This window comes from Amphiprion ocellaris, chromosome 1 (assembly GCF_022539595.1).
Source record: "Amphiprion ocellaris isolate individual 3 ecotype Okinawa chromosome 1, ASM2253959v1, whole genome shotgun sequence".
Lineage (NCBI taxonomy): Eukaryota > Metazoa > Chordata > Actinopteri > Pomacentridae > Amphiprion > Amphiprion ocellaris.
This window is the reverse complement of record NC_072766.1, coordinates 22,052,897-22,293,701: the sequence shown is the minus strand read 5'-3', so window position 1 is coordinate 22,293,701 and position 240,805 is coordinate 22,052,897. Positions and strand designations below refer to the sequence as shown.

Here is a 240,805-nt window from a genome sequence, read left to right as displayed (position 1 = left end):
CGCTGTTGGTGGCACAGTTAGCACAGTTAGCTAACCTATATCATCTTCTTCAAAATGTCTTCTTCTCGACAACAGGTTGCTAGTAGTTATCAGACGGCTTACCATGGAGCATCTCCCAGCTGTTAGTCTTTAAAACTCTCGATGAAGGCCATGTTACTCCTTTAAGATACTTCAGCAAAGGGCGACCCCAGCGAACATTTCTCTCAGGCCGGTCTTGTTCCTACTTCCTGTGTTGACCTTTCACCTCTGACCCCATCATGCTTGTTGACACATCCCTGTGAATAAAATTAACAATTCCGCTGTATCTGCTGTCATTGTACAGAGGAAAACTCGTTTGCATTTCTTTGTTTTCAACAGTTTGAGCAGATCCCGTTGTATATTACATATGTTAGTATAGTGTGTCTTTATATATATATATATATATATATATATATATATATATATATATATATATATATATATATATATAAAAATAAAATTTTTATTTATTGTATTTTATTTTTTTATTTATTTATTTATTTATTTTTACTAAAGTCCTGTCAATGTATTGTTTAATTACTCCACCGAGGAATGCCACAGAGTAATGTGACAATGGGCATACGTGAATCCTTCCGTCTGTGCACAACATTCCCCAAAAACAGACAAACGGATTTCGATGAAATTTTCAGGTAAGGTCAGAAATGGCACAAGGACCACCTCATTAGATTTTGGCAGTGATGATGCAGCTTATATCCACAAATCTGTGGATCCAGATTGATTTCTGTGTCATTGTGAGATAGCGGCATGGCTCACTGTAACTATGACAGCAAGTGAACACTACCAGCTGCCTGCTGAAGGTCACATGATTGCGATCCTACTACAAATGGACTGCTGCGGATGTATCAGGACTTACCAGTATGATACAAGGATTAAATTGTAGGGGTGTTTCCGAGTCCCGTCAATTCCCACCGCCCACTAAATATTTAGGTCCCACTACATATTCGGCATGCGTACATAACGTACACGTGCTTAACACACACCTGTGCTCAGGGGCAAGGTCATTTTGTTTGTGGGTGCATGGATATTAAATGTTCACAATCTATAGTGCCGTGATTTCCGATCATCAATAACTAATAAACAAATGCTTTTCTAAAAAAACTAAATGCTGCATTTCTGACAATGCTATATGGGGGAATGAACAGCCTTGGTGGAGTACTGCGCCCTCTGAGTGCTTTTTTGTTTATATAGTGCCAACTCTCAACATAAATACTCTCAGGGCACTTTACATAGTAAGTTAAAACCTTACAGTAATATATCATTACAGAGATACCCACCAAACCCAATGATTCCCTTTATGCAGCACTTGGCAACAGTAGGAAGAAGAACCTTCCTTTGAAAAGAAAGAAATCTTCTGCAGAACCAGGCTCAGGGGGAGCAGCCATCTGTCTCGACCAGGTGGGGTGAGGATATAGGAAAGCAGTTACGCACACAAAAACAACACTGGGGAGGTGTTGGTGCGGCCATTAGCCACAGATCAGAAACATGCAGCTCCAGAGCCAGTGATACCAGCAGAGAGAGGACACAACTAGTATTCTAATATTCCAAATGTCCTATAATCATTCACATGATCAGCTTAGAAAGCATTACTTCAAATTCATCTAAAATATTCAACTGGACTCACTGCTAAAAAAAAAAATGTGGTATTTACATGGTAAAGTCACTATAACCTCTTTTTTTTGGCCATAACTCAAAACAAAATGTCACAAAAATGCCAAATAGCATGAAGACATGAAATTTTATATTCAAACAGTCAGAGGTCAGTTTCCCTTTGGCATGATAATGTTCTGGAAAAACATCGTACTCGCCATTATTCAACAGCATAACTCAGAGACTGAAGGGGAGATTGTGACCTTGTTTCACTTTTGGTCACATACTGTATTGGTGACCTTATGTCAAACTGTGGTGACTATTAATCTCCTGTGCTGCAGGAGTAACGTGTGTGTGTGTTTTCCATATTTTAAAGCATCCATCTTCCATCCATATTTGAAGCACTGTCAAATGTCATTGCTTCAACTTTCTATCAGAGTCAGCTTTATTGGCCCAGTACATGAACACATACAAGGAATTTGACTTAGTTTTTTATTTCTTTCTGTGAACCTGCACCCATTTTTTGCAATAAAACTCTGGACAGATATGGATGAAAACTATAAGACACCCGGTTGACAGAGGCATACAACCAAACTAATTCTGGTTCCTATTGCTACAGTATTGCCAAGCTGCATCATTGGTGTTATTTGATGAGCCAGTGCTACTAAAGATGAGATACCAGAAAACGTGAAACAGGGTTATGTCTGTAACTCAGTGTGGGTATATGTAAAAAACACAGTATTGTCCTGTGGTGTTTTTACTGGCACTAGTTGGCTGCACTGCATTCTTGTCAATCATCTCAAAATGACGTCTTTCAGCTGTTACACAGATGGTGCATTTCTTACAGTCGCAGCACAGCTAACTGTAATAAAGGTGAACTGGGTCGGTACAGGTAAGGTGATTAATGACTGGAGCCAGGCAAAATTTTTCAAACCACTCCCACAGTGGGCACTTCCATGCACTTTGCGTTATGGTTTACAAAAGCTGCTCGAGGGGCCGAGCAGGTCCAGTACCGGGAGCATCATCTGTTCCCAAGCAGATTATTTACAATGTGCCTCTATCAGCCATCTCAAGTCAGGCTATTAGTCATCACAGAGAAGACGACAAGCCCCAGAAACTGAGCATTTACTGTAAAATGGTGATGAATGGAGCAGCTTTTCAGTGGTCATACATCAACACCGACTCACTGATTTCTCATTTCTCCTGGGATGATGGAGTTAATATTTAGTATACACACCATTTGGGCATCATATTTAAAGTTATGTTAATACTAAGCCAGCAGCACTCGCATCCAGCATCCAATGAGTTGACACATAATCAGTCTTAATAAGATAATAAAAAGCTGTATCTTGAGGCAAACTCCCTGCAATCTGAACAGGAATCTGTATCTGAGTATTATTTCACAATGTCTTGATACTACTAAATATGATACTACTGCATATAAATGTATCTCTTGAAGCTAAAATGGTTCGTGCCATCCTCACAAATATGCAGATGGATATAAAGAGTATTCAGATTCATGCCCTCCACTGCAATCATTTGCTGGGTATTCTGAAAAGAGGAGACGTGTCAGTGCAGAATAATAGCAGTGAACTGTTGAGTTATGCTTTTCCTCTACTTAGTACCTGCCATGAAGGACCTGGCTCAGCGTGTAGGTGTGAAGTCAACATGTAAGTCACTCTGCTTGTTGACTAATTTTTCTCGACCCATACACTAACAAATCTGCAGTGTGTATGGGTCATGCAGTTGGGACGAATCCCTGGCAAAAAGCCGACAACACGCTCAGTAGACACAGCATGGAGTTTTTCGGCTGTAAATACAAAAATACTCCACATTATGCAGCCACAATGCACACAGACATACAACCTTCTGACCTGCACATACACTCATATAACTGCTACCTTTATTGTTGTACATATCACCAGTCTCTCCTTTTGTGCTGTCAGTCTTACACACTTGCACACAATGTTGCAGCTGCTGACACCTATATACAGTGCACAGAAACAAAAGGAAGAAAGCAATTACAGTGGCAGGTCTGGCAGATCTGCACATGTAGAGGTACTGTATATATGTGCGTGCATATTGGTGTGTGTGTGTGTGTGTGTGTGTGTGTGTGTGTGTGTGTGTGTGTGTGTGTGTGTGTGTGTGTGTGTGTGTGTGGATGTAAGGGAGTTTGACAGGGACGTCCCTGTACTTTAGTGTGTGGCTCCAACGACAGCCTGGGGTGTCGCATTCATCTATGTCTTTTTGCCAAATTTGATTTTAAATATTTATCACGCCATACATCTTGGCTGAAACAAATTGCTGGCAAAGTGCTATTGTCTGTGAAACATGTAGTAAGAAGGATGGAGGCTTTAGAGGGAACATCAATGTTTCATTTGGTAAAATATATGACTGGGAAGTGTATGTGCAACTACAGCACTTTTAAAACAGGGAGGATGATACAGAAGTAGAACTTTCCGGCGTGGAGTAAAGGTGGAGGGAAGTATTTTGAGATAAAACTCCCTAAGTCATGCACATCTTTTTCTGCAGCTGCAAGCACACTTTTACATTCAAAGGGCATCTTTGTTAGTCACAAAGCTCTCACTGTAAATTTGTCATTAAAATGGCACTTCAAAGCTTTTAAAAAAATGAATGCTGGAGATTTCTGGTTTAGCTGCCTCCTGTATGATATCTTGTTTGTTTTATGTGGTGATTTATATGTGCAGCTGTGTGATCATAAATCAGGATTTTTCTGCAGTGCACATTACAAAAGATGCATTTTTGCATAAAATACAGGAAAAAGAACACATCAACTGGCTGCTGTGTCAGTAGTGTGGATCCAGTTTTGGGTTGGAACTGATAAACTGATGGTTCTACAGGACTTTAGCTGCCATTCTTAAATCAAAGTGTTGATTCAGGATGTCACTAGGGCTCCAGGTGTCCTGCTTTATGTGTGTGTGTGTGCGTGTGTGTGTGTGTGTGTGTGTGTGTGTGTGTGTGTGTGTGTGTGTGTGTGTGTGTGTGTGTGTGTGTGCGTGTGCGTGCATGCATGCATGTGTGATTCTTAAAGCTTTTTCAATCCAGGGAAAGTTTTCCCTGTCCTTCCTCTTTGTAAACAACACATTTTACATTTATTTAGTGTCTTTTAACCTTAGAATTAAAATAGCTATGTGCAACACAGAGCAGTCCTTCTAAGTGCCTTGCTCAAGGGCATATGGCCTGTGGTTTTTGAAGGGGAAGAGAGCTATATTTATTCACTTTCACAAAGAAACCAATATGCTGGACTGAGCTTCTGCTGCTAACTGTTGCAGTAACACTGGACCAAATTCAGAGTAATGGTAGCTTTCCCAGCAAACAAAAGATGATGTACAACTTACCTGGGGCACAGGAAAGCCACATTCCACTGGTGGATGATGTCAAAACAGCAGCAGAGCCAAGCGACTCAGATATTTCTCCACTTTTGTTACATTGCTGCGCTTAAGGGAAGGTACTGCCTCAGATTTGATTTACTACATTGGTTTCACTCTGAACAGCACACATTTCTGTCTAGGGTTCTTACAATACAAAACTGTAATAGTATTGCAAAACTGTAACACCAGGAAAAGTTCTACGAGCACAGCAATAATATTCTCCAGAGGGAGAGCCCTGCAACAGGAAAATAAATGCTAGAATAACAAATGGTGGGTGGATGTGTTTTAGAAGAACTAATCCACACACTCTGTGTCCTCCTACCATTAAAAGTAAATTATCCACCTGAATGCTTCCACTAAAGGCTTCCAACCTGCACTTGTTTCACAGCACCACAGAATTATATATATATATATATATATATATATATATATATTTAAAAAAAAAAAAAACAATATACAGCATGATGCAGTATAATTCTTCAGCAACATCTGGCTTTGTTTATCTTCCCAATTGACTGATGACTCTATTTGTGTAAAATATACCCAGTATAAATTTCACATTGTCCCATTATTGTTCTTCATGGATGAAAATGAATCTGCGTGTGTCTGCACAATAAATATTCAGTAAGCAATCTCCATTTGTACGATAAATCATAGCTTTGCCTTGGCTTTGTGCTATACTCTGATCTGACCACATGGTGGTGTTCTTGCCTTGTGTACAACAAAAGCCTGAAAAAGGGGAAGGAACTCAGATAGTGCAGGCGGTTTGCAAAATCTTACATCTGAAATTGCATATGATCATAATATGCATTGTTTTTGATCTACCTTGTTTTCTGATTTGTGTCTTTAGTAGTCTAAGGTATAATCTTGCGTATTATAAACATTTACACTTCACTGTTAGACCTGCAAAGTTTTTCCTACTGTTAGTTATAACTGACTGAGGTGTCTGTGTTGTTCGTGCTCTTTTTGCATCAGGATTTCCACAGCAGGCTTTGAGAGCTTGACAAATTTCATGGTACCTTTATACTAACCACGAAGCATAATACCAGTTTGTTTTCCCTGGCAACAGCAACATCTTGTTCCCGTTCCACTAGATGGCACTAGTGCAGCACCACAGCTGGGGGAACAGGCCACTGTGCTACTGCCATTGTTTAAGTCAGCACCATTCCCTTTACCAAAGGACCGGCTAAATGCAGCAATGATTAATTACTAGTTCAGTGTTAGTACACATTATTATCCAGTATTCAAAAAGAGGCACACAAACGCCGCAGTGCACAAAAACAAAATGATTCAGGAGTTTTAAGGCCATTTGGAAATGCATCTCACAAAGCTTCTCAGCACATAAATATGTATTACATCTGCAACTCAATTAGGCACGGTGAAATCTGCCCTTTGGGGTAGAAACCTGCGAACCTGTCTAGGTTTGCCTTAACTGCTCCTTCATAGGCTTTTAGCAGCACAACTTTTGCTCTCACTGATAATCATCCCTGCTGACCTGTATATGGAGATTGTAATCTAATATAACACTTTTGATCTGTGTGCACTACAGGATTAAAGTTCCTTGCATACACCTGGTCCATGCCATAAAAATGGATCAAGGTCTGCTGAATAGCTGCATTACAGTCAGCTGCATCGAGCTGGCATATGCAAATATCCCAGAAATCCAAATGGAGAACTGCAGCTTCATTAAATTTAGCAATAAAATATTTGCAATACCTCATTGACTTCTAATGGCCATAATGAGGAGTATGACTGAATCCAATCGGCTTGCGTTAGATTTAATTTGTTTGGCATTTCACAGATGGGAATGCATTTAGAACTGTGAGTAGACATGAGAAGTCATTACAAAACCAGGACATAGGCAAAAGCTGCCTTGTGGTTAGTCTGTGTCACCACAGAGCCACAAAGGCCTCCACTATTTCAAATAGGGATGATTCCCAGAATGCTTTTATGGAATATGCAGAGGCCTGAGCCTCAACCACATACTGGAAATGCCAGTGGTTGATTTTACCAGATTGCATTTCACCATATTAGGTTACCGGAACTTAATTAATGCAATTCCATTCCTTATAACTATCTGTAACTGGCTTTGGTCCAAGCTCAGATAAGATTTGCCTGCAGACTAAGCATGCCAACTAAAAAGATACCAGAGACATAAACAATGAAGCTTCTTGTCAGCTGAGAAAAGAGACTAATGCACATAGAGAGGGCCAGTGAAACACTGTTTTGCAGACAACAGAATTTGCATTATATAATTGAAACAGCTCACTGCGAATTGCAGCAAATCAAATAAAGATGCAATGTGAGCTTTGGTCAAACACACAGCTGATAAACCACAGCATGGTGGGACTGGGGAGTGAAACTGAACATTTCACCATGACAAGTGTATATACAAGTGTAGAGAGGGCAAACATCCTGGGTATGTATGTTTTGTAGTTCAACAAACAGCAAAGTGGTGCATGTATGTGAAAAGGATCGACTCATATGAGAGCAGTTTGATTTGCTTTTTATAGGACAAGTCAAATATGCTCCTTCAAATATCAATCTATCTGTCTGTCTATCTATCTGTCTGTCTGTCTGTCTGTCTATCTATCTATCTATCTATCCATCCATCCATCCATCAATCCATACATCCATCAATCCATCCATCCATCTATCTATCTATCTATCTATCTATCAGTTTTGATTTGTGGTATGTTCAAACTCGACTTGCAGCAGCCAGAATAATCAAAAATCAGTGCTAACATGAACAGGAAAGTGAATAATCAAGACTGCAGTGTTGGAACAATGCACAGAGCAAATGATTATATCCTGTCAGGAGAATAAGACTCAATTTGATCACATCCTTTCCTTTTCAGACTTCTACTGCAATCTATTCTATATACACAAACTAGCTAATCAATTACAACCCCCAGCCAATGTAAAGATGCTTTTCATACTCAGCCCCCCTCACTGTGCATTGCTAAGATAAATTGGCTGTGACCCAAGCATGACCCCGGCTGATGTTCATGAGACCATTAAATTTCCTGCAAAGAGGGTGCAGTGGGGTTTTGTGTTTGTGTATGTGCATTTGTATGTTTGTGCACGTGAGACTGTGTGTGTGTGTGTGTGTGTGTGTGCGTGTGTGTGCGTGTGTGTGTGTGTGCGTGCGTGCGTGCGTGCGTGCGTGCGTGCGTGTGTGCGTGCGTGCGTGTGTGTGTGTAAGAAGATAGAGAGAAATACAGCAGGGGGAGGAGAAGCAGAAAAGAAAATGAAACAAAGGAAAAGAGTGAGAGACGGTGGTGCTCACATAATACAAATCACAAGTGACTGGTCTATTCTCTAATTTGCTTATAACAAACTAATTTGAACACCAGCCATAATTTTTAATGGCTTTTTTGGATAATTGTGACAATACATCCTTATTTGAATGAAACTTTTCATTTGCCGTTAAAAAAAAGCTTGTTACTTTTTTGTATTATTTGTGTACATCTAGTATACACCAATTAGACACAACATTAAAAAAACTGACAGGTGAAGTAATTGACATTGATGATCTTATTACATTGTTCTGCTGGGGAGCCTTGGTTCCTGGCATTCATAAAAATGCCCCCTGATGACAACAGCCCTTTCTCGCCCAACACGATAATGCGCTCTTCCGCACCACAAACACTGCCCAGGAACAGCTTGAGGAACATGACGAAGAGCTCAAGGCATTTTCCTGTTCTCCAAACTCCCCAAATCTGATGTTCCGTACATGCAGGAAGAAGCCTGATTCACTGCAATCCACAGGGTGCAAAGAAACCGCTACCAACATCCCAGCCCAGCGTCAAACACCAACAGAGGTCCCACACTTTCTCATTCATATGAATGAAAAAGTGTGTCCAAACTTTTGACTGGTAGTGTATACGCACACACACTACTACGATACTACAAAAGTTCTTAACCCTGGATTATGACAATGTGCACTGTGTGAGATTTAGTATGGAGCTACACTACCAGTCAAAAGTTTGGACACACCTTCTCATTCAGTGGTTTTATTTCATAATTTTCTACATTGTAGATTACAGTTTTTCTCAGTCGCTTTGGTACATTTCTCAGGTCAGAATGGAAATTCTCAAAACTACTTGCTCAATTATCACATCATTGTGTCACTTGTGCAAATCAAAAAAGCAGTTTCTCATTTCTTTGAACAAGTTGCAAATGCTTTGGTAAATCCATGCAAATTATTCTGTACAATTCTCTGCTGTTTCCTACTTTATCAATTGCTTATGTCATGTTAATCAATGTATTATAATGGGTCTCTGTTTAATAGTGTCACCCCCCACAACATTCAGGCATTAGTTCATCACATAAGTCTTTCCATGCAAAATAGTTGAACAAGTTGTCATAACATGTCAAATATATTTCTATTCATTTCCATTAGACTTTTTTTTAGAAATCTGTCCTGAATTGGTAAATTGCTCCCAGGTGAATCTTGAATTTCTCTAACAAAGGAAAATGTGTGAAGGGTTAGAGTTTTCTGAAATCACTCAAAGACACAAGAGAAGATGTTTGTGATGTGGATGAGAACCTGTGGCCCAACAGACAGGAACGTCAGGAGGTGTAGGAAGACTGCATTGTAATTCCTACAGCACTGCATGTACAGTTTTCCCTAAGGAGATTGTTCTATGTTCACATTTCTACTTTTGTTTTTTTTCTTTGTGCTATGCAGCGCTATGACGTGGTCCGTCAACAAATTACAACACAAACAGTAAAAGCGTAAATGTGAATCTTGTCCAGTCTCTTGCAATCAATCTCCCACATACACTAAGGTGTGACTTACAATTTATAATAACTGTCATCAAAACTTTATCCATAGTTTCCATCAGAACATCCCTCCAGAGTACACTGTTATAATGACAACATGACTCAGCAATCTGACTGTCTGATCCACACAATGACACCAGGACTTGTCATTCTGATGCCACTGACATGTTCATTGACACAAATATTTACTTTTGAGAGATGAACTAATGACTTTGAACAAGAGACTTACTTCTGCAGGTAATCCATGGTGTTTTGCTTGTTTTGTCTGAATTGTTTTGAGAAATGCATTTAGTGTTTTGCAAATATCGAGGATGAAAGAAAGCAACTGAGAAAAACTATAATACTGAAACCATCAAAACTATAAAAGAATACCTATGGAATTATGTTGTAAACAAAAAAGTGTTCATCTTCAGTATTAATCTACAATGTAGAAAATAATACAAATGAATAAAAAGCATTGAATGAGAAGATGTGTCCAAACTTTTGAGTTGCAGTGTTAACCCTGATTACTCCACTGGAACCTACAGTGCATCAGAAATGACCTGACCTATATGCTGTCTTATATCACGACGTTACTGAATCAATATTTCATCTAGATTTGTGTAAAAGAAAAGAGTTAGAAACATTTGCATCTATGCATTTTGGACAAGCTGTCTATTTCTTGCTGCAATCATTTCAGTCTGATATGCACATTTTACACTATTTCTTACTTGAGGGTCATTTTTACTTGGCCTTGTTTTCTTCTTGCCTGTAGCTGCGTTGTGACCTTTTCCACCTGACACCTTAATATTGCTTCAAAGAACTGAGTTTATTATTAGGGCCAGCTATCTGCACAACTCGTCATGATAGGCTCCTTAGTGAGCTCCTTGTGCAAGCAATACTATAATTTAATACTATAATTTAACATCTAAGATGTTAAAATGCAAGTCTGACCCATTACTAATTAACTGTACAGCATCTGTTAGAATTGTCAGAATATAAAGAAATATAAAATAATATTATAATAATATCGTAAAGGTTTACTCCTGGCATCAAACAAATATGTGCAACTTAATTATTAATCTCCGTAAATAAGCTCAATATGCTACATTAGTTATAAGAATCTATTCACAACAGCTACTATTGTTAGCTATAGAAAAGCAAATACACCTATAATAGAAGATACTTTTTAGCATAGTTTTAATTAATGTCAACGACAGCTATAAATTTAATTATAGTTTTACATTTTTATATATATATATATAAATATATAGATAAATACATGCTCCTGCCTCTTTTCTATAGGAAATAAAGTCATTCTACCTACAAGTTGTGACATTGGTACAAAAGACAAGAAAATTAAATAATCAGAAAGCTACCCACACACTTGACTAAAGCTACCTCATTTCTTTACTGAGCAGCAATTTCACTTCAGCTGATGTAGGGTTTTTTTTTTTCTTGGTACACTGGTTACAGGATCAAGGAAAAATGAATTCTCATAACATTCAGTAACTGTTGCTGAGTGAGCGACAAATACACCCTGTGAGAGTTACATTACTGAGTGCAGCAGCTTTAATTGTGTGTTGTATTTTGTAGACACGAAAACACAAACCACTTATGCAAGGAATTTGCTTCAAGATGTGCAAAATTTGTAATTAGAATCAGAGTGGTTTGAGTGTTACATTATATTAAATAAAGTACTGATATATTAATCTAAAAGGAAAAATGTAAAGCTAAGTTTTCAAAAAGTAAAAGAAATGTATAGTGAATGAAAGCTAAAACATGCATTCAGTGACGCACACAAACTATTCAATTAGCACACGTTGTCTTTATAATCATTATAAGCTGAAAAAAGACTGTTTCTATTTCTCAGGTTTACACATCTAGAGAGACACAAGGAGTTTATAGCTGACATTCAGGGAGTGGGAAAAAATGAGCGCGCTAATGGGCTGTTTTTCAGCAAATGCTATGTCCACATGTTGAAGCAAAAGGACAGACATTTGCCATCAAGTGCAGATTCACTTGAGTTCATTTCAGTCCAACAAATTCTTGTTTTACTTTACGATATATTCCAGTCCTAATAATGAATTCCTGTTCTGAAACAAGCACACATGTGGTTCACCAGCTGTCTGTGGGATCTGCATTGACGCAACTAGCAAAATATGAGATTGACAGTAATGTGAGGCCACCTCGCAAGGTCACCGGATACATGAACATCATCTATATCAATATGGTTGATTGTCGAGATTGTATTTTCTGAAAACCAGTCCCAATTTGCCAGTTTGAATCAGTAAATCAATCACTCTCCGACAGACAATCCATTTATTCCATATCATATCTGCCAAAAGGACAAATGGGAGTGCCTGTAGTATATTGGAAATAAAAGTTGCTAACAATTTAAGTTAGCACACAGTACCCATTAACAGCAAATCACACCTTACCACCACAGAACATCCCACCAATTACTGTAATGCCATTGGCAGTGCAGAGATCAACTGTACAATCGTTAGCTTATATTAGCCAGCAGACAGTGAGAGGAGGATTCCACAGGGAAAATATGAATCTTTACCCGTGTTGCAAGCAAAATGAAGACAGTTGTTTTCATTGCACTGCACCCAGCTATGTGCATTCTGCTGTGTAGTGTGTCCCTGATCCATCTAATGGATTACCACAGTGTCCATGGATTCAAGGGTCGGCTCTTGTAGCTCTGGGGATACGACCTCAGTGTACTGTACTTCATCCTTCAGCATTAGTACACTTCTACTCTGCCGTGCTCGTTCTCACAGATGCATCTGGATGCTGTTGGAGGCCCCACCAGAGCAGTTTGTCATGTTAACATAATCCAGAGTGATGTCTGGTTAATTTGTTTCCCCATTCTAATAACCTTGCATATAAATAGTTACAACCAGCATGCATGTTTCATGCATTTTCACCTCTTGAGCCTCAGAGGAAATTAGCATTTGAATTTGTAATCATGTCCCTTTTAAGTTGCATCACATGCAGAGGCTGAAATGAGGAGACAATTAACCTGCACAGCTAAGTGGACAAGAGGATCTGACAAAAATAGCTCAGAGGAAAATGAAGTCAAGTTGCATATTTCACATGCTGTCCTAACCAGGCTGGCTGTGGGTAAAGACTTCATCATCCAATCTCAACAGCGTGTCTTGAAACATGATATAATTTCAATACACTGCAGTAATGCACCTCTTTCTATACAATGCAACACATACCTTACACTTGAGAATTGATAGACTAACGGCACATCGATATTGTGTGTGTAAATATATATATATATATATCTGTGAAATGAGTGTTTGTGTGGCATAGAGAACAAATGCCTCCTACATGAGAGTGAATAGCACTGTTTGTGTCACAGGGACTGAACTTGCAATAAAACACAGATCATATACAGCTGTTGACAGGAAAAAATGTTTTTTCTACAATGTGTGAACTTATCAAGAACTAAGAAAAGCAGCCTTATTTTAGCAAGGTGACAACATATTTTTGCCATTTTCCAAAGTGTTTTGAGATAACTGTATGAGGTTTTGAAAAATTGTCTCAGCTCCTGGGGGAGCATGTAATCCTTCAACTTATTTGAAAGCATGAAAATCAACAAAAAGAGGATGTACGTTTGAATGCCCCCTCCTGTGCTGAACACATAAGATAATGAAAGAAAAGAGACACTCCAGAGCAAAATAGCTGAGGCTGAGTCTGTGGCTTGAAATTTGATCATAAATAGCAGTTAGTTTTGTGTATAGAGTCTGTAGGTATGCACAGGCTCACAAACCATATTTCCAGTGGAGTTTTATTGTGAACAAATAATTTACATTCAGTATTTTTCATCAGCAGATTTATATCTACAGGCCTTGTATTTTTTTATACAATTTCTGATTTTAAAAACATATATGTGAAACTGTCATACAATCACAGTTTCATTCCAAATACAATGCCAAAAAATTAAGAAAAAAATCGATTTCATTGACTGTGAAATTGCCAGTAAACCTATAGCAAGCAAATGAGGCGTTAAAGCCAACCTAAGGTACAATGTTCTCTTGTGTATCTTGTTTCACCTGTTTGTAATCTTTATGTTGTCTTATGTTGTGCATGTAGACATTGTTGATTTAGTTGCAAAGTATTCTCAATAACTGCAAACAGAGGAAATAAACAGTCAGTCTTTTGCCTCGGCAAACAAGAAATGTGCAGCCTCACTCCCAAAAGTCAACTACTGAATTACAGTATCAGTACATGCATAGACTAAGTGAAGTAGTAAAGCTAGACATGCCCAGAAGTTATGGGAGTCGAATTAAGAACATGGCTTGTGCTTCTTCGATGTACAAGAACAGAGAAAAGAACAGCCTTATGACCTCTTCAGTTGTTACAAAGATTTAACCGCCATCATTTAGATCTGCAGAAGCATTTGTGATCTGCAAAAATCAAAGCCGCAACACACTGAAGTATTTTAATGCATTTATTTTCCATCTAGCTCAAAACAGGCCGGGTTTGTATGAGAAGTCTGTCATGTTCTACAAAGTAAAACATCAGTAGTGGCTCAGAGGGACAAAAAGTCAGGGTTATTATTAATAAGTGGAGGAGAAAGAACATTATGCTGGCAAGCTGGCTCATGAGCCAGCAAATTGAGCTTGCAAGTACTAAAGCACCACAGAGATAGGTCATTAAGATACCCAGGATGAAGCTAAGAAACCGACTTCTCACAAAAAAGGATTCTGTGTGATTCTGAAAATAGGTTTTCATGGTTTGTAAAACAGCAAAAACCATCCCTCTACAGTGGCTCCATGCAAAACCACTATGGTGTTGAGCAATCTTTATTAAATGTATTAAGCTTCAACCAAGGTCTTCAGCTGTAAGCTCCTTCTAAAAGCAAATGTTTGAACCACTTCATCTCCAGTCTGTGAGATATATTTTTGTCTGTTGAAGTACAGAACTATTACACTGCCGGGTGTTGTGTTGAAGCACTAATGGTTTTGCAAACATCAGCAAAGGACTATTAAAAGGTTGAAGTAGTGCTCAGATGAAGACGTTTCTACAGCTAAATTGACTGCAAATAAACACCAGAATGTGGCAACTATTGCTTAAGACGGTGCACAAATCATCAACGGTAGCCCTCAAGTATTGTGTCATCCAAATTATATGTGATGGTGAGTGAAATATGAACGGCATAAGGACAGCATCAGTACTGTCAACCCTTTGAGACACTTAGATTCATTACAGATAAGGTTTCATTCTTCAGTCAATCGTTACACACTGAACTGAAGTGATTACTGGAAAGCATCGTCTTGTCAAGGATAGCTTATATTACCAATCTGTCTGCTTCTCAAGGACATGATTCTTTAAGTGTTTGGAAATGGAATGTTTGATAGGATGTGTGTGGCTATGTCTGTCTTCACATACACAGCTGATATTAGCTTTGAATTGGTCAAAGAAACAAATAAAAAAAGAACCTTCATTTATCCTGTAAATTACCTCTGGAGAACCAATGTCAGGTTATTCCTTCTCTTTCAGTCACAATGCCTGGAGAAGCCAAATGTTCTGGTGTAGTGACCCAGTGACTAGGAGGTCACTAACCCAAGTGGTCACCTCAGAGTTTCTGGCTAAGTAACTGTGTCTATTTAGTATTTGTTTTTGCCACTCCTGTCTATATATCTGAAGCTTTTTTGACTTGTCAGTACCCTGAATATAAAGAAAACATGGAAGCTGAACAGTTAAACATAAATAGGAATAACACTAAATGAGACTGGGGGATAAATAATAAGCAACTGATGAGCTTAAACATGGTGAAGGACATGGTACAATGTAAGCATACACTACCAGTCAAAAGTTGTAGAACATCCCAATTTTTCCATATTTAAAATTGGAAATTACGCATGTTGATGTCTCATTGTACTCTGAAATGAAAGCATAGAATAAATAAACGAAGTAAAAAAAAAATCCATTCAGAAACTAAAGTGTATTAGAAACTTTTGACTCATCAAAGTAGCCACCTTTGGCAGAGATAACAGCTGAACACACTCGTGGCATTCTTTCCACAATGGAAATCAAATATTCTTCAGAAAGTTCTTCCCAACTCTGTTTCAGAAGTTCCCATAAATGTGTGGCACTTGTAGGCTGCTTTGCTTTCACTCTTCTGTCCAGTTCATCACAAACCAGCTCCATGGGGTTTAAGTCTGGAGACTGTGCTGGACACGCCATGTTTTCAAGCTCACCATCTTGTTCATTTTTTCTAAGTTAGTTCTGGGAAAGCTTGGACTTATGTTTAGGGTCATTATCTTGCTGTAGGATGAACCCTTGACCAACTAGGAACATACCAGAGGGTTCTGCATGGTGCTGCAGAATGCTGTGGTCGTTCAGGTTCAGGGTTCCTCTCACTCTGTACAAGTCACTGACACTGGATCCAGCAAAACAGCCCCAGACCATCACACTTCCTCCTCCATGTTTGTCCTCTGTCCTCCAATAGTCCATTGGCAGTTCCCAGGCAAGCCTCTTTTTCTTATTCTGCCATCTTAGCAATGGCTATTTCTTGCTGCAACTCCACCTGTCAAACCTGCAACTCCAAGTCTTCTCTTCACAGTTGAAACTGAGACTTGCTTCCTATGACTATTAAGCTGTGATTGAAGCTGTTGTCCTATGAGCCGCCTATCACGCAACCTGTTGACTTTCCAAAACTTGTCTTCTGATTCTGTTTCTGCTTTCGGTCTTCCAGACGTCTTCCTATCAGAGTTTCCCCCAGTTTCCAAGTGTCTTTTGATGGTGAAGAGAACTGTACTTACTGACACCTTGACTTTCGTCGCAATTTCTCTGTAGGAAGGACCTCCATTTTTAAGTGTTATGTTGGTCTGTCTCTCTTCTATTGTTAATTGTTTTTTCCTCACCATTTTTATAGCAACACACTACTTTCTGCAGTACAATACTGTTCAAATAATGCTCCTGAGGCTATGGTGCCATGGTGTGATCCAACACTACTTTTATGCAGACAGAGGGGGTTGTAAGTAATCAAGAAAAGCTGGGACACCTGCAGGATTTGGTAGCACCAATTTTCAAGTACTACTGCATCAGTGGTTCAACCTCCATAACTGCAGAACAGCTTTAAGTTTTTAACCCATTTCTTGTTCCCTGAAAGAGGCCTTTTTGTATAATTCTGAAATGTACATTATTTTTCAGTTTTGGGTAACCTTACCTATTTTTTAACCTCTGGAATTTCAAGTTCTTCATTGGACTTGAACTATTTGAATTTCAATAAAAAAATGGAAAAATTGGGGTGTTCTCAAACTTTTGGCTGGTCGTGTATATAAACGGTGCTTGCCCTTCAGCACAAAACGGCAAGATCCAGATTTGCTGAAAATAAGCTTGATGAATATTTGAAGCATATTCTTTGGTCAAATGATGATCAAGATATATTTATTTTATCTCAGATGAGGTCCATCATGTTTAGCATGAACCTGATCAGGACTACCACAGTAAATGCATAGTCCTGACAGTGAAGCGTGGCAGTGGGAGAGCAAAAGATGCTTGAAGATGTACTGAAATACTGGCTCACAACATGACAATTAGTCTGCAGAAGTTTGTTAGAAGAGGAAAATTCCTACATGATAACAATCCAAAGCACTCTGCCAAAATCACAAAAGAGTTTTTACTGAAGAAAAAAGTGAAAACTGTGCCTTGTGCCAGTACTGTGAGTCTAACTTGAATCCAATAGAACACCTTTGGGGGTATTTTTAAGACAACAATGGAGCGACACAACTTGCCCAGCAAAAAGCAGCTAAAAAGAATAGAGACTCCATAAATTTGCATTTCTCCATGCTGAGGAATAATAAAGCTGGGCATACATAACATTGAGAAAACTCTTATCAAGACTTAAATCTCAATAATACAAGATGGGCTGACTTTTGCTGCATTGAGTTCCTACTGTGGGTCCTGTGTTTTTAATATAGTAAATCTAAGTTGTTAGTTTTAATTTTGCATAAGGGCACATACAGCATCATTCAACTTAAAAGCAATGCAATTACTGTAAGGTAATACAGTTTTGAATAGTCTGTAAAATAGTCCATTTTAAATGCCTGCACACATGTAGACCTTTGTATTGTGTGTGTGTGTTTGTGTCTGTTTGTGTAAGCCTGAAAACACTTTACCTTTGATAAACTTGGAGCATTATCTTTTCTGTTTATGACCCCATAGACATAACCCCAAAAAAGCCTACAAAGCATGCCTGAATACAAAACAAGTTGTTGAGATTCACCAGTGTTACTTTATTAACACATGAAAGCTACTAAAGTATTGCACTATTAGGGTTGCAAAAGAGATAAGAATGTGAAAAAAGCAATTTCGGAAAGCAAGATCTAACTAATCAACAACTCTCTTTTCCAGCCCATCTGATATACAAATTGTGCCTAATGAACCTTGCAAAATCAATTACCTGGGTAATACTTTGCATGCAAGGGAAACCAAACACTGGATGCAAGATGCATACGTAAACAGACATTACTCACTGCAGATTATTTTGCTCCATTTACATTGCATTAGCAGCAGAAACAGCAAACTGACTGGTGCATATTCCTCAATCATGTTCATTTCATTAAAATGCATCTAGGCCAGATGCAGAAACCATACCCACCTAACAGCTAGTTGGAACATCCATTACACCAAACTCTGTAACTTGATTAATGTTACAGCGCCGAGTGGACAAACAAATAATTTGTGCACTCCGATATCTGTTTATCTTGGAGTGCACAAAATCATACAGGATAAAATGTTTGGGTGACTCTTGAATGATGGATGATGGTATTCCTTTCTGCTGATAAAGTTCTTTTTATACTCATGTTTAACACTGACACTTTGGCATGAAATACTGTATCATGCATGTCCAAGATAACATTCTTAACGTATTGTATGACCGTAAGTAGTTCAGGGGATGTAAAGCGAGAGCCTGTCCTCTGTGGTGCCTTCAGAGTTTGATTAAACATATATCTAGATTTTATCAGGCCTCTGATAGAAAGTCATTTCCAGAATAAATAGGCTTTTGTAAAATGTTCTGAGGCTAATAATGGAAAGAGGCATAGCACATACTCTGGATATAATTCATCCTTCAGCACTTGCTCTGTTGCATTTACAATAAAGTGGTAGGTGTTTAACAATATATCTTTCTCACTAAAAAGTTGTTCAACTGTACATCAAACTTAAAAAAGCTGATCCACAGCTCTTCTGCAAAGTAACATAGTGGAGAAATTTCAGTTTCTGAGCAGTGAGGCACAAATCTAAATCTGGCGTCATGAATTATTAAAGCTCCCTTTATGGAGCTTTCTTCAGAGGAGAATTTCCAGCAGAGTATAGTACAAGCTTGAGATCAAATGGAGCAGAGTAAAAGAGCCAAATGTAATGCCAAAAGTATTTCCACCAAAAGTGGTCCGCGTTGTTCTGCACTTGAACATAACAGAGAGAGAACTCAACAGCTGCAAACAGGGAGAGACAGTGATAGGGAGTGGTTTCACTTCACATGGTCAGCGATGGTCTCTTCCATGGTAACCATCATTTGAATGATGAGGGGAAATGAGAAAACTTGGAAGATGACAAGATGATGACAAGAAAGCAGATTTACCTCTTCTGAATATCACTAGACAATAAATAGCTTTGGTTTGGAGGTGTCAATTGTGGATGAATCACTTGTCTCGGTGTCATCCAACTCTGCATGCCTTTGTGAAATTGCTTTTTGAGTTTGAGTCGCATGCAGAAAACATTTTATCTTATCCCTAAAAGTATTTCTAAATGGCATTTCATTTGAGTCCCTGCAGGGAAGCTATATACAAAAGTCTTTTATGGGCTTTTCATCCATTTGATTTGGACTGTGGAGTGTCTGGGTCACACACTTGTTTCAAAGCACACACTACATCAAAAGGCGTCTTTAGTTTCCTACAGCATTGTGCTGGTGCAGATTCAGGACAAGACACAGTCTAAAATGAAAAAGAAAATTACTGGACGGATGCAAGGGGAGGCATGTTTATCAGTCTCTTGGACTACATTCGCGAGTTCTATCTCCTAGTTTTTTCAAAAATGTGCTTTGATTAGTTGGGCCTTTGTAGCCTTCAATATGCAACTTAATATGATACAACAGAAACAAGATGGCGGTGATCACGATGAAGGCAAATAAGGGCAGTTTGTGATTTCTAGCTCTTACTGTGATGTTGCCAGAACTTAAAGGTCATTCAAATTTAAAAACAATCTTAGTGAGAGACAAAGACAAATGTGAGCTAAGATGTGTCAGAGTGTACAACTGGAATTCTGCTTTAATTTGACCCCTTGTACTGGGCGCATATTCATATTTACTGAAGAGGCTGCCTGGTACTGTTATGACTAAAAGGGTTGTTTGTGGTGCTTTATGTTCAGATTTGACTTTTTACGTTTAGTAACATCAGTGACACTGATGTTACTGAACCTGTCAAAGCTGTTATTTATTTTCAAATTTACAGTTTTGATCAAGTTGAGGGTTTTCTTGGAATGTTTCAAATTTCACTCTGGTCTGGTGATTAGGGCAAGGAAGCTTACTGAATTTCTGAATTTTCCCAAGTTTTACTTACTCATAGAGTCTAGAGTTATTAAATTTGTATTGGTTCTGTATCTGCAGGTTTGTCTCAATATGTGGCACATTTTACACCTAGTCTTTAAATCCTATGTTTGTTTAAGAAATATGCATCATAGTAGTTTTAACATAACGATTAGAACAGTGGTGTAAAGACTTTTCATTTAAACACCAAACTTGTTTGACTTTGTAAACAAATACTACATATGAATCCTAAATATGTCACATTTCATTGGCTCTTTAATGTAAGCTGTCAAAAGCTGCTACTTGTAATGCAGTTTATTCTACAGTAACAGAATTCACCTTTGCACCAGGGTTTACAGTAGTAGCTGGATAACCATTCAGTTTATGAGTTAATGTTATTTTTTCCACTTCCCTCTTTCTCTTGCTGAATGAACACATTGATAATACTTTGTAAATAAAAGTACTGTAAAATAGCTTCAAACTGAGAACAAGCGCCAATCACTTTGTAATCAATTTACACTGCTCACAAGTTGCAAAATCAGTGTCATATTAAGGTGTTAATTAGACACTTATTCTTTTCTGTCTACAATCTGGGGACTTTTTAAAATCGACCCTCTTTCTTTCCTAACATTTTTTTTCTGTTACCTTTAACATAGTGTACATACAGCAAATGCTTAACAAATGTTTACAACATGCAACGTATGTGTGTGCGAATACATCAACATGTCAACAATTACGACCCCACATGTAGAGCTCACATATAGCCCACAATAATAATCCATGATGTGTAACATATACTGCAATGTAGATTTATATATTAACATAGCGTTACTCATATGAACAAATCTTGCTGTAAAGTATTTGTTAGTTTGTACATATATAGAAGTCATTCACTTTTGGGGACACTTAATCACACATGATTACAACATTGTTAACTGTTTATATGTCATGTTGTTCGTTGATGGAACTATAAAGACAGAGTGAGTTATGCAGAAGTACATTTATCAACATTAAAAACGGTCCTTTTAGCCGTTTGAATGTAGATTATAGTGTTTAATCATGTGTTCTGAACCATTTAGTAACTGTTTTTAGAACTGTAGCTGCTATAGAAACAACCCAGATATTATTTAAAATAATGTAATGCAAGAATTTACCAGTATATTATCACTCATGCTCAACATACTGGGTCAAACTTGCTGAAATGCACTCAGTTGCATAATAAATGGCCGTGCATATTCCCACTTTAGACTGTCTGTGAGCCAAAAAACAAAGCCAAATGTGGAAAAAGAAACATTTCCACTTGCTTAAACATTTTCACGCTTAACTGAGGTGGCGCAGATGACACAAAAAGTGATAGAGACAGATTTTTAAAATTTAGTTTTTGTCTGATTTCTGGTAGTCCCCAGAACCCTGGATAATCCACCTATGTCAACAGTTTCTTCCATACACTATATAGCTCATAGTGAGGTCTGTGGATTGTTGTTTTTAAAAAGAGATGATAATATTAATTGTTTTAAACGTAATGTATTAAAGAAATTAAATTACTTCCATTGTATTGAGGTGGAGACAAAAATCTCAGAGACGGAAACCTGAAATGTCGTGGATTTGCAATAATGATGCACACAGTATAGTGAACTATTGCTATAGTAATGTGACATTTTACATACTGCAACAGAGCCCTCAACACGATGGAATATATGAAATTTAGTGATACTAAATTCCTTTTATGCTTCACTGCAGTTGAAACTTGGCAGAATATAAATCAGTGGCAATCTCTGCTGCTCTTTAACTTGTAATAAGAATCAGAGAAAGGCGAAGCACTCGTCTCTTCAGACAGATAAACTCAACTGCTGAAGTTAACAGCTTTCTATGGGGAGAAAATGATTTTCCAATGTTTATACCGTTTAAAACCACTATAAATTAGAAAAAGAAAAGCTGATATAATTTTGTTTGAGCAGAATCTCTCCACTCGACTGAATGTGTCTATAAAATTCTCAGAGAAAAGTAGGTTGCTAAAATGCACTTAATTTGGCATGATAGATTGAGTCCATGCTTCAGTGACTGTAATTGAATCTGTGACCTATTTCTTCAGAAGAAAATTGTCTCTTGGGTTATTTGTCACCATACATTTTAATGGAATTCAATAGACTGGCACTGCATTTATACATTTTCATCCAATTATCAGCATTCTCTTTCCAATCAGTAGGTTGTTTTAAATATAGTCTTTTATGCAGTAATATCTCAGGCTCAAACCAAACAGGCTCACGCTTGTCGTGATGCAGATTTGTCTTTAGAATTCAGTGTATTTTTCACTGCTCTTATTTGGAGATCAATAGAAACACAGATCTGAATGACAGGAGACTGCAGTTGGTCGGACTGATTTATCATCTGCTATTCCTCACTGGAAATCCCACCAGAGATCAGCTGCTTAGACGGAAAACACAACATAAGCCAACCATGTCCAGTTGTTCCTTCACTGAATGTCTCTATTAACAGGGATCATTGTTGGCTCTTTTGGTGCTATAAATAATGTATCACTCGAGTTGCATCACTAAAATAGTCTGACATACTCTAAAGCAGAAGATGAGAGACGGTGCAATCTTGGAACCGTTTAGTCCGCCTGCCAGTCAGAAAACAATTGAAAGATAAAATGTCACTGACATATAGCATTTTAGCTGCATTTTAACTCACTTACTCACTATATAGCATTCGCTACATAGAAGACTCACTTGCGGATCAGGGCAACAGCTGCTAAAACATTTTGGACACTTCTTCGATGTAACACAACTACATAATTATGTGCTGGATATTCATGATTATCTCTGTGGCATCAACAAACGGCAGAACATCTGCACCACATTTCAGGTCGTTGACACCACAACATTCCTAGTTTTGATAAGTTGTAACTGGCATGTCTCTCCACCGCCTCAAAGTAAAACATTATATCACAAATTTGTGCACACATAACTTTATTTAGTTTGGCTGTCATGTTTCCACCCACACAAGTATGGTTTTACTCTTGCAAAACAGTCAAATACATTAAAATAACAGCAGTAGCCTCACTGTTGTGAGAGCTCACATGCAAATATTTTCTGACAGCATTTCATAACTCTGAGCGAATTGATGTAAAGTATAGCATTTTGGTGTGCCTCATGATGATTCTGTAATGCACCATTTAATGGATTCAATTTTCAGACAAGAATTTGAACAGCACTACAAAACCGCTGACTCACTACACAGTGGAGTATGAAGTGGGTGACCTGATGTTCCAAACAGAGCTTTTGCTTCTATAATATAAAATATCTGACAATCAAAATTTAAAAATGGATATTGTATTTGATTACTATTCACTATTATCTCAAGTGGTCTTATCTTCTTCATCTTAGCAAGAATAAAAAGTGAAATAGGACCTGATGGTGCAGCCGGATGCTTCATGTACTGTAGGAAACTACTGTCCGCCCAGGCATCGTGGTTTGACCTAATACTGTACAGAAAGGGCTACAGTGGGGGCTAACAGGAGGAGACAGGTGTTGTGAAACATTCAACAAAAGGAAAACGGAAAAGTCAGTCTTCAGAAACGTGTCTACGGCTGCTTCAGGACCAAAGCTGAACAAGTGAAGACTGAGTCACCAAAGTCTCAGTCTGCAAAGCATGCTCACAAGTCAAACCAAGGCAATCCCACCCAGAGTCATGTGAAAAGGTGCAGAAATTGTTAGATTTTTTTTGACATTTTGGGAAACACTTGATCCTCTTTGGAACAGCTCATGCAGATAATGGTGACATGATGGCGCAACAAAACAAGGAAAATTTTCCATTTCAGTCTTTTTATTTCACAAAAATATTCCTCTGTGTAAGAACCTAAGATGTCCCAAGCTAGTATTTTCCTCTTTAACAAAAATAACTTTTTGAGACAGTTTGTATAAGTGTCCACCAGTCCCTGACATTGGCTTACTGAAATTTGTGACCACGTGGCTTAATAGTCAGCTTGGTGCAGCATCAGCAGTAATGCAAGAATTGTTTTTGACTGGAAGCTAAGGCTCTAGATTTACTAGTCAATATATGCACCAAGCATCACCTTTGGTCATTAGCATGGATAGTGAAAAATTTAGGTCATGGATATAAGCAGCCGAAACGAGTTTTGGTTGGGGTCTGGCTTAGAGATACGGCGAGGACCCTGGACATACAGAGGGAGCTCAGAGTAGAGTAGCTGCTCCTTTGAGTCAAAAAGAGCCAACAAGGGTAGTTTGAGAACCTGACAAAGATCCCCCCTATGCAAATTCCATTGGAGATTTTCCGCGCACGGTTTTCTGAGACCTAGAAGTATACATATATATATATATATATATATATATATATATATATATATATATATATATATATATATATATATATATATATATAGAGAGAGAGAGAGAGAGAGAGAGAGATAGATAGATAGATAGATAGATAGATAGATGTATATACTAGCTATATGCTAGTAAGCTTACCGCAAACATCTATACAGTTGGGCATACTGGCAATAAATAAAAACGTGAAAAATCCCTCACTGTCTGTCTGAGCACACCTTAAGAGTCTCCATCCAAGCAACAGCCCTGAGCCCGTGCTTAGGCACAGTGGTGTTAGATGCTTTAGGAGCATTTAGTCCTCAAGAGAAAATGCAGTGAAAACTGATAAGAATATAACTAATTTTGTACCTAGTTGGTCAAAAAGACTGAAAGGGTTAGATTGGAAACATTGCATTTTTCTGGATAATGGTACTAATTGCAAAGTTATAGTCAATATACTTATAACAATCAAATTTATAACTGAACCCTGAGGTGGACAGGCCAAAAGCTTACCAAAGACAGTCTTGGTGAAATGAACTTGTACTACTCTTCCACCAAATGTTTTCTTTAGATTAGCTGAATGGACCACAGCATACTGACTACTCCGAGCCGTATTAATAATGCTAATGAAATTTAAATCTTTCTGCATGGAGTATCCATGGTCTCCCTGTGTATGTGTGGGTTTTCTCCAGGTTCTCTGGCCTCTTTCCACAATCCAAAAATATGCTGAGGTTAATTGGTATTTCTAAATTGTCCGTAGGTGTGAATGTAAGTGACTGTTTGTCTCTCTGTGTAACACTGTGATAGACTGGTGACTTGTCCAGGGTGTCCCCTGCCTTTGCCCTAAGTCAGCTGGGATAGACTCCAGCCCCCCCGACCCTAATGAGGATTAATAGGTAGATAATCCTAATAGATAATGGATGACTGGATTAAAGCTAGTGTTTGTAGCTTATTGATTCATTTTGACTTCATTATATTAAAGTAAAATAATAGCAACAGACTAAACACAAACCAGTGTACACCTGTCCAAATTCATATACTATCTGAAAGGAGAACGACACCAACTGGTGATCCTAACAAGTTAGCCAACTGCTTTTAGATAATCTATCATGTGGGGTTTTGAGCAGTGATACACTCACTGATGTCTGCAAGGTTTTCATTTGACTTTTTGGCTATATTTGTTTTTTTGTTTTTTTTTTAACAAAATGCAGTCATGCTTCTCTGACATGATGCCAGTTAGTTTGGCGACAACTACGAGTAAACGTTATATAAATAAATGATATCTCCATTAGGTTGGGTGAGTTCAAAGTTGATCACAGGTATTCTGTTCCTCCCACTATCAAAAATAATAGAGTAATTCTAGAAAGCTATTAATGGAGTACTTTTCTTCTTATCAAGGTAACACACAGCTGATTGTCCCATCAGTGTTAATTTAGTAGAATTAGAGCATATTGGCCAATCAAACTGCCAGTGGAGACTGCAGCCCTACTAAAGGTTACATGGTTAATATTCTCCATGCATATTACTCATTACAGACACTGCAACATCTCAACAAAGAGGCAATTGATGTCACAAACAGTTTAACATGAGTGAAATCAGCATTAAGCTAGCACCCAAACATGGGAGAAAAGGACAAGGAAAAACTCTTAACGCAGTCCTGCTCCAAAAACCAGCTCCACCCTACATTACCTTGTTCCACAGAGCAGCAGTGTATAGTTTGAAAACATTCTTAACATCCTCACGCAAGCTTATGTATAATTACTGACTACATCCTTATGGGCTGCAAACATCAGCAGTCATTTCCCTGCAGACATACACTGCATTCAGTGGTGCTTCTTTTCTTTTGCTCCTAATTCCCTGCTGAGAGTCAGGAGTGGAATATTAGATGCAAATACAGATAATAATGATAAAAATAATCATCTTCCAAACCATCCTTTACAGAAGGCAATAAAGCCTGCAGTAATGAACTTGTAGTCATGAAATTTAAATTTATAATTACATGACTTAATGTAAGTGTGGCTCCTAATGATAAAGTACTTCTGGTGGTAAAATGCAATTAGTGGGGACACCAAGCAATCTAGCACAGCTGTCATACTTACATTTATGTGAGCTATAAAGTTCAAAACCAAGAAGACCCAACTGATAAAGGCACTTTACTAATTATGGATTGTTTCAGTGTCCTCTGCTTGTTCAATTAAGTCAAATTGAGAATGTTTTCTTCATTCTCTAGTAAACCGCTGTTTATCATTACAAGTTCAATTGGTTGACTCTCAGTGGAAATGTTATCCATATCACACTAATGAGTTCCTAGACGGTTTTGTTCTAATTAATGCTACTAATTCCTGTTAATTAATTGTTGCTGAGGCTCGCTCCATCTGCTGAGTTGAGGAAAGTAAAATTGGGTCATTATAAAAAACAACTTGGTGCTATCGAAATATGGGTCTAGTTTTCCTCCCTAATTTGTTAAGCAAAATGCCTCAGCAATCTACTAAGTAGCAGATGAAAGCTAATGTTTGCACTGGCATCTATTTTGCATGAAAGAATCATTCTGTTAAATGGTTTATCATATTTATGGATGAGCAAAATGTAAAGCAGTGAAGAATGCCAGTGGCTGTCAAATGGATTGCAAGCATTATACTACTAAAAGGTAATGAGCTAAAGAACCAGTAAGGTAGGAGCCTAACACAGTGAAATAAAATGAAAATGTTTAGCCTCACAGAAACCAGAAGAAATCTCATTAATAGTTTATGTTACAAAATCTTGATCTGAGGAGTGACTGCCTGCTAAAGACAAATTCAGTTCTGTGAGACCTTGTGAAGCAAATTTGAAATCATGTGTCTTTTACTTATTACCATGTGTGTTTTTTTTTTCAGTTTATGCAATTTGAATCAAAGGGTGAGATGCAAACTACATCAAGTAGCACTGATCTTCATCCAATTTGAGCTATTCATTCTGGATTCAGCTATGGCCTTTGAGATGTGTACACTGTGGCTATGTGTAAATATTTGAAGCTGAGATGTGTTCCAAACTGCAAGTCAAAGCAGTAACCTTCAGTGGCTTCGATTTTCTAAAAAAAAAAAAAAAAAAATGCATCGTTCTGCTTTACCTTGTGTTGTGGCTTGTGGTTAAAGAACAAAACAGAGAGACCAATGCAGTAGTCTGGCAATAAATACTGGCCATGTTATATAGAACTATGTAGTTATTGTTGTGTCAGGAGGTGCTGACTGAATCCCGAAGTTGTTTCTATGGCATTTGTTTTGTTGTTTTTTTTTTTTTGATGATGTCAAACTTCTTTATGCACATGGGGAAACAGAATATTATTGTTTGGTGTGTTCTAGCATCAGGCAGTGTGTCACAGGTTCCCCACAACACAATAGATGGCAGCAGGACAGACTGAAGGAGAGACTGCCTACATTTAGTGGAACATCACAAATAAATTCTACAATTCTGGGTACACATTTACATAATTTTTCATTGCCTTGTCTTTGCACCCTGGTGGTACACATCCCCTTGAATTTCTCTAAAACAAATGTGACACATAAATAGCAAAGTGCACCTTGATTGTTTAGTTTTGAAACATTTTGCCAACCTTGAGGCTGGTAGGATACACTAACCCACATGGAATCAATCATTATGCATGTACATGGGGCGCAGTGAAGACTGACACAGAGATATTTGTTGCTGTTCTTGTAATTCCAAAAATAAAATGCATAGATGTAAATAAATAAATAAATCGCATCGTATGGTCCTTGGAGCTTTGTGTATACTCTTAAAAACAAATCATAAAAGTGTGACATTCTCACAAACACATGACAACTTCACATCTGGGGTTTTGAGAATTTTAAGACCAAAAAACAGGGTCACTGACAAGAAATTACAAAGAAACTCTGTTGCAGATAGTCATTAAATTGTCTTAAATACCGTTCAAATTGCTCTGAGACCAATTAATAGTGTTTCATTGCTCAAAGATACAATATGATCAAAACTGCATTTCCCTGTCCGATAGTATTGTTTTACAATTGTCGGAGCTATTAAAGCTGGCACTGCTGTGGAATATTAACAACACTCCTCTGAGATGTCATTGAGCCAGTAGCTGTCAGACAGACAACAGCAGCTATCAGCCAAGATCAACATTATTTTATAATGATATTGTATTAACATCTCTCCTTTTCTCTGCCTCTCTTAATTCTCTTTGTGTGTTCTGAACTATTAGTAAGAAACAGCACAAATTCTATAAGTAAACAAACACCACTGATGTATGCCAACAAATAAAGTTACCTTGTAAAGAGACTGTGAAAGAGTATAATTAGCATCATCTATGGAGTTTATTTGCTGCTAAACATAGCAAGCATATTTGCAAACTCAAGCATTTCTATCAGTGTAGCAGTTAAGGCTGCCCACTAACTTGAAAACAAACCTAGCAACAAGAAAAGAGGAGCACATACTCGTCGTACTCCTTCTCATCTGCACAACAAGAGAAAGCGATCCCCAAAGATTTTCTGTGCTTTATTTTGCAGCCGGTGCCAGATGTCACTTTGTAGTAACAGTATAAACCGTGAATGTGATGGACAATAATTATTCACCCCCATGATCAGAGAATATGAATCAAACCCACTCAGACATTTGACCTTGCCTCAGGGCGTGTGCTACAGCAGTTAGGTTGAAAACCTTTTGATATAGATGAATCACCATTAGAAAAGCTTATTTCATCCAAGTTTTGTGACTCAGCATTGCAGGTCCTATTTGATGTACTTTCCATTTATTAAAAAAAGTAAATTTCTTGTTTAATACAGTACCATGAAAAGTGGGACTTCTTAGGTAGACACATTGTTATATACTGTGGGGCTCTGGCTCAGTAAGAAACCTGTATGTTAGGAGTCGTAATATTGTGAATTATGATGGACACTTCTCACATTACACATTTATCACCAGGGTGCCGTGCATTCCTACACATCACACCAGGTTTGAAGAGCATAGCGATTTAAATGCCAACAGTATTACTGATCTATGTTTCCTTCAAGGCCTTTACCTGCCACTTCCTGCACTACATTTGATTGAGTCTTTTTGATAAGAAGTCCTATTTCAACATGAATCTGTAACATTGCTGAGTTAATCTATCAGTTCAAGCAGAAATAAGTAATGCCTCTTTTGTCTCTGGTACAGAAAAACCTACAGACTGACTTCTTGCTCAAATACGATCAGCTGGAGAACAGCGATGACTTAGGTAAAAATGACACAAAGGAAAAAGAAAGTTGTCAGTTCTCTCACAAGCTGCCTCAGGCTGAACTTTAAAGAGTAACTTCACACCAAGCTGCAAAGCATTTTTAGTGATCCCAGCCCTGGTTAAAAGTGTGTTAGCCCCCAATTACTCTCCAGGATGGACACAGACAGTAAACTTGCATGTGTTTCAAAACATCAGGAGTGTCTATACGCAGAATATTCCACTCAAATGAACATATAGAAAACATGACACTGACTTACTGACAATAAAAGGAAGAGTCATCTCATTTTTTTAGATTTGGCTTTTATTTGGCTAAACAACATGAAAAATGGCAAAAAAACAAGTGTGCAACCACTTCGCAAGAGGAGGGCCAAGGATGTGGAACATACTGTGCATCATGGGATATATAGAGTGCATAAAACCAGCACCCAGCTTTCTATGTTTCTGGTGTATGAGCAGTGAGCATATTTGCTGTATGTACAATGTGCATAGTCTCAGTTTTTAGGCTGCATGCATTGCAGTGTTGGGCAGATAGTGAAATTTCAACAAGTCCTCCAACTTTAATGACTATTCTGGCTGCTTGTCCCGAATACAAACCACGAATGACTTGGTTAAGTTGGGCACAAAATGACTCTGCAAGGTTTAGGGAAAGATCAGGGTTTGAGTTAAAATAAAAGACCTTTGTTAATATGGCTATAAAGAAGATATGAGGTTATGGTAACGGAAGAGTCAGGGTCAGAAGAAAAGTAGCCTACCATGTTAAAGTCCCATGAGGTGTTGACCCGTCCATCCAGCCCAACCTCCTCCCTACATGGAATGTGGGGCTGTACAACTTCGTCATCTCACTTCCTCCTGTGTTCCTGTCATGGTCACTAAAAGGCATTGTCACAATAAAATAAAACATGCGTCCACAAACAAACCAGTTGTTAGCTTTTTTGGAACCACATACTTTAAAATGTTCATCACTTGGACCAGCACTGAGCCCTTGCAGATGCAGAAACTATAAATTAGCCTTTACATGTCTGACCACACTGAAGTCACTAATGAGTTTGGTCTTAAGTGTGCTGTGGTGCAGCATGCAAACAGTGCTTCATGCTGCATGGTGTGCAGACCACACCCAAAGTACATGTACACTACGTCACTGCAGCAACATGGAACATCAGCATCACAACATTAGAAATAAGAAAAGCACTCAGACAGCACAGTACTCCACTAAGGTTGCTCAGCTGTTGTATCATTTCCAACGGCTGAAATCTTGAAAAAATTGTGGAAGAAATCACAGCACCATAGAATGTGGCCATTTAATATAGATGTACTCACAAACAAAATGACCTTGCGCTGAGCACAGGCCTGTGTTATGCATGTGTACGTTATGTATGGATACCGAACTGCGTTACCTAAATTTGTAATGGGACTGATGGGACTCGGAAACACCCTCACAATTTAATCAATTGTTCCTTTTATCATTTCGAACCGATAAGTCTGCAACGGTCGATTTGTGGTAGAATGTAGGATGATTCACTTGTAGTCATAATGCCGCCATCTCGCAGTGATACAGAATCTGTGGATCCAGACTATAAGCCAAAATCTAATCAGTTGGTCCTTGTGTCATTTCTGAACTTCCCTGAAAATTTCATCCAAATCTACGCCGATCGTCACATAACTCTGCCGAGGCTCCACCTCCTTGGCGGAGTAAAAAGAAAGATTTTAATGTTATATATAATTATTTAGTAGCAGAGTAAGTTTACAGTTTATCCCCATAATTCAATTATTCCTCATCGTAGTTTATCCTTGAAGCCAGAATTATCAAACAACTTCCTGTCAATTTCAGTATCTATTGGCAAGAACTAAAATTTCTACAATTTTCCTCATTGCTTATATATAAAAGAGAGACAACATTTTGTCTCCTATTTTGTTCATATTCTGCTCACATGCTGTTGATGTTTTAAATGAGTTGTTTTGGAGGATTTTCAACCTACACTATAAACAGTTAAAGATTTAAACAAATCTTCCACAGTTAGTGCTTTTTGGCTCATTATCTCATGAATCATTGCTTTGATGACATTTTTACAAATGACATCCAACACCGCATTATATGTTCAACAAAAATAGCATTTCTAAGTTAAAGTATGAGTTTGTCTGACAGACACTATAAAGAGCTAAGCTGAGCAAAGACAAAATGAAGCTGAGAGAAAACTTTCCTACAGAGCAGTTACATAAAATAAACAGTCTCCTGCCTATGTTCACAGAACAAAATTCAATATGGATATAATCTCCCACTTGACAAAGAAATGATTGCCCTCCTCTTAGTACAAGGCTCAGAGCTACACTGTAAAATGCATCTATTAATTTCCTTCAACAGAATGTCACTGCCATTAGCATCACGGATGAACAATAATGCAACGGTGCCTCAGTCTGAAGTAGCAGCAGCAAAGAAAGACAGTCTACATAATTATTCAGCTGTTTCTGACATGCTAGTCCAATCCACAAGGGCTCTAGATTGTGTCTCAGTAAGGTGACCTCTCCTTTTGCTGTGGCAGATCTTTAAAAAAAAAAAACATCCACATCCAGACCTGCCACAGCATACAAAGACTGCCTTTGTTCAACAAAACATCACCTCAACCTGAGTAGTGTTTTAGAAAGCGTAAAAGTGAATAAAAGGCTCACATTGCACATAGAACGCAAACCTATTATTGAGGTCTGCGCAGGAGGTCGCACAACAAGAGAGATGTGCACCACAAAACCTACAGTTTCCTGCGGTTGTTCACGTGCAGATATTCATTTGTGTGAAAGCATCAGAGGGAACGATGGGACTGATAGGAAGTCAGGTAATGCTGTTTTTCTCAGGTGAGCATGTTGTGTGTGATTGCATGTTTCATAATCAAAAGCATCGAGGATGGCTTTCTGACTATAATCTCCACTTTTTTTTTTCTAGCACCAGCAGGCAATTTAAGCTCAGAGAAATCACTGTTGCTCCATAATAACCTCTAAATATGTCAAGGTGACTGGAGGATAAGACCTCTTACTTCATAGAAGTCAGAAATTCTCATTGTGGATGAGATCTTACAGAATGCATGAGATAATCAGGAAGGCACTGTCACTAGACACTAGACTAGTTATACTGGAAATAAACAGGTAAGCGGATAACGTGCTGTACATTTTTTATCACCTTCTCCAGTGACAATGTGAGGTGCAGACTGCTGAATGAGATTAAAAGCAGCATTTGGAGGGAATCTGACAGTGAAATTTAAATTACTCTGAATTTAAATGGCCAGTTAAGATATACAAAGTCAAGCTTGAAACGTCTGTGTTAAAATACCCACACAACTGTTACTGCAAGTGAGTTCATCTTCAGGCAGCTCCTCCTTTAAATAATACAAACAGTGAACATGAAACATTATTTCATTTGCATAGGTTAATTAAAAACTGTGTCTGACTTCTCTTTCCTGTGTTGATCAGAATGCTAATTAAAAACCACAAGTAATGTACATGCAACTGATAATGTTGACAGCTTTTGCACATGCCTTAGAGGATAATTATTTTTTATTTTCAACATAGATGTTGTTTTACAAGGTTGTTAATTGCATTTTAAAAATAATAGGTTGTGTTTATATGCAGTGAGTGTAGTTTATGGAGAAAGCTGTTCTTCTCCAAGAGTGCTACAGCTTTACAATTGTATTTTACAGCAAAGCCAGTAATCCACGGGTGCCATTGTGTTTTTAATTGATCGTCATAATGGCATAATCTAGTAACCGAACTAGTGAAGACACCCAGAATTCTCCTTTTAATTAATGGTTGTAGAGATGTATTCCTTCCATTGAAAGCGTCACTATGCAGACCCTGATTTACTGAAGCATCTGCGGTGAAAAACATCAAGCACAGAGTTGTGGTGTCTCAGTGCGAACAGGGACATGCAGCATGTGCTCAGCATCATTTGTCAGAGTGAAGCTCTCGTCTTCTGCTGGGTCCAAAATCGCCATGAAACGATATTTTTGAAAAATGAACCTACAAATTACAATTCACCATGTGACACTTAGTCCATCACACTGGACTTCGTACCAGTGAACCCATTTGAGGGTTCCTAAATGGCCACTTATCTTGTGGCCATTTAGATGCCAGTGCAGTAAAGGTTACAAGCACAGCCTTTCAAAGTAACACAACGTTCTGATAAATTTAGTCCCTGAACTTTGGGTCCAACTGAATTTGGACAGAAAACAGCTGAGGAATTTTACACAGAGACTGCTCCAATGGGAATCCATTCTGAGAGCTGTTTTGAACTAGAAAGAACACATCCTCTGATAAATAAAACTGAGCATTCCACAGGTTTTTTTTTGTCAGATTTTTTTGTTTGTAGTGGCAAATTAATGATTTTGTCTGAAGGTAAAGATCAAAGCACAACACAGCAGACCTGATCCATTACAATGGATCACAGGCCCACATGTGCAGACAATAAAAACACTCCCTTCCATCTCAGGCTTCTGAAAGTGCATGCATAATTTTTAAGTCTTGTCTTCACTGCTAATTAATTGGAGTAGCAATTACACACGTGCAGCTGTTCGGCCAGATGCCAGTGAACTCTGCTCTGAAGTCATGTTGGCAAATTAAACCTGACAAACATGAAGCATCTAATCAAGAGTTTGTCCAGTAACAAGAACCACATCTGGCCTCAGACGCACCTGCGATGCGAAGATTTCAAAGTTTCAGTGAAATACTAATATTATGAGACACAACCTGAAATATTTGATGGAGCAAATGAGTGGCTGAGGTGCATTACCTCCTGAAAGCAATGTTCTTGGATCAATTCAGGAGAGGGATCTCTTTTCCACGCTGTTCTGTTTTGCTTAGTGTCTGGTTCTACCTCTGCTTTTGCATGAAAAACAAAAATTTAGTGAGGAAATAAAATATATAAGGAAGCTGATATTTAGGATATTGTCAGATGCAATGGTGGAAAACACATTTGTATAATTTAATCACACGCCACCTTACTGTGAAAATATTTCTGTAGAAGTAACCTGCGCTCTAAGTATTACATTGTGTGATAATTACTAGTGGGTTAGCTGACATAAACAACTGGTGGTGCTAATTCTCCAATCAGGTGCCATTAATGTAGATGAAGAGGGAGTGAGAAAGTGCAATTTTTAATATAGATCAGGGTTGTGGTTGTGGCTGATGGAAAATGGCAAGGAAAGATGTGAAGACAAATTGATGAGGTAGGAAAAAAACAACTGCAAGGCTCTGACCTCAGATCACCTTCAAAACTCGATGATATCTTGAGAGTACAATCTACAGTTCTAAAGGTTTATTCCACCCAAAACTGTACAGTTAGTACAGAAGTTGTTTTTTGCCAGTGTACGTAAGCTATAAAAGCTAGCTCCCCTTTGGAGTAAATAAAAGTATTTGTTTTCTGGCCCAAAAAAGAGGTCATGAATAACAAGGGATCCTAGAAATGGGTTCCTGAAAATGTATCCTCTTCTACTGCAGACACAGTTCTTGTCTAATTGTCTCTGTCATCCTTTCTGTCGCCATTGCAGTCGAGGATCTGACAGCATCAACATCCACTTGAAATGCACCAAATGACGACAAATAGCAGTAACTAGACTTAACTCCAGGTTTCTAAGCATTTGAGTTTTATGTTACTGATAATGGTATTAGAGAGGAGAAGACTGGTAATCAGCAAAGATATCGAGAAGGCAGAAAAAATGGTGCTTGTTGTTCTCTCTGAATTTCACCAACAACAGTTGTCTTCTTGGGTTTATCCAATTAGCATCGAGCCCTGTGCAGCTGTTTTTCCATTTCAACTCAGAAGTACCTACCCTATAATAGATGTGTTTTTTTTCTCCCAAAAACGCCTCTGAAAGAGGCCCTACAGGGGAGGTTCCTGCATCTGCAACATTCACAAAAGTTCTAGATGGAAGTTTGGCCTATTGTTTCTACCGCAAGGAATTGTGGGACAGCATTATCTCCTTTCTTTTTTGTCAAGGATATGCCAGTGTATTCTATGCTAGGAGAGTTGAAAGGCAAACAAGGAAGAACCTTTTCTTAGCATTTAGAGAATTCAACCATCATGGTTTCCCTTTAGATACTGTGTTCCAAGCTGTATACTTATTCGTTTTACTTTTAGTATGTTCAGCTGCCCTCACAAAGTACTCACTGTGCAGGTGGTACTATGCAAATGGGAACTACTACATTGTCATAAATTGCCTTACAGTCTGCAATGTGAAACAAGCTTTTGTCATTTGAATGATATTAGCAGTCAAGCTAAACTGACCGGATGTAGTAGAACATACCGGTATTTTTGGTACACTGCATTTGACATACTATTTATTTGGACATAATAAATCCTTCTCTGCCGTACTAAATAGTATGGAAGTATGGGTATTGGAATACACCCTTAAACCCTTAGATTTAGTTGGGAACCTGCCAATGCAAAAACAACCATTTGACTGCAGCCCTGACGGTTGCTATGTCTCTCCAGCCTGTTTAGGTCTGTTTTCCTTGCATGCAATCTAATTGTATTATTTGTAATTATTTCTAATGTAGTTTATTGGCACATCTCAGAATATGCAGTAAAATTTTTGGTTTAAAGCAGTAAACAAAAACCTCATTAGGAAGGTAAGACAGACGTTTAAGTGGAAAGGATTTTACTCATGCAGAGGCACTCAGAACATTAGTTTATCACTTCAGATATCTATATGCAGTAGTAAAAGTCCTTATGCTTTTAAAACACCTTCATCAGTCTCAGGCTGCTGGTGATAGTTTCTGTGCTCATCTTCACCTGTGAAAACTGCACAGCTCCAGAGCGAGTCAAACTGTGATGTGCTGCAATGCAGATGGATTTTTCATTGCCCTGCTTGGAGGAGGGCAAAGCGGTAACATTGCCTCCCTTCTCGCCAGGGTCTCTCTTGTCTCCGCAGCCTCCAGTCAAAACGCATGATCATCATTCCTTCTCTCTTTATCACCACAATGTACCGCGTCCTCACCGCCTGACAATTTCATATACGCTGAAATTCATGACCTCATCACAATGCCGAAATTGATTTAGCATGCTGTGATTTCCTTTTCGCTTCTGAAGCCTATTCTGATTTTTATTTTTGACGGCAGTGAGAATATGATGTGCTGAATTTTTGCACTGTTCAATTACATTTGATGTCGTGAAGTCAGATTTGATGGTGCTCAAAGAACGCAAACAGATGGTCCGGTATCTGACAATAAACAAGGGAATGCAGAAATATTATACAACCTACAAAGATACAACAGATCTCTATTTCCACTTTAAAGTGTCACAATAAATGTATGCCATGTCTTTTCAAAGCTATAAAGGAACTTCAAGGCCCTTGTCTTCTCTGTAAAGTCTCCAGTCTATAATATTTACATCCATATGGGAGGAGCCAAAAGATTAGACTCTGCAATGATTTGAAAAAGGAATTGAATTATTAACCGGCTGGCTTAATAAAGTGTCTGCTGTTGTCAAAGATGACAGGTTGAGGCGATGCATTTGATAGGTAGCGTTTGTAAATCCCATTGAAAGGCATCATTAATCTTCTCATCTGGATGCCGTGGGACATAAAATGAAAGAGTGGGAAATTACTTGTCATCCTCACAGCAGTGCACTGGAACATTTTAAATGGGGGTGTAATTGTTTTCCTGATTAGTTCGGCGTGGGTATGTGTCTATTTATTTACATGTTCCGTTAACAAGGACAGTGTTTGTTGTGACCTACTTCCCCCACCCATACCCAATTGAGGATGAAAAATCCCTTTGAGCTCTGGGAGCAGCCGCAGAACTGCCTCTGCTGGAGAAAAGGAACATTATGGTAGTTTAAGTAGACAGTTCAAAGATGCATTTTCACCAATGAAATGAAGGGATTCTTTTCTTTATGAACAAACAGATGAGCACATGTGAAGCTACTAAAACCCCCTTTCAGGATCCTGCTGTGACACTAATGGCAACGTACAGCGACTGGGATGAACAGACACAGGATTAGTGTTTTCTTAGCAAGCCATATATTATGAGTTGATATTATGTGATTATTTATTTGTATGTGAAACACAACTAGCTGCTGAATAAAATGGGCTATTATTATGCTATGTGCCTCCTTGTGGGATCTGTGGAAAAAAACAATGATTAAACACACATGGACACCAGATTTATGGCAGTTAAATGTATACAAGAGAAGACATGAATAGTGCAGTTGAGCAAAAAAAGGGTTTGTAGTTTGAATCCTCTTTATCCCAGACTGTGTTGAATCTAACAAAAGAAGCACTGTTACAGATCTCACATAAAACTGAAAAAAGAGCATTGAAATGTTTGATTAAAACATGCTTAACCACATCAAATACAAGTGTAATGGAGTCAGTCTACAGAGACAGTAGCAGCATTTACAGGCTCCTGAATAGAAACCTCTGGGTGACAGCAAAAATGGTGAATATGTGACACATGTCCCGCCCCTCCCCCAAAACAAGCCAATTATCTGCTTCATAGCTGATAAACCAGGGAAAATCTGGTCAATTGTAGTGTTGCACAGACTAGGCTATAACATATGGGGTAAAACACCTTTCAAATCATATTTTAGGTTTTTATTAGATGTGACTGGTGATTCTGTAAAGTAGTTTTCATGTCATGGTGACTCTTGAAATTGAACATATAGCTCTTCTCTCCTCATTTATTAAGAAAGAAGTCTGGTCTTGTTAGCTTGACGTAACTGCCGTGGGGTGAAAGGTGAAACCAGCCTACAGGGATTTTACTTGCCCTCGGCCTGCTGGGCTAGTTAGCACTTATTTGGTGTTTCTTTTCTTCTCAGTTTTAATTTTATGCTTATCTATTTTTTCAGTTTGTTAAATGAAATGCTGGCATCAAAATTGAGGGCTGCACAGTGGCTTGGTGGTCAGCACTTTTGCCTTGCAGACAGAAGATCCCCGGTTTGCGTCCCGGCCTTCCTGGGATCTCTCTGCATGGAGTTTGCATGTTCTCTCTGTGCATCCGGGTACTCCGGCTTCCTCCCATAGTCCAAAAACATGCTCAGGTTCATTGGTAACGCTAAATTGTCCGTAGGTGTGAATGTGAGTGTGATTGTTTGTCTCTATATGTAGCCCTGTGACAGACTAGTGACCTGTCCAGGGTGTCCCCTGCCTTCGCCCTAAGTCAGCTGGGATAGACTCCAGTCCCCTCCACAACCCTAATGAGGAATAAGCTGTGTGTAGATAATGTATGGATGAGATAGTATCGAAATTTAGCTTTCAAATTACAGGGAGCAGAAAACATTGACTAAATTAACTTCAAGTAGCCAAAGATCAACAAAGAAGCTTCAGTTGACTCACTTCTTCTAATATTTCAAATCATTTTTGCCCAAGAATTTAAAGTTGTACAGCAAGAAAAGATGTTAAAAGTATATATTTAAGTCCTAACCAAACGTGTAGTTTTGTTTGCAGGCCAGTGGTGCAAAAACAAAGGGCTGAAAGAGGAGGAGAACTGCAGATCTGAATAATAATTCACATTGACTTTGTGGTTTTATTCATGTTACTAATCAAATTTTGATTAGTGCAGCTTTAAGGGATTGTTGTGGACATTTGTATTTCATTACGCAGAGCAGGCTATTTGGTTACCGTCATCATATGAATCATTCATGACTAACAAAAACTTAAATTAGAAAGTGGAAATTATTAGGAGTGTAAGGATTCAGCATTGCAATATCCCTCTGAGCAACCCTCACCACTACCCCCACCCACATTTCTCTCAGACACAACAGTGAATAATAATGCAATGCCACTGTCTTTATAATGAGGATACAATGGCACATTTAGAAACAGCAAGCTCTATCCTCTGCACAGATTTTTCTGACGTAAAAAACAACATATATAGCGGGAGGTGTACTGTCTGGCTTTGGTGCCATATATTTAGTTCAAATTACCTTTCGAAACCTATAATTAAACTACCTGCCCTAGTTTTAAAGGTTCAAAAATAACTCCTGAATGAGCAGATGTTTGCATTTTAACAGCAGCTGTCATGGGTGGGTGCTGGCAGCTCATAACATGCATACTTGTTGTAATTGAGAGGTAGTTCTGCTTGTCAAGTGAAAAAATACATCTGTCATAACAAACTGCTGCTGCAACTAGCAGGATTTATTGATAAGGGTTGTAGAACTTCCCGGGAACCTGGAAATAATTTGAACTTTGTCACGGAGCCCTGAGCTGTACAGTGCTATCAGGCAGGCTAGCCATCCTTCATCACACCATATCTGAGCTCTTCTGTCATGGCTGTGCTCAGGCTCTAATCGCAGCTGGACAAAAAGGAGAGAGAAAGGTGGTTGGAAAAACGGAATATGGATGATTCAATAGATGTTTTATTTATTTGTATTTTTATTTATTTATACAGACATTGCATTTTATTTAAATGTTGAACTTTGTGGGCCAGATGCAATATGTAACACCATTAATGACTGTTGGTATGAAATACCTGAATCTCATTTTCAGAAATTTCTGCTAAAATATTAACACTGTAACTTTGACATTTTGTGACACATTTATTGATTCATTCACAAATTTATCATGTTGCGAAAAACACTTTTGCACTGGACACTTTGTAACAACGTGAATGAAATCTAGTGTTGTTTTTCTCGTGCACCCTGAAGGGATGTGCTCCCACGAGGTGCTGCTCCCAGATACACACCCCCTGCTTCATGATGCAACTAGATCTAAACACGGAAAGCTGAACCTGATCACTCAAGTCTCCTGGGAATCTGCTGATGTGCCAAAAAGGCTCAAGTTCACAAGCAACAAAAACCCAAGGACGCAAGCCACCTGCTGCTGCTCAAACAAAACAACAGGCAGCCACTACAGGTCACACAGCTACTGCTCAGAAGCACTGCTGACCAGCGAGCACAGCATTAACATTGATCCAGACAAAGCCAGCGTCACATGCCATCAATAATTGATGGTGACTCATAATCACAAGGTTTTCATTAAACGACTATTGGCCAGTGTTGTTTTCAGGGGTAACCAGCTGTGTTGTAGGAGAAAGTCAAGTCAAACCAGGCCTTTGCTTGATCCAGAAATCCTCTGCGTCACTAAACCGGTTTGGATTATTTTAAATCTCATGTAGGAGAGATTATCAAATTTGATTCATCAGTTTGTTTAGCCAAAACATTTTACAAGAGGACACAGGGCAGGAAAGAAGTTACAACAACAAAATTATTAAAACTGTGTTGAAAATGTTCTGTTTTTGTCAGTCGAGTCAGTTCACTGCAGGACTCAGGGTTGGGTATTATTGACCGTGGAACAGATTAGATATTCTCTCTGGTGCTGTCATAACAGATCTTTACATAATATGGGGTATTTCAGTCTGCAGCAACGGTAAACATGACCCTAAATATCAGTGCTTTATTCGCTACACAGTCCTCAGTTGCTCAGAGCCTAGCTTAATGAAGGTGCACAGACTTAAAATCAGCTCAGCAGAAGTCAGAAATCATCTGTCACCAGGCAGAAGAAAGCTATAAAAAATCTGACAAGACAGCTGGCATGTGTGAACATATAGGTGTGGATCCTGGATCATAAGGTAGTATGTCTCTTCCCAGCAATAGTAGGCCATTGTTCTTTGGAAACAGTCAACTCTTGACACAAAGCACATCATGGACATTTTCTGACTAATACATATTGAGGGTGAAACTAAATACACAGAGAAAAACAGCTAAATGGAAAAGGATTAGGGTGAGGCAAATGGAACTCAATTTATATGCAGCTTTAGTCCAACAGCAGCAACAAGAAAAAATAGCCATCATCCATATCACTTAGTAGTTTGTTTGGATGTTTTGTGCTTTGCTTTGCCAAAAAACAGCTAATAGCAAATGTGATAATTGTGCTGCTAATTTTCAGTTGTTGCAGAATTTATGCCAACTTTTACACATGACTGCTACTTTTTTAGCACTGTTTTCTATGGTCGGCAAGACAGCAGTTCAAGAAAAGAGCCTCACCGTTCTAAACAGTAAACTAGTCATCAGCGAACACAACACCAGACCTCTTTGAATCACTGCTTGTTTTTAAATCAAGATGCAAAAATGAGCAAAATTCCATCTTTTACTCTCTTGTTTCGTCGTATAATCATGAAGCTCATCTGACTGGACAAGTTGGTTAACATAAGTGTTGAAAAGGAGTTTAATTATGTCAGCTTGAGGGATTTGATTCGGCATGTCATTACAAATACTTTCTGCTGCCATTTGGTGTGATAATGTGCAAAGTTGTTAGCTTCAATTCTGCACTGTTAGCTGGCTGCATTCAGGACAGCTTTGTTTGCAAAATCAGGTTCTATCTTATTGCTCAGACTGATGAAACACAAGCTGGCGCCCTGTTGCGTGCATTAGAGCTCGTATATTTGTGGCTGGCACAGTGTCAGTTTTACATAGAAGTGAATGAGAGAAGGAAGTTGCACCTGCCCCTTTGTTCTCTTCCCTGAGGGGGATCTTTGTGTTTGTCCCAAAGCACTGTGGAGTACAGTGACAAATTTCAGTCGAACCCACACAGCCTCTGACAATGACTGAGGACTTTATTCCACCTCCCATTCACTGTTACAGTTATATGTATGTTAAATGAGTGGAATTAAGCTGCACACTGAGCTGTTGAGAAGTATTTTACCAGAACAATCTCCGCTCTTGTTTTTCTTTATCCTTTTTTCAGCCCTTTTAAAAACAAACACACTCTTATGCTCTCACACGCACATACTGTACATGCACACACACACACACACACACAGATACAAAAGAGGTAAATTAGGCATTCTGCCAAGTCCATTACCATTTTTAAAGAGACGTCTTCTGATTTAGGGGGGCAAAATCCAGAAAAAGGAATCAATTAAAGTGAATTGGATACAGTATAGTGGAGAAAGTGGACATGTTGTTAAAATGCAAACAGCATCTCCATCACCTCCCCTGAACGAAAGAGAAAAAAAGAACTCCTTCCCATCTCTTCAGCTGCTTCGGCCCCGTCCTGAGAGATTGGAGCTGTAGAATAAAGAAGGCATCTGTACTCTTCCAGGTCAGTCATGCCCTGTTTGGGAAGGTTGGAATTTGAGATCCAAGGATAAACATCAGCTCCCCGGAGAGGACGGTTACTCATGTTTGAATACTGCACAGGGAAAATGAATCTCTCCACAAGCAAAACAACCATGAAGAACACTTTCTTAGGCCCTTTTGGGAAAGTTAATTCTTAACCTGCGGCTCAGAAAAGATGTTTGGCTCATCGTTGGCCGCTTGTTTAACACACATGAAAAAATACACCATTGTGGGGGAAATGAAGAGAAATGACAAAGCAAATGAAAATAAAAAGTGTCCCATTTTGCTTTTGCTAAGAGAAATCACTGGAGCTGAACTCCAATAAGCCATGTCTGTGCAAATGTGTAAAATGCAACTTTGATGTGTTTCATGCAGCATTTTGTAACCCTGCACATTTTCTCTTCATTCTGATCACCCTTCTCTTCATCCTGGGGACAGAATAATGTCTCCATGGGCAGAAGCAAGAGTAAACAGCTGTGCCTTTGTATTATGAGTGGTTACAGGTAATCAACAATGCATCCACTTACCCAAGACTCTTCACAGAGGGGATTGTTTTCAGCTGCACTCAATGATTGAAAGCATTAGTGATGAATGGCAAACTGCTCAGATGGTTCGCAGACTTTCACTGTGACCATGACCACCGTGCGATCGCGGAACAAAAATATACCATTTCAGTGTTCACCTCTCGCATTCAAGTAATGCAGTTTTGAAATTGCATGCGCAAAGAGGATGTTGTTTGTATACTAATTTGCAGGAGCACTATCTTCTGGGCCAGCGTAGTCATAGGCAGTGCAAGCAGCATAAGAAATGTGTGTTTTAGTGAACTCCAGGTGCGTGTTTGTTGTATCTGGAGATTAGAGACAGTTTTAGGCTCATGATAAGAGACATGGACGGGAGGACTTGTGGCTGCCCAGATGCAAGGAAATCCAGCATGTAGATCAGGAGCTAAAACATGGTGGAGTTACAAAGGGTACACCTTTATTTTCCAGATCCTTCTACTTATGAGATATCTCAGTCTTCATCTCACCCTCCCTTTGACACATAGTCACACCTGTTTTCAAAGCAAATGTTATCAGAGCAGAGGCCATCCAACCAAATCAAACACACAAAGCTCAGCTGTTGTGACTTGGTAACACTTTTTGTTCAAAATACTGTGGATCTATTCAAGTAAATCACACACTGAAGGGACATTAAATTGCCTCGCTGTAGCTTGAGGCCATTGCTTCTAAACTCCATAAAATACGTGGTTGTGTGGGTGATGGAAGAAAATTAACGCATGGGGAGAATCGCCATGCATTTTATACATCACCAAATGTTGTTTTTCTTTGAAAAATATATTTATGTTTTTACTGCCAATGAGCAATTTAGCATGGAGGCAGTACTTCATAGTTGCTGTTAGCCCGCTGAGATACAGCACAGAGATATGATTCTAGCTCTGTGGTGAACCAGGTCAAACAGAGGTTCAGCACAAAAAGGAACGAGTGTTAATGGGTGCTTTGTGTACCTCAGAGTCTTGGAAGCTTCTTACAAAACAGTTTAATAGCTTCAAAAAGTCAGATTGTTACTGAGAAAAGAAACAGCAGATGAAGGTATAGCGCTATCACTGATCATCAGTTCTCACATTTTTTATTACGGAGCAGATGGTGTGGTGAGATAAGAAAAAAAACCAAATAAATGGATCGCTTGTGTCCAAATGCACCAAGACATAAGCAAATTTAAAACTTGTGAAGCCTTTTCTCAGCGCTCATGTGGGATTAATGGTCTAGAAAATCAAGTTTCTGTTTTGTAATCTGTGTCTTCGGGAAAGAATATGGGGATTTAGAAGATTTCTTCAGACTCTCTTGTTTAGTTAATATCTCTGTACCATTTACAGTAGTTCCGTTTTATTTTTAAATAAATGTTCATGAACAGTTGCATCTTCATTTTTGGTAGTAACATGTCAGGACCTGCACTCTGTTATTTCTTCCCTAAATTCTTGTCTATCTACTGTAGTTGTTGTGCACAGACACACTAAACTAAAAGAGGGCTCTGAATCACCACTGAATCTTTGTCTCCAGGGTATGGAGCTCAGTCATGTAAGAAACCTCATCTTGTTTGGCTTCACTAACAACTGCCATCAAGTCAGTAAAGTAGACAGATTGTGGCAGATAAATGTCTGTTGAATTCTGATTCCTTATCATTTTGTGCATGTTCCATGCACGACATCTGCTACATTAGTGGGTCATGTGAAAAGATGTTTTGTTGTTCCGTGTGTAAGTTCGGGACTAATTACTGTCTAATAGAAGCTGCAAGGAACAGGCATGTGCCAAAAGAAGTAATTTGACTGTAAGCAAGCCAATTATAACCCAATTACCCAGCTTACCTTGCCTGAATTAGAGCACAGTGGGTTTTGCAGTGGGTGAACTCATCATGCTTAGCTGGGTTTTAGTCAAGGCAAGTGTTTATTGACACAAATCAGCTGAGAGCTGTTATAATAAAAGTTACATATAAGGGCTTTGCTCTGCATGTAGAGCTACAGGAGCTCATGTAAGCTTGTTCCACTCCTCTACACAGTACCTAATGAATTCTGCTCTGTGGATATTACAGCCCTCTGAATCTTTGGGTAAAAGCTCTCCAACATGTAAACCTGCATTAACTGACACTGAGAGGTTTTCCACTCCAGAAGCTTGCAGGCCGTTCTTGAGCGACTAAGGCCTTAGTGCATATCCTGATCACACGTACCATCACTGAGGAATTTAGAGCTATTGTCAGGCCACAGAGTACCTACTTCAGGGTATGTTCCTATCATGGGACGGAGTGCTGATTGGTTAAACACTGAGAAGACAACCCTGATTGGTTAAATTCATAATGGACAGTGAATGTCATATTGTCTGCCCGTTCAGCGTCCAGCAGTCTTCTCCTCCCTAACATCGCAATGAACAATATAAAATTCAGACATGGACAAACAGTAATGTGCATTTGGAGTGTTGTGTCCTCCACTTGGTGATGAGTTCAACATTCTCTTTCATTTGCGCTCTGCTTTTCTCTCCTTCACCTCCTGAGGCAATGTTTGCCTTTTTAGCTTCTAAATGTGCCACTGCATTCTTTAGCTAGTTGCTAACTGAAAAACATCAACCTTTGTTTAGACGCCACACTGTTGAGAACCGTGAGAGTGAAGCAAAACATTAAAGCTGCGGGTTGGTAAACCAAAACAGGAGCTTAAACACACTGTATAACCTATGAAAAGCTAAGTAGGTAATAATTTTTCGCATTTTCAACGCTTTGAGTAACACCTTACATATTACATGCAGTAAATGGATCAGTTTTTAATGTGGAAATATTCATTATAGCAGCTTTAACCGTACCAATTTTAGGCCTCCATAATATTTTGAAAACATCCTAGATTGTACAGGGCATGCACAAAATAACAGCAATACCTCACAGTCACAATATTCCTTTATATTGTAGCATTCCAGTTAAATGGTTAATAACAAGAAAGAGTTGGCTTAGCTAGGTCAAAACAATAAAAAAAAAAAAAAAACAGGATACAAAAAGAAAACAGCAGCAAAAATAACAATCCCAACACACAAGCACAACTAGCATCGTCATTCAGCTTCTTTAATTCAGCAGGTGTCCCTGTGCGTTTTTCAACCATCTCTCTTAAATAGTTTGTATGTCTGACCAGTCAGCAGTGGAGAGCCTGCAGCAGTGTGTCCCAGAGCTGGCTCCAGTTGCGTTGTGTTGCGCTGGATTAGAATCAGAGATGACAGCTCGGACAAGTATGAGGCAGATGGTTCCTAACGTGGCATCAGTTACAGGTCTTACAGGGAAAACCTTTCATCCTTTTGTTTGCCTTCCACTCGACGCTTGCAGAGATCCCATCATTAGAATCCCATTCTTCACAGTCGTCATTAGTCATCTGCATTGTCCAACTGATTGTCATTCTCCTTTCTTTTGATGGTTTGCATTGTGGTGTGCTGGTTAACGGACCTTATCTTTCCATAGAGGCCAAGTGGTTAAAACTACTCCCTTTATTCTAACATACTTTCTTCGTAAAACAAGCCATATGTTCTCTCTGTATATCTGTAAAATCACACAGTTTTAGTATTTTTTTAAACAAGGACTCAAGTGAAAAAAGAAAAAAAAAATCAGTCTGTTTGCTTTGATTTTTAAGCTGTCATTCATGTTCTCCGAACTGTGGATTACTGTTTCACAGGGAGACTCACAATGACAAATACTGAGTCTGTCATGTTTGGTCTATGAATAGGTAGAAATCACAGAGTTTGTTTTTTAAAAGCAGAGAGACAAAACAGAGAGAAAACCTGTTTATTACTGGTTCATAAGCAGCTGCCTAAACGCTGTTGAAAACACCCCAAGAGTGTAACTGCAGCCTCGAGCTCTGACTGTTCCTCTTCAGGGTAAGAATGAAGCTGCTACTTCTGTTCACTGTCGACATGCTGAGAAATACGTCATCTCAATATTGTCCTTTAAAGAGTAAATAGCATTTTTACTGCTAGAAGCCCTCATATTAGAAAGCAAAGATGTGTTAGTGATGGCAAATTAAGCTATATTTTATCAGAAATGCTGTTTAAAGCAGTACTTTTTTGTCTAGTTATGCAAGCTATACATTAGGTGACTTGGACCAAGTATAACAACGTGTTAAGTAGTAAAGTCAGTGAGAAAAGAACTTATCTTTTATGTGAACAGAATTAAAAGAACAAACTCCACCAAGTGAACAATTCTTCCCGTTGCTGCTGTGCTCAATGGCATTGTTGCTTTACCGCGGTCAGATAGGGTCTTAGAAAGGGATTTTCCAATCTTGCTTTCTGTGCCTTCATAACGATTTGTATATAATTTAAAGTTATGTTTACTCTCAGTTGAATGGACATGAGCCATAGCATTTTGAAGAATTTCTCAACAACAACAACAACAACAAACAACGACATGTCTGAGGATCTAAACAGCTCACTGGCAGCCTCCAGAGGCTGTGATGTTATTTACAGCCTACTCAAAGCTGTTTCAAACGACTGACCCACCTGAGCTGCTGACATTGCCATTATTTTTAAATTCTTACAGCTTCTCAAATCGAGCAGAAAAAAAAATCTCTGCAGGACAGGACAGCGTGTACAACCTGGGGGCATCTGTGAATTTATTCAAGTGAATGGAAATCTGCAAGATAGATTCAGTTCAAATAAAACTGACATTTTTAGGTTCTTCCTCTCAAACCCTGTGTCCAATGTTGATAGAGCTCTCTCTGTCCTGTCGTCACTTTCCAAATCTCCGAACAAGAGATTTGGAAAATGTATGGCCATATAGTGTATGTTCACTGAGATGTGAACATACACTAGATAATCACATAATTCTTAAGCAAATGTTAACTTGGCATCATCATAAATATTAAACGTTCTTAAACATTTTTTATAACTTTACTGAGTCCAGCCGCTTTTTTACCACACTGCTCAGTTTAAGACACAAACAGGACCAAGTAAAAGAATAGTAATCTCTCAGTTACTGTCGAGGCAGAGATAAGAACATGGTCCTCGGTAATTATGCTCATGCTGAGTCAGTTTAGAGCAAGAAAATTCTGCAGCTGCTGCCTTATGAATAATCTGGAACAGCAGCACTGGCTGACATTATGCACTAAACACTCATTGCTACAGTTATTTACTTTGGGTCACCCGATGTTTAAATCTCATTCTCAGTAAATACATATCATTTTTATTAACTAGTTGGGAATTTCAGATGTCAGCAAGGGTCCTTTGGTCTTTTTGCACAAGCCATATTTTTATTTTAACTGACTAATTTCAATTTATGAGCTCTGATGTCATGTTCAAAACATATGTACATATATTCAAAAGTTAAATATTTAACTGACTGTGCAATAATTGTCTGAAGCCATCCCTTTCAGGCCACTGGTGTTAAACAGTGGTAGACCATGCAACCACTCTCCAAATACTGCAAAACTGTCCCTGAGCTGGAAACGATGTTGTCTGGAAGCACTTTAAACAAGCCACATTGCAATATTATGAATGGAGCTGAGCACACATTTCTCTAATTGGCATGCTGTTGTAGAAGAAATAATTGGCTCATTTTAGTCAATTGAGTGATGACTGGAAAATGTGCCCTTAAAGAGTATCCATTCTGTTCTTTGGGGACTAATCTGGGAAGCATTCATATTTATTGTCTGTGCTCAGATAGACATGGATTTCCTTGTCTCACGTGTCAAGGGTATGAAAGGAAGGGATGATTAATGATGCAAGTTTTTCTTTTAAGTGCCATTATGGGGCGTCATTCACCGCTGCTACACACCACTGTATAACCTCAAGCGCCGCAAATCTTTATTCAGTCCAAGCTGCCTCGGTAAAGAAGACAAAATTCAATCATTTTCCCCTCAGTGGTGAAAGAGACAAGCTGGAAACAGCATGACTGTGTTTTGAAAGCAGGTAAAGTGGAGCAGCTGAGCTGAATTCTGGTGCTCAGAAATGGTGCAGCTTGCTGTACATGGAAACAATGAGAGAATTTGGAGAGTTACACTGAAGCTTTCAGTAGATTTATCAGTTCTCAATTTTGGTATCTGTAATGAGAATCTGTAATGAGAATTTGTGTTAGTCTGTTTTATATGTATTTGAGAGATGTCAAATGTGAAGCAGTGCTTGCTTTGCTGGATCCTATCGCACTTTTGTGGGGAAAAAAAATGATACAAACCATCCTCTCTCACTCACACATTTTCCTTTGCATCAACTTGCCCTGCAGCACTTTCTATATAATAGGCAGATGATACAGGTATTCTTCTACTGTAAATAAGTGTAATCATTAATTGCTACCATTGTGTCTTCCCACATGCACATTTCCTACAAATTACAGCGCATTCAATTGCTTTTTTTTTTTTTTTTTTTTTTTTTTTTGCATTAGTAATTATGTTTTGGGAATGCCTTTGGGTAATACATCGCCAATGCAAATTTCTTGGAGTTTGAGCTGCTGTGTGGATGAAATGAGTTTGTTTCTGCTGCTTGTTACAAAACAGTCCAAACCCAACACTGCCTGATGAAGTCTACTTTTGTCTTGGACACAGGTTCATTTGTCCCACTCCCAAAATTCCATGCGGGATTGAATTTCATAGGTCTGGACTATAACAGGTGCAAAAATGGGCTGGTCAGCTGCAATGCACACATACAGTACAATCACAGACAATCTCCTCACATGTCCTCCAGCACTGTGGAATTTCCAGAGACCACGGGGGTCGGTGGCCTCCTGTTTATCTGCTTTAATACTGGTGTGTTGGAGCTTAGATTACTGCTGAGATGTACTTTGTACTTTGTGTACTTGGCTCTAAACGTGAAGACAAGATTTTGTGGTTGTAGCCTTTTAAAAATTGAAATGAAAGTTAAATCCGGTGCAACACAATTATTGTTTTGTTTGAAGCAAAGATAATACGTAGATTAAGATGCCTCTGCGGTAGAGCTGTTATAGAGGCTTCTGAATCTGCTTTTCACCTTATGCAGTTATTGAACTTATTAAAAATATTCACAGGTTTTTGACATCATCACTGGGATGATAATTAATATGCGTTGATTTATTTATTGTGAGGGTGGTTATTGATAGAGAACAATATCTGGCAAAAAGGTATGTTAAGCTACAGCCTGAAGCACAATTTAGAAGCACAATAACGATGAGAGGCGAAGTTGGAATTTTACAACTAAAGCCTTTCCTTTCCTTTTTTCCTTTCTTTTTTTTCTTTTACAATTATCTAATGTATCATGCATCGTTTGGTTTGATGCTCAGAGTGAGATATCTTGGAACTGCTGGACACAATATCCATCACATCACAGTGGATATTATTTTTCTCCACAGGTTAATTATGATCCCTTCTGTGACCACCCTCCTGACCTGAAACACACTCAGATTAACATTTCCTTTTGGCTAAACCTGTGAAATGGTTGTATTCTTTTTTTTTTAAAAATGTGGATATTAAATTTTTGGATTTTAGCAGCAATTGTCAGTCCAGAGGTTGCATTTGTTCACAGTAAATCTCCAAATATAATGAGTAGATGTTTAAAAATATTACTGAACCCTTTTATTCCCCAGACAATGTAGACTTTTCTTTTACTGCTTCCTGATTTTTTATTCTTGCAGAAGCTCTATTTTTGCTTGATTCTGCAGAATCTGTTAATGATGTGAACTATTCTGTAATTACTTTGTAGTTATTGTATTGTTACAGTGTTATTTAATGGATGGGTCGCTGCCGCTTTAAGCTTTTAAGCTTTTCTAGCTGTTAAAGAGCATCAACTCTGGCCCAAACAGTCCGAACAAACATGGTCTGTGTTGCCAGGCAACAGACAAATGTATCAATGGATTTAAGCATACACAAACAGACTGTTATAAATGGAGGGACTTGCTTGGCATGACATCAGCTCAGTCTCTACGGTTCCCGGTGCTATATCCTTAAGTTCTTTCCTTAAGTAGAGCAGGCAGAGCAAAATGTATTGCAAAGAGGGTGCGATGTAGTGTGCTCATCTCTCTGTTTACACCTCAGGCAACACAACTTTTGCTTTTAGAGTGTGACTGTAGTAAAAATGTTCAGCTGCTAGTTTGCAATCCAGTACACTTTAAGAAATCTATAAGGCAACACAAACGCAAATGCAATGTGTATTGAAATTATTTAAATGTGTCACTAGCAGGTCTTTCTGCTGCTCACTGACCTGTGTGGACGACGAGGTCGGAGCAGTTTTGTTCTCTGAAGTTATGTGCTATGCTTTCATTAAGTGCTTTTGTTCCTTTCTTCACTTGTCCCAGTAAATCTAATTTGACCAACTGTGACTGTTACAGAGACTCGTGAAAAAGCCACAGACGGGGTTAGGACCTAATGAAAATGATTTGTTGTGGCATTTTCCGATCCAGACACAATTTAACATCTGAATAACACACTGATTCACTCTGCAAAAAAAAAAACAAAAAAACACAAGCTCCAGTTCAATCTGCTTTTTGCGTTGGAGCCTTCAGTGAGATTTCCAAAGGAAAAGTCTGGCCAAGAGGCTTGAAAAATAGCATTGTGACTGTGAGCACCATACACAGTTTAACATCTCTGCACAAAGCCAGTAAGAGCAGAGAGACTGGATGAATGAATGAACTATTTCACATGCATAAGAAGGCAGCAATTCAGTTACTGTGCCACATATGATAGGAATCTAAAATTACACTGCTTAATATTCCTCTCAAACTTTATCTGGTGTGATGAATATATGCACATAGAGTAATAGTGCTATATTTTGACCTTCTGTTGTCAGATGGGATCAAACTATAATTTAACTACATTTTACATAATTGTATAGGAACCACTGCTAGTGAAAATTGCCTCAGTCAGGAGAAACATCCTGTTTGACTGTGTAATTTATTCACATACTTCCACAAAAGAGAAAATGTGTTTAAAACTCCGGTGTTACAATGTGTATATTGTTAGCACAATATGTGACTGTCAAAAATCAAGAACAGGAAGCTAAACAATTCCTATATGGATAAATACATGGATGGATTTAAATCCTCACTTAAGTTAGGGGTATATATGACTTTAGCATGAGTGATATGCTTTTCCACAGATGTGCTTTGCGTATACAATCAACCTACATTCTTATCTACCTTAAGCTGACATAAAGAAAGTAATTCTCAATAGACAGGACTGGTAAAATCATCTTAATTCTTGAGATAATTGATCGTTCTTTCACTTTTTGACAGCAGTCTATTTGATTTTGATTCAGTGAAAATGCAATGAGAGTGAAAGTTCTTCTGCATTCACTAAGTTTGGCTGAATAGAACAGTGTAATAGAATTTCAGTTCAGTTATGCACTACTAAGCACTAAAAACTAAAATTCCCTTCAAGATTAATAAGGCTCATTATTTCCTTCTGAAAAGAGGTTTCATGCTTCAGGGAAGAGCACCTGTTTATTTATAGTGCAGTGTAGAAAAAGCAGGGACCAGTAAAGCAATGAAAATGAGCTTTTCCATACACATTGGTTGCACTTTACTATGTAGAAGTATCTGAGGGGGAGATATGAACACTGTGAACACTGTGAAATACAGAGACCTATCCAGAAACACAGGAGATATTCTGCTATATGGAGCCTGTTAATAATGACCTTATTAACTGGTGAAGAAATAATCAATAGTTGCTGTAAATATTTATTTGACAGTTACTACAACCTCAGCTGTTAGCCCTTAACCACACTACTTTTGTGTTGAAAGTTGCTGTTTAATTTTTCTGTGATAAAGGAATATGTGCATGGTGCATGCTGCAGCTTTCTGATAGCTACAATAACCTGTCCTTTCTCCTAGATTCTGCCATTTCCCCACAGCAGATGGACAGTGAGCCCACAGAGAGCCAGCGAAGCATGCAGGAGGCGGGTCTCATGATACAGTAGAACATGCAGCAGAGAGAAAGAGGAGCAGAAAGGGCTCAGGTTCAGCACGTGTTCTGCTATTCTCTGCTCCAGATGTGCAGTCTTGCTCTTTCAGCATTTTACCTAAACCCTTCTGTGTTAGAACAACAAGGCCATCACTTGTTCTCAACACACACACAAAAAAAAGTCTGTTTATCACCGCAGTTCAGCTCATAATAGAATCTCAGTTCCAGAGAGTCAGATACTTTACGTTCTTTTTGTCTTTTTTTCGTTTCCTTTGGATAAGCTTGCATTTCATGTAGTTTGTCAGTGTAGCCATGTACTGTGCAACACTACCTTTGTGACCTTTAGCTTCCTTTGGTAGTCTGCCAACACCTGCTTGTTTCAACACGTTGACAGGACAGTTCCACCATTACACAAAATCTTGAGCCTGTACATGCAAATTTTCATAGTGCAGTGCTGTGGAGAAAGAAGAGATGAAACTGCGTGGGATGCAATGAGATTAGTCTGAAGGGCATAAAATGAGATGAAACAGATAAATTGAGAGGAAGCTTGACTGAATAACAAAAGAAAAACAAGTGAGCACTGAAAGTACACCTGTGAAAGGTCCCTGGACGACAGTTACACTTGGTTAGAGAGGGAAAGGCCTCCTTTTAGTTATCTGAACTAGAAAGATTGGGTAAAGATGTCAAACACAAATTAGATACTGCAAAATAATTCTGAAATAAAATGGTCCAGCTGTCTAAATTGTCCATAGGTGTGAATGTGAGTGTGGGTGTTTGTCTCCATGTGTAGCCCTGCGATAGACTGGTGACCTGTTCAGAGAGTCCCCTGCCTTCACCCTAAGTCTGCTGGGATAGACTCCAGCCCCGTGACCCTTATGAGGATTAAGTGGTGTATAGATAATGGATGGATGGATGGATAGTTGGTCCAGCAGTACTTAGCATATTACTTAGCAGTACTTAGCATATTTAAATGCTGTGCTAAAAGCTAGTTTTCAAATAGTAGCTGGTAAATTTCTTTCAAACCATTTACTTCTGTGTAAAAAGGCACAAGCTAACCAACTGTGTATGTCAACTTTCATCGAGCAGCTGACCTGACGGTGCTCTCTAACTCAGATCATCAGCTATTTTAACAGTTATATTAGTCACTACTAGTATAACACACTCAAATCTCAGACAAAACTGTCAGTGGTCAAATTGCATTTTGGATAAGTCCAACAATGATGCGAAACCCCTGTGTACTCTCTTAAATAGTACACCAAACATCCAGAAACAGCAGAGAAACAGTGTGTGTATGGTTGCAATGTAGCCGAACAAACTCTCATTGTAATAATAAAGAAGCCAATCAATAATTGATGGCTCTCCATCCCGCCATAAAATAATCAATTGCTGCACAGGGCAGCAGAGCACAGTAAAAACATGGTTACTTTCCTGAGAAGTTGGAGGTGTATATAGTGTCACCTACAGCTCTCCATGAGCTCAACAACTCACTTCTTCTTGTTTAATTGCTTCTTGCAATATTTCAAACTGACACCCGTCAAAAGAGGCCCAAAATGACAGCTTTCTAGTTTTGTCACCACATTTGTGATGAGCAATCAGTCAGCATTAGCCTCTGTGAAAAATACATCTAGTTTCCTCTAACTGCTTCATAACAAAAGCCACCTGATGTTACACCAGCTGAGTGCTTTTAAAGAGACTATTTTATGCGCATTTGAAGGTTCACAGTTTTATTTTTTAGGCATATTAAAATAGATTTCGGAGCTTTAGAGTTAACAAAACACTTTAACCCCTCACTGTACGCCTCCACAGCACCTCTTTTCACCATCTGTCTGAAACACTGTTTCACCTCCTGTCATTTTAAAGACCCCGTTCCAGAAACCACATTGTGTTCTGATTGCTCAGCTGGCCATTGGTAGTCATGGACCATAATCACTGATTCTTTTAGTATAGGTGTAACTGTCAAGCTGGAAACAAAACATTAAAGTTAAATATTACACGTTTAGAGACCCCTGCAGAAGGTGCTTCTGTGGACAGTGTTTTCCTGCGATGGTGTTGCCATTTCCAAAATTACTTCTAACACGACCATTTTTTTTTTTTTTACATTAATACAGGAAGGAAATTTGAACAAAAAGGTGAGCCCAATTTAGGTTGCACTTAACCACAATTTTTTTATGTTGATAAATGGTGAAGTTTTTTTTTCATTTCTGAACTACAGTTTCAGCACAGCTCTAACCTGGGAACATGTGACCTAAGCTAAAGGTAATGTTATCTTCATTAGCTGATTTTCCTACTGTTGTGGTAACATTGCTATCAAAATTAAAACCAATCCACCAAGCTTTCAGTTCTTTAGATTCGGGGCGTGCAACTCTTGTGTTCACAGTTGCAGCTAATAACTGAATATTTGACATGAGACATTTTAGAGTTAGCAGAAGTTGCTGTAGAAAACAAACACCAGTGGTGGACTGCAAGTCAGTTCCTCACTCCTTGTATGAAGGTGTGCCAAACTGGCTGGTAGGCAAGTGCAATGCAAATACACTGCATGATGACGTAGATATGTAATGTAAGAAAAGCCTAGACCGCCAATAAGGCATTTCACTTAGGTCAAAATGTCTGTTTTAGGGAACAGCTCAAAGCTTTGGAACTTTTCAGACATGTTGCTTGGATAGAATAGCTGTAGAAACTCATAAGGGGAAATACATTCAAATAGCAGGATGTGGCCTTTTCATTGGGCAGTAGGAGCAGAAACGAATTGAAAGTGAGGCTGAGATACATGAAATAAACACTGGATCACAAAACTTATCATTTCTTGTGAATCCATTGTGTGTAAGTAAACATTTTAAATCCAACATCCAACCTTGCCATGAACGATAAAAACTGTTTTATAGAGAGGTACTTACAGAATGCAAAAATCAAGCACAAATATTATCAAGAGTCGGTTTTATTTCATGAAAACCTTAAGGATTATAAATTTAAAGCTTAAGCAAATATCAAATGCTTGAAGCAATTATTTAATGTCACAAAATGTGTTTTATCAACAGGGCAGATTATATGACAGCACAGTCTACATGAAAATTGGGATTTTGTTTATCTTTGTTAATTAAATGCCTCTCTAAAGGCCTGCAGAGCTGAGCTCAGCCTTCATCAAACTAACCAGATCACAACAGAAAATTCTCACAAATGATCAAATGGGTGATGTAACATGACAATAAAGACTTTGCCCACCCTTTGTTTTTCTTGCTGCCCTATTTTTGTCAAATGGTACTGAGGGAGATTTGAGGTACTGTTGCAGTAATTCAAGCTTTTATCCACATATAAGGAGAGGAAAAGGAAACACTTTGAACTCCACAGGAACAGCAAACAGATGCTAATGAACATGATGTTCTAGTACAGGCCTCTGGCAACAGGATTAAAACAATTTAAAGGGGAGTAAGGAGGAGAAGATATCCATATGAGCAAGGATGAACCTGAAAATACTGTGCTGATGATGATTCATACTTGGCCTGGTTAGTATTACCAGGAAAATGATTTTCCTTATTAACTGTTCTCATGAGCAGCAGAGCTATTTAAATATCACAATGATCCAATTCAAATGTTATGACAGAATTCTTTCCATAGTTTAAATTGTTAAATTGCTGTAACTACGGCATCGTATTCCTGCAAGCAATTATGTTTTTAAGGCCAATCAGTGAATAGAGACTAAACTGAAATTAAGGGTTAAGGTTAAGGTCTCTCCAACTTCAAGCATTTTGTAAATGACCTTTTTTCAATGAAACTCCATGAAGGACAATGTATGATGCTTTCAAATTATCACACATAGTACTTTGTATTTAACCTTGACAATTAAATAGGAAATAGTAATTTGTTGGGTCATCATTTCAGATGTGGATAAGAAAAATGTTTTTAATAAGCACATGACACAAGGGGGGCTTTTATATTGATCCATTTTCTTGATATAATGTAAAGTGTCAGAGTTTTGTCCGTTATTGTAGTGAATTGAGCATCTCCTGTGTTGCACACCTGTAATAGGAGAGCCAGGTGTAATTGGTTATTTGACCAGCGTAGTTTATCTGAGATGGACTGTGATGGATGCAACAGTGAAGGCTGAGGCATAAAATTACATATACTGGGACAGCCAGCCAGCCAGTTCTGGTACAAAAGGTTGGAAAATGTCATAAGCAGTGTCTGGGTGTAGCAATAACAAGCAGTAGAATAGTACAAACAGAAGCATGAATAATGTATTTACACGTGTGCACACGTGCCCCCTACACACACACACATACACTACTATACACTACAGTACACACGTGCTTACGCACGCACACAAAACAAATCACGTCAAATAAATGCTTGATTATAATGTATGAAATGTTTCTGATCAGTCAGCTGAAAAACTAATTTCATTTTCTCATTAGAAGTCTCTGCCTGAGGCTCATTCTCATGTCAATGTTTATTACTCTGAAAACAGAAAATTAAAATCATCAGCTTGGTCAGAATCAGAGCTGTGAATCACTATTTACGACTTAGAGGGAGAAAGAGAGGGAGAGAGAGAGGGAGGGAAAAAATATTAAAGACTGGACAACAATTGAAAGAACTCATCTCATTTTACTGAGGCAGTAGATTTATAGTCAACATGACCTTTTCTTCTCCAGAGATTTGTTGCTATGCAGTCATCCATCATGCTTCTAATTTAGCATAAGGTACAGTAGGTTAGTGAACAGTTTCCATTAGGTTAGTGAGTATATTTGTGCAAGTGAATGAATTGGTTTTAGAGCTGAGATGTTTTCAGTGCATCTTTGCTTATAAATGGAATAAACAGCTCATCATTTTCATTGTATTCATGACCAGAATAGATTTGTACTTGTGGTAATAAAGACTATAGAAAAAACTGTGCATAATAATTCAGTAAATGATCATAGCATGTTTTGACTCTAGGGATTGTAAACAGAACCAAACCATCCCCAAATGATCAACATACTGTGGTGGAACATGCACAATATAGAGAAAAGACCACTTTCTAAAATTTCTTTTAAAGACCAACAAATATCAAAATGCAGTCACAGCTGAAAAAGACAAGAATTTCTAAAGATATTTACTGCATTCAATGTAAGACCTTTGCAGAAAAATACCGCTAGAATTAAAGAGTATTCAATTTGTTTGTCAGAGATGTACTTACAGCTGCCCTGATCAATATTTTTTAGTAGATTAAATGACCTATGTATAATGGGGAAAGGGTCACTCACAGTGATTAACCTATAGAAAATTAGCACTTGACCCTGATATTCCCTTCAGCTCTATAGAGCATTTTTGCATCTTTTAGCTCAGTGGTTTCAGGACTCACGACTTTACTGTTGTAGCTCACTCCCACATTTTTCATCATATCCAGATATAGCAGGCAGCTAATAGAGAAAAAAACTTCTAAAACCCACAGCCACAAACTCCAGACAGATAGTGACTTGCAAATGGAGCATTCAGCAGCTGAAAAGTCCCATATTTCCCTTAATTATGCAGCTAAAAGGCATGATTTGATCAACAGTAAGCACTGTATGAAAATAGTTACCATGTTAAAAATGTTATATGTGTAATTTTGGAACTCATTCATACCTTCTAACCTTGGCTGCTATTTTGATCCCCTCTCCTTGGATCTCTGTACATAAGACAGGCTCCAATTTCCATTTGTGCCTAACAGTCTGCCATGGTGGTGTAAACTACTGCAACAGTTACAACATGGACCCACATTCGGCAGGCATATGGTTTCTTCTTTTCTGGATTTCAGGGTTGTTTTTTTCTGGGTACAGTTAATGTCAGTGTAAGGTCTCACTGCAGACACATCAAGCCTCCCAAATCCCTTCAAGTGTGAAATAATTTTGATATGATTAAATAAAGATCAAACCTGGTGTTCCCCCCATAGCGGTTGATTATACACAGTATTTTTTATTTTTAACTAGGTTTACCTGACCTTACACACCAAAGAGCCCAGACTGTATGTGTATTTTTCAACACTTTGATTACTATTTCATAGTCTACAATGAAAATATCAGAATAAATCATTGTTTTTACAGGGATAAACTGAAAATTATATGGCTAATACTTTAATAACACTGCTATTCCTCCTAGTCTGTGGTGATTTATCTCTAAGTACCGGTTGTCTGGAAAAATGTCATTTATACAGAGAAGAATCAAATGAGACGGTCCTAAATCAATTTAGTTCTGTCTGAGTTAGAGTAGTTAAAAGAATAAGGCTTCTCTGCACTGAGATGTCTGTAATGCCCTGCTCAGAATCAAGCTCTCAGGCCATGTACACTCTTCACTGATGGGTCAATTTCCTTATGTAAACTCAGGTAAGTCAGGCACATTGCTGTCTGTTACTGCCTCTATTATTACGACACCCTAGGCAATAATTTTGATACATTTCTGCAAATTACTGCTGCTGTAAGTTGAGCATCGCTTGAGGTAATACTGCAAAAATACAACCTTTAACTATAAATTGTTTTTTATGCTACTAATGTCACAAGTCATGTTGAAATATATATAAGTTACTAAACAATATCATTGTAAACTTATGTCCTGGTGAAATTTACCTCTGAAAAGTTTGTCTTTTATGCTGAATATTGTGCTGCATTGTGCAGATTCTATACCTAATATGTAATGCATTTTCATATCACTGGATGGTATGTATTTTGAAGCTGTCTGCAACCATATATTAACCCGTCTCCAGTGCCTTGTTATGTTTTCTCCAAATAGTATTCCAGCCTTACTGGCGTAAATCTCACATCTGCTGTCAGCTGGTGTGCTTTATTTGTTGTCTATCGTTACACCTGTAAGTCTTATTTTTTTTTTACTAGCATCTGTACAACCAGGAAATCAATGCTAGGTAAAATCTAAGCTGCACAGGTATAAACAAGTGCCGTATCGTAGATTTTCTGACAGCTTTCATTATTATGAATCCACTTTAGTTGGTCATTCCTACTGAAATGTAAAATAAACTCACAAGTCAGTGCCTAAAGTATTCTGGTTACATAAGCCGGTCCTTTCAGCCTCAGCATGCCAACCACATGATGTTTCACAAATTCCAAAGACATGATCATACTGTTCTGTATATGCACAGAGGATTGCCCTGAGACTCATTAGGACTTGATTTGTTGAGGATTCTTTGCATTGAGATGCAGCCAGCCATACCTTGCTATAAACAGACTTCATTCCACATCACAAAAACATGTGTCCTGACCTTTCCACCAAGACCTTTCATTTATTTTCTAATACAGCTTCCCTTGTGAGTTACTGTGTTCTATAGTCATAGAAAAGGTCAAAGCAAGCACTCATGTCTGATGTCTGCCTGCTGAATTAGCTGTGTCACCTCTAATTTCTCCAGAATTTCTTTTATTTGACATTGTATGTTCAGTATGCTGCATTAAGCACGTGAATGTACTGAATTCTGCATATGACTGCAGAAATACAATGGTAATAACACGCGTAAATGTCCCAATTTAGTCACTAGAGACTTCTCTTAAGAATTTAACAGGTATTTTGATTTGTAAACAATTAAAAATCTTTCACTGTGATAAATAATGAAAGACATTTATATCATGCCTTGCCTTGATTGGGCACCATTCTGTATCCCTCGCCATCTTTTTCACTGAGTAAAACAGACATAAAAGAACTGCAGAGTGGTGCATCTCATACACCAGCCCCATTCATCCAAAATGCAGACGTTCCTTTAATAACCAAAAAAAAAAAAAGAAAAAAGAATGAGGGGCTGTGATTTTCCATTAATCAACAATGGCAGAGCAAGCTCATTTGTATTGTTCCGGAGTGCAATTCTGAATTTAGGACATTGTGAAGAAATGACCCCCTTACGCATGTGAACAGCCTCTGAGAGGGGAGGCGGGGGTTGGTGCCTGTCAAACCGATGTTGATCGATGATGCCGCCTCAGATTATGAACACGGAATTAGCACATTAGGACTTGTATGATAAATAGACCAAGCACCAACCAGTCCCCAAATCACCTTAAAGAGCAGCTAGACAAACTGGCTGCATCCACAGCTTAAGCTGCGGTGGCCAGTGCGTGATTGTGTAGAAAGTCTTAGTCAGCTTGCTTGGTTTACTCAACTGTTCGTGTCACACTGAGCAACAATGGAGGGTAAAGGTGACGGCAGAAGTGCACGCATTACTGTGAGGATCTGGTCACGGCAGCAGTTTAAATGGAAAAATGTTCATCCATTTGAATGAAGTCAGCGCAAACAGTGTGTTTGCTGGCAGGGCTGTACACAAGTAAATTCATGCAAATTTTTCACATTTAGTTCAACTTTGCTGAACTGCAATACAGAGACTGGTGCTGTTGACCACAAGCAACTGCATTGATAGTGCCGACTTTTTAGGATACAGAGAGCTGGAGAATTTAAAATGCAATAAGCGATCATAGCTCATTAGCTGTGTTGCACTGCTCACTTTCCTTTAACTCTCCACTGTCAGAGTAAAAGCTTCTTCACAAAACCATAATGGCTTCCAGACAGAGTTAGGTTAGGCAGTTTCATAAATCTGGTTTTTGAATGAACTTTGTTTGCTCATAGACACTGTACAGATTTAGCTGTTGGTGTCTGTTTATTGCAGCAATGCATTAACACCATACATTATGGGGAAGCATTACCTCCAAGGCAGGAGATCTTCTCACATAAAAGATAATAAATATTTAACTGATTGTCCAGGTTGATCACAAAGGTCACATATGTATGAATGATGTTTTGCAGGATACCTAAAGGTTTTCTGTTTGTTTGTTTTTAATGCCAAAACCTTCTTTTGTAGACAATAACAGAAATATTTCTACTTGTAGCATTTAAGGTGCATTTACTTTAGTAGTTTTATGTGTATTCTTGGTATTTAAAAATGAGTTCATACTTTTGTTTATAATTTTTGGAATAAAGACTTCATTAGAGACATAATTTCAGCATACATGTTCAGCGAATTTTTACATTTTGATAGACTGATCATTTGTTTTTAATCGAATCTTTGTGAATTATCTTTCTCATTTACACTTAATGTTGTTTTATTCACAAAAAAACAAACAAACAAACAAAAACTATTAACAGCAAGGTTGTATGGAGCTTCAGTGTAACAGGTACACATTGTAATAAACCAGTGCTACAGTCAAAAGATGAGGTAGTATTTATGAAACAGCTCATTGTGCCATGGAAAATAGAACTACTTAAATAATATGAAGCATTTTTCTTCACTTGATAGCTAGCTTAGCTTAACATAGTGTAGTCACTCACAGTCTTAATGTTAGCTTAACAGAAGGATTACATGTTTGGAATGGTATATTACTGTAAAATTTCTTACCTGTGAAATGATATTCTGGGTTGCTTGGTTTTGGCATTTCTTTCGTTAAATCTCCAAAAACAGGCCAAAGGAAAATATAAAATCCATTTGCAATATAACACCAGTTTAAACTCACCTTGTGTGTACAGTTTCACATCTAGTTAGAGTTTGCTAGTTAGCATTCATTTAGCAACATTCTCTCAGTTTTCATGTAATTCTCTCACTTCAGAAAAAGGTATTTTTCCCCATTTCTATTTTCTAAATGTTTCTATTTTCTCTTGAGAGGATGTGCTTTCTGTATTATTATTCTTATTCAGAATTGATTATCTAAATATGTAATTTTAATTGAATAAATGACCTTAAAACTGCTTCTGGATACTTAGTACAAAAGTATTAACTGGATGATGTCAAGATTTACAAATAAACTTTAACCCACGAATGTGTTTTTCATATTTTTCAATCAACAATTCTTTTATTTTGGTACTGCAAAGATGCTATTGTTATTAATCTCCCTGGGTTAATTAGCCAAAGTAACAGTGCAAAAAGTTAAACTCAAAAAACTCGTAATATCTTCCTTTAGGGTGAGTAAATCTTATTTTTTCTCATAAAAGACAAATCAAGCACCAAATGCACTCACGTATGTTTTGAGCAAATTTGACTTGTTAACAGAATGTTTTGTGATGAGGGAACAGAAGTTTGTCTGACATAACCCGATGAACACGATGAACTGTCACCTGTCAGATGTGTTGACATCAATATGGCAGCAGAAAACTTATCCCGAGACACATTGTGTTGAAAGCAAATGCTGAAAAGTCTTTATGAGAAGAGGAATAGCTACTTCAGAGTGCATAATTGGCTGTACACCCACACCTGACACTGACACTGCTGAGATAAGGCTGGAAATAGGAAACTTTTCAAAGAGCAGACAAGCATGAGCCATTTGTGACCTGTCTCTTTTAATTAGTGATAAAAGAAATCTAAACATCTTGAACTGCATCTATTAACAATAACAACATACTTCTTCTTGTGGCATGTGAATGGAAACTTTGTAAAATGAGGCCTGCTTTGCAACACTAATGTCTATGCTGTAATCATTAACACAAAGAGTACCTTATATTTGAAAGAATTTGAAAATGTGACACCGTCATGTACTTACAAATTAATAAAAGGAGCTCAAATGTGCTATGAAAGCCCAATAGACTTACCAGTACATTAACTTGCATACATTAATTATTTCAGGTTCACAATGAGCTGGATTCTAAGACAGCATACGAAACTGCAGTGGAGAGATGAACTATTTACTGTGAGGATAATCCAGACACACTTGTATGTGGAAGCCACATAAACACCGCTGAGCAGACATACAGCCATACAGTGCTTCAGCACATACACTACTGGTCAAAAGTTTTAGAACACCCCAATTTTCTTTTTTTTTTAAATTGGAAATTATGTATGTTAATGTCTCATTGTACTCTGAAATGAAAACATAGAACAAATTAACAAATGAAGTTAAAAAAAAAATCAATTTAGAAACCAAAATGTATTGTAAGCTTTTGACTCATCAAAGTAGCCACCTTTAGCAGATATAACGGCTGAAAACACTTGTGGCATTCTTTCCACAATGGAAATCAAATGTTCTTCAGCAAGTTCTTTCCAGCTCTGTTGCAGAAGTTCCAATAAATGTGTTGCACTTGTAGGTTGCTACCAGCTCCATGGGGTTTAAGTCTGGAGACTGTGCTGACACTACATGTTTTCAAGCTTATCATCTTGTTCTTTTTATGTTCAGGGTCATTATCTCGCTGTAGGATAAACTCCTGACCAACTAGGAACATACCAGAGGTTACTGCATGGTGCTGCAGAATGCTGTGGTCGTTCAGGTTCAGGGTTCCTCTCACTCTGTACAAGTCACTGACACTGGATCCAGTAAAACAGCCCCAGACCATCATGCTTCCTCCTCCATGTTTGACAGTTGAAGTCACACACTGAGGAATCATCCTTTCAGCTACTTCATGGCGTACAAAAATCCTGCATAATGAACCAGAGATTTCAGATTTGGATTCATCAATCTGTAATACCTTCTTCTAGTCTTCAGTAGTCCATTGGTGGTGTTTCATGGGCCAGGCAAGCCTCTTTTTCTTAATCTGATGTCTTAAAAGTGACTTTCTTGCTGCAACTCGACCTGTCAAACATTTAACTCCAAGTCTTCTCTTCACAGTTGAAACTGAGACTTGCTTCCTATGACTAATATTAAGCTGTCATTGAAGCTGTTGTCCTATGAGCCACCTATCACCAAGCTGTTGACTCTCAGAAACTTGTCTTCTGATTCTGTTGTGGGTTTGAGTCTTCCAGACCTCTTCCTGTCAGTTTCCTCCAGTTTCATTCATTTTCCTTGAACAAAATTTTTATTTTGCATCTGTGTGGATTAATCTATTTATCTGTGCAGTTTCACGGTTCCAATAGTAGCATTATTAGTCTATTAGATATTCCACCACATTGATCAACAGTGAAATACACTGCCTCGCCACCTGGATTTAACTAAGCAAATAGGTAAGAGCCTTCCATTGGATAATCACTGCAGTGATGAATACGTTTCAGCTGCAACAACTTATTTAACCCTAGCTGATGCAGTGAGGAGCTTCTCATTTCTTAAACAACCATGTTGGAAGACATATCCTGTGGTCATGGAAACGATGTTAATCTGTCTCAGAAGGGTCAAATTACTGGCCTGCATCAAGCAAAGAAAACAACTAAGGAGATTTCTGAAACTACTAAAATCAGGTTAAGAATTGTCTAACGCTTTATTAAAACCTGAAGGATAGTGGTGAAGCATCATCTTCGAGGAACAAATGTGGTCGGCCATGTTATCTGATGAGTCCAGATTTACCCTGTTGTGATGGGTACATCACAGTAAGAAGAGAGGCAGATAAAGTGATGAAGTCATCATGGTTAGTAACTACCAGCCTGTGGGGGTTTAGGGTTATGATCTAGGGTTGGTCAGGTTCAGCAACATTATGTTCCCAAAGAATGAGGTCAGCTGACTACCTGAATATACTGAATGACCAGGTCTTTCCATCAATGGAGTTTTTCTTCCCTGATGACATGGGCATGTTCCAAGATGATGATGCCAGGATTATGGAGCTCACATTGAGAATGAGTGGATCAGGGAGCATGAGACTTCACTTTCACACATGGATTGTCCTCCACAGAGTCCAGACCTCAGCCCCATTGGGAATCTTTGGAATGTCCTGGAGAAGTTTTGCGTAGCGGTCCGACTCTCCCATCATCAGTATCTTGTTGAAAACTTAATGCATCTCTGGACAGAAACAAATGCTGTGACATTGCAGAGGCTCATCAAAACGATGCCACAGAGAATGAGTGCCATACTCAAAGCTAAAGGCAGTCCAACAAAACATTAGAGTGTGTGACTTGATCTATTGGGCAGTTCACTTTGAATTTTTGTACAAATATCCTTGGTCCCCAGAGACTTAGCCATAACAAATGTTTTCATGGTGCCCTAAGTTTTTACTTACGGCTGACATGTCTGTCTTATGTGAAATACTTAAGCAAATATTGCCATCAGATTTGGTACAGCTATGCATGCTGCCCGGAGGATACATCCTACAGACTATTGTGATCTCAGACTTAATAGCTAGATCCATGAGCAAGCCAAACTGTTTATGCTGGGAAATAGTTTAACATCTTCTTGATGGTTAAGCTCAAAATTTTATTCTGACATGCAGAGGTTTTTTTCCTAATGGCTTTGGTGATCCTCTGACCTTTTCTTTATCTTCCTCATGACACTAACATTTGTGGATTTGTAGTGGGAAAGCTGAGTAACTACTGGATGTAATGAAATTAAAATTTCTACTGCTACTTGTTTATAGCTAGAGAGATAGATGACTTAATTAATCTCTGGAGGTAAGATAAATAGTCATAAGTTATAAATATGCACCTACAAAATTCTAAACATTCCCATGAGCCTCAGCTGTACTAAGCGTTTCGTCTGAAGTAGCAAATCTTAGCATGCTAACACACTAAACTATGATTAATGGCATACGTTTTGAGGCTTCAGTCTTGTTTTACCGAGAGTTTTTTTCTTCTTGCGACTAATTCATATTCAACTCTGTAATGGCAGATGTGGCAGTAAAATGGTAAACCAACGACTTATGTAATTCTGGATCTGCTTTTGGATTCTTTAAGCAGTTATGCCTTCATTTTCAGCCCATTTTGAAGTGTCACTTTAGAAAATTCAAAAAAAAAAAAAAAACCTCAACACGTTCACAAAAAAGTTTTGACTGAGGTGTTTTTTTGTGCTTTGTTAGAGATTGAAACCCCTTTTCTGAATGAAAATTTAACTCACATGATTGATAAGCTGTTTGCGCTTCTTTGCTTGCTTTGCTTCAGGGCAGCATTAACATGACAAAATGATTACAGCTTCCCAACTGAAAGCAATTCCTGAAGGTTTCTCTCAGTTTTTCTTGTGAGATTGCCAAAGTTTTAATTGTTTCTTCTTATTATTTATGTTTTTTTTAGCGGTTGGTGAACAACTGCAACACAGCCTATACCACCACCTTCTGATCACACTATGTAGCTTAGTTTGTTGGCTCCAAAGCAGTTACTGGAAACAAACCTAATTCGCATTTTCCTCCTTTTCTTTTTAATTTCTTTGCAAGTATTTCAAAGTTTGCTTCAGATTCACTTGATAATCGTATGGAAACATGGCTAATGAACTAAACAGTGCATAGCTGACCTTCTCCTATCTGTCCTGCCTGCTTTGTGCTCAGGAAGAGTGAGTCTTTATATTTATATTCCAGCTACATGTAGAAAATGATCACCTGTAGTGTAAGCCTGAAGTGCAGTGTGTGCGTGCCAAAACACTGGTACACATAATAAACATTAGGCAGCGCGGCCTTTCAGGACTGAAAGGACTGTAGGTGATAATGTGTTGAGGGTAAGTGCAGACCCCTGGCACCCAGCGAGACCTCGGCTCTGCTCCTTCCCTCCCCTCTAGCTGGCCCCTTCTCTCTCTGCAGGCACTGAACAAAGAGAGGACCCAAACAATGGATCACTCTGAGAGCTGAATGGCTTTGCAGGTCAAGCACTAACCCCCCCTCCCTCTTTGACAGAAACACAACCCACACTTGTTCTGCTGAAGAGAGGCTGACCCTCCCGGCAAAGAAATAATGAACGCTGCCTGGGCATTAAACTGATAAAACTGCTGGGACTGGAATCAGTTTGGCAGACAAATCACCTCTAATGGCGTGAGGCTGGAGCCTGTCTTCTGTCCTGTCTCCCCCCTCTTCATTACAAGTCTACTGTACACTGTCCAGGCATCCACGCAGCCATGTTAAGCTGCTCGCCAGAGTTCATAGCTCAGGACGTGACCTTAAAGAACAGCTGCTCGCTGTTTCTCCAGGCATCGCTCATTTTTATGTTTACTACATTTTGTGTTTTCATTCAGGGTTGCTTGAAATTGTGTTGCAAACAAAGAAGCCACCGTGCGCAGTGGACTGGAAATGTGTTGGAGAGTTATTTGTTAGGCAAATCGACTGATCAACTGCCACAGGAGCTTCTGTTTATAAATAAAAGCTCCACCTATGACAGCTCTCACGGCATCAGGGTCCAACCCAGACATTTGCATGTTTCATAGTCAAATTGGTTAAAAATGCGTTTGCAAATCATCTCCAGAATTTATTGTACTCTTTCATCCGGGAGGTTCATATTGGAACATCTGGCAGGTTGTAAATCACTTCACAGAATCATGAAGAATTTATTTTCAACTGCCTTCCTGTGCATGTCGGAACTTTCCAGTACATATTCAGTTGTTTTATGGGTTCAAAAACACACCCGAACATCTGGTACTGTGAGGTCAAGGAATTATTTTAATGTTATGAATTATGTGCAAATGCAATTAGATCCAGGTCTGTTCATAGTCAACATAAGGTACGATAAGATAAAACTTAATTATCCCCATGGGGACCACGGGTAAGATCATCATCATTTACTGATGCTTCCCTCCTTTTCTTCTTCCTCTGCTTTAACTTTGCTCCCTCTCAGTCCACTGTTTAATGGCTGTATTGTGTATCAGGTGCATTTGAGCTCCTGTCAGATTTGTATATGGCCGCCGTGACACTTCTATGTGGCTCAAACAGTGGTTTTACAGCTCCCCGTCTGCATGGGCAGCTGAGGTCTGGAGGCATGCAAGCTGTTCGGTCTTTCACCTTCGCCCGCGGCCCCTCCCCCAGGTCAGCAGCCATACATTAGATCAAACTAGGCCTCACAGGGTCAAGGAACCGGTGCCAATCACATCACAATGCAGCAGGTTAGCAGTGAGTGGACGGAAACTATAAGCCTCGCTGAAGCATGTATTTTTATCCCTTTATCCCTTGTTAATTAATATATTTTCCCCAGTGCAGAACTAATCCTAATTATTGTCATCTAAATTTTCCTGTTTGTGAATTATTATTTGAGATTTTCTGTGTAATCTGCCGAACTGAATTATTTATATGCACTGAAAATCTACAATTAGCAAGGTAAAGCTTACGTTGCTTATACCATTCATTTGTGATGCAATCTTTTCATTACATTTATCACAATAAAACATGGTTAATATGGTAATGAATTGCTAATAATTAAACCATTGCATAATTAAATAATAGAAAAGTAGCCACTTTTCTGTGTGACTACTTTTACTTATATAATAAATATAGTTTGCTGGTAGTTCCTCGGTTTATTATAGTACGGTATTACTACTTACTGCATATTTATTGAAAAGTAACAGTTACTTTAAATGAATACAATTGGTTTGTGGGGAAACGTGGCATTTTATCTGATTTACTCATTATTAGTTAGTGTTGCTTACAACCATGAAATAGTACCATTTTAATGCCATACACAGTATAAAGAACAATAGCAATATGCAGTTCCCTGATGTCCTGTGTGTATCTCAGCCTGCATCTGCCTCAGATAGCTTCATACACTGTGAGGAGACTCTATGGCTCATTTGCCTCTGCTTCTGCACCCTGAGAATTGACTGTGTAAAAGAATCATCCTCAGCTTGAATCTATTATCACCTGATCCTGTACTGTTGCAAGTCTTCCAGGCTCACAGACTGAACGCCTCACGTTTAACCCTTTCCCCGTCTCTCTGCTGGATGGCATCCCATTTCCCTGACTATTACCAAGAGTAAATGTTTTCCTTCGCCCTCTCCAATGAGTAATTTTTGGTGTCGAACTTGTCTCTAACCTTTTCCTACCCCCTTTTGTTTGGCAACAGCTGTTATCATGGATTTCTTTTTCTTTTTTTTCTTTCTTTTTCTTTTTTTTTGGTCAGCTGTGATTGCTCCGGGCAAAACAGGAGCAGATGGTGTTTTGCTATGCATGAATGGAGCGTTAGAGGAGTTGGACTGAATAGGCCAAGTTTTGAATGGTGTCTACACAGCACCTGCCTCTTGTAGCAGCAGGGACATCCTAGTGGCATGATCTGTCTTGGCTTCACTGCCGTCGTAAGGGATGAAAGAAAGAAACAGAGGGGGAACCTTGTTGGGTACCGTCCATATTTATTGATTTTCCTGCAAAGTCGTGGCATAATGTGGTGTACAGTCAGTTTGAGTTAATTGGATGTGACACAGCGTGCACGTGTAATCTATCACTCTAGTCTCCTGGTACACTTTATCAGTTTTGTTGCCATAGAAACATGTTGGCTCTGTAATAGCCTACATTAACAGGCTAAGTAAGTTGCAATAAAAGGCAATTTCAGAGTTGGGATCCTCTGCTGAACACAAAGCCTATAAAATACTGATGAAATAAATCGGAAAGTGGCGGCGGGGGGAGAGCGAGCTGGATTTTACATTCTTAAACCAAACAAAGTCCAAATAAAAAGAAACTGCTATCGTTTCCATGCAATGCAGGGACATCTGTCAACCTCTGGGGCATGATGATCTGTCACAATAAAGAAAGCTTTCTCAAATCACTGACAGCTTGCTGAGCATTTTCTTTTTCTTTTTTTCTTTTTTTTTTTGGACTGACTGTATAACTCAACTGAGAATAAATGATCCAGATGCATTTGGTCTGCAAAATACTGACAATGCACAATAACACATCGGGCTAACCATAATAATGTAAAACAAACCAGCTTCTCTCATATGTTCACTGGTGTTATTGTTACAGTGACAACTGCTTCCAATAAACAGTTTTTCTTTGGGCTTTAGATGTTTATTCCTTGACCTTTATGACGCTGACAGCAGGATAATAGCGCTTTGCTTATCTACTCTCAGTCGAGCTTGTGCTCACTGGCACAATATAGACTCAAATCTTTTTAACAGTCAGTGGTATTAGCATGAAAAATCCTATCATTTGGAATTCTGATTGAAAGTATATAAAGATTCATGCAAAATGTATGCTTTAACATTACATAACAGCAAATTTTGATTCCTTTCAATCCCCGATTGATTATGATTACATACTGTTAATCATTTACTACTTTGAGGGGAGAGGATTAGTCATTAACAGCAGCACCAATTACAGAGCACAGACGAGAGCAGTGTATGTTCCCTGATTGCTGTTAGTCAGGATGTATCAGAACTGCGATGGCGTAGCAGTGCGCAGGCTGACAGGGGTCACAAGGCTGCTGGATCAGACTTACCTTAACACAATTCAACAAAAGCGGGGGATAAGCCTAATGGCTGAATCACTCTGTCTCCACGGCAACATCATTGTGCCGAAATCCAAGGATGGAAAATATGTGTACATGTGCATGATGCGTGTGCAAACATGTGGTTGTGAAAGATGAAAAAGGTGGAAGGGGAACAAGGGATCGGATGTGTGATCATTTATGCTCATATTTTCTGCTGCAAAACAAATTTGTATTTATTGTGTTTTTGTTCGATAATTCATAACAATAAGCAGTGTCTTGTTTTTATTTAATTGAAATTAAAGGGCTAAATTAATTGAGGAGGAGAATTAATATCCCCGAGATTATCAAAAAGGTTGTACAAGGGTATCATAATATTTATACCAGCCCCGCTGAATGTGCTATTAACTTTGCTCCGAGGCATCGTCTGTAGAGCTCCTTTAGTCTGGCAGGTCAAAAGTTCTCTAAACAAGCGGTACCATTGGTCAGAGATGTCAACAGTCCAGCCAGCTAACACAGCACCCCCCCCAAACAAAGTTCACTATTCATCTCAGAGGTCAATAGTTCTCTCCGTGAAGCTCATCAACACAAGGTCAAGAATTCCTTAAATGTAGTCATCCATTTGGCTGGAGGTAGCTCCCTGCTGTAAACAAGGCTTGGCGTTGGACTTGTAGGGTCAGCTGTCTCTGCACTCTCATGGATTAGGTCTTATCACCAAAAAAAAAAGGCCTGGTTATATTGCTTTGCTTTCCTTAACGAGGCAAAGTTGAGGTTGTCGGGGCAGAATGGCAGGTTCTGCATCTGCGACCAGACTGTGAGAGTGGCTGAGCGTGGGTTTGATGGTCAGATGGCCAGTGTCAGCAGGGCTTTTGTTACGCTCACATTGTATCTGTGCACTGAACGGGAAAACAACAAAAGAGCCAAATAAATCATTAAAATACAGAATCCCTTAGCTTCCACATCTGACTCCTTAGTCATCCTCGGCACTGTGCCGAGCAACTGACCTCAGCGGGGAAGAGTGGGACAATTAGGTCACCTCATGATTGCATTACTCAAATGACATATTAATGTCATAGTGCCCTTCATGCGTTTCATCAGCGTTAGTTAATGATGAGGACAGGAAGAAAGAAGCGCATAAGATATTGATTGCTTCATGCTTCTGTGATCATATCATATCTCACTGCCAGAAGAAAAAATCTTAGAGATACAACAGTCTAGTGCACAAAGCGGGTGAAATTTATTTATTCACCTATTCAAATTAAACCAGGCTCCATTATAGGAGGAGCAGTGTATTATTCTTGTAAATTATGTGTGTGTGTATAACAGTGTTTTGAAAATATCCGTAACCTTTTTATTGCACAGTCCCATAACTCCAACCCTGGCTGTGAGATATTTGTACACACAGTGACCGCAGTACTGAGGGGTTATGGAATAACAAGGAGCTCCATGCATTATTAATGGGCTCTGCTGTGAATCTGTTCAGAATAATAACAGCGATTTCCCAGAGCCTCATTACTGTGTGTTTTTAAAGCATGTGTTTGGTATCCATGGACACCCGCTCTCACATTCTCCTCTCCCCCTGTATTGAGATTCAGGTCATGCACGGCACTTGCTGTTTTTAATTTTCATTTCATCATAAGCACTTTAAGACTGTTGCCAGCGCTTATTTGCAGTTTTCCTGCAGACCTCTTCACTCGGGCTTCTGACAGGACAGATGCTGCAATTAATCACGGCAGAGAAATGGGCATCGTTTCCACGGCGAGCTGAAGAGCCAATCACCGCAGCGGCAGAAACAGCGGAGGCAGGCCTCGGCTCCAAATTACAAATGCTTTCCTAAAACTAACTAATTGAAAACAAACCAAAATTTGAAAATTCTATCAAGCTGCTATCACAGAAGCTCAGGAACAAATTCTCTCTCCTAATTTGTAACTAACATTAACCCGTGTTTAAAATGTCTCAGCTGCCGTTGGTGAGAAAAAAAAAGGGCCCTTCTCTGGGCCAGTGGATTCACAGCCTATTGTGAAGATATGATAATTATTGTTTGCCTGCCTTCCCTCCCCCGCTCGCCATATTATTCAAGGGAGCTCAGCAAACCCCTGGGGATGTCTTGGAAATGAAGGGATTTTAAAGGGAGTAAGAAAGAGGCAGAATCCAATGCACTGGTGTGTGAGAAGGGGACTGTTATTGAGACAAGTACCAGTTACATGCTGACCTTGTCCAGTATCAACACTGTTTTTACACACAGTTACAATGGACTTCCATTCAAATCACTGAGAAACAGCACACACTATAATAATGCCAACATGAATGCTCATATATCCCTGCAAAGTATTTTTTGTCTCATAGAATTACTCCATAGAAAACATACAAATTTACGTATTTTTTATATCTCGTAAAGAACCGAGTGCTATGAATATTTACCAGTGTATTTCTTTTCAATAGCTAACAAGGAGACGTGAAGCGATAGCCCATAGAAGTTATGGCTAATATACCTTTTGAAAGAAACCGATTCCTTCAAATAAATATTTGTGATTGATAGTTTAATTTTGAACAGAGACACAAAGAAATATATAATACTTCATACAAAATTATGGCTACTATCATATTAGTGATGGAATGTCTCTGGATTCATCTTCATGGCTGAGCAAAAACTCCAACATTAAATTACTTTTTCTATCGTGAGCTGAAAACAACTTTTCAAGAACTCCATACCAATATGCATTTATTCTATGGACAGTTTTTCAAATGCAATTGGTCTGTAAGCAAAATACAAACAAAATTAATCGCTGCTATTGTAACTCATAAAAAAGTATAAAAGAGCAGAAATGCACTATGTGATATAGCAATCCACAGGTCGTTTAACAATGTTTTAATTAAAGCCTCACATATTAAAACTTTACAACAGGTGATATGAAAAATGTACAACATTTTCGTTTTTTTTTTCAGGGACTTCTGTACAGCTGGCAAAAATACCTCCGATGCCTTTTTAGTTGGCTTTGGCAGTGCAACAAACTGGCTCTGCTAGTTTTCTTTTTTCCTTTTTTTTTAAAACAATGACAGTATCAAGGAGCAGAGTAAAAATACATCAATCCCCAAACCATCTGCCTTGATCCAGAAATTTGTATTTACCATAAAATATCCCCTTTGTTACACAAAATAAAAACATAATTTAATTGTTAAACATCTGAAGTAAAAACAAATAGATTAAAGAAGAATTTTTGGGGGGAGTGCTGCCAGTTACACGCTTTTGGGCAAATTATCTTACTGGGTAAAGGAGGTCTCGTCTCTCCCCGCTCTACAAAACATGTACAGCAGATTACAGCTACAGTTTGATGATATGGTGACGTAAATGATTTATGGCAGTTTCTGTCTCTGTCTGTTCAGTCGTTCATCCACTCATCTGCATCCCAAAACCTTTTATTATCAGTTCCCCTCATCAAAGACATTGTCTGTATTTGTAACACGGTTTATAAATGTAGGTTCAAATATCACTGAGCCTCCAATGTGTGATGATTTGAACAGTTACATCTGCGAGAAGGATGGGTGAAAGAGAAAGGTTGGAGTAAAGAAAGTCTGCTATATACTGGCCAGTGTGGGAACAAAGACTGATGTGTGGGTTACTGGTTTCCAGCAAGGATCCTGTGAGTCATTCAGTCCAGGCCAGAGCTGATAAAAATCCTTTTGCTGAAACGCATTCAGAATGTCCTTACACTGTCCAATTCTGGCCTCATAAATAAAGCTTTATTGTTAAATAAAACAGTGAAAGATACACATCTTTCAACATACTGTGTGTCCAGTCAGTTTAAATTGACAACTGAAAGACCTCACAAACAAACAAACAATCACTGGGTGCTCACCATAACAGGCTTCTGTCATAGCTCAGCCTATTTTATAGACAAAAACCCAGCTAACATGTTTACCTCCTGTACACGCATGTGCATATCTGTCTATAACAATGGACAAGTTCTTTGTATAACATTCTAAATCTTAAACACTTCTTAAGTGCAACTTAGAAAAGCAACGTGGAATGATGCTTTTATTCTATTCCTGTTCTTTGAGATAGGATTTCCATTTGGCTCAGTAAATGCTGACCTGGGACAGGACCTGGGCATGGGCCTGGATTTGGGAGGGGTGTGGTTGCTGCTGCGGGGCTGGCTGGGGGCTGCCAAGTGAAGCAGAGCCTCCCACTGAATGGGGTGTACCAGGAGAATGCTGGGGTGGGGAACACTGGGACTGATGCTGCTGCTGCTGCTGCTGCTGTTGTTGCTGCTGCTGCTGGAGATGTTGAATCTGCTGTTGATGCAGCTGATGCTGCATCTGCATATGCTGCAGTTGCATCTGCTGCTGTTGTTGCTGTTGTTGTTGCTGCTGCTGCTGCTGCTGCTGTTGCTGCTGCTGCATGTGGTGCTGCTGCAGCTGTTGCTGGAGGTGGTGCTGGAAATGCTGATGCTGCATCTGCTGCTGGATCTGCTGGTGATGCATCTGCTGCTGCTGCATCTGATGATGCTGGAGGTGCTGCTGCATCTGCTGCTGCTGCTGCTGCTGCTGGAGCTGCTGCATCGCATGCTGTTGCACCGGTTGCATGGGTGGGCTCATCTGAGACACCGCTGTGGACTGGGCACCCGCCACCATGGCCCCTCCGGCACCCATCTGGCCGAGCAGCTGTGGTGGCATCCCGGAGGACATGTTCTGGTGGGAAACTGTAACCGAGGTCACGATCTGGCTGCCCCCTAGTCTCATCTGCAAGGGTTTTGGGGCAATGGCCCGTGGCAGGGCTTGTTGGAGGGCCTGGGCAGCTGATGACATGGAGGGGTGCTGGTTGAGGGGTGATGGCAGCACCAGGCCAGGAGACAGGCTGGTGGAGGCCAGAGTCTGCTGCACTGAGCGGATAGTCTGGGCCTCAGCCGATTCCGCTGCAGCCTTGATAAAGAGAAACATATGAAAATGTATTTACAGTCAGGGTTTGTCGTGGTGCACTGTATGGTTTCTAGACTTGCTTCTGTTGTTTTTTGTAATTACAAGTCCTTGGAAATTTCACACATATAAAGAATTCTGAGGAAATTCATTCACACATTTTTAGATGAAAAGAAGAAACACTTTCTCACCTTGGAAACCAGACTAGCACGGTATGCTGCAAGGGCTTTTAAATATTCTTTCTTGGCAGCTTCTGTTTTGCTTTTGTAAACCTGTGATGACAAAAAAAAGTATGTGTGAGTAAAACTCTTAGTAATAAATATAATGACTTAATGGCAATATAGAATATATTCAACAGATTGCATGTGTGATGTACATTTGTAACTCTCTAAAATTAGCTCTCTGATGATCTCATTTTCAGTTAGAGAAGTCCAAAAAACTACATTTTGGAGTACCTGCTTCTGTTCCTCTCCCAGACCGTCCCACATGGAAGCCACAATCTTGGACACTTCTCCAAAGGTGGCGTTGGGATTCTGACCCTTGATAGCGGCCTGGGTGTCTCTGAAGAACAGAGCGTAAGCTGACACTGGCTTCTGGGGCTCATTGGGATCCTTCTTCTTCTTCTTTTTGGGAGTCTTGGGTTTCTTTGTGGGATCTATGGGGGCTGGTCGCTTCTCTCCAATGACCTGAAATAATGTCAATAGTTGAGATAAAGGAATTAACAAAATGCCCTTCAACAGCACCAAGTGGGTTTCATAATTACCCTTTAATAGAGTCATGCAAATAGTTTCTAACTCTTCTCACCCTGTTGCCGTCGTCCTGGTCATCTTCGTTGATAGAGCTGGAGGGAGACGGGGTTGCCGACTTGCTGGCAGGTGGTGACGGGGAAGTGTGGGTGATGTTGGGTCCCGCCATGTTTAAGCTCAGCTGTGCGTTGAGTTGAGATTGGTTGATGGTGGTCAGCTGATTCCTTGATATCATGCCATTAGGGCTGTTCATGCTGATGATGGACTTCATCACCATGGCTGGGTTGGGTGGGTACTGACGTAGATGGCCCGGTCCAACATTCTATAAATAAAAGTGATACAAAAGCAAAGAGGGTTTGTCAAAAAAATGACCATTTAAGCAATTTTAGCTATCTTTTATTCATTATTTTCATGCTGTCTGTGAGGTTGTGACTCAAAGATCTCTGTCTCTGTGCTCACTCCTGTCAAGCTCACGAACCTGTATCCCTTTACCAGTGCAGAAATCGGGTCATTGGATTCTGTGGATTGTTATGTGGCAGATCACATGTCATGATGTCCTGGGTCTTAAATGTCTCTATTACAAACCATGATAAATTATCTTGACACCCGAGGAGCCAACTTTATAAGCCAGTAATAGATGGCTACACAGCTCAGTTGATTTATTTCAAAACTCTATTGTATGGAAATCTGTGACACAGCTGTAGAGTGCCCAGTCCCTGTAGGGGAATAGTGGACTGTGGTACATGACTTCAAACACCACAGTAAAAAGAGCCTCAGTTTGTCTGCATGCAGCTACATGTCAGTTCAGTTTGAGGTAGCCACAAGCCTGCATGCCTTATTTAAGGTTATAACTCTGTGAAAAAGGCAGCTTTCATAGATCATGTTTGACTGTCAAAGAGTGGAAAAAAAATACTTCTATGCAATCAACTCCATAAATCAACCAGCTAAAGGCATGACGCTTAAGAGTTCCGGACAGGCCCCCTCCGTTCCATCATGCAGGCTGTAATGTAATGACATTTTCAAAGTCTCTTTCCCAAGGTAAAACATTCAGTTCTTGAAAGATTCTTAAAGAAGGTACAGGCAACATGTTTGCATTGATTGTGGTGAGGATGAGATTACGAGGCCTGCCAGCTCTCCAGAGGGAAGACTGATCAGAGAGCCAGCAGAGCTGACATGGAACAGAGAAGGGGAAGTGAACACAACAGAAAAGGTGATTTGTTCTCCCTGGGTACATCCATCTGGTATTCAGCAGCACAAACTCAATCTCTCCCAACATCAACACATCATAAACCCACGCACCTGGCTTTATTGAAAGAACCTTATGAATGCCCGTCTTCAAAAACAATATTGTAACACCATTTCAGACAGAAACATATTGGATCTACAATCCATTTCTTTCTCTTATGCCATGTCGACTGCTTATCATAAATACAATCTATGAAGTGAGAACGGATTTATATTTACATGTGCGAGCAGAGCAGGATTCTGGAAAAGGTGAAGCAAAGTTGGGGAAAGAAATTGAAGACATATTGTTGTGATTCTTCAAATATGGAAATCTTGCAAATAAAAGCTGCAATAAACAAGCCTGCGACCAAATGACTGTGATTTACATATCTGCAACCCGCCATGTTCCAAGTGCTATTGTCATCTTCATTACTGAGAACATGATGGCTCGCCGTTTGCTCTTTGCTCGCTGTGAACATCAAAGATGCACACACTGAGCTCATTAGTCGTGGCCATCTGTATAATAACACTTTTGCCCAATCCTTATGGTGCAGTTTTGACTTAGAGCATTGGCCCATTCTGCCATTTGTTTGGAATATGCTGAATTTTTCTAAATGGCTTCAAATTGAATGCTGTGCATTTTATTTAAAAAAAAAAACTGCACTAATGACCACAGTTAGACACTTAATTGTATCACACTCAACAGCCTGCTAAATATCTTATTTCACCACATATTATAGCACTAACTGGAGTAGAAGCAATTTAGATCCTCATGCTGAAAAAGAGAAGTGACAGTTACGTCAGTGAAACTACAGCATTAGCACGTCTGATTTCAATGAAAACATAACAGCTAATAACAAGCCAGTCAAAAAAAATCCTCTTAAGTAACAGTTGTCTTGATTGTGAACATGAATCTGATACTCGGATGTTTATTTATGTCCCTCTGCCTTCTCATTTGCATTTTGATTGCAGTATTGTTAGCAGTCACAGCAGACATCTAGCTAGATATTTTGATAGTCGTCATAAATCTGCAAAGAAGTCTTTATCTTGAGTACACAGTGGCCAGATGTGCCCTCCTTAGTTAGATTTGTGTGTGTGTGTGTGTGTGTGTCTAGGTGTGTTTTCTGTTTGCGCATTTGCATATAAAACACTAACAGCAGAGATGCACTCTCTAATCAATAAAGTGTTTTTTGAATGTAAATTCAGTTTGTAATATTCCCCATTGTGTTGCTTTTAATGTGGAAGCTGCACTAGATAACAACAGAATAATGCTGTCAACAATATGCTGCAAAAAGGGGAAGAAACAGCTTGTTTTGTGTTTTGTACATTATTGTTGGCCTCAACCACTCTTAACACAGCAAACACTCCATGCAGAGCCACATAAAGCACTCTGAAAACTAGCAGAAGAAGAAAAAAAAATACACTATTGACAATGTGTGAAACCCTTTCCACAATAAATGCAGGCCAATAAACATAGCGGCAGGATTCAAAATGCAACATTATGCATTCACCAGGTGATAAAAATCTCAACACTGATGTCAATAAAAACAGGCTCCAGTCTGTTCTTAAAGATATTGGAAATCAGAATTTGGGGAGAATTCATGAACAGTGGCACCAAGCTGTAACAGGCTGAAAAGAATGTTAACAAGTTCAATTTCCATTCAATCAATGCCAGAGCTCTTGGAAATGTTCCATGGCAGGAGAGGGGTAAAATCATCTATATGGTAATTATAAGGATGAATCCCCCAGTAACTTTCGCCAGCATGAAAGGTCAGTCCTATTAAAGATAGTTTATCAGCACTCTGCACATATTCCTTTACTCGGCTTCTAAACGGGTACATCATTTTATTTTTTTCCTCCATTTTCAGCAACCTGCTGAAGTCTGTGCTTAAGCCAAATGAGAAAAATGGAATTTTGAATGCCGGTAAAGGCTATAATAGCACGAAGATAAATTGTTTTTCTTTCCCCTGCCCTGTCTCAGTCAAACACACTTCACTCTCTTTCTCTCTCTGTGGTGTGCAAACTCAGTCTATCTCGCAAACCTCTAACCCCGACTTAAAAACAAATCTCTCTCCCTTGTTGTCCTCCCCCCTCGGACTGTGAGGCCAATAGGTTCCTCCCCTCCCCCCTTGGTCTGGTACAGCCACTGACCCATACCCCTTTCCACCATTTCTCCTGATGCATTATGGGTATTTAAAACTTGTCCAACATGACATCATTTCAGTTTGAGAGCTGCCTGAGAAAAGTAAATTACAGAATCAATCATGCAGAAGGTCAAGCTGAGACTTCATTACAAGTATTGCATGCCTGCATGAATATCTTTCATTTCTGACTGACCCAATATGTCACAATAGCTGTCTGTCGAGAGAGAAAAGAAAAAAAGAAACGGAACGAAAAAAAAATCCACTCTCTTAAATTGATGTACAACTCATGTCAGTGCTTCTTGGCTTGGAAGGGAGATAAGAGGGAAGTGTAGAAAAACATGCTTTCTGCAACAGTGCTCACATTTTCCATTTGATTCAGGATATAGTGGTTTTTGACCAGTCAGAACTGAGGGTATTATACTCACTGGCAATCTACACAGTATCAACGCATATCAAATCATGTAAAGAACAAACCACAAATGGCTTTTTCAGCCTCACTTTCATCTTGCTTGATGCGTGTGGCCAAAACACACTACTATTAGATATTAGCATATCTTTGCTGCTGTAAAGTTAATGACATGTGAAACAGCTAGTTTGTAGTGAAAAATATATAATGCGTTGCTACAGAGTGGTAAATGTAATAAGATAGTGGGCCTCATATGTCCTAAATATTGATTTTAACATCCAATGCAACCAGTTGTCTACTGTAGGTTTCAAATCCAATCACGGAGGACACAGAGCCCATTTCAGTACATGCTTACACGTGTCAAGAGAAACCTAAAATGTGGTGAAGGCACCAGGTGTTTTTTGAAATAGAACCCAGAGACCCTTGCTGTGCAGCAGGGAGAAAATCGAGAAGAAATTGTGAATAAAGCAATACTGGCAGCTCCAACTCCAGTACTATTTGGCACTATTGAGACTCAATCACAAATCAGGAGGACACATGCTGGGAGACAAAAATGAGAGTCAGAAGCTTGTTAGGAGAGCAGATTAAATAAATAATGACTTCAGATTCAGGGCTTTCCAGGCACATTGCAGCCGAGAAAATGTATTTCTCTTTGTAGAAGCCCGGCATCTGTGGCCAATTTGCAAGACATACGCTGAACATTAAGCGGAGAGGAATTAGCAGAACACTTGGCAATGCAATGACATGGAAGAAGCTTTTGAAAATAGCCCAGGTATATTCACTGGTTCAGTTTCTCATTAAGTTCTGATAAGAGACAGGCTTTCACACACACTAAGTATTCTCCACCAGTAAGCCAGCACAGAGGAAGAAAACCAAGACAAGTGTTTAGGAAATATGAGCATGGTAGCTTGATGAAAAATGTAATTGCAATAGTGCACGGTTTATTTGTTTGCCCCTGCAGCCATAACAAATAACACAGAATGTAATCATGTATATAAGGTTGTCATTCCTTTATCAGTGTGCTGACAAAATGACAAAACACCCCTCTTAGGGCCTTCGTAAATCATTGTCTCGGTATGTGGAATGCGCTGCAAACAGCGCTGTTACTTATCTCATTTAAAAGTTGCGTTCTCTTTTCAAAGCCAAGATAAAACCATAGATGAATAGAATTTCTACAGACATTGTCACAAGACTTTTGGGGATCAATCCCATTTACAGGAAAAATGAAGGGCCACCACGAGCCTTCCTGCGGTACAATGTGTGATGACTGATAACGAGTGAGTAGTGTGCCGACGACAATGCCACGAGGCAAGGAGCAGAAACCCACATTCTCCCTTCAGTTTTTAATAGAGTCTCTGCACAATCAGAGACATGAGCCATGCAAATGGTGTTAAAGAGGAATAATGTTTGAGAATCAAATCTAATCCTCCAGCAAGTCGTGAGAACAGTCAGGAATGTAATTGTGTCAAGGTTCCGTTTCTTCCAGATGCAGAAAGCTTAACTGACCATGAAATGAAAATTCTTTAGGCAAAAAGCCTTCTGGGGATCACTTACTGTATGCGGCAGAGATATTTTAAAAGCTGCAATTATTTTACATGTCAGAAGCATGGAAGCAGGAAAAAGAGCTGTAAAATTTTATAGCCCCTTCCCATATGGAATGTAAATAAATATCTGTAATAATCAGTGTGATTCAACAAATGTGTTAGAAAGAAGGGGGTAGCAGTAGGTCTAAAAGCACATTTCATTTATTCACACAGTTACAATGATAATAGCACCTCTTCTCAATGAATGTGATGTGATTTGTGACTTACAAAGCAAATGCAGCATCAATATCATCATCTCTTCACTCATGCCTTTGTCCTTTCATTTCTTCTCTCCTAAATGAATCTTCCATTTTTGTAATAGGTCTGTAAGACAACTAGTCAGCCAGTGACATTTCAATTTTTCCTCCTCGGTGCTTCTATGATTGTGGCATTTGAAAATGCCTTTCCACCCCGAGACAACAGTCTCACAATCTGTAGCACATAACAGTATCAACATAAAGAAAGTGATTAATTCACTCTACAGTTCCATGTTTGACCATCTGTATCCTTTCAAAGGAGTTCAAATATATTCATCGCAACCTTATAGGAGGGTAATTCTCTGCACCACTACGATATAAACTCTGGACATACCACGTGTCGTTTTCGAAGACCTTATGTGACATTGGGCTAAAGCTTGTATCAGCATTTACAACAGAAAAAAGGCTTCTGGAGGTAACATGAATTAAATATGAGCATGCGAAACTGTGGCACTTTTGGGTCCCATTTTCACTGTCCTTCTGGGGATGAATGCGCTTTGTACTCTAACACCTGTGATCTATTCACATCTGTTCACCTTACGGAGAGGGATCATCCACGCTCTGGGTGCTTTCTTTTGTTAAAAAAAAAAAAAAAAAAAAAAAAAAAATCCTCACACTAAGTAACATAATATCATGACATTTACTCAATGTGATCATATACCGCCTGTGTTGTAAACAAGGCCAGATGCTGTGCCAGATGCGCTGACAACAGGAGGTGTACAAAAACTGTGAAGGTGACATTATGGTTCAGTAAAAGGGCTCAGTATGAGTGGCTGAAATCAGAGGATCCCTAATAGTTTATATTTTTAAATCTTATCTTTCAGTTTGGATACACCATGAACAACCACATCTGGAGCTGCAGCTACAAGCAGGACATACACTGGGGCTGTGCTAGTGCAGGACCTCTGCGGGTAGACAAATGAGGATAAGAGACAGAAAATACATGGACTTCATGATTTGCTAGTGGTATATATGCATCGCCTTGCTCACCACAGGCTGGCCATTGTTGACAGACACCCCCTCTTGGTCCATCATGTTGCGTGAGATGGTAATCGAGGGCAGATCCAGGCTCTGTGGGGGGAACTGGGGGATTAAGGGACCCCTGTGCGGAGCTGGGGGCTCTGGCATCGGTGGGAACTGTGAGTCGACCTCTGATAGACCCAGACCGGACTCCGTCTCAGGTGGAGGTGTAATGGGAGGAATCTCAAACTCCTCGTCTCCCAAGCTGGGCGTATGAAAAGTCTGCAAGAAAGAGGGAAGAAGAGGGAAGTCGTGAAATCCAGCAACACAAAACAGTCAGGAAGCATTTGCTGAGGTGGGCCTTATCTAACACGCCGGAAGGAAACCTTCAGGGATTAAATCAGACGACTTCGTTAAAGAGAGGGAGTGTTTTAGTGGAGTGGTAATACACTTGTCTGTAAGTGCACTAAGATGTAACATTTCCTAAACCTATTAAAGTCCACTTTGAGGCAAAAGAAGGAAAAAGGCGAGTGTGGAGGAAGATGTCAAAAGCAAAAATATCAAGCAGCAATCATGGGAGAGAGAGGATACATGATAAAAGCCCTTAATCTTGGGGATGGAAGATGTTGGGTTGAAGTGCAGTGAAAATACACGTCACAGGGAGATGGGTTTAAAGAACATTTTTAAAGATTATTACGCTTGGCCAGAAGTGTTTCTTTTTGTTCCCCTTGCCTGCACCCTTAAATCTGCTCATCAAACAGCCTAATCCTTCTGCCTTTCGAATTAAAGCTTTTGGTCACACTTAATTTGCTTATGTGCCTTCTTGGAGATGGGACTGTTCACCTACTTGGGTCTTGTTTTCATCTGCACATTGCATTAAGCCACTCTCTGTAAAGCCAAAATATTCATACCCTCACAATGACCACACTGCAGGTCCACATAAATGCAAGGCCAAACAGCATGCTATCTGTGGCGGTAGCTTTGGCTGCTGCTGTTAAGTTACCGAAAACCTCTTCAAAGCGTTGCTCTCTTACTGAAAGTGACATGGTTTTAACCGCTAACACTTCACTTGAACACATCCTGTCATATTTTTAAACTCAAGCTAAACTCCCAGCATTATTGGAGATGTTGAACGGGATGTGAAATGTAACAATAAAAAGCAAGTGCTGCATTGAGAAGCTCCTTCGGGTTGATCTCAAACACTACTTTCTAGTCCCTGGGTCACTATTACAGCAGTGTTTGTGTGTTAAGCTGCCGCCAGCATCCTCATCAGCTATTTCAAATTTCTCAGACAATCCTGGCATGAAAATAATTGGCCAAAAATAGGAGTAAACAGGCGCTTACACCAATTTAAACAAGCCCAGATGAGTCTTGCACATGTCGATTCACCTTTTCACACACCTGTATTATTTCTCAGAGGGATTGAGGGTCCTGGAGATGATCATGCATTGCTTTTTGAGATAAGCTTCTTTGAAAAGGGGTGCTGGTTTCTCTTTTCACTCACTCGTACCAAAACATTACAGCATTTACTCACATGTGAAGCCTCATACTGTGCCTTAAAGTTTTAGCATGCTGTGTAAATAGTGAGCAAGCTCCAAACCCCAGCAGAGGTGAAGTTGTGCTACCTAACACGAACCTGATATTAACAGTCCTGACATCTACCAGCAGAGTTAACCGCAGTCAAAAAAACGAACTAACCCTGCCTTCCTCCACTGTCTCTGTCTGTCTGTCTGTCTGTCTGTCTGTCTGTCTGTCTGTCTGTCTGTCTGTCTGTCTGTCTGTCTGTCTGTCTGTCTGTCTGTCTGTCTGTCTGTCTGTCTGTCTGTCTGTCTGTCTGTCTGTCTGTCTGTCTGTCTCCAGTAGGGGATGGAATAACAGAAGGGAGACAACGTAGGGAATATGCCAACACAGACCTTGATTAGGGAGTATTAATGTTCCCCTTGCTTGCTTTAGCACACAGACACTTGAAACTAATTCATTGCCTACTCAGGACAGCTGTCTTGACAAGCACTGATGAATTCCAGTGGCAGGGGAAGCTAATAGAGTTTTTATTCTTCCCTTTTCTTTGTATCTTCCTGCTCTCTACCACAGTTTCACTTTTCGGTGCTTGTTTCACAGCTAGAGAATAAGTTCTCCTTTCAGGAGGAGCTAAGGTCATATTCATCACAGCCCAGGCCTCTGGCTCGCAGAGTGCAAAATAAATCATGAGCACCTTCACTAGGAACCACTTACTATCAGTCCTCTGCTGTCATATTAGGCTTCGGCCCACTCAAAAAAACCTCGGGAAGTTAGTTCACAATAATGCCTGTTCAGCAGCATGTGGATCAAAACCCAGTGTGTGTTTATAAGGTTAAAAAAACAAAACTGTCGTGAGTCATGGACAAAAGTTCCAGTAGCACATGGAAACCATTGGAGATTGTCCATCATCGCAGTCTTCATTCATCTTTTTCAACTTCCCCTGTGGAGCAGGGTCAATCTCCACGCCAGCTTTCAGATCTATGGTCCAAGTCTCATCTGGATCATATCATATAGCAACCTGAAGACACTGGCACACTTTTATATCTCTGACAGAAAACTATCACTCTGTCTTAGTCTTGCTTTGTCCACTACAGTCAGATGCACTGCTCAGGCTGCGATAGCTATTGCATGGAATCATCACTTACATTTTTTGCTCGTGCTCGACTATGGATACTACTTGCTGATGCAAGTAGGTTTGCTGTGATGTTACAATACATAAAATAAATCAGGGCAGAACAACAGTATATAGGCCACTGGAGCCTATATTCTAGTGCATTGTGGCCTGAATTACAGAGGTAACCTAGAGATTTGATACAAATGTCGAAGAGGCAGGTCGGCTGAGGTCAGCTCCACTTTTGTGGGAGAACTGCACAAGCATGACCGTGACCTTTCATGAAACACAGACATGTACTTGGAGTAGAGGAATGTTGGTGTTTAGTATCTGCTAAACAGTGTGGAAGTGGAGAGAAGGGAAAAAAAATCACAGTGGCATAAAGAGGATTGGAGCAAGATCAGTATCAAAGACTGTGTGCATCGCCTCTCTTTGTTAATGACGATACAAATTAACATCTACACCAGGGGCACTGATAATGGAGACATGGAGTTTGTGTCTCACATGGCGGTATGGGAGATGTCAGTTGTCTGTGTAGAAAAGACCCTCTCCCCGGGGAAGAGGTGCCAGATTTTAGTGGAACCCACAGAGTGTTACAGTGTTGCACACTGTCTGGTGTCATTTCACATAAAGCCAGTCTAATTCTGCACCAGGAGCAGCTTAGGGGGCTCTGATCGGAGATTAAGAGATGCACAATCCACTTTCTTCGCATCACCAGCCTGATTATCCATTTAAATTGTTCTGAAAGGCTCAGCAGAGCCAAGTGCCAAGCCAGATGCTGGCTTGGGATGTGCAGGCATGTACATGTTAAGGGGTAGGCAAGAGAGAACAGAACAGACAGAGAGAGAAGGAGTAATGTGTGTGTGTGATTCTTTCCTTTGGCAGCTATAGGGTTGAGTGGTGGAAGGGCAGAGCAGGGCTTGTAACAGAGGCCTGATGTCCTTGGTATGAGCATCCTGAGCAGGTGTGTTTGAAATCCTCTGTCCTTAGTGCCTATTGGAGGTGGTAAATCTGGACCAGCCAATAGTGTAATGGAAAATAAATCAAAATTTATCTTGTCTGGAAAAAATAACTGTGGCATTAATTTAGATTAGATCATGTTAAAAATAGTCAACTAAGTTGTCTTTCACAGTTGCAGATGTACTATAATGAGTCCCTTACACGCTGCATACTGTTCAAATCAAATGCTAACATCAGCATGCTAAGTTCCTCACTATGACAATGACAACATGCTAATGTCTAACATGTATACATCTCAGTATAGTAACATGCCCATAACTGATAATTAGTGCTTAACACAAAATACAGCAGAAGCTGATGGGATTTGTATGTATTTAATCCTTCAGTAACGTATTTGCAAATTCAAAATCTGACTTGATATTGTGCTAATGTGAACTCAGGGAGTCAAAGATGGTCAGCCACCCCGGAAAAAAATGAATCTTAATCTGTGGTTTATCATCAACCAAGAAAGTTCTGTAAATTTGTGCTATTTAGTTGTGAAAAACAGAAAATAATCTATTTCCACACAGTATGTATCATTTGTTGTGTGAAAACTCATTCTCATTGAATTTTGGAAATTTCATAAATAGATTTGGCAGTTTCAAGTTTTATGTGACCCAAAATCATGAGTTAAGTGGACCAAGTGTCTACTCAGTTGACTACTTAAGACATCAAACAAAGACATTTCGTAACATTGTTTATTCACTTACTCACACATATAGAATAACCTATTAACTATTGCACTGAGGTTAAATACCTCAGGAATTCATAGTGGATACAGCTCACAGATCATCTGTAAATTAAGAAAACTAAAAATTCTGAGTTGTCATAATGGAAAATAATAACTTACTCCAGTCTGGAGTAGGTTAATAAGAGAAAAAAAAATCTAAGTTAATTTAAAATTTTTAATTGAAGTTAAAGGCAAAAATGTGTTGCCTTGAAACTCAGAGTTTTCTCAGCTTTTTATTTTTCTAGTGTTGCTATTTATGACTTAAAACCACAAATGTAAACCTCACTATGGTAGTAGACATCTGGGAATCATGACTGTCTTTACAAAATTCTGCACCAATCCATTCAGCAGATGTTGAGATATTTCACAGGATTAGTGAAAACTTATTTGGATTATCTCCTGTGAAATATCCTGGTGGTGCTGGATAGAAAGCCAGGGCATCACTAAAGCTAGGAGTCTTCAATGGTAATCCATGGTTTAATTGTTAAGACATGTTGCTGAAAACATAAAAAAGTCAACGTCATAGTGGTGTTGAAGGACAAGTTAGGGGACCACTGAAGTTATTAGGATTCATCCTCCAGAAACTATGAATATGTCTACAATATTTCAGGGAAAATAGTAATCCAGTGCAATAATAACTGAGCAGTGTGTCAGAGCTGACCATCCTGCTACTGCTATGGACTAAAGCGTAATACAATGGGACTTTGGTGCAAGCAGCTTTCACAAAATCTTATGGTAAACAGTATAATGCTGGTTTATAAAGAATATATGAAACCTATTTTGACTCTCTATATAATAAATGAAACCTTGACAACAATAGAAACATAGACTGAGGTGACTTGGATGTGACTCAGTGAATTTTCCCCTCCAGTGTTTTATCTGTGATGCCATGATGCTCTTTCAATATCAGGACAGGGAGCAAGAAAAAGCTTTTCAGGCAATAGTCCCAGTCCTTCAATAAACGTAGTAATGCAATTCACAGATGCAATAACCAAGACTTGTTAAAGGCAGCAGCATGCAATTACTGCATATAATAGGCCTCAGAATCAATAGAGGCTGGATTGAGGATCCAGTTTCAAATATCTAGACAGGCAGAGTGCAGCTACTCAAATGACAACATCAACCATGGCACCCCTAATCAGCATTATTTCAAATTTGGATCATTTGTTGTCCATTTCTACATATTTATAGTTCATTACATGACTCTAATTTGATTGGGAAAGTAAAGTGATACATCTGAGTGCAACACAATCTCAGTACACAGTATCCTTTTCCCTGAGGGAAGCAGTGAAGCTTTCCCTGCTAGGATGTATGCTTTACCAGGCACACCAAGGTCATCTTATCTCATCCTCTAAGTGCATAAGGTAAATGATACACTGGCCATCCAAACAGCAAATAAACTACTGCTCTGAAGTAGAAGTGTTCTGCCTTTTGAACAACACATACTGCATGTGATTTTAAGTATACAGCATGCATTGTGTAAACATATAGTAGAGGGATGTAAACGGGTTTCTATTTGCAGTAAAGCAAACCATCTGTCTTTATGGCAACTTCTGAAGAAAGAAATAACCCATGTTTACTCTAGTACATGAAACTCTCTCAAGTTACCACATTACACCACTAATGGTGGTGTATTTTAACAGAATATATCTACAGTTTAGTTTGAAAACAATAGCCAACCAAATGCAGCAGCATAAATTTAACTGTGCTGTCAAAGTTAGCCGTTTATCACAGCGCCCTCATAAAGGAGACTTCCTTTCCTACTGTACCCACAACACAAGCCCGACACATTAAGAAGATTAATATAGCATTACAGTGGAGATAGTGTGAAACCTCACAACTCAAAGTGGAAGTCACTTTAATCTCACTTCAGCTCAGGTTGCAACAAACAATACCTTGGACACTCCAATGCTTGAAAGGAAAAGAAAATCTATGCTTAAGACTTCTTCTCTCTCCTTCTTTCCTTCTAAGCACAATACCATCTGTGCCCTAACACTGGAAACAGTTGTTCCTTTTGATAAAATGCAAATGAGCTGGGCTGTTTTTATCAAGAATCCCTCCCTCCTCCTCCAGCCCTTCCCCCCATTTCCCTTCACTGCCACAGTAGGTCCTCACAGCTGGGGGCTGAACGCTCTCCAAGCAGCCTGTGTCGGCGTGGTCCCTGCTGCAGTGGGCCTCAGCAGCCCGTGGATACAGAGGATGCGCCCACTCAGCGTAAATGTGGGGGAAAATTAGACTTCTTCCATAATACTCTGTGGCTTTGTGAAGCGGCCACTTTATGAACACGAGGTCACATGCTCCAGACACTTCTGTGTAGCTGCCTTGAATGTCACAGTTGCATCCCTGCTGCCCGGCTGACATGAATGAAAACAATAAGGTTAACAATGACATCTATCTCAGTATTTTGGAGCTGTGCAATGATGCTTTGCTGTGCGTTCTGAAGCCAGATCAATCTCCCCCTGCTAAACTGGATGAGATTGGACCGTTTGAACCACAGAGGATGACGGGTATTTTTGGTGCACTTGTCTCTAATGACAGGGCAGCGGAGTGGGTGGAAGGGGAATATAACGGGTAAATTTAGCTCACTGTTAGGACTACTATGGCTCACAGAAGCGGTTATACACCTCCAGAGAAACAACTACTCTCTTCTTTCTTTTAATGCATCTGTACAGTACATAATTAGTACAGCAGCTCTGCACTCAGTGACTGCTTTCACTATGTGTAAGTGGCAGCTGACTGTAGAATCTCTTTATGCTTCTTTATGTCTTTAAAAAGAGGAAGAAAACAGGAGTTTACATCCTCAGCTTTCTGAGATACCACTTCATCATACAGAGTGTGGTCGAGTCAGTCAGATCACATTAGCATCAGCTCTCAGAAGTGACTACAAGCCAATACAGGGTGAGCGAGCTCATTTTTCTTCATCTTTAACTGTAAACTCTTCTATCAGTCTTAAAAAAAAAGGAACACTTCAGGCAATAAATAAGTTGCCTGTGTTTGAGATGAAAAAATAATAATTCATCATCATATCAAATATAGAGTTTATTTTTTTCTGACATTTTATCCATCTACATTTCCTTAAATAATAGCTCACACATAACACCTATGATAACTACTGAAAACTCAAGCGGTGTTAGCAAGTAAGAAACAGAAGAAAAACTTTACTCCACTGTATTTGGTTGCATTTGTATTCTTGCATTAACTGGATGTTCCATGTTTGCAAGGAAATTTGAATATGGAAAACGTAAAGTGTACTTACATCCCCAGCGGCGAGCAGGGCACCATTCGCCTCGGCCATGTTCATGTAGTTGTTGTTATTCTGGAACTGCAAATGAAGACAAAAGACACAATCAGATCACGAGTGTCCAGATAACATCAAGTGCAAGTGGAGCTGCTCCGCTTTCATAACAGACACCTGTCACTCAAACAGATTGTCACACTTGGCTCTGAATGTTTGCACACTGTTGTTAACTCCTTTCTCTGTGAACACAAGCGCATTCTGCCACTCTGCCATTATTGTGACATGGCGAGAGGCACGTGAGAGGCCCTGGCCAATTCAAACCAGGGTAATGAGAATCTGGTCTGGCCATTCAGCTCTTATGGGATGGCAATTAAGGATATGTTTGCATCACAAAGCCAAGTATCAAGATGCAGTGGCAGGTTATTAACTTCAAATAACCTATGGGAGAGGAGGGATACTGAGGGGAAATAAGGAGGCGGAGGTGTTTTTAATATGGGTGGAGTATTTTTTGGGTCAATAGGAGCTGGGTTCAACAACTCATTTGACTGACTCTATACCGACAAAGAATCTCATTTCACCCTGTTTCACTGCAACAAAATGAAGTGAATTCTATATCTTTATGTACATGTTAATATGAGATTATTAACTGTGTAGAACAAAGTCAGCAGTGGTGGATTTATGAGTGCCACGTTGTAAAGACACATTAGTGTTTAAGGCAGTTGATGAGCTATTAAAACCCTGTACTTTGGTAAGAAATAACATGTTTTCACAACACCCCTTACCCCTCCCAACCCACACATAGCCCTGCTGGCAAAATGGCAGCCACTTCCTTTCTTTGGAGACACAACCACGCTGACAGGTAGGAACAATGGGACATAGAATGAAGAATTATGGGCTAGCAGCTGGGCCCAGGAGCACAATGCACCTCTGTGTGAGTGAGGAGAGCATAGCCCAGCCTACACAGCTCAGAGGAGAAAGAATCACTGCATGTTTGCGTCTTCATGAGGTTCCACTGAGAACACCTATTTTCAACAAAGCTCTGCAGTAATCTTTTTTGTGTGTTTATTACAAAGTCACTCTCTTAAAACATCATGAGTGACAAAAAAAAACTCCAATAGACCGGGGGAGAGAGAAAGAGTGAGAGGAAGAAAAAAAAGCTTCTTATCAGAGCAGAAGCCAAACAATAGTGGAAACAAATTAAGATCAGAGCGAACTGAGAAGTGCATTAATATATTTTCTAGCCCTTTGTGTTTTTTTTCTATTCTCCTTTTCTTCTGAGTGGTTAGTATGCGAATGTAATTACCGAAAGAACTGCTGCTAATCAACTGTGAATGGTATCCATTAATTAGTTTATGCCCTGGAGAGAGAGTGGGGAGTCAGCAGCAATGTTAACAGTGTTACGCACCAATAAGAAGGGGAGCCACAAGCTCTGCTAGCAGTTGCTGAAGCAGGTGGTTTGAGCTGTCTAGGCCTCCGGTGCCATCTTAACCAGAGCTGCCCCACTAAACTATATCTGACTCGAGCGCTGGGGTTTACGTGTTTGCACAAATGTTCATGCAAACGTATAAATTCTCTCACACAGAGACTCACAGGCCCCCAGTGCGGAACAACTGTCAATTGCTAGCACTCCTTCATGTCCCAGCTGTGTGTAACTTTGAGACATGACATGGCTGGGTTACGTCAGCCATTCGGCTGGTAATTAACCTTATGCTGGGCTTATCTTGGAAGTGTTACTCTGTCCCCCTTCTTCTTTCAGATAATAAATTGAAGTCTCAGAGATATCCCTCTCTATTCAAGCACTAGGAACATTGTTCTGATTGTGGGGGGAGATAGGGCTTCGTGCAGGGCTGTCTCTGTTTCTTCTGTCCCTGTGTCTCTCTGGATGTGAAAAAGATTTTCAAGAGTGAGCTGACAATTGCTCTTCACTGTAAATAGTTCCCTGAGAATTTGGGGAAACCTCATACGAATGAGATACACTTGAAATCTTTCTGCTTCTTCTAATATAGATGCTTGTATACTCTCTTGTTGCCTTGAAAGAAAAGAAGCTGTAAAAGAGAGAAGAAGCTTACAGTCAAACATTTTCAACTCAATTACTCGCTATGTTACACATCACTGGGTAAAGCAGACGACAACTTCACAAGCTTGTACATGTTTGTAAATCAGGAAGCGATGTTTCATTAAAACAAACATCACACTGAGAAGTATGGCTGAGTTACATACTGTAAACTCACACATTGATCCGAATCACATTAGCTTCATTAGAGGAAACACAATCAAGTTAAGTCCAATTAGTAGTGTGAACTTCCTTGGGCTCTGTCTCCATGAGTCATTTTTATTGTGTTTCCTGAGCCCTTTAAGAGCAGTTCCGAATCTCCTCAGAGAACTGTGACTGCCATCCCAAGAAATGTCCCCAGACACCGGTATCAATCTTCACCATTAAAAGCTGTACCATGTTGGGCCGGAGGCCTCGGTGGACGACCAGAGCAGGCAGTGGAGATTGTTATTGTTATTCCCAATTCATTTTTAAGGGGGGGCACTCTGCGCTCATGTTTGCGGCGGTGCCGATTGAGTCAAATGCCAGATGAAATTAAGTGTGATTGGAAGGGCCGCGCAGCTGACGGTAAGGGACGGTGCTAAAATGGGTCAGCGCAGACAATGAAGGCTCTGTAATTAAAATGATGTGACGAGCTAGAAGCGAGATGCCATGTGAGGGGTCACACAACGGTGTGTATGCCCACATGCAGAAATATTTTAGAAACAGAGATGGAATATAAAGGAAAAGTTGAGGAAATATGAAGAGTTTAATCGCTTCCTTTTTGCAAGATGAATACTCCTGAAACTCATCAAAGTGACCTTAAATGTCTAGTAAAGCACTAAAGCCACAGATCAGGCACTGCTGTTTCTTACAGTCAAAAAACCAGCATCTCACCTCTTCCCATTTCCCAAAAATCGGTCATGTACTTTGTGTGCTTTGCCTCTTCTGGCAGAAGGGAACCGTAGGGAAGCTGTAGAAAAGGGTGCTTTAAAATAGCTTTGGGGTTGAAGGCTTTTATTAACAGAGTGAATTCACAGTTAAAGGTGCTCTGTAATATGAGCTGCACTAAGAGCAGACATGGCTACATGGCAGAGCAAACGCTGGGCACTCAGTGTTTTTATTTCTCCTTCTGCACCACCAGCACATTTCTTCTGTAACTGTTTAACAGGAGAGAATTAAGAGCTTACATGGACCTCGATCCTGACGTGAAAAGACTCCACTGTCTGCATGATCGCAGACTGACAGAAAAAAAAAACGCAGCCTCACAGTGAAGGGGATGAATATGAATTTATAGGGGTTTATGTAACTGTTCAGTACGGCTTTTCTTTTAGGATTTTATTTATTATTATTGTGAATGCTTTAGTTATGCATTATCACATTGTACAGTTACAATAACTATTTAATCAACATTGTTTTTTTCTGGCTAAAGCTAGTGTAATTTTGATGCTTGATTTTTTTCTTACTTTTTAACTCCCAGTGCAGGAATATTTGTATGAAAGAATGTCCAGAGGGAAATAAGGTGTTTTACAGCTATTACAGCAAACAAAATTATTTCAACCTCAGGGTGAACACAATATTGCACCAGCATGACCCCATCTCACCTCCAATATGATGGTGTAACCACACAGATCCTATCAGTAAACATGAACTGGACAAACCAAGATTCACAGAATATACACCTAAAGAGCCTCTGATAGCACTGCTGCCTTCTCTGCATGCATACAAATGGAAAAATATGTCAAAATAGTCCATACGTTTTTATCTGAACACCAAATACTGCTTTGTCAGAGCTGATTAAATGATAACGAATTACTGAGAAAATGAGAAAAAAGAAAGAGTGCTTTTATTTCAATCTGCATTTTTAAATCAGGTTTAGCAGACTGCGCCTTGGTTTTACAGTGTGATCAAGAAGTCACAATATCGGTGCTGTCTGTCAGCAGGTAACCAAATTGGACACATTCTTGCTCACCACTGAAAACCACCAAGTTAATTCAATCAGGAGCCCAGGCTTTTCCAGAAACAAATCAACTGCTGACAAGCGATTTTACAGTTCAGCTTGAGCTCAGTAATCACAGCCTAGCATGTGTTCTCTGGAACATGACACTTGTGCTAATATGTTCTCCAGTGGTCTCCGTAAAAGAGAGCGAAAACACCGCAGTTAAAACTCAACCTCCAGTCCCAAGAAACTTGCCGTAATTTGCTCTGTATTATTTTATGCAATTTCCTCTAAACCTCAGCCTACCGCCAGATTGTAGCCTCTCATTGAGAGAAGGGGACAGGAGACTAGAAAGAGAAGCACCATCTCCTTTCTTGCCATCCAGGTGGGGCTCTGTTGCAGCCTCTGGCAAAGTTGTCTTCTGATTCCCGAGGTCCTCCTCACCAAATACATGCTCATTTACAACCCGATTCAGCATAAACACACTGCAGCTGCCTCTCTGGTGATCACAAGGCCTATTCACACCCAGCAGGTTGCTGTGCATGCAGTGCCGGGCTGACATATATAGATATATTTCCTCCTATGTGTGCAGCAGTCAATTTGTAAAGCGACTCTACAACACAGCATGTCCACACAGTCGGCTCGCAAGCTGTGTTCTGATCTGCAGGCCGAATCGATTGGTAATTCAGTTTAAAGCTAAAATCATTACTCCCCCTGCCCAGCACTGTCTTCCACCATTAAGACTGCTAGTCCTCAACTACACAAGGTAACGCTGAGGGGAAGTTCATTGTAAGCATCTCACTCTTCCTTTACCTCACAGTGGTAGTGCAACGGCAGCAGCGAGGAGGATCCGACGTGAGAAAAAGTCTTCTGTGGGATCTGAATCAAGCTGATGACAGTGTTGTTCAGGCTGTGTGGTGATTATCTCCCCTCTCACACCACACAGACCACTGTGGTCTCAACTAGAGTCATCACAGCTTGCTTTGCTTTAGTAAACATGGACCTGGAGGAACATTTTAAACCCTTGTAGAGATATAAAAACTCCCACAGAATGACGATGTTTCCTGGTCACAGAATCACAGCAAGTCCGCTCTAACAGTAAGCAATCTTTATGTAATGTTTGGTCAGAGAATGTTAAACATGTATAAGATTCAGGTTGAAATTTGGACATTTAATTTTGGGAAGATGTCATCACTTCAGCCACTGAAATATGAGAGCAAGACGTTACAGATGACTTTGTCGTGAGCAAACCCACAGCAAAACCTCTGTTCTTCAAATTACTCTACATGGTAAAGGAACATTATAATTCAGTCACGGAGCATGAAGGTAAGTTTGCATATCCAACCAAAATGACGAGCTTAACTATCAAAATAAAGGAAAAACTTGCAAGCGATTTCACAGCTCAGCAAATATGTATTATGTTTTTTCAAGCTTCTCAGTCATTATGGTAGTGTTGAAAGACAGTAAAAGGCAAACTACAGTTTGTGCGTTCAGCATATTCCTTGGGGCTAAATTTATATTCAGTACAGACATGGTGTTCAAGAGTGATAACATGGAGACACAAGCAGACCAGGGTGAAACAGCGTTTGTAAGATCTTTGCACTTCTTTTAAAGTATTTGCAAATAAGATTATTTGTGTTTACTGCCTCAATTTACACATTAGTTCAAGCAGAAAAGCTGTCAATCATGGAAAAATAAACTTGTGGCACACTGCAATCTGTTTTTTTAGTTTGCTTTAAATCACATTTGATCACAGTGGTGTTATACATCTCTGGTTATTGTAATGGCAAAATACCAATGTAATTTGAGAGTTTTTATGCTGAAAATTAAACAATAGGTTTCCCAATTTAAAAGCACAATTTAACAGGACTAATTGTCTACAGCTATGCTAATGGTTCTGTGTAGGCATAGAGGTGAAACATATGCTGATGATTAACAGGTAACTTGCTGCACTGTACCATTTTAATAGCAAAAGTACTTGTGGCCATTTTAGTTTATGGCATTTGCATGCTAACATTTGTTAATAAGCACTACACACAAAGTAGTTGCTGCAGCTCAAGCTAATTGAATGGCAATAGTTTTGCAGGTCATAAAGTACCAGAAAAATGAAAGACTTTTAATCAAAGCTATTAAAATTTATTCTGGGAGAAACATAAAAGCACAAAATGTACAATCAACAGTTGTAGAGACATTTCACTCATTGGGATTTATCCACTGGGAACCATGAATGTATGTATACAATTCCATACAATCCATTCCACAGTTGTTGAGCTATTTAAGTCTGGACCAAAGAGGTGTACTGACTCCTCCGACAGACTAACATTGTCAACATTGGAGCCACGCAGCATGCATGGCCAAAAATAAGACGACTCTTAGGTTGAATTGTATATCAAGACATTTTGGTAAAATAATACTAATATCTACAGCTTCTTTTTCATCAAGTTCTATGTGTAATCTGTGATTTCAAGCTTAAACACAGCAAATATAGTCACATCTTAACACACGAATTTTGTTGCATAGCCACAACCAATGCCACTATGATACACAATGGAACTAAAATACACTGAGGTTCACCATAGCTACTGTTTTTCTCTGAGGCCTAAGACTTGCAAATGCTGCCAAAACAAAGATGGTCTCAGCATTTGTCATAATGGACCAATAGCCTGAGCCCAGCAGTCTCACCACTATGCAGGTCAACATCCAACACCCCGTTTTTTTTCCCTAGCTGTTGAGTCTGTTCTGTACTCTCAAGAGCAAATCCTAAAAGAAAGCGCAAGCTAAATGGGGTTCCATCTTTGATCTGGCGGGGTGCAAAGCCATTGGCCCACAGCCACAAAGGAGCTTAGGCGATGGAGAGGGCCTCAAAAACATGGTGTAGCTTTCTCACAATGGCTGCTGTTGCATGGACACACAGCTCTTGAGGAAGCAACATGAGAAAGGCTTAGCTTGCTGGTGTTGTCTTGCTTTTACTGCTAAGCCATGTCTCAAGGCTGTTTACTCTCAGCAGCTTTGATGCAACTCCAACTCAAGATGGTATCAGAGGTGTGGATTTTAACCAAAGCTCACTCTGCCATTCTTGCCATTCTTCTACGACAGAGCAGGAGGTTACTGTGGGGTTAAAGGAGCTAATAATTAAAAGCCACATATTTAAATAACACAAGGATAGTTTTCTGATGCTGGAAACAGGTTTGTTTTTTGGTAGCACTAATGGTGATGGCTGTGCTACTTCTCCTGGTTTGTCAGCCCTGAGACTTAGATTCACATAAGGCTCTATTGAAGGCTGCTGAGAGTGGAGTCCACTCTTATTGCTTGAGCAGCACAGATGCATTTTTCTTTTCCCCATGTGCCATTACTGGTTAATACATTCATTATAAATGGCTTTGGGAATGCACAGTCAAGAGATTTTAGTGATGGACTCAAAAGTATTCTCTACGTCTTACATAGTAATTCCAGAAAAAGAATAGATTTGATATTGCGAACAAAAGCAAGAAGCTATGTTACACATTTATAGTGCAGGCACAAATGCTACAAAGGAGCTGTTCTTCCTTTGAATTGTACATAACCATTTTAAAAACTGAAGTAGTGAGAGCATAACATCAAGACACCCAGTAAAAGCCTCACTGTTTACTAAACCATCTTTGTGAGCAATGTTGCCAAGTGATTAGCTTGGGACCAACTGCATCGGATGCTAATAAACATAAAATTAATCTCTTTCTTTTAAGAAATATTTACAAAAAGATCTTAAAAGTGCACAGTCTTTTGAATCTTATTACATGTGCAGCCAGCTGGATTCTTAATCTAAGTTTCTTCATCTGTTCCTGTTACTTTCCAATCAAAATTTTCGGGTCCAGTAACAGTAATGTTCCTGTGTGCCCTGTGACAATACTTTCCAAGTTGGTGTGCAACCTGTGTCTTTTCTGTTATTCTTAACAGAAGACCACAGTAAACACAAACCGGCCAGTTGTTCAATCTCTATAAATCTGAAAAGCACAAACTGCTGAGCGGTGACTCATATATCAGTCTATTATATACTACAGGCCTGACTGTATTAAACAAATGGCTAGGCCTGCAGCTGGAAAAGAGAGGCAATATAGAGAGAGCAGAGGTTATTGTCTAATTTAAATCTTGGCTGCTTTCCCAGAACTGTACCACATTCCAATTTGCGGCTGTGTTGCTTGGCGCTACTGACAGAGGTCCGGCTGCAAATACTCTCGGGCTCCTCTCCAGAAATGTGTCTCCAAACTGACAATCAACAAGTTGGCAGAGATTAACGGAATGACGGGGGCAAATTAGGTGAAATAATGAAAATGCACAGATATAGATTCTGCGCTTTGTGCCATTTCTGCACACGTGTTCCTTTTCTTCCTCCTGTGGTTGCAATAATGTATCTATAATCATTAAAACTTGATGTGCAACAACATGGGCACATAAAGAAAGCCAGTACATTGCCTCTGTAATGTCTTTGAGTTCCATAATGAAATAGCAGCTGGAAAAGACATCTGTGAACACATAGTAGTTACAGAATGGTTGAGTGAGCTCTTAGAAGCAATTAGCTGTTTCAAGCATTTTCTCCTTGGCATACTATTGTCCGTTCATCTGCTAGATTGACAGCACACCAGGACATCATTAGCAAACCTGACAGCTGTTGAGTCGTAGACATTGTTTTTCCTGTGACAGCCACCATCAGGCTAAGTGCTTCACTAGTGTTTTTAACAGTATTTAAACTCAAAATGTCACTTTAACATTTCCTACTTCAAAAGCAGCGTGAGATTAAGATACAGGCTTTGAATAATTACAAACACTAAGCCTCAACTTTGATTCCATATCATTGCACTGACATTTAAAGAGATTCAGAACAAAGACATGTTACACATCTTTTAGTCATAATGCAAAAATGATTTCTTTCCTCTGTGTAAAACGACAGGTTGGAGATCAAAGACGCACAAAAATCTGGAGTTCTGCCATGTGTGGAAGCCGCACTTTTGAAAGAGAACAGTGTAAGTTAGCAAAGTGTTTGCACATGGGGGGAAAAAAAGCAAAAACCTCTATGCAAAATTCATTTCTGTTTGATGAGACTTGTCAGTGTGTGGCCAATCAAATGTGACTATTTCTAGACTGAATTTCCCTATTGATAGTATCAGGCAAACAAGTGAGCATGCATTTGTCAGACAAATTGTATCCTTGCATGCATGTTATATATACTCAGTTACTGTAGGTAAAAAAAGCAGATGCAACAGTGTGAAATTACCAGAGCAAATAGCCCTGAATCTCTTCTTTTTCCACAATTGAAAATAACCATATACACTGTATCTGTACTTCCCCCCTTTACAGCTCTATTGATTAGCCCATTTGACAACTACCTCCAAGCACTTTTAAACCATTTCTCTTGTGCAGGCAGCTAAAGAAGGGGGTCACTGACATTTTCTGTGTTTGAGCCTTGACCTCTATTTTAGGAGCACGCTGTGAGTTTCTCTACGAAAAATAAATGAGAGCAGGGTGCAGTATGCTCTGCACTTACACCTTCCTGTGCACATCTTCTGCCATCACTCATCATTTGTCTTCATTAGGCTTGTTTGACCCGCTTTTCCAATTCTCTGTCAGTACATGTATATAAATATAGACCTATATGTAATCTGTAGACAGCATCTGTAAGTGCAATACTTTAAGGCATGTTTTGGTATGTAGAGGTGATGAAAAAATAAATGTAAACACTGTAACAACCAAACCATTTAGAGCCAAAACACATGTGAAAAGCTCTCCCCAGTCAGTCACCAGCATTCAGTCAACAAACGCTGGATGACAAATGTCACTAATCCAATTAATCAATATGTAAACAAAGCCTGTAAGGGGAAAATCAGTGAGGGGGCGCCATGCTGTAAAATACTGACTGCAGCTTTAAGTAGGAATGAGAAACAGAATTCCCACTGTCAACTTGTCATCGGCTAATTTACCTGGAGCCAGAGGGGGAGATTCACTGGACACATAGGGAGAGTTAATCTTTTCATTCATCTTCACTAAAGAGATCGACCCAATTAGCTCGCCACATTGACTGACAGCCCTTGTGTTTGCTTTTCTCCTTTGACTCCCCCCACCTTCTTAAATGAGGAGTTATGCAGTTTGTGCGAGCTCTAGCTGAAGGACTCTAAAATTATTCGAGAGTACTGTACAACAGTGAAATAATCATGATGTCTTTATTCAAATCTGTCGAGTCTGAAATATTCACCACTGCAATTTGCTGTGACTGATTAGCCAATGGAAGGGTTGCTTGGGGATAGCTCTCCAGAGCTCTGTAATTGAGCGGATTTGACTTGGGAGAGGGGTTTTTTTTTCTGCTGATAACTACACACATTCCCCTTTTTAATGTACTTTTCCTTTTTTAGCCTTTCCTAAGAGCCAGTGCACATCAGAATTATGACGCTTGCAGAAACAGCAGTATGTAGGACAGTTTGTACTCTGATTGCTGTCCTGAGAACATGTGATTCTTCATCATGTTTCATCTGATCATTTTACACTGTATAATTGGCAGTAGCCCCGAGACCAGTCAGTGTAGAAATGTCAGGTCTGGAAACTCAAAGATCAAAAGCAACAACAGCTCTCTACTTTCCACAAATAATATAGCACAATATAGATGATGTTGACAAAATTCTAGAGTTATGCCTAAAATTGTTCAAACCCATGCCCAATTTTGATTAACAGTAAACTGATATTTGACTGAGGGGTTTCTTCTGGCTGGAAATAATGAAAATAACTGAGAAAGAGAGATGTCAATGATAAATTTGAACTATTGCTTTCATTTTTTTTTAGAAATTGTTTCACTTTTTTTTTTTTTTTTTAACAAAATGCAGCATCTACTTCATCCTAAATGGTCATGGTCATTTCTACCATGTTCTATAGCATTTTAGTACACCAAAGTGTTTCCGCAAGTTTACTGTTGGGATGAGAGAGTGTTGGGTGTTGTGACTGCTCATGGAATGGGAAAAGGTTATGAAGCCATATCCAAGAGATTTTAAATGCCAGTGGCCCCAGTGCAAAATATAATGAGTAAGCACAAGGAGTTCCACATTGTGAACTATCTCAAAGAGCATGACAAGAAGCCAAAAGTGACCCCTTCAAGAATGGTACTGTGAGAAGCTAAGAAGAATCCAAAGATCACCACCAGGGCCATTCTGATGAATCTGAGCAATTTTGGTACCAACATCTCGAGACAGACACTTCAGCAAACACTGAACAAGGATGCCAACCAGGAAGGACTCCACTTCTCCAAGACAGGCACACACAAGGTCACCCAGACATTGCAAAAGCTCACCTGGACAGAGTGGGAAAGCATTTGTTCGTCAATTCTGTGGTTGGATGAGGGGAAATTGAGCTTGTATAGACACGGGGATGTGACTTTCATTCTGTGACAGGATGAGGAAGTTTTCAACCTCACGAACAGCATCCCCACAGTCAAGTAGGGTGGTTCAAATGTAATGCTTTGGGGGTGTTTGTCATCCAGTGGGCCAGGCAACTTTGTCGAAGTAAACTGCACCATGAGAAAAGAGGTCTGCATTAGGATTCTGGAGGAAAACATCAGGCAGTCTGCAGAAAAACTCCCAACAAGACTGCCAAAGTGGTCAAGAAATGGTTAAAAGAAAACAATATGAACATGTTGGAGTGACCCAGCCAGAGTCCAGACTTGAATCCTACTAAAAATCTATGGTGGCAGATGAAGACCAGAGTGATGGTAAGGAAGCCTTCCAACCTCAAGGACCTGAAGGTCATTGCAAAAGAGGAGTGGTTCAGAATCCTAGTAGAGACATGCGAAGAGCATTTATAGTTGTGTTCATAAGTTTACATACCCTGGCAAAATTTGTGAAATATTGTCCTTTTTTAGAAAATGGGTTTGATCATGGAAAAACTTTTCTTTCATTTAGGATTAGTGATCAAAGTTATTTATTGTCAGGCAATTGTATTCGCTCTGATCATTCATGTTTTCATTAAAGAATGGTACATATTTTAAAAATTCTGCCAAGGTATGTAAACTTATAAGCACAACTGTATGATACCTGTTTGATTATTGTGGTGGCAACCCTTTGCCACTGATAACTGAGCAAGGGTATGGATTATTTTGTACTGTCGTGAATTTCATCGTTCAGCATCTTTTAGATGTTTTGTTGGGGAGAAGGATAATCAAGTCATTATCCTTAAAGCTCCTATATTTTATTCAACAGAGGCTATGTATTAACTGAAATAAGAAGTAACACTTTCTCCTTCTTACCAGTGAAAATTAAACTCACAAGCAATTAAATACATCATTGCACAATTTAATATAGTCAGGGGTTTTGCTGAAACAGGACTGCTTTGTGTGGTATGAGCAGTGGCTTGTGATGGCTAATATTAGCTAATACTAGCAATTTTTTGTCAAAAATGTTGTGTAACTTCTAATATTAAGTTTAATGGCTTTGGATTTTTTTTTCAGTAGTGAATTTTAACATTGAACAACATTGGACATGTGAGACTAGACAAATATTCATCTTGATGACCTGTGACACTGACATATGTATGACTATACACTGCATTTGGCTTAAAACTGCAATTTAGCCTCCACACCACCTCTTGTGTGGACGTTCTGAGAGCAAACTAATTTAAATATTTCTTGTCCTCGATGACAATTACTAAAAATCCATCTGTCTGAGTTTGAGCCCAAATCAGATATGGAATATGAAAGTGGGCAGCACCAACATCCGCAGCAAAGAGGATTACAGCAGGACGTCTCTGTTTGGTAAATATTATGATAATCACCTGCTTATTGTGTGACATAATGGTGGATTTAGTCTTACAATCACAAGCTGCATATAATGTTTTTTTATAAACATATATGCCCCAGTTAAGAGCTGTATGTGCAGGAAAAATGCACTAAAAATGCCAACTGAAGTGGAAAACGCCTGCTATCAGGAAATATCCAACACAGCTAGTAAAATGTTATTCTGCTGTTGCCACATGATAGTCTAGTATCTTCCTGCACCATTGTGCCTCGAGTAGATGACCGTATAAAGAAATCTATGGTGAACCGATTGTCACGAAATAGAAAAAAATCGTGTTCAGAGCAGAAACCTGAGCATTTGGCTCACACGGATCACTTCTACATATGTTTACTTCATTATTTCAAACTGGCCACATTTACAAAGAACATCTGACACTGTAACATTATATTAGGAAATCAGGAAAAACATAATATGTCCCCTTTAAAAGGGATGATGAACAGTGCACTGACAGGGTAAGCCATCAAATAATGTCTAATAATGAGCCGTTTCATTCTAATCCTGCATGGGTAATTATGAGATTAATATGTCAATCCTGGTTTTGGCAGGTTCTGGAGCCAGGAAAGGCTATGTTTACAACAATCCCTGCACCACAATTCACTGAAAACAGCTTTCTTCTTTCACATTAAATCTCATTTATTTTGTACATGGGTTAAAAAAAAGAAAGATGCTGTTATTCTTTTCCAAAACACACCACTAATGCTCTGGGGCGTGATTTGTCATTGTTATTCAGTGCTCGCTCACCTACACTTAAAACATGATCCTTCTGGATTTTAATTAAGCACCAAGGTACCTCCCAGGGGGTTCTGGCTTGGCAAAGGAAACTACTTTGATTTATGTACTACTTTGTTGTTCCTGCTTGAAGCTTGCCTGTTATGAGAGACACTGGTGATGAATGAAAGAACTGGGCAGTTATTCTTATTTGTTAATTAGTTCCTGTTGGGGATGTATTCTGAGAAAATCAACACCTTCCAATAGTGAAGCTCAGCACAGAGCTGTCCCTTTCCAACTATGTCAACAATTACATCAGGACTGGATAAACTGGGTATCTGACTTTCAGCTGGCTACATGTTCAGCTACATTTGGTGGAAATTCACTTCTAAATCAAACTAGAGCTGATAGGAATTTGCGTCTGTGTGTCAAGCATGCCAGCAGGATAATACAGCAATTTACATGCATCCCCTTTCTGCCCACCCAACCCACACAGCAGGAAAATAGTACAAATCAGCAAAAATACTTATTTGCAGGACACTATGGAATGCTATTTCAGTAGCAACAGTATTCAAACTGAACATAATTAACAGTAAATACTGAGTTTCGTAAGTAGAGGTTCTTGTTTGTCAATTATTGATATGCTTCTCAGAGTTCTGGGTATGACATTAACACAACCTTTTAGCATTGCATTTATAAGGACTTCATGGTTGTACATACTAATGCACAAGACAAAACAATAAACATCATAAAATAAGTTAAGATGTTGGTGCTGCACAGCGATCTGTGAGAAAAATGGGAACATTATAATCCTATAGTAATAAGAAGCCTGACACATTTCAGACAGATGATCCTATAGAATATTCCAGGCAGTCTCCACATGTTCAACAACATCCCAAAGGTATTATACTTGTTAGCCAAAACTAATATTGTTGTTTCTCTTTGTAGATAGGTATTCAGTAGTGGAAGGCAGCCAGTTTTCAAAATGTACTGGCAAGAGTATAATCCAGGCTACCCAGGTGTATAATATGCAGCTTTTTTCACAACTGGCCACAGGCCATGCAATAACAGATGATAAGTGTGATGTAACATTGTTCAGAGAATTATTATTTTTTAAGCAATTTACACAAAATCTCTGCAGTCTTTGATTTCGTCGGTTCAAGAACTGAAATTTTTTTCAGTTTTTTTAGTCACTCTGGTTTCAGTATCAGCTGATGTGACTGGTGTACAATTGCTCTCTTTTGGCAACTTCATCTTGTCCTGCTGTGCCGTATACCTACATTCACAAATCAAAGCAGTAGTTGAAGACACATCTCATGAGAAGACTTGAAAAAGAAGAAGGTAAGCCACCTCGGTGACATATGAATGGTTCACAGGAAGACCTTGTGTGAGCTCTGTTCTCCTGGATGCATATCAGAAGCTAATGGAGTCCTGAAACTACAGGGGTGCTGCGGGATCACTGCGATTAGCTCGTGGAACTGCTGAAGGTCACCACTGCTGAGCTGAGCAGCCACAAGCCTTCATAAAACCATGCAGCGTATCATTATTTTCAAAGTGTTTCATTATGGACGGTTAACCTTGGCTAACTCCAACCTAACACTTTAATCAGCTGCCTGTAATGCCTTTGAAACATTGTAATCATTTGGTTTCTCTTCTTGTTTATCAGCAGGGGAGAAAAAAGATGTGGGAGAGCTTATTTTAAAAAAATCATTTAAATCCCTCTTTCAAGGTTGAGCAGGTATTTGTAAAGTTACACCATGAGTCAGAACCTCCAAAAATGAGAAACTAGATCAGGTTCCTTGGAAGGAATGTCATTTGAAAGAATCGTCAGTGGCTGTCCTGGGAGGGAAACCCTGCCAACGCCGAGGCCTCACAGACCTTGAGCTTCTTTCTACTTCTGCCATCCCACACTATGACCACATACAAGAGTTCACTAGCCAGCAGAAACACACACACACACATCACAGTAAACAAGTACATGCTGTGAATGAGCCTCGACTTCAACTCCCGAAATATCAGAAGTTGACTCAAGAATTTTATGGACCCCATTCAAACTCCCAGTCAAGGTTTTAGGGAATGGACCTTTATTATGTGGCTGGAGCTTTCACTGAGGCTGAGTCCATTGTTCCTTTTGATCATGTAACTGAATAAAAACTAGATGGATTCATGAATACTGCATGATTTACATCAAATGGAAAATCTCTCATAAGAATTCTCAAAGCAGTGATATTTCATTAACATGTCGAGAGCTGTGCTCATTCAAATGAAGACAACTGATGGGCAATTAAAGCCACAAGAATGATGCAAGAGATGAGTCAACAGTTTATTTTTTAAAATGCAGAGCATCTTTCATTTGTCATCCCTGCAGGATGCAGTCCTGACAACTAAAGCAAGATTAACATCTTTATGGTTGTGTTAGGCAACCATTAAAAAAAGCTCTTGGTTGAGGCTTGGAGAAAGATTACAATCTTAGATCAATATTGAAAAAGTTCTGTGTCGTGTCTCAAGCTTCAGGTCAAGTTTGCACAGTCTGCACACACAAGTCCTTTATGTGGAGAAATGGTACAAAATGGTTGTAAAAACTGAACAAGAAAGAGACAATGATAGCAAATTAAAGAGCAGAAATTTAATTGTGAATGAAATCCTGTGCCTTTATGCCAAAAGACGGACATTTCTGACAAACCAAAGTGTAGAAGGGACATTAAAAGCTAAATATATTCTTCTGAACTACAACTGCTTCATTCATTTAAAGGAACAACCCTCCATACATATACTGTAATGAGATTTTTTTTCCCTTCATACTGAACAATTACAGCAAAAAATACAAAACTTATGTCAGAGAGCCCTTATCAGTCCACTGCATGTACGTATATAAAGGATGCAATCAAACTGTTGCAGGGCGAGGTGGCAGTTTTCCAGCTCTGGGAGGCTATTAAAGCTCGTTCAGTGGGTGAAGTGGGTTTATGGGCTGCAGTATTGCTCCTATGGTTGTTACTGTTAACGTTATCCAACTGCCACAGACTTTATGTTTGAGAAGGAGTAGTTGGCAATCACTGACACCTCATCATGCAAACAGGAGGCAAAACAGTGTCCAGGGTTGTTTATTTTACCTGTAAGCTGCAGATACATCACTCTGGTTTTTAAAAAGATGTTCTTTAAACTGATGATTGCATGTTCTGCTGCATGATAAACAGGTTGTGTTTAAAGCTGGTGTTCCTTGAACCTTGCAGCAGTTTGCTCCAACACGCCATCTATTTGACCATTCAAATAAAAGTTTTATTTACCCGCATTATTTAAGCTCTTTCTCCAACGGGTGAGGGATATTTGCACACCTGCTACTATATTGTCAGTGCTTTTAGTGCAACCTGGTAACACGCTGCATTATGGGAATGTGTGATGTGGAAGGAAGGGCAGGAGGAAAAAGGAGGATTAATCACACTGTGTAACATGTAATACTACACACCTGCAGCTCAGACTCCTATAATGAGAAAGAAATTCATGCTGAAGCTGATACACGAACAAGGGTACAGTGAGTAATATTTGTATGAGTAGGATGTTTTAGTTTGAATGGTCACAGCTGTATAGAAGCAAAGAAAAAAAATGTGGCATCCAGAAAATAACTAATTTGTGCATTTCAGGAAGCAAATCTCAATTTTGAAAATGTGTTATACTGCATTTACTCTGCTGTAAGCACACATGCAAGTAAACAGCAGGAACAGCTAGAGGAAAGAAGAATATGAAGATAAATGCAATGAATTCAACTGGTCCTGGCTAAAAAATATTACCTATAACTGTGCGAGATGGAGGACATTCGTCGGTGGCCTGTGCTCCTTGAACAGAGCCAAGGGCTTAAGTCAAGCAAGCCAAGTTAAAAGCAAAACAGCATAATGTTTTGATACAGTCTGTGAGCCCATTAAGCGAATTGGACATTAGATCTATGAAACATGGAATGGCTGCCTCTCTGGAAAGCTTTAAAAATGAATGTGTCTTAACAGCGAGGCTAACCACTAAAGGGACACAACACTTATTGAATCAGCCATCCAGAAGTGATTGACTGGTCCTTTTGAAAAATGCTTAATTCACGGTAAAAGCAGTTTTTCTGGGGCACGGGGAGTCCCCCCCCCTCCTTTTAATAAGTCAGCAAGGTTGAGGCTGTCAAAGATGTAGTGAGCCAAAACCAGATTAAAACAGTCGATCACAGTGGAAAAATATCTCTTGCGTGGGCTCTGCTTTGATTCAAACGGGCGCAGTCTTCACAAAAAGATGACTCCTTCAAAATGACTTCTGGAGGTTAATGTTTACTCCTGACCTTGCAAGATAAACTAACCTGAGCAGTAAATGTGCTATTTTTCATGTCAGTGATATATACACGCAGCTTAGCAAAACTCTTGTAAGTCAAGTGCTTTTGCTACTTGAGCTAAGTAGTAGCTCAATCTTTTCTAAAGATCATCAAATCTTAAAACTAAAACTCAACCCCCTTTCTGACCTGGACGATGTCAGCTTTTCTTCCGTCGCGGGGAGCTGCACATGAGGTTAACAACTGTCTCGTGGATGAGTTCAGTGTCTGTGTGTAACTATGATTTATGGATGTTTTGGAATGGGCTCAGTTTTTCTGGCTATGTGGCTACTCTCACAAAAAAAACCCCCACTTCACTTTAAATGTTTGTGTTTTGTCACGCAACATTTGCAGTTCAAGGGCATGTGGAAAGCTCTTTAAATCCATATACACTGTGTTTGATTAAATTCCGCATTTGAATCATTACAGTGTCATATTTCATTTGCACTTTAATGTTACATTCAATAATTACACATTTTGGAGAAAAATAATAAGAAAGCAAAAAGCAATTCTGAGCTACAGATTGCACTATGCTGCACAAATACACTCTCTAGTTTGAATCAAATACCTAAAAATCTGTGGAAAAATGACTAAAAGAATTTTTAAAAATGAGACATTTACAGGAGTCATAAATAACTTCGAGCGCTGCAACTGAAAAACAAACTATTCTTTCATGACTTTAGATGTCAAGATAAACTATTTTTCCTCAGGTGCTTAAATGGTTTGATGGATGGCATAGTGATGCTGTGTACATGATAATAAATGTGACTCCCCTTTGCATCTGTCCTCTTTGTACCACTGAAAGACACGTTTTTTGAAACAGGCATGCAGCTACAAACAGTCCATGAAGAGAGCTGTTTTAGTTCAGTCGAGATGAACGCTGTCAGTTGTTAATCCTCAAGGAAAAATATATTATGAGCACATGGTAGCATGGATTCTTCAATTGGTTTTAGAGTGGTGCTCTTATTTGGTCATGAGATCAGATCACAAGCTGAAGCCAACTCTACACCAAGATGGTCTTTGTCTTGTGCCTTGTCAGAAGGCCACATGGTGCCCAGTGGGTCTTCAACCCACGAGTTGAGAAACAACTTTCGAGTGTGAGGTCTGCTTAAGTGAACCACGCTGAGTAATGCATGAGGAGATGTAATGAAATGGATTTATGAGCAGTGATGGCAGGATTACAGAGGGTCTTTATGAGTGCTGATCTGGGTAATGGTCTATGTCTGTCTAAAATTTCAGAGCCTTTGTCACATCCACCTCATAAACAAAGCAGACAACCTGGCCTTGTGTTTCCCACAGGTTCAGACCATTGGTTCAGATCATCACATTATTCTGGTATAACAAGTTGAAATGAAGAACCTAATTCAGGCAGACTTAGCTGGTGTGTATGCGCGTGCATTTGTGCTGTATGTCAACATTTCAGCGTGATCAACAAAGTAAAGAGAGCGACAGCTGTGATAATGTGGTGCCACAGAAATCAGAAACTATCAGGCTCATGGTTTGATAAGAGGCTGTTAGACCTCTAGCTTGGGCCTCCTCTCTCTTATGTCTCTATAGCTGCCACATCCTCGTAGCATCGCAGCAACAATCATCAATCAGTTCACAAGGAACAGCATGCAGGAGGTGGAGAGCTGTGTATTAACAAAACGCGAACATCTGCTCGATGTAGACACATGTGTCGTGTGGTCTGTGACACAGAGCAGTCATTTTTAGAGGCAGGAACTCCGAGTACAGTGTGTGTAGCGGGCGGACTAAAAATAACACTCTCTAGTCTCAGTGGGGAAATTAGGTGTTTAATAAATCTGCTGAACTACATTTCCTGACAAGCCACAATTAAAAGACTCGGCAATACACATCAGCTATTCACTTCTTGGACATTTAAACATTTAACATGCACCTTGGAGTCATATCCATCAACTGTTGAGCTTGACAAAGCAGACAGCCTCTAAGGTTACACCCCGCCCCCTCCCCTACACACACACAGCATGGCCACGCACACACGCACACATTTAAAGTTGTGTTTGGATATGTTTAGAATGTGTGTGATGAAATGGCACCAGCTGTGTACACTGGAGAGATGCACAAGGCCCCCTGGTTGAGCAGAGTCTTAACCCCTTCCCGCCTGATGAAGCGAAGGGGACAGGCGAGACAAAAGAAGCCTGACACACTGTGGTTTGAACACAATAAGAGATTATTGCTCAGGGGTTTGCTTCTGTCAAAGTACAGTAATTCACTAAGACCCTTCCCCCAGGTCCTTAAATCTTTGTTGTAGGTTTCCTTACAGATGCATATGTCAAAAGGGCCCACATGAACCATAAGCAGGCGTGTTTCACCTGCAGCACATTTTACAGGCTCATTAAAACCCTATGATAACTGCAGCTACATCATCATGTCAAGTCCTGAACAACTTCCTAATCATTGGCTTTACAGCGCAGTTAGTCTTTCATAGAACAGTGTGGGGATGACATGATGCAAAGTAAAACATGTGTAGTAAAATAGAATTTGTTATCAAGACCATTTCTGGAAAAAAAAATTATTATGCAGTGCAGTCTGATGCAAGTTACTTTAAATCCAGTGTGGGAATAGCAGATTCCAATAAGGCTGGTAAAAACTACTACATAGAAGTAGAATTGTTGACAAATAAATTGACAAAAATCTGTTAGTAAATATGATCAGAAATGAGGTTAGATTAAAAAAAAATCTGCAACTCATGATTATTTTCATTGTTGATTATTCTGCCAATTAGTCTCTCAATTAATCGACTGGTTGAAAGCAGTTTCCCAAAGCCCAAGATGGCGTCTTCAAATGTCTTGTGTTGTCTACAACCCAAAGATATTGACTTTACTGTCACAGAAAAGTAAAGACACATGAAAATATCCTATTTAAGTTTTTAGTATTTTGATTTCTGTCTTTAAAAAATTACTCACTGAAAAAAAAAAAGTGATGTTAACGCCTGTTGTGTTTAATGCTTTACTAAGCACAAAACTCATATGTCTCTATATCAATGTGTTTATCCAAATCCATCTGCAACGGTGCTATTAAATGCTCTAATATGGTAAACTCCCAACTACAAAGAATTGTGATGTCTCAGTGGTGCTGGAATTGGTTTTGCAAATAAACCTCAAGTGTTAGTGCCAGTGCAGGTGAAGAGTTTGTATTAACATCTGTTGGTGATTTCTTGGCGCCTGGAGGTAATGAAAGCACACACTAAATGGATACTGTATCTGAAACATTATTAAACTTCGAGGAGAAAAAAAACAGATGGCCATAAATATGGGAATAACACTGGGTCTCTTTCATGAAACCATTAAAGTCAATCACATTTGACTTTCATAAATACCAAAACCAGTCAAATACCAACAGCTCCTAGTCTTTGGTTGATTGTGTGCATGACTGAGAAGCTTGCCCAGAAAAAAAACTGTCTCGCATCACTGACATCTCAGAAATAAGGAATTAGCCAAAGGAGAATGAGATACACAAATATATATGTAGAAAGCCATGTGCTCAGTTTAAGTTTTCCAAACTTTAAAAGGCAGCTTTTATGAATTTTACTGACTAAAACTAGGTCTTCAGAGCACAAAACAAACAGCCATGAAAACTAAGAGTCATTATCAGATAAACTGAAAACAACGCAAGCTGCAATAACAACCAATCGGTAAAAGCAGGAGCCTTGGTGGTTTTGCCCTTGAGCATAGCTGATCCGTGTTCAAGCTCAAGTCGAGGTAGTTTAAGAGAAACGGACCCTACTGTGACAGCCCTGTCACCCACCCAAACACCGCAGTTCATGTTTAAAAGTCCCAGAAATGAAATGCTACATATTGAGTTTTGATAAAAGGACCATGTTTAATTCTATCAGATTACAGCAAGGGATTTTTTTCTTGCTAAACAGATTTTAGGAGCATTATTCAGCTGTGTGAAGTTGTGGCATGTTTCTCTTCTGCACCTCTGCTTCTCCTTCATCTCAGTGCCAGAAAAACAGGCAGCTTCATTAGTCATGACTGCAGCACCTAATTAAGTTTGTGCCACTCGTTTGGATTTTTCTGTAAATTTAAAAGAATCTCTGATGTTTCAAAGTGCCTCTGGGCCCTTCTGTCTCTGTTGTCATTAAAATTGAACATTTCCTGTGCCAGCGTTTTGGGAGGGTATTGCCTGTTTTCAAATCAAAACTGTGAATCTAGTGAAAGTTTTGCTGTTTGCAAAAGGTGCTTTGACAGCTTATTAATAGATTAAAGAAGTAATGCTTCAGTTGTGTGTGACTTGTAAGCATGCCACATCTTTTGGATGACTAACCGCTCTGCATTGTGCTACCTTTCAGCGAGCTGATTCAAATAAATTGGAGGCCTATTTGAAAGATGCATGCAAAAGAGCCTATTTGTTCACCGTGGAAAGGCATTGTAATTAGCATGAAATGCATGCTTTGTACTCTCCCTCCCTCTTTCTCTCTCTCCAACATAACTGGTAGAGATACTGGATAAGCACCTTCTCACCACCCTCCCTCTCGCTCGCTCGCTGCCTCCTTTTGCATTGTGGCCAATTACTGTTACAGATGGAAAATTTCACTTGACCTGGGGAATTTATGAGCAGGAATAAAATCGCACTTCGACTCTTACACCAATTCAAAGCGATGTAGTTAAAGTTTCTCAGGGCTGATGAAGACATGATGAAATTGGGCACATATGACAACTTGGCCACATGACAAAGAGCTGATGAAACAGTGAGACAAACCTGGTAACTGTTTTGAGCAGCATCAGATTGCAAACAGAGCTGCACTATAGGGCTGAATAATTTGGGGAGGGGGGGGCAGTAGCAGTGTGTGTTGGTGAGTGTGTGTCTGTGTGTGCGTTCAAGTAGGCGTGGGGGATGTAGGAGGTACCATTGTTTAGACTTCATAAAAGCCACACGCAGCAGTTGTGTGATTTCTGTCTGTCATAATGATGCTCCTTGTTGCTGGTGTACACGGCAGTCCAGCTGCTGATGGACCACAGGCCTAATATTTCAAGTGTTACATCACTAAATATCACAAACCATCAAGTGTGTTTTACATAAGCTCTGCCGCGCCTTTCAGAGTTAATAAACTTGTCATACTACGGCAATGTTCTTATTCACAACTCAGACACAGAGCAGCTTGTATACAGATCCAGAGAAGTGAATGAAACAACTTGTAAACGGCGCAGAGTATATGCTATGCAACCTGGCAGTGAGCAGATAAAACTGTGCACAGTGTGACAGTCTGAGGGTATAACTGATGCCATGTGTAAAATAAGTGCACAACACAGCACAGTGCTGACAATGATTGCATTCATGCTGAACAGATAGTGAGCTGTCTATTTCTCATTCTGCCTGCACATGTTTTTCTAATTTTCTAATTAAACTTGAAAATTGACAAACAGAGAGTTCATTTAAAGGTCTGTCTGCAAAAGCTATCCACAGCATGCTAGTTAGATACTCAGAATAAAGTTAAATACCGTTTTTAACCAAAGGAGGGGTAAAAAAAAATATTCCTACAACATGCATCATGGAGCAGTGCAGTCCATTTGATACACACTATCTTATTTTCATCACATTCTCAGTGTAACGTGGGCTGCTGATGCAATGATCCACCTCTGATGTTCAGGAACATGAAAGCGTAAAGGCAACAGCGCCCATGACTGTGGATCGCATCCCTCTGGTGAGAGTTTAGCAGTGCAATGAGGACAAAAAGTAACACTGTCTGAGCCACTACACTTGTCCTGTGCTCCCATTTCACCAGCAGCACGCAACACCTAAGTTAGTAGTGGGAAGAGGACGGGAGTATTAATTAGGCAACTTCATGGAGGTTAGCGGAGGGAGATCAAATTAGATGAACTTCACTTTTAGCCAGACTTATTAAGGCTACTTATTAAGCCCGGTGCGCTCGCGGTTTCAGCATCAACGTGGTCGCAAAAACAAAGCCCAAAACTCACCTTGTTGAAGTTGTAGTAGCCCAAACAGTGGGCAAAATCCAGGTTGGGTGGATCTCCTGGAATAGAATTCCCACCAGCGGTCGGATAAAACCTTACATCCATGCTGAGAGTGTGTGGAGCCGCGCAGCTGTAGCTGAATGTAGCCGCTCTGCACCGAGCTCGGTGTTTCTGCCGTTTACAATCCAAGCGCACGGACAGATGGAGAAAGAGAGGCGGCGGGGCTGACCCAAGCCTGGTCGGGTTAAACGAGACACTGGGGGAAGCAGGGAGAGCAGGTAAAGTTTTGGTATTCCTCTTCTACACCTGGTTCTGCCGCTTCATTTCTGAGGACATGCAGGATGGACTGAGCCCAAGAAGAAGCTGGTGTCCCTCACAGAGCAGCAGACGCGCCGTGTCCACGCATTTACACACAGCTGCTGCTGCCGCTGCTGCTGTATACAAAGGAGCCACGAGACCGGCGGCTGAGCGTGGGTCCACCTCCTCTTCCTCCTCCTTCTTCTTCACGCGCAGGGGAAAAAAACACGCGCACACACACACACAAAGTGGAGGTAAAGTAGCGAAGACAGCCGCGGAGTAAAAGTCCGTCAGAAAACAAGAGCCACGCGGGACTACGTCCGTGTGTCTCCTCCGTCAGAAGTTTATCTGTCCAAGTTAGCAAACTAGTTGGAGCGGCAGTTGGAGGAAGAAAGTGGCTAGCTGGCCCATCTGCTAAACACGGCGTTTGTAAAACAAGCAGCAGAACAGCACTCCACAGATGGTGCAATTAGTGAGTGTGATGTAGTACACAGAGTATCCCGCTCAGCCCTCGGCTCTGCCTGTTGGAGTGATGAACAAGGAGAAATGTGTGAACAAGTCAGCCACGCCCCAAACACACCAGGCCACTCCCATTCAACGCTGCACGTTCCCAACATGGTGCACCTGGTAATTAATCACAATTAACGCTCTGTATTTGCTCACTACCTGCTTTTCATTGTTCTGACCTACTTCATTTTTTATATTATCGTAAAAACTATAACAGTTATATATTCGTTGACAGGTTACAACTGAGGATAACTTTACATTTTCTTCTGTTTTCGCCTACATCACCAATGCTAATGCTAACAGGTAGGTGCCACCATTTTTTTCCCCACATAAAAACAGCAGCTTTTGAATTTCTGCACATTTTAACCCCACTCAGTTCAGTTTTGCCGTTTTTATTGTGTATTTATTTACCTCAAGCAGTCAGTGTTTTGCTAACTTCTGAAAATGAGCAATTAGTTACAATTACCAGTTCAGGGCCCCTGTATAGCTCAACGCGTTGAGCGGGCGACCCATGTACAGGGGCTGGTCCCTGACGCAGCTGGCCCGGGTTCGATTCCCGCTCGCGGCCCTTTGCTGCATGTCTTCCCCTGACTCTTCTCCCGTTTCCTATCTCTCTCTCACTGCACCTGTCCAATAAAGCTGATAAAAGGCCAAAAAAAAATAAAAAAACAATTACCAGTTCAGTTACTTGTCCAATTATTGCATGTAAAAGTTATTAATGATAAAGGAAAATTACTTTTGTGTTACTTTTAAATGTAAATTGTCTTTGTAAGCACACACTGAGGCTGTATTGTTTCAGTGTTGCTGTAGCATTGCATTCTGCAATACAGAATGATCTGCCTGCACCTCATCATTACTCTACAGTCAAAAAAAGCTTCAATTAGGCTGCATTTCTTTAAATTACAGTTATATTGGACAGCGCTAATCAAAGGATGAACAGTGATATAAGAAATGTTTTGGTGGAAGATTTGCATGCAGGGATGTCGATAAAATGGCTAATTCGCCAGAAACTCCTATGCAAAGTTGTCTTACTGCATGATCTTCTACAAAACTTGACATTTTCAGTGTAGTAGTTGTTTCCCAGAGGTTGTTGTTGTTTCCTGAAGTGAAGGCGATTTTGAACAGTGACCAGTAGATAGCAGGAGGTGCGGAGGAAACCATGTGAAATGCACAGTCAGTGGCAGGCCTGTTTCCCAACCTACACCCAGTAGTTCAAACTAATTCACTTAAAAACAGTCAATGTTGCGCACACTACTGAAACTAGTAGTTAGTTACAGTTACCGGTTCCTTATTTTGTAGGTGATTGAATTACTTTTCCAATCCCTGCATGTAAAGGTAGCTAGTAACAAGGAAAAGAAGCTTTTGTGCTACTTTTAAAGCAAGGCCTTAGTTAACCACAAAGCCAGTCTCACAAGAGCAACTGCCAGTCTGCACCCTCCACATGGGTAACCTGTGCAGGCATGGATAAGGCAAATAGAGGCATCAGCAGACTAGCATGCCTCAGGAGACCTGCACAGAAGCTACAGGGAGAGCAATGGAGGGTGGAGGGCTGAATCTGAGCCAAATTTCTCCCACAGTAGACAAATAAAGAACTTTGACTTCATGTTAAGAAAGTGGCTAGATGACAACCAGACTATATTTAACCTGTTAAATCTGCAGTTGTTTATTAATATTTCTTCCAACTGAATTGCGGTAATTACTTAATAGCACGTTACTTCTAGCAGTGCAAACAGCTACTGGATGTTAGCTGTGTAGCTTGCATTTGTGTCTGTGTGTGTGTTTCTGTCATGGATCAAACTCAGACTCCAAACTTACCAAAAACTTCACTTCTCTCTGTTGTTTTCCTGCAGTTTCCGCTTCATGCTCTGTCTGAACGCACCTGTATTTTCAGACCACTGCTGCTTCTCAAAGTCTAGACATGTTTATCCACAGCTTGTATTTCTTTATGTCTCAGCGCAAATACACAAGAGCAGCCTCATGGCAACAACTGCAAAAAAAAAAAGTTATCAATTTGGAATGTGTAGGGGAAAAAACAGGCTTAGAGCTACAATGTTGTAGAGTTTGCTAGTATTATTCTAGAGATAAAAAACATTTGACCGATGGTCAGAGTTGCAACGTTGATCCTTTGAGCTGCTGTCAGTGAAAAGTATGGATCTATTTCTATAATAATCAAAAGAGTAAACCTGAGTAACTAACCTTTGCCTGCTGAGTGGTATGTTTTTGGATTTTGCTCACACTCACACCATGATGTGACGTTTCCTTGTGATGACATAATCCCATTCAGGAAGCTGCAAGTAACTGCCCCACCTCCATTCAGCTGTAGCTGCATCCCAGAGCCTTTCTGTCGGAGCCTCTGGGACTGTGGATGAGACAGTCCTGGAACGAGGCTGGTGATTACATTTAGTTCTTTGAAGACTGCCTCTGGCTGCACATATCTCTGTTGCTAAGTTGCACTAGCATGATTACAATAAGTCATCTGTGTTTTTATCATTTGGTTAGCTATTCCTCGTTTGTAATTGCTTGCCGCTGTTATTCTATTCAGGGATTAATATTGAACTTCACCTTGTGTTCTGACTTTACTGTCTAATTTTAATATCCACTGCACTTGCTCTTTCAGTTTATATGCATACATATTCAGTTACACACACAGTAAAATAATTCAGATGCTCTTTAACATCTCTTCCTTTATTAAACACATTGCTTGTAAAAAAAAAAAAATAATAATAATAAGTTGACACTGCTCTAGATTATAGGCAAATGTAAAGTAACACTCTCCACAAAACAACGTTTGAAATTTTCCCAGGCTGCAGCTGTGTTTTACACACAATATAAAAATACTGTACAAATGTAAGAACAACAGGCTATCTATTAAAAAAAGAAGAAGAAAAATATGAGAAAGTACCACGGCTAATGGAAAGGGTGGAGGTGGTGGTGCCGTGAGGCCACTGAGAAAACAATGCACCCTGTTCTTGTTATGCTAAATGTGGTATTTGAAACTACTTCATGGACTTTAATGATACAAGCACACATTGTACAGTTGTCAGTGTCTCAAAAAACTGTATGATTTTACAAAATGAACTCATAAATGTTTTTAATCTGCCTTTTTCTATTTTTAATGCATTATTACATTTAGGTAAAAACATTATAGCTATGTGGTTCAATGTGTGGTACCATGATAAAGGTTTCACTTTTCACTTTTGATTTATTCAGTTTTGAAGGAGAAATGATACATTTTGTTGCTGCTGTTTTTCACTGAATGTTTCTTTACCAGCACTGACCAAATGAATGAATCAACACACTACACAAAACTGATTAAATCCACTGTATTCCCAAATGAATAAAAAAGATACAAAAAGCATTAGCCTGAATAGAGACAGATAAACCCATCAATAGCTGAATCTAATTACCAAACACGTCACCCCAGCACAGTTTCTGCAGGATTAAAGTGGTCATTCTTTCAATGTCACCTTCCAACATGAAATAAAATTTAATAAATAATCAACACCTAATCACTGATTACAGGAGATATTAGATTGCAGAGCAAAAAACAAAAAGCTATTTTTTTGACAAATGTAATTTTACCCTCCTGAAATCCTTTGTACACAGACTTGTACCTCTGACTCTGTCAAAGAAAGGGGTCTTTTTATTGTAGTTGATAATTGCAGTGATGATTCAGCCAGGCAGGTTTCATCTCCGCCCCACTGCTGAAAGTGCTTTAGTATCCAACCACATCATGTCGACTATAGAAATACCAAATAGTACTAATGTATCCCTGGCCGCCCGACATAACCCTGTGCACTCTGTTGTTTTACTGTTCAGTAAATGCTTGCTTTGTACTTGCAGTCTGTGTAGAATTCTCCCAGCACACTTTGTTTTGTCTCTGACTTAGAAACTGATAAAAGTGTTACTTTTAGGCTGCTACTGGAAACTGTTATTTCCAGACAGCCAGATCAGAGATATTATTTTAGAGTAGAAAGAACCTCACAGCACTGGGATGTTCACACCAGGAATCCATAGAAGCCCACCTACTGTAAGGCTGTGTGATCAGCTTTACAGATAGCTGCAGTGTATGTGTATAAACAAGTAAAAATAGTTTATTGGTTACTAGTGAGACAGTTGAAAGGTTTGTGTAAAAACTGAATCATAAAGAAATAGAAAGCAAAGCTCTGTGAGTGAAGTTGTGTGCACTAAAAAGAAAAGCACTGAGATGGTGTTTAAGGGAATATGTTACTGGTTACTGAAGAAAATCCTAAGAAGTTGTTTATCGAAACTGTATAAATAGAACACTCAGTATTTGATACTGATTTTGAGAATATATGACTAGAAAAGTTAATTCATTAAATTTTTAATTAAATACACCCAAAATCTATTTATTGCATTATTTTTCACAGCAAACATGTTGACTTGTCATATCAGGAAAAGTACAGGTAGAATTAATAGCAATAATGATGACTGTATTACATCAAATTCCCTCAGTGACTCACTACACAGTATGCACAACACCAGTTCTTTGGAACATGCCCACCTAGATGGAACATAGGCATAATTAATGTTATTAATTACATCTATATGACATGTCAAAATGTCTGTAATGACAAAGGACCATGAGAATTTCTAATGCACACTGGCATATCAATTAAATAGCCAGAGTTTCAATAAAGACAGGAGCAAATGGAGGATTCTGGGATGAACTGCTCACTGCACATAAACAAGACTTTTCATCCACCTGTCACATTCAGCTCTCCAAAGTAGAAAGAAGAGGTCAGAATAAACATGAAAATCAATGCTGCTGGCCATGAGAATGCATAAGCCAAGTTCTGCTGTTATGTCATATTTGTCTGCAGATGTCAGATTTTCTTTGTAAATGTCTACTTTGAAGTGTGTCAGAATGTGTTTTGTATTTGGATGCCGTTTAAGTGAACATCTACTACTGTTTAATCTTCACAAGCCTCCTGAAGTAATCTGTGATGTTCCAGATTGCAGCTCTGCAAGTGTCACACTGAATTCTATAAATTCTCTTTCTGTGCAAATTACCCTTGCCCTTTAACTCTGGCAATTAATATTTAAAGTCCATGAGTATAATATAGACATATAATGTTTTGCACTGATGTGTTTAACCTCTGTATCTCTACTATGCCACATAATTATGAATTATACTTCTGTCTCACATAACTAATTAATTCATTAATATCTAAATATATATAGCAATATATACTAGCAATAACAGCACAGCCCTTTTGATTTAACACAATAAACAGTCCTGCATTCCTTTACATATCCAGATAACATGTATGTTTGTCTTTCCTAGATAGGGTGCTTTTAAGTACTTGTTATGAGACAGAGGGAAACACTATGCAAGTGGGATGTGTGTTGGCATGTAACATACACAAGCTTAATCAATGACATACAGTGCTAAACTCGCCTGTGCTGTGCTGGAGGAGATAATCCTCATCTGAACGCTCTCCAGTACTTGCTTAAAGATGGTCAACAATCCATGATCGTCGCCAGGAAATCTACTTTGTAATTATGGACACATTGATGCATATGCAAACCGTTTTTCGTCATGTTTCTGTTTGATAGTGGTTCTTGCACGCACAACGAAGCAGTGCCTTTCACATACAACACACACTGATACGCCCACCAATCAAATCTCATTCACTCTTGCACATACAGACACATAAAAAAAAAAGCCCACGCAGTCTCCCACACACCACATATCAGATAAGCAAGCTCCACTACATTCCCAATTCAGCCTGGTTGCTGTTGTTATTTATTCCTGTTTTTAATGTTGTTTGGCTGTGCAGCCAGGGAGTCGAATTAATTTCCTTTCTGATGGTTGGGTATCAGTGTCTCAGCCAGATGAATTATGCTTTTCTGCTATATGTCATTTCCTCTCAAGCTGGCAACACTGCTACCATTTGGTAACGTGAAAACAAATTATCTTCTGCTGGCTCCTGCTCAGATTCAATTAAAGCGGTACAGCGTAATTATATGGCGATACAAAAGAGTAATAAATGCAAAATAATTAATTAACCTAATAGTCATTATTTATTGCACATCCCCCTTCATATTAAGTGCGGGATTCTGACAACATGCGACACCTTCATGAATAAGGGCTGTCTGATGCTTGTCATTGAAGTGTAAGTGTTACAAAACCAGCGTTTGCGCTTTTGTCATTTTAAATCCTGTTTAAAGTTGGGCTCAGGTACCTGTCATGCTCAGAGCTATTATGATTACTATCACCATCACCCATGGAGAAAATACGCACACAACAGCTAAAAAAAAATGTATTAAATTTATGAGCAGACAGCTTCTGAGACAGTGACTTGAATGCACGAAACCAAATTCTGTTATCAGTAAGTAGCGTGAAGTGAAACAACCAAAAAATGAAAACATATAGGGAGAGATTAGTATATAAGCTGTAGATTATTGTATGTGATATTGACTTTTACACTCACAGTATCATTAGCATAAAGCAAACAATTATAACTACAAAACTCAAAAGTTTCTGAAGCATGTAAGTGTGCTTGTAGATTTAAAAGAAAATTTTTCTAACATTCAAAGTAGTAGAGATATTGAAATACATTGTGACATTTGGTATACAGTTAGCAAAAGAAGCAGCCACAGCAGTGAAAATAGAAGTGTTAAAAGATTGAAATGGTCTTGTAAGTGGAAGTATGGACTAAAACTGAGGTATTTGTTTCATGCAAGTTTAAGTGTTGAGTAAAACTGCCATCTTGGCACTGTCTGAATCTGTATGATTCCCAGCTAACCCAAAAATGAGGAAAGAGGTGTCTAAATATGCATAGGTTTAAGCCTAAATGCAATTAAAACTGTTGAATTATAGAAAAATTCACCCCCTGTGCAATTACCACAAATGGGTAAACTACTTATAGAGACCAAAACAATTTTTGTACCACATTGTGAACATTTAGTTTCTGATATAAAATCATCAATGTGAGTCAGTTAGGTCTTGACTCACTTTTGGAGTAGCTTCAAGTGGCCATCCGAGGAACTGCAGTTTTGGCACTTCTATGTTTTCAGGCCCAAAGATGGCCACTTGAGTATGACTGAAATCTTGAAAAGGTAAAAAAAAAAAAAACTGAGCTCGCCATGTCAGCTGAAGTGCAGGCCTTTTCAGTTAACAATACCAGATCAAAGCAGTGGACCACTGAAAGCAGTTGAAACGTCAGTCGAATGTCACTGTAACTAGCTGAAGGGTCAGCTGATATGCACAGCAGTCACTGCACTATAGCTGAACGGTTGGTTTAAGAACATGAATTAGTTTGTCAGTTGAGGCTGAAAGCTGCCAAAGAATTATTCAGAGAGTAAGAGATGAAAGCAGAATAATTTTCAGTGTAAATGTAGCAGTGAAAGCAGATAAAATGCCGTTTGAAGTGCAAGCAATGAAAACATTTTTAAATGTGTCTCCTTAATATGAGCGCACACCACTATTTGTACATAGGAAAATTCTTCATTGGTGAAACTACCTCTAGCTGTCTTTTTTAACTTCGGCTATTAATATGCAGTCTGTAAATTAGTGTGAAAAATCTCTTTATAGACCCAAATAAAAATAACTAAATTTGCTCGACATTTGTTTCTATTGCAGCCATCTTTACTTGTGCTTTTTTTAAACAGTTTTTGCTCAGTAGCTAATTTTGCTGCTGTCTATTCCATGCATTTTGTACTAACAGGTTGTTTAATAGGAAGGAATGGGCAGCTTATCATACACAAAATATGGTAGAACCGAGGCAGGCAATAAAATGATTGGAATCTGAGCATGAAGTGCTCTCTTTTCAGACAAACATCACACATGCTATTAGGAGAGTAAAATGGTTGCAAGACAGTTTCTGTGAAGTGTTACTGAACAGCCACTCCAGCAAGACTTAAAAAACACGCGCACATTAACACTGACAAATTTATGTCTGACACCCTCTCAGAGATAGACGGTGGCCTGCAGCTAGACACTGAAAACATGAGGGGATAACACAGTCCAAACCTCGCAGCAAATCAATATAAAACTCACAACTTTCATTACTATTCTGAATACACGTCCCATATAAAATATGATAATAATTATGCTCTTCAGTTACTACCCACATTTTATTAAAAGTCTTAAAAGGGCTGTGAGGCCGAAAGGGGAGAAAAAGCAATAAAACCTAATCAATGGTGTTACAGCAGTGATAATCTGTTTAGTAGGTCAGAGAACATGTCTCTTCGTAGAGAATGGGTTTTAGGCCTTAAGTCATTACACATCAGCTTTATCCTTCTGTTGCCCTCTTGGATAGAGTCCTTAAGTAGTGATAATAGCTAAAACATGATCATGAAGAGGAGGTCTGCTTTTTGTAAAGACAGTTTCACTCCGAGATGAGGTCGCACTTCAATACACCATGTAGCTGTGAGAGAAAAAAAAAACTATGAAGACATTCACTTAGGAAGAAAAACAACACTTTCAATGGTAGAAAGCTGAATGATGTTCATTATTAGTTTGATAGATCCAGTCAGACCAGACTATAATGAATGTGACCCAGTATTAAAAGCCTAATGCATAAAATGGCAATGTGTAAATTAACTCCAGTTTTTCACAGCTTAATGGAGCATTTTAGCATCTTTTAGCTGATTGTTTTGGTTTAATGCAACACAAATCTGGGTGGCCCTATACACTCGTGATGCATGTTGTATAGGGCAGACTCGCAGATCATACAAGGGTCCTGCCTCTCCCATGCGTCAAAGTGGATGCCAATGTTTCCAACTTCACTGAGAGTATCAAGTATGTCCTTCTGCTTGTGAAAAGAGAAAAGGCAAAAAACACCATGAGAATGAATAAATCAGGTAAACTTGTGTTCTTTCCTCTCCAAATTTGATGTCAGCAAGTAAACGCAACGTTAAGCTGATGTGCGAGCTTGCAGTGCATCTCTCTCTTTAGGTTGTCTGTCTCGCTAACCTAGTTGGGCAGTACATCTATTGGTCTGTCTGTGTCTTGCTTGCTTGCTGCCACTTTTCCCAGACTGTGCTCTCTGACTTTGTGCCCGGCAAAAGTGAGAGTGAAATACAGCTATTTGTTACATCTGATAAGCGCCAGTGGTGTTTAGAAACTTCAGCTCGGATAAGATAACCGCATTGCATGCTCATATGAGCATGCATGAAATAAAATTTGTGCTTTCCAGCAGCAGCCTCTGTGGAGAGGATTTTAAAACGATACAATGACTATCTAGTTTCTTGGTCAAGGCTTAGTTACAGCTTTGATCAAGATAGAAAACAATGAACTTACCCTGACTGTTGATCATATATTGAATTTTAAATGTCGATTAGCTGTGCTAATTGGGAAATAGGGATTTCTCCGTAAATAATACCAATAAAGTATTCCGCAAAGCCATAGTATAAATAGCATATTATGTTTGAACATGTATGAAAGGATATTTAGGGGAGCAGATGGAGTAGGTGGCTCTGACCAAATAACTAATAGTATTTGTTATTTACTTTTATTTGGAAATAACAGACTGCTTTTAAATAAGGGAGAATTGTAAAGGGACCACAAGGGTATGACTATATGGAAAAATGGTTTACGTGGCTCAAAGGTCATTTAGGACCACCCTTTAGCATAATATTGCTTAGGACCCCTAGGATCGATGACTGCCGATCCACAACCTTCCCATTTATGATAATTACACTGATCTTCTTACGGGGTGTTTAAACTAGTGAGACATTGGCAAACACAGCCATAAAATGTTCTGATCAGCCGAGAAGCACAAAATGCAAATTCTCCATCTGTAAGCAAAACTGTTGGCTACTTTGTGAAGTTTAAACAATTTCTTTCCAGTCAGTCCTTTTTGTTATTGTGTTTAATTACAATAAGGAGAGAGATGAGACAGATAAGAGCATTAATTGTCATTCCCCAGCACACAGGGGAACAAAATTGGATTAATTATATTACTCAGAGCAATACAAAATACCACATAGATAGCACTATGAGTTTAAAAAAAGAAATGTAAACAGTATTATTGGTTAGAACCTTTTGTAGATAAAATGATGGTCGGTGTTCAGTCAGTGTCAGCTTAGTGCAGATGTACCTCATACATTGATTTTTGAAACCCACGGTAATGAAGTAGAATCGAGTTTACTCACCCTTTATTTTGCTACTTCTGCCCTGCTGTTAAAGTCTGTGTAGCTACTAGCTGGTAAACATAGTGGAGCTATTAGCATCTAATGTATTTCTTCCTTGGAGTTAGTGGAGAACAAAACAGTACTAAAAAGAGACTGAGCCCCAGACTCATATTCATTGAGTCACCAGAAACACAAATTTAAATAAAATGCTAACATTGACCTGTTGTGTCTGCTGGTTGTGCGTGTGTGGTTGAACTGTTTGCTAACGTGTCCACTTTATCACCTGTATAAGTGGTAATTTGTCAGTGTTATTTACAGCTCGTTCCACCTGCCCCTTGAGTGGTAAAAATGTAATAATAGTGCCTTTAAAGAAAAAACAACTAAATTGACACTGCTGGATATGAGCAGATAGTATCTCACAGATAGTTTCTCACCCACACACTTATTCCCTCCCTCCAACCCCTGAGTTTGCCTTTTATGTGGAGCCCTCGGGGCCCATTGCCTATATATTACACTTATCAGTAATGATGAGGGAGATTAGACATTAAAGGTAGCTAGCTTCATTTTATTCTTGCTGGATTTGCAGTTACATTCTCAGTGCTGAATCATATCTCTTAGAGTTTTACATGAACATCTGCAATGCAATTATTATCCTGTGGACTGTTTTGACTATAGCATATGTTATACAGCATACCTGGTGTGAATCAGCACATGTGTTTTCATGGTCGCAATTGTTTATTCCATGTGCTGGAACATGCATCCATTAAATAAGCAAAAGCAGTTGAACCACTTGCACATGTAATTAAATGCTATATGTCTTCAATAAACTAATAGTAAATGAAATAAAAGCACTTCATGTTGCTGGACATACCACTGGCTATTTTATTACAGTTCTTAGGCCCGTATGGACCAATAAGGAATGAAGACTACATGCTGGCAAATCTGTAGGACACTTCATTATATTATTCTCAATTAAAACCAGTCCTCAGCAGCATTAGTCATCTTAGCACTCGTCATTCATACTAATTAGCACTTGCCTTCCGTGCCACATGCTGGAAGAGGATATTTCAATATCCCATTAAGCGATTCCAAGATATGCCCTTGATTGACGTTCCCTTAAACCCAGGGAAGTAATTACATTATATGCTTCGGTTTTCTTTTAATAATTTCAGTTTCCTCAGGTTTTTTGAGGTTTCATATGTAATTTTTGTTAGGTATAGCCACATCAACACAGTGCAACATGGGAAAAAAGCAACATAAATACAAGACATCTCAGCGTGCCATCTCAATTTAAGCTTTTAAATATCATTTTACTTGCAAAGTGAAGACAGTGAAAACTATGCAGTAATCACATTAACATAAACCCAGCTATTCCCTTAATTATAAATAAAATAATCTGGCTGTTATGATTTTGGATTATACCTTCTCTGTTTATATTGTGTCTAGCACATTTGTACAGGATATAGTCACAAGTGATTCACTCGCTTGCTCATTTAAAGCTGCATTAAGGCCTAAATGGCTCCTCATACTGAGCCGAAACACATAGTTGAGCTTCCTGAATTTGCATCTACCTCACTGTCATCAGATTTCATTAGGAACTATTCTCGAGAAAAGCAAGTGAATTATGCATACACTGACTTTTCAAATGTGGATCCCTGTGTTGTATTACGGGTTACGTCTTAGAGGGTGAAAGATGCCCAATAAAATGCCATTTAGGGGAAGAAGGAAAATTTATGTACATCCTTCATGTTTTGTGATTCGACCCCTGAGGTTTTTACAGTTAGATAAATGTTCCTCATTATAATGTCAATGTAGATTACAATGACTCCTACAATAAACTATTTTGTTTTTCCTGGGGTTTTATTTGTCTTATATTGTAAAAATAATAACCAACCACAAATCCAAGGCTTAAGTGAAAACATATGCAAGCAAACCTCCACGCTTTGTTGCTGTCTTTTGAAATATTTACTTCAATGCAGCAAAAATGTTAATTACCGTGTGTTTTGACAGAACATCTGTTACTCCAGAAAGGTTTGCTTATGAAAAACATTATAAATGTATCCCATAGCCTTGCACATATTCTTAATGTTCCAGTGTAATGAGCTTTTTTGTAACGGACGTCCAATGCATAATGATTAATAGTTCCAGGCTCTTATTTGCAGAATGCAATCTGTTATTCTGTAACATGTCAGGGGCTAACTTATTTTCGTTTGCCTCATAGTCTGAACATTGAGGAAGCAGCTCTTTGTTTTGCCACACATGTAAATTACAGTGTTCACAGGGTGGTTGTCACCTAATTGTACAGTGAAAAGGGAAACCGTCACCTGTCACACAGATTAAAACCTGTTCTCAGCACAGTGTGAATGTCAAAACAACATGGAGGCAGGGAGGGAATAAAAAATTACTGGTATGTTAATGCATGCAGCATGAATTAATACATTGAGAGTTGTGAACTCAATTTTGCTCATCATGTTGCAGGAAAGAGCAGTTTTCAAAGAATCCAACTATTTTCATTGAAATTAATCAAAGCACACAGTTGTTGGACTTGCAGCTGTACCATTAGCTGATTCAGAGGCCTCCCCAGCTAGCACCAATACAAAGTCCTGTTTTGTGTATCAACATGAAACGCAATCAATGCCAAAAATAAAAGAAAATTACAAAGTAGATCACATCCTGCAAAAATCAAAACTCTTCTCAGTGGTTAGGCATTTGTATCTCTGCTGCATTCACATGCTCAGCATGGTCCTCTTTAGTTAATAGAATTCACATAATGAACATTTATTATTTCCTGAATACTGTCTCATGTTTAAACATGCATGTGATTAAGTCATTAACAGAGAAAAGTAGAAAGAAACGCCTCATGTTTGGCTAATTATTAGTAATTAAAATACATTCATGTAATTATTAATACACGCACTTCATAAATAATGGCATATTTCTCTCCCTTACGTGAGGGTTCCACCATTAGCTGCTTTTAACGATATAAAGCAGTGATATTAGTGAGCCTAGCCCTGATGTTAATAGCTATAACAGTGACTTGGGGCATCACAAATAACAAAGGCCTTCTTTTACGTTAATGCGGTAACACTATTTATTGCATTAAACAGACTTTCCTCATTGCAGGATGTTATTGTTACAGCGTGATTAGAGTCATATTTTTGGTAGCCGACAGTAGAAACTCAGTTGCTCAGCATCAACATGCAGCAAGTGCTACAGACTGTTGCCTCTTATTTCATGCATAGCTGCTGAATCTAAACCACTTCCCCATTAGCTTAATTTTATGGCCATGATTCTGGCCACTTGAATAGAACAAAGAGCATTATGGGAATTCTGTCCGTGCTCCCAAATACAAAATGCATGAACTTCTCTAAACCCAGCCAAGTAATATTACCTGCAAGATCATTACTGGTTTGGTTTGTTACCACAGATTTTAATCTTCCCGGCACATTTGAACTCTGCTTTGCTTGTGGCGAAACAGATTTTGAAGGAAGAGCAACTGCTTTAACAAGTCCTATTCTGTCTCATATATGTCCTCTAATCAGTAATAATGCTGATACCTTCACAGCATCAAAGACAGGTTATTCTATTTGATCCAGTGTGGCCATTCTCTAATGCGTGTCACTGCCCATATTCTTATGTTTATATCATGGGTTTGGAAGAATCTTCATGAATATTTATGCAACGCTGCAACTCAATACTCAGCATGAAATGAAATACTGTGCTGCTTGAGGGTTGTTTGTCCTGAGACACAAATCTAAATCTACATATTGTCCGTTGCATACAAATAATAGGGCTATAGGCTTGAACCAGCAGGAGAGTTCTATCTGTAATTTACTGTTATGTTGAAATTTGAAGGTACAAGTTCATTTGGGTGTCAGGGACATCTAAGATAGATTTTTGGTGTCTAGTGTTTCATGTACATGTTGAATGAAATTCTACTCTTTGGTTTAAAGGGGTTTATTATTTTCTTAATTTCCTAATTCCACCAAAAACTGTCTTTTTTTACAGATGCATGTCTGTTGCATAGCAATCACATCGTGCTCCCAGCACCAAGACAGACACAGTACATGGGCACTATGAACACAGCATCATTTTCCAGCTACATTAAAATAACTGCATTTTCTCTTCCATGGTCCAATAACTGAAGAAAGGATCTTGATTTGTTTTTCTCTATGGCTGCAAATCTCATTTTTATAGCACAAGATATTATGTGCAAACCAATTCCAAATCCACTTTTCCAGTCTACTTTTCCATTATCACAATAAAATCGGGGCTCATTTTTATGATGGCTGAATGTTGAAATACATTAAAATGGGTCTGAGAATAGCCTTGCCCTCTTGGCCGTTGTCTTTTGAATTAAATGTCAACACAGGTGTAAAACAAAATGTAACCTCATATTCTGCTGAATATAAATGTGCCATTTACTGATATAGATGAGTCTGGAAGAGAAAGAGCCTCATCTTTGTGCTCATAAATTAACTAGGGGCTGTCTGTGGTTGAGTGACACATCTTTGATTTGTTGCAAGCAGTTAATTTCAATCCAAATCCACCAGGCTGTAATTTCTCACAGCATCTTGCTTCCTGGGCTGTCATGCACATGGCAAAAAAGGAATACACCGCCATCAAATCAATGACATGTCATGCAACCTTTCAAAGTAAGCCCTTTGCTAATGTAAGTTAAAGCAAACACCCTACAAATTTACACCTTCAATTAACTAAATGTGAGCAGTCAGTCAGTTAACTAGTCAAAACTAATTGCTGATGGTTCGCCCTGACAACCAGTGTAATGATTTCCACCACTGTATTTTTCCAGTGTAATTGATTTCCACTGTGTAATTATGCCAGGACAAATGCAGTGTTTTCTGCAGAGCGCCGTATTAAGTTGTGCGAGACGAGGCTCAGGAGGGCAGCCAGTTTGGACAGGAGAGAAACCGAGGGGTGGCTGGATCTGAGCCATGACCCTTCTACTGTCTCTCTCCAAAACTGTCATTTCCATTAGTGTCGACTCACCAGGGCCCTGACAAACTCTCTCATCCCCTCCAACTCTATTCGATTCGACAAGCACTGGACTGTGTCGTTAAATTCTTCCTAAATGGTTGTATTTTCTGAAGCATGAATAGCTCCACAGTGCCGGTAAATGAAATCAGTATACAGTATATAACAGTACATTATAAGTTCCTTATAATGCTGTACCTTTCATTGGAATGTAAAGCAGGACACACAGAGAGCAGTTATGGACTCCGACCTGGAGCCGCTCCAATATGAGTGGTGGAATTTGGATTTGCCATAATGATAGCTTTAAGATAATTTTCTATAAGGGGGGATGTGGACCATAAGGCCTGCATTTGTGGTTGGTGACGGATTGTGAAAGAGCTTTAAATGTGCTTGCATAACTCAAGTCTGGTGATTCCTCATCATATTCAGTTCACCCAGTTCTCCTCAAAAAGCAAGAGTATGCATTCTGACAAGAGCTGGGCCTGAAAAGACAAATATATGTATATAAATAATGGATTTTATGTAGCTGAAAGCCTACATCAGTGTCTTGCCATCTTGGATGCATGATGTTTAATCAGAAAATGTTGCTGTGTACATTTGATATAAAAGGCAATAAAATAGTAATAGAATACGGGGAAGTGCCTGCAAGTCTGAGCAGAGAAGAGAAGAGAAGAGAAGAGAAGAGAAAAAAAGGGGACACAAAGGATGAAATGTTCTCTACAGACAATCCATTTACTCCCAAACACACCTTGGGTTATTGAAAACGATAACAATGCGGCAAGGGCCTTTTGTATTGCAGCACACAGACACATGTTTCTCCTAGCCTGACATAATTGCCATTCTTCCTCTATTTTCTATCTGGGCAACATCAATCTCTGTTGCTGGTCTGTCAGAACTGTCGGAGGCACAGAGCAAAGTCAGGCTTCCCATATCAGGGCTTTGTGAAGTGCTGGAGCTAAGCACAAGATGCAGCTCAGGATGAGAGATCATACAACTGGCTCAGCCAAAAGACTCCATCCTCCTCTTTACATCATGTGTCACCACATAGATTTAGTGTAAAACTCTGACTTCAGCACCAAAGCCCCATATAGGCTGACAGTAACAAACTGATTGTTGTTGTCTCTGCAGTGTCTGATATCACATCAGTAATGCCTAAAATGGAATGGCAAAAGCAGTGACCGTGCAGCTGTGCATATGGGGGCACATCAGAATTGATGATGATATGAACACATTAGCACGTTACAGTATTATATTTGGGGGTGGGGTGGGGTGGGGTGGGGTGGGGTGGGGTGGGGTGGGGTGGGGTGGGGTGGGGTGGGGTGGGGTGGGGGGGCACGTTGAATCATAAAGTGCGAGCTTGTGCAGTCTGCAAAAGTAGAGAAGAAAACGAAATCTTGTGAGCTGTGAACATAGACTAATCACTGTTTCAAATTTTTTTTCACAACTTTGGGATGAAAAAGATTGTTCGAGGGGAGAGGCAATATTTCACTGGGTGAAATAGGTGCAGGCAATCTGCCTTTGGAGTGGAGAAGGCAGCAGTGTTTTATAATGGAAGAAATTCAATGTGACATGTCGAGAATGAATTGCTCAGTCAACCAGAAATATCCCTTGTTCTAATGGCTTGGGACATTCAGTGGCGTGTTCTCTCCTCCCCCTCCCCCTGCCCACATATTTCTCTCCATCTCTCCTTCCATTCTATCTGCCTCTCTGTCTGTGTAAACACAACACACATCTGTAATGAATAAGGCTACAAATAGTCCTTGATTATTTGAGATATATCAAAATATGCAGCAGCTAGATCTGAGCACCCCAGTGGAAGTACAACATAAATGACCAGCTGAAAAACATTGCACACAATATCAATACTGACCTTAATAACAGATTATTTTGCAAAACAAAGCTGTTTCAAAATAGATGTGAGCATAAATTCTTGGAACTGTTTCATTCAGATTGTATCTGCATTTGGAAGATTGTAATGCAAAATAAGTAACTGTGAATCTGAGCTACACTGCTGTTGTTAACCATAAAGTATGCAAAGCAGTGTTTCTCCAGGGTTATTAGGAGGGAACGTATGTGGGTAAAAATGTAAATGCTAAAGTGGACTTTTAGCTTTAGGTGGTCTCCAGGCTTCTGTGAGCATATGTTTGATAACCAGTGGCCAAGCACCTTCCTGATGTACCTTCAATGAAAAACTGTTCTTGTTTTTAGCCATTTTCATTTGATGAGGGCTACATTTTTATGTGTATTGCAGCCTGACATTACTTCTTTGGTGTTTCACAGTATACATAAAATGCTGGCTTCCCTGCACAGATATGGCGACCACTTTGCTACAACAATGAATGGCTGCACCTATGAGGTTTTTACCATGAACCCTGATAAGCCACAGTATTAAAACCACTGCCCAGTGACATACATGGCATTGATTATCTCTTCATAATGTAATGTTTTAATGGAAAACTTTGGGTCATGGCGTTCATGTGGATGTTACTTTGACATGTACCACCCTTCTAAACATACTTGTAGACCAAGCACAACTCCCAGTGGCAGTGGTTGTCTCCAGTAGGACATTACCTCCACTACACTCTAACAACTGCTCATGAATGACTAGAGGTATATGACCAAGAGCTCAGGATGCTGATCTGGCATTCAAACTCCCGACATTCTAATTTAATAAAGAATCTGCAGCATGAGCTGTAAAAAGGCCGACTCATAGAGGCCCCACCTCACAACCCATAGGACAAATATCACATGACACCCTTAGAGGGCTCTCATGTCCATGCTTCTGCAATTTAGAGGCATTTTGATAGAAAAGCATATCTATCTATCTATCTATCTATCTATCTATCTATCTATCTATCTATCTATCTATCTATCTATCTATCTATCTCTCTATCTATCTATCTATCTATCTATCTATCTATCTATCTATCTATCTATCTATCTATCTATCTATCTATCTATCTATCTATCTATCTATCTATCTATATCTTATCAGACAAAACATTATGACCACCTGCCTAATATTGTGTTGGTCTCCTTTATGCTGCTAAAACTCCTCTGACCCAGTGGGGCATGAACACAGGACCTCTGGGGATGTCCTGTGGCACCAGGATGGTGGCAGTGAATTCTGTGGATCCTGTGGGTTGCAGGATGGGGCCTACCTAGATCAGGCTTACCCAGGGACATCCTTTAGATGCTCTATAAGATTTGGATCTGGGGAGTGTGGAACCCGGGTGAACACCTTTGCTCTGTTCCCTGGGCCATTACAGGGCAACTTTTGCGGGGTGTCAGGGTTCATTGTCCTGCTGAGGGTGGCAACTGGCATATATCATATATATGTGTATATGTATTATTACAGCTCTTTCAAACTTGTTAAAAACATGTAAAGTAAAAATCCTAAAGCCAAGATGTACTTAAAATTTAAATAGGAGAGTCAAATTAATTTTTATTCATACCTAACAACCACTGAGATACCCACAAGATACCTGTTTCTGACTCCTGTGAGGTGATCTCCTTTTGTAAATTGTTTATTAACAGGGATAAAGGTTTATTGCAAACACGCACTAACCATAGGGATCATAATAACCAGACCACAACCACAACCATCCATTCATTTTCCTGTGAAATAAGCTGCTAATGTTGTACAGATAATTAGTTACATCTGAATAAATTTACAGTGGCAGTTGACATAGACGTTGAAATAAATAGTTTCTGGCTAGTTACTGCAAAAAAAATTAAAAATGACACTCAGTTAAACTATTAATGGTGCAGTCCCAGTATATGTCTGCTGATTCTTGATCAGTGATCAATATTTTTTTTTTTTTTAAACACTACCAGTTCCACACATTCAGTAGTAACTTTAATGGTTTCTTAGTGATAATTTCATCATTTTCCAGTTATGGTCTTGAATTAAAATTGCTTTACGAACGAGTAAATGAAAGTAGTTTTATCACACAGTCATGGTAAAACGGTCATGTTGTAGCTTTATCTGTGAAGTGGGATGAAGATAATATAGTGAGATGTATGTGCAGCAACAGCAGAATTGTATTTTCCTCGGGTCACTGCAGTGATGTGATATGTGTACACTGGCTGCTGATACCGAATATGTATTCTCTCCTCAGTAAAGATAGAAGATGCACTGTCATGTATCCTTTTGCATTATTGGCTTTGGAGTGTATACACTCTATGATTGGCACTTCAGATATTCATCCTGTTCACAAAACATGCCTTCCCTTACGTGAAATATGATTTCTTGAGAAGTGTAATCATGAGTTGGAAGATTGCTTTTCTATTATCCGGGAGTGAAAATGATAAATTGGTGCTCAGAGAAAAAGAACGTTTCAGATGTCAGTTTCATCAGTGGGCTGTTTTGCACACGTTCTCAGTTTCATTGTGTCAGGTGTCTGATCGAAGTATTGTTGAAGATTGTGATGATTCTCCTCTCTCATCAGCAGGGTTTTGTGAAGGCCGGCACGGCATATAATCTGCTCTCAGGAAGAGTTAACCTGCAGTCAGTGCAGGGAGGGGATCTGTGCTTTTCTATCAACACCTTCTTATTCAGAAAACTTGGCGGCTGTCCTTGTGCTGACACACAAACTGGAGACAAACCAAACTCAGAGGCTAAAAATATCACAGGATTAAGATAGGTTATCTGGCGCCTGATAACACGCTGCACAATACATTACATATTAACCAACATTCACACTCTGGGTTCTCAACACCTGCGTCCTGCACAAGATTACAGATGAGCTATAATTTTCAACACAAAAGAGTGGTTTATGTGAACCAGTTTATATTAGTTGTAATGATCTCTCACATTTAATGTCAAAGACAGATGGGCCTTGCCTTGTGGTATTGCTTAATCTTTGACGCATTAGTAACTATTAGTAAACATTGACTATGCCATGTAAAGATCAAAACTGACAGCATATCAATCCTGCTAACAATATTCTCTCTGTAGACTTTGAAACTACTATAAAAGACACCACAGTGTTGCAGGGACAGCATCATCATTAAACAAACAGCGCCGTAGTTTGATATGAGTTGATGCCACATACACCAATCCGCTCTGAATGTTAGCTAGCGGACAAAGAAAAAATCCCCAATGAACATACAATTTACTGAAGTTGTACTGAAAGTTACAGTGCCCAGGTTTTTTAGGTGTTTATGTTGCCTATTTTCAAAATAAAAAAACATAAAGTTATGACACATTTTTAAAGATTTAGATCATCTGTATGAACCAGTGGGCATTGAGCAGGGTGCCACAGACAAGTAGTTAAGAATAGGGTGCCTACAGTTAAACTTCCCCTGTCTGTGAGTATGTTAGGGTCTGTGGTCCACATGATATACATGTCTTCATCTCCCCAAGTACACTAAAGTCCACTACAAGGGCAGTAGAGCAACAACAACACGTCCACGGAGTATAATCAAGGCTTAATGCATTGTTAGTTTGGGTCTTTTTATGGAATTAGTCAGCAATAACATAATTCTAGAGGTTTTTACACTTACACAGTGCCTGATGGGAGCTTTTAGAGGGAGAAAAGGTCTGGTGCACTGAAAGTTATGTGTTTTATGCAAATACAGCCTAAGAAGAACAGTTAGTGATATTTATCATGGCTGAACAATGAAAGAAAGAGCACCACCTACAGAAAATCAAAATCCAAGTAAGATTCCACTCTACTGGAAAAATTCTTTCAGTTACTGGTGATGTGTGGGAAATGCAGAGTAATTTTTTTTTACTGTTCATGACAAAGAAAAAAAATCACCCTGATCATATTAATCATGCAGGTGCACGTAAAATAATGTTTGTTAGTTCATGTTGACTGTAAATGTTACACCGGCACTGTCAGACGCATCAAACGCTGAGATACAGTATAGATAATGTATTATAACAAAATCCCAACAGTGCTGTTTATGGTGCGTGCAGTATCCTGGATGTTTGTGGCAGAAATCCACAGCAATCCACAAGGTCTGAGGTCCAACAAAGTGGGCTGGAGAATTTGTTATTAGATCATTAGCACTGGAAACCCCCTTCCTCTCAGAGCTATAATGCACTGCTGCCTATTCACACAGACTCATCTCCTCCTGAGCTCTAGCTGCGCTAAGCTAATACTCTCCGAGGCGTTAACATTAAGCTGGGCTACAATGTCCGGTGGAGCTGTGGAAAAAGGGGGCTCCCCGTGCAGCTCCCCATCCAGTGCGCTGTTTAGAGTCAGCACACCATTAGTCAAATCTCCCCAGCCATGAAAAAAAGAAAGGGGATGGAGGGGGGCAAAACAGAATATGCATGCATAAAACTCAACACATTTGTTCCCATGGCAACCATTCAGCATGTCATTCACTTGTCAAGCCGCATCAGAGCCGATGGGGTCCATTGTCTGAGTCCTGGTGAGCATGGTTGCCTGGAACAGACCCGTCCCCCTCTTCCTCCCTCTGACCGACATCCAGGTCATTCACCACGCTGTTATTTCCCTTTAATTCCAATTCGGCTCGTTTTTTCATCACTAATCACACGACAAATGACCACCACGGCTAAAAAAAAGAAGGGGGATAATGCAGTGCAGTACTGAGGCATGGCTTTTATGATTCTTATGAATAGGACGGGGGGGCGGTTTGGGATTAGGGAGAAATTCAGGACCACTAGTCTCACACGTACACCTCAAAGATTTCTCTGCTTTAGTTTATAGATTTGGTGGGCGGTGAAGGCAGCGTGGAGCCCCAACGTCTATGGCTGGCTGTCAAGATCAGTTTAACAGTCACAACGGGAGAAAAGGCCATTTGACTTCTGTAATCTTTTCCAACATGCTCCAGAGTCGCTGCTGATTGGCACTGCTCAAGCATTTCCCCTGTGAACGCCACCGTGCTGTTGGGATGTTAAGCTTGTGCAGAGGTTGTTGCATGTCGTACACTGCTTTAAAACGCTTGTTCAGCTTCATTGTTCTTGTCTTTTTCACAGAAGTACTGCTTGGGCCGTTGAATGAAAGAGAGCAGCGTTACAGACCGGTTGCCACAAATTTTGTTTTTGCAACATGTTCTGTCGTGAGTGCCACACAAAACAAACGCACACTTCCTCCTTTAGTTAATGATTAGCCCGACCTTTAGCACGTTAACATGACTTGCAAATTTGTTGGCTGTGAGGTCAAACTAGTCTGTTGCACTTGTTTCCATGACAACAGAAGTTATGAAACTGAGATGCGCCCACTTTTTAGTGCTGAGGCTTAATTCTTTAATTTCTATCCATTAGAGGCACTTCTTGGCGATGCTTTTTCAAGTTGATAATAATATACTGCCAACAGCTCAAATGCTCCCAAGCAACACAGCATTGATTGATTATTAAAAGCTGTGTGGTGAAGGCTGCTCTCCCAGATAGTTAGTGTGTTTGTGATCTCCAGAGCGTCCTCCTGAGGACGGCTCTAAGCTGAAGCGTTTGGTCAAACAGCCATCTCTCAACACAACAGCATGGCTGCTCCAATCACCTGCCACAGCTCAATCAATATACATCAGTGGAGATAATATATAGTATCAAGCAGTGTATAAATCTGTGTTGTTGTCGGCTCATTGCAGCTTTTATTTGGTCTGCTCTTCTGCTACATTAACATGGAGGGGACTACATTCAAACCCGCAGTGCAATTTTCTACAAAAGAACACTTTGGTGTAGCTTGCAATTGCATCCACAGTAATAATACAAACAGAGACTTTGTTTTTATTGTATTGACAGATTTTCAGCAGAATTCTCATTACTCATTGTTCTACATGCCTGTAACACCTTCAATAGACACAGTACAACTTTCATACTTACTTTTTCCTGGGCTATACCAACTCGTAATACTATTAAATGAGATTCCTCATACATCATCTGAAAAGTAAGACAAGGATATTTATTTTATTTTATTTTTTTGTGGAGCCGAGTCTCGTAGCAGCCAAATGATTAAGTCTGTAAAGGAACATGGGAGGTGAATAAATGAGAACCTTACTCTGGTATATTAAAAAATGAAGCCCATACACACAGGCAAACTGCATAATAACACACAAGACAGCGTCTTTGGAATTGGAAGAGAGATGATAAATTACCAAATAGCAAAATGAACTGGAAAGCACACTTAATTAAAAATGTAGTCTTACAAAAAATACAATGGGAAAATATAATAGCAATTTTCTACAGAGTATATTGTTCACTATTGGGCCCCACTGAAAGCTTAAATGATCTAAAGCAGTTTATATAGAAGCTTTAAGGGAGGCAATTAGTTTAGATTGATTTTCTTCCATTGGAATGTGTTTTCATTCACTTGTTTATTGTACAATTTGAATTTGCATCATGAAAAACAATGCTGAAAATTAAAGAAAAAATCTCAAAATCCAAAGAGATGGAGCCACAGAGAAGCTGAGGTGGAACATCTTTAATTTAAGCCTTAATATAAATTAAATGAGCAAATTATATAAAAAGTTAACACATGGACAATTGTCATGAATAAGAAAATTAGCTGTAAAGACCAAAATGGTTTAATTCTTCTGTGAACATTTTAACATGCCAGCCTCAAGTGGACATTCAAGCAAGTGCAATTTTTGGCACTTAAACCTTGCTTTCACTTTTCAATGCTGGAGGCTGCTGCTTGATTTTAGACTCCTGTTCTTGTAATGTTGTCTATTTACCTATATATATATATATATATATATATATATATATATATATATATATATATATATATATATATATATATATATATATATATATATATATATATATATATATATATATATATATATATATATATGGCTACTGTGGTTTCACAACTCCTGCTAACTTTGCCCTCACCACCTATGATTTTCGTGTTGATAATTTCCAACATTTGTGTCTGAGTCTGAATGAAAGTAAACACAGAAGTCTGTCACCTTGAACAGCCATTATGGCTCAAACTGCCTGCTGACCTCATAACCCTGCATATTCACTCACATGTTTGTTTTAATTTCAGTTACACTGTCTCCTAAGGAATGTCAAAAAGTCAGATAAATGGCAAGTTAATCCCAAAGACTATCATGAGAATGAACACAAGTCATTTTATTTTGATAGTTAATTTGTCTATGGATGTTAGTGATCCCAGCTCACTAATTAATTTTCACTACAGTTGTCCTGGAGACGAAGTTTAATCTCTGCTAAAAGACTGATGCCAGGTGGACCAAATGATAATTCTCCATACTGTACAGAAAAGAAGCGATAAGAGGTTAAAAAGAAATTTATGTGAATGATCTGTCACCTGCCAGAATGAATCATGAGAAATTGATTGTACATATTTCTTGACCCACTGTGAAATTACAGTGTGATTTGAGAGAAAATGTTACAAATGCCCCTGACTTTAACCCTAACAGCATCTACAATTTTCTGTTTACTATGGGTTATAGAAAATTCCTGCTGCAGGAGCAAGATGTTCTACATTAGTTTCCCTGAATCTCTTCAACAGCGGTGGGGAGTGCAAAATACAACTTATAAAGCCATATTAGGTACATTTATGGGGAATAGATCATGTTGAAATGGCATCTTACTGGAGAATTAGCCCCACTCACTCCTAATATCTGCATTGTCTGACTTACTGGATGTAGACATAAGCTGGCCATTATCACCACACATTTCACAATAGTAGAAATGACAGACAAGACCGTTTTCACATTCACCTTTTATATGGTAAACAATAACCTTCAAGATAGCAACTTAAACACTGAAAATTGGAAGTTTGGACAAAGACTTGGACTGCGCAGTGAATTAGACATTAGCCATTAGCCACAGCGTTCACTTTCCCATCTGCCAATGTGCCACCAAAACAAATTCCATTCTCATAATATTTTGCAGGCCACATCCTGCCTCAGTCGACTGTGATTGGTTAAAAGAGGCACATGTCCTTGTGTTTTTCTGTTTTTCTTATTTATATTGTATATATAGCGTGTATATTAATTTATGGTTGTGTTTTCTTGATTTTTCTTACTGTCACTTTGCTGCTGTGACATTGCAAATTTCTATTCTATTCTATTCTATTCTATTCTATTCTATTCTATTCTATTCTATTCTATTCTAACAGAATGATATTAAAGTGCAGTAAGACCAGATACTACATAAATTTGCATTTTTCTGGAAGTTTGGTTAAAATTTAGGCCACATTTAATGGGAAACATAGAGAAACAGACAGCATAAATGAAGAGGAAAATGTAAATGAGCTGCTGACTATCCACCACAGTCCCTTGGGTAATCGTAAAGATTACAACATATGTACATTTTCATAAACATTTTTGTATTATATATTTGTTAAAGTTTGTTATTTTTGCTGTTACTGTATTATAAAAACAAGTATGCCCAAAATGTGAATTCATATTGAAGTATTCCAGGTTTTTCATACAGTCCGGTGGGGTTTTAAACTATTGTCTATTTAGTGAAGAACTTTCTTAATCCGTAAAGAACCGCAAAAGGTGTTTCCAAACCTGCAGTTAGATCAACTTGAAGGGGAAAACATATGCATTGTGGCTCTAGTTCATATTCACATGGATGCTATTTTACAATCTAACCAAGTTTGTGTCACATAACAGGTTCAGAACATCACCAGGATCAGATCTAGGTGACTGGCAGCAGATCAGTCTGCACTTTGAAGATTCTTATGTTTTTATGAATGTTCTCTGGTGGCACAGAAAGCTCACAGAGAAACAAGTCATTATGCGCATGATTAGTAGGTTATTACCGTAGGCTGCAAAAGAATATGAATAATGACAAATGGGACAACAGGGTGAAAATCAGACACATAATTTGAGGGTATTACTGCCAGATCCATACTTTCAAACATTCTCGGTCCAGTTGTTTTTGGACTCCACCAGGGTTCTAATGTCAGATTTCTCTCCAGCCTGAATGAACCAAATTAGCCGGGCATTCAGAGCAGAGTTCGTTTTAGCTAAACAATCAGGCTTAATCATTCGTTTTTTTTGAAAAATACAAAATCACTGGGCATTAACGGCTTGTTTTTTGTTTTTAATATACAAGGTCAGCACTAATAAATTCCCTCACGTATATATATTGCACGGAGAAACAATTATTTGACACAATGGAAGGTTTTCCTATTCAGTTAAGCCGACGCTACATTTTATGCATGGTAATGACCACGGAACAATACGCAAAGTTAAACCTCACATTTAACTGGTCACCTGAGAGTCACAGTTGTTTTTTTCATGGAGGCTGACGTGATTGAAAGCAGCATAGAATAGTGAGACAATCACATGAACAGATCGCGGATAAGCCTCGGCAAATAAAAAGAGCCGTAGGTGCACTCTGGCCCTGCTACAAAGTGGAGGGTGTGAGAAAAGGGGAGTTAAACAGTACCCAGGTTTGGGGGGTTTCTTAATAATTTCTCCTCAGTGGTGAAAGTTTGGGTGTGGGAGTTGTGCCTAAATAGACGTGAGATGTGCTCAGCGCTCCTGCTCACAGCCAGTATCAGGCCTAATGAGGCATTAATCGGAGGTGTGGGATGTTGCTCTTTAGAAAAGCACAGGGTCAGCAAAACACAATGAAGATGACAACAAAGACTGGGGAGGCAGTGGCCCAAATGAGCATTTCTCTGAACTGTATGCTCAGCAATCACTTCAAAAGCACGGTGACAGAATTTTCACCAAATTTCAATGGAAAACATATGAAAGGGCCTTTGAACGCTTTTGTTTGTAAGTTTTCCTTTTTTCACAAGGGTGATTAACCTCCCTTTTATTGCCCCACCCCCATACATGTGCGCACATACACACACACACACACACACACACACACGCACACACACACACGACAAACCGAGCGAGCTCTTAAAACTAGTATATGATCGCGCCAGCTGTCGATTGAAGAGTTTGACTTTTAAAGCATTTCTAAATCACTGCATTAGGTCTGTTTTGTTTTTATGGTTTGACTCCACAGTAATTCGTGAGCATTTTCAAGACATTGTGAGTTGTTATTATTACATACAAAATGAAAGGATTTGGATTTAACACAGGCAGGAATCAATTGCTTGTTGACCCTGTTCTCAACTCCAGTACATACTGAGCAGTTTAATGACTAGAAGGATGAAAAATAGTTAGTTTTTTCCCATTAGAACAGAAGATTGTTTGATATTCATACTAAAGCACCACTTTTTTAGACTCTAGTTTGTTTTCATTGTTCTTGGCTCTGAGAAATAAGACAATAAGGTTATTTAACACAATTTATTACTGAGGTTACTACTATAACATTATTCTGTTATTTTTTGCACAATGTCCCAGTGTGAGAGGACATATTAAAACAGCGGGTGTCTTTTATGCCAACTGACCAAAACCAACATTTCCTACAGGGTCAATGATCACAAACTGGCTTTGTGTGGTTTTTTAATTTTTTTTTTATATTTGGATCCTGTAGCCACAGATGGCTGTTAAACCGAGCCATCTGGATGTGAAAGTTCAGCCCAGAATGTGTGTATCCCAGAGGATACTGGCTATCCCCTGATAGAGTGAGAAGTTTGAGTTTGACCTGCTCCAACATTTCAAACAATGACTTTGCTCCTGATACTCTCTTTATTCGAACATAATGGTTTGACTTTAACTGGAATTATCCTATTTCAGTGTATGCCAAAGCAAAGTCTTACACAGAATGTACATTGTAACTTGTGCAAGTGCATACAAATGACATTTACACACACTGGAGTTCAAAACAAACCTGATTCAAAAAGGGTATTGAACTACTATGGAATTTAAAAAAGTGGTTCATTTGATAAATCTTTGCAAATCTACATTCTTTTCTATTAACTTGAATGTGACAATTTCATGTCTGAATGAGAAACCTGGTTGCTTTTCCCTAAAGTCATGACAGCAATCTTGCTAGGTCAAACATACTAACATAACCAATTCACTCTCAACACAGCACAAGTCTGACCTGCATACCATCACATTAACTGCATAAGACATACTCCCAGCTATTTGTAGGATTATTTCCTCTGAGTTTATTAAATATCTGCAGCATCAAACAGCAGGAGAATCCATGAGTGCTTCGAAAGCAAGAGAACTGCATGCATTTGCACACGTGGAACTTCAGGTCTGGCTGTAGAACCAAAACAATGGCCTTAAAGATGCTAAAAAGATCCCCAAAGGTGTGGGAAAATGCTAACTTGGAGAATTCTTATGGGTTCTTCTCTACAAATGAAGCCTTCCACATTCAGCACATTCTGTGGTTAGCATAAAATTCTTAATTAGGGCCACTTAAATAAGAAATCCTATTAAACCTATGTATAACACTATATACTAACAATTTACTTAATTTGATTAATAATGATGTTTTTCTATAACATGTGATCATTAACGGTAATCGTTTAGAGGTAATAGGCAGGTGACCATCTACATGTATCCACTGATAGATTGCTATCGTTAAGATTTAATTAACAAGCGGCACAACGGAAATTGAATCAATAAAGCAAATGTCCAGTGTTCAACAGGTTTTTCTCAGTAATTATCTGAAGCTGTGGTCGAGTAGGAACCTTAGTGATATTTGGCGAAGATGACGTGATTGGCCCGTTTCCAATATTTAATAAAGAAGACAATAGTTTTATCAGCAAATATCAATGAAAGTAAATAAAGAAAGTAAACAATAGTTATACAGTATTGGAGACTGTGGAAGCTCCAGTGCTTTAACATAGAGTATAAAGGCTAGTATTGATCCAGATAGCCTTCCAGACACTGTCTCATCATGCCACAAACGACATTAGACTTTGATTGAAAATGCCTTTAAAGTTAACTGCTGGAAAAGGAAATTTATTGGGCAGCTGTGTAATTTATTCCTCCTGTAATGCACATTCATCAGAGAGATCAATAATCAAATGATTCCACTGATTATGTGAAATGAAATGTACTGAATTAGCTCTTGTAGCAATCTTAGACAGCTCTTCATCTTACAATGGAAATATGGGCTGTATTACATGCTCGCAATAGTTTTATGGAGCAAATTAGATGAATTTCGAGAGGTGTCTGCCACTTACTCTTGATCTCTTGTTAAATGCAAATGAGCACGTTCAGTGGCATCTCAGTTAGTGCACCATGGATCCTTGAAAAGGGAAACAAATGGCTAAGAGGAAGACACAGGATGCAGAAGTAGGCACAAGATGCTGCTATAAGTTGTCACCATTGTTGATGCCCACATATTTGTGGGGCGTTTTTCAAGAGCAAACATTTTTGTTTGGTTTCATTGAATTTTACAAACTGACCTTGTGTGCTCTCTGTGAGACGCTTCAACACTGAAGGAGATATTGACCACTTGTTTTTGACAAGAACCTGTCAGGCGCTGTTGCTGTGGCAACAAAGAGACAATGCAAAGTCAAGCGTTGCTCACTGTTGTATTCAATCAGAAAATTAGAAATACATTTTACCACAAGATTGTACGCCGTGTTATTTCCTGCGTTTTGTTCTCCTTTGACCAAAGCACAATACACACTGATCTCACTATTCACTTGAATGAGCTCTCCAAGTTAAGCAGTTAAAATATGCTGTTGGCTCCTACTGGATTTCTTCAACTTCCTTCACTTGTCACACTGCAACGATGACTACAGCTTTTTACATAGTGAATGGTCATGAATGACCTGGCTGACAAGAACAAAGTTTAGAAAAAGAGACAATGATATTCATACATGATGTAATAAACACACAGGTGTCTCTCTGACCTTGGCTAAACAGTGGAGCTGCAGTAATTAATGAATTGATAGTTGTAATTAATTTCAATTAAATGAAAGACGATAAGCAAAGACATTTACATCTCTAATTCTAAATTTGGTTATTTTGTTTGTTTCTTTGCCCCTCTGTGACAGTAAACTCAATATCTTTGGGTTGTGGCAAAAAAAAGCAACATTTTTTCATCTTTGGCTTTAGATAACAGACATTGATTTTTTTTATTATTACCATTTTCTGACATTTTATAAATCAAACGACTAATCAATCCATTGATACAATAATCCACAGATTAAATGACAACACAATAGTTTTTTGCAGCCCCACTAAACTAAATTAGTATGATGCTAATTCTGACCTGTAAAGTGCAACAGCTAGAGATCAACTAACATCAACATTTAGATGCTCTTAAAGATCTCCCCTGTTTGTATGAGAGATTGTGGATTCATATACTTATGCTTTGTGCATCAAACATCTTGCATCCTAAAATAATTTTCACCGTGCAGCAACATCATCGGCATCATTAAATTGGTAATAGAGTGATTGCACCTTGAAGATGAAATGGGATACTTGATGAAGTGCCTGTCGGTTGTATGAAGTCATTCATTGAATTGATAGATAATTGATAGAATAGAATAGAATAGAATAGAATAGAATAGAATTTCTTTATTGCCATTGCAGTGAAAAATTAGTTAGTACTCAGGTCCAGACAGTTAGTGTGAGTGTTTGGCAGAGTTCAATTCTCCTATGGCTCTGGGGTAGAAGCTGTTTTTCACTCTGTTTGTCTGTGATTTGATGGACCTGAAGCATCTAGCTAAGGGTAAAGGCACTGGGACCAGTTTGAATCATTGACAACTAACTCCAAGAAACACTATCTGTAAGTATTCTACTGATTTTAAAAGTTTTCTTTTGCAAATCACTAATGTAAGACTTGACAGAAATACAGTGCATGCACATTTTTACTGTACTGAGTCACTATATCATTAGCTACATCCCTCCGCTTCAAAACAAAACCATGCATGATATCTCACGAGAAACGATGTGTCTTTATTGTTTGGTGAGCGACTGGATGAAAAGATAATTAATACTTCCCACATCTGCATATTCACTCACTTACTGCCTGACATATGGCACTTTGCATTAGATATGATTTAAATACAAGCCACAGTTTAAGTCTTGACTAATATGTTATTAAATAAAATAATAGGGATGCTTGTTCATTTGCTGTATTTGCTACAGTTGTCAGTGTGCAGTAGTTCCAGACCATAGCTGGGTCTACATAATGGATTGAAACAGTTAATCCCAGTCTATTGTTGTTCCTAAAAACAATCATGATATCCTTTAATAGCATTATAAACTCCAAATGAAAAAAGTCTGATCCTTATTAACTTGGTTGCAATAATAAAGAATTTGTTGTTGCACGAGCTCACAACTTAAAATGACTGAATACAGTTTTCTCTGCACATGGCAGTGAAATGCTGGCAAGGTTGGGGGAGCGAGCTATAAATACTCGAGAGAACAAAAAAGCAATTGACTGCTGCAGTGTAGGTGTTACACCATCTGTTAAGACAACAGAGCTGCTACCCTCTGGATTCTTTCTATTCACATGAGATATTTAGTATGTACCCCAGCTTTGTTCTCGCACTTGTTTGACAAAGCAAGACACAAACTTTGACGTTTGAATCCAAGAGCACAGACAAATGGAAAGAATTTTTATGTTGAGAGCCTCAGTGCACAAACAAAATGCGCATAAAGTCAGACAAAATGTTGGCTAAATGTTTTCTTATGCGGGACTGGGTTGAATACTTCAATAGAGGCTCACATTAAGAGCCATTATAAAACCAATTTTACAGCAGCAGAAAAACACAAGACTGGCAACAGCAAGCTGTGACCTCCATCTAGCTCTGCATATTCTGGGATGTTTGACAGCAGACATACTTGATCCTGGCAAGGACTCGCTATTGCAATGATAATCAAAATCCTTTTAATTGCCAAGTGCACTATATAGCACGATACGTCTGGGTGACATTGGTATAGAGACATATTGACAATATGATTAACACGCTACATAATACTGACATAGAGCGTACAAGGATACTGGGATGTCAGATGCATTGTAAGGGTTAATGAAAGGACATACAGGTGCAGCACCATATTATATGTTTGGCTTGTGCATTATATGTAATAAATTACTTATACATCTGTACATTTGGTTATGTCTCCATCAATTCAAAGAAAATCCCTAAAATTAAATAAAAAGACAAACTACAAAATGTTTAATAATGTTTGTCAGTCAAGGTAAGTGAAGTCTTAATCAATTTAATTATGCGCCATGCTTTATATGCCTTAAAATCAGCTCTGTCTATGTATTTTTAACTTCATAGTTTTAATTGGTTGGCCTCTGCAGTGCACCGGCATTCACTGAAGCAATAACTACTAAGATGTTTTAAATAGGAGAGCTCTTCAATACTTAGCAATGTCATACAAAGATTTCAGCCTTTGCAGTCTGTTACTGCTCTGAAATTGAATGACTTCCTTTCAGTGAAACTTCCAAAGCACTTGAACATGTTTGAACATGGGGATTTAAAGCAAAAATGTAAAACCTGGGAAGATCAGATGGAAAAAAAGATCTGGCAGACCAACTGTACAGACACACAGTCATCTACAGGTGTCTAATTACAGTCATCTAGGCCATATGCAATTAAATCTAGGTCATTTAAAGGAAGGAAAACACTTTCAGTTTACCGTTTTATTGTTACCTATTTTTGGCCACCTAGGAGCAGCACTCAGCTAGAAAAGACAAGTCTGACACAGGACAATGTGACACTTTAAAGAAGAAATTGTTTATAGTTGATTATGCAACTATTAAGCATCAACAACAACATTACCATTGGTTAGCATTGATTTTCAGTTGTGTTTTCTCATAAAAAGTCATGTATTCACTGTCCGTTTAGCTTTGTTTTGGTCTCCACCCATTGGGGGAACTACATATCCCATTAGCTGCTAGCTGCCTCACTGTGTTCCCTTGTTAACTATAGTCTTTTTGTGCAGGGTGTGATGTAGATGGAAGGACTTTTTATTAAAGTCTTTTGGTAAAGAACAAAAACAGCTGACAGCAACTGAACATGTGTCATTGAGCACACTTCACATTTTTGCAAAAATCTCAATGACAGTTTTACCAAATCTAACCTAGAAATATTTCCGAATCACTTCCACCGACAGAAATTCTAACTTCATGCCGTTGTCCGCCTGCACCAATATTGGTCTATTTACATCACAGAGAGTGCTAAAGACAGTTTGTATGATAACATTACAAAAGACATTTCTCACCTATATCAGCCTCCAATTTCCTGGTCAGCCTTTGGAAAAACATGAACATTCGCTGAAACTATTTTTTGCTTCCGGCTGTTTGTAGGAGTCTTTTCTCTGAGTTTATTAAATACGTGCAGCATCAAACAGCAACAGGAGCATCTACAAAGTGCTGTGTGCATTTATGAATGGCAAAAAATCAGTGACTAATTCATTCTAACTATAAATGATCCCTCACATGGAGACAGGATTGGTCAGGATCTGATGTCAAGTCACACCATCATGTTCACATCAGACAGATGAGCTGCCACACAGTCACAGTTTATGAGGTGCAGTTCAGTCATTTGTTGCATAGCAGCAGAGTATTTTTATTTTATTGTTTGCAGAGTAGTAGTTGTATTTTCATCACATATGGACAAAATTTTTAGCTTTTACAAAATTATTATCACCATGATATATCGTTATAGCAATTAGTTAGTTATTGGACAGTTTTATAAGCTGGGCATTAGATTTATTTGTTTGTCGGTGTCCTACTGTGTATTATATCACCTGATGTACTGTCCAATTATGCAGAATGAAGCCGTGAGGAACGTTAATGTAAAAGTGACCTATGTCTGACTGACTGAATGTTGCCACTTTAACAGACTAACGTAACAGCAATGTTACCAAGCCCATGTCTGAAAAGGACTATATTGATTAGTGCAGCTTTAAGGCAATGTGGACAAACCTCGATTCAGAAATGCTAAGATGCCTGTTCAGACTTCCAGCTGAGAGCAGTACATGATGTGGATGCACCACCGAGTTCTGCTCTGCAAATGTAAAAATAAGCCAGTCGTCTATTTCTATTTTTTAAACTAGGCGTGCATGGTCGTTTTGCACAGAAATAGATCACAAAATGTCTATATATTTTTAATTAAACTGACATTATACAGAAAACTACAATTTTCATCAAACGGAGCAACCATCTTAGGGTTTTGATCACCCTGTCAGCATTTATATTGCCAGTAACAGATCCCTTACAAAGTCTACTGTAGTTTGTAAGTGTTGGTTTACCCATATTTCATGAATAGGCTAACAAAAATTTCATGGCCAGGAGCTGGGTATAAAACCTGAAGACACAAGGATACCAAAACACGTTGAAACCTAGCCATTCTGTTTAACAGAACGAAGGTTAGTTGCTCCAGCACATGGCAATGAAACAACCATGTAAGCTCTATGCTGGAAATAATCGATAGCGGGATCATAGATCATAATTTACAAGCCAGTAAAGAGTGTGTCTGCCATTTGCATTGTGTATCATCTGCAACGCATACAGACAGCATTGTTGTTTATTTTGGCTCGTAGAATGTTGTGCTCCTCTTCCTGAAGGCTTGGTGAGGTGGACAGACATTTTGTGGGACAAGATTACATTGTGGGATACTTGTATCCTGAGCTGTCTGAAGCGATTTCTTAGATGACAAATGGTGGAGTTTTGGACGTTCAAGCCCTGACTGACGCGGTAGCATCCAGCATGCCGACAGCCCATTCTCCTCTTGTCATCTGTGTCATCGTGTCATTTTATAGTCGCTGGTCAGAAAAATATCTGTGTTCTGGTTGTAGCTGGTAACTCAGGCTGCCACTAGTTGAACAGCTGAAAACTTCTTGTGGACAGTTGGCTTAAACAATAGAAAGGAGACTTTAAAATGCATTTTCAATTGTTTTGCTTATGACTCCCATAACCCTACGCTGTATGTGCGCTGCAGGTTGAGCCAATAAAAAGGTTTGCTTTTGTTACATGTTCAGTGCAGCCAGAAGATAAAGAGCAGCTTAAAGTACACTGTGTAGTTCTGGTAAGATGACTTCTTGAATATCACATTGCCGTTGTCCTTGTTCTGACTGCTCAGGCAATAATAAATGAAAGTGAAAGATGTGTTTAATACAATCAAATACATATTGTACAAATAAAGCTTGTAGAACAGCAGCAGTGTTTTCATGTATTTTTATTGTTCGAATTAGATGAGAATATTACCCAAAGCAGTGCTGTGGACGTATATTCTGCTGTCAGATACTGCTTTTGATGTTTTTTGCTACAGTAATAAACTACATTATCAGCCATTCCATTGCAACAGTGATAGCGTTGGGCATTTTTAATAACATCTTTACACAAGACCAGTCTTTTTTATATATCTAATGCTTTGAAAATGAATTGTATATATAACCCTCTGTCCTTTGAATAGCCATGCTTTTTAGGATGCAGCACAGGAAAGAGAAAGGCATCTACTTCATTAGCTTTCAAGTTAGGTAATTGAAATCCATTAGGACGATCTGAAATGGATCTGATGGTAAATATAAGTGGGTTTTTATTTTTTTGGTAGCAGCGACAGGCTCTTCAAGCAGATGTAAATCTTTATGTGCCACACTGTGTGTGTATGTGTGCGAGTGTGTGTAATCTGTGCATGCTTGCACAGCAAGAGAGAATAAAAGGTAGAGAGAAGGTAAAAGGGGGAGAGGGAGTGAAATAGTGAGTTAAAAAAAGAGAGAGGGAGGGAGAACTGAGTGCAGTAATATCCATTAGATTTATTGTGGTGCAATTCCCAGTCCCTCCAGTTCTGCCTGAGGGGGACTATATTACATTTCATCACAGTTTCATTTTCTCCTGCAGATGAGAAATGGGAGTTCTGTTGCAGTAATGTAGCATGTATGTGCTAAATCTCATCTCTAATAAAATCAAACACATCACAACTCCTGGCATTTGGCTACAGGTCCATGACAAAATGAAACACCATCTGTTATCGTATCAGGACCGCCTTATTAGAACATAAAAATCAAACACACCAAAGGAATAACAATGAGGATAATGAATATAGGAGGTAATGGGATGTGATGGGGGATTGGCCTTAAAGGTGGGAGACGTTCCTTTTGAATCAGCGCCACTTTATTCCCTAAGTGTAGCAAATATATACGATACATTAAAGACAAACTGTGGCATCACGTGTTGACATTTTTTCACAGACGAGGAACAGAAGGATTCCTCACAGGTCAGCCAGGACAAAACTGTCCCTTAATAAAACAATGACACTGTTGGTGGAATACGTGTAACAGTATCCTATTCAGATTACAGGTGCTTGGATTGTTTTTTATTCAGTCCAATTTGTGTTGAAATAATTGAACAAATTCTCCAATGAATCAAACAAAAATATATATAACTGAGAATGAATGAATTCAAGCTGTAAACAGGTTTGAATGAGAAGATCAGACCAATTCAAATTACGCCATCATGTCAGCTGGTTTGCTCATTTCCTAGCTAAAACATTATTATTATTATTATTATTATTATTATTATTATTATTATTATTATTATTATTATTATTATTATTATTATTATTATTATTATTAGCTGTGTTTATTTTGATACTGTGGAATGTGAATTTTAATTCCATTTTAATACAATTATCAAAACAGGTCCCTGCATATTAATTCATTAAGTCATTCCTATATTTCACACTGATGCACACAGGAAAGTGCATTTACAGAAGAGGTTTTATTGTCATGAGGTTGTGCAACGTTGTGAACATTCAGAGCAGAGCTGTCAGCACACATCAGACCTCGTTGTAGTTTATGCACAGCCTGTCAAATAGCATCAATCATCGGCCTGCTGTTTAACATCTATATATTGTTTTTCATACTAATGTAGACATTTGTATATAGGAATGTTTTGCCTGCCACTGTTGCATGTTTACCCACAGCAAACACTGAAACCTACTGAGTTCTCACATATTACGAATCCCAATTCAACCCCTGGCAGCAGTTGTCATCTCAGCCAGCAAAATGGATAATAGATCGACATCTGCTGCCATTATCATTTGCCTGCATTTTAGCAAATTGTATTAGATGAAAATCTGTATTTCAATTCATATTTAGAAATCAGTTCTAGAAGCACAAAACAACCACAAACTCACCAGGTTATTAAAATAGCCTGAATCATTGTACAGGTAAGTTGAGCATCAGTGCTCTTGAAAGTTTTGACCATAAAAACATCAAACCACTGTACTGCTAATCCAATATCTGCATTGGGTGAAGCTGTGCCACGTCGTAATAGCTACTCATCAATGAGGACGTGTTCCAAAGCTTTGAGAAACTATTAGCAGGTTGTATGAAGTGTGAGTTTGACACAGCCGGCAATAAAGACCTGGAAGATAAAAGACAAAGCCAGGAATGGAACAAAGGCAATATCACTGTAAACTGCATAAAGAGCAGCAGCAGTAGTGGTAGTAGTGCAGCAGTGTTGAGAGTGTTAGTATGTAGCTTGCTGGCAGTGACCTCATAAAGCAGCTCATTAGCTAGCAGAGCGACAGGGTCAGTTGCTTTAGCTTGATATTGTGTGTCAGTATCAAATAGCTGACAACAGGTGGGGGATTATAATCATGGTTGCACAACTAATAATACCAACTGCCTAGTATATCAGTTACCACACAGACAATGGACAATCACTGCTTAAGGGGAAAGCAAGCTCTGTGACAGCAGCCCTATCAGCACAGACTTTACTGTCTTTGTTTTAACTGGAGCAAATCCAGTCGAATGCATCTGATTTACAGTGAGGGAGCATTTGGAAACAAGCATGAGGAAACAAAAGAGCAGTGGCAGAGAAAAGAAAAGGCAAGAGAGTCAGGGTGAAAATGATTTTCTCTGCTCTGCTTTGTCAATTTCAGAGTGCCATCTCCCGATAGTCATTAAATAAGTTGTGTTGTTGTTTTAATTATCGATAGTAAAGCAATCTGTTCATAATTACAAACATTTGCTTGTGGCAATTACAAACAGTGGCTGGTAGCAGTTTAATTTGCCCGCTCTAATCTTGTCTGTAATTAGAGCACACACAAGCAGAGCACCGGAGTTGTTCAGCTCCGAGGCAAACAAGACAAGACTGAAATTCCCATTATAACAAACTGCTGACCGCCTGCGGCACACAGACTCGCTTGCCTTCAGTGTGAAACATTTCGTACATTCTAATCCGTTTAGCTTTACAGTGCAATTGCACTGATGTGGCAGGTTCTCATTTCAGCCTCCCTGTAAAAAGAAAGTCAAGTGAAATTGGAAAAATATTTCATAACATTGCACCATGGCGCCAAAAGGGACTGCATGTTGTGTTTATTCATGCTGAAAAAAAGATTCATCTTAGATCATAACACCTGTCTTTTGAGCTGCGAATGCCCATCAAGTCAGAATAAACAGGGTTATCATTAACATAATAGTAAATCAAATGGATGTACGAGCTGTATGGTGATGGGTCGGGTTGTCTCAGAAAGAGAGTGTGATCGCAAACGAGGTATCTTTACGGTGTAACATTTTTAGAATGCGTGTGTGTGTTTTTAAAGCTCTGGAAAACGTAAAGGGTTTGGACCCAGGATTATGAAACACTCCAAACACTGGGATCAGAAGGGAGTCAGCAACACTCCTTCACCACAATCCCCACAATCCATCCTGGGATCACAGTGAAGGCGGGCCTGGGAGGCCGGGAGCAAATGGTTTGACAAGGTGGGGGATGCATGTCTATCATGTATCTACTCGGAGTCTCCTCTCACATGTCAAATACATGTCAAGAAATCGCTCTCCGAGGTCAGCGCCGAGATGTTGTGTCAAGCTGCGCTGGGAGCTTGAGAAGTTAGAACGGAAGAAAAGGGTACGTGGGGTCATGTGTGGAGCAGTCGCACGAGTTCAAACTTCACTTCATTCCTGTGTGGTTGATGAATATTCGTGGTGAATCGAGTGTTTGGCTGAAGGAAAAGATGCACACGGTTTACCTTTATAGGAGCATGCACAAGAAAGGAAGTAGGATAATGCATGTGCATGTATGTGCCCCCATGCATTTTCTCCCTTTCTCTTGCTTGCGCAGTTATAACAACTCCAGGGGAACATCTTTCACTGTCGCTACAACCCCCATCCTAGTCTGTCTCAGGCGCTTTTTCCTCTCAGATGATAGCTATTAATTCCCTTCAGAGGCAGCTTGATGGAAGGCTAACAACATTTTATATTGTTGATACACTTCTGACTCGAGCTGCATGCTCTCAATTACAGATGAAAGATAGCTGGTAACCTGGTTACAAATAGGCTTCGCTGTTTAGATGATGTCAGGCACCTTTATCAAGGCGGGATGAAAATAGAAAGGGGGCCGTCTACCAACCCCTTCAGCTTCTTGCAGCGGTGATGTTATCCTCCTGTAAAGAGATGGTTAACTGCACATCCAGTTTGGCTCGGTGCCATTCCAATCTGGTTTAAGTGATTATCATTCCTACTCATTCATGGCGTCTCTCTGCGGATGCACCAAGCAGCTATCTGTGATACCCTCCCCCTGCCCAGTCAATTAAAGGACCACTGTAATTGTAGTAATTGTGCAGAACCCTCTTGAGAAATTGTCACCGGTGTTAATTTTGGCACCTGATGCTGATTTAATTTTAGTCTTTCGACAAAAATGTGTTTTAGTCAAATTTTAGTTTTTTGATTTTTACTGGTTTGACTCTACTTTTAGTCACTGGAGACTAACAACATTTTTGTCTAGTTTTCCTCAGTGACTTTTTTTTTAATATCCTCTAAGCTTTAAGGCTAACAGCTGGCAAAATCTTTATGTGTGGCCACTATGGTTACAGGTTTAAACTTTTATTCTCATTTGTCACAAAGCTTGTGTATAAAGTGTCCACAGGCACGTTTCTATAGTAGAAACTCAGAGTAGGCGTAGGTAGGGCCCTCTATTTGGCATTTTCAGCCTTTCTGTTTCTTTTTCAGTGTTGGATCCAACAGCTTTGACTGCCATGTTAACAATGAACAAAGTCTGCCAAATCAACAACAAACAGGATCTGGAACTCCAGTTCTATGAGCAAATAAGACACAGAACAGTGGAAGGCTTGTAAAGTTTGCCTGTATGGTGATGTAATCTAAACTTTATTTCTATGTGCACCTTTCAACACAGGGGTTACAAAGTGCTTCACAAAGTGTTAAAACACACAAAACATTAGAAATAAAACATCAGCAAAAACACCGCAACCTTAAAAAGACCCAAAAACAAGCATACAAATGTAAATGCTTGGCTATACAAGTGTGTTTTTAAAAGCTTTTAAACTGAGGAACTGACTCTGCTCTTCTGACAGTCAATGGAAGCTTGTTCCATAATGTTGGGGCTAAAACAGTAAAAGCACAAACTTCTCCTTAGTTTTGAGCCTGGATCGTGGAATGGTTAGCAGTAGGTGGGTTTCAGATCTCAGGTATCGAGCTGCAGAATAAGGTATTGAAAGTTCTGAATCTCTGTAGAGATTTAAATGTTAGCAACAGAATTTGAACTGAATTCCATAATGAACGGGGAGGCAGTATAATTGTTCAGGACAGGAGTTATGTGTTCCCTGTGTCGAGTGTTTGTGAGTAGCCTTCATGATGAGAACATCAAGAGGATTGAAAAATGACACGTTGTATCATCTCCGAGTTCAACGAGTCAGTGTTGAGTGAGGTTTACCTACCCTAAGGAAGGTACTTCTGTCTTCCCCAAAACAGCCCTTAAGAGGTTCTACAGGGGAGGTTCTCGCAGTTGGAGTACACAGAAATGTTTGGGGCTGCCATAAATGGGCCTGTAATTTCCTACAGTGGAAATCATTTCATGTCCCTCTGGTCCTCAGTGAAACTACATATGTACTCCTCTCAATATATCCAGTTATAATGTTACCACTTTCAAACTCTGCATCGCTCCATCTCTCTCTATCTGTCTAGCATTAGCTTTCCTTTCCTACCTGTTCTCTCCAGAGCAATAACATCTTTCATATGAATGAGTTACTTGTTCACTAAAATCCTGTTTATTGTCTGGCTTTAGCTTGACAAGAGGCATTACGTGTTGGGATATTATTAGTACTTTAGTGACCATCTAGAAAAGCTTTGAGCAGGACTCACACTAAAGCATTTCAGACTTCAATGGTCTCTTTTCTCATTCGCTATGAATATGGTAACGTCATGTTTTGCAGTACTGAATTGTGGGCCTGTTACTTTGTTTTGCTATTGCTGCTTACTGTGGAGAACCAGCCAATCAAAACTCACCTATGTGTATGTGCTAGGACAATCTCACCAGCAGAGACATCCCCTAAACATCAGGCCAACTGTTGAGCATTAATGCAATGTGTGCATGTTAAAGTTACATCCACAACGCCTGTGTTATGTTAGCACTGCTAGATAAACTTTAGCTCCCATTTTTATAGATGTTGGTGTGCACCCTGCAGCTTGCTGTTTGTCTCAGCTGTTTTGTTGATGCTTCTTCTCATTGTACCATTAATGTCATATAACAGTACTGACACAACTTTACTGAAAACAAGGCGCTTCCTATTACAGTTTTTCTCAGTTTGCATTGGTATATTTTTGCGAAATTGTCTTCAACATTCGCAAGTGAGTGCATCTCTCAAAACAACTTGGGCAAACAGAACCACACAGTAGATCAACTGCAAAAGTCTGTAACTTGTCCAAAATCTTCAGTGTATCTCTGAAAAATAAATACATATGTCAATGTAGGTCAGTGCCATTATACAAGACAAGCAAAAAGAGCTGCTTTCTAACAGGAGAGTTAAAACGATGCCTGTTGTCAATATAGCAGTAATCTTTCTACACTATAGCTCAGATTTTTATGACAGTTATTGAAAATGCAAAAGGCTCCGCTTTTTTTTGCTTAGTAACTTCAACAGTTACAAATTACTGTATGTGGGAGGCTAATTTGCAAGAGATTGGACCCGATTCACATTTATACCTTTACATTTGCACTGTAATTTATTGAGAGTCACAGCAGATGCCTGCAGAGGCTGGATAAGACATTCCAAAAGATTCTTTCTGCACTGCATTACATAGGGAAGATATCTGTGAAGTGAATGAGAATCTGTGGCCCGACACACAGAAACATCAGGTGGTGTAGAAAGACTCCACTGTAATTCTCCTTACAGCTCTGCAGGTACAGTTCTGCATCAATGGTGTTTATTTTTTTTTACTTTTTTAATTATGTGTTTTTTCCTTTGTGCTATGCAGCGTTGCCATGTCTTCCTTTTTGTATCACAATGACATGGACATGTCAAGACACATTACTGAAACACTGGCAGAAATTCAAAGAAAACATGTGACAACTCCTTCAATCATTCTGCATGTAATGACTCGTGCAATGAACAAATGCATAGATGTTTTCAGGAGAAGACCATTTAACACAGAACCAGTTTAACACATTTTGATCAACGTGACATAAGCAACCGATAATGCAGGAACCAGCAGACAGTTGTACATAATTATGCGCATGGATGTGCCAAAGCACTTGCAGTTTGTTCAAAAGACTGAGAAATTGCTTTTACGGTGTGACTACTAGATGTGGAGGCAGAATCTCAATTGTCATTGGTGAACTGTGCCAAAACGACTGACAAAAATGGCAAACGTTATGAAATATTAAAAGTTTTTATTTATTGTTGAAAACTGGGAAACGTTTCATCGTAGTTCGTGTCTTGAAATATTACTTTCATTTAGATTCAGTTTCACTGTCGTCATGAACAGTAGTACTTTTCATTTTGCAGTTTTTGTTGACAAATTTAACACCAATGGTCACCCGGATACTGGGTTTGCACTTTTTTTCTTTTTATAATTTCTCAGAAACACAAAGTTAAGTTGGTCCAGTATGATACATGATAGTTTTATGCATTTTGATATCAATAAACGTTTTGTTTATCATGTTTGTAGACATGATATAATAGGAAAATATGACAAGTAAATCACAAGCGTTTATTTAATGTTGATAGCTTCAAAACTAGCAAATAAATTCATGACTATGTTTACAGATTTCCTTTTTCTTTGCAGTGCTAAGTATGATAGAGCATCTGCTTTGACACACTGTGGAATTTTAAGGTTACAGCACTTCAAAGACTGAATTTTTTTTTTTTTTTTTACCAAAGGCCTTCATTTTCCTAACACTCTGTATAAGAAGCAGTATTTGCACAGCAGCACAGAAAAAAAAATGGACCGGGCTCATTATCAAAGCAAACATTTGATGGTACCTCTGAACAAAGGGATTTCATTATTGATATAATCCATTTCTGAGGCTCTTTTTCACATCTGTATCTCTTTGTTAAGCAACATGTAATAAAGACTTCTTCTCTTCGGACGAGAGGAAAGAAGGGAGCAGTAGAAGTAAAAATAAACTGATGTTTTTTATGAGTGGCTCTCTGAATGTTTCTGCACCCTGGGTCTGTGGCCTGAATACAAACGCAAACTGTTACATAATGAATGAGCGCTTTACTCAGGGAATAAAGATTAGCAGCTGACCCCTTTTACATCATCATCTTATTTCAGGAACCAGAACCTCTTGGGCATGGCAATTTCTCTGCAGCATTTCTCCTTCGCTCTCCACTTTCAGAAGGCTCAAGTTGGTACGAAGGGGGAGAGAAAGGCGACTTTATTGCATTCGTCGTCACATGAAAGAAGCACAGTGACGATCTGTGCGGCGCGAAACGTCTAATGCAACGCCACGCATATTATAGTGCTATCATGAACACGAGAGAATGAAGGGTTGACGTGGGGTGAACAACAGAAGTGATTTAAGCGTCTTTCCAGTGCACTACTGAGGGTCAACAAACAAACACAGGCTTCTGGTTAGGGAACTTAATGAATAAATCATTGAGCATGACCCCCCACCCTCCATCCCACCGCTCTCTCCCCACCACCAACACACTCACACACACACACGCACGCACAAACACACACACATCAATCCATAGCCCATCACAACAGAAGCTACCCCCCTCCCACCCCCCACTCGCTCCCTTTCTCTCTCCCCACCCTGCCCATGCACATCTGCTACCATTACATACCCTGGCCCATATTCACGGTGCTGTTCATTATATTGTGTCACGGTGCGCTCTGGGTCTCTGCCAGCAGAAATTAAACTCTTCAGAAAAGATAAACATCATATTACTTCATTACCCTTTTAAAACACATGCAAATTAGAGCCATTACACCCCCACACCCACCCACCCACCCACCCACCGCCACCCATCTCAACCCCCCACCCACCCAACTCTTTCTACCACCCTCTACACACGCACACACACAAAGACACACACGCACACGCATTCTCTTTATTTTCCTGGGTGATGAAGTTTGTCTGGCCGGTGTTCAGTCATTTCCCATTGTCACAAGCTGACCGCGAATGGGCCGAACCATGCAGCTCTACCCTGCTCATTTTCCACCTCTGAATTAAACATTAATGCCGCTTGACAGCAATAAATAACATTCATCACAATGGGGATCTAATAATGATTTGGCTAAGCTCGGGCTGCTCATCAGAGCCCATCAAATGACGAGTATGGCGGCGTGATTATGCCGGCAGCTGTCTGTGACAACTGTATCTAAATCACTCCGAGCACGTCTGCGTCTCTTTGATCTCCTGAATGCACGTTGTTACTGCAGAGTTGTCTTTCCATTCATCTCCCCTCTCTTTACGTAATTACCGTCCCAATCACAGATATCATTATGTGGTCATTAAAGCCACTCTGCCTGCTTAGTTCTCATAGGTTTACCGTACATATGCATTTACAGCAATCACCCAAAAACACAATGCAATTTGTTCCTCAGTCGCTGTTTCAGTGTGTGGCCTTCGGCAGCCATGTTTGATTAAATCTTGCTTATATATTCTGATGACTTCTCTTTTTTTCCCCTCCGGTGAAGACTGTAAAACATTTTATGATCAAAGTTATTTCATTTAGTCTTCAGTGTAGCAGATTTTTCTCCTCACAAAGTAAAATGGTGCCTGTGCTTAGTTTTTGGCTTTGAAAGAGAGAGATCACTGGCCAGCCAGATGAAAAATAGCCATGAAATGCCTTAAAAGCCGTTCTCAAAACACAAACCAGAGTGTGTGTTTTTGTATGCATGTTTCTGCATTTGTGCACATGTATTCATTCAGGCAATCGTACACAGTATAGGCATAATGTGGTCAGGTATTATTAGGCTTGAGCCTGCCGCCCCTCAGTTACAGTGTGTGATTCGCACAGCACTGAGAGAAATTGAAGTCAAACAGAACATCATGATGAGAGTATTCTTCAGCGCTGCTTTTGATCTTTCTGTTTCATTTGACAGAAAAACACTGTTCTCAGACAAGTCTCTTTTTTGATCTCAGAAAGCATAATAAAAATCTCAGCTATGTGCCTTTTTAAGATAAGATAGCCATCAGACCTAGTGAAGATGAAAAATATCAAAGATAATTAGAGCGAGGGTGAAAAAAGATAATTACATTGTATGCTGGGAATGTGGGAATGTTAACGGCATGGGCTGCGTTTAATAAGCAGATTCATTAACTGCAGTGCTGTATCAGTTCTTCATTTATGTTTGATTAATAATGAGGAGGACACGTTTCATAAGAGTAAAACATTCATCATAAACACACATAAATCAACTAATCGTATTTCTTTGGCAAATAGTACAATTGGATCTCATTAAACTCTCTCCATTCAGTGGTATCCTGCATGTTAATTGAAATGCCTTAGAACCTTTCAAAATGTGTTCAAGTTAATCATTTGGTTTGATTCACAATTAGTCTAATCTCTGTCAGTGGGAAATGGAAAGTCCAGCCAAAGAGTGTATCAATTCCGCCTGACGACTGGGTCTGAGTCACCTTTTATGCTTGTGATTGGTTGTTAAGTTCCATTTCAGAGAAGATATCAAGAGGCCACACAAAGCAGGAGCTCATTAATCTTCCATGAAACTGCGAGGAAATTGAGTTCAGAATCGGGACAGAAATCCCCCAAAAATGGTACAAGGCTTCCTGTGATTCCTAATAGCAGCTGAACAAAGCAAAGCAGAGGTGCTGAAACATGGTGCTCACATAGACCGACTCAGTCACCACTTTGTTTGTGGACGGATCGTCATCTGGTGGTACAAATAGAAAGATACTACTAATGATTGTTCTTGTCTCTGATGCAACCAGTCAGTCTTTTATCACATTTAATGCATCAGATCAGTAGCTTTCTAATGGTATCTCATTCATACTGACAGAAAGTGCAACTATGTAACTGCATTTGTGAAACATGTTTGAGTTATCATATTTAGACAACAATGTGTAATTTCTATGCTCAAGTCTGATTTTTTTCTGAAGATTTGTTTGGCCATTTTAAGTCATGATCATGAGCAGTAGCAGAGAGCTGTCATAAAAGTATGGAGAGAAAACCAAGAAAATGCGGTTTATGGTTCGTGTCTTAACCTCAATACCACAGGGATGCTCCCTAATAAAAATTGCATCGTGTTTTTATTTAAAGTTGCACCACTGTTTTGTTTTGCTCGGGATTTTTTGACCTCTTGGGTGATGGCAAATCAAGCTGTAAACACAACATTGAAATGCAGTCATCTTATAGAACTGTCAGTTCTTACCACAAATGCACTAGTGAACACTTCATGTACAGATCCAACTGCTACGGAGCAAATTCAGCCCAAGTTTTTTCAGGCCAGTCTTGCCACTTGGAAGGCATCTTGATTACATCCCAGAGCAGTTATTTTGGAGCAACAAGACCAAGCGCCTATCTAAATGAATGGGGAACTGCAATTTTAATTGCCAACAGTACATATACCCCAGTCAAATTTTATCCATCTATTATCTATACACCACTTAACCCTCATTAGAGCTGCCAGGGGGGCTGGAGTCTATCCCAGCTGACTTAGGGCAAAGGCAGGGTACACCCTGGACAGACAAACAATCACACTCACATTCATACCTACGGACAATTTAGAATCATCAATTAACCTTAGTATGTCTTTGGACTGTGGGAGGAAGCCGGAGTACCCAGAGAAAAACCACGCATGCACAGGGAGAACATACAAACTCCATGCAGAAAGATCCTGGGAAAGCCGGGACACGAACCAGGGATCTTCTAGCTGCAAGGCAAAAGTGCTAACCACTACACCACTGTACAGCCCACCCTAAATTTCATATATATATTCAAAAATATCTAAAAATCTTAAGACGTAGGTGACTTTTGCAACCCCAAAAGCAGTTTTCTTCCACAGCTTATATTTTTACTATGCATATACACAGTTTCGCAACAACACGTTTGAGTAAATGCAGTAACACAATTGGCTGGATGCTTCCTGGTTCGGCTGTTGCAAAGTGGGTAATTGGCCTTTCGGATGGAGGCTCAAGAAATGTATCAAACAACCACCAACTCTGGCATTATGGAATTCAGTATCAGTATTCAGGATTTACTTAAGTGGCACGTCTCTCCTTTATAAAGTGTCTGCTTTAGCATACACTATCGTTCAAATGTTTGGAGTTGTCCAGAAAATCTCGTTTTCCATGAAAACTCACACATTTTTTCATGTGCTAACATAATTGGAACAAGGGTTAACTAATCATCAATTAGCCTTTCAACACCATTAGCTAATACAATGCAGCATTAGGACACAGAAGTGATGGTTGCTGGAAATGTTCCTCTGTACCCCTATGTAGTTATTCCATTGAAAATCAGCTGTTACCAGCTAGAATAGTCATTTACTACATTAACAATGTCTAGACTCTATTTCTGCTGAATTTAATGTTCTTTTGACTGAAAAAAAAAGTTGTTCTTTTGAAAATAAGGACATTACTAAGTGACCCCAAACTTTTGAATGGTAGTGTACATTTGGAGGCAAGTGTCCAGGTGATAGCTTGGTAGTTAAATGTTTACTGTCTTTTTAGCTCTGTTTTGGTCACCAATTATTACATTTAATGAGTGTTTATTTCATTATGCTTTCACTTTGTTCACCAGATGATTTTTGGATTCTTTTGTTTGCTTTTTCACACAAAAAAAGATAGAATTGTTACTGCAGCAGAAATCAAAGTTAATGAGAGTAAAGTAACTTAAATTTGAGAGTCATAAAATCGAAACAGTGAGCTTAAAGACACTTTACATTCACTGTCGCTCAGGGAAAAAGCAGGGTCAATTATTTGCTATTTTATCACAGCAAGAGGCACCTTTCACATTACAATAAGCAATACATAGAAATAAGTAAAGAAGCTTTAAGTGTATGCTTTCATTATGCTGAAAATAAAAATGAATAAGAATAAACAACTGAAGCAGTGCATTAAAGTTTTGTAGCAACACAAATGCATTAAAGATTACAAAACAAAAATACATTAAAGATTCATTATTTTATGAAAAGAGAAGGGTCAGAATGTTCCTGAAAAGTTCAGACTCTGGCTAATACATGAGTAGCGGAGCAACTTTCATAAAAGGTTTGGGTTCATTCAGAGCTGCATGTAATGAATTGATTATAAATAGCACTTTAAAAGGGTTATTCAAAGCCCACTCCAAAAGAGTAAACATCCACTGTGACAGGCAGCTGTTTTCACTCGTATCTCTCACTACACTTCACTGGACTCTTCAAAGCACCACTTAAATGAAGAATGATACAGAGATGCCTGTGGCAAGAAGTGAGCATCTTTGACTGCATACAAACCAGCCCATACCAGCGCACTGTATCTGATGATTGGTGCCTGCTTCGGTTCAGAGTAAGCTGACTTAAAGACATGGCAAGGAGCCTCACCCTAATCTGCTCCTCACAATGCATCGTTCATGGCAAGTCAACAGTCTGATGTTCTATGCATTTAGAATAGATGGAGTGAGTCAAACAGTTATCCACTGGTCTTGTGCAGAATTTAATCAGTTTTCCACTCACTCACTTATACCATGGAAATGAATACCCACTCACTGGAGTGAAGTTCATGTTCAGTCACCACCACCATATATACACTGTGATATATTTTATAGTTGTACAACAGCTGCACTGCAATGAAGAAAGACAGAGAAAGTCACGGAAAGACAGCAGTCTTTCTACGTTATGATCATGACATTATGAGTGTTTCTGCATTTCATCTGCTGCCTTTGAAAATGTTATATCACATAAACCAAACACAACCATTCACTGTTCTATTTTAGGTAATCTGATCTCACACTGTGTTTATGTTTTAATGCATCACCATCAAATATAATCCCAGCTGCTTTGGTAGCTGTTGCACTTTCCGTCTTTAAAGCTGATGTAATCAACATTTTACATCAACAGAGCATCAGGACTGCCTGTATGTGAAAGGTGTTGCTCTTGGTGATCTATGTGGGTTCTTGGCTAACATTCATATTTTAAAAAGCGATAGTATGTCACTATTGTGTTTACAGCTTGTTTACACTATGCTCAAGGCCCACAAATATTCCAGATTGTTGTGATTGTCAACAACTCCCATGTGTGACAAAAGAAAAGAAAAACATGCTATTCGATGCTTTCTGACTGCCTGTTGATGGTTCACAGCCCCAAGGCCACTGGTTCCTACTGAAGATCTACATTTTTTGAAAACATGTCATACATATTCTTTATGTATGTATATTCTTTACTTTTTTCTTTCTAGGCACTCCGTGTACAAGATTGACTTGGGAGGTGTTTATTGTGATAAACTGAAGGAATATCGGTGTGATGGTGTAGAGCACTTGCACAAACAATAGTTTTTGGACAACAATTCAGCTATATGGCCGAGAGGTATCAGATAAATCAAGCTTTGGCAACAAAAAATATAGTTATGGGGATCAATTAGTTGCACACTGTAATTTTTTCATGCAACTTTGTGACCTAAAAAATATAGAATATCAATGGACTTGTATAGTATTTCACAGCAGATGTTTAAAAATCCTTCTCTAGTTATTTAAATCCCTAAGAACACATCTCTGTGTATGAAAGTTGCATCCATCCATTATCTACACACCACTTAATCCTTTTTAGTTAGGGTCGTGGGGGGTGCTGGAGTCTATCCCAGCTGACTTAGGGTGAAGGCAGGAGACACCCTGGACAGGTCACCAGTCTATCACAGGGTACGCATAGAGACAAACATTCACACTTGCATTTATGCCTACGGACAATTTAGAATTACCAGTTAGCCTCAGCATGTTTTTGGACTGTGGGATGAAGCGGAAGAACCTGGAGAAAACCTACGCATGCACAGGGAGAACATGTAAACTCCATGCAGAAAGATCCTGGGAAGGCCGGGACCGAACCGGAGGTCTTCTAGCTGCAAGGCAAAAATGCTAACCACCAAGTCACTGGGCAGCCATATATGAAACCTCTGTATTTATATTTTTTCCATGAAAATATTCCCTCACTGCCTTTAAATAGCTTAGCTGTAACTCTACGCTTCTCCCTGCTTACTGCAGCTCAAGCACACCAGCTCACCTATGGTAAAACTACTATATCATACATAATGGCAAGTTGTAAGATTTAAGTAATTCCTGGGACATTTGTAAACCAGAAACAAATTCTGAAGAAGAATGATGATATAGAAAGTCCCATTCTGCAAGCTGACAGGATTGGTTCTTCAGGTTTGTTCTGTTTAAAACCCTGGAAGACAGAATCTGTGCTTTTCAGACCATCATCAGTACACTGCAGTTTCAAGGCAGAAACGCTCAGCATTAACTGCTTTATTTGCTCATAATATGCCTTCCAGCATATAAAAACACCATATGGACACATTAAGGAGGTGAAAAAAGCTTTATTTTCGCCAGGGGGGAGGCTTTAAACAGTTTTTTTCTTTTTTTTAATGAATGCAGAGGGCAACAATGTGTGTAAAGATACTAATTTCACCTCTAAAGAAAGAGTAAATGTTGCATCTAAATAATGAACGCAAATGTAGGAATGGTAGAAACACATCATGTGAAAATTGTGTGGGGAAAAAGAAAATCAGAAACAGAAACCTTGAGAGAGTTTGCTAGTTTTGGGGCCCCTGGTGGCTACAGGTCTGCTTTTGCCTCAGGCTGTCTATCTGTGCATGGATGTCCACAGACACCCCCGTGCACGTACACGCTGACAGATATACATCCACATGTATACATTTACATACATGTTTACCCGTCAGTCCTAAAGCACGATGAAATGTAATTGTATGAGGTAATACCCTCGATATAAACAGAGAAGCTTATAAAAAGTATAGTGGTGACCTCAATCACTGGAGTGGATCAAAAACACTTGTCAGCCAGGCATTTTCAATTTCAGGCACATCTGTTTACATATCATGTGATGTTTGGATTATATTGCAGACAAATCCCCATGGAAAACTGTTGTAAACTGTTCTCATAAATGGCTGTTTACTGTTGCATTAGTATTATATAATCCTTTTGCTGCTTAGTTTCCAATGTGAGAAATTAGGAAACCGTTATTAGGCTCCAGTGGCATCTAGATTTAATTTCCTCCCTTTGCCCCACTCTTTTAGAACAGCCTCCTTATGGTCCAAACATACCAACCTTTACAAGCTCTCTGGTAGTTGGACCAACTCCTGATGGAGAAGTAATATCATCCTTTTCCATGTCCACATCATTTCGAACACAGCGGGGATTTGTTTCATTTATGTAACAATGAAAGCAGTTGGCAGTGTGCCCACATGTTGCTAAATGGAACACCAGAGCCAAGAAGCAAGGTGCTTTTTAAACAGCGATGGAGAGACACCAGAGAGCGCTTGTGGGGAAGAATGAAAGAATTGGATGGCAGAATAGAAAGCAATCAATGCCTCTTTGTGTTGTGCACAACTTTTACCCAATAGCTCTTTTGCTCCAGGAGCATTCGTGAAGAAAATACATGAATCAAGTTTAACTATAGTCAGGCAGTTATAGAATGCAGTAGCAGTCGGTGAACGACGATCGAACAACCAGACACGTAAGTGCTTGCAGCTGCATGAAACTGTATATTCCTTGGCCTGTATTCAGACTAAACACCACACCCACACATGTAAATGCTGTCTCTCTCATTTTGACTTACATGCTTTAGCAACATCTGTACCCGTTTATATGTCCAGGTGCTTTAGGACCATAATGAGCATTATTCAGCGCAGATGATCACATACTGTTCATCGGTGAATGTGGGAAAGCACCAGCCTCTGCAGAAATACACCTGTTGTTGGACTAAGTCATAGTTACACCCCTTGTCTAGTTTCCAGAGATTCTATTGAAGCTGCATTGGGCAGATGTTCTAATGCAATAACACACCTGTCCCATCCTATTCTGCCAAGTTTTGTAGCTGTCCAATCCCCCTATTTGCTCACATTATTCCATGCTTCACTGTGAGATACGTACACTGGCTGCAAATGCAAACACTATGCAGATACAGCTGGACTTGCGGACTTAATTCTTCTTTGCTTCTCTCGTCCTGCTCTAGTGTCTCTTGATATGAATCATGTCCAGGCTGGCTGGTTGTAATGACCATATAATTCTTCTGACATCATGGTATATTTCTGTCTAACTCGTATAAACAATGGTATCTGAAGCTGCCAGTGTGTTAAGTTGTAAAGTGCTCTTTTAAGGCTGTGTAATTTTTTTAAAAAAAAGTTTATGAAAAAGATGTAGCACCAAATAAATAACGTTTTCACTGAGTAAAAGCCCAGCCTTGTAAGACAATCTTTTAACTGTGCTTATCCTAACCTACAGCTTCAAAAGGTTATTTTTCTAGTAATAAATGGCTGGATTTAAGTCTAAAGAAATTCTAATGAGGTTTCTTTACCAGAGTTGTATACAGCAGCTTTGATGCATCTCATTCCTGCTCCACTCACATCAGAACTGTGTTATTTTTCCTTAAGTTCATGTTTATCCCCCAGCACTGCAGAGTAATATATTTTTCTTCCACCAAGTAAATAAAGAAGAGGTTATGTAATCAATCTTTTGGGGGTTTGAAATCATAATATTGAACACAACTGTCAGCCATGCCATTAGCATGATTCATTTCTGCCGTTTTACATTTACAATTTTCCTACAAGAACAACATTGATTCCCTGTGTGAGTATGAGAGTGTGTGTGTGCATGCTCATCCATTTGTTTGCGTTTCGGTGTGTGCGAGCGTGATCCCAAGTGTACTGTATATGTATGCGTCTGACACAATTTCCTTCCTATTTTCTTCCATAATTTGAATCAGAGAAACTGTATTAATTTTGCAGGGTTGAGAGGAGCCTACACAGAGCCAGTAAATAAATCTCTCCTATTATTACCCACAATGCCCTGTCAGGTCCATACATCATCTCAGCACATCATAATTAATTGCACACTAAACTATTCTGTTCAATTAACCATGAGGGAATGAGTGGCGATGGAGAGAGGGAGAGAGAAAGAAGGGCTGGAGAGGGGGGTTCATGTCTTTATTTTAAAATAAAGCACAGACGGGGACCACTCAATCACTCTTTGTATAGTTTGTTTTGTTTAATTTGAATTTATTTTTACTTGTTTGTGTTCCTGTTCATGCATACAGACCAGCTGTACCTGTTTTGACACCTTATTGACCGCTCAGCTTGTGTGTATTTCCATATTTTTCCAGAAGTTTTTGTATTGTATATGGACAGGAGACTTGTTCAAATTCCACTTGCCCCTCAGCACTGTTCTAATGGGAAATGTGCTTATGCAAGGCGATCTCACCCTGGAGGCTTCACATTTTCCACCAAGGCTCTGTCAGGTCAACAGTCTCATAAAAAAAGTGGAATAACATTATGAAGACGGTAATAGTGAAGTGAGTTGCTTGCTAACACATTTCCCATGTTGCCTCAGGAGCATCTGAAGCCAAACATACTTAAATGCAACTTTAAATTCGCAAGAAACACTTTCAGTTTGGGTTGCATCAACTGTCCTCCTGCAGTGAAAACACTAACATGGTGAGATGTTTGGCATAGCTTGGGAATATACATTGGTTGTCAGTGGATTTGGCCCTAGCTGTGTGTCGTTGAGGAGACAGTACCTTCAGTGCAACACAAAGATAAACACAGTGAGTCAAACAAACAGCATTTCCTGTCTCTTTAGAAACAGACAGATTTTTGGCTGTCAGTAGGCATGCTAAATGCACCGTAAAACCACTCCCACAACGATGCAAATCTGATGCAGGGATATAGGTCAACGCGCTCCTCCTGACTCACCAGCCTGAAATAATCAAGGCAGCAAAGTGGAGTAGGGAGCCTTAGTTTAGACAGAATTTGCTTAAGAACACAGAGATGTTATGAGCGCTGCAAAAGTGGAAAAGGGAGGAGCAAAATGTAAGAGGAAGGATTACAGTTTTGGTTAAGTGCGGCAGGACTATTTTTTGCATTACGGCTGACAACAGAACTGGGTCAGAAACAGATGCTGAAAAGCGATTATGGAAGAGTATTTGATCAATGAAATGAAACATGCAGTTTCAAATGGATCTCAAACCTTCCACAGGCTCTGTTTACTTTGGGAAAAGTGCTAAAAGAGATTATTGATTGCTCACTAAACCCCTCCCCAAAATGTAATAGCCCGATACAGCTTAGCAACTGTAACTAGGTATGTGATGTCCGTCAGCCTTGGCATTTGTCCACAGTGATGTGCATGAGTGCATAATAAGAAACAGAAATAATAAGACACACAAACTCAAAGACACACAGCATGACTACAAGCATCTCTTTGCAATTGTCTCACACATTTTTTTCTGTTTGTTTTGTATTAGTTTGAGGTTGTTTGAGTCTCTATACATCTCTTTGTAGTCACATTAAGACTTGGTGATTATTTGTCTTTATTTGCAGTGGTTTTGCGTCTGTCGCACTTGAATATGTGATCATTTTGCATCTCTTTTAGCTGATTCTCTCTCTTTGCAATCATGTTCGATTCATTTTTAAAAATTTGATTCCATCTCTTGCTGGTCATTTTAAATCACTGCAGCTGTTTGCACCCTTTTGCAGTCATTCTGTGACTGGTTGTTTTGAGTTATTTTTTTTTAATCTTTCTGTGGTCATCTAATTGACTGTCCAACATAAATGTTGATTGTCTCTTCAAGCGCATGCTCTTGGACCTCTGTGCCTGCTACATCTATTCAGGATTAAATTCTCCATGAGCTTCAGTATCATTGGCTTAATTAGCAGGGTTGCCTTAGTCGATTAAAAAAAAACATCTGCCAGTTGCCATTTCAGTCGTTAAAATTAATGGCCGAGTTCTCATTCTGGCTGCCTGCCTGAAAGACCTTTAGTTTCAAAAGTTACTTAAGAATTGGAAGTGGTAAATCTGTCATTATTATAACTGTAAACTGCAGATATGTATTTATATAACAATACAAAGTTTGACAGATGGTGCAAATAAAGACTTTTAAGACCAGACAATAACACAAAACTAAACTATGATTCCATGTTGCCAAAATGACCCCGGCTGTATGACTCATACTCATACTATCAATCACAATTTTTAATGAGTTACACGAGAACTGCTCTGGTCTTTGTGGTGAGTCAGTCTCATTGATATCTAGTCAACTTGTGTTTGGTAAAAGTCAGATAGAATCCTAAAACATTACAATTACATTCTAAAAATCAATGTGCAATTTGGCTGCCTTAACATCTTTGTTGTCATAGTATCCTTTCACAAACACTTTCCATGATCTCCCCACATCACACTGCAGCTGCAGCTTTAATATTATTTTTGTAATAAAGAATGCACCGTGGTATATCTTCCCTCTGTCACCCTACCTTTTCACTTAGCAGAATAAATACTTGTTTCACGTAGAAACCACTTCTGGAAAAGGATGAAAGTCCCAAAGGAAATTTCCTATCTGATGTACCATTTGTCATTGCTGCGTGTAAGTCAGAATTTATGGTACCTATTACTGGATCAGTAAATCCAATGTTCTGTAGCCGAAAGCTCTTTTGTTGCTTGATTTAGTTTATCTGAAAAATACATCTCACAATGAAGTATGAATACATCGGTAGAGGCAATTTATATCAGAAAAGAATCAAAATAAAAGCTACTTGCATGGATTTATACTATTCTGGCTAAGGAAAATTACTGAGTGTAACCCTGAGAGATAGTTAAATTATGTGTTGTTTATATAATAACTTCTGCAGATAATACCATTTCGCTGCCTAAATTAAGTTTGTGAAACACCATTACTGCTAGGAATATAAACACCATGACTGGCGGTTCAAAGCACTTAAAATGAATTTGTGTGTGGAGAGGCAGGTGAGATCTACATTTCTTGACATTCTAACATAACTGCAAAGCTTAATATATTTTGTGACATGTATGTAGGTAGAGAAGGAGCACAGATCAACCACTTATTATAGCCAAAACACACTGAATGACTTCCTGTGACAAATTTTAGATTTCAATCTCACTGTTTATCTAGAAATTAAAATCAACACAGTGTCTCTTATGAAACTTTTTTTCCTTTTTTTAAACAGCGTTCTTTTATTTTTTTAAAGCAAGTCACTTAGTCTGGCTTTGAGTAAGTAAAGGGAAATTCAAGTGGAACGCTGGGTGAGAGTGTATATGCCTATAAAAGATCAAATGAAACCTTGCTATAGTTGTGAGCTCAGAGGGCAGAGGGGCTGAGGGTTATGCAAATATCTTGCGGAATAGTGGAATTCCCCCTCAGTCCTGCTCCAGATAATATTCAGTGTCAGAAATATTCACCACAAGCCGCTTGGAAATGAAATAATTAAATAGAATCACTTATATGATATGTTTGGACTCTAAAGGGCGACAGGGTTAGTGTATATGTCAAGGATGTGTCCGTCGTGTCATCATAGATCTTGATTTGTACATTCAAATTGATCCCTCTATTTAAATTCCGTAAGGGTTAAGGCCCCCATTTTCCACATCACTTCTAAACCCCCACCACCACCATCCATCGCATATGACACGACTGACATGCAATACTCCATCTGATGGCTCGCATACAAAGCCTGGCGTGGAAATTCTCTCTCCCTTTAAAGATACAGCACAAAGTCATCGTCTCCATGCATCAGCAGTGAGCAGGAGGAGGAAAAAGACCTGATTATTATGTGCACAAGATGATAGATCACACGTATATTCCCCCTTATCTTGCCAACAGCAGTATGTACTGCACATATCACCTACCAGTGACAGAGATGCAACGGCTCACAGAAGTCAAACGGCAATTTAACTTTGATCATACTGCATTTCTGATTTACATTTGAATCACTCTTTGATTGCATCAGATGAATTTTTGACCAAAAAAAAAGAGACCAAGGTCAGAATACATTTCAGCTGAACTTGAAAGTTATCCCTCTCTTAGCCTGCCATGCACTTCAATTTACCGTCTCATTATTCAAAGTGAAAATGAAAATTGGAGCCTGAAGCATTTAAATTTGAACAAAGAGAGGGGAAGCAGATTATGAATGTTCAAAATGTAATTTCTATTACACTTGCATTATTCTTCTATTAATCACAGATTCATTCTCTCTGTGCTCTTCAAGTAAAACACGCTCATACAGTATTCATGTGCATACAGGAGGAATAAAGAAATTGGCAAGGCTATTTGAAATGTTTAATTTATGGAAGATACATCCTTCCGCTGAAAGGAAGCGTGGCACTGAAAGTAAAGTATATGTTTTAATCAAAACTTGTGAAACCGCTCGATATTTGACAAACACACTAAGTAATTACAGCTGCAGCAAGAAGCTTTTGTATCTGAATAATCCTTGTTTCTCTCATTTTTAAATTACAGTATTTGTGAATAGGGACTTGGATCTCTTTTTTTGTTCTCCCTGTCTTCTATAGAAAGGCTAATATTCTGAAAGACAGATGAGATTTAATGCATACTGATTACTCTGGAGACCCACTATTCAACTCGGGGAGAAAGCGTCAATTAAAGAGTTTTAAGCCTCCATAAACTGCACCTTAAACAGCTGATCAACGCGATGCAGGCCTACCTCCTGGATTTGAGCTGAGTTTTGTTTAAATGGAGCAAATTCATCTCTGGAGAGAAACCTTGTAATCCCCTTTTAAATTTCCAAGCAGTTGAATAAGTATGCTATTCATACACAGTGATGTTTTTTTTTAAATATATATATGTTATTGCTCACTCTCTCTCTCACATGCAGAGCAGTGACACTACAAATATAAATCATACACAATCACGGGTAGCGTTTAAGAAATATTAAACTCATATCCCTGAAACATGTCAGCTTGTATACAGATACAAAGAGTGCATGTTAAAAGGAGCACCATCAACACAACACAAACACCCTCTTGGGATATGTGTTTAGTTTCATTTGGTTTACTTATGTATGTATTCATAAGCACTGAGGCATGAATGTGTGGAGATATTTTCATTTGTGTGCAATGAGGCTTTGACATTGACCTCGCTTTTAAAACACACCACAATGGATGTACGGCGAACAATAACATTTGGCTGGGGTTCAGCAATACGCCCAATAGTTTATTGACACTCACACAAACATATCTGCACACACTGTCCTCATTATTGGTTGGTCATTAGTTTGATTAAGAGTATGGTAACCCCTCAGGGCCAAACCTTGGCCCGTCACAAAAAGCGGAGCTCTTCTGCACACGGCAAAGTCTGTTGTGGTCTGACAACGTGAAGAACACAAAACCGCATTCACTCAGCCTCCGAGCGTTGCACAACAATAACACAGCAGGACTATTTTGCAGTGCTCATTTTGATCCAGACCAAATGAAGTGGGGGGGGATGAAGCCTTTGGTATCCAGCAGGAGAATGAGATGTTTAAGACATTGATTCACCTTGGGTTCAGAACCACAGTATCTAATTATAGCCATGGGAATCTAGTCAAGGCCATGGTATTTCAAGGCTGGAGAGAGACAACATTCTGCTATAACTATGCTCTGCTCTACATGAATCATATTCCCTATGTGGTTTGGCCGCCATTAAAACAGAAAGAATGCCCTTTCTCAGTCAGAAGCCATGGCCTAGTGTACTTTTATTGTACCAGAAAGGTTAACAATTTCTTGACAGTGTCCGAGTGATCAACACATACCGTGGCAACATACTAAAAGCAGCATAAAATCAGGTAATCTAAAACGGAAACAGCTCACAGGCTGTTGCAGCAGTAATTACAGCAAGGTGGTTTTAAAGCCAATAGGTTTCATGCTACTTGCATTTCAGGTGGAAATATTGTGATGTAAGTAATTACAGCATGAGCCATAGATAGGTCACCGAGCTTCTAACCCAGCAATACTTGGCACCCCATGAAAGTGTTGCTTATGCATATATCAGCTCCATCAAAGAAGGGAGGAGGATGGGGGATGGTGTCTTTGTGAGAGCGAGGGGAGGGGGGTAGGGCTGTTCTCTGAAGCACACAACCTCATTATTCAGTCTATAGAACAGCACATCCACTTCATTGTTCTTCAAATCAGCCCAAACTCACTGGGCTCATCCAAAGCCCTCAGAATGGAACAGAGCTGCTTTATGCTTTAAAAGGAGCTGCCGATGAGATCTCCGGAATGATCAGTCAAGAGCACAATTATTGGCTTTTTTTTTTTTTTTTTAAATCATAATGCTCTTCGTTTGTCAAGTACGCTGATATGATTTCTCTTCAGAACATAATTTGTCATTAGCAATTCAAAAATGTTACAAGGCTGACACAAATATGAGGGAGAGATGTCTTGCTGAGATGTTTTGAGCAGTGTGATTTCCCCGAGGCAGAGCTGAGAGTTTGCTCGAAGATGACGCGGTGATAGAGAGGGATATGTTGGGATACAGTGTCCGGAGGGCCGGCCGAATGTGGTGAATCATTCCCAGAAATGTAAACTGATTTCACCACACAGGGAAACAGTTAGAGATGGTCTTTTGTGCTGCAGCGTGCCTGCTTGGCTAAGCGTTCTGCTGTGGAGTGTGCAGGACAAATAATGGCAGCACACAAAAAAAAAAAGCAGAAAAAAAAAACCAGACATGTCAGTGTTGGTCCTCCCACCAGTGTTTCATGTAAATACGCTCTAACTATTCTTCTGCAGCCGCATCAATCATGGTGAATATGACAAGGACCCTTTGTTCCACACAAAGAGTGTAAACACAGCTGGAGCGTGCTGGAGGAACCTTTCCGTCCCCTATCTTGCCACTACACCTGTCGGACACACTGCATCAAAACCTCATTTAGGGTTCTGATTATCCTAATGACACCAATGTCTTTTCCCACTCTGGCCATTATCGGTTAAATCCACCCTCTCCTAATTAAAGACACAGTCAACACATGGTCAAGCATGAAAAGGATCCTGCTTCCCCCTCCACACACAAGGGAATCCATCACTCTGCCATGTATCATTCTGTTTATTTTGTCATCGTGTATTGGACAAAGATTTGCCTCAGGAGTATTTTTTAAAAATTCCTTAGCATCAAAGTATAGAGATGTTGTTAGACCGAGCCCCAAAATAGATATTGATACACAACAGTTGTGTATATTATGCAGGAGCCATGCAACAAAAAACTGAAATATTTGGTGAGTTGTTTGCATTGGTGTAAATTTAGAAATTGGTCAATAATACGGACTGATTTCATGTTGAAAAATGATGCGGAATAATACATTAACTCAGACAATGAGTGGGACAGTTGATCAACTACAGAATCAATTTATATCCCGAGTTAGCTAGATAGTTTAATCTATAGCCATTGTAGTCTGCAATTAAAATTAATACCAGAGGCATAAATTGGAGAAAATGTCATACCTCCAAAATTAGAAGTTGTATTTCTTTCACAAATACAATCATTTCTTGATGTTTAGGTTTGATTTTGTTTAGCTCAAACACTGACAAAACTCATCAACCAACAGCTATTTTTAACAACAAACACTCTAGTAGTCCACAGCTACACTCGAGGCTCTGTTACCCCTTTTCCAACAAGGCAGTTAAAAATGCCCCTTATCAAACTAGTTTGTTATGTTTTAATCAAAGAACAAAGATGCTCTCTGCCAGGAAAACTGTTTAAAGAGTGACAGTTTACTGATCTACAACCTAGAATTGCTTACAACAGGGGTCAGTGGCCGGATTATTGCCTCAACCCCAACAACCCCAACTAAAGCTCTGTAACCACCATATTTTAGAACAAATCTGAACTATTATGTCCAAACTAATGAAGAAGAAGAAGAAAAAGTACAAGTCAGTGTTTCAGTATGAATGTAAAGGTCAAACAGCCGGATGAAGAAATCCAACGAGGTCAGTGTTTGAATATTGCTAGCTGGCGTACATGAACTCCATTATATTTACGCCGGTGGATAGAGCAGCATTCACACTGAGTACCATCAGCATTTATAAATGCCGACTGGCAATAACAGCAGAGAAAATTAATCAAATAATTCCTCCAGTGGTTTTGTAGCAGTAGGGATAGACTGTCTCCTTGCCCAGTGTTTCTCTACAGAAATTTAGCATAAACTTGAGGAAGCCATGGTAGTGAAACTGTTGTTCAAACACAGATACAGTCATGTAAAGCAAACTGGTTCACAAATAGAACCAACTCTGAACCAGAACTAGCAGCCCAGAACTAGATTCACACTGATGCAAGGGTGTATGACAGGCTGCACTTTGGTGCAGTGGAGCCATATCTAAACGCAATATGTCCAGAATAAAAACACAGATGTTTTGCAGGTATATCATGAAGTTATTTCTCATGCAAACCATAATAAAATTTGCACAGCAATTTTTGCACTGCTGCATCTTGCATTTTTACACTTATTTTACAAGCCACTTTATATTGCTGTTGTCTACAGTGTATTAATACTGTATTTATTAATTTTCATTTTGAACCTTGTACATATTGTACATATTATTATTATTTTTATGACTATTATGCATATATATTACGGCTGTAAAAATGTTGCTGCTCTAACAATGTAAATTCCCCCTGGCTGGTAGAGCAATAAAGGCTTATCTCATCTTACCTTATCAGTGTAATTACTTTGGCACATATGTGATTTAATTATGTTAAATAAAAGGTATCCAAATTATTGGACACATTTTGTCCGAATGATTGCAACAGGATACACTAAAGGATCGCCAAAATTTCAACCTCATAGTAACTCAAAGGCAAAAGTCAATGGCAGTCACCAAAATCATTACCCATTAACATTACTCTGGAGACTATCAATTATTTTTTATTTTATGGCAATCCCTTGAATGCTTGTTGAGAATTTTCAGTCTGGACTTAATTTTCCGTCTGCTGGATCAACTGACACAGACCAGCAATGCCATACTTATAGCATTATGCAGCTGGTATGCCTAAAAATGCCTTGTCATCAAGCCAAAAATAAAACTCTGTTGCTGAAAAGATGATACTTTAAAGTCCAACTCTTTTGCTTGATGCCAACTACACATTAAATTCCATTTTAGTGGCTTGTGCAACCATCATTTTCAGCCTCACTCTATTTGTATAATGTTACCCAGACAAAAAAACAAGTCAATCAGCAGCAACGCAGTCTTTTCAAGCTAAAACTGCCTGTCAATTATGCCTGCAGATATGCTGTACTGTAACTTTTTTTTTTTGTTTCTGAAACCAATTAGGGTCTAAATTTAGTTTAGCAAAACTGTGTATTCAGCTAAATACCCAGCAAATGGAATGGAAAAAACGATGGACAAGCAGAGTTCCCACTTACAACAGTTTAATAGCATTTAGTGTTTAACATTTAGTCAGTCACTACATTCACCCAGTCAGCGCTGCCAAAGGAAAGGTGCTGTGAAGTAAATCATTGTAAGCCTGAGCTACATGACCTAGTTGACCTTGCGGGGATAATGCATTGTTGCTGATATGGAGAGTATGTGAGTGGAGAAAATTCAATTTTGATTCAGTAGAGTAGTTTCAAGTGTTTTTGGTCTAATGGAACGAGAGAGTTGCTGCATACAGAGGTCACCCTGGACTGGCTTTTTTTTTCTTCTGTTGACTGCAGTTATGATCTCCTAGATAGGATTTGTCCTTGTTTCCAAAATACTGCTGCATACAGTGTGAGTGTTAGTTTTTCTCTGGTCACACCTTGTTATCATTATTACCATTAAAATGCAGTAACAGTGCACAGGAAGGAAAGGCATCAGTGGACTCGTGGTAAAATGGTGATAATCCAGATGTTAAATGTATAAAAACTCAAGTAATCATAACTTTATTTTAATAGCCCTGATTTTAATAAGGCCGTAAGATTTAAGATTTATAGCCGAGCTCCAGTTCTTGTAGATTTCTTTAAAGGATTCAATTTTGAAAGAAAACCAGCAGAGTAAACTGAGAATTGAGAAAACCGCAGCTACTGATTCTGGAAAAAGAAAAGAAAAAAGAATCAAGAGCGAAGGCAAGACTGAAACTTACTGCAGCTTGGATCAAAACTGAGCGATACCTGTCAATATTGAGCCAAGGTCTCACCAAACCACTTGGCACCTCCATCCAGTGAGAGAGAAAAAAGTCACTGCTGTGCTGCCTCCATGTTCCTGTTCTCTTCCACTTTACCGCAAGGCCTATGGACTTACCTCAACAAGACCTCATCAAACTCTGCAGCTCTGTTTACAAATTCTGTTAGGAGACAGAAAGAAAAATCCAATTCTCCACTGAGGCGTGGTACACTTATTTTTTTTTTTCTTTTTTCATACATTATTTGAGACATGGCAGGAACAAAACGTACAGAGAGAGTCAGACCGAGCAAAACTCTCTGCAATGTATACCTGGCCGTGCTTTCTGAATTATTTAACTTGAGCAGCCCCTTTGAAGGAGGCTGAGAGTGTACTATATGTCCCTTCACATGACAGCTGTGAAGCAATGCTCTAAGTTTGGTTTTCACAGCTTTTCTTCAATGCTCTGCTGGTTTGCCCTTTAATTTCACCTCTAGTGGGAGTCTGCCTCAGTACCCATATGAAATACAACTTGACCTGTGACAACTTTGTCAGAGGAACCAATGACATTTTTTTCAAAGGCAACGTTTGTAGACAAAGGGTGACTTTGGATTTATTTTAGCTGAAATGTTTACATTGTCTGTCTCCAGTTTTCCTTGATGGCATTTCTCGGCAGTGTTGTGCCTGCAAGAAGACACACACAGATAGGTTAGGATAAAGAAAGTCATTTTATACCGTGCAAAAATGTAAATGCAAGCAATTCTTTTTATCATATTTATAGTGAAAAGGGGACAACGGCTGGGCAGTGACTTGTTTCTGCAATATAAGTGCATCACTGCATTAAGCATCTCACTAAATAACAAGACTACAGGGGTGTTCAGAGATGCAGAGAAAGAGATGCAACATGTGTGTCATACATCATTCATGTCAGTTTCACCACCGTACCAAGATAATTCACCTCAAACAGCCAGTGTACCAACTATACAGGCTGGCTGCATGCTAGCTAGAAATTCATGGTGCACAGTACAGTACATTTAGAAAGCCTGGGACATGCATGAATGTTTCACTGAAGCAGAAACATTTCTGACTTGCGGTCACTGATGGTACCAGGTAAAAACTGAAGGGATCACCAAGGTTGTTGCATACAAGTCTTTGAAAAATATTAAGGTAATTCATCCAAAAGTTGCTTTGGTATTTCCCTAAAAATACAAAGTGATACTTCTGTCTAGACATTGTTAATGTAGCAAATGGCTATTCTAGCTGGAAACGGCTGATTTTTAATGGAATATCTCCATAGGGGTACAGAGGAACATTTCCAGCAACCATCACTCCTGTGTTCTAATGCTACATTGTGTACGCTAATTGTGTTGAAAGGCTAATTGATGATTAGAAAACCCTTGTGCAATTATGTTAGCACATGAATGAAAGTGTGAGTTGTCATGGAAAACATGAAATTGTCTGTGTTTGAACAGTAGTGTATATATAACCTTATACTCATTTCCAAATTTGGCTTCCTAAGAGTTTTGTTGGCCTACGATCATTTATACTGTTACCAACAGAAGCTGTTTTCAGTCAGCGAAACAAAAGCCTAGCCTTCATTGTAATCACAGTTTGTGTATTAAACATGTTCCATACCATTGTCTTTACTCCAAATTATTGTTTCAAACTTCTTTTTTTTTTTTTTAAAGATAACAGCATAAGGTAATAGCTTTGTCTTACCACACAAACCATCTCCTTGAATGTTGCCATCGCCTACCTGCAGATATTTGTTTATAAAGATTTATGGAAGTCCTTATACCTTCTCTTACAATTTCTTTGAACTTCAAATTTCATTTTTTGGTCATTTTTGGCCCACAAAAATGACCCAGGCTCAGACCTGGGCGACCTCATAGCTACTGTACCTACTGGAATGGGTGGCGCTGGAGGAAAAGTCAGGTGATCAGTAAAGTGCTGAAGGAAAGTGTGGCAATTTTGGCATAGGGGCTAAGCCTCCTTACTAAAGCTTTTACATTCAACATGAGATGCACACTGACTCACAAAGCATTTTTGCAATCATCAGAAAAGGAGCATCTGTTAAAGGGTGAATACATTTTCCCGAGAATTACTTGCATCAATTACTGTGAGCACGACTAAGAAGGATGCTAATGCATGTGTTCTATGGGTATGATGCAGCAGGAACATGCAGAGCATGGAGGACACATGAAAAACAGTTTTTACATATGTGCCACTGAGCAACTTTCATTCGAATGAATGATGCCAGTTCTCTTGCTTCATCCTCTGGGAGAGCTTAAATATCTGTACAAAATTTCTAGCCAGTGTTTTTTGTTGAATCAAAGTGATGGACTGACTAACATGGGAAATAAAATCAACACTACTACATGTATTGCAAACGGTAACTTCCATTTGATGCAGTGTGATACTATACATGTTGATTCCCTGCTTCATTTACCGGGACTTAGCCTGAGCCAGTAGTAGGTTATAGCACCTATGGGGGAAATGTTTTATCAAAGTACATCTCCCCACTATGTAAACAGAATCTTACAAGCTTTGAATCAAACATCCTGCATACATTCCTTTTTTATTATTACCACCTCAGAGACTCTGCACAGCCAAATAAACTGCAGACACACTATTGGCATGCCTGCCTGTCCACACTGTAATGAAGTGCAACCTTGCAACCTCTATATAAAATGCTCTCTGTGTCCCTTTATTGCCTGGAGGGAGTTGAAAGCATCCTGGTGTTTTGCTTTAAGAAACACTCTTGTTTTCTGATGGGGGACTGTGGAGCTGCTGGTAGCTATCCTTAACCCCGGCTGACAGAGAGAGAATAGGAAGGGTGGGGTTCAGCTGAGAAGAAGCCAGGTCTGCAAGCAATTTTCATCAATCCGTACTGTTTTAATAGAACTTGTGTGTCCACTCAGTCAAATAAACAATGTGAAAGCAATAGAAGGCAGTTGCGTTCTTTTGATGCTTTCTGTAGTAGCATATGGTGGATTTCATTACATTCTTTGTCTGCATGAATGTAGTACCTTCACATACTGAACCAAGACACAAACCAATCAGCTGAAGTGTGCCACATATGGCTACTTGAAACTCAACATGAACTAAATGGAGAACAGTGAATGGAAGATTGATTCCTATTCAGATTTAGGCCTCAAACATGACATCCTTAAGCTTAGTTACTTCCCCTAGAAGAATGAAGAAGCCCTTCAAGCACTGTGATGGAATTTGGCAGCATACAGCCCGGTTTGGGATACCAATATTATTCAAATGAGTGCTACAGCCTGCTTACACTGATAACATATGGTGCTTCAGACAAGCACTGCCATATGGACCCATATGTTTGTCATTCCAGACATAATGACAACACAACCAAATTTAGGGTCATTTCTGAGTGTGTTTGTGTCTGAAGGAGAGCTGCCTCTGAATTTGGCTCTGTGTCATACAGTCTAGCCAATCTGTGACGGCTGGCAGCGAAAGCAAAGAAGATTGACTCAGGCTGATCAAAGTGACAGAACAATGACAAGCATGAGTCACAGAGGGGAGCTCTGCCTTACAGTAGGGATGCTTGGCATGCGGTTCGCTCAGAGTACGGCAAATAAACAACACAAGCACTCCACAAAATACTTTGCATACACAATCAAGTACAAAATAGTGATAGGGATTGATACCAAAATTCAATCAACTCTTGGACCCAAACATGACCAAATAAATACAGCCTTGATTGCCCATCATCTAGAAGTTGGAACCAGTTGGACTCTGGCAGAGTCAAGTGTGCAATTTTCTCTCTCAAGCTCTGTAATTGTGGGTCACTCAAATCACCTTTCCACGAATGAGCAGTTCTTGGTGAGATGGAGAAAATAACACAATTTATAACCTGTCCAGTAATCACTGCTTTGCATATAGAGGAGGGATGGGCTCCATAAGCCGTTGGTTATGTTGCTGGGACTTAATGACTGTACACCAGTGCTGGACAGATGAAGGTCCTCTGCGTTTTGACATGGTTGTCAAAAACTTTCTCAAGTGTCACATTTAGAATAAATATATGTGTGCTTGTTGCAATGTGGGCACAGGAGGATGAAGATACACTCATTTGCTTTTTAGTATTTTCTCTCCTTCTCTCTCACACACACTCCCTCTCTCCTCATTCCATGATGTCGGCAGCGCTTCAGGCTTAAAACTCAATTTCTCAGCCATTGACTAGACAGCAATTGCAGCAAGCTAACTCAATTGTGAAGATAGTACAGCGAAGGCTCTTGAATAGATTGAAGGCCTCGACTTTAACGCAGCATCACTCACATCACAGTGCTGTTCCATTTCATCCAAAGCACTTAAAAATCCAGAAAGTTTTAGAAGCAAGCTTTAATCATTATAGTAAAAAATAAAGAAGTAGCACAAATACATTTAACCAGTTAACCGACTGCTGATCATCTGATGTGCACACAGAACTACACAATCATGGAGTTTTCTATTAAACCCACACACATTATTATTATTATTTGAAATGTTAATATTAACAAATTCCTTTAACAGGGAGACACAGAATGAATTTCTAAATATCTGGCTGTATAATTAAGCATTTCATTGCACACTACACAGACATGATGACATTTATAATGAATATGCAATGAAGATTTTAGCATGTGTAGGAACAATGTTGCCTTGAGGCAAATGTATTTCTGACTGTAAGCTTACAGTAAACCACTTTTCTTTTAAATGTATCATTTAATAAAACAGTCTTCCACAGTGCCAACCTAATTTAGATTGACCAAAAGGCAGTTACCCAAAGTATATTCTAATATTTTGCATATCAGGCATAACATTATGACCACCTGCCTAATATTGTGTTGGTCTCCTTTATGCTGCTAAAACTCCTCTGATCCAGTGGGACATGGACACAGGACCTCTAGGGATGTCCTGTGGCACCGGGATGGTGGCAGTGAATTCTGTGGGTCCTGTGGGTTGCAGGATGGGATCTACCTAGATCAGGCTTATCCTGGTACATCCCACAGATGCTCAATAAGGTTTGGATCTGGGGAGTGTGGAACCTGGATGAACACTTTAGCTCTGTCACGTTCCCCTGAGCCACTCCTGAGCAGTTTTTGTAGTGTGTCAGAGTGCATTATCCTTCACTTCACCTGTCAGTGGTCATAATGTTGTGGCTGATCAGTGTATATATAGTGTATGTGTGGATATATAGTCAAAAGTTTGGACACACCTTCTCATTTACCGTTTTTTCTTTATTTTCATGACTATTTACATTGTAGACTCTCACTACATTCAAAGTTTTTGCAATTTCCCTGACTGAATATGTTTTAACTTGACTGGGTAGATATGAGCAGCAAACAAAGGCAAATTAGTTACTACAAGGTTAAAGAGCCCATAATATTCTTATTTACAGGTCCACAGTTTTATTTTGGGTTTGCTACATTAGGTTCACATGCTTTCATTTTCAAAAAACACATTGTTTTTCTCACACTGTACACTGCTGCAGAACCTATTTTGCCTCCTGTTTCTTTTATGCCCCACAATCTGCTCTGGCTGGTCAGCTGGCCTGACAAAAATGAGGCAGCATTGGTTATATACTGCAACCCCAGATTTCTGGGCGCATCCCAGTACACATACAACTATACCATTTAGGATGCCAGAAAAAGATGTTGCATGTCCCAATATAAACTATGTCAAATGCAAAATACTAGGATGTCCACTACATCTGGTCATGTATTGTAGGACACAAACCAGCATGCGTTTTTGGGATATTCTCACACACAATCCTCTGCCAAGAGCGCATACAGATGACAGCTCATTTTCCCTTTACAGAGTATGCCAGATATATGAGCAAGATGGTCAGAGTGTAAGGTGCGATGTTTTGTTCAAGTACTGTGACCCAATTGTATGCACAGTGCATGTCATATGATGCTTTCTTTCATGCACAAAACAGATATATAACACACTAAACAAAAGAGAAAACCCTCAAAAGAATAATATAGGCTCTTTAACCCTCAGAGTCTACCTGATTTCTTCTCTGGGGACAACATGTGGTCTGTGTGCACACCTGTTCGGGGGGTACAGACATGAGAATATAAGACAAGTTGCCTTTTTTATGATTGCAGAAGTTCACAGGATACTCCAAGTACCCAAGCATTCTGATATAGGCCTACGAAACAGACCGAAGGGTATGCTAGAGAGATAGTCAGCTTGTTTTTCTTATTTTGCCTACAAAGATAAAGTGCTGACTTTTAGCCTTTAGATTGTTTGAGGGGGGTTGCTCAAAAGGAGGGAGTTAATAAGTATAACTATAGCTAAAACTAAGATTCAATACAAAGATAAAGTTTTTATTTTATTCATTTTTTACATAGTTATTTTCATGGCCTCTTCTTCTTTTTTTTATTTTAGACGTAATTGAGCTTCTTAGAGCTGAATGGATCCAGGTGACTTTAATTAGAAAACAGGAGTTATCAACCAATCAGAAGCGGTCATGTTTAGCGTCATCACAGCAGACTGAAAACTGCTGCATAGTATCACATACAACATATTACAAGATATTAGCTAAAAGTTAGCTCAGCATTAACACAAACATGGACTCTGTGTGTAGTTTCCCTCTTACATTTGCTGTGCTTAGATTACCTGTTAAGCTATGAGCTGCATTTCTGATTAGCTTGGTAGCATTAGCATAGGATTCATTGAACACTGGGGGATTTTGAGCATGAATTACTTATTTTTTGGGGGGGGGTATTCTGGTGATTTTTAATGCACTAGTTTGTGTCTTCTCTGCTCTAGAAGTGTCTTTTGTTTGTGTAAAGGAAAACACAACATTCAGGCACCAGGTGACAGTTCATACTTAATGGAATATAATGCAGTGGGGCTCCAAGGCATTCTGTATTGCTTTCAAATATTTATTCTCCTGTAGATCAACTTTTCTCATTTAATATTATCCCCGCTGAGTCAGCACACACAGAGGCTGGATTTACTCTTCTGCTCTCTTCTGCATCTTCTGTTTAGGGGCAGTAACCTCTTGTAGAACCTTTTCATCAAAACCAAAAGGAAAAAAAATATATTCATCTTAAATGAATCTTGCAACATTTCTGCACATTAACACATATCTGTGTTTTGGGATGATTTTCTGAGGGATAAATGCATGTGTTCAAAATACTGAGGCAGCCATATCTCCTGCGTCTCCTTGAATTATACCTTTACTCTCTGTATTTCATGACTAAGCTATGCTTTTCTATAATGAAATTAGCCTTAGAAAGTACTGTGTGCCTCTGCCGAGTTGCATGTTGTATTTATATTTACACTATAATCAGAAATATTGAGGCTGGTATGTGCTATTTTTCTATACCCCACTCATTTACAGTGAGTGTTCTTTAACTGATACATTTTTCACACTACGAAAATGGATGAGGAGCTAAGTCTCACATAGCTGGTGTACTGTGTGATTTTAATGTGAGCATAAACATGTTGCCAAAAAGCTACCATGTCAAAGAAGTGTCTGATATTTTAATTTTGTAAAATAGCCCCAGCTGTGCCCCATTTAATGTCATGTTTTTATGAAGGACTTTGTTACTCCATACCAGTTTTACAAGTCATTAGTAGTTAACAAATCTGAGTAGCGAAATGAAATTGCACCATAATTAGTTTTCTTATTTACACCTTTGAGATATCTTGATAGAAATAGCATAGTACAGCACCTGACAGCACAGTTCATTGTTCACTTGGTTAAAAATCAAATGTCAGTGACTTATATTCGTATTTATATAAATGATATTTACTTACAGAATATATATAATACAACTGTAGTTTTAAACATAACAGCAGTCACAAATTTTCAAAGAAGCAGTTTTTAAATTAGTCAGTATATACTCACAATCCTCCTGCACTATAATGACAAGATCCTGAAAAGTATTTCAGTGTAAGACAATCTGCACTTCATTTTGCTCCCAGGTGGTGAAAACACTTAAATTTCTTATGCTCTGACTGGTCTGCTATTTATGATATGTCCTGTTGCATTACTGTCATAAACATTCATAATACAAATTTGGAATGAATCATAGTTTTCACAGTTGAAGTCATCCCAAGATTTGTTTGTTTTTGTTCTTACATTAAAAAAACACCCAACCATTCATCAGTCGTCAGCTTGGGAGTGGAAAACAGCCTTAATGTTAGATTATTTCTGGTTCAAATAGAATTTGTAAGTTGGTGCCTGTGACAGTGAAAAATTGTAAGGTGCAGAAAATATAAGATGACAGGCCATAACTTAAACATTGCTTTTTGCTGTTGGAGCTTGTTACTCTCTCAAAGCGTGGGCTGAGGAGCACAAGCAACATATCAAACTTAATTACCTTTCAGGTTGCCTCATCAAGTCAGAGCTTCAATGAAGATAGATTGTTCCTATTCCTGCAGAACCTTTAAAGCCACAAACACCACATGGCTCTTTCTCTAATCTTAGCAGCCTTCTTGAATTATTTCCTCACTGCTATGATGGACCCTTAATAAGAAAATGTACTTTATTGAGTAGCATTTCATCTATGAGTCCCATTTCTCATCATAATATACAGATGAGACCTCTAAGTCTTAAGGTAAAGCAGCACCACAAGGTTGCAGTTTGGATTAGATCTGCGGTATAACAACGTGTTTACCATGTACTTCCATGGTAATCTTTCAGTTTTATGTCGTAAGTGCCAGTTGCTTTCCTATTTTATTGGGTATTACTTTTGTTTTATGGCACAATTTTCACATCCTGCCCTTGATGATAGTGGCCTCACTCTCTCTTAGCACCAGCAGAGCAGGCCTACTGATGAACACACAGCACGAAGGGGTGATTATGGAGTGCTAAACTAATGATTGTCGATGAGAAGCTGTTCTCACCACAGAGTGAATTCATTTCTCTGTCACTAGGAGTTAATGACTCCTTTTAAGGAGATGAAATCTGGTCACTAGGGAAAGCTATCCTGAAAGCCTGCAGGTAGCTTATTCCATTTGTCTAAAGTCCTATTTCTGTAACACCAGTGCATATAGGAACAGTGTTCTTAAGCCCCACTGAATACGATGCACACTTTGGTGAGCATGTCAGCACAAGTCTGTAATTCTGATATCAGATCCATCATCAATACCTATATGGAAGTTTATTGAACATGTCAGGTTAAAGTGGTAGACTGGAGGGACTATTAGGCACGTCACCTGTGAGTGATCATTGCAGAATCTCTGCTCACGAATCTGCTGCCCGAGATGTTTGCTGCCATGTCGAAAGGTTGTGCATGAAGCCAAACACAACTGAGGTGGGGTGATTTAGAGCAATCTTTATGAAGCACTCAGCAATGGAGCCAGTTCACTGCCCATACATCAAGAGGTCCTTAACCTCCTGTTTGAAGCTTTTCATTATTAATGTACCACTGAAGTTTGGACTCATGTTACGGTAGAAGCTCTGATCTGCCATGGCCGATATTACGCGTCTAAACGGCAATGCTGGAGCACATTTGCTGCATATAGTACTGGGTAAACATTTATGAATGATTTAGAAGTGCAGGGTGAATCGGTAAAGCACCGCTCTGCATCATGTAGCACCAGCTCAACAGTACTCTACACTGCGAACTCTGTATAAAACACTCTACTTTAGCAAGTTCTGAGAGCCGACTGTTGAGCTCTTGCTCCTCATCCTGTTGAAATCTTCCAGTAAAGAAGCCGAATGAAGTGTTGCGTTATCCTCAAACATTCCGGTCTTATTTTTACATCTCTGTATGATTATATCATCTGCTCAAAATATATTGTGATGCTGTGAAAATGTTCCGCTGTAACTGTGACTTTAGTGAAGCGAGGTGATGATGGCTTAGAGCTAGGTGATAATTATGGTGATGCACTCACTACACAGATCTCACTACTTCTACATTTAAATGAATGGCGACTGCACTTTCACTGTGTGCCAAATGTTCCAAAAAGGTTCTGCTCTTATTTTAACTGCTGGAAGACCCAGTAACTGGCTGACTGAGAAACAATGAACAATTTGGCCTCACAAGCTACTAATTTGACCTGAATATACTATAATGTTCACAAAATAAAACATGCTCCAGTAATATGAGTCCATGGTCACATTTTCCGCCTCACAAGTACATTAGCCAGTAAAACTCATTTGAAAAGCCAAACAATGTGGGCAGCACTTCTGAAATGTTTGATTGATCTAATCTCTAATAATTATGTTCAGACTCTGGAATGTTTTTACATTCTGGCTTCAATTTTAATGCTAGAGTGCTATTTGGGGCTAACGCATCAATCAGTTGGAACTCATCTGGGTCAAGTTCTGTAGCTGTAATTTTGCTGAAGTCAACCAGTTGAAAATACATACACATTTTCAGAAGAATTATTTCATGCTCAGTTTGTAAAATTTATATTTAATGGCCAAGTTCTGATTAATTAATATTGCTTTAAGATATTTATGAAGCATCTGGACTTAGATATGCGAAAGACATAATGATTTCTCTGCATTCTGTTAAATGCTAATGACAGAAGAAAGGAGTAGAATTTTGTATGACTCAATAGATTGAAGAAACTACTGGCAGCTTGTGTGTGTTAAAAAAAAGAGAATAAAAATGACTCTAGGCTGTATTCACTTTAATTTCCAATTTACATTCAAAATCCAATATGAACACAGACATCATTGAAGCCAACTGATAAAGATGGCTTTGCATTGTACTCTGAACAAAGAAGTTTTAATAGAAACTTGGAACACATAAAATTAAAAATGCAGATAAGTATTACTTGACACTGTTCTAATTATCTGTTCAAAAAATGTGCAATCTGATAATGTTTCATATTCATCAGTTATACTCAGTTCTCCAGTTGTTGTATATGTTTGTGATCTGCTGGTATCTTGTTTGCCTGACTAATCAATGACTGCTGCACCTTATACAGCTAATTTTCACCTATAATGACAGTGCCTGGCATGAATCCAATATATTATGAAATCAAGTTTATATGAAAGCACTCCATTTTGGTTGAATTCAGATGTCGCCATTCTGCGCTGATGTCATGATGTTTCAGGGTTGTCTTGCTGAAATAATTAAACTTCCGACAATTCTTCATTCGTTAGACAGGAGGACACTCCATCATCGTCACTTTGTCACGTTTGGTAGCTGTGGTCATGGAGACCACTGATGGGTTGTTTGTCAAATACTCAATGCTCTGATAAATGGCTGTGACCATGAGTGGTGCTGGACTTTCTTTCCTGAAGGATCCTGGCTAGCATTCTTATATAACTCCTGAAAGTCACATAGATGTAGCGCCACATTTGCAACATTTCATGGGTGATGAGCTGCGGTCTGAAATGGTTGGTTTGGCATAAAACATAACTTGCAAATGAAACAAGAATGACTTGAGTTCAAAAGTGGCATAGAGCCAGCATGTTCATACTCAGAAGTACCTGCTCTCAACAGCTGCAGTATAATTTCAGTTAAATACCCACTGCATTCCACATATCTGTATAAATACACAGTTAACCACTACTGCTTTAACAGTTTAGTAGAATTCCAGATTATTTTGGACATTCGCTGAATATGTAGGGTAAAACAAACTGATGCTTCACTGAAATTATTTGTGAATGGATCTCCAATTACAATGTACTTGAATAACTTACAGTAAATCTGAATTGTCTTAGTTATATTGGTGCATATATACTATAGGTCTCTCATTAAATGCACATACTACAGTAGTTACACAGGCATCTGCATAGTGCTTTCTTAGACATCTGGGGTTAGTATGGTGAGAAAATAAACTGTGGTGAGCTGTTATGCACAGTACTTTGCAGTCTGTGCAGCTCTAGCTCTCTGTCACTCACTATCGGCTTCCTTTCAATAAGCAGGATTTAAACAAAAAAATAGAACTGCCCAGATTTGAGAGGGAGAGTGGAAAATGTATTTTATTCAGTATGACATGCTGAAAAGACCCCTCTGGTGAAAATCAAGTTTTGCCTTGTTAATGTGTTCACATGGTGTGGTTTTTTTATATTCTACAAGATGCATCATTAGCAAAATAAGTAGTCGTTATCATCGCTGAGCATTTCCACCTTCAAACTGCAGAGTTTTATATGTATCGAACCTACAGAATCAATCCTGTAAACCTGCAGGGTGGGGCCTGACACATCAATATTCTTATTTAGAAGTGCTTTCTAGTTTGAACGTGCATGACTTAATATCAGTTAGCCACTTTATAATCTTTGGTGCTTCAAACTCCCCATCAGTCAGTTGGAATTTTTTTAAAAAAGCCTCTTGGATGAGAGTTAAAATGTCTTCTAGACCCTAAAAGAGAAGCCCACCTAATTTCTACGATGTTCCTAACCCTTACCATGACCTGGATGACTGAGAATCTACACAGACATATGGTCACTTTGTAGTAAGAATAGTTTTACAGTGTTGTAGGTGAGCTGGTGTGTTTGAGCTGCAGCAAGTAGCATAGTGTTGGGTGGTGAGAGAGGCAGGCACATATTAGATCTGTGCGTTTTCATGACGAAAAAAAACTTCTCAATGTGTAACTTGGATACATGAAGATAAGATTTAATCAATGACCAGAGAGGGACTTTAAAGTGGATCTCTAATCTAAACATAAAACACTTTATAAACACGCCTTCAGAATGTTTGAACTTGGAATATCAAACCGCTTGTGACCAATTAGCAATCACACAATGCTTATGCGAAGCCTGACAAAAGAAAATTTAATTAGGTCATTATGGCAGAAATCATAAAGGAAATCTCATGATACCCTCTTATCTTTAAAAAGTTTACATACAATCAATGTCCCAAACCTGATGTTACAAAGGGGCAGTAATTGTGGTATATGAGTGTGATATTTTGATAAAAGTGTATCAATACAAGTATATTTCACCACTGTGTTTGTTTTTATTGCCGCCTCCAGAAATACTGCCGCTGCTTTGCCACTTATGAGATGGGCCTTTCCACATTTTGGCTCACAGCTCGCTCTCATATTTCCTTTTTATCACAGCCACAGCTTATGACCTCAGCTCTGATTTGAGCTTCAGGGAGTCTTTAAAGAAACCTCAGTAAGCATTATTCTGTGTCAGACTGCCTGTGTCCATCTGGAGTATTATTGTAAAGATGATATTTTCATGCTGAAAGATAGCTTACAGTAGTTCTCCAAACTGTGGAAATGCAATTAACACTGATCTCTTAATTACAAGGATTTCTGTCTTCACCAAAGCATGGCAGTACTGATAGGGGAAGTAATAATTTTAAAACAAACATTTAGAATTTGTACTACTTTATTGGAAGATTTTTTATCATTGCTTTGTGGAAATTAATTATGACAGTTTAAGTCTTGACTACAAAAACAAGTTAAGTATGCACAGGTATACTATGGTTTAGACATTCACATAGTGTTTCCTTGTGTTTACTTCATGTACTGCATGCGCTCAGCTGTGTCACATGTTAGATATTGCTACTCTTTTTTTTCTATCTTTATTTCCTTCATGTAGAAAAGGGGTTTCTTTTGCAAGCTTCCAAGAATAATCAGGTGGAGATTGGACTTGTTATTTTCCAAGAGGCTAGTGCTAGTTGTTAAAGATTAAATTCAGTTAACTGTGGTGGATCAGCCATACTTGTAACTGCAGTTTAAAACGTCACTTCTCTTGAATTAGATACTGCAGATAGAGTGCATACCTGCTGCCTTTTCCCAGCAGTAAACTGAATTGGGGTACATTTAGACTTAGGATGTTAATGCTTAATTTATTACTTTCCAGTTATCAGTTGAAAATATATTAACCAATACTGAATACAAAGAATTTCTTGCATTACTGTTCAAAAATATATACAGTAGGCTGCACTATTAGGTGGCGCCTCTTCTCAGTGGTCAGCATTACACTTGTAACTCCACCTCGTTACTCAATAAGTGATGCACAAACAGCAAACCTAGACAGCTTCGACTTCTTCCTAGAACAGCAGAGGGATGTACCGGTTCAATTTTGTAAACTGTAGCAGTTGTTTTGATGAACACTGCAGCATTAAGCAGTGAAAATTCCTCTGCCTGGTCAATTTCACTCGCTATCTGAGACAAAGTACCAGACAGTAGATTGTTGGTTAATTTCTGTTCATGTGGAAACCTACCAGTTAAGGAAAATGTTGAAGATGTGCAGTCCTCGTTTATTTGAATAGAGCCTGTTAGTGCAGTAGAGATGCCAGCACTTGGTCCACTGTCATCTGGCAAGGTTCTGCATCGGTCGATCAAATATATATATAAGCCGATGAATTTGTAAATAAAATGACATTTTTCTGCAATTGTTGTAGCAAAGGATAAACTAGGTGTTGTGATCACCTCCGCCCATGAATATTACAAACCATTGTGCTGTGTTTGACAAACCATTGGTCTATTGTTCAAAAACATTAGCTGAACTTTTGTATATTAAGGACCATGCACCTATCAGTGTAGTTCTCTGTGCTGTGTTAGACAGGACGGCTTTGGGTCTGAATCCTCACGTAATCGTCTGAAATTCACTAACACATGCCCACTGTGAAGATCACTTCATGTTTGCTATATCTTTTTGTCTGCAGTTACATAGTTAGTTGGATAAAGAAGACAATGTAAGAAAGGATTTCATGTGATTTTGGAGATGTCTACATGGCTGTGCCTTCACTAATTACAGCCATTAAAAAATAGTACAGACTTTGTGTGTGCACATGCAGAGTGGCCTGCTGATCTGGACCTAGCAGATGAGTCCTTCAAAGCGAGGATAAAAGGGATCTAAAGCTTTGTACTTGTGGGCTCACTTTATCTTGCAATCATGTCTTCTCTCTTTTGCCTTGTTTTGCATTGTGCACCGTACCAGTCACAAGTTTAGACATTTCTACTGTTTTCTACTTCTCTGCCTTCTACACTGTTGAATAATACTGTATACTGTGAAATAACTTATGTGGTTATGGTAAACCATAAAAAGTATATTTTTGACTCTTCAGGGTCACAATTGTTTGAATTTGTTGCCTGAGCCTGGAAAGGTTTTCTCCACAGATGAACCTTATTAAAAGTTAAATGGTGGAATTGTTCACCTTCTTAAAGTGTTTGAAACTGTCAGTTGTGTTGTGCTGAAGTAGTCATGGCATACAACAAATAGCCCTATTTAACTACTGTAGTAAACTATACTATAAGAAGGATCACCCGATTAAGTAAATAGAAACAACAGTCATCATTGCATTGAGATGTGAAGGTCAGTCAATCCAGAAAATTTCACGAACTTTTTTCAAGTGCAGTTAGGAAAAGGAAAATAAGATCTGGAGTTTCTTCTGCTGTACAGAATAAGTTTGTAAAAGTTATCAGCCTCAGAAATAAACAATTAATGTTACCTGAGATTAGAGCTGACAGCTGACAGCGCTTCCTAGATCAAGTAGCTGACACAACTCAGCATCAAGTGTTGGGAGGAGACTCTGTGAATCAGGCTTCATGACTGAGCCGCTGCTGAAGGTGACCAAGAAAAATAAAACTACTTGGGCCAAGAAACACCCGAGATTTTCAACAGGACAGTGACTCAAAACACATCTCAAGGCTCTCAAGGATTATTTAGGTAGAGTGATGGAGTGCTGCATTGGATGACCTGGCCTCCACAATGAACGCAACTGAGATGGTTAGGGGTGAGCTAGAGCACAAAGTGAAGGAAAAGCAGAAAACAAGCGCTCAGCATATGTGGGAATTACTCCAAGACTGTTGGAAAATCTCTGGTCAAGCTAGTTGAGAAAATTAACAGTTTTCAAAGCAGTTTTCAAAGCAAAAGGTGCCTACTTTGAAGTGTCTGAAATTCAAATTTGCTTGGTTTACACTGCGGTAACTTGACAAATAAAAAAAGCAGTTTCATAGTTTTGATGCCATTAGTATCGTACATTAACACTTTTGACTTGCATTGTAAATGTTTAAACTTTGATAATAAACTGCAGTGTTTCCTCTAGGATTTTTTTTTCAGCCGTGGCAACGTAAACAAATGACACTTGACTGCAGATTTTCCTTGTACAACCTATTTATTGAATGGCCAGTTGAAAATGGCTTTTTAAAGGCTGAATGTTAAACTTAAAATAAAATATTTGAACAAGCTCATCTGAAATTGCTGTCAGCAATTACATCATGGTGTGTAGATATTAGCTTAATGCTATCAGTTAGTTTACTCACATTAGCGTCACTGAGTTGGCACCGGGCCCAATTAACTGAAGCTACCGGTATGTTACGTAATGTTAGCTGGCCATCAATATTTTGCGAATGTCTGCTTAACTTGTATAATATATTATGAGTTATCTTTAGCAAATAACTTTTCTCCGGTAAGTCGCTGACCTATTTTCCAAGACGACACTCCTCTGACTCGCTGACCTGGTGCCTGGGTGCTTGACTTGACGTCACTTTCAAGGCCGCACTCTCGCAAGTAATTAACGTCATATTAACCCGACATATCAAAGAGTAGATGCTGAACAAGAAAGTTATCTGTAGTTTACCTTAGTACTCGTGAGTACCTAACACTGTGCAAGACTGCTGTGAAGGTGGAGACATGCGGCGGTGGAGTATTTGCGACAATTGAAAAAAAATAAAATAAAAAAGAAATTTGAAGGAGCAGCCGCTGGAATTCTGCTTGAATGAATGTAGAAGAAACCCTGAACTGTATTTTAAAAGGAGGATCATACGGTCAGGTTGGGCAATCATTAGTCATTTCTTTATATATTAACAAAGAGTATACTCTTGCATCGAAACACTAGTAGTTGTTTTGTGATTCAGTCTGCATCCTTATAGAAAGAAATTAGAGGTTTTGGGTTTTGACCAAGCTAAAAAATCAGGCATCTTAATATTTTAATATTGAACTTTATTTTATAAGCCATTATGTGTATAAAGGCGTCCAGTGTTATAATGGTCCCTGAGTTTACGGTTGAACCTCCCTCTATTGGTAAATGTTTGATAATCTGATCAAATGCTTACTATAGGAACTCTTTGTGCTCCTAATCCATAATTCATACATTCCATGCTATACTGTGTGCTGAGAGATGTGTCCACACTCATTAGAGTGAAAAGCAACTCTCCTCTCAAATCATAAAGAGGCAACTGATACTCTGATCCCAAAACAGAGGACCAAGATATGATACATTATTTAAGAGTATCGATCCCTTTTATCAAGTCGATGAGATGGCAGGATAAAAAAAAAAAAAAAAAATAGAAGCTTGTATGAAAGTCACGCTTGGCTCACGGCCCTTTCTGTTTGAAGTGTTTCAGCCTTTAGAGAGAACATAAGCAGATCAAAGAGTAACTGGAGCTGCTAAGATAGAGGGGAAGGTATGTGTGGATGAATGGAGGAATTCGTCCAAAAGGGAATAGCCTTGGTCCATATTACAATGCTCAGGGGGAGATTTGTGTGCAGACATGATTACTTTTTGGCACTTTAATGGACTGTTTTGATGTCACCAAACTATGAAATTTGAAACGGCAAATTAGTTCATGTCACTGGCCAGTTTTTGTGTGTGTTTACAGCAGCTTGTAGTGCTCATTGGGTGAAAGGTGCTCACCATCCCCATGACCCAAAGTAGAAACGTATCTGCAAAAATTTTTATTTAAGGAATAGGAAAACAATTTAAAAGGAGAACCCCTCACAAATAAAGTAAACTTAAGGCAAGTGGTTTTTGCTGGCATGTAGGTAAAACTACCTGAGCTGCTGCAGTGTCACATGTAAGAATCTTTGCTGGTGGGAAGTTAATGTGAAGACTATGGTGGAACCACATCAAGCTGTTTTAAAATAAAAATACTTAAAAATTACTTTTAGAAAACAGTCTTCTTCTTAAACACAAATAAGTTGTCTTTGCGTAATCAAGGGCAGTGATTGCCAATCATTCGCAAGTCATAGTTATAGTCTGGTTTTTGCTAAATGATATACAAAAAGTGAAAGACTTATTCAGTAGAGACAGGGCCTTTCTTTGTGGAGTTTGTTCTCTGGTTTTCCTGTGGAAGCTTTGGTTTCTCCTGCCATCAAAAACAAGCTAAGTTCATTCAATGAAAGTACCCTGAACTAAAGCACTGGCTTAGAAGCTGGAGTTGGTCCCCAGGTGCTGCACAGTGGCTGCTCTTTAATACTTAGCATGGGTTAAATGCATAGAATGAATTTCCCTAAGGGGATCAATAAAGGCTCGCTTAATGTAAAATTTAAAAAGTTTGTTGTTTTTAGACTCCTGCTGTATGCCATTGAGAATGCTATCTTATACTTGCGCATAATGTCACATTACCAAGTGTTTGTAGATGCTGCTCTGCTTTGTATTGTAGCAGAGCAGCTTCATTGGTTGTATGCATCTGTTTACCAGAAACCTGTGATGCCGTCTTAGACATGAACAATAAACATATCAATGTTAATAAAGGTACAGACAGAAATCTGTTCATTGCATGGGTCTAGACTTTTAACCATTTTGCCTTTTTAATGTGTTTATTTAACTATATTCATTGGAACAGAGAGGCTGCATATGAGATTCAGTTACACACAAATTCTCACATAGTTTTCTTCTTCTAATGTAATCAAGCACCCATTTTCATAAGAGACAGTAATAATTTATTTCTGCTTCTAATAGCCTATACATCACTGGCAGGGTGTATATTTCATTTTCCTGAAGCATGAAGGCGAATAGAAATTTTAATGATTTGCCCTTGCTAGCATAATTTTAATTATGGATTTTCCTCTACATGATCGATTTGGAGAAAGCCATAGTAATACAAGTTGTACATTCTACTGTATTAAATATTTGATATCCATTAAATTTTTATGATTAATGTTCTGGTAAAGAATCAGTTTCTCTAAGCCCCTTGGTTTTATTGCAGACTAAATTAGGGGTTTTACTTCCTAGCAAGAGATATAGCCATATATTGCACCAAAGCTTTGCCTGTCATGAGAAATGGAGCAATTTGGTATTGATTATAAGGGAATTTTAAACTCTGAGAAACAGTCCTCAAAAGGGAGATTTTAAAGATGTTCTATGTTTCATATCCCATGGAATTAGATTTCACAGTGCACTGTGTCATTGTTTGGTTCTTCATTTTATGCAACTGTTTCATTTTTCAGTATATTGATGCTTATTTTAAATTCAAGTATCACAGACATTGTGTGTTCAGTTCACACATTCTTACAAGACATTATCTCTCCGGTCATCACTCTCTACAGCTTTGTGCAACATGTACATCATACACATGCTGCAAGTTGCATTTTATCCTGCAGTCACAAATGTGTGCTCAGTACAGTCCTTTAGAAAGACCTAATGACTAAAAATTGAACTGTAATTTGGAAGTTTGTCATGGAAATAATAACGTCAATCATGATGATGATGCTATGGCAAAGACTAAGACCTTACGCCTTTGAACACCATTACTCAATAGCACATATCCTGACTACAGCATAGCTTTGTGTACTCTATGAACATCAGTGTCTTTTTTTTTTACCCCATTTAGTTGACATAGTGGTGATAATGTGCTAAATGTGATTTGAGATCTGTCTTTTATGATCTTAAGCCTGCCATACTGTTTGTATTCCACAAATAAACTAAAAAACATCATCAGCTATGCCAACTAGCTGAAACTTTATAGGTGAAAACTTGTTATACATATCTAAATTTGCTAAGCTATCTCTAACAAATGATGTTACAAGAATTAACTTTTTGTTCGAGTTATACCTGGTGAGTCAATGTCATTGGCTTAAGCTTGAGCTGAGGGAAATTAAACTCTGACAGACTGCAATGCACATTTGCAGATCACCCCACCCATGCAGGGCAGCAAAAGTCACATGATCAAAGACTACCAATTTAGAGGCATACCTGATGTGGAAAGGAAGAATTAAAGGCTATTGACTAAAGAAAACAGAGCTCATTCTGCAGCTCAGAGTTTGGCTCATTGTATCCATGGCAACATATTTGCTGTCTCTTGTAAAACTTTTGTATCTGTTCACAGCAGATTTTTATGGTGCAGTTTTCCAAAATACTAATTACAAAATCTTTTCTTTTAACTATGAAATTGGACATGATAACTATGAAAAGGAACTTATTTTTTTTTAAATACAATACTCAACCATGACAATAATATCCCTCTGTGGTGCTGGAAAATGACAAGACTGTTTTAGTCTGTGTCTGTGTCCCAGTGACTTGAATTAGCATTCAGATTACTGTAGGGACTGTTAAATCACATATTTATTCAATGTTTGGTGCAGTTTGGTAATAGGTCAGGTAAAATCTAGAAAATATATGTGCAATTATTGGCTTTTATTTAGATGGTAACTGCAAATGATAGCATCTTTGCAACAATTTTGCCTACATTTTGACTTTCTGTAGCTTCATTCCATGTGGGGAATCTGTTGCTGTTACAAAGTCTAAATCCCTTAGACTCAGAATTCCACAGTTTTGGGTGACGTGGTTGGTTTTTCCAACTTCATTGCTTGTATTTATGGTCTGAGTGATAACATGTAAATGGAGCATTAAGTGTTTGTCCATTGAGATCAAATGATACCCGAAACGACACTGTTAGAAATTTACAACTACTGTACAAAGCTAAACATTACCATTATAGACATCTAAGTACAACAGTTTAAAGAAAAACATGTATATGGTAATATAATGATTATACTATAGGCCTAACTATTACTACTACTCTTCAGTAATCATACATTTTCTTTAACAGTTTGTCATCACCCAAGTAATTTTTTTCTGTCCAATACCTTGTTTGTACGACTCACAAAGCCTTTCCATCATCAGTGCAGGATGGTCCCCTAGGGTCTATGTTACCCTGTTTTCATACTATTCTCTCTACAATGTATGTATGGCAAATGTTTAAGCATCACCATAGAGATAATGATGTAATTAAACAAGCTTGAGTTACCCCAGCTTCAAGTCATATTTCATCTACTGAGCAGACACAGTGCCACATATAGACCAATCTTTAACCAAGTATCCTGATTGTGTATCTGATCGGAGAGGACCACAGCGCTGTGCTATCTCTGAACACGGAGGTGTTGGAGGGCAACGCTGTGCCTGAGGAGATATGGGAAGAGGCATCAACAGGAGAATAATGAGCCACCAAGCCTTAACACCGCAGTTTTGTAAATCCTAATGATTCTGGCTCCAATTTAAAGGAGAAAGGCCCACTTGAAGCCACCTTTCATTTCCTACTATAGAATAGTGTGAATCTCATCTCCTAAAAGAATCACAGGTATCACACTCTCCACTGATCTCCTTACACACCTTCTCTACCAATCAATCACATGCTATAGCACCTATATTATATTCAATGGAGGGGGTATTATTGCCTACAGGTTCAGGCCTGGTTATTACTTGTTATTTTTTTTTTTTTTTTTTAAAAAGGAAAAAAAGTTAATAACCTATTATGCTGATAAAATCAAATTTACGACATTTGTTTGATGTGTAGACTTCAATGTCATACTGCACGATTTGTGTGTTCAGTCAAGCACAGTTCAGTTTCTTGACAGCTGAGAAAGTCAGAAGATTCTACACAGCTCTATTCATCAACCACTGTCACATATGGGTAATGTAATAAAAGCATCGTTCTTAAATTCACCTTTGAAGTCTTCACATCTTTGTGCTCAGTAGCTGTCTCACTTATGTAACTGTTCTGCTGGGAGTGGTTTTGGCACGATGGTCTCATTTTGGGATTGCTGCAATACATTTGATGTGGAGGTATAATTCTCAATGTCACTGAGTTCTCGGTGTTCTGACGAACACAGGCAGCAGAGCAAAAATGCGCTTTTCTCTCCTCTGATGCCTTCCTTCCTTGTTGATCTTGGATCTTGCTGCAGACAGGCCACAGTAAAAGCTTTAGTCTTCTCAATCACAGCTCTCAATCTGAGTAAAATGACCAGAACGCTTTGTGTAAAAGCCAACGTACATCACACAACAGTGGCCCTTTTTGTATCTGCAAATCAGAGGAAAAAGGTGATGCACTGAAGGTCGTCTCTGCCACAATACCCACAACAGCAAAGAAGCAAGAATTGTTTCTTGAGGGGAGTGATTGTCACTTCATCTTTAGCCCTTGGCGTCTCTGACAAAATATTTATCTCACCGCTGCACTGGCAGTATTGTAGGCCGGGGTGTAGACATAAATTGCATTTTTATGTTGTTCTATTGAAAGGGGTGGGTAGGGACTAAAATGCTATTTCAGAAAATCTTACTCGGCTACATTTACTGCTTACTTGGGATTTCTCTCCAGTTCCCCCTCTTAATATTACTCCCACATGACACCCTCCATGCAAGATTCTCCTGCAAGTTCATTATCATCAATAAGTCAAGTATATTCTATCTTTCATCGTCATATCATGCATTCCAACCACAGCACCTTTTTTTGCAATGTAAACCAATTTATTTCTCCCCTCTATTGCAGATAATATTAAACAATGCCCTAAGAGTAGAGGCTGTCTGAATGGGAATGATTTATTACAAAGAGAGAAGTCTGTGCGTCGGTTTGCAGAGCTCTGCAGTGTAAAATAACCTCATTTATATTCTATATTGCTCAGGCTGCCTCACTTAATATTCCTGTCAGCACTCTTATGCCATGCCTTCTGTTGGCTTCGCCTGCAATAAAGCCTCTACCTTTGAAAAGTGTACAAACATTCAACCACATTTCATCAGATTAGTGGAATGCAGAAGCAACGCTTTTAATACAAAACAACAGGGTCAAGTGAGCCACAGTGCTCATTGTGTGATGACAGATTTGCATCATTGTGGTGAAGGTGTCGGGATCATTAAAAAACAGATGCGTGACAGAATGTCACCTGCCATTGTGCAGCCTGTATGTATCTTTCACAGAGGCTCCTGGAGTACACAACCAACAAACATTTAATCATAAGTAAATAATGTTCTTGAAGCTGAAACTTAGTACTTCCTCAATAAAGAGAAGACATAAAACTGTTCAATTACTAGATTATTTATACACTATATTGTAAAAATGTGCTGGGAAAAAAGCTAAAATGATTGATTATTCTATCAGCTGATGAACTGAAAATTAATCCCCAGCAATATCTGATAATGGAGTAAAAAGTATTTAAGACAAAGTCATCTGGGATTGGCTCCAGCCCCCTGTGACCCTGATAAGTAGCTCATGGATTCATGGCTTGACTGACTACTTGCAGTACAGTGGCAGCTTTTACTAGGACTTGTGGCTAAATTACTCACCCAGCTGTTAGTAATCCATTTTTGGGTAGATTTCATGAAGAAAATACCATGGTTGTTATGTGACAAACTTAAGTGCACATAATTCCCCTTAGTCCAATGTATATAATGACCATAGGTTCTGTATGGAAAATAGTTAAAGAATGCAGTGCTACCAGTTAGACTTTTGTTCATGTCTGTTCAACTTTCTCATCATTTTTCGTGTCTTATTCTGTTATGTTTGCTTAATTTCTTCAAGTTGTCAAGATTACACCTTTTGTTGATTCATGTAGTTTGATGAAATTTGAGATCGTATTTCCAGCACAGCTCTGCTTAACGTTAACCACAGCTAAAGTCTGGTTAGCTAAAAGAAGTAAAAGGCCTGCTGTGCGGGTGTGTAGGGCCTTTTACTATTGCCGATCTAACACGGCATTGGCTTGTAATCTGTGTGAACATTTCTACCCTGATAACTCAGATCAGAAGGTGCAAATCCAAGCAGAAAGTAGCAATATCCCAATGTGATCAACACAGCAGACCACATCTGGATCTGAGCCAGATGTAAACGTAGTCAGTTCACTGAACTCAGATTCTTCAAACTGTAACTACAGGACTGAATAGTACTGTAGGTCTTCCTTTGCAAACGGTGATCAAAAATGGCCGATGTTTATTCATAAAATTGCTATCTTTGGCTTAGAATGTGTCATGTTTGTTGACAATATTTATTAGTAGTCTGAATACATATAGTATAGTCAGACATCCAAATACAGATGACATTTTAATTTCTGCTGTAAATGGGATCCCAATTTAGGCATTTACCACCAGTGCAGAAGTTTAACTACTGTACCATCTTTGTCAAAAGTGGCCTGAAACTGCAAATGATGCCACACCCACCATGACACATTGTGTTGGATTACCTAATAGTTGTGGTTCTTTGAACAAATCATTTCTTTTTATTCTATTCCATTGTATTCACTGCTAACAAGCAATTAAGACAGATAATCTTAAATACAAACTTCTGGTTTCATGAAGTTGGCTGGGCAGCTTTACCGTGTTAACTGTGAAATGCTTCCTAAAATACTTCAAATTGCACTCCATCGTATGTCATCATCCAGTAGATAAAGCTTGATTAGAACCACCGTTAGATCATTGGCCTTAATGGTATTCGTAAAATGTTGAACAAAACTGCATTATTAGGCATGTAAACTAAAAAATTGCACTCAAAGATTTCATGTAGTAAATCTAGCTTAAAGAAACTAGTTATAATGTCAAACAACATTAAATATTTTCTGAAAGGGGCTAAAGAAGGACCCCATGTTGACCTGCTGTGCAGGTGATGTTTCCTAAGTTCTGAGAGGCAGCTGTGCCACCAGCAGCACAATGCCACACCTTTGGGCAGCACAAGAGACTCTTATTCATCTACGCACTTTACACAAGCCACTCAAGACAGCAAAAAGAAGCATGCAGCCATTAAAAACTGGTCGATTCTCAGTTCCTGCCCTCTTCAGAATGTGTTCAAGAAGGCCAAACCAAGCGCATGATTTTTGTTCAGGTCTTTTGGTAGAGATCTCTTATGGAAGGAAACAAAGGTGCAGTACAGTAACCGGTTTGCTCCTTTTCTCCTCCGTTTTCCCACAACGCTCTGCTGAGTGGTCTCACAGTTAGCATCATAATAAAGCCTTTTTAATTGACATAAATAAGGATATGAGGAGAAAACCAAGTGCCCAAGGGAAAGGTTTTGTGTTTGCCTGGACCTGATGCAGTGAATGTGTTCTGTTAATCAGATGTGAACACATGGCTGATGAGTAGGGGCCCTCTGCTAATTGGCAGTGTTTGTCTGCTGGTGGTTATGTTCCTTCAAGGACCCAGCAGCGTCCCATTGGTATTCAGGGTTCTGCTTTGTGCTCCCAGAAGTGACGCCACACCATTAGGGAGAGGGACCCAGGACCCTTCCATTTACTTAACAAGAGGAACTTTCTCTCAACAGTAGGCAGGATTCAACCACTTCACCACGTGTCTAGCATCCCTGGAGCACACCTTTTGCAGAACAGATAACCCTGGAAGTATTTCCAACTGAGCGCTACTAACAGATATAATTGGTTCAGCTGTAACAAACACTGGCATCATTTCGTAAAACTGCAACAAAGGTTTTCATGATTATAAATCAAAAAATCTTAATCTGCTTTTTATCTATAATTGGAAATGCTGGGTCCTGTAGACGCAGCAGCCCTTTAAATGATGTGGATTCCTAATTAAAGTGTTGTAGAAAAGTAGACAAATCATCATATTTGGTTAATTATTGACATTATTTACTTTATCTTATTCGTGTCATTTCAGTGAGATGATAATGTCCTTCAGGAAAACTTAATCTTTACATGGCTCAAAAGTCTCTCTGATTTGGTGTTACATTAGTGTGTTCATGGCCAAAGCTGTGGGGAGCAGCACAACAATACAAAAGGAAGGTATCTATGGATAGAAATTGAGAATTTCTTGATTTCAGTTCAAGAAATTTCTATATGGAGTAACTAAACATCATTCAAACTCTGACTCCTTGTTTCTGGGAACCCGGCCTTTTCTTTAAAGATTTGAGAAATGTTTCTGGAATGTTTCTAATCTTTATCAGATAATTATAGAAACTCTGCCTTTAAAATGGCAATCTAACCCACACAAATGGTAGAAAAATGAAGGCAAAAATGAATTAAAAGAAACGTAGCAAATGCAGATGCTTCCATACAGGGCTTGAGGTTTTCCTGAACTGTTTGAGAATGATACTGATGTGAATCATATGTGATGGTCTTCACAGCTGCCAACTCTTCACCACTGCCCTGTTTTCCTGAACAATAGAGTTTCATCCCTTTGGTAGCATTCCATAGACTTGTTAAATGTTTGCAAAGGAGCAATGAAGCTCAGATGTTGTTCCTCACAGCACAACAAAACGAAGATGTAAAGATTACAAGTATAGATTGGGAGACAATTACAGGCTACAAATTTCATTAAAAAGCATCACTGTAACATCAGTATACACAATGAACAACTAAACATGTGCCCATATCATTACAAATTGACTTGTGTACTGACTCCGTCTCTTCAGTGATACATTATTAAACCCTGAGCTGTAGTGTTTGTGTCTCACTGCTATTAATTAGTCAGCTCTGGCTCCTTTGCTTTGAAAGCTTTGAAAGCAATTTCCTGTTCATGTTCACAAATTAAGATTGGACTGCCCAAGAAAACACTAATTGCATATGAGAAATCTACTTTGCAGCCAGTTACTCTTAAATCATTCTGTATTGTCAGAGGCATCTGTTAATTAACTGTTGTAATAATAATTTCAGATGCCATAATGTAAATCACATAGAGAGGCTTGATGTGTTAGAGATACATCAGCTTCCACTTCATCTGTTAGGATAGTGTTGCTAATTGTGCTTATCACATTATTAAAACATGTCGAGTCACTGCAAAATATCACATACTGTGCATATATGGACCGTATATAGAGGTATAAACCAGCCCAGTTGATATTCGACATTTAAATTCAGGGAAGGACAACATTTTCTAACCTTTGACTTCCATTAGCTAAAATCCTGTTCCTCCAGAGATCACACATGCCCCAAGAGATTTATTTTAACTTCACTGCTGGTTTTCTCCTGAAGCCTTATTCATTTTTGACCTTAAGAATGCCATTAATATGTATATGTTGAAATTGAAGTTTAGTTTTAAACCTGTTTCTATAAAGGTCAAACCGTAATGAAAATTATGAGGTAAGTAGAGGTTTGTGATAAAAAAGATGGAAAACATGCCCTCTTTCTGATGAAATGTACTGAGTAAACGCTAAGAGTTATTAGCTTTTTTTTGGATTTTCCTTGTTCCATTGCCATTAGTCAGGTCATACTTAAGACTTTAAAATATATTGTAGCTGCGGAACTTACATGTCCGTGTTGAGCCTGTTCAACTTTGAATACCACAGTTTTAGCACTTATTAATATTGGATGGTTTCCAGCATTGTGAGGTTCAATATGTTCACTAGAAAACCTGCATTCTGTTCACAGAACAACTCCAAACATTACTTTTGCCTGTATCTTTCACTGTAAAGATGATTTGTTGCCATTAAAGCAGAAACATAATTCCTATTACATTCCAGACGGAACGACTGGCTACTTTCATCGTGATTCATGTACTTACATTTACATTTTAGGCATGTAGCTGACACAGAAAGGGGGGAAAAAATGGCTAGTTCTTTGTGATAAAGTATTTTCATCCCGGAGGTCATATAGCAACACAGCACACGCTCTGCTCAGTTTTTCACCTCCGCACCACTGGCTCATCATTCTGTCATGTAGTATGGGAGCTGTCAGCAGTGACACCCTCTACTAGTTGGGTGTCAAGGATGGATGGTACAGCCTCTTCATTTAACCTAGAGTTTTACTCTCCTGCCATGTTAGGGTAATGGAAGGAAGCTGGCTGTAGTGTGGTGGAGGCATATTTGATCTGTCCAACACATGTTGCTGAGACTGGCTGAAAATGGGATTAGTTGCAGACTTACGGGAAAGTGTTGAGTAATCTTTCATGAAAATTGACGGCATTTGTTTGTTTGTGCAGCTCTTTTTCTGTCCTGAGAGTCGGGGGAAAAAAATTTCTCGTCCTCCCCACATCTAATATATATTTTTTATCTTTCCTAAGGGAACTGGACTCAGAGAGCTTTTTCATAACAGACATTTTGACTTGTCATACGTGACAGGAAATATCGGAGCTGGTAACATTAATGATGGTAATATAATGTCGCAATGAGTGATGTTATTAGTTATACCTGTGCCAACGCAGCAAGGAGTGTGACGTTCCTATTAAAGGTTGGCTTGATACGGATGATATGAAGCATCTATTAGCAGGAGGATCACTTGGACTAACTTACATGGTTATTATTGGCACGTGAATCATGTGAACTTGGTGTGGTTAAGGAATGAGAAGAGGTGCAGCAACTACAGACTGACACTTTAATGAATATACAAGGGTAATGAATTTGATGAGTACATGTGGAGGTGTTATTTAAATGAGACTGGTTTTTGACAGCGCTGGTGTAGAGATTTAACGGTTTCTGAGAAGTAATCTGTTACATAAAGTAATATATCAGCAGAGGGACAAAAATCTGCTGAGTTTTAATACATTTCTCAATGGGAGAAAGGAGCTGCATCTATGGCATAATTTAACATTTTGAAAAGGACTCTGGGACTTCTGTAATTGCTTCAATGTTTGCAAAGTGTGTTTTGATTAAAGTTTTCCAATGCTTTAATTGAATGGACACAATTTCAGAGGCTACTGCCACTCAGCCTTCAAGCTGTTTAACTATTAAATTTTTTAGAAGCTAAAACCTGGATTTTATGTATAGTTTTTAGGTTGTCATACTAATAATGAAAGCTGAGATCCAGAGAGGCAGCAACACCATTAGGCATAACTTAACAACAGGCTGTTAGAAAGCATTTCCCCGCTCGAAATCATAAACAGTCTCATTAAGCTAAAGCAAACACAGTAGTTTGACTTTCCCTTTTGCTCATATGGTGCAATCTGTCATCTAATTTTTAGTGCAAATATCACACAGTGCTATTTGTTGTGGCGTCAACATCTGGGGAAAGCTCATATTTTTGTTGAAAGCTTCACAGAAATTGGCAGCAAAGGAAACATCTGTTAACGATGATCTATCACTAGAGTTTTCATCAATATCAAGACAACTTTAAAATGTAAACAGAAAAATGTTCCTACTGAGGATTTTTTTGTTGTCGTGAGGAAATCCATTCCTTTTAATGACATAAGGAAAACACAGTTATGTTACTGCATGTCCCTGTTTACGTACGCCTACACATACATATGCAAAGAGCTCAGTCGAATACTTTTAACTTTGAATTAAATGTAGAACCAAAGCAGATAAAAGGATAGCTGGGTGAGCTTTACAGTGCCCCAGACTTGTAGAAACTCATTTACTCCTATAGTATAAAAAGATTATGTTTAGCTGAGTTGTTTTGATGTCTTCAACATATATTGATTCATAGCTGTGATCACAGTTTAAATGTCTTTTACTGTCATGGAGCAGATGTATGAAAAGTCATCAGCAGTGATCTGGCAGATGTGACGGTAATTCTGCGGAGTTACTGTGTGATCACACACTTATTTTGTGTCAAGCTTGGATTATTTTCTGCTCTCTGCCTCTTATTTTCTCTACAGGTATTTTAATGCAAAATCCAGCTGAGATCAATCACTCCTGATAAACCCGCACCATACAGACAAAAGTCTCAAAGGAGCATCTTATATTTAAAACATTATTATACATAATGCACACGGATCATCCATTTTTAAACCTCCACTGCTCATACATGGTTGTGGTGCTGTGTAGTGATGTGTTCCCCATATAAAACTACTAGGTGCTGCGTTCAGATTTTTCCAATTCTCACATGCTGTGTCAGAATAAAAAAGCAATGATACACAGAAAGGACAAAAGAAAGTCAGAAGAAGAAAAGACAATAAACAATTTGATATCTCGGGAGCGCTACTGGGAACACACTCCTTGTTGTCTTTGTTTGGCATTGCCATCGCGATTATGGCTGAGTTCAGAGAAGACTAAATCTGGATCGAGAGTAAAAAAATAAAATTCGCACATCCTGAAGGTAGATGTTGATTTGAAAGAGAAACAAAAGAATAATAGCCTTTGATGTGAAAAATATAGCCAACCACTATGTCTCTATGATGGGAGAATGTCTGAGAGCAGCAGTCTAATTGGTATAGTGTTCTCTGAGGAAGTGAGGCCGATGAGAAAGATGACGCTTTGTGGCTGGTGTCCACTGATTGAATACATGATGGTTTTAAAGTATGGAGAGCCAGAAAGCAAATATTTGCCATCACATTTCCCCAGCTACATGTTCACAGGCAGTGTTGGAGAGTTACAGATACTGAGAGGAGATTGCAGAAGAACAACAAGACATCTGAGTAAAGAATCAGCCACTGAAATCTAACAACAGCAGCTGGTAGTATTAGAAATCAGTCAATGTTTCAGGAAGGAAAATGGAATAGAATGCTCATTTAGATGTAAACCTACATTTTGAAGTCCGTTGGCGTTATGACCCTCCATAAACATTTGGGTGTTAGTAAACTTTTATGAGGGGCATCTTTCAATCCTGCCCACCGACTTAATAAGGTACAGACTGAAACCCACAGTCTTAAAAGTAAAAACAGGAAATCTCATTGACTTTTTCCCTGGTTTGACAGAAAAAGCATAAAGCTCAGCTTGTCCTGCTTTATTGGTGTCATCTACACTGCTGGAAAATGTTTTAGAACAATAAAACTGCTTGGCTGAAAGTACCCTATTACGTAATTCAACCATAACCCTACATCTGCAATAGGCAGCATCTGCAAATTACGGTCACATGCAACTTTAAAACATGGCTGGTGGTTATTGGTAATGTTCTGAGTCCATGATGGTAAAATGAGAACAACTTTGTGTGTCAGCATTTTAACCAAAGCAGCTTTTTTTATGGCTATAGGTCAAGTTAAGGAGTTAAGTGTTAAAATCTAATTTCCATATAAATATTTATAATTCTTTTACCATGCGCTCTGAATGCCATTTATCAATAGGAAACATGAAAAATACAAATCTGTTAAAGCAGGAAGAAAAATATCAGAAGAACACTAAATTTAAGCCAAACACTTGTGTAGAACAATAAAGTAGCTCTATACTCTGCAATAGAGCCATTGCAGCTTGAGTCATATGTAACTTATTGACTGGAGTGTGTTCAGCAAATTTCCTTTCGGTGCCTGGTGTAATTCTTGGTAGGTATTAACATGACAGTGTGGATCCAGCTCGTGCTAGCTTGAACACAACACCACCTTATGATTGATTTTTGTTACTATGCAGACTTTTACTATTAAATATGCAATTCATCTATGCAACAGTAGATGACTGAAGTGATTTCCAGACTTTGCAAACACCAGTACAAAATGACAGCATCCCTCAAAGCAAACAGGATAAGCTTGCAGAACTTGCTGTCAGTGTGGAGGAAAAGAGGCTTTACAGATTTTTCTTACTCTGCAACAATAGAGATATCCATAGTAATTAAGCGAGTCCAATAAAACCATAGATAGTACAGTAATGAAATAAGCCATGTTACGATTGAGGCCTCAGAGTCTCGGAGAAAGCTATTGTAATTGAGGAGCAGTTGTGTTATCCCAAGCTCCATTAAAATTTCATCACCCTTGCACATTTCCATGAATGGCATTATTCAAATTATGCTAAATCACATCAGCTTGCCTGCTTGGCAATGCAACGTTACCCATTACAATGACCGAGGCAAGATTCCCAAAGTCTAGAAAGGGTCTGCATGTGATTTAACAGCATGCTTCGTATTCTAAACAGATGCTGAAAAGCTACTGAGTATTGGCCCTTGGCCTCTGAATATCTGTAAGACTGAGGAATAACAATACTGAAATAAGCACATTTGAAGCAAACCTTTGCTTTATTTCGACAAATATAGGACATGCGCTTTTGAAATAAAGATGAAGAGTGTAAACGGAATTGGCTTGGGAAACAGCTAAGCCTCTGTTTTATTCTTATAAATATTCTTTGGACATATTTATCACACATCTATCATCCAAATACTTTGCATCCCAATTACAATTGTCTATAATGTTGAGATGCAAAAATGATAAAATAATTTAATCTCTGCATTCATTAGAAGTGACTGAATGACATTGTTAGCCAAATATTTATAAATAATTTTGTTGAAGAAATGCATGTATCCCCTATATGGGGCAACATACACTACCAGTCAAAAGTTTTGACACACCTTCTCATTCAGTGGTTTTTATTTAATTACTTTATACATCGTAGATTAATACTGAAGGCATCAAAACGTGAAAGAATACACATGTTGTAAACAATGAAGTGCTAATCTTAAGTATTAATCTACAATGTAGAAAATAATACAAATAAATAAAAAAATATTGAATGAGAAGTTGTGTCCAAACTTTTGACTGGTAGTGTATGTCTCAAAAGCAGCACTGTGTAATTCAGAAAGCCGTGCAGTTCATGCTGCACGTAACATGTACAAAAAGGCCATCACAGCTTGATACTGATTGCTATTGCATATACCGCAGTTTGCAGTGAAATATTCATCAGGTGAAGGAGCGCCTACTCTGCTGCCCATAATAAGTCACCTGCTAACACACTGAGGGTTGCCTGTCTTAACCTGGGCCATGAGAACATTATCATGATTATAGCAGTGATTTCACGATACCTTGCTGTTAATAATACATGATAAATAACTGGATGAATGGAACAAAGCAGTGTGTAATATTAGGTGACCCCATGTTATTAGCACTGAGAGGAACCATTAGTGGGTTGCTTTAACCTGCCTTAATGAGGTCTCCCTGCTCTGGGAGCGAAGGGGACGATTGGTGCATACGATAAAGGGGGTTGAGGTTGGAGAACACGCACCGCCGTTATGTTTCAGCTGCTTACTGGGTTTTATGTCTGTTTGGAGAATGCTTCATTGTTTAAAATCAGATTTAAATAGTAGGAATTTCAATCAATGGAAAAATTCACTACATTTCGAGATTTGTAGCCAGCTGTAAAACATATTGTGGAAAAGGAAAAAATGAAACTTGTCAACTGAATTATTATATTTTTTGTTGTTGAATGCATGACTCTTTGGTTTTGTCCAGTCAGTAGGAAAATTTGATTTTTAGATCAGATCTTTAGGGTAGACTGCTCTAATGATTAGATCAGATTTGTGTGTGTTGACAGCACGAACCTATTTAGTGACACATAAGCATCATCAGTAACTACAGAAGTCACCTTTTGTTTGATGCTATAAGATGTCTTTGATTGTTTTGTTCCAGTAGGTTTGTTGTAGCTTTGCTTGTACAGAAGCATCTCCTCCAAGTGCCAGCAGACTATTTATTTCAGCATTTACTTTCTCCATGTTGGTCTTCATAGTGCTCTGCAAGTAGCAGCACTGATTCTGTCCAGTACTTCCATCACTCTCCTTTTGACATTGTCTTTGTGTGTCGTGTTGCAAGTGATTCAAAAGACACCTTGAAAATCTATTTGAGTGGACAGACATGCATCTATAGAAATCTGATTGGAATTATATTTCAAACCACCTCCAAATGTAAGTTGGATTTGATTTGGAAAAAATCCCCATGTTTTTTGCTGTTCTGGCCAGGGTAAAACATTAAACCGATTTCAAATTGCAATTTAAAACAATGCAAGTGGCAAAATCACAAATGCTGCAATGGCTATTAAATTGTCACACTATTACTGTAATTCAGTTTTATTTATTCAATTAGATTAAACCTTCCAATGGTTGTTTGTGATTGCCCATTGGTCAATGTATACTGTGTGATTTAGGCATGTACAGTGAGGTTCATCTGACATACAATCAGTCTGATTGTTTATTAGCTACACCTTTTACATTTTGCAGCCTCTTTACTCAGGGTTACTCAAGTTGCTGTCAATGTTTTTACAAATCCATGCTGTCCTCCTTGTGTCACAGTCACATGGTCCCTTATGTGTTCATGCTTCTTCATGTTTGAAATCCATTACACAGTGAATATTGAATTGAAGCTTGAAATCAGTCAGAAATATCAGAAATATTTTCCCCAAAGCATTCAGCCATTGGCAAGACTGTCTAAAAATCAATCTGAATACAATCTGGTAATACTAAAAAAAACAGTGTGGGCCTGATTGTCTCAACAAGGCCTTTGATCTTCTATCAACATCCATGTCAAACACAATTTAATTTGAAGAGCTTCGCTGCCAATATACTTTCATATGTGTTTGCACTGAATATTGAGTCATCTAATCTGGAATGAAATTAAACAGGAAAAGAAAATGCATAATATTGTTGAAATAGTCATGAAATGCAAAAAATACATAAGCAGTAAAATAGAACATAATAAATAGATATTCTCAGAAACCGCACTCATCACCTAAGGTGCAGTAGATGGAACTGGGTGATCCAGAATAAATATTATGTCAACTTGGAAATATGGGACCGGCACTAATATTTGGCAGGTTCTTGATGGGAACAGGGGATTCCCATATCATGGGCTTCACTGCAACGCTTGCACTTTCTGTATTTCTACTTCTTCCAGATGTGCTAAATTGTCTTCAGTGTAGCAATCTGCTTTCCACTAGCTAATAGGCTTATGTGCACAATTTGGTACAACAGTGGCAGTTGTTCTCCTGCATGGATATTAGATCCAAGTTAAAGCTGTTCACACTTACTGTTATCAGCCAGTATTTATTCATTTCATTCAGTACTGTATTGACCCTCAGACCTCTGCAGTGGAAGTCAGAAGATTTTCCTGTCACTTCACTGGGCAGCATTGTACAGCAGTCACCTTCTAGCTCCATGCACCTGTGACCATGTCCATTACCAATAAACTGTGTCATAAGCAGGTTAATTAATGGCCACAGGGAAGTTAAATGCAGCTGTATTTTTTCTTTTAGAGGAGCAGATCCATTCAAACCGATTTGCACTTGAATTGTTTTGTCCCTTAAGCAACCACAACTGTTGTGTATCCAGTTGCAGGAGGACTCTGACCACCACAGTTTCTCAAGTGATAAGCAATGACTCAGTTCTTGTCTGTGCACAGTGGAACAAAATATTCCTCTAACTACACCACTCAGCACTCCAGCTCTGTCAGCACGCCGCCATTCTCTCAAGTCTAGCAAAATAATTAATGTCCTTGTCAATCACACATTAAAGGCAGGCCCAGTCTAAATACAGTAGTAGTTGGTATTTAGAAAATTTACAACATGTGACTGAGGAATCACAAGTCGTGGAACAAAGGAAACAAAAGGGACGATAAAGAAGTGTAAGTGATGAGATTCCACGAGTTGAGATGGAAGGGTGCATGGATTCTTAACAAAGCTGCATGTGCTTGGCTAAATTACGTAATGTTTTAAATATACAGAGCCATAAAGCTAATTAAGCAAGCCAAATTAATTACAAGTAATGTAGCTGCTTGTTAAAGCTCTCTCTAGATGAGGAAACAGTGTGTTGGAAGGCTTTAGCATAGAAGGTGGCATGAGGGTGAAGGATGAGCTCCTAATGATGGACCAAGCACTCGACCATCATCCGGATATGAGAGATGGCTGGCGCACAGTGTGCAGATAGATAAATCATGTGGATTTGTATGTATGAGCACTTGTGTATAACTATATGTAACTGGACACATGACGTGAGCAATTGTGTTGGTGAATGTGACACTACAGCAGCAGCCATAGTGTTGGCAGTGCTTCTCGTCACACACTCGTATACAGAATGTTAATAGAGAATATTGCTGTCAGCTAGAGTCACAGCCTATTTGTCACCATCTTTATCTACTGTGCAAAATAATTTGTGGTTTGTCAGATTGGTTAAGTTTTTGGTTGTTATTTTAAAAGACAAACATTACTCGAGAAAACTGGAAATTAACTGCCGTCTCCCTAAACAAAAACAGTATAAATAAGAAGACACGGAAGTGACAAGTTTGCAAGCTGACATGTTGAAGTATTATTATTGTTATTGTTTGAGGTATTATTTTCTGGCAGAGACTTGCATTTCCTCCCGTGGGTGTCAGGTGATTGACAGTAAGCACAGCATAAAATAACATGCCCGCTGAGATGAAAACACGAAATCCAGCCACAAAGAAAAGACAACAAAACAGACACATAACCAAAAAGCAGACACTTAACCTAATTAAGGCGTCATATTTACCATGATTAATTATCTGGCCTTGGCAGATTCCAAGTCCAAAAAGTAAAGGGCATTAAGTAAAGAAGTAGGTGCCCTGCAGAGACACAGCTTGGATTAATATGGAGGTCAGAGCCATCCAGACAATCTGCATTAACTTAAATACTTTGAGAAATAGAAAAATATTAAAACCAAAGTGTTTGGTTATTGAGGCGGGGCAAGATTCAGTAATGACCTTTATGTGCACAAGAAGATGGGCGTGGAGACACATAGGGGTCATCTGAATCAGTACGAAAGAAGAGGCAGGAACATTACTTGTCAGTCATGTGACAGACCCTCATTACACTCACACATCACCAAACCAGAGACGCTCTCAAGTGTTTATTACACTGGGATTCGGGGAGAAATCGATCTAAAATGACAGCTGTTAGCTCCAATCCTGCAGAGTGAAGTTGACCTGTATACAGTGGGCGCCTTAGCGACTAGTCTACCTGAAGTTATTGTGTTCAGCTGTCCAGGGTGAGATCCTATCTTAAGATGTTATCTAGTTACATTATGGCTTCTGGTGGCTGGATTTTTACAAGAGCGAAAATGGAAAATTGAGGAGAAAGGAAGGTTTGCAACGAGTGAACAGAGGTACAGAAAAGAAGATATCAAAAAAAGAAGTACAGATTGTACATGCAGTGCTGTGTTGCTCACGTCTTCATGCATACCTGACAGAGAAAAGAGATCTAGTTCTAAAAGAAGGCTAAAAGCTAACAGAAACTAAAAATGTTTCTCTCAACTAATGACGCTATTATAGGTACTGAGATGAAATAAAGCACTTTGTACCAAAATACTATAGCAATACCGTTTAACAAGAGACTTATAATTGTAGGTGCTCAGAGATAGTCTTCACAAAAAAAAAAACAATGTATGCTTCAAATGGCAATTATCGTACCACCTCCTCTTCATTCAGAATACTACATTTTGAATGCTGTAGCTTCCAGAGGGACAAAGAAATGAACAACTGCACAAAGCAACACTTCCTAGTATGCTGTGCTGTTGTGAGTCTGTGGGGAACCCAGAGCATAGCACAGCTGTTAAGTACTTTTAGCAGAGCTATTGTTCAGTGAAACAAAACAGCCCATTCAGCTTGGCTGGTTTCCAGAGCACTCCTATAGCGGCCAAATGTTTATCATTGTTTTGACACTGCATAGGATAGGACAGCATGGGGTTTGCCTATAGATAGCAGTGTTGAGTTTGTGCGGCAGTGTGTGTGTGTGTGTGTGTGTGTGTGTGTGTGTGTGTGTGTGTGTGTGTGTGTGTGTGTGTGTGTGTGTGTTTGCAGAGTGAGCGGTTGTACGATGCATTATGCTCCAGAAACAAATTAGTGCTACATTGTAACAGTCTATTTAACATGTTCTTTGACAATTCCTTGTAACATGGATGCTTATTTCCTTCATGTGGATGAAGTAGAAGTGGAAAGTAAGTGATCATGCTGCAAAATTAGGTCTTTCAAGCTCTCGTATATGTCATTCTAGTAGAAACAACAAAAACACGTTTTTATTTGTTGGTTTTTCTACAAAGTGATTTTGCTGCTGTCTCTAATGATTGGCGTTTCCTCTGCCCTTGAAGCTTCCAGAATCGAGTCAGTCTTTGGCGTAACAGTATAGGACAGAAATGAAAGGTGTTACATTATCCGTTCTGACTGCAGTCCGATAGCTGCTGCTCCACTGATTGTGCTTCCACTCTCTCCTTACCCATTTAATCTCTTCATTCTGGCAGTGTGCACAGCCAGGACAGTTCTGCTTTATTCTAATTGCATACTTTCGATTAAAAAAGCTTGTTTTCCTTGATTACTTTGATGTTGAAATGGGAGCAGGGGAGCAATTCACATTCATTCGGCAGTATGTCCCCCCCCGCTCGCTCTTTTGTGCTAACAGCAGAATTCCTATTTATATATTGGCAGTGGAACTAAATTACTGCAAACATCTCTGTGGGCCAGCCAGGCATAACAGATTGGCATGGTCCTGTATTATGTCAGTGCCCCCTACTGGCCACCAGTGGAAATACACTCATGCTCATTCCAGGCACGTATAGCATCACGGCTTTGTAGAAACACAGTGGAATGGGCTCCTAGATTCTTTGCTGGGTTGCTGGAATATTTGCTCAATGAATCCCTCATGACTGGGGCTCTACTGCCAGTGTACCACTATGTGCACATTCCAGGAATTAATCCACTTTAGCTCTATATTTTAAGCCTTTAGCTTCCTCAATTTTCTAGGAAAACTTAAAGTGAGTCCAGCAGGCTTCATCTCCAAGATCAATAACTTTACATGCATCTGCAGGCATGAAGTGCTTTTTTTTGCAAAGCCAAAAGATTTTTTATAGTAATCCTGTAGCTGTGCTAAGATCATAAATGCAGAGCAAAAAAATCTGACCAGATAGAGAAGAAGATATGGGTGAGATAGGAATCAAAGGCTAAGGACTGACATGTTTAAAGAGATGAGTATTTTAAAAAAAAGAAAGTCCCCAGAGCAATCCTTTTCAGGGTAGGAAGGTTGGATGGGGGTAAAGATAAAGCAGTGAGGGATCCTTATCTGCAAAATGCTACATGTTACATTGTATACTTGAGTTTAGCAGGGCTTAGGGCTCAACTGTCCAAAGTGCAAAAGCTTGATCAGCTGTGTGTCATTCATGCCTTTCATTGATGTTAACCCACCAGAGTACAGGGGCAGGTTTGCGACTAAAAGCGTGGGTTGACTTCCCCGCTGGGATGTGAGCATTTCTCCCCAGAGTCCCATCAGACACTGCGACAACACTAGCAAACATCAAGGGGCTTTTGCTCTTTTTATAATTATATTCTCTCTCCGTTTCTTCTCTCACAACAGTGAAAAAGTGAGTTGCACAAAGGTGCACAAAATGGAACAAACACTGCCTTATTGGTCTATTAGCACTCAACTACAGGTCAATTAGAAGTGTTGAGCTGCAGAGAGCTCAGCTGGAACAAAAAGCTTGGAGATTAAAGCGCAGAGCTTTGAAAAAAAGTATTTCTTTTTTGTGATATATCTCTCCAAAGACAAATAGATACTGACAGAGGGAAAAGTCATGAAGCAGACAGCTCTGCACACACTGAGCTGTAATTACTGAAGACATGAATAGGGTCAAATACAGCCAACATAACAGTGTGGCTAATATGTTTTGCCACATAATGAAATATGGATCTCATATTGACAATGAATTAGAATGTTTTATTAGAAGCAATGCCATCTTAAGACTTGAAACTAATGAATACATCAAAATGTCATAAAAGCCTTTTAAAGAAATTGCATTATCAAGTACAGGATAACTTACAGCTTTTTTTCCTTTTTTGTAGAATGCAAATGCCAACCACTGAAATGTCACAAAAAGTCCATGATAGCCTCAGAACTGAATAATGTTTCCAAGTGCTGCCCTCCCGTCACATTGATAATGCACAAAGACAATTTATTTTTAGAGCATTTGAAATTATTGTAGCTTTTTATTCTTGGAAAAGAACAATGTTGCTCAGTTTTGATATTGTAGATCTATCATCAAGCTCCTTCCTTGTCCCATCATGTCAAAGCCTGTGCCAGCTGCACCTTGGGATGAGGTTGTTTGTCTTTATTAGCATCCAGTGTTTTCATTAGCAAAGTCCCATCCTGTATTTGTCAACCGCAGTGAAAGGCCAGAGACACAACAGAATCTGGGTCATGCTTTAATCGTTTTCATGCTATCTCTACCACTCTCCGAGGTGTTTGTCTTCCATTAACGGAGGGGAGACTTTCCCACACTGGGGGTTTCTTGAGCAGCTGGTATAGCCCAACCCTGCCAGTTTTGAGAACGGAGAGGAAAGAAGCTGTGGGTTTTTGTTCCCAAACATTTGCCGTTACCCACCTGCATCATGGCTCTTCTGCACGATGAGCGAGGTATAGTTTGCTCAGCTTATGGAAAGTAGGTGTCTCAAATAAAAAACACAGTCAGTGTCAGTAGTAGTAGTAGCAGCACATGTAGCATTTAATATTGACATATTAAAGTTAATAGACAGATTCTATTGCTCAAAGTGAGAAGCGCCTCTGAACTCATCAAAAGTCTGAGGTTGAGGTGTGGACATGCAATCAGGAGTTGTAACTAGCGGCATGTCAGTCCCACTCCAAGGCATCTTATACAAGTGTGATTTGCAAACATGAAGCCTTCACTACTCATTCATTGAGAATAGAGATGTAGGAGACATGTTGTATTCCATATTTAAATTTCTGAAATGAAACATTCTGATTTTCAATGCCTTCCCGGAATCTTTCTGCATGGAGTTTGCATGTTCTCCCTGTGGATGCGTGGGTTTTCTCCGGGTACTCCAGCTTCCTCCCACAGTCCAAAAACATGCTGAGGTTAATTGATTATTCTAAATTGCCCGTAGGTGTGAATGTGAGTGTGATTGTTTGTCTGTACATGTAGCCCTGCGACAGACTGGTGACCTGTCTAGGGTGTCCCCTGCCTTCACCTGAGACAGCTGGGATAGGCTCCAGCCCCCCCGCGATCCTAATGAGGATAAAGCGGTATATAGATAATGGATGGATGGATGATTTTCAATGCGGAAGGCAGCTTAGATGTTAAGAATGTTTCTTATATATTTTCAAACATGCCCACAGGCGCTCTCTAAACCACTGTAACCACTAGATATACTTAGTTTTAATCTCATGTGATGTATTTTGTACCTTTAAAAGGTCATTTTGTCTTATTGTAAACATGTCATATCAAATCTACATGAATTTTTTTCACTCAAAAAAGAGGTCAGGGAGGGAGTTCAGACCTACAAACAATGCACATACATAAGTGTTCCTGACATCTGTGAAGTGACTGCCTGTAAAATGGATTAATCCATACTTTCAGATAAATCTAGCTAATAGTGCTCATGTACCATTGTCAATCTCCAGTGTGTTAACCCTGTTCAACACAACAGTACTGATGCATAATCATAACACATCTTGACCTCTAACTACACTATGAAGAGTTAGTTTGAGAAGCAAAAGTGTCCCTCACTGTTGCTGCTTATAAAGGAAGAATTAAGGTGCTGTCAGCAGTTTAACGAGCCTCTCACCTATTGTTTCCTGCACTTTTCTGTGGAACCGCATCTCCATTCCTCGCTCTCAACAGAAATGACTGTAGATAATGCTCTCGGTGTGTAAGTTGCAGTGATTAGCTGCTGTTATTTAAGCTCTTTCTTAATTAAACTTGTTCTTTAATTCCCTCCCCCACTAATTTCCAGGAGAGACAATGGAGATGCTGCACTGACTGCTTGTGGGACTGAGCCTATTCTGGTGACAGGGTGATAGAGATATGGTGTATCTCACTGTGAGCACATTAACCAAGTCAATATGAGATGGATGGAGAAGATATTCTTAAATCATTCATCTCTCTGACCAGGGGTGCATTTTTTGATTCTATAATGTTCAATGGGTAGACCGTGGTACTGACTTTGTTTTTATTTGTACTAATGTTCTCCACGCAACACGCTGAGCACAAGGCACTAGATGTAGAGGAGTGGTGATATTGGTGGAAATGGCATGACATTGTTAAATTGCCACAAAGGCTCTTATGGTTGCTTGGATGTTGCAGTGTGTGGCTTTGGACTGCGATTTTCATTTCATGTTTTACCAAAACTCTGCATGACTTTAATTAACTATGAAGGCAGTGCTGCATTCACTTAATGTGAATGAAAGGATCAGTAAAAATTGTGTTGTTCGCATTTGAGGGAATATGACCACTGCTAGGATTTCAATAAACTAACTATTTAGGCTAGTTCATAAATTTAAAAAGAAACTGAAACCAGACTTAAATAAAGTTTATACAGCTGACAAAAGACCTATTTTGTTGTTTAGCAGGGTGGCAACTAACAGTTATTTTCATTGTCGGTTAATCTGTCCTTTATTGTCTCTATCAGTTGATTAGTTGTATGGTCCAGAAAATTTCAAAGTGATGAAACCCAAGATTACATTCTCAAATATATTGTTTTGTCAACAAACCGAAGACATTTTGTTTATTGTCATAGAAGACAAAAGAATACAGAAAGTATTCACTTTTCAGAAGCTGGAGTCAAAAAAATCATTAAATAACAATAACGATAAAATAACAGTTGACAATGAATTTATTGAACAACTAAAGTATTTACTGTTGCAGTTCCTATTGTGTAGAGTACCTATTGAAATAATAATATGGTTTTGCTATGTATATGTATTTTCAAAGTAAGTTTGTGTTGCTGCTCATTTACAGTCTCATGCACAATACGATTTTTGCTGTTAACGTGGGTCCTTACTTGTATTACTGTCTTCGATGCATTTTGTATATAGAAATATTACTGGTATTGGAGGGCAGAAGATACTAATAGCACTCATCAGGTTTCTCCCATTGTTCCGGGTTATCTTCTGTTCATCTCTGTCTCTCGCCACTGTGTGCACTTGGATAAATTTAAAATGCGGTTAAAATGTTCCAAAAAAATGTTGACATTAGGGTAGCAGCCACCTTAAGTTAGTCACTACAAGCCCATGGCCTGTAGTGGATGAACAGTGCAGATCTATTTGTTTAAAGCCTGGCTCTCCACCCTTTTTTTTTCTAATGCAAAGTCCGTCAGAGCTATTGATTGGTACTGAAGTGGTATATTAATCTCTGCGTGCTTCATACACACCCACTTGGAGACACTCATTCCAAAAATCATATACCCTTTGCTCAGGCAGCTTGTTGAATGGAGGAAAAATGATGAGGGAGTGGCCAACTAAATACCAAGACCATGTTGTGGTTATCGGCTCATGGGAGAATCTCTGTGCTCGACGATTGTGGGCTGAATAGCTGGAGGCAGGGCATCAGAATCAGGTCAGTCTGTTTACTGATCAGCTCTGAGCCTCCAGAGAGCCACTGGGCTAACAATTCTGTGCAGCAGTGTGGGGAATGTTTTCAGAACCAGTGTAGGTACCCACACCCCTGGGCCAAACTCAGCAGCATAATTTATAAATGCAATGACCATATCTCAGAAGAGTTGATACTCATAGCTATAACTGGCAATGCTATAAGTATGATGTCCATTTCACAGCATGTGCAGTGCTTTAGGCTACAACCTATCCATCCATTCTCGACAACCACTTCTACACTTGCAAACAAATTACTCGTACATTATTCAGTCCAAATTCAAGACTTTCAGTGTGGTGTAGATGTTGCTTAGCATCACGACAGTGTAAAATCTAGAGAAAACAGTGTAAGTGTAGTAGTGTTCTATAGTGCTCCTTTTCCAGAGCAGAATAGCAGGGACAAAAGCTGCAGAAACCAAATGCTAGATGGAATATTAGGTCAAAATCCAATGTTATGTGTAAATAGGTGTTAAATTGTTTCTCTGTTTTATACCTTAAAACATCACTTAAGTCAGTGTGTGTGTTTATGACAGTGTTAATCAATGCTTCATGTTTGAAAAATAGGTTCACCTAATGCTCACATGTTCATATGTCCTCTGACACAGACTTTCGCCGCTGCAATTGTTACTTGTCATATCAGCCACAAAACGGTCCATCTCATTCAGGATAAAGATTTCAAATGACACATTTTTTTGTAAGTGCTTTTTTGCATTAACTCATAATATAGTAACCCTTCCTGGTAAAACAATTGCTTCAACTAATAGCTTAAAAGTGTGTGTGTGTGTGTGTGTGTGTGTGTGTGTGTGTGTGTGTGTGTGTGTGTGTGTGTGTGTGTGTGTGTGTGTGTGTGTGTGTGTGTGTGTGTGTGTTTCTATGTGTGTCTCCTCTCTGCAAGAAGGTGCTGATTATTCCTATTAGATTCGTGTTGTGTTTCAGGCAGAGTAACAGCAGTGTCATCTGCCAATGTTATTTCATGCTCGGTTGGGTGTGAATCAATTTCATTCCAGGGAACAATTACTGAAGATTGCAGATTTTTTTCCATCCTTCCAATCATAACATTTGAATCAAATCATTGTACGCTGCTCAACATACAGTGCCAGAATCAAAACACATCAGCTGCTCAGAGCTGTGATCATGTGATGTCTTATGACAGGCCATTTTCCTGAGAAAAGCTGTTGTTTGCAAACCGCTATGTTTGCTTCAGTTTCCCTCAATTTAAAACCACAGAGAAATATTCCTCCTAGTATTTTTTTCTCTACTTTTCTCTGGGTCAATAAATACCACTCCCGACCTTGGTGAACTCTGACTCAGAGCGTTTACATTGTTGGGGCAGGGTAGTCAAACAATACGTGGGATGGATGGCAGATAAAGCCTCACACATTCTCCCATTACTCACATAAAGAATGTCGGCCCGTCTGCGATGGACATCGAGTCTGGATTCCAGGGGCCTAGTTGGGCCAACACTGACAGTTATTTCTGGCCTCAGAATTGGAATGAGGCAGGCTAGAAGAAGGGCAGGCTGCACGAGGAGCTATGCTTCAACAGTTAAAGAGGCTGATCAGTTTGAGGTTGTGCAGCTTTCACTAACGTGGAAGCTGTCATTCAAGCCTAGCTACCTCTAACTGCAGGAAAGGGTCCATCCATGGATCACTGAACAACACAGACAAGACAGACCTTCTTCAATTAGAACTGGCTGCGATATATCCACCCCATGTTTCACCAGCTTTTATTCAGACATAAACGGGAATACTGTAAATTGTTAAGATCAAGGTAATTGATATTAAAATGACAAAGATTTACACACACAAACTGATTATTTCATGCCAACTTACCTAACTCTAAACTGTAAGAAATTCTCGCTAATAGAAAAAACCTATCAAGTAAGATGTGCACTTGTTCGCTAGCAGCACACAAAATTAATGAATCTCAGTTTTGGAGTCAGGATTTAATATGTTTTGGTTCAGCATTCAAAAAGTGACAAGTCGCAGCATCTGGCCATGCGGGAGGACTGATTATAACCCAAAATCAATGTGCGATGTGAGTTACCACATTGTACATGTTTAATTTCTGGAACAAATTAAATTCAGATTTACATGCCTTCACTTCAGCTGAATTGCTCTCAAAGTTTTCATAGCAGTGAGGTGCAGCAAATATCAAATGAATATTCATGACTTGACCTTTCATAGTGGTTACTTGTGTATGTAATGAAGTGAAGGCAAGAAACATAATTTTAAATTGAGATCAATTTTAATCATAGTTACAATCTGCATCCAGCTCTGTGTCCACTCCCTCATCCACTAGTCTTGTTTGAATTACGAATGAACTGATAATTACCTAGATATGGGAACCATATTGCAAGAAAGAGCAGCGCTAACTAATATAGCCATGTTATGAAGACAAACCAAACTTATGTAAAGTAACATCTTTGCAAATTTCTTCACCCATTTTCACTCTCTTGCTTCTCGACTGAATATGTCACAAAATCTATATCATTTGAGAACATACCACCATTTCCCTGATGATGTGTTCTGAAAGTGGACTACTGTGTGTGAACACTTGGACATCTGAAGAGGTGGAGTAGTGCTAAGTGCCCATGTGTCAGTATTAAGAGTGTCCTACCATCATGGTTGTGATATTGTCAGATTCCAGACAATCCTTTCCCCATAATTATGAAAACATATCTCTACTGCCATCATTTTATGGTATGATGCATAATAGCATACCAGTTTCATAATGTGTTTTTTTTTTATTCCTTAAATGTTAATTAAGAAAATATGTAAGTATTACTATATCATACGATGGACGATCTGGATAACCTAGACCGTCCTCAAACAAACACGATATAGCAGGTATTGCAAGCCCATATAATGACCAACACAACAGCTTAAAATTTAAAGCAGTGGCATTACCCTGAAATTGGCCCAGGTTTGACAGGGTGAATAAAATTGCCATAGCATTTCCTGCACTTTCAGAACTAACCCTGCTAGCATGCTGTAGCTGATGGACAACAATGGATACACTACTGAAACATTCCAGGTACAACTCCCATTGTTTATCTTTGGACCAGGAGTGCATGTGTGTCGACATAAATAGACTTCACAATAATTGAAACTGCTGATTTCTTCTGTCTTTGTCTGTTTCAAATTAAATTGTGTGAGATCTTCAAACATAATATGCTGCATACCAGAGCTGCTCTTGAGCTTCAACTCACAGACCGACAGCATACACTGCCACCTCCAAGCTTAACTGTAGGTGCAATGTTCTCTTTGCGGAAGCTTGTGCTCGGTTTACTCCAGATGGAACTGGCTCTGTGTCTTCATTCAATTTGAGACTCACTAGTTGACAGAACATTCTCCTGAAAGATGTACGGTCATCATAATGTGTTGTAGCAAAATTTAGACGAGCCTTAATGCTCCCCTGGATTAGAAGTGGCCTTCACCTCACCACTCGACCATGGATGCCATTTTTATCCAGTGTTTTTCTAAGTCATGAACACTGACCTTTATTGAGGCAGAAGAGGACTGCAGTTCCTTGGATGGTTTACGTGAATCTTTCGTGACTTCCTGGATGAGTCGCTGCTGCGTTCTTGAATGAATTTTGGAAGGTCAGTCACTTCTGGAAAGGCTCACTATTTTTTCACGTCTTATAGATAATGTCTCTCCCTGTGGATCTATGGAGGCCCAGAGTCTTAGAAATCACTTTGTAACCCTTCCCAGACTGATGTATTTCAGTCACCTTCTTCTCCTTCTCCTCTGGAGTTTCTTTTGATTTTGGCTTAGTGCGCTACTGGTGAGACCTTTTAATCAGCACCATACCTTTGAAAATGATCTATTCAAATGATGATTTGATTGAACTGGGCTGGTACTAATCAGGCCTGGTTGTGTCCATCAATGTAATTTGGTAGTGCTTTGAATTTAGTAAAGCGATGAATACTTTTTCACACAGGTCCAGTTTGTCTTAGATAACCCTTTTGCTTTAATGAATACAATTATTTAAAACCTGTATTTTATGCTTACTCAGGCTGCCTTTGTTTTATGCTAGATTGTGTTTGAACCTCTTGCACAATTTACTGTGCAATGCAATATTCAGTATAATATGTAAATGTTTATATCATAGGTATATTTTGTTGTGCTTTGAAATCACATTCTGTCAGATCATGTTAATTTTTACAGCTGACATTGTTACAGATAAAATGTCTGCAATGAAATGTTTTCTGAAATCGAGCAAGGAGACGATAATTGCCACTCTCCCTGCAAGAAAGATTATCTATTTTAGCATCATCTTTTTCCTTTGTCACAGAGGAACACCTGGGTGAGGGTGTGCACAAGGCACACACAGATTTCCTCCCTTCATGCCTTGTGAACTACTCATCCCTTTCCTGTCCATATCACACAGATACCGACTGCTTTCGACAAGGCTGCAATCATCAAGCCCTGATTTTTCACTCAGGTCTTCACAATATCAAATTGACAAAAGGAGAAGAAGCCATTTCTGAAAGAGGCACAAGAGCATAAAAAGCCCACAAATAGTAGAAGAAGAAGAATCGATAGAGATTCTCTTTTTGCAACATTGGGGATGTGCGATGTGGTGTATTGTATGGTACATCAACCTTCCACCCACACTCTGCAGATCTAAACAGACACCACGCTTGTTGTTCGTTGTGTTGCTACAGCAATATTTCTATTTATCCTGTGAGACAGCTATACAAATAGATGAAGTGCAACAACATGACATTTTCTGTACTTCAATTACTTTGCGGGGCTGGGCCACGTGGGTTAAAAGCCAACAAACCATAACTTTCCCTGACATTTCCTCCCCCCACAGTGACCGTTGATGGATTCTCCCTGACAAAGCATTCATTATCGCAGAGAACAGAGAGTGCACTAAAATCTCTTCTCTTTTCTTTTCCCCTCCATCCTCTGCCTCCCTGTTCAAATCGAGATGAACTCAGCTGCAGGAACAGAATGGGCTCCACACACACCGTCAGAAGGGAAAAGCGTTGAATCGCTGCAGGATATTCACTGGCAATCAAAAAGTATATCCTTATTGCAGGGCAACCATTATGGTACAGTGGGCAGACGGGCATATCAAATGGAAACAACTGTTCGGTGCCAGCTCAGATTTGATCCTGCTACAATGAGAGAGCCTGCTATGGAAATGAGCTATGATGGCATGCCATTGAAGATTAACTCCCTTTTATCATTTATCTCAGAGTTCAATGCACTGAAGCTCAGTGGTCCAAGATGCGTAGAGTCTCTGTACGTGATAGGCAACGCCACAACCTCAGGCCTGTCCCCTCCAAAAGCTCTCTGGAAGGGTGTAGCTAAAATGTGATATTTAGACAGCTCAGTCATTGGAACAGTTTGAACATATACGTGTAAAGACTGAATCTGAACTCAGGGTGAAAAATAAAACCTGCGTTTTCTTTTTTTTTAAACAGCCATTTAACAGTTTAAGGATGCGTAAGAGAACAATTAACATGCTAGAGTTAGTTTTTTTTTTTTAAATCACATTTCTCTTACTTGGATTCAAGCACACATATAAACACACACGTCTTATCCACCTAGAAGCAGGGGACTGATTGTCTGACAGCATTAACATTCCTGTCCAACCCTGATAGAAAGCAACACAGGAATCAGGCTGACTTCAAGAGGTTCACATCAGACAGAAACACATCCATTCACTGTGGACAGGCTAATAAATAAAAGAGTAACCCTGTGGCAGTAACAAGCCTATAAAGTATAGCTATGTTTTACAAGTGAATCAGATGGACGGGCAAGAAAGATGGTTACCTTGCAAGAGCCGGGCACTCTGTACTTTACAAGGCTGAGAGGAGTGTATGACTCTGAGCAACACTGCACTCTGCTGCAGATCGACTCTGCTTCATCATGATATGAAAATCTTAGTGTCACAGCCTGAGTTATCATGTTTACACTGCAGAGATGACATATGGCTCTTCAGGTGATGTGCATTTTTCTAAGATATGATCTAGATTAGAAACGCATCCAAACATCCCAATAAATCAGATGTTCTTTTACATTTCACATGTGCAAACACATGCATATTTAAATTTTGTGTGAAGGGTGCAGAGAAATATGTGGTTTATCAATAATTCACGACATTTAAACCACAGACAGGTTAAACTGTAGAACACTGACCATCCCGTTACGATGAAATGTTCTGCTGGGTAACCTCGGGACTAGTGAGTTCACTACTAACGTCCTGGTGCCAGACACCACAGGGCACCCATAGGTTCCCATGTCCATGTCCTGACAGGACAGAACTGTTTTGGCCATGGAAAGGGGCCTACACAATATTCATCAGGTAGATAGGATGTTGTGGCTAATCAGTGTATATTGCTAAATGAGTTATACAGTATAAATTTGATTTTAGTTCTCAGGATGTCATGATTATTTTCATACTGGATTAATCTTTTATCAGCAAAAAATTCATAAAACAGTAAAAAAAAAAAAAAAAAAAATGTCCATTGCAATTTCCCAGACCCCAAGTTCACACATTTAAATTGACATTTAAATTGCAAACCCCTAACAACATATATAATTCGAGCAAATTTTGGTTGTCGTTTCAGGCACAGTGACACTGAGGAATACCTGAATAATCTGGCAGTCGAGCCATTGTTTGGATTTCTGGCATGTCAGATATTTTGATTTCCTGTCTTGCAGTTTGACCAGTTTCATGGTTTGATCTCCCACGCGGTTGCTGTCAAAAGATCTATTAGTTAGCTGTGTTTAATATAACTAGAACTATAACTAGTAAGGCTGTACATGTTGTAATTAAAACTCTAGTCCTACAGATGCTGCAATTAAAGAACTAACTTTATCGGAAAATATATTATTCATTTTTTCTATTGTTTCTCATTCATTGTAGAATTGCACAGTAGGACTGCCTCTGTCTTTTTACTCACCATTTTTGAAGACACCTCTTTGAAAAAACTGCGTGTAGTGTTGACATTCAGTTTAAGTGTGACATTCGGCCATACAGAAAGGCCAAATGCTGAAATCCATTTGCGCCTAATGACTTCAGCAAATAATCAGTCATTAAAATTGTTGTGGATAAATTTAAACTTTGTTCAACAAGTAACAAAGATGACTATAAATCAACCTTTTTCACAGAAATCCCAAAAAAATCCTTCTATTTAGGTTTTCATCAAACTGATTTTCTATTTTGCCTTTTTGTGTATACCATATATACAGTGAATACAGTAACACAGATCCAAAATGTTTGCCACTAGCATAAAGTGTACTGACAAATAACTAAACCAGAAGTAAAGGACAGCAGAAATTGCTGTGAGGCTTCAGTCTGGCTGTCATGCCAGATCCGTGGCTGGTGGACACAGCACCGCTGAACAAAATGACTCCATGTCGACTCCAGCATATGCACGTCAAATAGTGGGTCAAAATGCATCTGGTGCACACAAGCCTTCATATTTACACAGTGTTTGTTTCACAAGAGGAACCAAAAGCCAACCAATCAGGATAAACTAACTCGGCGGCCTCAATTACAGGAAACGTCTAAGCAGCCAAAACACTGGCCTCATCATGTGAGTGTTAGCCCTTCTGCTGTTCACTGAGAGTGCCATCAGTAACAACACAAATACAAACACATTAGCTTTAATTAGATTATGGCTAGTGCTTTGACTCCATCAAATCTAATACATATTATGCTGGATGTAATCCAGCTAGTTGCTATGGTATTGTTGCATCTGCAGAGGATGGGGGTTGGGACAATCTGAGCTGCTGAGGAAGCAGAGATTTGTTTAACTGGAAATCTAGATATGAGCATTCACGTCACTGGTTAATGTGAGCGCGTGTGCATGTATAGGGTGATAACAGTGTTTTAATGTTGCTGTGCATACATACAGGCATGTTTGTGTTAGTGATTATTTCCAAGTGGCTTAGGGAATGGGAATATGTGTTTATGTTTTTGTGTATTGTTTGGGGGAGTAGGAGGTTGCTATTTGTATAACCGCATGCCACTGACACGTGTGTCAGTGCAACCATGTGTCACATCTAACATATGTTTCCCAGAAGCTCTGCCTTCGGAGGAAGCCTGAGCTGTGGCACATGGCAGGACTCTTCATGAGCTGATTGAGGAGGACAACATGGAGCATGACCCCCAGGGATCAGGGTTCAGCCTCGGGCCTTGAGAAGGCTGGAGATCAGTTTGTGTCCTCACTGTCTTGTCTGCTCACTGACTGTGTATGCAGGAAATCGTGACGACCCAATGCTGAAAAACTGCACCCTAGATATGGACATATGGAATAAGTGCATTCATGTACACTTAAATGTATGTGCATGTGCATACATATGGTGGGCATGTGTTGGTCTCATAATACAAGTGTGTTTGGTTGATTATTTAAAGAAAAGAACTGTTATGCTACTTTGAGTAGTCAGTATCAAATCCTTGTTGCTTAACAACTAGGAACTACACACACTCTGCATACATATTACAAATCTACCCCATCCACATGTAAATAGAAACATAACTGTACATGAAAGGATATGGACATTTGTTTACAGCTATAAATACAAAAATATATATGCACATTTGTTCTGTATATACACATACTGTACATAAACGTACCCACAGTGACCGATGCAGATTGTTTTTTTTTCTCCCTTTTACTATTCAGAACTTGAGAAAAGCATCACATTGTCACATTTTAGAGGCTACAACCAGCAAACCTTTGCCATTTTTTGCTTGAACAATGCCTCATATGACGAATCTGTCATTAAAGTAGTTGCTGGTTTTCTTTTAATGGGCTATCGGTTTATTTGATTTGGGTTAACTCTAAAAGTATTGCATCTGCTTTGACAACTCAGTCCACCATGATCGGTGATGGGTTGCCCTACTCGTATCCTACATCTGCCATTGTTAACGCTGCAAGACACTGGTCACAGTCATACAGTTCCAGAGCTACCACTGATGACATCGACCTGCGGCTCTGTAGCCCCCTTCAGAACAGAAGAGCCCTACAGACGTCTCAGTCCTGTCTGTCTACAATTTATCAAGACACTTCAGGCCGGCCCATCCACAGCTCCGGTTATACTTGTTATACATTAGGACCTCGAGGAAAAGCTTCAGGTTCTGTCAGGTTTAAAGCTCCCAGTCTGTGATTACATTATGATCCACCTCACAGTTGCTACAGCTCAGATTTTGCTTACTTGGTATATTAGAAATCAGGTCATTGAGTTTGAATGAAGCTTTAGTTCATTTTAACCTTGATGTGTATTTTCAATTATACAGGGAGTTGGATCTCTTCTCTAGTACAAAAGAAAGTGTAAGACTAAAAATAAGTCTTACTTCTCCTTTTAAAGACGTTTCAGATTGCATTTTGTGTCTCTTTAAGTGAACATGCTTTCCATCATAACACACAGAAGACATATTTGAGCAGGAAAAAAGGAAACAGTCTGAGCACTGCTGTTAATGGCAGTGCACATGGTTTGAATGATATAGGTTTGATACACATCGACCGGCTTGATGTCATGCTGGGCATGCTGGTTGAATGTTTGTAGAGATGCTGTTCGATGGGACCTCTGGGCCCTGGACTGGATGTGCAGCTTGTTTCTGAGCGGCCCTTCACTGCTTGTCTCTGTCATTATTTGGTTAGTAGAGAACAAATTTGAGGGTGTAAGAAGGAGAACAATGGGTGGAAATAGATGAATAATTGGACTTAAAAGATAGAAGGTGGTGTAAGAATGGTGTTAAATATACAGTGTTAAACAGGTGAGATGTGATGGACAGATGTGTTTACAGTATGTAAGTGCAAGTAAAGGTGTTAAGTTGACATGTGTTATTTCCTGAACACATGATCCTTCGACTATGTATACTCAATTCTGTGGCCAGAGAAGATAAATGGTTTGAGAGGAGTGAAGGAAGCCGTCTATGGTAAACTGGAACAGCTTTTTCGACAGGGAAGGGGATCTTTGACACAATTTCGGTACAACCAGGTACTTATAATGGAGTCTTTAGATGAATCCCCAGAAAGTTTCACTACCAGTAACATCTTCATTCATCCCTAACCAGGCAGTTTTACAACCATTCTTACTTCAAGGCTTGCCAGTCTAGGGTTGTTGGCCACTGAACCATGTGAGCTATAGATGAATCTCTTCTTGGGACTCCCCATCAGCCAGTTAGAACTGAAAAAAATCCCTTGAATAAGAGGTGAAACATCCTCAATAATTTGAAAGAGAAGTCCAGTTTCTTTCTATTGATGTTTATAAGATTACTGTGACTTGGATGATTCAGAATCTACAAAAACACTGAAAATTAGAACATTTCAAACACAGTTCATGACCACACCCAGTTTCTGTGGAAAAATTATACTACATGAAACCGTGTTATAAGTTTATTCAACCAGCTTGTCACACATTACACTGACCCACCCTCTCTTAAAAATCAAGTTCATATACAACTAAATTGTGCAGTATAATTTCTGGTCAGATTAAACTCAGAGGCAATAAGGCGCCACAATTCTTAAACTGCACTGGAGTTGATAGGAGGTGGTTTGGGTGGATGGTGGTTGTAGAAAGTGCATGACCGAGGTTTGCATCCAGAGTCCTGTCTGTGGTTGGATTTAGTCAACAAAAGCACTTTGGTTAATGTCAGGAAAAGACTTTGGTTTTGATTAAATGTAAATAAACAGCCTTAAGTCACCATGGACATATTTTGTTATTCATTAAGCCAGTCCATGCTCTTTCTCCAACCTCAACCAAGTGTTTTAAATAACAACTTTACCCACTGCCAAACAAACTGATACATAACACAACACAGTCACTAAACATAATCTGGGAATTTACATAATTATATGTCAATATATCAATGCAGTACTGTTTTTTGCAAATTACTTTTCTATATAATTGGACTCAACAGCAAATATGATTTGAAGGAAATGTAATTGCGACCAGGTCTCAATGTCATGAGGAAACACTGTTGAATAGTGCCTTTAGAAGATCCTCATAGTACTGAACATATCGATAATAAGTTCACTGACTATATATTTTTTTAACCCTAAAGTACATGGTAATCATTCATCTATTGTTCCAATGGCATTATTCAACTTTTCTATGGTTAGGCTCTTTCTGCAGCAGCAACAAGTACGCACAAATGGCCACTAGTAGTCTGATGTAATGCTAACGATGCTCTGTGCTACTTGGGGGCGGACATAACCTAAGTAATTACATGTATGTTAAGACGAACAATGGAATTGTCTATTACATAACATTTGCTCCTAAACCAGATTTTAAAAATGCATTATATATTGCTTTTGTTTATGCTGTCCTAGAATCAGTTTTTTTGGAATACCTTGATGAAAATCTATAGGTCGAATCTTACTGGTATAGGCCACTGCGTTTCTGTGTATTGTACATCATCTACTTCACTATGAAATGGAAAGACTTTAAAGCTTCAGATGTAGACATGTTCTTTTTTCAGCGTGGAATGCACACTCACTGAGGAAAAAAAACTCTCAAATGTCACACCCGCAGTCTCAGCAGATCTCTGGCCAATGGACACAATGTGTGACGTACGGGGCTTTTGCTGCTGTAATGTGCAAACATTACTGTTTGAGCTGTTCTGGCTTTAAGCCTGCACTAGTCTCTCTGCCTCTCCAAACTTGGAGAGCAGCACCCAAAGCTGTGTGCAGTTACACGTCTCTAATCCTGTAATTACTGGCCCATCAGTGCCTAGTAAAACCATAATTGGAACCAGCTGTCTGTTTGTTTTGTCTTTTCCTCTCCCAATCTGCACCATGACCAATCTGACATTTGCAAATGCATCTCTGGACCTCCAATAAAGCCTATGTTTTTAGCAAGTGGGGACAAGCTTGGACCAAATTACGTTTGTCTGGAACCATGAGCCAGTGATGGGGGGAGCACCGTAAAGTATGACAACCTTGTCTCAAATATCCCATGATTCCATGGGGCACAATGTTTGGCTAAGTATCAGTTAGACAAGAGGTCCAGCTGTGAAATGAGCCAAACAAAGTACCTGGCTGAAAATAGATGTTAATGACCAGACCAACATACAAACACATGGATATGCTTAACTCTTTAAGACCCACCATTGTGCAAGTCCGCCAGGACATATTTTTACATTTTTACATGCTGTAGTGCCATTTTTTGGAGTATTTTTATTTGCTTTACATCAAAATAACCCTGATATCCCAAATTTTAATAAAATGTGTTGACTTATGTCTTAACTACTACAAAAAATTTCTTAAAAGTGCAATAAACCTTAAAAAAATGAAAATCGATTTTGTTTTTTTCTACATATATTTCAAAATACAGAAATTGCATAGCTGTATCCCTCAAATTTGTAAATGTAAAAAAGTTGCACAATATCCTTTGGAACCACAGGAAATTTATTTGGAGTCTGTACATAATTTGCTTTTTGAGATATGGTCAATTTTGAAACCTGCAAAAAAAAAAAAAAAAAACGAAAATAAACAAAACTGCAAAATTTGCAGAGACAACATCAACATCAAAAAAAAATATTTACAATAGTGCAATCAAATTTCTAATGTTCCAGATACTTATGAATACACATATTTTATGTACAAAACCATGGTCAGACCATAAAAAGTGCATTTGAAAATAAAAGAAAATCGTTTTTACTGAGTTGAATCAGAAACAGTATTTTGATGGTCTCCTGGTCCAAGTACTTGGACAGGTCTGATGGAGAAGGGCTGTCCACACATTCTGACAGAGGTGGCTGGACACCTGGCCTCCTTTTCGGCAGGAAATGTGGCAGAGAAGGTAAGCTGTCAGGTTCCTTCTCAGTTTTCCAGCCAGCTGTAGGGAGCGCCTCTGGCCCGGAGCGCTCGCTGGTGGAGCGGCTGCTGCAGCGTCTCCTGGCTGGAGGACGGTCTGTCCCTCTACCTCTCGCTGGGGTACCAGGACAGCAGGAGACCTCCATTCTCTCCTCTTCCTCCTCCTCCTCCTTCCAAACATTGTAAATGCTGCACACAGAAAAAGTGACGTGGTACGTTAGCTGTGCGCAGCACATGACTTGTAAAAATGGTGCGTATTTTGCGCGGAATGCTTTCGGCGGCGTTACATGTATATTATACTTTCTTTACTTTTCTCCAACTCAAAACAAACAACTTCTCATGAATACAGACTTACATGTCACTGGAATGATCAATTCCTTCGATAAGATCGGCTTCATCTGCGCTGGTGGCAGAATCCGGGCCAGACGAGTGGCTGGACTCTTCATCCGACGCTGTAGTTTGCTGGAGAGCTTCGCACCAGATGTAAAATAGTTTGGTGCGACCAATGAGTGGTTATTTGATTTTCGTTTTAAAATACAAAAATTAAAATTGAAATACAAGGCGTTTTTCCTTTTCATGATCAAAAAGGGATATACGATTTTTTTCTTAAAAAATGCTTTGATTTTGGTTTTATATTTAGAATAACAAGAAAGTAAAATCAGTAAGAGACAGAAACGAAAAAAAAGGTCCGTTTTTTCATTTTCTGAGACCGGAAGTCGTCATCAGCAAGTGTGGAGCCAAACGACAACAAGATTCTCAGAGGGCGGAGCCAGAGAGCAGTGATTGGTTCAGACCATAGATAATATAGAAGACAGCGCGCTAGCGTGTCTAACCTATGTATATGTATGGTCGGCACGTCTGGTAGCATCTCTGGCTGCTGTTGATCTTGTTTTTGGAGTAAAACACGGTAAGAAGATAAATACTTCTAACCAGTAGCGTTGTTTTGTTGTACGTTAAGTCAGCGACTTGTGAAGAGTTGTGTTTTGTCGTGTTTGAGCAGTTGGTCCGGACGCGTTAGCTAGCTAAGCGGCTAAGTTAGCTAGCGGGCTAATTAACACAGGTGGCTAACTTACCGCTGAACACCTGTGTTAGTTGCTGCCACAGCTGCCCGTCATTACTAGAATGACCTTCTCAACCTGTGTTTCTCTGCTGTGTATATTAGCTTTTAAAAAAGTTATTTTACTTTAAGGTTAACTGAAACCCGTTGAGCTGCACTGAAGTTTAACATTCAGCTGGTTTGAATTAATCCGCGCTTAACTTAACACTGCGCAACATTACCTCTCTGAATCTCCATAATTTCATTAAATTCCTTCTCTCTTCACTGCTCAAGTTCAATCCAGTATATGAAATGACATTAATAGTGAATAAACCAACAACCAGCCATGTATTTATTTATTACTGTATGTATTTGTAGTAAAACATGAGTTGAAACATCCTACTTTAGGATCTAGAACTGCACAAGCCGTTCATTTTCAGTCATCTGATGAGTTAAACTCCCCTTTTTATGTGAGGTTGAAGCAGAAAGTCTGAGTTAACAAAGGTAGTTGTTTATAATTTGCAATACCTGTTATCTCTGACTGAGGCTTTAGTTTTTGTTGAGCTGATTTACACATAGAAACTTTGTTCAGGAAAATTTCTCAGTAGCTCAGAGGACAGGCTGCTTTTTACACAACCTTGTAAGAGAATGTCTGTCAATGCTTTCAGCAGAATTTAGAAACACAACACTTCCTAAACAGATATGTTGAGGCTGTGAGGTTGAACGTTTGAGAGTATATCAGTGTGTTTGTTTGTGGTCTTTCTGTTTCTAGGTGGAAGCTGAATTAGTGAGGATGACTCCTGCTCCTGTCATCTCTAAGCTCCTCACACATCTTTACCTGCACATGAGGAAAATCACTCCTGTAGAATGCAGGTATGTTTGTCATTATTATAAAAAGATGTTGCCTGGTGACCTGTCAGAAACCCATTATACAGAGTCAGCCAAAATAGTGTTTACACACATCAGGAAAAGAAAAACTTGCATAAATACTTCAATACCAAATTTATTCAGACATCACAAGATTAATAAAAGTTCTCTTTGGCCTCTACAATTACAAGAGGTGCTCAAAGTGGTGGCCACTGGCTTCCAGACATTTCTGTTGTGTTGTAGACGTCACTTGTTGATGCTCCATTCATGAGGGTAATGCCATCTGTTGGGAAAACATTGTACAACTGGACACAGAGTTATCGTGATTTGATCAAACTTAGAAAGAGGAATCTATGTGTATATAAGTACTTATACAAATGAAATATTTATAAAAGTTTTTCTTTTCCTGATGTGTGTACATTATTTTGGCTGATTCTGACTCTGTGAACTTAATGAGAACAAAACTGTCATTTAATTGTTGCTCTGAAAGCTTCTTTAGTGAAAACCAGCTGGTGTTCTGCTTTGAAACAAACTGCTGTTGAGGTCTGTGTTTTTAGGTTTAACCCCACAGTTTCTGAATGAACTGATAGTGTTTTTTTTCCTGATCAATGTGGACGTTATAATTGATGGTAACATTTACTGATCATATAATCAGCATGACAATATAACAGTATAACATTCTGACCACCTGACTAATACTGTGTTGGTCCCTTTATGCTACTAAAACTCCTCTGACCCAGTGGTTCATCAGAACCTCTGGGGGATCCTGTGGATCCTGTGGATCCTGTGGGTTGCAGGGTGGGTCCTACCTAGACCAGGCTGATCCTGGACCATCCCACAGATGCTCCATCAGATGTGGATGTGGGGAGTGTGGAACCCAGGTGAACAGCTTAGCTCTGTCATGTTCCTCGGACCACTCCTGAGTAGTTTGTTTGTCCTGCTGAGGGAGGCAGCTGGCATCAAGGACTGCTGTTGCCATGGAGACTAGGGGGTTGTTTGTCCTGCAGTGTTTAGGTGGTGGTACATGTCAAACATCCACATGAACGTCAAGGTTTCACAGCAGAACGTTGCATTAGAACAAGATGATGGATGTTGTTCTCTTCAGCTGTCAGTGGTCAGAATGTTGTGGCTGATCAGTGGATCTGTCTGCCTTTACTCTGACATCCAGAGTTCTACAAAAGTGTAGTATATGTGCAGTGCAGAAGAGATTTACTTTATTGTATGCAGTTTTTTTTAAAGGGAGAGCATTTTTTTTATCCACCTGAAGAAGACCTAAACTTTCCCTTCAAAGGATAGTTAATAATTACTACGGCTTCCATAGTGGTCCCATCAGAGAAAATCATATCCATATACAGATTTTTATTAATTCCATGGCTGGTTCAGTCAAGATTATAATAATAACTACATCAGATAATTCTTGGTCGCAGTTGGAATTTTGCAGCCTGAGAGATGGTTGAGAAGGTTTGCAGTTCTTGTTTTAGCAAAATATGTTATAATAGAAGGTCTTTATTGTCATTGTACATGAAATTATCTGCAAACCAGCAAAGTGCATCAGTCTGAGGTATCTAAAAATAAATAAAGAAAAATGCTTCTAAAGCCAATAATAAACAGAATATTTTGAGGGAATATTCTAAAAAGGAAAGAAAAGCTCCATTGTCACTCCTGTCAGGATAAACTGTCATTAAAATTGACTTTAAATTTAGCTTCAACACGAGATAAAAACATTTACTTTCATTACTGATATTGTCAAGTTTTAATAAAATTCATGCTACTTTTATGAAATGATGAAAGTGAATAAATTGTACTTCTGTGATCTGTGTTTGATTTCTGTCTTTTCTCCTGTCATCCAGATGTTCAGAGGGAGATGATGCCACATCTGGTCCAGCTGATGGAAGGTCTTGAAGTTCTGTGACTGGCCTCGACTGAAGATGGTCGTCTCACTGGATTTAAGGTTCAGATGCTCAGTAACAAACTCCACCAATGTGCCAACAAGGAAGCTTTAGGTTTATTAAATGTTGCTATGAAGGTATCACTGTTTTTCTTTGTGAATGCAATGTGCTCCAACTGAAACTTGAATTAGAACTTAGAAGTAAATCCTTCCATCTGAAAGGATTTAGTTGCATTAATAACCTCATAACATTCTAATTTTTATTCCAGTCTTGGCTGGAAATAGAATCTCTGTATTGATCCAGGTAAAAACTGAACTTCACAGCATGTTGGAGCAAAACAACCAGATGAAAACTGTGATGGTGTTGGATTGTCAGGCTGTAATGTTGCAGCTCAAAGCAGCTTTTCTAGCTCAGTTCATTCTGACATTCAGCTATGAATCAACACAGCAGATGGTGATCCATGCTGTGGAAGTCTCACATCTCCTGATTTAATGGAGCTGCTTTGCACTTTTTACACTGTTTATTCACCAACACTTTATTTAATAAAAGTCCCATCTAGTTTTTATGAGGAATGTGATGTTTTAATTTCTCTGTGAAAAACTGCAGTCTAATGCAACAGCTGGAGTTGTAACATCTGTCCTGATATTGATCATGAAGTATTGATCAGAATACTTACGGTTAGCAGTCATCCCTGAAGTTTTACATTAAAATCTTTACTTGTGTTGTGAACTTTGGTAAGAAGCAGAAACTTTTGCGTTGCCATGGATACATGAGTGTTAAATTCTGTCCATGTTTCCATTTTGGGAAATGCAGTCCAGTTCCAGAATGTGGAGGAATTTAGTCTCACAATCACAGACAACAAATATTATCTGAAAGTCAGGTTATTATTGTTTATCAGCACAATACAAAAAGATTAATGTTAGAAATATTCCAGTTAAGACTCTAGAATATCACGATTTATGTAAATTTACCTCAATAATATGAATGTTCAGGTTAAGATTGTACAGTGATATTTATTATGCAAGTTTAGCTGATTAAAGTTTATGACTCTGCACTAAAATATTATTTAAATTGACATCATTATTATAATATTTAGGGTCAGACCCTACAGTATTGAGATTAAGAAATCAAATATTCTATAAAATGTAAATACACTGAACTCATTTGGATATATTTAAGTGAGACTACAATATTATTTATGACACAAATCTATCTAAATCAAAATTTTAATAATTTTCATGCCAAACATTTACTGGACTGATTTAAACATTAAAATCACTCCTTTCTAATCCTCTGCTGTACGTTCAAACCTGAGGCCTTAAATAGAAACACACAAGTATCTGTTTGAAGGAACTTCTGCAGAGTCCTGGTTCCAGAACATGATGATAGAATTATAGACAAACTTTAACAAAAGCTGCCTGAGAGTTTACAGGTTTTTATGTTGGATTTCTTCAGTAATTTAATGAGCGTTATCAGCGATAATCAAGTGTTCATTTGATGAACTTGATTTCCTAAAACATCCAGAATTGGAGCTCATATCTTTGGCAGCTGTAAAGTTTCTGCTCCTTCAAAGTTCACAGCACAATGAATGAATTCCTAAAACACTCTCAATGCTGGAGAGTGTTTGTGATGCTGAAGCAGTGATCAGTTTTTCTGTTTCTTCTCTGGAGATGCACAATGAGGGACGTCTGCAGAGACTGAGAAAGAGTCTCACCACATCCTGACATGAGGAAAAAGACTTTATTGAAGACTACAATGAGAAAAACTATCAGACAGCAGACGGCTGCATTCAAGGTGAGATCTGAACATTTGATCTGGAACAGGAATTCAATAACGGCAGCATGAGCTTCATTTCACTCTGTAGCTGCTGAATTCATGGATGAATCATCTGGCACTAGAGAGGAAGACCATCAAACATCCATGTCAGCTGATGGAGGTCCAAGAGTCTCACCAAACAAACAACCTACAGAGTGAAGACCTCAAATCTGATTGGACGGCCTCCTATTCAGCCACATGTGTGAACAAATGCCTCTAAGCTGATTTGTTTTCTAAAATAAATCTAGTTTGAGTCCTAATCTATGCCTGTGTGTTTGCTTCTTTACACCGCTGTTAACAGTTTAGGCTGTTAGATTGTTCCAGATAAGAAAAGTAAAAGATACTTCAGAGCCTTCAGAGGTTCAAAGCCAACACCGACTACGTGGACTTCTACTGGACCACACGGAGGCCTGCAAACCGGACCAACAAGTTCACCGACTCCCCGACTCGTGGGTCTGAGGACGCCGCCGAGCCTCAGCCCAGCTGGCTACCTGTCTGTGGGTGTTTGAGTGCTGAGAGGTTTGTGGATGCATGTGAACGTGTCTGTGTTGAAACAGCAGCTTTTGACTCAGTAACGCCGGGAAAACCCAAGAGCTCCTTTATTTGTGACTTCCACTAAAAAACTGATGAAAATAAGTTTGCCAGGGTTCTGACTGATAACAGATTATTAAAATAATGAAAATAATCGTTTAAATATTCCTTTATACAATCCTTTTAGGTCTACATTTCCTTTACACTGACTTCTTGGTATATGTACAAGTATTTTGGGTGGAATATACCATTAAGCCTGATGTTCAAGGGTTCTTCTGGGAATATATCATTAAACCAACCTTTTGGGTAAATGTTCCAGGATGT

General features: G+C 39.0%; 1 protein-coding gene and 1 long non-coding RNA gene across 6 annotated transcripts; one reads left to right on the top strand and one right to left on the bottom strand.

The window, feature by feature from the left end:
* Nucleotides 1-73,880: 73,880 nt before the first annotated feature.
* tox3 (TOX high mobility group box family member 3) lies at nt 73,881-114,961 on the bottom strand. Its single transcript, XM_023282815.3, has 7 exons — nt 114,827-114,961; nt 91,084-91,149; nt 83,500-83,751; nt 76,954-77,217; nt 76,605-76,835; nt 76,341-76,421; nt 73,881-76,155 (listed from the first exon to the last, which is right to left on the bottom strand). The coding sequence occupies exons 1-7, from the start codon at nt 114,926-114,928 to the stop codon at nt 75,313-75,315; spliced, it is 1,839 nt and encodes a 612-aa protein (XP_023138583.1). The 5' UTR covers nt 114,929-114,961; the 3' UTR covers nt 73,881-75,312.
* A 647-nt stretch (nt 114,962-115,608) lies between these two features.
* On the top strand, nt 115,609-240,210 carry LOC129349225 (uncharacterized). 5 transcript variants are annotated; one of them, XR_008602144.1, is made up of 5 exons: nt 115,609-115,747; nt 115,863-115,930; nt 236,152-237,127; nt 238,097-239,929; nt 240,034-240,210. It is a non-coding gene; the product is annotated as an uncharacterized LOC129349225 (long non-coding RNA). The 5 variants fall into 5 exon arrangements; XR_008602147.1 differs by lacking the exon at nt 240,034-240,210 and having other exon boundaries at nt 236,152-236,252; nt 238,097-239,992; XR_008602146.1 differs by lacking the exon at nt 240,034-240,210 and having other exon boundaries at nt 238,097-239,992.
* The last annotated feature ends 595 nt before the right edge of the window (nt 240,211-240,805 follow it).

Coding starts and splice junctions, on each gene's coding strand:
- tox3 (XM_023282815.3), bottom strand. CDS start 114,928: ATGGATGTAAGGTTTTATCCGACCGCTGGTGGGAATTCTATTCCAGGA. Junction 91,150..114,826: donor GCTACTACAACTTCAACAAG/GTGAGTTTTGGG, acceptor CTTCATTTGCAG/TTCCAGAATAACAACAACTA. Junction 83,752..91,083: donor CCCTGCTCGCCGCTGGGGAT/GTAAGTACACTT, acceptor TCTTTCTTGCAG/ACTTTTCATACGCCCAGCTT.